The following is a 218,113-nucleotide window of genomic DNA, read 5'->3' on the forward strand; positions in this document are numbered from 1 at the left end:
TGAAACTCAAGGCGAAAACCAACACCACAAAAACCAAAACCAGAGTCACAGTCAAAGAGAGAGTCAGAGTGCTCTTGGCGGCCATAAACGGGCAAATTGTATGCAAATAAAACACAAGCGAATGCCGCAAGACAAACCGCCACTGGCCACGCCCACTGTTGCCCGCAACTATAGCTGTGGCAATAGAAATTGCTGACGCTGCAACATCAGCAAGCCCCTCCATAAAACGAGCACAAGAACAAGAGCAAGCACAACAATCCAAGTGGCGACAAGACAACTTTTTATTAACTCTTTGGCTCCCTGACCGCAGCTGTGGTAAGCTTCCCCTCCCTCCAACTCCCTGTTCGACCAGCTTTTAGAGCTGCCACAGCTGCTGTCAAGCAGCCGGCTCCAAGTTGCGCCCAGCTCAGTTCCTCAGTTCCTCAGTTCCTTTGTCTTAGTCGCCTGTCGAGCGGCTGGCTCAATTGCTAAAAAGAAGCAGAGTAGAAAAAAGTTCGAGACATTCAACTTGTTGTCGTCTCGTAAACTTTTGCTTGCTCGTTTCTCATTTCTCTTTCTGCATGCAAATCATCCACAGAGAGAGAGAGAGAGAGAAAGAGAAATAAGAGGGATTTCATCTTGTTTGTCATGTTTGTTTTTTTTTGCCATTTGCCAACTGCTTAAATGCCTGGACAATCGACCCAATTGCGGACTGCCTATTGATTCAGCTCAAGATTCATTTCTGCCATCTTCCTCGCTTCCTCGCTTCCTCGCTTCCTCGCTTCTTCGCTTTCCCCTCACCACATTCACCCCACGTCAGGAAGTCATATGTAACACATGCCGCAAGTTGAGCCTTGTGGCATCACATACCCAAACAACTCGGATCCTTATTGTTTGTTAGTTGACATGTTGGACCTTCTTCCCCCTCCTTCCTCTTTATGCTCAGTAATAGGCTTCGAATTTAATGTGCAATGTAATAGTGATGAGTCTGAGGGAAGAGAATTCGGAGGGGGGAGACTTGTCTGTCTGCGCAAATTTAATCGCATTTAGCTCATTTAGCGGCAAATTCAATTTGCCGCAGCACATCTGCACCCTTCGGGCCCCCTTGCCACGCCTCCTAGATAGACAGCCGCCTCTCGAAAATGAGAAATTCAATTAAAATCAAATTTTGACTGCGCTCCACAACACAGTGTACACACACATATTTTTTAAGGAGAGAGCGCTTTAAACAGATTTCCATCACAATGTTTATTGGGAGAGGACGACGCTTTAATTCCAATTCGACAAACAGACGAAAAACACAAATCAACAAAGGCCTCCCAGCCACGCCCCCCTGAAATCTGTGTCCCAAAAATAAATAAGCAAAAATAATTGAGCCACAGACACAGAAGAGACAGACAGATGGATGGATGGACAGACGTCAGTGGACTGGACAAACCCGAGTACATCCCTCGCTCATCCGCATCATTGACGCAACTTTTATCAAGGACATGAGATAATCCTGCTGGTAGTGGGGGAGAGCAGATATATGTACATAGAAAGAGAGATGGAGAGCGGCGACGTGCTTCAGTCCCAATAGAATCCAATCTAATAATCAGCATCAGGATTAACACTGGTCCATCATAGCCAGAGCTACTCGTCGACGGTAGTCGCCGAATAAACAGTTTCTCAAGCGATAATTAGGCATTTAGGAAAGTTGCAAGTTCTGCGCTTGCCGAAAAAGATGATTTATGATCCGAGTACTGCAAGAGTTCAGAGCCTCTCAATTTGTTATGGTTTGTTGTGGAAGCATACACAAAGCAGCTATAAGTCCAACTATGACTAATGCTTCTTTCGACTAGCTCTGGGCGAAGCCTTTAATTATCCCAACAACTCTAGTCCTTTTCGTCCCCTTCCCTCCCCGCCCTTTTCTGTTCCGTTCAGCTGCAATTGCTGTTCGAGTCTGTGCCGCAAAGTATGCAACACTTTTTGTGTGGCAGTTTCTTTATGTTAAATCACTCGAGCGCAAATCCCAAACCGCCCACACACACACATCGAAAGAGAGAGAAGCAACTGCACGCCATTTGAAGCAGCAGCTGCCAAAGCATCAGCAACAGCAACAGCATCAGTTGCAATGGCAGCACTAGCTTGCAACTTCCACTAAATTTGTGACAAACGGGCAGCTGTTGAGTTAAGTTGCAGTCTCAACTGGCTGCAACGAGATGAGACGCAGCGCGGTTGCACATCAAATGCACACAAGCAACCGCAGCCACATTCACATCCCCATCCCCAATCCACATCCACATTCAGTTTCAGATTCACACACAAAGTCTTTCCTCATCATCGTCGTCGCCAGAGCTGCTGCTGCTGCTGCCATTTGTGGCAAGAGCTATGACTGTGGCAGCTGGACTTGTGAAAGACCCCATAACCGAGTCGAGTCGAGTCGGGTCGAGTGGAGTAAAGGGGAGAAAGGCAGTCAAATGTTCAATTGATTTGCATGCGCAGCCAGCCAGCGCTGTTTAAGTTTGCTGCCTTCTTTTGCTGCGAATGCTGTGGACTATTAAGCCGGGTTGGCGAGACGACGAGAGCGGAGCGAGAAGGCGGCAACAGCTCGCCGGGGAACTGTAAATCACGTCGAGCGCAGAGCACAAATTGGTTAGTGAAACACACATAAAGCACATGTGCATGCTGCAACAACTACAACTTGTTTTGTGTGTATGTATGTCTCGCGCTTTACAAAAATGAAAGCTTCTGCTGTAAAAATACTAAAGCAGCCAAAGTAATCTCTTCAAAAGCGTTAGTAACTAACAGATAGAGGGAGAAAGGAAGTGGGGAACTTGTCAGAGAGTGCCGGCAAAATCATATTATACTCCCATATATATACTATATAGAGCATTCGAATTAGTTGGCCATCTGAAGCAGGAACGCTCGCTCAGCAGGATGCAGGAAACTTCGCTCCGAGTATCAGCGGCAAAAATTGGAAAATAAAAACGCACATATTTCACATGAAGCGGACTGCTGCCTCATAACCTTGCCTCGACTGACATCCAGGCAACAAGAACGACTCCAACAAGAGGAGAAGCAGGAGGAGCAGGAGTAGGCAATAACAACGTCTTGTGCTCTCGTAACTGACAAGTGAAATGCACCGCCACATGAAGCAGAAGAGGAAGAAGAAACCTGAAGTTGCAACACATCTTAGCCCCGCAAGCAACTAGATCGAATTTTTTAGAGAAAATAGAGAGGAAAAAAATGATGTAATAATCATAAATATTGCATGCTGCTCAAACTCGGTTTCATCTCGTTCGTTTTTCTCTCATTTTTTTGCAGTTTGCTGTGCCCATTATGCTGACGTGAAGTGCAGGCAGCTGCCGTTAAGTATACGCCATGTCGACTGACAAAAGCTAAGCCCTCCGAAAAAAGTGGCGCTCGATACAACGCCTCTGCATATTTGCCAAGCCCTCGTCGAGGCACCGGGACACATGGCAGAGTCTACGGCACACAAAATACACTTATTCAAAAAGCTTGGGGGAGGATTGTGCCATAAAAATGATTTCACGCCAACCAAATAAGGTTAAAAAGGTGTTACAAGCTAACGTTTAAAGCGCCTCAGGTTATTTCAACTTTCAACAGCAAAAGTTTTCGCACAGAATTTATCCTCGCCTCAGTTGCGAGTATAACAACTACTTAGGAAAGGGAGGGCGAAGACGACACCTTTTTCCCCTTTGCAAGACTGCGAAATTAAAAGTTAAATGCGCCAAGTCAATAAAAGCATGATACTAAAATAAAGCAGATAAAGATACCAGCTGAATAGCAATGCAAATGGAAAGCAAGCTGCACAACAGTTAGAGGTGTTGGGTGTTGGGGAGTTTTCAGTGTTCAGTGTTCAGTGTTGAGTGCTTGGCACATTTATGCCCGAAAAATCCTTTAATGCTCTCTCGAAGCATTTGCATGGCTGACAGCAGCATGGCAGAGCAGAGGAATTGCAACCAGTGTGAATGCCAGGACAATGGCGACACTTCATTTATGTCTTTGTGCGCCCATTGCGACGCCAACTGTTTGCCCAGAGATAAAAACAGCACCACGCCTCACTCTCTTTATAAATGGAGCTGCAGCTCGACCAGAACAGGTCTTGGGTAGATACATAAATGCATTCGCTGAACGCGCAAAATGGAATCGTTTGCGTTTTCTCTTTGCCAGCTGAATGGCTGCGTTTACTTTACTAATTGATGCACTACTTAGCACTTATGTACTCTCCGAATTATTATACATACCCTAGATCGAGAAATGCGCCTCAAAAGGGTCGCTTTAAGTGAAATAATTGAGCGTCGTATATGTATTCTAAGACGATCCGACACAAGTTTAAAAAGTTGCTTTCACTTACCTGTAAAAGAAAAGATAGAAATATATCAATGCGTAAATAATAAAGTATAATTTATGAATATAAAAATATAAATGACAAATTTATTTCTAGTTTTTTTCATAATAAAAAGTAAGCTGATCATCACACAGACTGATTTGGCTTGGAAAGTGCAATTTGCACACATTATAGCAATCACAATTATATCATCTGGTTTCTTATATATTTTTGAATGGGTAGCCAATAGTCGAGCACACTCTCGCTGAAAATATGTCAATAAATGAGAAGATGGTAACTAAGTGAAATGACAATCGTCAGCGCTCAGCACACAATGCTCTCAGGGCTCAGCTCAGGCGTCTTATCAATGCGCCTGCTAGGCTGATTAAAATGCCAATTGCGGCTTAACAAAAGCGCTGCGGAAATAATTGATGCAGCTACGTATACGTAATATTCTCATCCCACACATTGGTTGCCATAGCAAAGCGAAATGAAACCCAACCAAATATCAATAGAAAGCGCATTGTGTAGGGCCGAAAAATCAATGGGAAAATATGCAAACTGGTTTTAATTAAATTTTGAAGATCTCAAGCCCAAACAGAATGAGCCAGAACGAGCCCAGCACAGAGCACAGAGCAGAGCAGCTAAGCTGGGGCTAAAATTATTATGTGTTGAGCACAGCGCCAGAAGCGCATTGGAGCGTGGATTATGGCAGGCAAAATTATCAAAATGAAAAGGAAAACACATAAAAAAAAATACGCAAAAAGGAAATGCTGTGTAGTTTGGCATTTTAATTGCGATTGCGGCTCCCATTAAAGCGGTTGGAAATTAAATTTGTGCATGCATTTTGCTCGAAATTGATCGCTGTGAGTGAATGAATAAACAGCATTCAGACAGTTGAAGGGCAGCGCCCATTGGATTTGACAAATAAGGAAATTAGTTTGGTAAATCCTCGCACCGACAAATCTCTATATATGCATTCAGTTATTTCCGGTCTTCCACTTCCCTTCCCTTAGGACAAACATTGCAGCACTCGCTTTTAACACTAATTAGTCAATATAGTAAATGTGTGTGTAAATTTTGCTAATTTGTCGATATGCAATGCAAACCATTCATACATTCAGTTTGGCCAATATGCTGGCTGTGCTGGATAGAGTAATACAGTGCGTATGATTAATATTTAATTGCATTATGCTCTCGCATGTAGCAACTAAAGTGCAGTCTGATCTCTACTGCAATTTAAATGGCCAAACAAAATTAAATTAAAATTTATATATGTATTGTGTATCGCATTGAGAGCACACGAAGTGCATCCGGTCGAGCGCATCTCGAAACAATTTAGTGATTGGCCGCAGCCCAAGCTAACCGAGCAACGACGACCATCGACAGGAATCGACCAACTGGGAATTGTGGATGACACATTTTACAATAATATCGTGATTAAACTCCAAATTGCATTTGATGTCGGGGGGTTATTCTTGCCAATAATGACAATGACAACTCGTATCGTTGCAACTATTAAGCAATTAACTAAAGCTGAATATAATTCTCGCATTTGAGTGCATCCCTGAAGGCGCAATCTAGGCAACGCTCACATATGTGATTTAACATAAAGTCGCAATCACGTTACGTTGAATATAAGCATGCAATTACGTTTAGACGGGATGTCCACATCCTCTTCCTTCCCTCCTCTCCTTCTCCTTCTCGTTCACATCAAGCTAATCACAAATCCCCCATGTTCAGCATGTTCGTATTAATAAAAGTTATTTCTATGCAACTCAATCTCTGTTTCTCCCTCTTTCTTCTTCTCCCGCTCTGTCTCTGTAAAATGTGAATGCTGAACACATTTTCCGGTGGATTTCGAGCGATTGCGAGAAAGACACTTGCATAATGCACTCCTGCAGCTCGCTGTGGCAGCCCTCCCGCCACAGGGATGGCAACTGTACATAGTTGGGGAAGTGACAGGGAAAACGGAAATCGAAATGTAATTTGTTCGCTGCACAACGTGGCGATCAGACCCAGTTGACAGCCTGCGGCCATGGGAGAAGTGACAGTCGACAGTCGAGAAGACGAAGGCACGAGACACAAGGAGGCAGACAACGAATGTGTCACGTACAAAGGCGACAGCCTTGAAGATGAAGCCAGGCATAACCAAGAAGAGGCAACATAAATCCAAAAAGGGGAACTACTTTTAGGAGAGGGACCTACACACACAAGTGAGTGCTTCAGCTGACGCTTTAAGGTTGACTTTAAAATTGTGAACCATCTTCCGGACGACTTGACTGCAATTATGTCACACAAAATGTTTGTCCTGTACATCCTGCCATAAAAAACAAGCTAAACACTTTATTTATTTGGTGCTGTTCCGTCGTTAGTCTTGAAACTTTTCGCATTAAACTGGAGAGCAGCACAGTTTGCCAAACTATGTGCAATGAAAATAAGAGAGCAACTCAACGAAAATACATACAACACACGCACATACACATGTATATATAGAAAAGCAAAAGGCAACAAGAATAAGTTTAAACTCAGAAATAGTCAATGCATGACTGCGAGATGCCTTTCTCCAAAAAGTCCACATACACACCGAAAGGAAGCTTCGAAAAAGTATCCGCCAACTGCACAGTGAGAAATTCAAATTCAAAAAGAGAATTCACATTCGAATTTAAAATTAACAATTACATATAAAAAATATGAATAACGAAATAAAAAAAAATTAAAAATAGAGAAGGATAAAACATGATTCTTATTCTCATTTCAAACATCTAAAATGAAAATAAATACAATAAACTTTGTGTACGTATTGAGAAGAATCATGAATTTTCTTTTCAGTGTCAATTCGATTCAGTTACCAAAGTCTTGGATTTAGTTTTTCTGTCTGTGTGTACAAAAAGGATATAAAAAAAGATGAGAAACCTTTCTTTTCCGACTACTATTACTTCCTCTTGCACAACTCTTTCGATGCAGGGTATAACAAGAGCCGGAGGATTTGCCCGAACTTGCACTGAATGCAAGTTGGCAAAAGGAGAGTGGCAAAGAAGCCGGCAACAGTTGGCCAGGCAGACGCCCAAAAATGAAATGCCTCTTTTGAAGTGCTTGCTTGGATCAGGAAAGTCTATTTTAAACACATTTCAAATGTTGCTGATTCTGCACTGCGTATATATGTGTGAGTGTGTGTGCTGAGTGTGTCTGTGTGTAGATTGAGATTGTGCCATAAGCAGGCGAACACAAACTGAGCCATCTGCTGATGCTGCTTGACTCGACGACTCAGGGTTTAAAGCCACGAGTCAGTCGAGTGGCTCGTGTTGACTTTGCCCTTTAATTTCTCAGGCAGAAAATGGATCAAAAGTCAGGCGCAGTGACTCACAGTGGCAATGACACTCACAATGGCCGGCAATGGAAAAGCAGGCGGATCGGAGGCGCAACCAACCAACTATAGTATACACTGTATTCGTTGTGGCCGGGCCCGTCCAGTGGTGGCACATTTTTATTGGTCATTAGTGCGAGCCTCTATCGGCATTCGTAAGCATTTACACATCGTTAAACTTTCATTTCCGGCAAATTAAGCGCATTCTATGTACCTTCTGTCCCGTTGTCCTGTTGTCCTGTTGTCCTGTTGTCCTCGACCCGGCCCATTCTGTTGGAGGTGGCGCAATATTCACGCCGTTTCCTCTGCTGTCTGCGCCCCCCCGTCGAGTCACAGCGCCGGGCGGGCATCGCTTGGTCACCCGTTCGTATCTTGGTCAGCAAAACGTTGTCAATGTGTGCAAGTGTGGAGCGAGGGACGTCGTCAAATGACCACAACAAACCAAACCCCAGAACTCGACTGGGCATATTTAATGGACAGCAAGCAAAAGGAAGCGCCCGGAGGCGGACTCCGCACACTTTTGTTTGCTTTTCAATCAAAAGTCAATAGCAGAGAAAAGCGGCGTATAAAAGCCGTAAGGACACGCTGCTGCAGCTGGCACTGTTTATAGTCGTCCTGTTGTTCTTGGTGCCTCGTCATGTCGTTCTGGGCTGTAAGTCGTGGCCTGACGCCACAGGGCAAAGTGGCGCCCAAGCTGAATCCCAATCAGCGTCAATTCCTCGAAGATGAGTTGCGCTATCGCGAGAAACTTAAGATGCTGGCGGGTGGCAATGCCGTCGATGATATGTACGTTCGCAAGCCGGATACCGTAGATGATCCTCACGAGCTTGATAAGCACGATGCCTTCTACGACACCACCAAGAGTCTGCTGGTCCTGTTCCAGATCATGGGAGTGATGCCCATACACAGGAATCCCCCGATCAAGAATCTGCCGCGCACTGAGTACTCGTGGACGTCGAAGCAGGTGATGTGGGCCATATTCACTTACAGCTGCCAGACAACGATTGTGGTGCTGGTGCTGCGAGAGCGGGTGAAGAAGTTCATCACCAGTCCGGACAAGCGTTTCGACGAGGCCATCTACAATGTGATTTTTATCAGTCTGTTGTTCACCAACTTTTTGCTGCCCGTCGCCAGCTGGCGACATGGACCTCAGGTGGCCATCTTCAAGAATATGTGGACGAACTATCAATACAAGTTCTACAAGACCACGGGTTCTTCGATTGAGTTTCCTAATCTGTATGTGCTCACTTATTCGCTGTGCATCTTCTCCTGGCTGCTGAGCATAGCCATCAATCTCTCGCAGTACTTTCTACAACCCGACTTTCGCCTGTGGTACACCTTCGCTTACTATCCCATCATTGCCATGCTAAACTGCTTTTGCAGTTTGTGGTACATCAATTGCAACGCCTTTGGCACTGCCAGTCGAGCCTTGTCGGATGCCTTGCAGGCCACGATTCGGGATGGCAAGCCGGCCCAGAAGCTGACCGAATATCGCCATCTGTGGGTCGATCTCAGCCACATGATGCAGCAGCTGGGACGCGCCTACTCCAACATGTATGGCATGTACTGCTTGGTGATCTTCTTCACTAGCATCATTGCCACATATGGCAGCATTAGCGAGATTATTGATCATGGCGCCACGTACAAGGAGGTAGGACTCTTTGTCATCGTGTTCTACTGCATGTGCTTGCTCTACATCATTTGCAATGAGGCGCACTATGCATCACGCAAGGTGGGTCTTGATTTTCAGACCAAGCTGCTAAACATCAATTTGACAGCTGTCGACTCGGCAACCCAGAAGGAGGTGGATATGCTGCTGGTGGCCATCAACAAGAATCCGCCAATCATGAACCTCGATGGCTATGCGAACATCAATCGCGAACTCATCACCACAAACATCTCCTTCATGGCCACCTACTTGGTCGTGTTGCTGCAGTTCAAGATTACCGAACAGCGTCGCTCGCAGACTACTTAAGCTTAAGATAAAATTCCGAGTTTTGTTTAATTTGTTTCTATGTGCTTATTGCTTATCCAATTCTCAGTTTAGCTAGATTAAACGCTTTAGATACTTTGTGGTGTTCTTATCGAGCTGGTTTCTTGGAAACAGTTCAGAGAGAGGATTTCTTTCAGTATTGGTCTTTCTTTTGATATGTGTCTCCCTGAACCTTTCGCTAATGTGCAACTGTCCTGACAGAAAATACTTAAGTTGTTGGCGACTAATACATTTCTACCCAATGTCCCAGTCGATCATAGCAGTCTATTAGATTCAAAATTTCAAGTTTTTATCAGGGAAATGTGCCACAGGTTGTCAAAAGATTACAGCAAGAACAGCTACCTAGGTCTCTACATGGGCCTGGAGCGTCTTGAGGCGATCGTAATAAATTCGGACTTAGAAGTGACTTTTCGAGCTGTAGTACACTACGATGTGGATCTGCCAGAGTATCGCACGACAAATGGCATCTCTCAAGATGCAGCAACGAACGAGTTCATGGCCAACCCTGTGATGTATATCAAGGCATTGGATATACTCTTCAATTGTCTGGAATCCCAGGGCGCCAAACTGAATCGGGTAGCAGCCATTGGAGGAGCAGCTCACCATTATGGCGCCGTCTTCTGGACGGACTTAGGCTTTCGTCGCCTTTGTGGACTGAACCCCATGTTTCGCCTGCACGAGCAATTCACTGATGATACCTTTGAGATGGTCTCCAGCCCCAGTTGGGTGGACAGAGCTTCAATACCACAGTGCTATGACATGGAAGACGATGTTGGCGGCGTTGCGGCAATGGTCAGAATCACGGGTGCCAAATGCTTTGGCAGGTTGACTGGTCCATTAATTAGGAGAGTTTACGAAGAGTCGCCAGAGCAATATGAGCGCACAGTGCGCATTTCGTTGATGAGCAGCTTCCTGGCTTCGCTGCTGGTGGGCAACATTGGTTCTATTGAATTCTCCGATGGCTCTAGCATGAATCTGCTGGATCTCAATGAAAAAGCTTGGTCCGAAGAATGTTTAGAGGCATGTGCTCCAAATTTAAGGCAGCGTCTCATGCAACCAATTGCCTCGAATCGCCTGCAAGGACGTATCGCCGATTATTTTGTGAGTCGTTGGAACTTTCGACCCGACTGCATGATAGTTTCGACCACTGGAAGCAGTGCATCCATGGTTACTGGCCTGAACTTGGAGGAAAACGTGCTGGTTTTGTTTCTCTCACAGGCCGATAAAATGCTCATACACTGTAAGCAGCGTCCTCAACTGGAAGACGCCTCCATCATTTGTCATCCAGTCAATATCGATGAATACATCGGTTTAATTCTGATACGTAATGGATGCCTGGTACGTGAAGCCGTCTGCAGAGAGATTGCCAATGGCAAGTGGCGGCTCTTCAACGAAATGCTCGCCTCCACACCGAAAGGCAACGCTGGTAACATTGAGGTGCGTCTGGATAAAATGGAATGCACGCCCGAAGCTCGGGGCAGGTTGCGATGGAATAGTGAAATTAATGAAATGTCAGACCAGGCGTTAAGGGGGCTCGAAAACTTCGAGGACCTCAAATATAATGCTCGCGCTGTCATTGAGGGCCAGATAATGCATCGACGAGTCTTGGCTACTGATGCAGGCATTAAACTTGAGAGCATCACCAAAATAATTGCTCTAGGCAGATGTACGCGCAATCAACACGTACTGCAAATTGTCGCCGATGTTTTCAATACTCCAGTTTACATTCAAGAAGGACCTTCGCCCACTCTCCTAGGTGCCGCTTTTCGTGCCCGCTACGCTTTTTACGAATATCGCGAGGCGAATTGCAACTGCTCCCGCTGCAATGCCTGCTGGGGTAGCCAGCCCAAGCTTAGCTACGCCGAGTTCTTCAAGCATTTGCCCGAAAAGCTCAAACTCATAGCCGAACCTTCGCCTGACGTCGAAGCGATCTACGGTCCCTTAACGGATCGCATTAGAAGCATGCTTCGAATGCTAGCAGCCAGAACAAGCATCAACGAGAAACTCATTAAGTACAAATAAATGCAGCATTCGAGTGTTGTATCCCCTAGTTTAATGTAGTCTAATTACTGTCGAAACAACAAAGTACTCTAGTCTAAAAGTCTGCATCCCAGCCGGAAAGTTCGTCTGGCGGCTCGTTGAGATCGCAGGGAAACCGATCAAAGTATCGCACGTCTGTGGGATGCGCAATTGGACGTACGAAGGGCGGAATAAGCAGCTGACTGGCCAGACCATCCCAGTCGAAGCCCAGAAACCATCTATGTAAGCGTGGAGTAAGAGTGTGAATAATAGATCCATAAACCTTGCTCAGAAATCCACTACTTACTTGTGCTTCTTGATGTCCTGTATACCACCAGTTTGATATCCTAGTCGTTCGGAGGGAACATCGCGGCACAGACGCTTGATGAGCTGCACGGCCCAGCGGGATGTGTGCTTGGGAAAGCTAATCATGTCGATGCCTTTCAGAATGAGATTGTACGTCTGCATGGGATCCGGAGCATTGAAAGGTGGTCTGCATAAAGTTCCACAGAAATATCAGTTTATAGCCGAATAAGTGAGTGATTGATAGATAAGTTCATTCTTGAAGAACGATGGGAGTAAAAGTTGATGACAATAGAAAGAAGTGAAGATGTGATGGCCAAAAAAAAGAATTTAGGAACAAATGAAACGATCGCTGAATAAGTTGAGTATTATAGATAGTAGTGAGAAATCGATGCCCGAAGAAAAATATAACGAATAGATGAAACAGTCGATGACTTCTTGAAAAAGTTGATTTAGATTATGATTTATGATTGAATAATGAATCAAGGAATTGAAGAAATAAATTAATAGCCGCAGAAAAGATTGATGAATAGACCAAACAGTAGATGAAACCCTCGGTGAATCACTTACGCGCCATTGAGTAGCTCGTGAATGAGTATGCCAAGGGCCCAATAGTCCACGGCGCGATCGTGTCCCTTGTTGAGTATGATCTCTGGTGCCACATACTCAGGTGTGCCGCAAAACGTCCACGTCTTGGCACTATTTCCTATATACTTGGCGAATCCAAAGTCGACCAACTTAACGTAGCCACGCTCATCAAGCATTAGATTCTCCGGCTTCAAGTCGCGATAAATGATGCCGCGGGCATGCAAATACTCAAAGGCTTGCAGGACACAGCCAATGATAAACTGAGCAGCATTATCCTCGAAAGAGCCGCGATCTCGCAGCATTGTCCAGATCTCACCGCCCATGCACGCTTCGAGCAGCATATAGACATACTTCTCATCGCGAAAAGTGCGAAATAGGCGACAGATGAATGGCGAATTCGAGCTAAGCATAATGGTGCGTTCACTGTAGATGTGATCCTCCTGCTTGGTGTCTACAATGTGCCGCTTCTTCAAGCACTTTAAGGCGAAGGTATCCTCTCGGCCTTGGTGGTACGCCTTGACCAGCTCGACGCGCCCAAAGCCTCCAATGCCCAGAGTGCTGATCACTTCGAGATCTGTGAGCTTCAGATCGGGAAACTCTTGCTGTGCGTGTGCTCCAAAGGCTTCCTCGCACTGAGCCGCCTGCTTCATGGCCAGCATACGACTCTCATCTCCATAGTCCTTCTCCTTCAGCTCACACAGATCACCAATCAGTCGCTTGAACGAATCCCGATCCAAGCTCAAGCACTCCACACCCGGCGGCAATGCAATAATGTTAGCTGTCCGCTTGTCCTCATTGATTAGCGCCTGTTCCCCAAAGTAATCCCCGCGACTCAAGGTGCGCAATTCCGTCTCTTCGAGTGAGGCGGGCGTCAGTTTCTGGGTGACTCGCACATTGCCTTGTGATATCAAAAAGAAGCTATCGCCAGCCGTTCCCTGGCGTATAATATAAGTGCCAGCTGCATAGAACTCCAGCTCCAGCACGTCGGCAATCTTAGCCAGCAGCTCATCGCTGAGGTTACGCAGCAGCGGCACCGATCGCAGAAAGTTTACGCTGTTTTCAATGCGCTGCAAACCTGTGCGCATCATAATCTGCTGAAAAACGCGTCGATCGAGTACCCAAACCCTCGCCTCGCTCATCACCCTAATGGAAGCAGTGCGTGTGCAGTTGTAGAGTATTGCCAGCTCACCGAATGCCTTGCCCGGCCCCATCTTGTCCAGCACCTTGCCATTCTGCATCACTGCAAACTCCCCGGAAGCGGAGACGTAAAGATGGGCGCCCACTTCGCCCTCGCGTATCACAAATTCACCGGCTTCAATGCTCTTTGAATACATGGAGTCCACGAGCTCACGTACCTGCGAGGCATCAATGTTCTTCAGAAAATCATTGTCCATGATGGCATCCTTGATCTGTTGCTTTGCACTATGTGAAAAATTCGTTATTCCCTGCAAGATCCACACTCACTTCGCCAGCTCACCTGAAATCCTTGTCATATTTGGGTATTGGTGCCGTGTAGGATTGCTGCATGGACTGCACACAGCTCTCAGCGGACACACCTTGCTTTTTAACCGCCGCCGACATTGGCTTGGGCATCACCTCGACTGCCATTGGTGGCGTCGCAGCCGTTGTTTTTGTTGGTGTTGTTGCTGTTAATGTGGTTGGCCTCGTTTTGAGGACGGGCGAATCCAAGCAGAGCGCCTCTAGCATGTATTCTGGACTGCCGGGCATCACCATGCCACAGGAGCTGCAGAGATGCGAATTCCTTTCGCTGCTCGTCACCTCGCCGCTCTGCTCGGGCAGCGGGTAGAGCTTCGATTTGCCTGAGGACGATGGCATCTGCTGTTTGCTGGAGATGTTCAGTTGATTCGTTGTTTGCTGCAACACGCTCTGCATCGGGGGTAACGATTTCAATTGAAAGGCGTCGTTTAATTAATTCAGCGTCCAATTAAGCATTCAATCGTCCGCACATGATCGCATGGAACACACAATTGAAATGATCGCCCCCAGCCAATGAACCTCACGCGAGACTCGCTCACGTGCCTGACTCTTACTTGCGATGCACCACACAAAATAAGGGATATCTCTGAGGTTGTATACCCCAAAAGCAGAAACCTACCATTCTAGAAATGTTTCGACCTTCAGCGCTCACTAAGTGGGCCAAGAATAGTTGTGGGGTGTCATCTTATCACGCTAGGCCCGGCCCAGCCCGTCCGCAAATAGAATGCGAAAACTGACCCAAAAAGCACACACGAAAAGCGTAAAGATAAAATGCCGAAATCCACAAAAGAGGCGGCGTCGACTCATAGGGCAAATAAGATAAGCCCAATATCAGTGGCCAGGCAACAGGCCCCAGTTCTGATCCATCCCCCTTAGCTGCTCTTCTTGACTATGCGTATTTGTCTTTTAAATTATTTACACAGAAATTAGCAATTCAAAAATGGTCTGAACACTCTTTTCAGCTCGTATGCTCTGTGGCTGGAAATGTGGCTAAAAGAGCATGACCAATGTGGTCAATAGCTGACAAATGAAAATTAAATATTTTGCTACAAATTTGCAATTTTTGATGAAGAACTTTTAGTTAGAGAACAGATGTAGATTAAAAATTACAGGGTATTGCCTAGTCTATAACTACTGGAGTCGCATGTGAATTGTTCTCTTCTGGAACTCGTGTGCTGGTCAGACGGAATTACGGAATAGCATGTATTTATTTACATAAAGCAAACAACGACTCTCGACTGAGGAAACTGCTGCTGCTGTTGTTGTTGCTGCTGCTGTTGCTGCAGAGTCACAGTTTGGGGCTGATGCTGAAGGCAAAGCTGATCCGGCAATTAGCGCTGCAGAGCTGCGAACCCCAGTGTATCTGCTGTATCTACTTTGTATCTAGACTCGCTCTCTGCAAACATGTCTCGTAATCTGTGCTCTTTGGGCCATAAAACTGCGCGCGACAGCGCCACGAAAAATCTCGCCAAGAAGTGCTAATCGTTTGGCTCAATAAAAACGCTTTACAATTTAAATATACACACGCCGGAAAGCTGCTGATAGCTGCTCAGCTGCTCTAGGCTGCCTTAGGCTACTGGGCGCAACAATGCCAAATAATGTTCAAGTACAAACTTATTATAAGACATTCGGCTAGACAAACTGACGAACTATTTGAATGTCAGATAGAAAACCAAAATATATATATTGGAGGACATAAGAGCTTAGGGCAGTGACAGTAAAAGTAACAATAACAGAAGCAGGGCAATCTAATAGTATCTACAGTTGTCCGTTGTCTGCTGCCTATTATGCTCCGTCTGGTATCTGATATCTGGCTGAGCCGCGGCTGCTGCTTCTGTTGCTTTTGCTGCTGCCCCCTAGAGATAACGACGTGCGACGCAATTGATACGATTGTGTGTGCGCGCGCTTTACAGATACTTTTCGTTTTCTATCTGTATCTGTATCTGCACAAAAGCGAATACGAATTAGTCGAAAACTGTAGGGCAATTGTTGCCATTGTAGTTGTTGTTGGTGTTGTCGCTTATCTGTGGCGCGACAACAATAAACAAACAAAACAAACAAACGATGCATTAAACCGTGACACCAAACAGCTGTAACTGGCGCTTGTTCAACATATGCGGAATGTTCCTAGGCCAAAAGTTTCCTACAAAAACTTTTCCCTATCTTCCCTTCCTTCCCCAATGTTAACCTATCCCACAGTTTTTCCCAGCTGTCTGCCCTTCTCACCTTCAGCTTGTGTATTTCGCGATGTAATTTAACCAGCTCGCACTCGCGGCTCTCCACCATCTCTTTGAGTGCCAGCACATCGTTATGCAGCTCGTGGACGAGTGCATCTTGATCCCGTGGGTCGAATCCCCGTGCCATGTCAGCAACTCTGCTTCACCACAATGATATCCGCACACACGTAGATGATCGACAAGTAAATACTGAGAATGTCTTCCATTCAGACAATCAGCAAGCCTAATTAACGCAAATTATTTTCGATGGACTCGCGAGCTTCCCGCTATATTGTATTGCTTTCGCACGCGTTCCGACTACGACTGGCGGCTGTTTTTGACTGCCGTTTTGTAGCCAGGGGCCGATCGACGCGACGTATGTGTGATTTCTGATTTGCAAAGAGATACAAATAGTCTAAACCATAACAAAGAGAGTGAGAGTGTTGAAGAGAGACGCGGCAAGAGATCACAGAGATAGAGAAAGAGAGAGAGAGATAGAGCGTTTGCTATCAGTTAAGATAGTTAGCTGTGGAAGATAACCAAAGGGGTTGGCCAGCCAGAATTTAATTTGGCTACTGATATAAAAGCCAACAACAATAATAGAGCGCGTTAAACAACAATACACCAACAACAGCAACAGCTGCATAAGCAAAGCAAAGCAAAGAAGTATTGTAGAAAATAAACGCAAGGCAGTTGCCGCTTTTGTGCTTTACATTAAAGCGAAACTTCGAGACAAAAGCCCGGCGTAATTTGATGATGACAGCTTCGCTGGGTAATGGCAATGAAGAAGGGCAAGCGCAGAGTACAGCTGAGTAGAAAAGGGGATATGAGTGGCCCAGCAGCGAACGGAGACGGGCAGGGAACAAAGCGTAAAAATGCGAAATGAAAATGAAAATGGCAGCGCAGATGTGAAAATGAAAGCTAAACGAGGCGCGGGGGCCAACAAAACAGCCCGAAATAAAATTGCTTTACAGCCATAATAGAATTATAGTGCCCACTATGAAGCGGCCACGGAGACGGCGACGATGGCGACCGCAGCACGCTCCAGGATAGGGACGGGTTGAATGCTGAGGGGAGAGTGAGGGAGTGTTGCTAAAAGCGAGTGAAATAAAACGCCAACCAGCCAGCCAGCCAGCTAGTAGAGTAAAGCACGGCAAGGACACTGATTTGGCTGGCGGCAACCGGAGCGACGTTTCATCCGCTTCGCGGTGGCCCACATTTAATGTGGTTGTGTCTGCTGGTTGAATAAAGTAAGCGACTAGCAGAGGAGGAGGAGGAGGCTAAGAAGAGGAGCAGGGGGCTCACAGAAGCAGACAGTGATGTATGTGGCCGTGAGTGCGTGCTAGCAAGAAAAATGCCACTGCGATTTGTGGGACGTGACAACATCGAAAAATCTTTAGGCGCCAAGAGGCAGCAAAGGATTAGCCGCCGACAGTCGCCAAGCGACAACCAGCAAGCGGCAACCGGCAACGACGACAACCGACATACGCGGCGTATGCGTAATGATGCAGCAAATGATCTATTAGATACGATACTCTGATGGCAGAGCGAGAAGCGGGAGAGTAAGAGAGAGAGAGAGAGAAAACATTTCGTAATTTGCTGCAGAGCTGAGAGACTCAGTTCTCAGTTAGGCAACGAAAAACTTTCGACACTTGTGCGCCCAAAACTGTGATAATTATCTCGAAGCGCAAGTGTAACGAATGAGTCCCGCCCTCTTTATTGCCAAGACGATGGAGATGACGATGGCAATGAAGATGGCGATAGAGACAGAGGCAGAAACAAAGTATGAGGGACAAGAACTAATTGCCCCAAGGACACGTCGCATTACTTTAAACGTCAATCTGCAGAGCGACTAATTAATGGACGCTAATTTCAACTATGGCCACCAAAACAAGCACCGACGTGAGGTGAGTCTCGAGTCTGGAGTCTGTGCTATCATAAAAGTGTCTGTGGCGCATTAAGTGCACGATGCTGTAATGCAGGGATAAGCCGACTCTAGACTAGCCACAAAGAGGCAACCTCAATTACAAAGGCAAATGCGATAGCAATAGCTAAGGCTCAAGTCAAGGCGAACCAATCAGTCTAACAGGCAAACAGTCAAACAGTGTAACGGGATTTGTTGCCAATATTTACATAATAAATATTGCATATCTGTGACAGCCCGAGGAACAAGTTTCCCGGTCGAAGCAGACGACGACCGACGTCGCTCCCTCAACCCCAGGCCAATATCCATTTGTGCTTTGCATCTGCTTTGGCTGTGGCTGTTGCTGTTGCTGTTCCCGTTGCCGTTGCTATGGTTGTCGCTGTCACTGGCATATGCCAGAAATGTTAACCAGCTGCAAGACATACACAGAACGAGAGAGAGAGAAAGAGAGAGCGATGGCAGTTAAGTGTGATAAGTGTCATACACAAAAACACACACACAGAGCAACAGAGTGGAGAACAATATAGAATAGAGAAATGGGAAACGGGAAATGGGCAAGGAATGCGAATACGTGCATAAAAGGTGGCAAATCGAGTGACAATCTATGGTTATGAGCGTATAAGTAATGTTATCCCATCACAAAACCCCCACTCCCCTCACCGTGCTCCATCTCACATATCCTGCACATGCAAACTTGTATGTAAATGAGAGCTTAAGCAGGCTTTGACAAATTCCACACTCCAAACCCAAGTGTGACAGTCAACCCGGGTGCCACATTTAGTTTCCTATTCTCAACGTGGTTGTGAATGTGAATAGAATCAACACACACAAGATAATTTCACAAAAATATACCAAAATACTTATTTTATTTTTATACCTTCGCACGAGGAACACATCCAGGAAGAAGACAACAAGTATAGCAGGCGTATAGTGAGAGTACGAGTGCGAGGCAAACGACTAAACCAAAGGATTGCCATCGCCGACCCACAATCCACAAGAGTCTTTTAAGCAGGTGAGCAATAAGTTTCAAGTTTCACAGCTCCAACCAGATAAGAGAAGCAGGCCTCCTCTGGCTTTGTCCCCAACGAGGGACTGGACATGAACAAGAACCAGAGAACAGGACAAATCCGTCTTACCCACATGACATTCCTCGCAGTTATTCAATTAAATCTCTACGCACTCGCACACCCCACGCACCACCTTTTATCATTCCCCCTTCCCCAAATCTTGGCCATGCCACAAAGTCCGCCGCATTGTTCGCAGCGTGAAAGTAGCCCAGGGGGCGCAGGTGATGCTGCCAAAAAGTGCACGCTTGGGATTAATTCTAGCCATTCGGTCTGGCCGTTCATTTGTCTGTCCATCCTGTCCGTCGACCTGCTGCTGGCCTGCTGTCGTGCTCTGGTCCGATCCGGGCTTCAATCCCAGCATTTCCCAGCTACCGCCAATTTCACCTGCCGAGCCGACGGTGAACTCATTCATTTTCGGTCTTTTGTTGTTTTATGCTCGTGCTCTCGTATCTCTTTTATTGCCTCTGTCGCTGCCTTTGTCATACACTAACCTCCGGGCAGACAGCCTCTTAACTTTCACCTCTGATCCCCTCAGAAAGTTAAGCTAGACAAAGCTATGCTACTAATTTCACGACTTTCAATCAGCTGAGTACCGATTTGACATGCCATGTGTATGGAATCAAGGCATCGACTTCGAACAGCAAAACGGCCATTAGATAAATCTGCAAAAGCGTATACAGCTTTCGGTCTTGCCCCTTCTGCACTCGTTCCCTTGTTTTTTTCGGGCTGCTTGTTCGTTTGTCTGCTTTGTCCGTTGCAAGATAAATAGTAACATGTTTACTTTGGCCTCCACCCTCCACCCACCACCCGAAAATCCCCCGCAATCCTCATCTAACTCATGTTCATTTCGCATTTCGAGGGGCCACAAATACTGTTGCTATCGTGGCAGAGACGTGCATCAGTTGTGCTGGCCAGTTGAATTATTCAATGGCCATCACTTGAATTGTGCGGCTAATTTTTGTGTGATTTCAGCTGCAAGTCGTTGGCGAGCAATATTATGCGATATTCGGTTTAATTCTGGCTGCCCATTAGAAAGAGATAACCAGAGACGCACATTATCCATTCGTCAGACGACAGCCGACAAGAGTCTTTCAATTGCGTGTCATGGACATTAATCTAAGGTAAGTTGGCAACTTGTACACATCCTCATCTCCACATTCATGTCTAGATTCGTTTCTCTCTTTCGAGTGAAACTCGCTATACTAAATTTTTGTTGCAAATAAATTTAGATTTGTGCTTTCCTGACATTCCCATCGTGTCCGTGAACTGACTGTTGGTTGCTTTTTAGCCAACTGCTGAGTGTAGACTGCTTGCTGATGGCTGTGCGTGTTTCTGAAGTTTTGCAAATTGCCAGGGCACAAACACACACACAGTCAGTTCTATGGCCAGCGGACAATGATAGATTAGCTGTGTGAGTGTTTCCTCTTTTCCTCACACTCGTAATACCCTCTCATTCTCACTCTGATTAGCCCTTGGCATGCCCATCCTTCCCCTGTCCACCATGTGCACTCCACATTAGGAAACTTCAATTGGCAGTGCCAACATCTCTTGCAACAAAATTAAACTGTAATTGAAAAAGTCAATTAAAAAGTTTCGCATTTTGCGCCCAACTACCACACGAGACGCACTACTACTAATAGACAGAGAAAGAGCAACAGACAGCGTCTGCTGCTGCCCTTTGTCTTCGTTTTCTTTCTCCTTAAGTTTGGGGCAGCAATTTTTGAAGGCGAAACTTTCTTGGCTTTCACACTCTCGCAACAGCTCGAGAAAGCTCCATGCGAAAGCGAGCAAAGTGGTTAATTATCAATTAGACTACAAGTTTCCATGAATAGTAATGAGTGTTTTTCGGACCTCAATTGCATTTCACAATTTAAAGACTTTTCCCTCCAGCTTGGAACACTACGAGGAGTTTTACAAACTGGCTCTTGCCGCCCAAGAACAGGCGCATGTGGCTCCCAAATGCCTGAGGAGAGTGGAGGAGCTACAGCTCCGTTGCCGCATCTGTGGCTGCTTGGACGATGGCAGCTTCGTGGACTTGGATGCGGTACAAGACTTTGAATTCGAGCCCTCAATTTGCAGTTACCGCGAACTCTTTCAGCGCACCTCACTACAGTTTGTAAGTAGACAACTGTCCGCTCTTTCTATCTTCAAGTGTTCCCCCCTTTGCAGCAATTCCACACGATGCCTGATCTGCCGTCTCGCCTCTGCATCAGATGCGGCTACAAAGCAAAGATATTTTATCTCATGACCAGACAGTTTGTGTACGGCCAGAATGCGCTACGCTCAACAGTCACGGATTGGTATCACACAAAATACCAAGTAGAGCCTCCCGAGCAGATTGAAGATCGCAAGCGACTGATGAAGCAATTGGCTTTAACCGAAGCTGCTCAGATCGAGGCAAAGCGTAAGGAAATGCAGGCGACAAAGCCACTGACGCCAGTCAAGGATCTAATAAAAGGCTATGACATGCAAGGTTCATGCGACCTCAAACGATCGATTTCAGTTGACAATCGTTTGAATACAACAGGCATACCGAGTCAACTTAGTTCCGAATCACATGATCGAAAGATTATCAAAGAAGGTCAGCAAATGGTGCGCTCAACTATAAATCTCGGAGGTGCTTCAAAGATACGAAGTCCCACAGTCAAAGGTAATAACCAGAGTCAGCTCCCGCAGTCCCAGCAATCGCAGACAGCTCGCAATCAAGTGCATCGAGCGGAGACTCCAAAGACGCCTTTTCGAGAGAGGTTTGCTGGTCTTAAGTCAGATGAGAATCGCGAGTGCCAGGTGACTCCACGAGTCATGAGGAGCGAGGCGAGAGGAAGTGGAGGACGTGGAGATCGTGCCCTACTTAAAACTCAGTCGAATCGTAAAATTCTGGATACAACTTCAACGGCAGAAGGCAAGCTCCCGCAATCGCAAGAGTTTCCTCCCTCAAAGGCTCAACTGCTGCAAAAGCTTCAGGAGCGTAGAAGACAATGGCGATAATCCTAGTACAAAAAATAATGCAATAGTTGTCCTACATTATAATTAGTTATAGTTTGCCAATTTAATAGTGAAAACGGAAACAGTGAAAGCAACATTTCGAAATGAGCTACGTCTAAATTCTTAATGTATAAGTGTGATTCTCTCGTGCAAATCCGACTCACACTGTCATACATACAAATAAATACGAAATGTCGAGAAGTAATAAGGAGTAAATTTCAATTCAATTTGCGTTGCAGCATTATGAAATGTGCAGGAAATTAAAAGAATAAATCAAGAAAGACTTCATTTGCCAAAATGTATGTTGAATTTTCGAAGAGTAATCAAAGGTCTGAGACGGGATGAGATTGGAATCCTTTGAAGAGCTCAGAGTTGAGCTCAACTACGAGTAGTTGGGGCAGTAACAAACAAGCAGTTTTTCTTTGACAAGCGGAAGCAGAGCGATGAAGATGGATGCGTTGGCAGTTCGCTTGGTGTTTAGCTTAGTAGTTGGTTTTTGTAGCAAACTGCAACAAAAACAAGTTGTAGTAGTATTTAAAAATGCAACAAGCAACGCGATTCGATTCGTTTCGATTCAATTCGATGGAAGTGTGTGTGTGCGAGCTTTGAAAGCGGGTCATAAAATCGATAGAAAGAAACACACAAAAAGCAATCCGCATACTCTTAGTCCATACACACTCACACACACGTATACACACAGACCCACTTTGTAGGTCAGCGGGTGTGGCATTTGAGCAATGGTGGCGCAACAGCATGGGAGCTTAAGGGGCAGTTGCCACCAACTGTGGCGTTTGGGGGGCGTGGTATAAAGGCCAGCCAAAAATGCCAAACAAATTGATTGGAATCGAAAACGAAACGTAAACGAAAACGATTCATATGATTGACTGGCTGACTGACTGATGGACGACAGGCAATATGATGGCGAAGGGGACACGCTTGATGGAGCGGTGCGGGCATATTTCGTATGTGCCCCGGCAGTGTATGTCTGATGTTTGCCATTGATTACATGTTTTCACCCCCCAAACAAGCTACAAAAAAAGGCCAGCACCTGCCAACCTCGCAGGCCATGCAACCTGATTTGACCGTATGAAAGTCAAAAATTTTGCACTGCATTTAATTTGATTACATGGGAAAAGTTGAACAGAAATTAAAAAAGGGAAGAAAAGAGAAGAAAACCAAAACCAAAACCTGAACCAGAACCAGAATCAGAACCAGAAGCCGAGCACGAACATGAAATGGCATTCAGTTTGATGAATGCAATTACGCAACGAGCTGTGTGCCTTCAAATTGTTTGTTTTGTTGTTACAATCGTTGATGTTGTTGTCATAGTATACTAAAGTTGTTGTTGGTGTTGTTCTCAGTGGCATCGAAAATGCATTCCGCATTATTTGATGGTCATTGCCCGAAGCCCGAAGCTGAAAGCTGCAAGCAGCCCGCGGTGGATGAGTCGCATTCAAATCGAGTTCGATACCAACAGAATTGAATAGCATTCAAACTCTGACTCCTCTCATCCTTAAACACGGCAAACCGACAACGCGAACACACACACACACACACACCCACACACACTCGCACAAACACCCACATACACACACACTCGCACACAATAGCCAAGTCATGAGAGAGAATCGCGTTGAATCGACGTGTTTATTCACTGCATTTCCTGTTGATATTCAATAAATGCCAGCGCCACATTCACCAACTCCCGGCCAACTTAAATGCTTCCCCTTCGTGCCATCCTAACTGCATCCTCGTTGACGCTGTCTGTCGATGTTGCGCTTCGCAAAAGGAAACAGGAAGCGCATTTGCAGCAGCCGCCGGCATCAGCAGCATCAGCAGCAGCAGCGTCACAAGTTGCCCATTGATTTTTGTCACTTATTGTTTGCAATTTTCAATGTCCTCGTCGTTGTTGCCTCCAACAAAAACGAGGACATCAACAAGCACTGCATCCAAGCATCCACTCATTTGCCATGAATTCTAAACATTTAATGCTTTATCTATGGCTCTCCTCTCGAACTATTCAAACTATTCTGTTTTAATCGACCTCCCTCACTGCGGTCGCCCATAAAATCTAAAAAATGTTCCAACAAATTGCATTTGCTCCAATGACTTTGCTTTACCAACAAATAAAATAATTTATAATACGCTTTACTGACATTATTGACAAACGGATTAACAACGTTGGAGATGAATATGTTTTAAACCAAAAAAAAAGAGAAAAAGAGAAATACCTTTACTTGCCGAATCGATAAAGAGGTCAACATAAATCCGATTACTCGAGTACCTTCAACCTCGATTAAATGAAATTAAAGACAAAGCTAGCGATTTGGATTTTCAAAGGATGTAAAAAGCTGTATGTTGTAGGCTCTACAAATTTGATTCAATTCCAAACTGAATTCATTCAAAAAGTAAAACTCTTTAATATGAAGAGTATTTCAACGTCGGAACAGCATTATTAATTCTTGATAATACCATTTGGCTGCGATTTTCCCCCCTTTTATTATTTACGTTTTTCACGTTTCAATTTTAGCTGCCGTATTCAGCATTTAAGCTGCTGCAAAGGCACCTTGTGGCCAGTGCTTTGTTCACATGGCCACATGGCATGCAAACCGTCGCTTGGCATTGTTGCAGCTAAAGGACCGCCAGGCAGCCACGCCTACTGCGCAGCGAGTCCAACGAGTGCAGCGGGCAAAAAAAATATTGTGAAAAATACAGAAAAAAGAAAGAAAATATAAACTAAAAATGTTTTATGCATGAACAAACCACAACAAAGCGCGTAAATGTCATTTCCTTTTGACTAAAAGGATACTTTGAAATTGAAATTGTGGTATTTTTACTCACACACACAGTCTCAGAAACAGACACACTCACACACACATATATACGAATGGGGGCTTCAAGTGCAACGTATGCCACGAATCGCCTGCAGTGCCTTTGTTGCCATTTCCGCCTGCCTCCTTGTTGCACTCATTTCCACGCAAGTGAGAAGCTACTGTACTGAGAGAGAGAGAGAGAGAGAGAGAGAGAGAGAGGGGAAAAATAGAAACGACGCCCAGCAAAATGTCTCAATCAAGCCAATTGGCGCTGTCGATGGCGATGGCGATGCGATGCCTGGTTGCACAAATGCAACTCGCATAGTTTGCGGCTAATTACGCTCAACAAATAGCGAACAGACAGGCGAGAGCGGCAAGGAGAGGATGAAGTACTCTTTCACTCGCACTCAACTGAACATCATCGTTAGGGCAGCAGCACAATAAAAGTTTGTGCGACGCTCTCGATGCGTGCGCCTTGAAGTATGCAGCAGAAAAAGCGAAACAAGACATTGCAATGTCATCGAGTTGAATTGACATTGAACGTTGTGGACATTCGCCATTCACCACTCGCCATTTGCCATTGTATTGTGGCAAGCTGTGGCTGTCCTCTGTCCTCTGTCTGTACTGGCACACTCTGAAGTCGCATAAATTATTCAAAACTTTGTCCTTAACAGTTGCAGTCGGATTGGCATGCAGTCGACCATTTGCCTCCCCGGACTACTTACGATTCCTAAAATATTCATGCAAGGAGATGCGATGCAAGCAGACGGAGCTGCTCAATGCTGCAATGCTGGAGCAGGAGGCGACAATTATGCAAAAAAAATTGTGCAACAAGAATGCTAGAAATACAACAAAAGACGACGGCGGCGGCAAATTGAATCAAATGGAAGCAAATGTACGACGCCATCATTCAGCATTTGCATTTGCGAGTGAAGAATGACTGCTGTACGAATGAAAGAGCGCGGATTGGAAGCGTGGGGCAGAGGCAGAGGCAGACTGCAAATTGGCCTAACCACGATGTACACACACACAAATCAACAACAAAGCTGATGCCTACCCGGATCCCCTGTCGATGAATGCGGGGCCACCATTTGCCGCAGGCTGTGCGCCGAAAACTTTTCGATGCCGGGGCACTCAAATGAGCGCTCAAAGTTTGTTTTATGTGCCGTTGACGATGGCGATGGCGATGACGATGGCAACAGCAAAGTTCAATTACGGTCAGCAAATTGTTTCGCAATTTGAAAACACATTTTCATAGTTTTTACGCTGACAGCGCCTGCAAGTAAGGCAACAACAGCTTTCCTTAGTCACTTGTATTTATGAGGGCTGCCAAGAGATGTAGAAATTGTCAGAGAAGTGCTATAAATGCTACCGCCAAGCCGCAAAGTGAGCAATGCGAAAGCTGGCACGGATGGAACGCACAAGATTTTAATCACGATTTGCGCATATTGCGTAAAATTGAATTTCAAAGTAACCAAAAACTTTGCCCCAGCCCACAATGCTGCTAATTCCTTTGTGCCTCTTCTTCCTCTTTGTGTGTGTGTGTGTGTAACATTATAACGACAGTTGCAGTTCAGTCTGAGTGATGTGTTTACATGCTATTGTTGTGATCTAGCATTGCTTCAACTTAATTGAGGCACATCTTGCTAAAGACATGCAACCGTTGCAGAAGCAGCAACAGCAGCAGCCAACTGTGGAAGTGGCAGCAACCCTGGCTTACATCACTAAGTCCTGGCGTGCTCCACAATAATCTCTTTGCTGTCAGACACTCAGCAGCAGCAGCAGCAACATGCCAGAGTCTGCCTTAAGTAGTTGCAGTCACGAATGAAACATGACTGCTGCAGATTGTTGCTGTTGTTGTTGCTCAGCTTGCTCTTCTTCTCGTTATGCCTGAAAGAGGTTTTAATTTCATTTTAAATTCATGAGCTGCATTGCCAGCGCGAACGCCAACGCCAACGTCGATGCTTCTTCAAGTTCTGGCCAATCTGTAAATTGAATTCTTAGCGAGAACAGTCAACGGTCGCAACGAAACATTTAAGTAGGTTTATTTCGGTCTGACGCAAATTCAATTTAGCCTCGGGTCGCATTGTGGCACGTTTTTTAATAAGTCCCATCTTAGGCATTGTTCCGGCTTACTCCATTCACCGTAACTCCCTCTTTATCCTCATTCCGCTGCTCTCCAGTCGAAACAAAACAAATTTCAAACGCCTCTTTGAAGCCTGCACAATGCGGCGTATGCGTAATATTTGACTGAGAAAGCGGACTAAAACGCACTTTTAATTTAATATTCATAAGCAGCAGTTAATGAAAAACACTTGTAGTCATTATTAGCCCAGGGAGGGGATTCCCCGCCCGGCTCCTCTTACCTCTCCAGAGGCAGGTCGCAATATCCGCGCATAATATGCGAGGCTTTGGCTGCGGCTCAGTTTCAGTGTTCAGCGTTCAGGACTCAACGCAGTGCGTCGTGTGCCATAATAAAATGTCAAATATGTTTGGCGCAATTTAACCGCAACACAATCTCCTCCAACTCGGCTCCGGCATCAGCTTCTAACTCTGAAATGCCACTCGACGACGCTTAAGGACACTTAGGGACGCTATTCAATGCCGAGCATGCGGATGGCGAATGGCGGACGAGTGTAGGTAAAAGCATGAGAGGATGGCCCAATGTCGATGTGGATATGAATGTGAAGTGTGGAAGCAGGCAGCACGCGGCTTGTGGCATGTACCAGGTGGCAGTTGCCGGTTGCCAGTTGCCAGTCGACAGTCGACAGGTAAAATGGCAAACGGGCTTATGGCTCTACGGGATTCAGGGTTTAAGTTACACTTGCTGGTCGAACAGTGTGAGAGTGTGTATGTGTGTGTGTTTGTTTGTTTGTTATTACTGCTGCTGTTGTTATTAGCATAAAACGGCTACGTGTCTCAAGTTGTTGCAAGCTTAAAGAACAAGCTAAGCCAAGACTGCCTTTCACAATCTATCGATTTTATTCAACATTTCTCACCTACTGCCTTACAAATCGAAGGTCCAAGACAAAGACAAAGGGATAAAAAGCACACACAGCAAGCCAGCCAGCTACACTGCACGCCATTTTAGCGTTGTGTGTGAAATGCTAGCATATGTGCAGTTGTGTGTGGGTGCTGACATTGCATGCTACTTGAGAAGCCAAGGAATTCGCATGCCATCCAACGAAGCCAACCAAGCCAACCAAGCCAGGCAACCCTTAGCCAGGAAACAGTCAATAAAAGTCCACTTGAATTTCAGCTGACATCTCAATTATTTTTGCTCTTACACTGTGCCTTGCCTGTCTTCCACTTCCTATCACTCTTCTTCTCTGCTTTGATTATCCTAAGGTGGAGAATACACACGATGCTTGCGCCACCTGAAGCTGGATCAAGTCTCAAGGCCTCAGCGACATTTGCGTGTCAAAATAATTAAAATTTCATTACGCAATTCACATAAAGTATTAAATATTTAATTGCTTTGCGATGCAATCACAAATGCAGCTTAAAACGGGTTAAAAGGGGCAAAAGGAGCAACAGAATCAGCGTCGTTATGCTATTAGTTAATTATTAGCGACACCTTCACCGAGCAGAGACAGAGACAAATCCCAAGGGATGTGGTATTTTCATGGCTCACAAATCACAGCGAGATTATCGCACAATGCGAGAAACTCTCCCACCTTTATGCCCATCTACAGTGTTGCCTAACTTGACATTTAACTATTCTATGCCAGTCTTTAGAATTCATTTATTTATAAGTATTACTTTCAGGCATAACTAAAAGTTGCTTTACTATTTTGTATTCTCGGCTTTAGAATATGTCTCACAATTGATGGGGGCAACCCTGGTCACCAATTAACCCAGTGAAATTGAGGAAAACTGATGTAAGACTTGAGGCAAAGCATTTGGCGTTTTGGGGGAAAACATTCAAAACGAGCAAACTCATTTGACCAACTTAAGTTGATTACGCCCAAAACGAGACAGAGACAGTGAAGGAAACAGGAAGAAAGATGCGCCGCGGGGTAAGAGGGGAAAACGTGGGAAGAGGGTGCGACAGGAATCCTCTAACAGCAATAACAAACAATTCATTTTGTAAGTAGAGTTGTGCGCGCGGATTTCTTTCTGGGCTATGCCAAATCCGCCAAGTGACGACAAAGGCGTCGAGGGGCGTAGAGAGGGGTGCGTGCTTCAATGGGCGAGAGAAAAGGAAAGGAATTCTGTCAAGCTGGCATAATCTGCGCTCAGTGCCGTTTGCTTATTTGCATAAAATAATTGAAAGGCGAAATTTAAAAGAATCAACAAAGGCGGCTAAGCAAAAGGAACCAAACCAAACCAAACGAAACGAAACGAATTGAAACCAGAGCGAATCTAAAGCAAAGCAAAGGAAGGCAAGGCAAAGCGAACGAATGATGTTCCAAAGGAAAACACTTCAAATGCCAGTTGGACAAAGCATAAAGGAGACCAATCAAAAATGTGGAATAAGAACAACGGTCAAGTGAGAAGCGTAGAACGCCCTCAAAGTGCACTAATTACTTGTGCAGTGTCCCATTGCAGGAGCCTCAAGGATATGCGTTAGCTCCACGAACACAATGATGATCGCAATAATAATAATAATGGCCATAATGACGATGTTGGCTATCCTCGGGGGCGTCATTTGCCATTTTAATTGGTCACCCCGACGACGACGTTTACAGCTCTCGTTGATGTAATATAACTGTCTGCTGATTGACTAATTGGCCAGCCTACAACTGTATATGTGTGTGGGTATACATATGTGTGTGTGTGAATATGGCTTGCGAATGTTCCTTGTGGGGCGCACTGCAATCATTCGATTTGTGTGTTGCATCCTTCACATGGCAATTAATAAACGGCACAAATTCAATTAAATGGAATTAAATCTACCATACCTGAACGCCTCTTCTCCCCTCTCCACCCACATATAACGTGTCTACAAGCTGCCGTCCATCGAGCAACATCGTTGTGCGCTTCAATTAGCCAGCTTCTCTCAAACAGTCAACTCGTCCATGGTCTATGCTCAATGGTCACGATTCGCTGCTCGCCCGCCTGGTCAATTGAGTTACCTTTGTGTCTGTCTGCCTCCATCTGCTCTCCCCCCCTGCTGTCCATCTGCTGTGGTGGCACATTACAATCGCATCACGTCAACAAAAACCAACACTTATGCCAACAGTTAATTGAGACGACATACGTAGTACGAGCATTTTAATGGAAAATCGAAATCGAAATGGCAAATGGCAAATGGCGATGGCGAATGGCGAATGGCAGCCAACACAGACGTCTGCGATTGAGGAGAGCTCGGGGAATCAAATGTCAGTCAGGCTGCTGCCGGCCATAGAGATTGCTGGATAAATACGCGTCGAGATTTACACCTACAGACGTCTCCCCTGAAGTCCCTCTGCGACGCTTATCACTCGCCAATTGTCGTTTCATCAACTAAATTGAATTCAACTTCGAGTGGCGCAATGAAGCAGTGCGCTGAGCTCAAAGGCGGGGAGGGAGGGGCAACGACCACGTGTTGGGGCTTTAATGTTTACGCAGTCAACGCTGATGACGTCTTCGGATTTATGTAAAGCCTTCGCCCATCACAGACGCGCGACCCTGGAAAGCAAACACCTGAGCCGGAGACTGATCCAGTCCTTCTTCAGCTCTGCAAACCCTACGTGTGCTCTGTCCAAAATAAAGAGCAGGCACGTGACGGCAGGCAAACGCATAACGCATCAGGTTTTAATTATGCAAAGAGCTTGCTGAACGACGCTGATTGATTGCCGACAGTCAACGCCGTCGACATTGATGAGGAAGCTCAAACCGAAAATGAAACTGATGCTGACGCTGACGCTGAAGCAGAAACTGAAACTGAGCTGAAACAATTGAGAACCGTTCGTTGCCCGGGCAGCTGATACGCTCAAGTGTGAGGACGCATCGACCCGGGGCAAGGAGCAAGGGGCAAGAAGTTATGAATAATCCCATTATCTTCGGTCACCCTCCGCCTCCATCTCTGCAGCTTGTCACCAATTTAAGTGTGACAGCTGCAAGGGATTGCATCCTGCCGAGGCGCCTTGATGTCGCGGCTCTTTTCAGCAAAATGACAACAATGTCCATTAAACTTATTGAAGAACCTTCAACGTTGCAGTCCCGCAACCTTCCTCCCTCTGTCTACCAACTGGCACAAGAGTGCTGAGTGTTGTACTCTCGTTAATGGCTGTCTTTGTGAGTGCAATTGCAGTTTGGGGCAACAATTTGGTATAAAAATAAACTATTTTTCAAGTGGAACGTTTCATTAAACAAGCTCCTCCACTTTCGGCAAGCCTTATCGAGCTCAACATGTTCCATGATTGAACATCTCGAGTACCACGCACATATTGAGCATTTGGTCAGTCAGACATTTGAACATTTGGACATTTGGCAATTCGCAATTGCCAATTGGCATTAAAATGTGAATCAAAATTTTTGAGCAATAATCTTTTGAGTCGGCTTTGTGGCGAGAAACGTAAGAAGAAGAAGCTTGGCTCTAATCGAAAATGCATGCTATGAAATTGGATTTGCCGCAAGCACGCTTCTGCCACTGCGAAACAACTTCTAACAAGTTTCAAATTTCCTGCCACTGCGGCTCCGACTGCTTCACTCACTCACTCACTCACTCCTTATAAGACTGCCGACTCTCTTTCGTCTGCCTAGACGCGGGACGAGCCCTGACTTCCTAAGTCCGTACACATCGCTGCACATTTATTTCCGGCAAATTAGGCTCAGCCTGGGCCGAAGCGTCGGCGTTGGCGTTGGCCAAAGCAGTTTTCCTTCTTAGCAGCAGCTTTACGTTAACGTTGACATTGCTCATACGCCCCGACGGACAGTCGACAGAGGCGTCTGATAGTCAGTTGCCCAAACCGTCGTCAATACGAAAACATGAAAATGATAACAGACAATTTATTGAAGCGCAGCCCAATGCCCAGTTCACATCCCTTGCCCAGCCACATCCACAAGCCAAATGAGTGGACAGTTCTTGGCCCCAAAGTAGACAACACCAAGGATCATAACCCACGCACAGTGGGGCAAGCAAAGGAGTCTGAGATGTGATTAAAATTAAAATTGAATCGAAATTATTTGAAATTGAATAATCGATGCTAATGTATTGGCATCATTTGAGTCAGGCCATGTCACATTAGGCTTTTCATCATGGAGTTTTTCCCTTGACTCTTCCATTGTGAAAGCCGCAGACACATATTTCAGTTATGAGCAAAAAGAACCGCAATGTGGAGCTCGAGATTATTATGATTTGTCGATTCCTGGCGACTGCGTTTCGCATTTGTATCTGTATCTGTATATCTGTAAATGTATCTGCCTTTCTTCTACTAAATGTGCGTCTCTGTTGTCGCAGCCAAGTCGAATGGAGTCGAGTCGGAGGGTCGAGTCTATTTTGTGCGGATGTTTATTTATTGCTCGCAATTTTCTCGATTGTATTTTTCTTATGTTGTGTGTTTGTCTGCACAGAGTCGTCGTTCGAAATAAGCTTAAATTCATGCCGTGTATTTATTATCAGCAAAGCAAACTCATTCGCACACAACACAAAGCAGAGCAGAACAGAGCACAGCACTCATGAATCCACTCACAATACACTCGCTGACAAATATGCACGCCCCTTTTGAATTCAAAGCTATTTTGCATGTTTTTGATTTTTCGCTGACTTCTTTTGCCGCTGCCGCTGCCGCTGACACCGTTGTGGCAGGTGGCACCTGGGTGACCCATTTGCCAGTTCCCCCGCAAATTCCCACGGCTTTCCCTTCTCTAACGCAGCTTAGCAGCCCGTGTCAATGGCTGTGTGCGTGCAAATTTGTTGCTCGCCAAGCTTATGGCGCAGGCAAGGTGAAAGCCAAACGACAGACGGATTCACAGTTGGCAATAGAGATGGATATGGAGAAATGGAGAAAGAGGCTCAACCAGGGCAACATACATCACATGGTTTTCACCTGCAGCTGTGCCAAAAAGGGCGAGTGTTAAGCAGACATTTTTATTTACGTTGATGGCCATAAACATTTGAATTACAATATAATATTTAAGCGCAAAGCTCCAAGCTGCCTTCGCCTCTGTCTCTGTCTCTGAATCTGACTCAACATGAAGGATTTATGGCTGCCGCAAATCTACGCAAGCCACTTAATGCATTTTAATTTATTAAGCTGTCAATCCGTCAGGCAAAACACACACACACACACACACACGCACATTTAAAATGCGCTGTGTGAATGAATTTTATTCAGTTACCAAACAGTTGTGCAGTTCATTCAGCGACCACTTAAGTGTTGTTAATTAACAAACACAGCAATTTCCATGTTGAGGTCATGGCACTTATATGTATAAATGTCTTTCTCTCTCTCACTCTTTCGCTCTTGCTTTCTCTGTCTGTTGGTCAATTCCAACTTATTTGTGCGCTCTCAATTGATGGCTGACAGACGGTGATGGGGCGACCTTTGCCACCCCTTTAACTAGTTTTAGATACAATAATAGTCTGTTTAAATATGAGCAACAGATTAAAACTTAATTTAAAGTTGAACTGGTCGACGAGTTTGCAGTGTTGTTGTGTTTTGTTGCCACTTTAAGTTTAATTAATATGTTAAGCCTATAAAAGCCTCAACCGTAAACTAAACGTAAACGTAAAACTGAACCCGAGATGCCAACAATTCCCAGCTTTGTTTCCCTCTTTTTCCTGTTGCTTCTGTTGTTATCGTTATCCTGATTGTTGCTGCCGTTAGTTATACTTGTTGTTGTTGTTGTATTTAACCCTGTGTAAGCAGCTGGCTTTCGAGAGCACACACAAAACAGACCAAAGGGTCACGTAAAACAATGATGCAAAAGATTTATCCATTTTGTATGTGATTGAAAAGCTGTAAAGCTTTAAAATCACACACACACACATCGCTAAACTCTATTCAAATCGATCGGAGCATTCACAATTTACAATTATGGTCTGCCTATTGCATGTTTTAAAGCACCACACACACACTCAAACGCACACCCGAAATAGACACACACACAAAGCAAGTGAGAGATTGCCGAGTGTGTAATTTGACGTCGGCACTGAAAAGTATGCAGCAGAAATTTTAAATGCATTCCACGCACTGCGTTTGGCGTTGTTTAAGCGCCCCGCCACGCCCCGCCGCTTGGCCTAGCTGCGCCTCTTGTCACTCTGCTGCCACTTGCCTCGTTTGGTGTCTGTGAGTGTCGTCAAGTGATGTGACTGCGGCAGCCTCTGCTCCTATTGCTGCCTCTAGTGTTAGTCTGGGCGTGGCTCGGCTTAGCCTGACTGGGCACTAAATTTAGGAATTACGCACGCACTGCACTCTCCGCCCATGTTCTCTCCTCTGCAATGCATTGTTCATACACAGCACTCGAAAAAAATAACTTTAAAATGTCTGGTATTGAATAGAATTATAAAATCGAATTTCAATAGAGTCACGTACGAGCAGTATTAATCTATGTTAAATAGTAATAATCGAAAATAAATATTATATCTCATAATGATTTGCAAAATATACCTTTTGTATAATAAAATAATAGAGAAATGCGAAACAATAGTTCCTAGTATGCGAATTATTCTCAGTTAACCAAAAAAGTATTCAAATTTTCTCGCAGTGCACAGTGCTGCACACGACACATTTCAAAAATGTGCAGTTATGCAAATTTCAATTAAACAACAGTGCTGTCTCGACAAGCGTTTGCTCGTTGTTTAGCATTTTTATCAGCCGACTTTCACGCTTATCCTCGCAATGCAAATGTCCTTCCGTTTGCCACCGGTGAACGGTCAGAGCTGACAGCGAGGCGCATTACGCTCTCTCTTGTTTCGCCTCGCCTCGCCTCGCCTTGCCGTTGCTCTGCCTAACTCTGATTTATTCAATTGCTCTGTGTGTGAGTGTGTGTGTGTACACACACATATGTACGTCTGTGGTGTGTGGTAGCCGTGGCCACAGGCAATTTGGCAAATGCGGCGAATGTGTGATATTTAGAAGCTCATTTCCAGCAGCAACGCTGACAGAACAAATCCATTTTGTGTCAAAGGCAAACAAACTGAGGGGGCCTCGCGCCAACGTCGTCGATGTCGCGCTGTTTTCGGATCAACATAATCCGAACTTGTTGCACTAAGTGCTATTATTATTGCATTTGGTTTCGGTTTTGCTTTTGGGCCACAAGGCTTATTAAAAGGACATTAGCAAACTATGGCCAAACCCATTGGTAGTGCATGCAAAATTCCTTACGACAAGTTTCGCCCCAAAACACACAGGGGGCAGAACTTTCAACACTTTCATCATTGGAATTGCAAATTCGGTAAGCAACTCGAGCCAAGACACAAGTCAACAACAAACACTTGTCACACGCACACACACACACACACTCACTCACATGCTTACATATGTGCTGTGTGTGTAACTCGAGAGGCCAACATCAAAAAGGTAGAAAGGCGAGAGCCAAGCGCAGCTGGTATTTAACATATTTGAGCCCAAAAACTAAAAGAGCAGAATTAAAATTCAGCCCCACTTTGGATCTTCTTCTGCTTCTACTTCTTCCTTTTTTGCAAATGAAAAGCAAGCAAGCCGAATAAATTAAGTTGAAAATCGCTTTTATATTTTAAGGGGGAGCAACGACCCTCGTTCGCCTCATCGCATTTCCCATTCGACATCTCTTAACATAAGTATAGTGTGTATGTGTGCGGAAATGTCCCCAGGCTGAATTGTTGCTTTTATTGCACGTAAATAAAGTCATAAAGTCATCATTACACGCTCGCCAACAAGCAATGATACTGAACACGGCGGTTGTTGGGGAAAAGGGGAAGAGTTTTGGGGACCATCAGTCAAGCGCCATTGTTAAATTTAAAAAGACAAAGTTTTGTGGCCGCGATAAAAATTCGAAAATGTGCACAAATTACTTAAAACATATTAAAACTCAGTTTCCCCTCTTCGACAAGACAAATTAAAAATCTTTTTCTTCTTCATCCACGTGAATTCCTTTTGGGTAACTTCTGAACATTGCCTCCCCAATGGCAACCACAAAGTTTTATGCACTTTTATAGCTCGTTTCGTCACTGCAGTTTTCCCCCAGAATTTATAAAGTTTTAATATTTTTTTCTTAATATCATCGCTGCGGAGAGGTAAAAATGTCAAGTTATTGACAGGGCAACTTTACTAAATTCAACATTAAAAAATAAATATCAATTCGCCCTAAATCATTTCATACTTGTATTTCATTTTGTTGTTTTCGTTGCTATTAAGCGGTGTTTGCTTGCCATTCGTTCCGTTATGTTTTTCTCCTTTCCTTTTTCCACTGTTTGCCCAGTGCATTTTTCCTGTTTTCTTTTTCAGTAAGCACCGTTAACTGTAGCAAGCATTACATATGCACGTGTGTGTGTGAGCAGAGTCAAAATCAAAAACCAATATCAATTACATATTGATTGCATAATTATGCACATATTTGGCAAATACATTAATATGTACATATTAAACGGTAGTTAAAATATTAAACACGTTACGTATTCATAGTAAATATCTATCCTCTTTTTAAAGCATTTCATTTAATTACATTTCCATATGTAGCAGCTAAAATATTAAACACGCCATATGTACCCATCCTTTTCTATCATTTTAATTTCATTGCATTTGTAGCACATGCAAAATCTACTTTAGGTTTGAAAGTGAATGAATGAGACAAAACATTCTAAGCTTGACTCGACCTGTTAGACCACACTTACATATGTACATATATTCATGTTCCCATGTATTATGCATGAGAAAAAAATTAAAGGAGCATCCACTTACATTTCAACATGGCGACTGATCTTGCTGCAGGCTTCATTTGGACACGCAGAATTGTATAGCTGCGAACCAAATTTTTCATGCATTTCATCTTTCTCCGATATATGTATAAACAACACATTAAACACTTTAAACACATTTTAGCACACGCGATTAACTTTTCACAACGTAATTTATATTTTAAAATCACTCGCGCCGGGTTTTTACGAACTTTCTTCGTTAACGATATTGCTCAGGCTTCAGATTAACACGAAAAATTGTATGGCATGGGGCAAAATTTACATCTTGCTCCGTTATATAAGCAACACATTAAACACATTTTAGCACACGCGATTAACTTTTCACAACTTTATTTTTATTTTAAAATCACTCGCGCCGCGTTTTAGAAATCACGCCTCGCCGCGTCGAACTTTTTTCGATAACGATTGCATTTATGAATAACGGTTGATAGGTCAGCGAAGTGCGAAACCAAAAATACCAAACGAATATACCAGAGTAGGTGCTCTTTTGGTGTATTTTAAAATTCGCTTTGCGAATCAGCTGTTTTATAACCGGCGTGCAGCAGATAATAAATAAACTTTGCTGCCACAGAATGTTGCAACATTTTAAACGGCTGCTCGTCCGCCGACAATTTGCTAGTGGCGCAGCTCAAGTACAGACCAGTGAACCAAATAGGAGTAGTAAACCTCTAATCACCTGTCGCCGCACACAGTTCAATCTTCTCGAGCTCGAGAGATCGGATGTAAAGTTTGGTGCAGTGCCACTGTGCTCCAAAGGCTGGCTGCACAACAAGTCGAAGGGCGATCACTTTACGCTAAATGCTACCATCACAGGTGAGCAGCGCCAGGCGGCGATGCACAATCTGCAAACATTTTTAGCCGCTGGACAACTAGAGATGGAGCAGCAGCTGCTGAAGAATCTACAAACGGAACTGGGCATTAACCACCTCACGGACATCCAGGCACAAGCCATTCCCATTGTGGATGGCAGTTTCCACACACTCATTGCCGCCGAAACAGGTTGTGGCAAGACTTTGGCCTATTTGCTGCCTGTGATTAACAAAAGGTTGAAGTTCCTCCAAAGAGATGCAAGCGAGAGCCAATTGAATGCACCCACAGTGTTGATACTAACGCCTGGTCGTGAGTTGGCTACACAAATCGCACAGATTGCCAGCAAACTGTGTGAGGGCACAGACTTAAAAGTGAAGGCGTTGCTGGGCGGGAACACAAAGCAGCAAATGATGAACCCAGAGTTTGAAAAGATGGACATTTTGGTAGCCACACTAGGCGCGGTAAGCAAACTGGTTACCACGGGCATTTATCGCATGGAGCAGGTACGTCACGTGGTGCTGGACGAAGCGGACACACTGCTTGACGATTCATTCACCGACAAACTCACATATTTCCTGCGCAGATTCCCCGTAAGTAGCATGTGTAAGCAAAGCAGAGAATGACCAACTAATTCCTTGTCTAGTTCCACAGGAATCATGTGCAGGATGAGAGCATTGTGGGCACACAGCTGCTTTTGGCCTCAGCCACCATGCCCACGAATACGAGAGAGATACTGCAGAAGGTGATCGATGTTGAGACCATCAGGGATGTAGTAAGCCCTCATTTGCATTACCTGATGCCACACGTCACCCAGAAGTTTATGCGCATCAGCAAAGCGGATCGACCAGCAAATCTTCTGCTGCTGGCCAAGCAGGACAAAGCAAAGAAGCGACCGTTTATTGTGTTCAGCAACAAGTCGACCACGAGTGATTATGTGTCCATCTTTCTGAACAACAGCGGCATCAATTGCCTCAATCTAAACGGTGACATGCTAATGAAGATCCGCTTGGGACGCTTCGAGGAGTTTCAACGTGGAAACTGCGACGTCTTGTCCACCACAGATGTGGGGAGTCGTGGCTTAGACACGACGCGAGCTCGTCATGTGATTAACTTTGATTTCCCGCTGCATGTTTCTGATTACATTCATCGCTGCGGTCGCATTGGACGCGTAGGTAGCATGGACAAATCGCTGGTAACTAACTTTATATCATCGAGACGCGAAATCGATGTGGTACAACGCATCGAGCATGCGGCACGCACTGGCGGCTTGCTTCCCGATGTAAATGCGAATATTAAAAACATCATTAACAAGCGCATTATGGCTGAGATGAAGCAGGCGGGCATTGCAGTGCCTCAAGAGGAGGCATTCTAGTGTACAAATAGTTCATAAATAAAGTTTGTTGAAAGCATAGCTTTTATTTAAATTCTCGCTCTTTAGACTCTCATGTAGTGATAGCCACTGTTGGCCACCACACGCCTCACATTCGTCAACGGCTTGAAGAGTTTTCGCCGTGCAATTAAAATATCAGAGTGTACAATGTCGCTGCCTCCTCCGTTGGTAGAAGGCGAGTCCATGAACTGGGCAGCCGCCACGCCTTTGGGCTTGAGCAGCACCGGGCGACAGCCGGCGAACTTGAATCGTATGGTGCCGGCACAATTCAGTCGGAGATTCGGTTGCACCAGCTGCGGAAATGCCTCGGCCAGTGTTGGTTTCGGCTTGAGCGCCTTGCTGGGATCATCGCCATGGCACATTGCCGCCGCCAGCGTGCTCCACTCCAGGCGACGCACGCCAGGCTGTGCTTCAAGGCGATAGGCGGGTTGTCTGGCGTGCAGATAACGCTGCGAGACCATCTTTTCATAAGCAGCTGTAATGGAGTTTTTCAGTAATTTGTTTTAAATTAGTGCTAATTGACTTACAGGCAAAATGAACAAGGAAGGGCTGCAAGGCGCCTGCTCCACAGCCATACTCCAGCCACTCGTACAAGTGAATATCGTCGCGACCAGCTAGAAAGATGGCAGCTGGCGCTAAATCACGCCAAAGACTGTCAGGAATATCCTCAACGTTGAGCTTATAAATGTATGGAATGAACTCCCGAAAAGCGTATTCGCCCAGTGCAATCAGTCCTCTGACAGCACGACTGATGTACTTGTAATCTGAAAGAAGAGGCAATTAAAATAGCTGGCAGAACAACGATTACTTCTAAAGATTTACCACGATCGCTGCAGACTTCTCGACCCTCAAAAAACCGCGCCAAACGTCGCTTTATTAAGAACAGACACTCGGCATGCAGAAAACCACTTTGAGCTGCCATTTGGCCAATGGTCTCACACAGCTCGTCGACGCAGTTGTTGCCCACGGGGGTAGCAAAGTAGCTGGACAATTGCTGTGGTTGTTGCTGGGCATCAACATCGTTGCTGTTGTCGTCCAACTGCAGCTTGTAAATCGTCTGCTCCTGTGAGGCTTCGTTGGCAAAAGCCAAATCCGCAATAGGCTGTTCCTGCTGCTGTTGCGGCTGCTGCTCGAGATCAACGCTTGAGTACTGTGGCTCTTCGAGCTCCATTTTGACTTGCATATTTGGTGACTTGATCGTCTCAAAGGGCGCCATCAGTTGGCTGATTAAGACCTCGGCGAGATGAAAGTATTCCTGCCGACAGCTCAAATGGTTCGCCTGGAAATTGAAGTTGCAAGCACGCAGCAGACGCCAGCAACGTTGGCTCACTTGATCGTGCTGCCGAAAAGCGAGCAACTGCAGCATTTTGCTGACAATCACACGATAGCAAGAGCCCATCACTGGAGTTTGAAATGCCTGCGAAACGGCAACGTTGCGAGCACTGCTCTCGCCAAATATGGCAGCTGTTGAGAGAGGCAAGCTTAAGCAAATTATAAACTAATATTTGAGTAACTAACCCGTCACTAGACTTTGAACATATTGCTTTAGATGCTCTGTGTTCTTATCTTCTATGGGACAGAAGCAGCTAAAGTCCACATCAAGCGGCAACGAGAGCGAAATATCCTTCTGGAACTCGTCACGTAGCTCGAAAATCTTGTCGGAGTGATAGAAGTAACTGCCATCGTAGTCGATGCAATCCCAGTCGCTGTCCATTGCTCCCAGCATAGGCGGCACATCTGCATCCTTGAGCACTTCATTGACCAAGTCGTATGTGACGACACCACCTGAGTGCCGCGAATAGATCTTCACGTTGTTGATCAATTCCCAAACTTTGTAGGATGCATCTTCTGCCAGACGTGCACAAACATCCTGCGAGAGTTCGACGTCTGTTTGGTCATGCTGTTCCCAGAATATCTTGATGCTGCGCGGGTCGAAGCCAGCGTAGCTCTTTGTGTGGCCCTGTTTGATTAAAGAGTCCTTTTAATTGCTAATTGATAAATATACCAAATTACTCTTACTAATCTGTTGGAATTGTTGGCGGTCTCTGCACCGATTCCTTGTGCTGTCCCCGCCCCTGCAAAGGACGCATCGAAGAGATTATAGTTTCCCAAGCTCGTTGTTGGCGTTGTTGGTGTTGTTGCCATATTCACATGAGTGGGCGTGGCAGGTAAACTGCCCACTGGGACGCCGAGATTTGCCGCCACTGCATTTTTGTTAGCTGTCTCTAGTTTGGCATTCTTGGAACGCGATTTTGTGGACTTTTTGCTCACTTTGCCCAGTGTTGACTTGTTCGGCTCCTCCGATGAGCCACCGCCGCTTGTTTTCATGCTGCAAATTCTTAAAATTTAATTTTTTCGTGAATATACACAAATTTGCTGTTTTGTTTTGCAAGCGAAACATCAATATGTCAACAGCTGGTTTAAGCGGCTCATAAACCGTGGTGGCAAAACGATTAATAATCTCCATATGGCATCGAGGGCAGTATTTTTGTGGCGACATTGCCAACACAAGTGTGGTGTTTTTTTTATTAACCAAAAATTATTTATAATACTGTGTACAGGTGTTAAATTAAAAGCAAAGATAAAAAATCTGTTACTTTGTACAAAAATGTACTACAATATGATAGCAGACCATTTTAACGGTTGTGGTGGTGAACCGATAGCAACTTGATTCTGACGGCAGTATTTTTGTGGTCACACTGGTTGCTTGTCTGCACAACTGTTGCATTTTCAATTTGTTTATCTTTGATCTAATTTAATTAATAATCAATAGCACTGTGAAGTGGCTTTGCAACTATGGCGGAGGCGGCAAATGTACGCCAGAATCTACAAAATGTGCCCTCAATATTTGAAATATCCGCCGCCGAGACCCTGGACAACCTTATCTATCCAGCACTGAGCAAAGTTTTTGATTACTTCGGTCTACGTTTGGACTTTAAGCTCTGGGGCAACTTGAGGGTGCGTGAGGAGCTATCGCCGGTTGTGACCTGGATACTGCAGTATTTGTATCTACGCAAACGCGCATCCTCCTTCGGTGAGAGCTTCTATGGCCTACAACGCACAGCAACCGCAACTGGAGAACTTTTAACCCGCCAGCAGCAATTCACATCAGCAACGTTGCTAACGTTCCTTCCCTACCTGGAGCGCAGACTGCGGGCACGAAGTGCTCAACATGAGGACACCTATGCCTGGGAGCGGCATCTGATAAAGCTGTTCCATGTATACAACGCCTCCAAGGCAGTGCACACATTCCTCTACCTAATCAAATACGCAGCGAGTCATTCGCCACTATTTCGAGCACTTCACCTGACCTTACGCTATCCAAGTGTCCCACCCGAGGAGGATAAGTGGACGTACATCTTCCTTAAAATGCTAGAGGTCGTTGCCTTCTTTCTGCAATTCATACAATGGTGGTACTCGAATGATCAGCGTAGAAAAGTTGGAGGCACCCTACAAAATCCCGAAGCGTTGTGCACTGAAGAGAAACAAACGTTAAAGAGCGGCGAGTGTCCAGTGTGTCTGATGCAGCTGCAGACACCCACAGCTTGTGCTGTCTCTGGTTATGTCTACTGCTGGAAGTGCATTGTCAGTCATCTAAAGATAGAGCCAAGTTGTCCTGTGACCAAATATCCCATTAGCATCGATGATCTTGTGCGCATTTATGAGACGTAGTATTAAGTTTATTTGTAATAAAGGCAATATGTTCATGTAGAGATCAAAAAGAAGCCACGCTGCGCATTGCGACAGAGGTAAAACGGATAAAAGTCAATCGCCGAGGTCCAAAGATAGCCCATGAGCGACCAGCTAACGACGTATTCGGCCAAAGCAAATCCGGTGTAAGCTACAATTAGATATAGATTAGATAATAAAACGAATACAACGACAGCAACTCACCCAGAGGCAGGCAGAACTCTGTGTGCAGCGGATAGCAGCACCACATGGCCAAGGTGCCGCTATAATAAAAGATTACGCACTTCTTCTTAAGCAAGTAGGATAACTGTTGATGCGGCTCCACAGCAAAGCGATTGCAATGCCGTTTAAAGCACAGAAAGGATGCGCCAATGTATCCAAAGCTGGCCAACCAAATTGAGCAGACTACTATCATGTGAATACTCTCATCGCCAGAGATGTGTGTCCAGCGTGCCATGAACACAGTGCTGAGGCTTTCGTAGACAAACAAAAACAAGATAAGCCACTGCAGCTTGTAGGCACGTCTAAACACCTTGCGATAGTAGCGCCAATAGAGCACAATGATAAGCGCACGCAACGGCAGCAGCATCCAGGTGACAAGCTTCCAGCCAAGCTGTTGGGATCTGGATATGGCCGAGACGGATGGCAGTGCATTCAACACTCGGCAGTCAGTGTAGGTGGCGTGTTCGAAGTCGGTGATCATCACGTTGACAATCATATAAGCCAAGACGAAGGGCGGCACAGCGAAGCCAACGAGCAGCAATCGCGCGATGGAAATGCGTAGCACTGGCGCCTGCGAATGCAGATCCTTGGTGGAGCAGGGCAGCAACTTTACAGTGTCGGACATAATTAAATTATTGTGTAGAATGTTTGACAAGCTGACTTAAAAGTACAATTTAATGGCTGCTTAAAATAGAATTAAGTAAACTTTGAGCTTAAGCTAAGACCGCAATATATACAGAAGAAGAATACTAGAATTCGTTAAAGCTACAAATGCGTTAGATAGAATCCTTGGCGGGCATCGCAGACGACGCTTAAAGCGTAAAAGTCCCAGCACGATGTCATGTGGAATCCCATGTTAGTGAGCACTACGATATACTCGAAGAGCGCAAAGAATGTGTAGACTGTGGAGCAAGCAGAACAAGGATTAATGCCTGAAAAGATATGATATAAAGACAGGTGACTCACCTCCGCTTTCACAGCGCGCATTGTGCCGCATGAAGCAGTAACCGGCCAAGCCGAAAGCCACGACGTTGGTAAGGAAGAGATTGCGCTTGTACTTTAGCGACTTCTCCTCATGGGGCAGCATCGCCACCCTGCGCGCATTTCTGTTTAACAGGTAGGAAATGAGCATGTAGCACTCGCTGCAAGCTATAAATACCACAAAGGAGTTGCGATGGATCTCGTAGTTATCTGCTGAAGTCCACAACGATAACGAGAAGAGCGCCAAGTCCTCAATCACATTAAGAGTGCAGGCCAAGATGCCAAACATGCGCCGATTACGTCTGATGTGCTCTCTATAGTACTCCATATACATCTTGGCCACTGCCAGTCTAAATGGCATGTGGAGGATGATGGCCAGACGCCACACAGTCTTCTGCGGCTCATAATTACCAATTGCAGCGGAGACCGATGGCAAGTAGTTGGCCACGTCGCAATGCGTAAACGTAGAGCGCACAAAATCAAAGAGCAGCGACCACACCACACAGAAACAGAAGGCGCCTAGGGGAAGGCTAACGGCGATTACGGCCAACTTGGAGAAGGCGATGCGAAAAATCGGCTTCTTGGGGTCGTTGAGGCGCTCGTAGGTGGGCAACATGCTGGCTGCGTATTGGATAAACGGGAAACGTGTGCGGCGGGCGTTGGCTTCACATACTTTGTTGTTACTGTAATAACGTTATTAACCTTTTAACCGCACAACTCTCATATTGCAACTGCGGCATCGCGTAAACAAATGAAACGGGCAATGCGGCTGGTATGCTGTTTATACTCTTTAACCTCTGTTAACCAACATTTGCCTTATTAAATAAAAAAATGTTTGGGTCATTATATTTAAGCTGTTAACCACATATTTAATTCGAAAACAATTAAAATCTTGCGATAATTAATTAAAATGTGAGCTGCATACCCCTACATTCTTTTGCAGATGAATATCGATATCGATTAGGCAGTATTACCACCAATGTAATGGAACTGATGTTTTGAAAATAGTCGTTAAAATCTTTTAACAAGCACTATTACATATATATCACATTTTTATTTGGTAGTCATAAAGCCAGTAATTAACCATATTTTTATTATCCACATTTAGAATTATTACAATACTGCCAAAAGCTATTTTTTTTTTAATTTGCGAATATAGCTGCATACCCGGCATGGTCTCTTCTATTTCATCTATCGATGCCTTCGTCGATACCAAATGCAGTGACGACTAAAAGACCGGCAAATACACTTTCTGTATATTTTTAGCAACCCGTTCACGGTCACACTGTGTTGTGCCAAAATACAACGCGCTTTTTATTGTTGTTTATAAAAAAAAAGTAACACATCAACCACATCAATTTCAACGGTAACGACATGGATATCATATTGGCCAACGTCAGCACCCTGCAGTTCAAGGCAGAGCGCGACCTCATCGAACAGGTGGGCGCAATACCGCTTCCCTTCTATGGCATGGACAAATCCATCGCCGCTGTCTGCAATTTCATCACAAAGAATGGCCAGGAGTGCGACAAAGGCACTGCGTGCCCCTTCCGGCACATCCGCGGCGATCGCACCATCGTCTGCAAGCACTGGCTGCGCGGTCTTTGCAAGAAGGGCGATCAGTGCGAGTTCCTGCACGAATACGACATGACCAAAATGCCAGAGTGCTACTTCTACTCCCGTTTCAATGCCTGCCACAATAAGGAATGTCCCTTCCTGCACATCGATCCGCAGAGCAAGGTGAAAGACTGTCCTTGGTACAAGCGCGGCTTCTGTCGTCATGGACCGCACTGCCGGCATCAGCACTTGAGGCGTGTGCTCTGCATGAATTATCTGGCTGGCTTCTGTCCCGACGGTCCTAACTGCAAGCACATGCATCCGCGTTTCGAGCTGCCTCCACTTGCTGACCTAAGCAAAGATCAGCTGCATAAAAAACTGCCCACGTGCCACTATTGTGGAGAGCTCGGGCATAAGGCGAACTCATGCAAACAGTATGTCGGCAGCCTGGAGCACCGCAACAATAACATCAATGCAATGGATCATAGTGGAAGCAGTGACAACAATGATGAAGGTGGAGTACCGAATCATCCGCCACCACCGTTCCAGAAGACGCCTACGCCGCTGGAGGAGATCACCTGTTACAAGTGCGGTCACAAGGGACATTATGCCAACAAGTGCCCCAAGGGCCATCTGGCCTTCCTCTCAAATCAACATAGTCATAAGTAATGTTAAAGTTAAGAAGAGTCGTAAAGTAACAACAAACATCTTGTGTGTACATTTAAGAATTCAGTTATTTGCGCAAGAGGCGTCCGAACAACGATAACATTGTTGGAACGATGTTTTTCAAATTATTTTAAGTTTTACGAATGTCGATGTTTTCACGCCCAGATATTGCAATAATTATGAATAAATTTATTATTGAATAAATTCTACTTTTAGATAAATTCAAAACCTTGAAACTTGTGAAGTAGTGTAAAAATACTGTCATGCCAAAATAACTGTCATACTTTCAAATACTTAATTGAACTATCGATGCAATTTGCAGTTGGATAGTAAGTGAATCAGATTTCCGCGTAAATAGTACAAAACCTGTATTTAGTAATTTATTTCTCGCATTTGCTAAAAAAATTATAACCAACACTTACAAAAACATATCTTTATATTTGATACAGAACAATGGAAAATAATCATGCACTTGCATACAAGTAATTTAGATACTAGCAATACTTTTCGATACCGCGGAACAGTGGAAAAGTATCGTTCACCTGCTACGCAGTTTCGCTGCGCATACAAACTAAAAACAAATTGAAAAAAATAATTGAAGAGTAAACATCATAGGCGTCGACTTGTTAAAGTATTTGTTCTTTTTTCTCGATCAACTGTGCATAAGGTTATTTAACAAAATTTCAAGCAAAATTAGCGATTTTTTTTTAAACACGTACTGAAAGTGTACGAATTAGAAGAAAAAGCAAACAAGCAAAATGACGATTCTAGCGAAGTTAACAGGTGAAAAGAAGGATCTGGAGAAGGTGCCGTTGCCGCTGCATCTTAACGATGAAGCCATGATGCATCATGGGTCTCTCATCAGCGTAAGTTGAGCTCCAAAATTAAATAGATTTTTACGCAATCTTGGATTTGTCCTTGTGAGCTCCCCATGTCGCATGTCCTGTGTCCTTCGTAGCTCTACAAGTTTCGTTTTCATTCGTATTCGTGTATGTATACGTGTGTGTTTTGTTCTGTGTGTGTGTGTGTGTGTGTGTGGGCGGGCGCCCGTTACTGTGAGCTCATATGTATATATGTAAGTGTGCTTAGCAGCATGCATATCTATCGATTTTTCCAATTCCCAGTGTCCTTGCACTCTTTCTTTCGCCCCCATTTTGAGGCCGCTACAAAATGTTGTTGTTTTTGTTGTTTGCAGCCTGATTTCAATACTTCACTCAATGCCTTTTCCTTTGCAATTCGCATCAGATTTGCATTGTAAACATTCCAGAAAACGATTTGCATTTGTGCACACACATATGCATTCGTACATGTTAAAGCTTACATTTTTGTATGTGTGCATTACACTTACATATGTATGTGCGTTGTCTAATTTCATTTTCTGCCCTTTGTACAGTGGCGATAAGCCAAGTTAAACATACAAACAGCATGTAAATATGTAGTTATGTACATCTACAGCCCTTTGGAGAATTTACGTAGTTACATACATATTTACTTATACATATGTATAATATGTGCATTATATGAGTGCGAGTTCAAATTAACCCAACAACACTTTCGCTGAGAATAGCTTCAAAATAACCCAGTAGACCATTTCTTGCAGAGTGACAACAAAAGAAGAAGCAGAATTGCACTTGTATAAGATATTCGTCACCTTTGCGATAACGGTGACTTTTTACTTCTTTGTTTTTATACCCACACCCAAAGAGGGGTTGACGAGTGACTTTGCTTGTGTCAATACATCATTAATTCAATAACTTTGTTTTTGTCTGACTTCTAGTGATTAATGCGAACAGAAATTAGTTAAAACCAATTTCTTAAATTAGGGGGAATCTAATAGAGAGAAAAGTTTTGGTTATTTATTATTGTTATTGAAAAGTTGTATTGGCCATAAAGGCCATAAGCTTTAAAGTAATATAATATTGGGATGTTGCGAATGAATGTATAGTAATTTCAGAAGTATAAATATAAATAGTGCGAAAATATAAATATATTTTTGTGAGGGGTATCTTTTAGTCAATACCAGACCTACTTGTTTTGTTATCGTGAAATGGGAAAACAACACCAAGCGATAAAGGCGAATAATTTTTATTGTCGGTCGGAGAATATCAATGCAACAGTTTGTCGTTATGGAGCTTTTGTATACTTAGTAATAGCTGAATAGGGAGGAACAATGCAATAAAATTCCGTAAAATTATACGGGAATTAAATGCGATGTAAAAGGGTGTATTTAAGTTTTTTTTTCTTACTTTTTCCTCTTAATATTACATTTGCTTAAATTCATTACATTATGCCCAATTATATATAATATCTACGTCTTATTAAAAAAGTTTAGAATTGATAACAAAATAGACTGCTACATATTAATAACACATACAATTTGTACAGGCCAAGGGAGGAATCGCCTACAGCGATGCGGATACAGAGTCCATGGTGTTCAACCGACCGCAGCACACTTGCCTGAAGTCGGTCTTGCTGTTCCTGATAGCTGTGATCGTGATGTTGCTGGGCGTCCTCGGTGGCTGGACATTGTACAGGTTCTATGCGCCCAATCATGCGAACATGCGCTATCATGCCTTGTGCGATATTCCCTATGCCGAGGACTCCGCTGAGCTGCCTCGCTTCTATCCACGCAACGATGACGCTTTTGCCCTCAACTGGCGCTCTCTGTTGCCACTCTACGGTCCTAGCTCGAGCTCGAGCTCAAGTGACACCTTGATGAATACCTCCTTGGATGACATCAATGAGAACTTCTTCCGTGAGGAAATCGAGCTGGACAACAGCGATGATGATGGCTATGCGAAGATCGATGTGCCCGACTTTAAAGATGGTCGTCGTGGTCGCTTCATGCACGACTTCAGGGAGAATCAATCGGCCATTGTGGATACCACCACCAACAGATGCTTCATCATGCCGCTGGATCGCGAGACCACGCTGCCACCCAGCAGCTTTGTCGATCTCATGCAGAAGATGGGAACTGGCTATTACAACATTGACACGGAGCGAGTGCGCCGCAATATGCGCGTGATTACGCCACGGATCACTGATGTATCCAGCATCTCTGAGCGCATTGCCAATGAGTGCTACGACATGAAGATCTACATGCTAGAAAAGTTTGTCTCAGGCGGTAAGTTGAGCTAAGACTATCAATCTTTTCAGCTCATTTATGTCTTCTCTTTTGGTTTTGCAGTGGCCAAGCGTTCGGCTGATCCCCTGCCAGAGGCTGGCAAGTATGCCGAATTCATGGGCAAGGGTGTCATCGAGTATGATCTGTCCAACATTGCCGAGGTAGAGGCATACGAGGCGAACGAGGAGGCACAGCGCCAGGGTCGGGCTTGAGTGCATTCACAAAACATTTTAATATCTTAAACACACACAAACACCATAGAAAAAAGAAAACGAAAAAAAAAAACAATTGACGATTTGTGTGTAACATGTATTACGATGATCTGAAAGAGGCTTCCGGCCTCAATTTTTGTAGTCTGTAGTTTCGAGACGCATGCTTATAAATCAACTGGCATCAGCAGATGGGAGGAGGCTTCAAATTGTTGAGCTCCGAGAGAGAATAGTAAATTATAGACCTAGACCCTAAATGAGAAATGTACCTAGAAAGCAATCTAATGCGATTCGACGAAATTGTGACAAATACAAAGCGAGTGTAGTGCTTGGAGAGAGAGAGAGTGAAAGAAAGAAGTGGTCAGATGTTCAGGATAATGTTTAGAATTGGGGACTCACTCAAAACAACAAAAATATCTATTGTATATGGGAAAAAGGGAGACGCTAAGCCCAAAAAGACAAGCATCCCAAAACACACTTGATACATATAAATACACACTGCATTCAATTCCAAGTACATATTTTATATTATATATACTACGATTTAAAACTCTATATCTCTAAATACTAAAAACAAGTAAGCAAGCAAATTAATTAAACCAAAACATATTGTATAGAACGACGAATCGGTAAAGCTATTTACATCGCAAGAGAAACAACAACAACATCGGACAAACAAAACAAATTAATCTAAATGTTCTTTAATCGATTTAAATGTATTAAAACGCGAATTTGTGATCTTTAAACTGTTTTTTAACTTTATTGGTTTTTTTTTATATATGAGGTCGACATAGAGCTATCGTGTGATCTACGCCATAAGCTACCTTCGTCACCTTGCCATTGATGGCCGTCTTAAAGGGAAAGAACTGATCCTTCTTGTGGCCCAAACCCAGATGCCCAAATCGATTCTTGCCCCACATAAATAAGTCACCATCGGAGTTGACGGCGCCCATGTGAAACACGCCACAGCCAATCGACACAACTGTGGTTGCATTGCTGAAGTCATTGCGTCCGAAGAGCGGTGGTAGCAGATGCTGTGGCCTTGAAGTCTGTTCCACGAAGGGACCAAAGCCTAAGATGCCATAGCCCCAGGTGTAGACCAGACCCTGATCATTGAGTGCCATGCAAAAGGAACCCCCCCGCAGCCACATCTTTCACCTTGCCAATGCCTTTTGTCAGCTGCAGCGCCCGCGGAGAGTTGATTTGCATTTCCGCATCTGGCGAATCGTCCAGCTGACCGTACTCCGAGTTGCCCCAGCCAAAGACATCGCCATGTTCGTTCAGGGCCAACACACAGTCTGATGCGCAAGCAATGCGCACAATTCGCTCCTTCTCGATGTCGCCAGCGATGAGAGAGTGATGACTCCAGCGGAGTAATAATTGCCCTGTCCTGTCTGACCATCGGCACCCCAGCCACAAGTGTAAACCTTGCCCAGTTTGGTCAGGAACATGGTGTGATCCTGTCCACATTCGACGCTTACGATCTCATCCTGTTCGCCACAGATGTCCGCCTGTGGTATTCTGTGTATAACCGCACTGCGTGTGTAGCATTCATCTTCGATGATTGGTCGACCACATTGACCATAAGAATTGTTGCCCAGCGTGAACACAGCTCCATTCTGGGTGACCACAACGAGATGAGCTCGTCCAGCGGACATGCTGCGAACCTTCATCCCTTCATCCGTATCGCCTGCCTCACGTGGTAACTTTATGGCCGTGGGATAGATAATGACATCGAGATTGGCGGGTTCCTTGCTCTTGGGCTTAGGCTGCAAGCCCAGTTGGCAGTCTGTATTGAGGCCACTACCGAAGAGCGTTTCGCCGTCGGAGCGATTAACGGCATAAGCTGTAAAGCCGTAACCAGTAGTTACATCAGTTATATCATTGTTATTGGAGAATTGCAGGCGCGTTGGATGATGCACCATTTCTGTGTAACGTTCCTGAGCCTTTTTGATGTTCCTCTGCAGCCCGAGGGCGCCGGTTTCCTGGAAACCCCAAACATACACGCGATTCTCATGTGTCGCCGATATTTTGGGTTCGTAATCTAAAATTGAGTAACCGAAATTGAGTCAAGCAAACGTTAAATGAGACTGAGTGTTTTACTCTTAATCTTGGTGGTGTCTTGACCCAGGACAACGCGCTTTGACTTGGCTGTGTAGGAGCGGCTTAGCCGCGGAATCCACAGCTTTCCGCTCTTCAACATTTTAAAGTTTAACTTAACATTAAGAATTAAATTCTGCGTGTTTTGATCGCACTACCGAAGCATCGATTTATTGAACATATGTATGTATCTTGGTGTGACCGAAGGATTAATTTTTATAATACACTTTTGAAATCGAGGAGATATACCAAAAAACAACCAGCTAATAATTGTCGCCTGGTTACACTCTAAATTATATGTCGGTATATTTTTCCAATATAAAATGGTAATTAATTAAAACAAAATTAGATGTTTGATCACATATTGATTTTATTCAAATCTAACCAAAGTCAGTGGAACGTCTTATCTAAATACAGCTATCGATAATCGCGCAATGTATGATATCGATGCCACAGCTGTTTTGCAAATGTACTCGACGCAAGCAAATAATGTTATCGATGTGGGCGACATCAAAATACTATCGAAATTGTAGAGAGCGACGAAGAAGTGGCTCCGGTAAAACTGCTTAAAAAAATTTATAATTTAACGCGAAATCTTACTTAAAAAGTATTCAATTGCATTCACTAAATGCAATAAAGTGCGGTTGCGTTCTAATTCGATACGGAAAGTGTACAAATTCAAGAAAATCGTTAGTTTTGTGTAATTTTCATCTGGACAGCATACATAATATACATATACGTACAATACATACGTGCATACAACAGACAGACTCACACACGAACAGATGTACACACATAATGTACTTTTAAAGTGTATTATTATTATTGTGAACGTCGTGTAAAGAGTGCAATACACTTTTGCTAAAATTTTGAATATTGTTTGCTGCGTGTGAAGAAAGTGCATTTTTACATGAGTGCTTCTGCTGCTGCTGCTTCACAAAGGGCTGGGGCCGTTGGCTGCTGCTAGGAGTTGCCTTACGTCGCCGTCTCTGCGCTGTCGTCGTTGCCGTCGCCAAAACTTTCGTCTCCGGTAGGTACACACAAAATATACGGCTGCTCCTGTTTAGCTCCTGTTTTGTCTCTCTCTCGCTCGCTCTCATTCACTCTCTAACTCGTTAACGACACTCTCACATTTGTTATGTTTGCTTTGCGCTCTCTGCTCTCTCTCTCTCTGCCACACCACTCACACATAGCATTGCTAGCGGAGCGCAGTTTGCATAGCACGCTCTTCACCACCGGCCAACGGTACTTGCCAGGACATACATACATACGCGATATGCATATGCATGTGCATGTCTTTGCGTGTGCGGATGTGTGTGTGTGTAGGTGTTGTGAATTGCGCATCTGCTGTTCTCTTTGCACTGCTTTGGCCATCTTCATCTTTCACTTTCTCTCCCTCTCGCGATGGGTGTTGCGCATTGCAACCCCCAAAGCGCGCACTCTTTCGCTCTTGCTTGGTCCATGCTTGGGCTTTTGTAACTCTGATTTCGTTTTTTGGTAACTATGTCCGGAATACCGCCCGTGGCGATATGTGTCAGCAATCTGTTCGGCTCTCGCGCCCGCTTTCCGCCCCCTTCAACAAACAACCACCACCGCTAACGCGACTCTCGTTCCACAATCCACATAATTTAGAATCCACACGACACAGGTCGCTCTCTACTCGATACTCCGGAGACCAAAGAGTGAAGAGTGATAGATATGCTGATCCCATATTGACTTCGCTCCCAAGATTTATGTTTATATGTAGTTCTGCTTTGTGGCTGCCCTTATGCCTCGCCCCTTGTCAGCAGATAACGCAACGTCTGCTCTATTTTCAGTGATTTAAGAGCTTGTCCCCATTCCAATTTCCCCTCCCCGTTGCCTTGCCTCCCATTTCTCCTTCCCCCTCTGCTTTGTTAGTTTTCAATTTGTTTCAATAAGTTTGGGGCCAGTTTTGAGTGTTTCTTGATATGCTCGCTGCGTCTTCTCCGTCTTCGTCTTCGTCTCCGTGTTTGTTGATTGGAACGAACACACTTCCGCCTCCAGCCCCCGCTTTTCTAGCATCCCCTTGGTGGGGCAGGCAACAAACAACTTTCCGCCTCATAAACTCGACGACTCGAGCACGTGCAACTCTTTCAATTTCTCTTTGACGAACTGTCTCCAAAAGCGACTCCACGCTACCTTGGCCATGTCGCTTCCCCTCCTCTAATAACAACAAATAAGCAGTAAACACAGCGTGACAAGCTTTTCGTTGGACGCAGTAGCTCCGCACAACAGTTCAATGGCCATAAATAGAAACCATCCAAGCGCAGCCAAGTCTGCTAGCTCAGCCCCTGTCCAGCGGTGATGGCCTTGCCACAGTCTCAGTTTCAGTTTTTGGCCCTCTCAAAAGTCGATTTAGAGTTCGAGTTCTTTGCCTTGTCATTCAGTTATGCTCTCAGCTTTCTCTCGAGTGAAAACTAAGACTGAAGTTGATGCCAAGTTTGCGGAAGAACGAATCATAATTAGTTGTTTGTGTCAAAACAATCAAATAAAAACAAGTAAGAAAGCTGCAGTTGGGTCTACACGACTGCGAGATACCAGAAGCGAACTTTAGGGATCGTCCATCAATAGTGAAATTTATTTATAAAAAAAATAAATATTTAACAAATTTTTCAAAAAGAAATATGATAGTGAGGAGAAAAATATATATTATAAATTCCGCACATTAAAGCGATAGCATCAACTCAAGTTTTCTATATAAATTCTTTTATATATTTATTCCAAAAAAAAGCGATTATTTACTCACTGTTTCATTCATATAACATAGTACTGTATAATATTTAATAATTTAAACTTTAAATTGCATTTGATTCATGTTGTTTTTCTCTAGTTTACGACTCAAATTATAAACTAAAAATTTGTATGCATTTTTTAACGGTCACCAACACCTTTTTACCCTTTGGTTACCGGGTGTATAAATATGAAACTTTCGCCTTCACTCGCTCGACAAACAACACGATTCCCATGTCGCATTTTCCATTTGCGTTGTCAGAGGCAGAAAGAACGCTTATCGCTGATGACAACATTTCCATTTCATGGTAAAAACTCAAATGCCTTATGAGTAGGCAACTTGGCTGGCATATTGAGCTGAAAGCGACCTTCAACTCGAGACGAAACGAAAGGTTGACTTATTGATCTTTAATTATTGGCCATTTTGCGTGGTCTATTGACATTGACTTTGCTTGGCTTTTTGCCTCGCTGCCAACAACCTTTCGACACCTCCAGCTCTCTAAAGTCTCTCTCTCTCTTCCTCTCTTAATATCTTTTTATCTCTTTTACCTGCTGGGGCAATTACGTAAACAAATAGCTCATATTCTTGTGGTCTTTGCTAACACCACATTTTGGACAGACAAATGCAAAAGCCAAATTTTGTTGGTCTGTCTTTGTCAATAGTTTCGAGCAGTTCCAATTTCAATTCCTGTTTGTGACTCATCGACGCAGCCACAGCCCCAATCTTGAATCTCAGACAAGCTTTGAGCTGGTCTTTGACAGTGGACAATGCGATGTTGTGGTTGTGGAATCAAAGCTCAATGCAATCAATTAAGAACTCAACTGGCACTCGTCCTCGATTGGCTTTTGATACCCGTTACACAGATGCAAAATGTGTGTAATAGACAGAAGATGTCTGCAGAGACCGAAAAGAATGATTTCGATTCGATATAAAATGCACAATAAGTATTTTTTTTTTAATGAAGTATTCCATATATCATTGAAGATTCAGAAGATTATGTTTTAATTCATTTCCTTATAAAAATATTAATTACTAATTATAGTTTGTAGCTAGAAATAAAACTTGAAGTTAATCATTTTCATTATGGAAAACTTCAATCACTGACTCACCAATTTGTAATAATTGATATTGATATTATAAATAATATATAGAACACCTAGATATCAGCGATAATAAGAATTAAAAACTTGAAGAATAATGAAACGGGTATCTCACAGTGGATCAGTCTATGCTGTAGCTATTTTACTTGTTTGTTGAAGTCAATATGGAATTTGTTGGCCCCCTTTCGAAGCTCTATATCCAATTCCACCATTTACCATCATCATCATCCCGCACACTTTGAACTGCTCTCACATATGTTATATCCTTGCCCGATGGTCCGTTTTCTGTTTTCAATTATGCGAATTATTTATTGTATTTAAGTTAAAACATTAAAAGTATATAGTCAATTTAATACTACTTCTATTATTGCTACTAAGTTTGGCATTTGCACTTAGGTCTTGTAATAGCTTTAAATGCTTTTTTCACAGCTGCTTCTTTGAGTCACACACATACACACACACATTGCAACACCCACTCACACACACATACATACATTCTCACATCGCTTTGTTTTTATTATATTTATATTTGACTCGTTTTTACGTTTCTCTTTTTCACGTTTGTTTGTTTGCATTCTCGTCGCATTCGTAAACGTTTCATTTGCGTGCTCTGCTGCTCCCACAACACAACACGACACCAACAACAACTACAACAACACAATCACAACGACAACAACAACGACAACTGAAACAACAAATGCAGCCAAAGTATGCATTGGCAAGTGGAAGCAACATGCAACATGCAGCATCAAAAGCTACAAGACTAACACGAACAACATCAACAGCCACTCACCATAAACCACAAAAGTCACAGAAACCACAACAAACGCAAACACCATCATCATCATCACCATCATCTAGAAGAATAACATAATCATCGTAAACAGAATTAGAAGCAAGAACAATTTGTTGCTATTGCTGCTGCTCATGCTTTGCTATTGCTAATTGCTGTTGTTGTCATCCTTGTTGTTGTTGTTGCTGCCATTTGAAGTAGAAGAAACTATTGAATCACACGTAGCCGTGGCCTTAACTGGCCTCAACTCTCGATAGGAGCAGCAGCAACAGCAGCCGGGCCAACGAACGGCGAGGCCCACTGAGGAGGCCACAGTGGAATGTTGGAATATCCACAGCGATTTGCGCGCAACATCCCCAACTCCTCCGCGGACAACAGCAGCAGCAACAACACAGCTGGGCAGTATCCACCGCAGCTGCCACAGCATCAGAACTATCAGAGCACCTATCGCTCCCAAGGACCCGGCTCTTCGCCAGCGCATCATCAGCGTCAATCGTCAGCAGCGGCGCAGGCGCAGCATCATCGCACACTGTCGACGGCCTCCAGTTGCAGTGCCCAACACAAAAGTGTGACCTTCGGCCAGCCAGCGTCAACTGGCGACTACAGCAACGGCAGCAGCAGCGGTAACTCCAGTTGCAGTGCCGCTGGCAACGCTGGACCACAATCAATGGCGGGCAACATGAAGCACGGTGAGTAAAAACTCAAGAATACAATACGAATATCCAACATTAATTCGGCGAATTCTTTTGTGCACAGGAAAATCTCAAGAAGACGTCTGCTATGTGGTGGCCAAATACGACTATGCTGCCCAAGGCGCCCAGGAGCTGGATTTGCGCAAGAACGAGCGCTATCTCCTGCTCGACGATTCTAAGCACTGGTGGCGTGTCCAGAACAGTCGCAATCAGTCCGGCTATGTGCCCAGCAACTATGTGAAGAAGGAGAAGCCCTCGCTCTTCGACAGGTGCGTTTTTACACCCGAGCTGATAGTTGATAGTTGATGCACTTTACCTCTTGACCAACCGATTGAGTAAATCCAAAAAAGTGTCATCATCAACATCATCATCGTCATCATTATACTAGTTACGAATTCAAACTAAAAATTTAAGTATTCTTTTTATTCTGATTTCAGCAGAAATAAGACAACCCCAAAAAAAGAATAGAAAAAAAGAATCTGTCGAGTTTCCTACTTTTGCTTTTTGATTACAATTCACCTCTCACTTATTCTATTATCTCGTATCCATTACGTATTTAGTAATTTATATTGTAATTAATTTTGAAACGCTTTTGGCTTTTGTACTCTACAGTAAACAAATTCTATTTTCTGTTATACTTTCCAAGTAGAACTTCTTCCCAAGCACGATCCGCCCACACACACACACACCTACATATTGTATCTATCCACCCCAACAATCTATCAAGTGTTGAGCCCCAATCAAACCCTTTTATGACCCTCCCACTCTGTACTTTAGTCTACCACCAAGTGAACTCTAACTAATCCCAAATGTTGTACACACTCAATCTGTCTGTCTCTTGTAGCATCAAGAAGAAGGTGAAAAAGGGCTCCGGGTCCAAGACACTGCCCAATTGTTCGCCGTCGCGTCAAATCGAGAGTCCAACCATGTCGCGTCGCCTGCCCCCAGATCCATCGGAGGCAATTGGCAGCGCCATTGTGAAGTACAACTATCAGGCGCAGCAGCCGGATGAGCTATCGCTCACGAAAGGCACCCGCATCCTCATACTGGAGAAGTCCAATGATGGCTGGTGGCGTGGCCAGAGTGGCAACTCAGTGGGCTGGTTCCCCAGCAATTACACAACCGAAGATTGTGATAACGATGGCGAGATACACACCTATGCCATGGCGGAGAATGTGCTTGACATTGTGGTAAGTTTTTAAATTTAATTTAAGAAAAGAAAATAGTTAAAAACACTCTTCTGTTTTCAGGTTGCGCTCTACAGTTTCACGTCGAATAACGACCAAGAACTGTCGTTCGAGAAGGGCGATCGCCTTGAGATTGTCGACAGGCCCGCCTCCGATCCGGACTGGTATAAGGCACGCAACAACCAGGGCCAAGTCGGTTTAGTTCCACGCAATTATCTACAAGAGTTAAACGACTACTTGGCCACGCCATATCGCAACACCAGCGGCAATGCTGGCAATGGCAACCAGCAGGCTGCTAGCAACGGTGCCAACTCCAGTGGCAACGGAGGCGATTCCATGGAGCGTCGCAACGAGGGCAACAACAAATCCTCGCAACCATCACAGCCCATCGAGCGTCCCAATTTGGCAGGCAAGTCGTGGTACTATGGCGCCATCACGCGCAGCCAATGCGACACCGTGCTCAATGGACACGGCCACGACGGTGACTTCCTCATCAGAGACAGTGAGACTAATGTGAGTAATGGAATAATTTCACAATTGATGATGATACTCATTCGCAAAATGAATTCCTTTATTGTATAGATGGGCGATTACTCGGTTTCCCTCAAGGCGCCCGGACGCAACAAGCATTTCCGTGTGCACGTCGAGCAGAATATGTATTGCATTGGACAGCGCAAGTTCCATTCGCTGGACCAGCTCGTCGATCACTACCAAAGAGCACCCATCTACACAAACAAGCAGGGCGAAAAGCTATATTTGGTGCGCTCACTGCCAAAGGCCAATGGCACGTAAATTGTGAGCACAACACAACAGACGGCGGAAGCATCTCATGAGAATAGCGCATAGAATATTACTACTCGTAATCTATAAAATAATACTACAACATACAAAACAAAAAAAAAACAACTGGAAAAACAAAGGCAAACAGCAAACATGAAAAAGATACATACTTTAAACTACAAACACACATAATGCGGTGCAGCTTGATCGAAGATTGTAGTGTATTTGAGTTAGGCTTTTGGCAAATAGCGACTAAATGTCTGTATTGTATATATAAATCGGTTGGTTAAGTGCGATTGATTCGATCGATTTGATTAATTCGTTAATTCCTTGTGTCTCAAGCAACAACAGACTTTTTTGTACTTTTATAAAATTACATACGTATAAATATTAACGATTAATTAACGCTTCTATTGCCATTTGACATTGGCCAGCTTTCAAATGTCTTTTTTATGTGTATTCCGTTTGATTTTGAAAAAAGATTTAAAGTAAAGCACAAGAACGAAATTCTAGATGTGAACATGCATTACACAATTACGATACTCTTAAAATACGATATTCCAATAACGATGTTGTAGCAGGTCTGCTTTTAAATCCCCAACACTAAACACATTATGTACTTGATTTCTAATGTAGATCTATATAGATGAGATAGAAAGAGAGTGAAGTGAAGTGAGCAGCCAATTGTCTATTAACCGAGCGTATGTGTATTTTGCTAATGCTTTGTAAACCTATAAAATGCTCACCCTAGGGCTATATATAGATATATATATATATGATAATGCCGCATATACCAAAATCATACCGATACCTTTGAGTATGTAAATATATAAGCGGAGTTACCACACCCAAGAAACCTAAACCACCAGCAGCCGGACACTGTTTCAGAAAAAGAAGCAAACAAAGAAGATTGGTTTCTGGGCCACAGAGAAACAGAGAGAGAGAGAGAAAGAAAGCGATAAGGGGAGAAGACATCACTAACACTACCCAAACACAGTCATTCTTGTTATTACAAATTTAATTATCATCTAAACGATATAATCATAATGCAAAACAAAATACCAATAATATCTACAACAGCTGTTCTAGCCGCATAATTAGTATAAACATAATCATCGTATGAATCACAATGACATAAAGAGGAAACCTCAGCCCTCCCCGACCCGAGGCCACCACAACACTGAACCCCCAATCCCCCCAGCCCCCATAATATTTATAAATAATATACATATATACTACGCATATAAGCCATACTGTACAGTTGATGATGATGCAATGCAATGCTAACCTAAGCACACCTTCATATACTTGATGTATACACATTATTATTTATATTTATCCTTACTCTTAAACTTATACTTCGTATAAACTCGACTCTACTCTACTCTACTATAATTTACTTCTTATTTATTGATAAGTAGAAACACAGCGATTCCAGCTTTAATTTTGTTTAATTATTACACATTTTGTTTGCCGTTTTTTCTTTGATTTTTGATTAATATTATTATTGGTTTTGTTTTGATTTAGCTTAAGTAAAAAATAGAGCAAGAGGAGGAGGAGGACAGTGAAAGGATCACGATCATGATTGGGATCGAGATCGGGATCACTAATGGGCGGTTAGAGCTTGATGCTTTAGATGGGCGCTTGGAGATGGATTACATCCATCTCTATCGATGATGAAAATGGAGTTTAAATGACTTTCGACTTTATTTCATATGCGAATTTTTTAAATATATACATATACATATTAATATAAAGATTAAATAATTTATAGTAATTTAAACAATTGCTAAACCACAACTAGTACTAAAAAAAGAAGATGAGAACAAACTAGAAATTATACCGAAACGGAAATGAATAAAAATACATCAAATCTATGTTAAAATTATTTTATTTTATTCGGATTTTATAGGATAAAGGTTTGCCTGCAGAAAATATAAATTAACAGTCAATAAACAAAGGTTTGTATTCAGAAAACATTAATCAGAAGTCTGCAAATAAATAAAATGTAAGCTCAAGTGTGAAAGTTTTAATTCCAGTGAAAAAAATGTTCCCACGAACAAACACACTCACACATTGCACTGCAAGCTGACCACACACAACCAAACGCACATGACCTGCTCTCTTACTAGTGCGTGGTCTTCAAGTGACGTCACGCTCTTACAGTGCGCTCTCACTGAAGCTGTCTCAGCTGCAGCTCAAGTCAATTTAATATGGCGCGCTTTAAGTTCTGTTTCTTGCTGCTCACTTCTGTTCGCCTAGTACTTGGGCTGTTAATTTAGTCTATTTGGCCGTTCGCGGTGCTTCGATTTTCGAATGCGAGTGAGGATGTATGTGTGTATGCAATGTTGTATAAATGCAATGATGTATGAATGTAATGATGTAACTATGTAATAAGGCACGCTAATGAATCATCATTTCATACTTGCGACTCGATCGCAACAGCGCGAACCCCTAAAATTCAAGCCAATTTCCAGCGAAATACCAGGCCAACAGAAATGAGTAGCAGGATGCAAAACCGAATTTGAGTAAAATTTAATCAGGTTGAGTGCGTTGTGCGGGAGTGAGAGTGAGAGTAAGATGGCGTCGAGTGGCTGCTGAACCCAATTGAGTAACTTCATGAGCGTGCTTTTGAGTGATCGTTAAATTTGAATATTTGCACTCAAAGCAAAATTGGTCGTTAAATTTGAATCTTTGCTGCTGCCTATTAAATGATGATTTAATTCAATTGATTTGTTTTTTTTCGGACTTTCACAAATACAATTAAATACGCTTGATTGGTTTTCATTGTTTTTATTGAAATTTGTAATTTTAAATATTCTTTAAGGCTTCGATAATGTTTTACATGTTAAGGCTAAAAATGGAAAAATTCTTGCTTCTTATTGGACTTGGACTTGTGTAGGTCAGTAAATAATGAAATGAATGCATTACTTATTGTATGTACATACATGTATCCAGTAAGCCATATGAAATATACATATACATATATAGATATATTTTCTGCTGTATCGCAATTAACAAACTTTAACTTTGTGTTGTGTTGAGCAAACTCTAACTTTGTTCTAGGTGTGTGTGTGTGTGTGTGTGTATTATGGATCGATAACAAGAAGCATTTTAAATTTAGGTACAAAAGCATATGTGTATTACATATTATTATTATTATTCATAAGTTTATATGGTATATGCATGATATTATTTTCTGATTACAAGTTTAATAAACAGTTCCATAATCTTATTAAGGCCACACAATCAATAGCTGACGATAGCTTTTCTTAAAAACAAACAATCAGGAAAATGTTAAGAGAGCTAAAAGGATGCAACGAACTGAATGTTTTTTTTCCTCTTCTGATTTCTTTCGACTTGTAAAATGTACACAAAAATAAAACGTGTAACGAAACGAAACAGAACACAACAGAATTAACTCAATTCTGATAATATATCTGGATGATGCTAGTATTAGAACTTACAATTAATTGTATTAGTAGTTTCTCTTTAGTTATAAATATTATTTATATGTATATAGTTTAAGTTAAGCTAACACGACAACTGATGCTCACATGGAGAAGATAAATTGTGGTTTTACAATTAACTCTTTTTTCGATTTAGTTATAGTTTTCGTTTTCATTTTAGTTGTAGTTTAGTAAAAAGTCTATAGATGCTAAAGGCAACGTTAAATACAAATTTTTAGTTACTCGCAAATCGCCTATATGTATATATATATTTGGGAGGCGACACATTTGCTCCGCCGTATAAATATATGTATAGAGTTAGCTTGTAAAAGAATATATATATATAGATAGATATATATTGTACGATCTTCCCCCAGAGTTGGGGTCCTTCAGCATGTACATACGCATGTTCAGAGTGTGTATGTATAAACCTTGTTTTACTTTTAGATTACTAGATAGCTATTGTTCGTAAAATGGACTAATTTCGGTTCACTTTTCACTTTTCTTGTTGTTGTTGGTTTTGTTCAGCGGCTTTTCTCTGCTCTCCCTCCTCCTCTCAACGCCTCAGCCAAGTCGTGTGGTGCTCCTGCTCCCGCTGCTGCTGCTGATGATGATGATTCTGGTCCTTCGTCCCGCCAATCGAGTCTGAATCTCATAAGAATGGATTATTCGTGTTGATGGCGCCGCTAGCCTGTTGAGCCATAGCAAAATACAATGTTAGTTGAATGTGCTGTTAAAGCGTAAATTATAGCCATCAGCTTACCGCAAATGGGTTGTTAAAGGCGCCGTTGATGCCACCAGCCATCACAGGAGCCGGCTGCATGCTGCCAAAGCCACAGCCATTGGGCAGACCCTGGGCGACGGCAAAGCCGTTGTTGTTAAAGTTGAAGAAACTCGCGTGTGGCAGCTGTTGATGGTGGCCAACAGTCGTCGCGGAGTGCATTAGCTGGCCTCCAGCCTGAACTGGGCTGCTGCCGTAGCCATTTGGTATGAGCGTCAGCTGTCCATAGAGATTCTGCTGCTGTGGCTGTTGCTGCTGCTGATGATGTGCGCTGTTGTTGGCTTGGAATGGATTCACCAAGTGCCCATTGCCGTTGAGCAACTGCTGCTGCTGCTGCTGTTGCTGGCTCTTGAACGGATTGGCATTGGTGTTGCTGTTGTTATTGATGTTGTTGTTGTGGCTGGCAGCAGCTGCAAGACAGAGGATAATTAGTTTTTATTTCATCTCAAGCACTGTAATCCAAGTCAAAACACTCACCAACACTGCTGAAGGCGTCTGCCATGTGCATGTTGCCATTGGTTGGCGTCGGCGCCTCTGTGGCAACCGCTTCGCTGGCCTTCAACTCGCGTAGCTGCTCGTCGAGGTCCTTGAGTGCTGCATAGCGGTCCTCGCTGGGCGCACTGCTTCCCACTTGGGCTCCCTTGGGGCTGTTGTGCGACTGTTGGCCAAGCTGGCTGCTTTGTTGTTGTTGCTGTAGAGTGGCGCCTGCAAAGGGAATGCACACAAGAGTTTAGAGAATTGTGTCTTTTGACAATGTTTAAATGCAGCTGGGATTCAAGTCAAGTCAACTCAAGTCAAAACCAAACACAAAACTAGCAACAAAACGAATTAAACAAACGCAAAGTTTCGACAGTAAATAATAAATCAAAAGCCAAACACAACGCAGGGAACTCAAAAGGCCAGACAAAAGAAAAACTTACTCCACGTAAAGAAAGGATTGTAATAGGCATTTAAAATGTTCGAGCTGGAATTCGAATTCGAGTTGCTTTCTGCTGCAATTGGCGGCGGATCTTGTTCCTCATAGCTAAACAAGGAGCTGCGACGCGATGCGGGCGCTTCAGATGTGCTCGACGAGCTCTGCAGAATGTAGGGCAGAAAGGGATTCGTTGGCGTCAGCGTGCTGCTTAACGCCGCCAGCGAATCCTCGCCGGAATCATCACAACTTGAGGACCACACCGATCGAGAGGAAGTCAGCGATGTGAAAGAGCTCTTGTATGCGGCAGCTCGCTCGGGTGGTTTCTCTCTTTCTCTGGGCTTTGATAGATCTTGCCCGTGACTCGTTCGGGACTCACTGCTCCAGAGCGAGTAGGTGGGCAGCGATGGCTCCTGTGGTTGTTCAAATGGATCTGGGAAGAGACTTGGTGTGCTGCAATCGCTCCAATTGAAATAGCTGGTCGCTAAGGGGCAAAACAAGGACGATAATTGGCATTGAGAGAGAGAGAGAGATGGCGCAAATGAAAGCGCAGAAAAGTTGATTGGTTATCGGTTATCGTTTATCGACTATCAATTGATCTTGTTGTTTTTGCGTATGCGGGAATTTTGATAAGCGAAAGAGAGATTGAAGATCTACGCGAAATGCTCGATGATTGCCAAGCGTGCCAAGCGAATTTCGATTCTTGCAACATGTGGCTACACAGAGATCTGTTGTGTCTTGTGTTTGTGTCGTGTGTGGCATGAACTGAAGTGGACAAACGAAACGGGAAAAAAAAGCTGCAAAAGAATGACTCAACTTACCGGCGATGCCATTGTAAATGGGCGCGTGCTCAAAGTCAGCAAAGTTCTCTGTTCCATTGCCATTCACATTTCCGTTTCCATTGAGCAACTGTTGCTGCTGATGCAGATGTGCTGCTCTCAGGGGCTGCACCTTGGCATAGCCATTGCTGGAGCTGACCGAACTGGCCGAGGAGACAGCCGGCGAGCCCGTGGAACGCGCCGAACTCGTGGTTGCATCGAATATGTTGGCACTGCCAAAGTCGGCGACAAAATCGGATTCGCCAGCAAAGCCGTTGCTCGCACAGCTGCTCGTGTCCGAGAGCGCGCCTGTGGATGTGGAACCCGCACTATTCAGGCTGCTGATCAAGCCCAATCCTCCCGAGGACATGTTGAAAGCATCCTGCTGCTGCTGCTGTGGTTGCTGCTGATGATGATGATGCTGCGGCCGACTGATGGCTGACGATGTGGTTGTCGTGGATGGCGTCTTCGACGCCAAGCCATTGGCAGCTGTGCGTTGGGCGGCGGGCGGCGTCAGATGGATGCTGGCATAGCCGTTGCTCGAGATGTTCGAGATGCTCGAGGTATGGTAACCGTTGCTCGACTTCAGATTGACCGCATTGGCCAGCGACTTCAAAGGACTCGCCGGCTCCAAATAGTATCGCTTGCGCTCGTACTTGTCAATCATGAGCTCACGTTGATCCTGCTGCGGCGTGGCACGTTTCGGATCCCAGAGGCCCAGCCACGTTTTGGCGCACAGCTCGTTGCCGTGAGCCTTGAGAAAGTCGAGCTCCTCCTGTGTGAAAGTGGCCATCGAAATGGATTTAACACGATGTGGCGGCGTCAGTCCGCGACTGCAAAACAGAGAGAAAGAGGGAGATACGGTTAGTGAGGGAACAGAAAAGAAGAGAAGAGTTCAAGAGGTGGCTGCTTGTTAAACGGGTCACATTGACCCGCTAAATGGGCGTTCGATTTCAGATAATTGCCACAATTAATTGCTGGCCTTGTGCTTGTTGTTGTTGTTGTTGCTGTTGCCTAGAGAGCGAGTGCAATTAGAGCAACAAAGTGAAAAACGAAACCCATAAATGAAACTCTAAGCGAATTTGCCTCGTCGTCTCTAGAAGCTAATTTCTGTTTTTCACGAATTTCCCAAACGAAACGGGCACAACTCGCAACACAGCAACTCAGCAACATAGCAACAGATGTGGCATATGCATATACACACATATTCACACACTCAAACATAGATATATGCATGTATTATATTGAAGAAACTGGACGTTTCACATGAACGCTTCAGTGGCTCAGAGAGCCAATTCGTTATGGCAAACGAGACGCGACGAGCGAGGTGGAGATGGTGATGGAGGGGGGAGGGCGTGGAAAAGCGAGAGCTTTGAACAGCATTTTTGCATAGTTCTGATGACACGATAAAAATGCTGCTTTGCTGTGACGCACACTTTGCAGACTCTCAATTCAACAACAAAACATATTCTCACTTCTGTTCTGTTCTGGGGAGAAGTAGATTGACTCCACGCTTTAAATGAACTTGTCTCCTCTCCTTGCAAATGATGTTCTAGTGCCACTTGCAACTTGCCACATGCCACTCGCAGCTGCTGTCACTTTGGCTGGCCAAGGGCCATTGTTTGATGCAATTGCCAACGAAATTCAATTTCCATTTCAATTTATGCCCTTTGCCGGAGGGAGAAACGCGACATCCTCGCTATTCTCTCTCTCTCTCTCTCTGGACACAAGTGATTCAATTAATGAGTGCACTTTGTGCTGCAAAAACTCACAAAGTGTGCAACGTTGGCTCAATTAGCGTTCGCTTTAAGTGCTTTGGGAAATGCAGTCACGTTTCGATTTCCGCCAGCTGTCGATTGATTTTGTTTGAGAAAACCCGAGCGGAAATCGAGCAACAGCCAAGGAACAGCAAACAAAGTAGCATCAGTCGTGTCTTGTCCACTCAAGTGCCTCCTGTTGAGGTGGCAATGGTTGTTAGTTTGTTGCCATCATGCAGTGTTTGTTGCAAGCACGCACACGCACTTCGTTAGTTGCAAGTAGCCAAGCTGCTGCACATTGTGTAGCGTCGTTTCAGCTATTTTTGAAACCCGAGTGAAAAAAGTGAAAGTTGCCGCGCCGCACATTACAACTGACTGCATAGCAGAGCAGCGATTGCCACGCCCACCGTTTACGCCAAGCAATTGGGGGAGGCAAACAGTCAGTCAGTCAGTCTATTCGAGTGGGGGAACAACAATTGCGACTTTGACTGCTTTGTTAATGCGCTAATTGAAAGACAAGACACAAGAGATAGAGATAGAGAGTGGGAGAGAGAGATAGAGAGAGGCAGGCAGCTTGAGGTTGCGCTAATAGCAGCCAGTCACCCAGAGGTCTTCCACTTGTTACTCGCACTCGTCAAAGTCGCCAACGTACTGTTTGTACTCTGCACCTCGCTAATTGAGAGACAGCGACCGTTGAGCGTCGTTTAACTAGCACCAAAAGTGTGTCATCTGCCAGCAACAGCAACAACAACAGCGACAGCATCTCGAGTCACAGTTCTCCGGAGCAGACCAGTATTAGCATTAGTCCAGCCCCAGTTCAAGTGAATTGCAGTCAGCGATCCCCTTTCCCCTTCCCGCAACCGCTTCGCCTTTCCCATTCACGTCCACATCCACATCCGAGTCTTGGCTGCGGAAAAACCGCAGCGTTAAAAGCAAAGGCATCAAACAGCTGTCGGGGTTTCCAAATCAGCGCCACATCTTTCGTGCTAGGCACAAGTGGATACAAAATTAAAACAAACACAATGCCAACCGACACACACAAACACACAGAAGTACTCACACACACACACACACACACACTCTCACAGTTTAAGCTTAGTTTAGTTGTTGTCTTTGTTTTTTTTTTCGCAAAACTTGTTTTTTGCGCATTTTGCGCACTCAGCGTAAAAAAGGCACAAACAAAACAAAAGTCGTCGTTGGGTTGCGGCAAAATAGCAGCAACAACGACAACAACAATAACTCAAAGCGGCAGCAACAAATTTAGCGAAATATTATGCATAGCCAACAGATACAGATACAGATACAGATACATTTACACCACGAACGAGTGCAAAAACAAAAGAGAAGAGCGCGAGGGAACGACTAAGCGATACCCTGGACATCAAATTGCTGCTAGCAAATCAAAAGATACGCTGCGCATCAAATGGCTGCTAATACTTTCAGATACTTTTGTATCTCTTCGTTAAAACAGATATATTGACTGATCGATTTGGCATACCCTGCAATATTGGGCGACTAAGCGATACCCTGGACATCAAATTGCTGCTAGCAAACGCTACTTTCAGATACTTTTCTATCTTTGGGTTGAAAGATATACGATGTGTATCTTTCAGAGTTGCAACCTGATCGATTTGGCATACCCTGCAATAGCTCGCTGCTGTGCGCGGTATAAAAACAAAGGCACAGCAAACTCAGACCTACCACATGACGTTTAACGCTGACGCTGACTCTAACGAGCGAGTCAAGAAATTGTGCAAAGCAACAGCAACAACGTCAACGACAATAATGCGAGAACCAACACTTGGCATTAGCATTATCATAATAAAACAAAAAACAACCATTTGAAGAATACCTATGCGCAATTACGAGAAAGATAAAGAGGGAAGGCGCAATTGAACTTTTACTGCGACTTCGAGACTTCGACTTCGGCTTTAGCTTCGACTTGACTGAATGAGTAAACACAGCACAAAATATTTAAACATTTATGTTTATTCATTCACTCAGCGAAATAGCAGTGAGTCATTAAAAGAAGTAGAGAGAGAGAAGGGGAAACACAAACAACGCAAGGCGACGACCGACTGCTGCTGCTGCTGATAACAAGCCTAAGAAATGGCAATTAGTCAATTATGAACAACAAAAAATAAAAACGCCAAACAGTCTCCTCTCTCTGTCGCTGTCTCCCCTCCTCCTCACTTTGCCAACTGGCATTTTTGCGCAAATATTTCAATGTAACTTCTGGTTTTTCAGCCCAAACTGTTTTTTTTTCTTTTTCGCCAGAAATCCAATTAACCGAGCGAAACTTAAACGTCAAACGAGCAAACTGCATTTTCCACAACGTAAACGATGACGTTCAAGTTGCAAGAGTTTCTTTCTATTAACTGAGTGGGCGAATAACAGTTTCCTCTAAGGGAGAAAATCGGTTTCATGTTTTGTTGCAATCTTATCGCCAATTTGTTTGTACAATAGTTAATTCTGGATATCAAAACAAAACAAAACAAAAGAAAACACACTTCACTTCCACTTGCAAATATTGAGAGTTATTATTGGCTTTCGAGGTCGGGTCGATCTTTGAACACAATTGAAATGTGGCTTCTAGCTGTGGCTGTTAGCTTGGCTTGGAGCACTTTAAGCTTATTTGCCCATTGTGAGAGTTTCAAGGTTGGGCAAACACTTTAATTGTGCTGAGCTGGCTTCAAACTTACTGCTGACTTGGACTTCGAATTCGAACTGGAATTGGAATTGGAGCTCAGAGTTTGTGTTGACAACCAACGGAGACGGAGACGGGATGTCGCTGTTTGCTTTGCGCTGCTCTCGATTGATCACTGTGACGAACTGCGAGCTTGGACGTTAACTCGACACACAAAAGAGGCAAGCTGACGAAATGCGTTGCAGTAATTCATTTCGCATTGGCAAAGTATTTGCGCGCTTGCAATGGCGATGATAAGTGGATGTCAAGGGGCGTTCTCATGTTTGTTTGACGTTGTTTATGCCTTGCATTAATATTGATATTGATATTGATATTGTTATTGATACGTTCGTCGTGATTCGCGGAAATCAAGCTAGACCCCAGTGGACTTCTCCAGCGTGTGTCACGCCCTTTGCAAGCGGTCATTGCCAGACTCACGTGCAATTCAAGATACAAAGATACAAACTGCTGCAGATACTTTTAGCTTAATTGAGAGACAAAAGACATTGCGTCGCTTTTGTTTTCGTGAGCTTATCAAACAGAAGGCAACAAGACAACAAAGATGATCGATGCGATGCGATGCGGAAGAAACAGACTGAGACTGAGCAGCTGTGACCTCAAAAGTTGGAAGTTCAACAACATTCGTCTTGGCGCCACTTGGGGGAGAAAGGAACACAGGGAGAGAGAGAGCATTCGATTGGCCCAAGACTGCAAAGCAATACTCTTTTCAAAAATGTTATATATACACAACACATATGTAGTTATATACGCGTTAAGCGAGTTTCAGTTTCAACCGCAATCAAGTGACACACAAGGCGAATATGAAAGCGACGGAATTGAGCGATTCCAAGTGCGATATGTGTCATAAGAACGACTATGGAAATAAGTCTATATTCATATATATACATATACTCGTATTTGTAAGTACACTCAACACTCATCATTCCATATGTTTGTATCTGCAATCGCCTTGTAAATCAACTAAAATTGCGCCTAACTCGGAAACGCGGAGCGTCGCGGCGTCATTTTCGTTGCCTAGACCCTGTAAAATTTGTGGAGGCAAAGACGGCATTTGCATGCTCTCATTCTTAGAACAGTTGTCACAGGGTATCTCGCAGTCAGAGTGTTCTGCACTTGATTCCGTGTGCCAACCGAGTGTAAAGATCTTTGCCATCAGTTTGCTCCAGACACGTAACTGGCGGGCCATAAACAACGAAACATGGATGGAGATAATTGTGGGGCACGTACACAAGTACTCAAGAGTTGCAGGGTATTGACTCGTCCGCCACTTTAAACTGTGGCAGACCAGAGAGCAGCACTTTTCAAGGCTGCGCTGTGTGCGAGATAAACCAACGAAGCGATTGCTGGAATTACTTAAGCAAAAGCATCTGCAAGTGCACTTTCAAATATACACATTTATATCTTGGCCAATTCTAGGCAACTTTTTGCTGACCCAGTTGCAGCTTGAACACTAAAATATCAGCGCGTCATATTGCAGGCAATTCGATTTTTCACGTACGTTGCACAAATTTACAGACTCAACAGGGAGGAGAAGGAAGAGGAGTACAGGGTATCGGCAATTAGACTACGCTAAATGCCAGGAGAATATCCCACGCTGTTGTCAATATCAATGTCCGCCATCTGCGCTGCTGTCTGTCCGTCTGTCTGTCTGTCTGTCTGTCTGTCCGTTCGTTATGTGCGCTGTGTGGTGGCCACTTTTGGCGCAGAGGCATCGAGCTCCTCCTTAACGTTGTCGTCGTTGAAGGCCTTCTGTCAGTGTTTGTCGCACAATATAAATTCAACTTGGCACTGCCTGGAGGGTGACTACGAGGCTTGGGGCATGGGGCATGGGGCATGGGCCAGGCGACTCCTAGCAGTGCCTCGTTGCTCTCAATGAATATTTTAATAATGTGACGCCGCCTGCTGCTGCTGCTACTGCTGTTGAGACTGAGAATGGGGGAAGGGGGAAATGTGTTACTGCTGCTCGCTGCAGTTTGCTGGAAAAGCCTTGAGCTCTTTTGTTGCCCCCAAAGCTGAGCTGTCCGGCGCATGAGAAATGGCTGAGAGAGCAGTGCATGGTTGGCCATTCAGCCACTGCGTGGGCCAAAGGCGCCCTCTGACCCTTGCCAATGAATGAGCAAGTGACGTCGCCACATTGCGGCTCAACCCAGCAGCCAAGCAACCAACATCCATCTCTTTGGCCAACAAACAAACTGACATGGCAAATGATTTTTTGGCGTAATAAATCTCTTCTGCGTGGGCGCCCAGAGACCTACGCCTCTCCCTACGCCCCTCCCTACGCCCCTTTCTACGCTCTTTCACCATGGGGATTCAGATATTGCCTCCCACATCCAAACATTGCCCGTCGAGTCGAGTACTCCCTCTTAATTGGGCCTTACATTTGCATGAGTTGCCACAGCGAGGCAACAGCGCGGCATCAGCATCACATCACCTCCAGCTGCGCCCTGGCGCCTACCACCCACTATTTCTTCTCCCCCTTTCCTCTCTCATTGCATTGGGGCTTGCCCGCTCTCAGTTTCCTGGTGCCAGCTGGCAACTGGCGGCTGTTCGATGCCCAATCTGAATAATTCGCATTTGCTGAATGTTTTCGCACTCGAAATTGCATCAAGTCGTCGTCTGCCCATATTCCATTATTTATAGAATATAAATCTCGATTTCAAGGCGATGCCACCAGCAAAACAAAATACAACCAATTGAAAATTAGCAAGCGATAGTATTCGACTAGCAGATATCCTACACTAAACATAGTTCAACTAATTGACCTTGATCTGACGTCGACTTATCAGCACTTTTTAATTTCCTGAATATTTATAACCAAGCTAAAATGTTTGTAAGAGGAAACTAAGTGATACATTGGGATTACTCAACTAATTTTAGCATAGCAAATGCGCAGCTAAAAAAAATGCGCAGCTTCCAAGTTTATTGAAAATACTTCTCAAACTAAGACACATTACTTTACTGTCTATAGACCTCTTTGAGTTGCTGCCTAAATATAGGGTATTCAAAATAAAACGAAACAATAAAGCAAACGGCGATTACAACAACGACACCTTCTATGCATTCGCCTCAATACCAAAGTCTACAGTCGCCAACAAAACTGCGCAATAATTGCCAGAGCGAGTGGGACAGACAGATGGCAAAAGAGGGCAGGAGCAAGAGGGAAAGGCAAATCGTGAGCGAGACAGAGAGAGAGGGCGAGGTGGGGATATTGTCTGGATATTTACTAATGTTGAATTCTATTCGATATGCGATTCACATTTTCCTCATGTTAATAAATGAAGGCATTAAGTATGCAAGTCTGTGTGAGAGTGTGATCAGCTGAGTGAATTATCAGCTACACGGGGTTCTAACAACAACAATAACAGCATTAGACTTCTTCCTGACGAAACGAGGAAAAGCTCCAACAAAGAGTCATTTAAGTGTTTATGTGTGTGTGTAAAAATAGCTGAGAATTCTACACAGAATTGTACATAAATATATTTGTATATATATTTGTGCATATATATTTAAGTATAGATACATGGGGGTATATTTCTACCCAAGATTCATACAACACACACATACACACACCCATATAGATGACTATTTAATTGCCATTACGCGTCGCGTTTTCGTTGATTTTTTGTTGTTGATTTTTTCTTAGTTTCCTTTTGCTCGTGTGTCCGTTTGTTGTTTTGGTTTTGCTTTTTTGAATTGTGAGTTGTTTTCTTTTGCTGTGCTTTGCTTTGGTTTGCTTTGCTGTGCTCGGTGGCAAACGTAAACGTAAAACGTAAAAGGGCCCACACAGCTGACACCACTTGGTGAAAGTCTGCCCCCGTCTCCCTTCGTTCCCCTTTCGACCCATCCAACTGCCGCACTTAACCGCCATTCGTGTTGCGACGTGTTCATGTGGTTTCATAATCGAAAATTTACATATTCATTTGACCACAAGACGTGCAGCTGATTATCACACACACAATCACACACGCACACACACATGCGCATATACAGATGCACGAGTAGTTGTCGTGTACAAGCTGACAGTGATTTTTTTATCACCTACTTTTGGGTATTTGTCAGCTGGCTACAAACAGGAACACGACGACTCAACAGACTAACGAAGAGTGGGCAGCAAGAACAAGCCAGCCAGACGGAGAGACAGAGATAGCAAGAGTTGCAGTTACAGTTACTCTTAATCGCGTTTGCGTCTCTGCCTGTTTTTGGGCTGCGATGACGCACCTGAGAAAGTAGCGCAGCCACAGAGCAAGAGGAGGTCATAGCAGTCACTCAGTCCGTCATTCTGTCGCTATCTTTGTCTCTGTCTGTCGCAAGTCTTCCCTCTATGTGTGATGTGCATATGCTGCGGCTTTATCTAATCAACAAGTTTCTTGGCAGCACTTCCACCAGATGTTGCTGCTCGATTGAGATTGAGGTGCAACAATTTGTCTGCAATTGCCATTGCCACAACAACAGTCACAGCCACAGCCACAGCAAAAGCAACTGCAACTGGCCCAAAAATATGCGCAAAAGCCGTTTGACAGGTTCGCCTTCCCCTTTGCTTGTCCCCTTCCCATTGCCGGCCGGTCTTCATGCCCAAACCTTAGACCGTCGTGTCGTTGAATGGCAGTTCCTGCTCTCTTGTGGTTGTTGTTATGCCCACACAGTCAGACAGATAGAGATAAAGAGAGGGAGAGAGATAGAGAGAGCAAGGAGGAAGAGGCAGGAAACATTGTAGCATTGAACATGCACAACAATTTTGTCTTGGACTTTGAGTTTCGAGTTCGAGTTCCTTTTGTTTGCCTGCTGCTGTTGCTGCTGCTGCTGCAATGGAATGGCGAAGCATGAAGGCATGATAGCCTGTGGAGGGAGTGCTGTGCAATGCAACCAAGTGGAGTTGTAGTCGCAGTTGTGTCTGCTGTCTGTTCTCTGTTGTCAAGCCAAAAGACCCAGGCAGAGACGGAGCCAGAGGCAGCGACAACGACAGCGGCATTTATGCGGCTTTCCATTTACATAGTCGTAATACTTATTTATTTCTCCTGCTGTTTACTGTTGCAGCTTGACACAACTCACAGAGGGAGTCTCGACTGCAGTTGGCAGTTGTTGCCAAAGGAGCCACAGCCTGCTTCTGAGTCATCAAGTGTGTCCACGGCACGTAGAAGGGGCAACCTGGTGCTGTAGCAGCGATTTCGATAGACCGACAGATCAATAGGCAAACGAGTGACAATTGAGCCGATGACAGCGCCCGCATGTAGCCCAATTGAAGCACAGCGGTGTCACATCCAAATGCGAATACAAGTACCAAGTACTTGCCTCGTATTCTCGTGTGTAGTTACTGTGGAATCTGGGGCACAATCTGCGTGGAATGCAATATGTGAAAATGCACAGCTGGCCACAGCTCAGCTCCATCTCCCTCCTCTCTCGTTCGCTCACTGCGGAAGCATTCAGATTGAAAGCAATCATGTAATGAAGAAGTGAGCACCGAGAGATGGGCATGAAATTCGGCATGAGATCGGAATAGGAATTGGTATAGAAATTGCAATTGCGATTGGGAGTATGAGCTCAACTTACTCGGGCTGCGGAAGTGCGTAAATCAAGTGGAAGCAAGTGGGGAAAAAAATAAACTCCCAGGCCCTATTTACCATACATGTGCTGTGTTTACACTGCGACTAATGCGACTAGGAGATGACCTCAATTTGCATTTAATCGCATAAAGTGCCGAGTGCTGGGTGCATAGTTAACTTGTTTACCGCTCGACTGCCAACTGAGCGCATAAATCAAAGGCAATTTGGCGATTAGTTGGCGCTTAGCAAGCATGGCAAGGACAAAGAGCTACAACTCACAACTTAAGACTTGCACGCCACCCGAAATAGAAACGCCAAACGGCAACGACAATGCCAAAATAATTTCATTCGAATTTGGCCAAAAGTGGCTGCCATTTTACCGACAATTGAAAGTTTTTTCTGCGATTTGCATTTCCAAATTGGAAGCTCGACTGGCAACTAGAGAAATGAAATTACTTTCGCTTTCGCTGTCGTTGCCGTTGTCGTCGTTGGTTGTTGGGGTCGGTCATTGCATTGCGGTCAATCGAAATTATCGGGCACTCACACGATGCCCCCTCGATTGCATCTTATCGCTATCGATAGGTAATTTGCACATAGCACAAGAGAAATATAGATAGACAGAGAGCTGTTGTACTTACAGTACGCCAGAGCAGCGGGTGCATACGAAAGAGCCAATAGTCATGTTCACGTAGGTGGGCCCCTTCTGGTTGCAGTCGAAGCATTGACGATTACCTGCCCCGCTGTTTACCAACTCCCGCAGCGCTAGCAGGTATTTGTCGTCCTGTTTTTTGCGCACCGCCATGATGTTTGTATCGATATCGAAGATGTTGTTGTTGCTGCTGCTGTTGCTTCGGTTGTTATTGGTGTTTGCTTTGCTTCCTGCTTCCGTTGCTATTGCTGCTGGTGATGGTTGCCTGCTAGCGCTCTCAGTGCTGTCCTCCTCCAACCACTCGGTGTCTGAGTTCGCGTCACAGTCAATGCGGTGTGGATGACGCGGAGGATGGTAGATGTCCGCGGCGTGGGGAGCGCTGCTGTTATACACGTAAACGAACTGAATTTTGCCTGTTTTTGCACTCAACACGATCGATCCCAAATACGTGTAACAGTTTAGTGTGCGCGTATGTGTGTGTGTGCGAGTTTGCAACCTCTCTTTACGCAACGCCTGACCTTTCTTCAGCTGCTGTGGCCACACTTACACAATTACACATGAAACGAACACAACGACTGCTTCTTCTTCGAGCAAGCACAACAAACGCTGCCGCCGCCGCCGCTGCCGCGCACACTAACACATAAATATACCAAAAGTCTACGTTTGTGTAAGTGTGTGTTGTAATTTATCAGACAACAGGCAATTTTTCTCGATTATTATTATTGTTTACGTTTTCGTTAATTTCTACACTGCACTCTTTTCTCATAAAACCAACGGCGACCGACGGGCGTAAACACATAAACGAAACGACAACGGCGACTGGTTTTTCGTTTTCCTTTTTTATATTAATTGAATTTATTTACACACTTTTGCAGCGCAGTCTGCTGCTGCGCTCTTTTTTTGCCTACACTTCGAATGCTGAATCACACACACACTGCGCCCTCGTCTGCGTTGTTGTAGATTTTTATTTTTTTGTTGTTTGTTGTTATTAACAGAATTAAGCACAACAAAATTCTCTTTTAATAACAACAGAAAGAAAGAGACGCCCGTCCGACAACCCGACTCATCCAAACGTCGAGAACTTGAAAAATGAACTGACTGGCAGTGTGGCCGTACAATGGTAGCAAATAAATGCTTCGCGCGTTAGGGTGGCCATACGCTTTAAATATTAAACATAAAATTGGCAGCACCCAGCACCCAAAATAACAAAATTCACAATAGACTTGGCGGGATTTTGAAATGTTAATGCTTTTGTACTTAATCCTAAAACTAGTTTACATCTTATGCTAATCGTCTAAAGGTTTGCGTGTATTGCCTTTATTAGCAAATTTGCGCTTCTTAAAAGTGGACGATCCACTGGATGAGGAGGCTCCTGCATCCAATGTCGTTATCGTTTTCTCCTTAAAACGCTTTACAGGTGGCTCCGAGTCTGGCAGAGCAGAGACAACCGGCGCCGCATCATAATAATCGGTTTGGGGCAACTCCCAATCGATGGGCGCTGCTGCCGGCCTGCAAATAATTTTATAATTGTTTGAAGTGAACGGAATTCTTAATTAAATTAATGATGTTGCGACAAACTTACTTGGTTTCGACCACCTGCCACTGGCCAATCTCTTTGGTAGCCGCCTCCTCTTCCGTTTTAAACTCTAAACGCTTCTCTTCCTTTTGCTTCTTTTCCTTGGAACTCTCGGGCTTACGATATAACTGCGCATGGCGTTCTCGATTGAAGCGAGCGACTTCTTCATCGACATTGGCGCGAAACCGCAGTGATTCCTCAGCCTGTGTGATTTCCTGCTGATTGATGGCCAGCTGATTGATGCGCTCATACTCCTCGTAAGATAGAAAGCCCTCCTTGGGTGGCTCCCAGACGGATTCATTGGTCTTCACATTCCAATAATAAGTGTGCCCCTCATCGGACTTGCCTTCTACCCAGAGCGATGCATCTGGCACAGCCTCGGAGCCAACTTTATCCACATTCACACGCCTTGAATCCTCCTCCTCGTCCGAATCGCCTTCCAATCGCATTGGGTCCACTTGCCGCGGTTTACCGTAGCTTAATTTGCTGCTGCCACTCGATGATGCAGCTGCGTTGGCCCCGAGCACTGTGTGGATTGAACGCGCTGTCATATCGCCATGATGTCCGTGAATATCTTGTGCATAAGACTTCATGGCCGCCTCCTCCATTTTTCGTATCTCCATATTCATTTTTTGGTTTTCGCGCTCCGCCTTCTCGCTACTGCGACTGATGTCCGTGATTCGTTTCGCCACATTTAACTTATGTCGTTTACCACTCTCATGAAAGGCGATGCTCTAAAGCGGAAACAAAATTAATAATTTGCACTATCAAAAAACATGTACATATATTTTCCACTTACGGCTTTGTTGTCGCTTAGCCAGCACTTGCAGAAGTCACAATACTTGCGCTCATTTGATTTCCAGTACTCCGTCCTGTAAACAATTTTTTAACTATTTGCAAAAGCACGAAAACAATAGATTTACTTACATTTTGCTCAAAATTGATTTGTATATTGAGTTTATTGTTTCTACAGCAGCTGATTTGTTCGTCGGGGAGTGACCACACGCAATATCAATGGAAATAACATTTTCGCGCTAAAGACGTATACCAAAATTCAGGTAATTGCTAACTGGTCACACTTCGCTTAACATGAATTATTTTCAAATGCTTATGAAACACTGTAAATAGCTTTATATATCGCTGTTTAATTTCTAACATAAAGTCTCTTTCGCATTTTGTTATAACTTTATCGTGGACATTAATTTGGTAAGTACTACAGTTTTAAATGTTTTTATTTATTTTTGCGAGAGTTGGCATTGCAACTCTGCTTATTAACAGTGTCGCAAATATTGTTGACTGTTCGAACAGCTGTTAGTACTGCCCACTTCGACGAGTGGGCAATAAGCAGTTCTCTGGAATTTCTTGAAAGAGGAACGCGCGCTGTTTGCTCAGAAACGACAAAGCCATGGCACAGGCCCGAGTAGCAACGGCAGTATCTTTGGAAGACCTAATGACGGCCAAGACAACAAGTGAGTGTGAAGAGAGAATTGTTAATTGGCGACCTGTGGTCCAAAGTATATACGATGGCCAGACGATTTCACCAGTATGCAGCAAGATAACAGCTGTTTATTAGCAAAGTCTGAAACCTGTTTACACCATGTTGTTGTTGTTATTTATGTTGTTTGCTTTGGCTATTGTTAAAATGGTTATTGTCGTAGCTGAGACGCGTCGTTAACTCATCCCATACATACTTTCTTCTTTTTGCCATTTCAGATTGTGAACCTGCCCCTATGTTGGGAGAAAACAATTGGGATGAATTTTCCATAGAAGTTCCCTGGGGAACCGTGCAAGGTGAGGGTCGACTAATAATTGTTATTGCCGATGGTGTTGTGGCGGCTATGCTGAGTCATCCCGAGTCAGCTTATCTGCAGTTACGCTTGAATCACAGACGCACGTTTTCAATGGATGTGATTAGAATGGCATGCCGCCAACAATCGATCGGACAATCAAACAATATAGTATCATAATAATAGCTCATACGATTTGCAGGCAAATGGTGGGGCTGTCGCAACAAACAGCCGATACTGGCGCTACATGGCTGGCAGGATAACTGCGGCACCTTCGACAGGTTGTGTCCGCTGCTGCCCGCAGAGTACTCGGTGCTGGCTATCGATCTGCCGGGCCATGGCAATTCGTCTCACTATCCGCAGGGCATGCAGTACTTCATTTTCTGGGATGGCATTTGCCTCATTCGTCGCATTGTGCGCAAGTACAACTGGAAGAACGTCATTCTGCTGGGACATTCCCTGGGCGGCGCACTTACCTTTATGTACGCAGCCAGCTTCCCTAATGAGGTGTCTAAGCTGATCAACATTGACATTGCGGGACCAACAGTCCGAGGTGTACAACGTATGGCTGAAGGCACCGGCAAGGCGTTGGACAAGTTCTTGGACTATGAGACACTACCGGTAAGCAAACAGCCTTGCTATTCCTACGATGAGATGGTCAAGCTGGTGCTGGACGCCTATGACGGCTCGGTGGATGAGCAGTCAGTGAAGATTCTAATGAAGCGCGGCATGAAGCCCAACCACGAGGGATATTTGTTTGCTCGCGATCTGCGGCTAAAGGTGAGCCTCCTGGGACTCTTCACGTCTGAACAAACGCTCGCCTACGCGCGGCAGATACGCTGCAAGGTGCTCAATATCCGAGGAGTTCCGGGCATGAAGTTCGAGCAAGCTGACTTCTACGCTGAGGTCATCGATACACTCAAACAACATGCCCAATCTGTGGTATACGTGGAGGTGCCTGGAACACATCATCTTCATCTCGTCACCCCAGATCGAGTTGCTCCCCATATAAGTCAGTTTCTGTTGAATAAGTAAATAATTTCCATCGCAGTTAGCTAATTTAAATTTTTCAGATAATTATGACTTGTTGGCCGCAATTAAGTAGGAGGCTTATATATCATTATACTGTACATACGTATATATATGTATACATATTTAAATTAAATATTTAATATATTTTCGTGAATTTACAAGTATTACAAAACCCCACCGTTGCTTGGAATAATATTATTCAAAATATTTAGGGTAACACTGCCAACGCTACCGTTGCTTAGCAACATTTTGTTTTGGCGTCACTTGTAGTATTAATTTACTTTACTTGTGAGTGACGCACGTAAACAATGGATTTAATTAAGGAAATAAATGAAAAATACCAGGCACTAGAGGCGGAAATCGATAAGAAATTGGAAAAAGTGTAAGTGCAATGGTATTTCTGTTACTTGCATCTATGCAATTTGCAATTCGCTATTGCAGCGTGCAGTGTCTATAAAAATTCTGCATGTGTTCAATATAAAAAGTGTAACATACTTTGCGGCTGCTCTTAATATTATATGAACGACAATAGCAAGTCAACAGATGGCGACTGATTTGCTTTGTAACGGTAGAATTAAATTCAAAACTTATCTGCTTGCAGACATGCTGAAGAAGCAAAATTAGAACGTCAAAATGAGAGATTGGCAGAGAAATCGGCAATTGTACATTCGCCAAAGATTCTGTCATATGAGGAAGCACTTCAAAGAAATGCAAACACTTTAAAGGTAAGTGAAAAGTATCTTATCTTCTTTCTATATTAAGGAAATATTGTGTTCTCTTTGACAGTCTTTGGAAATAGCCAAAGCTCGTCTACGCTCACGTTCCACGTACTCGCCAGTAGAAAAACTGCTGGAGTGTGCCTTGGAGAACTACAAAAAGGAACTGGCTACTCTGATGGGGAAAAGCTCGCAGGCCAACTTGGATCAAGAGCAGCAGGACCATGAGGAGAACATTTACGAACTAGTCATACAAAATGTAATGGAGGCCAGCAGTGCACGCAAACACGGCGGGGAAAGTCAGCACAATTGACGGGGATCTATTTCGAGATCTATATCGTTTTTTTGTGTATGGAATTCTCCAGTATGTACTTTTGCTAGATACTCGTACCACATCAAGACGTGTCTCAGAGCCAAAGAAAAAAGTTCAATTTGCAAGCTGAATAAATAACAAGCGAATGTACACGACCAAACGAGAGTTGTATGCTTTTTCATTGTGTAAACAACAACCCAAAACGAATAAACACGAGCTCAGCTCAGCACCCAGCAACCTACTGGTTGATGGCTCCAATAACATTCATTCCACTTTTAAATTCATCTCTGCCAAAAAAAAATAAAATAAAAAATAAAAAAAATGTATTAATAAAACTACAATCGAATTGTACTCGACGATGAGATACCTGATACCTTTTATAGAAAATATAAAGATATGAAATACGGACAGTAGCAATTATAGTAATATAAAACTATTGGTTACTTGCTGATTTCTTTTTAATTTGAAGAGATCACTTTTAAACAAAAAAAAACATATAGTTTTTAATTATTCAAATAAAATGAATTTAAATATTTTCTGTTGGGTTTTACCCTATCAAATTATGTTGAGAAAAACTGCCAAGTTTTCTAGTTGAACTTAATTAATTTTTGAACAGACTTTATATGCATAGGATCGAAAATTGTCACTAAATTTGATACCCCAGAGTCTGGGGCCCAGACTACTCATTTTAAATATTAACTTCCTTTTTGATTTGCAAAAAAGTACAATAGTGGGTATACAAATGAAAAGGGTTGTCGATTCCTGTCTTTTGTCTCACCCACTATACAGTATGTATCCCAATCTTGCTAAGTGCTGACAACCGTGACCATGTTCGTCGGTATCTCAAAGCAAGGAGTCGGGCCACAGTAACAAGGGCAACCACTTGACAGAACGCAAACACATTTACCAAATTGTGCGCTTAATTAGTTGGCAATTAGTTGGAATCTTCAGCAAGCCAAGGCACCGCTCCCGATCTCTCGAGGATATCAAGATTGTTGGCCACTGACAGATAAATAGACAGACTGACGGACAGCTAAAGCAGTAGACAGACAACGTATGGCAATCGACTTTAGTAATAAATCAATTAATGACACCTCGGCTCATGCAAACATCAAAGAAAATTATGAGTTTTTCTCGACACACAATGGCAAGCAAGACATGACATGTTCGTTCCCGTTGATAAAGCGAAAGAACGTTGCAGGGTACAAGAAGACAAGGGAGGAGGGACGATGCCTTGCCGAGGGAGACCCGACTGTGGCAAAAGTAAACGCAAACGTGTCGCGAAGAGCATTTGTATACCTGTGTGTGAGTAAGTGTGTCGAGTAAATAGCAAACAACATTTCACTTGTAGTTGTTGTCATTTGTCTTATGGAGCACACACACACACACACTCACACAGACAGCGACTACCTGCTGATGTTGTTGCTGCTGCTGATAAGAAGAACGAACTCTGAATGCAACCGAAGCTCGAAATCTATTGAGATAAATTGTAACACACACTTGTCGTTTAACGACGTTTTCATTTCGTTTGCTTTGGAGTTTCAGTCGTCAATTGAATAACTTTTACAAAGGCACACACACACGCGCATGCACATACAGAGTGCCCGCACATGTGTGTGCGTGTGTTGTTATCTACAGTAATATTACCCACTTTTTCCCCACATTTCAAGCATTCAATATTTCATATTTATTTGTTTTCTGTTTTGGCCTCACGCACACTGATAGGTCTGCGTCCACCTGTGTGTGCGTATGTGTGTGTGTGTGTGCCTGGCTCTTGCAATTCATATCAGCGGACGGACGGACATAGGGAAGGGGTGGCAGAGAATTGGCTCGGATCGTTCGGCTCTTGCGATCGGTTGACGTTCGACGCTCGTCACCCGTCGCGCAGCGTTGGCGTTTTAAATTTCATCGATGAATTTAACGTTTCAGTTACGTTCCGATACGCGACAAGTGCATAGTGTCCCGCTCCGAGGAGCAATCGATATCATAGAGGATCGATCTTAGTTACAAGTCGCTACATATCCGTCGCGGACTTTCCATTGTTGTCGTGGCAAGCGGCAAAAGACCTCGTTTTAGTGCGGCAGCGAATTACTTGGGCCAAGGGAATGCAAACTGTGATCCCATTGCAAAGAGTTTGTTCGTTTGGCTTAAGTTATTTTCATGTCTAGCATAACGCCACGTGGTAAAGTCCGACCCAGTTCCCCCTGTGTGCCGAATTGCAACTCTGTGGCGTAACTAATACAATTATTAGTAAAAAGGCGCCAGGTCATTACAAATTTGGTCGTTGCGCTTTTGTCGACGTCACCTGAAATTAAAATTGAACCGAGGATCGCATCGCATTGGATCGAATCGCGGGCTGGTTAACCAGCCCTCAGTTTAGATAAGATTCGCCGTAATCAATCACATAAATTGCACAAACTTTGGTTCTTTCATTCAGGTAGCGCGCAAAGAAAATCGGGGATTGATAATGACACTGATACGCGATATGCCATATACCACACATCACACATGAAATGCAGGCTGGCTTCCTAATCTTGAGCAGTTAACCTGATTGCGTTCCGTAACCGAAACCGAAACCGAGACTGCTACCGAATAAATAAATATAACCACGAGTCGGAGCTGTGATAGAATGGGAATGTCGGTGTGATCATAAAGGGGCGATCGGATTGGATTGAATAGATCGACTTTTGGTTGAGGGGCAAATACGTTTATAAGGGAGCTACCGACTATCAAGAATGGGGCCATAAAGCTATTATCATTATTGCTTTGTACGATTTCACTCCCCGCCCCCAAACACTGTTTGCGAGACTGTAAAATGTGATTTTTGTAGACGTGTCGTAGCTTTCTATAAACTTATTCGATACGCTCAACACCCAGACCGAGAGACTGGAGAGAGGTTTTCCCTTATGAGGGGTAACTGGCGATATGATTTCGCGATAAGACTCAAGTCGTCTGTCAAGAGTCCAGGTGGGGTCCATATATCGTTGTTTGACCCAAAGGCGACGTGGCTCATTTATTTCCCACCCCCAATTGCTATTCGGTGATAAAGATTCACACGAGTATCGCGACGCAAGAGCCGCGACTTCGAGCTGTAACTGATAAGTGTGCAACGTATACAAACTTTGCTCGAGTTATCAGTGAGAGTGACAACCGGAAATTAAAGTTGAAATCAACACGATTACTTCATTAGCTCTGTTTACTTACACTATACCCTTGCTAGGTTATGGTTAGAGCTATGTTAAAGGCGAAAGTTCGACAAGGTCACAAATGTGAGGGTACAATAAACGAAAGGATTCTCCCCTTGTCAGTCTGATTTATGTAGTTGATTTCCTTATTAATAGATAAACACGGTCGTAATTAATCAATTAACTTTTGGGATTATTAGTAACAGGCTCAATTCGTTACTCCGAGGTATGAGGACCAAGAAGTTCTAAAGAGTAGTTGAAGAGTGTAAACGGACGGAAATTGTTGAAACGCAATTACAAGCTTGAGTCAAAATTGATCAGGTGCAAGCGACAGTCGAGGACGAGGAAAATAAGAAACGAGAAATGGGCAATGGGTTTTACCCCAGACCCAAATCCAGAGGCAAAGTGGATGTCACTGTAGTAGTGGGTGCAGGCAACTTTAGCGAACGTGCCAAAGAAACGTCAAAAGAAATGAATTCCCTGTCCAAAAGCCTAAGAAGGCCTCAACGGTATGATGACGAATGATGAGTGGCCCCGAGAGAGCTTAGGTTTTCTCTAGGCGCGGGTGGGCAATGGGGCAAATGCAAAAACTTTAGACAGGGAATCAATTGTTGCCTTGTTTTATTTCGCTCCTTCGTCGAAGACACGCAACAACAATAGGCAATGGCAATAGCCTGGTAACTAGCTACAAATGAGCAAGGTAGGTGTGGAAAGGGAGCACGGGGTTAGGTTGGTGGGAGTGGCAGGCCAACAACCGTGAAAAGAACTTCAGGATGACAGTTATGGGTTACAAAGGCAAGGATTGAATCAAATAAATAAAAGCGCAAGGTTCCACAGCACACAGTGCAACTCACTCAATAAGGGATGGAGGGTACTTACCTGGGTGTTTTGGGGTTGCCCGGGGTCCTTCGAAGCCGATAACCTTACCAGTGTGTCCATGTCAAGTTTGCATGCGGCTGCAGGTAATTCTTCATTTCATGCCGCCGCTTTACATAATCATCATAAATGTAGAAAGCAATGAATGGCAAATCTATTAACATAACATCGCATAAAACAAAAATGTCTGCGCCGTCGTCATCGTCATCGGCTGCGGCAGAGACATAGACAGAGACCGAGGCAACAATAGCATTTGGGGCACTTGGCTTGGTGCTGTGCCTGGTAGTCCGATTGAAATCAGTTGCATTGGAGCAGTCGAACAGTCGCAATGAACATCTGGAAAGCAAAAGTGCTCACCGAAGTGCCTTTCGGGCATGTGCTTATTGTCAGCGGCAAAGTCAAACCTCATCCCAATAAGTAGGCAACGAATTATGACGACTCTTGTGCATCTTCCAGAAAATCCGTTTCTTTCTTCTAGAATATCACTCGACCTGACAGACAATGTCAATGCGGAAAATGAAAGCGAAACGGTCTTCCTAAAAATTGAGGCGAACTTTCGCGAAGGTCAGATCATACGCAGCATGTTCCAGCCGGGCGAGGGCTGGAAACAGGAGGAGATCTCGAAGAACTGGAAGTGTGATGGTCCGAAGAATCCTCTGGTGCCCGGCCAGTGCTTCACCTTTCGCGTTGCTGTCCTGCAGCGCTGCTTTGAAATCTACGTAAATGACCAGCTCTATGGGTCGTTTGAGTTTGTCAAGTTCCCCAAGCAAATCAATTTCGTGCGCGCCTATGGAGACTTTGAGAAGATCACGCAATTCCATCATCGTATGCTCTTTCCCTTAGTGTTTCCACGCAGCCTTATGTGCGTGGATCGTGTCGCCTTTCAAAGCGATGTGCCACGACGTTATGAAACTGGCACCGTAGTGGCTATGGAGTGCATTGCCAAGGGGCCACCGACTACAGAGTTTTCCATCTGTTTTCAGTGCAACGATACCGGACGAATGATCCTCAAGTTCCATGTTAATTTTGACAAGACGACTGTGTCGCGAAGTTACCAACGCGAAGACAACAGGTGAGTTCGAAGGTCTCTGATACTTTCTATGTCATTCACTCTGCTCTCTTCAGTTTTGCCAGTGACGATGAGGAAACCGAGGGAGAATTCCCCTTTGTTCGCGGCAAATTATTCAAGATAGCCTTTGGCATGGGAGATCGTTCGTTCCTGATTGCCGTCAATGGGCAATACTTCACCTACTACAATTTCCCGGTGCGTCCGTTCTCCATCTCTACGCTCAAGTGCTTTACTAACGATGTAGGCGACTTTGCCGTGCGCAGTCTGGAGTATCATTCAGATTCGCCTTTGTTGTCACGGGTTGAGAAGCTTTCCATCATATAGAGGACAGCTTTAGCAATGTTACCGAATGTAGAACGTTGATCGTGCTAGTTGCAATCGTTGGAATTTTCTTGTTCACCTCTAATCCTATTCGTTGCTCCAATAAACATATTTAAACTTACTTGAGACATCTGTTGGGAATTTGGGGTTCCTTTAGTTATTGCAAGGACAAGGCTTTATTCAAACAATTAATTGCAGTTTTGCCGGCCGGGTCCACTCAACGAAATATAACTTATACGTTAGTCTTACGGTTAGTTTTGAGTTTCATATACAAATAGAAACAGTGATACGATGAATAGAAACATTTCGTCGCTCTCCAATCCTATCTCATAGGCATATTTAGGTATGCTTTCTCTAAGTCGTTGTCTTCGTTTGTCTCTCTAAAAGTAACGAAACTCGCCTTTCTTGCCCAAGTGCTTGCTGCGCATCATATCCGTGGCATCCGGAGAGCGTTGATCCATATTTGCGTTATCCTAAAATGTTATATTTTTAAACATCGTTAGTCGTTACCTTATTTATGTAGTTAGAAACACCATTGCTGGCATCTCTAGCTAAGCTTATTGTTTAATGTAACATTTTCCACTCACCATATTGCCGCCTGCAAGATGACGGGACTTGCCAGCTGCTCCCATCTGCTGCTGGCCATAGAACTGAGAGGCGTTGCCCTCGCCGTCGCCATAATTGAAGGGTGTGACAATTGTGTGGGGCACATGAGCCACCTGACCTCGCATGTTACGCGCCTTCCACCACTTGCGTGTGTCATCGAGAATCTATAAGTGTTAAAAATTTGTAAAGAGCAATTCTAGATAACATTTAATATTCAATATATACCTCCAAGTATTCGCCACGCATAACGCTCAACTCCTTGTCGTTGTTGGCGGTGCGCGGGTAGGTGACCAGCACAACTTTGGCACCCGCTGACTGCAGATCCTCAAGCCACGCCTCCAACAGCTGATCCTCGCTAGCATTGGGACTGCCGACGCCACGCGCTGTTGCCACTGATATCTCTGAGGCGCCACCAGCCACTGCTCCATAGTTACCTCCGCCACCGCCTCCTCCGCTCGCATTGCGCGAGTCTCGCGTATGCAGGTTTTGCAGTCCCGCTGTTATTGCGCTAAGGGTGGGACCCGCTCCTGGTCCATGTCCATGTCCATGGGTAGCCGCGCTAGACGAATTCACTCCAGCTCCGCTACCGCGTTCAATCGAATCGAAAGAGAGCTCGCTGCGAGCGTTAAAGTCCGAGGCGCTGATGGCCCCAGTTCGATCTCGTTCCCGATCGTTGCCATGATGAATAGTGTACTTTTCGCTGAGGGAGATGCCGATGCCATTAGTGTCATAATCATCGTATGCACTCGCAGCAGCGCCTCGCCCATTGAGGCCCAATCCGGATGATCCTCCGTGGCCAGGACCAGCTTGCACTTCAAGGCGTCGCTTGCTCACTTGAGTTGGAGATGGGGTTTCCAGTTCATCGATGACTAAGTAATCGGGTGACCAACCATCAAGAAAAACTGGATGATATGAGCCGACATCCTCTTTCCACTGATCCCTTGGAATTACCCAGGCATCGCCCAGCGATCGCCACAGTTCCGTCTCCTTGCTAGTCACGCAGTTGATGAGCAAATTGATGGCCTCCCGTGTCAGCAGCGGATTGATTACACGCGAAGGCAACTGTGACTCATAGTAGGTATCACTGGACGCCTCCACGATCAGAGCCAATGGAGTAAACAGAAAGTGCACCAGCTCCGGCGCATTCGGATCGTGGATGTGTGCCTTCAACTTGGCCAGCAAATTGAAAGATAACTTAAATTTGGCAAAGATGTCCACGAACTCCTTTTCATGAGGCGGGCGTGTCCTCAACGTAAGCAGACCCTCGCCAGGATCACGTTTCTTCGACTTGCGATTGCGACGACGTCGCTCCAATTCCCGTGATGCAGCAGCCGCATGTTGCAGGCGTGCGATAAACTTTTCAATGTCGTCAAAGCAATGGTTGAGGACCGCCACGTCACGCTCGTACTTCTCACTGCTTGTGGAGCTCGTTTCGTCGCGATCATTGCCGCCGCCATGCTCCGAATCCGTTTCGCCATTGTGACCTAAGTCGACCTCAGTTACGCCTCCACCTCGGGCATCGCCAGCACCGGATCCAGCTCGCATGCCATACTGATCAACGCTGCTCCGTTGGTGCATGTGATGTTGTTGGTGTTGATGTTGAAGGTCTCTCTCGCGATCCCTCTCACGTTCTCTTTCTCTTTCACGATCCCTGCCACGCTCTCGATCTCGCTGCTCGCGATGATGAAGCTCAGCACGACTGTGGGATGATGATGACGAAGTCTTGCTCATCATCATGGCCATACTAGAGCTGGAGGCGCCAGCATGTTGCGTGGGCGTGGCACCGCGCTGCTGTGTGATCATCTTGCCGCTACGCAGCTGCTTTAGATCCTCCACAAGGTGAACGGCAGACACGCTTTGTGACTGTTAAAAAGACAACTGGTCAGAACTCTATATACGCTTTCGTTTCAAATGTTTCAAATTCACCTGGAATATGTGCATTTCCGATCGGGAGCCACCGCCGCCCGAGACTATGAAGACCAGTATGTTGTTGTAGAGCTCCATGGCGTCGTTGGAGGTGAAAGCCGTCGGTTCCTGGACAAGTGACGCCGGAAAGCGCTCAATGATATTCTGTAGATGAGTATTGCACTAAATGAATGAAGAGTTCACTTTGATTGCATTGTCTATCAACTTACCCCCGTCTCATAGTCCATGATGAGCACCCACTGATAGTCCAAGCACAACTGCATCTTTTGTGACCAAATGCCTGTTGTCTTCTCCAGCTGCAGCAGCCGCCGCATTCCATCAGCTGGATACACAATGCCCGATTCCTTGTTCACTGTGAAAGTAGCCAGATGCTCTAGCAGGTATGTCGGCTTGTCATGTAGATCCATGCCATCCAGGCGCTCCCGCTCCTCGCCCCCACTGCGATCGTCGCCGGAATAGTCGCCTCCTCCTCCTCCGCCGTGGGCACCTCCGCTGCTATTTCCGGCGCTGCCGCCACCATTGGAGTGATGATTGACCATGTTGGCTTACTAATTGTGACTACTTCCTGGTCCTAGTCGAGGTTCTGCACCTAAAAGTGAAAAAACCCGCATATATTAGAAATACGTCTCAAAGCCAGCGCTTTATTATTGCGCAGTCTTATTGTGGCTCTGACTTAAGTCAAAGCCAAAACCAAAACCACATTCCAAACCAGCAACAAGCGACCGACCACAAGCGCAATTATTCTCAAACTTTAGCATTTTGTTCGCTACTCTCGCAACATTGGAATTCAAAAATCGCGCGCCAGTCTCCGCCCCCCGCTTCGACACTCCGCAGTCCCGATCAATAATAGTGTAGAATCTACCTGATTGTCTATGTGGCCTGTGGAGCCGCACACCTGCGTTGCCTTCTCTCTCTCTCTCTCTCTATCACAATCCACGAAACAGTTTGCAAATGAGCAAAGATTGAGAGAGGCAGAGTGTAAACACTCTCCCAAAACACAGACACACACTTATGTATGAATGTATGCACGTGTAAGTGAGAGCCAGCCGCTCCCTCGACTTAAGTGACAGAAACTACTTAGGCGTGTGCCAACGGCAACAGCGACTGCGCCATGCGACTATCGCGACTACACACACATATTTATATAAATGCTTTATGTGTGTATTCATATGTGAGATGCTAGTGCAAACTTCGCTGCCTGTTTGGCATGTTTAGTTTTCGCATGTCGAATTGCATCATCAGCGAAATATTTCAAAGATTTACAGCAGACAAAAACTTACAGCAACCGCAGGCAAAGATGATGACGAATCCAAGGCGATAAAAGTTATCACACGCAGCTGGCGAACAAAAGAAGCATGCAGAGCACGAACTGCCTTACCAAAACTATATTTAACTAGTTTGAGGTAGCAAGCGTCAGAGGCATAAAACTAAGGAAACAGTTACGGTCGACCGGCCGGCCGGTCAGCCTACTATTTATTTTAGTGAAGATAATTAATTAAGCCACGATAAGCAATACTTTGATAGTAAGCAACAGTCATTCGTCTTGGGAATTAAAATTTCAAAATGTTTATGTCCATATATACACACTTTCCTATCAGTGTACATTCCACTCATGCAAACACATGTATGTACATATCTTAAGCTGCACCCACAACACAAAAACAGTACAGCAAGTGAGCATGCGTACAAAAATTTAGATAAACACTTAGCTGCCTTTGCGACGTAGCTTTTCATTTAACTTTATTTGTTTATCTACATACATTCCTCAGCAGAGGCAAATGGCAAAACAACAAACGTTTCTATTATTTCTGTAGTTGTTGTTATTGCCCCTGTGAAAAACCAGCTTGCGAACAACACAAGTGAGACTTGCGGCTCAGTTACAAATGGGGAGACATCGACACCGACACCCCAAGCCATACACTACAGCCATCTCGTTCACACACATGCGCATGCGTAGCTCTGGCGAGCTGCCAGCAGGTAGACCCAGAGAGTTAGTCTCTCTTACCTACAGAGTTTGAATCTCTGTGTGTGTGCAAGTGTGCGCTTTTAAAAGGTAACTCGGATTTGTCCCCGCTGCGTCTACTGCAACTTTACGTTTTTGACGACCGCATTTTTTTGAAGCTTTCTTTTCCACCTGTTTTTCTCTTGCTCTGTTAATATTTTTATGATTTTTTCACAAACACTCGCACAGGCGGCTGCTCATTGCTAGGTACTCTGATGTACATACATATGAACATACATATATATGTACATATACGTCTACACATATTTATTTATATGCATGTGTGTACTAGTTTGCTTGTATTGTACATGACATAGACAATAATACCAAAGGTATGCAAGCATACACACACACATCGCACATACACAAACTGGGAGCGGCGTCAGGTTTCTCGTATTGATTTTCAATGCTTTTGTTCAATTCATTCACTAATTCATCGAGACCTGCGCTATCTGTTATTGTCTGTGTGTTGTACATACTATGCATATGTATGCATGAGCATGTGTGTGTATGTATTCTGATTGACCGCATTTTATTTTAAGAGACAGCAATCTACAGATATAATGTTTTCATTTATTTATTACGCAAATTCCATTGTTAATCACTCTTCTCTCTGTGCGTGTGTGTCTGTTTGTGTACATGAAGGTACAGGTATTTTATATATGTATGCATATGTATGTGACTCGTTAACAGATATCAGCACCACATCTTGCCGATCTCCTCACTCTCACGTTGCGCATTGTATTCTAATTAGCACAAATTCGAAATTTTGTTGTCACGTTCACTCGCTATTTATTCAACTATTTAACTGTTTTTCTCTGGCTTAATGCAACTTCTGCTGATATACTATATAAACAAAACACTTTGCAGACATTTACACCGCTATCGCAGCATTAAAATTAACCGTAATTTCTTTCTTTCACACTTGACATCTGTCTCCATCTCCCAGCTTCTTCTTTTCTTTTCTTTTGGTCTTTTTTTTACCTGTCGTTTGCTTGTTATGCTTTCGAATTCTTCTCGTTCACCTTCCTTCTTTTTAGGCTTCTACTTTTGTTCGGGCTTCTCAATTTTACAACAATTTTATTAATCAAAGTCCAACTGTCTAGAATGTAAGCACATATATGTACATACATACATACAATGTATGCATGTAATTTTTGGTTCCTTTAATTATATGTATGCACCTTTTGTTCTTGTTGCAAACAATATAAGAAAAATAAATAAATAAAAAACCGAAACGTAACGCCGTAATTGTTTTAAAGCAAACGCGAGCGAATGTTGTCCGCTGTGGCAACGTTTAATACGCCAGGCCAGACCAAAACCAAGATACTAACTTGGCTAACTCAACTCAACTTGACGCAGTTAGCCGCCAGAGCTAAGCCTCAAAGCGGCAGCCACAGTGTGAGAGCGAGTTGTGTCGTTACTGCGAGAGCGGGAGAGCTACCGCCAGCGTTGCCACTTACTTGAATGCTAGCGAGCTACTTATACCGAACAAGTGTTATACACGCATTCGTTGTATGAATGTAATATGTAGAAGTGTATACCATGTGAATTTGATTGAATATGCGTTTATAAGTTTTATTATTAGCAAAATTTTGACTTAAAAACTAACTTAATGCTACGTTTTCTGCTCAGCTTCGATTCTTCTTGTTAGCCTTTAGAAGTTTTGCCTTCAACGCATTCACATCTACTTTGTTGTCGTTGCTTTGACGTTTGCGATCCGCAGCAGTACTTGAACCATCTTCCTTGGGCGGCACAAAGTCCTTGTTGCGACGCTCATCCTGCTTTTTGGCGGCCTCGGCCTGCTTAGTACTACGCTCCTGCTGCTTCTTGGCCTGCTTCTGCTCCTGGTTGAGGAAGTATTCACCCGACGCGAGTTGCTTGTCAATTTTACTCTCAGGCTGCGCAGGAGGGAATGGCGTGTATTCCTTCTTAGTTTTCTTGACCTTTGGCTGCTTGCGTTTGCTGATGTTTTTGTTCTTGAATTTCGGCAAGAAACGCGACCAATCCTCGTTGGCTAGCTGGGGATCCTTCATCAGTTCGCGTTTAATCATCAGCGCCTTGATGTTGTAGATGGGATGTACATTGTTCATCGTTTCCAACACAATGTCGCGCACCTGTTGCAGACCTTTGTAGGGGCCCAGGGCTGCAACAGTGTTGCCCTGGACGAGAACGTAACAATCTGTCAGCAACTCGATAGACTTCAGAGTAGCACCATTGGGACCAATGAGACGCTGTCGCCGCTTGACAAACTTCTCCTTCTTGTGCACAAGGTTGCCAATTTTGATTATATCACATCCTACGTCATCTTGCAGCACTCGCTTCGCCTGCTCAAAGGGTACACTTCGAGCCATAAGTTTGATCATGTCACGTGACTTAAGGATGATGTATGGATCCCACGTTTTTCGGGTTGTCTTCACCACCATGCTGCCCTCAATCAAATCCAGCTCAGCCTTCAAATGGTGCTCAGCTACACATTGCTGAACCAAGGGCCACACTTCTCGCAGATATTTTTCACGATATTTTGGAAAAAGTGTGGCAAAGGAGCTCTCCTCGATGAGGCCGTGTGGATTGTCCTCTTCCTTAAATGCTGGAATTTTCAGAGACCAGGCATTGTCCACCGGCTCTGTGCTCAGTTTAGTTGGACCGTCTTCTTCATTGTCGCTCATATTTACATAAATTCTTTAATTCCTCGTTTCAAATAAACCAACTTAAATATCAGCGTGCACGTTTGTTTTGAACAGCTGCTAGTCAATGTGACCACATTTGAAAACCTCAAATTTATTTTCTGGTATATTACAAGTTTGACTAAATACAAATAATATTCTGAATTTGTCTATTTAAATATAATTAAAAAATGCAGAACAATTATACATTGTACTTACAGAATTTTAAACTCATTTAATTTATAAGAATATGGTAAGAGAACTAGAATAATCTGCAAAATGAAATACTAAAATTTTCAAGTTTGACCTGCGGTCACGCTAAATCGCGTGAAATTTCTCCACTCGTTTTTCATTCTATTGTTGTCGTTGGGTGAGTTTGGTTGATATTATTGTTGTTGAGGCTCGGACTTTCACTTTCGAAAATAAATTGAGACGCAATTAATTCTATAAATATATAAGCATCAAAAATAAATAAGTTAAACTAAAAAAAATTGATCAAAATGAATTTTAATGGTAGGCTTTATAAATATAACAAAAAAAAATTGCTGAAATATGTGTGTACGGACAAACACACACAAAGGCTGAAGTGAGAAAAAAAGCCAAGTCACTTTGGGGCGTGGGCGTGTCGGGCAGAACTAAATATATGGTAAAAAGGTGATTTATTTTGGTAGTTGTCATGTGGAAAATATTGGTATTGTATTTAAAAACTAAAATCCAACATTGTGAAATGAGTGAAAAACAATATGGCGTCGCCAGGGTGTCTACGTGGCATAGGTGGCCTTGCCAACTTTTTCTTAATTTAAAACAGTCGGAATTGTTTTTTTTAGTGTCGCTTTCAGTATAGGCGGAATAGTTCTAACGTGCGTCTCATAAAAACGTAAAAATAAATCAATATCGCTTAAAATAATTTTTGTAGTTTACAATATAGTTTTTTCTTGCAGGGGTGCATATTTACAATTATCGATTTCGATAAATCGAATAATCGCACTACAACATAGTTTGCCACTGTACGCGAAACACGTTTTTGATTTTGCAATTTTCTTCCTGAGAAATTTGTTTTAATAGAATTTAACCAAAAGCAGTCGGTATATTTGTTGGTGGACGTTTTGGAAAATGTTTTGACATTGCGGAAATAAGGATGTAAGACTATTTTGCAAATTTTTGTTAGGTTAACGAACTTTTTCGTATTGATTGCGTTGATAGCCATAAAACATAAATAGTTGAAGTTGGTTAGTACTTTGTGTATAATTACCAAGTGGTTTTCTTATAACGATTTTAGATTTTGAATTTATCAATTACAAATCGGATGGCCTAAATTGGTGTATTACGTAATCTTCGTGGTGTCTGTATTTTATTAAGTACTTTTGGACCCCTATACACAAGCGCCTACGTTAAAGCGAGACGGCAGTATTGCATTTACAATTGAACGGCGTTGCCGTACACTTTCAATAAACAAACAAACAATGGTGAGTTTGGTACTTTTGTGTTTTGTTATTTATTTATTTTATTTTATTTTGCAGCCACGTATAGTGCCATTACAGTTGTTAAGGTGCCTACGGGTGCTTTTAGATAATAATGGTGGAATACTTAGTACAGTGGAAGTGCGACGCATAGCGGGGTAAGTTGTAAACGTTGTGAATTTAAGAGCGCCACCTAGCGTTTAATTACGAATCATTTTTCATAATAGGCTGATGACTAAGTATTCAAAGAAGTTGGTTTCCAAATGCGTTTACGTTCAGATATTAAAATCTACTAAAACGGAACTGCTGGGCGACTTTATGTCCGTCGGAGGCTGGGGCTTAGTGTGTACCTGGCTTAGTGATGCCATTCGCACAATGAATTGGCCCCTTGTACAGGAGATTTTGGAACTTTTGCTTCTTTCTCCAGTTGATGTGAATAGGCTAAAAATTAACTCTGCTCCCATTCTGGTCAAAGGACTTTGTAAGGACGGTGGCAACGAAGGTAAGTTTGGTTCATAAGATTGTCATATAAATTCAATTGTTTATAATAATGGGATTGTTAACTAACTTGGTTTTTTCATATTTTGTTAACATTGTTGTTTTAATGCTCCTTTCAGGGGTACGAATTCTGGCAAAACGGCTGGTCGAACAATGGCTAAAGATCGTGACGGAGAATCCAAGTCTCCCTTCACCGAACATTTCGTCGGGGGGGTCTGCAGAGCCACCATCTGCTGGTGGTGCGCCAAGAGAACTTTCAGGACAGGGGACCATTGAGCCGGTATCGAATATGGAACACAGCTCGTCGGACAGCACGGACAGTGGCGGAGGAGGAGTTGTGACCCAAAACTACACAATTTCCTCGGCAGAGCGCAAACGCAATATAGTTATAACAATCAAATCAGTTGACAAATCGGCTTCTGTAGCAGCATCTGCAGCAGATAGTCTGTATAATCATGACGATAGTTCCTTACCACCATCTGAGTCTAGTGCTGAGACCAGAGGCGGTGTCGAGGATAATATCAGTATAGAGTGTTCTGAAAAATCCATTTTAGATGATAGTAGTACAACAATAACAGATTCAAAGTCTGGGGACGATGCTAACAAAAAACATAAAAGCACTCGTGACAAGAGTAAGCGATCTGATCGATCTGACAAGGATAGAAAATCATCCAGCAGTCACAGGTCGTCATCTAGCCATAAGTCTTCTTCGTCATCATCATCATCCTCGTCCAAGAGCTCGTCATCAAAGAGTTCATCATCGTCGTCGTCGCATCGTAGTTCGAGCGACAAGTATCGTGACAAAGACAAGGCACGTTCCTCAAGTTCCAGTTCAAGCAAAGATAAAGATCGAGGATCCTCATCCTCATCGACTAAGTACAAATCCTCCTCCTCAAAATCGTCGTCGTCATCCTCTTCGTCCACCCCTAGCTCGTCCAAAGATCGCAGTCGCGATAAGGACAAAGACAAGTCTTCGCCTTCGACTGGCCCCAAAAAAGAGAATGAAAAAGATAACAAGTTAATGCCCCCACCACCACCATCATCTTCAACTACATCAGCCCAATCTGAAAAGAAAAAAGAAGGCGAAGGCGAGGCGCAGAAGCCTAAATCAATACCCATACTATCTAGGAAGGCATCGATTTCAATCGAAATACGCCGTGACACTGAGAAGACAGCTACCGTTAAAACATATCAATCGAAGTTTCGCTCCCATGGTCTGACCGAAGAGGCGCCACCTCCGCCATCGCGAAAGGGCCTGAAGAAGCCTACAGCTTCAGCAGCAGCACCTCCAACAATTCCATCCGCTCCAACGCTAAAGCGCTCATCCCCGCCGCCTTCAAGAGGAGAGGGCAGTCCGGCCGAGAAAAAGGCGAAGATTGACATAAACAATGTGAGCGGTCATGTGGAGCGACCTGGAGCCGCCAAACTGATAGCACCCAAAAAGAGTAAGCAAACATTTTATGAACGTGTTACTAAAGGCTTTTCATATCTTTTCAGACGCGATGGGTTTAAGCTTTTGTCTGCAACATTTGGGAAAATTGTGTATTTTTTGAGCAAAACGATTTTAAAAATAATGTTCGATTGGGTGGGTGATTAATATTTAGCCTAATTAATTGATTTTGATTGATTCGTTGGTTGGGAATATTTCATTATGTGGCCGGGAAAAAGGGCCCTTTGTGTACATTCGTTTTCTAAGCGCCTATTAATGGTACTGAATTGAATGGTTTGGGTAATGGTCCATATAAGGATGATTTGTTAATAGTTAGAACTGTGATTTAGTTTTTTACGTTAATGCCAAGGAAGTGGAATGGATGGTATACGGCGCATCTTTAGTCCATTGAGCCAAGAATCAAGTGAACTGTTTTACGGCGCATGCGCTTCAGAGGAAAACGATGTCGATGACGAGTCTGTTTCGGTGTTAAGTATTCAATCTTAATCTCCATCTCAATATATAATGATTTTATTAGATTTTAAGGTATGTAGATTCAAGCTTACTAACAACTATCAAAACCTACATTTACTACACACAAATAAATACGACTTTCCTATAGAAAAATATAATTTTTTCTATTGAAATAAAAATATGCAATGAACGCAAAAAAGAAAAATGATCAACATCTTGTTGAGCTGGCGGTTCTTAAAGTTTGGTAGCATCATATGACACGGTTCAATCGCTAGCTTTGAACTGTATATATACATATTTTTTATTTGGCCAGATCACGCCCTAGTTAATGGGTGCTGCCAGTTGATAGTATATTATTACTGCAATGTGAGAAACGCTTATCAGTACATAATGCGTACCGTGCACGTTCGTGGAGCTACCAAGGTCTGAGAACAGAGGCCGCCTTTTAATTGAAGGCTATGTTAAGGCGCATGCCGTGTCCCACGATGATCACATAGGGTTATCGTAATCGGTTGAAGGAGTAGTGGGGTTACTCCTAAGTGAGTTGACGTTGGGTTTACGCATGTTGATTGCTTGAGGGGATTCCCGGGGATTCATTTTGTAGTTCAGTCGGCATTAGTTCGGTTTATTAATTTAAATATATACAGTTGTTACGACAAAAGCAAGAACCCATGGCGTAGTAAAAATGAGATTTGACAATTGTATTATACATTATTAATATTTACATTTTAAATAACTTATGTATTTACAGTACAAACTTTGGTAGAGACGAATCTGTTCTCTGATGCCCTGACGGCATCGATTGAACCCAAGAAAATGGTGAAGCGCAAGAAGCTCAACTCGGCAATGTCGCCAACTGAAAAAGATGCACCACTGGCACCTTTGAAGTTCTATCAGGACACTTTGGACGAATCGAAAGGCGAGGACAAGTCCGATGATAGCACAAAGGAGAACGATGAGAGTAGAGCGGGGTCTCCTGGTAAAGACACTGATGCCGATGATGATGACATTCCGCTGCGGAAGGTTAAAGAGGACATTGAGCAGAAGGTACAAAAGGAAAGGGCCCCCGGCGATGCCGCCGCTGATGAAGAGTCAAGTCATATGGATGACATTGACGACACACCTGAAGAGCCCAAAAAACCTGGACCTGGCTGTGGTCCTAACGGACCACCCGGCATACTAATGTTGCATCGACGCAAGGGACCCAAGAAGAAGCTCACATGGCAACCGGAGGAGAAGCTCACACAAGTGCGCTGCTTTGAGGTTGATCGTTCTGAGCGCGTAAACGTCACGAAACAGAGTTTCCTCGAAATGAAGAACATGGAACGCTACAGCGAACGCGATGCCTTGAACATTGCGCGAAGAGGCTTCGATGACATTATGGAGCCACAGATGGAATGGCGTCCCCTGATCGAGGTGGATAACGTGCCCGTTCATCCGAACGGCAATCTGTCTAAACAGCGCATCGTGCAAGCCGAGCGCGAGGCAACCACACTGCGTGCTCTGTATTTCTCGCCAGACATGATTCCAGACAGTGCTGCAGAGGCGGAGCTGGAGCCGCATTTCTCGCACGACATTCCCATCATACCAATTGATGATCTGACCGGCAACCCAGATGCCGTCAACGACTACAGCACTTCAGCCTGGCCAGAGCCGAAGGGTTATGGCGCAGCCCCTAACGTTGAAATGGGATTCAATGACAGCATGAACAACATGATGCCTGGACTAAATCCCAACCTGATGCCGGGTAATCCCTTCCAGCCTTTTGGCAACAACTTTATGCCCAACACTGGCAACATGCCGCCGAATCCCAATCAACAGATGCCTATGAATATGCAGCAACAGGGACCACCGCCCATCTGGCAGAACCAAATGACAGGAAGCCCCATGATGAACAATATGAATGGACCTGTCGGTGGAGGAGGACCAGGAATGGATATGAACATGCCACCCAATTTTATGGGCAATCAATTCGGCAGTCCTGTTGGACCATTTGGAGCGCCTCCGCAAGGATTTAATAACATGAATTTCCCACCCATGATGATGAATGGACCCGGTCCAGGTCATGGACCTGGCCCAATGTCCGGGCCCATGATGAACGGCCCAATGCCCAACGGCATGGGTGGTCCTGGTCCTATGCAGAACGGGGGCGGTCCGCGCAACAATAATCGCAAGGCCGGTAGTGGCGGCAACTGGCGTAGCGGTGGCAACAACTTCCAAGACAACTCCGGAGGCAATTGGCGTTCAGCGGGCTCTGGCTCCAATCGCGGCGGGGGTGTAGGTGGTGGCAACACTGGCATTTGCAAACAGTTCATGCGCGGCCACTGTCACATGGGCAAGGCCTGTAAGTACGTACATCCGCAGAAAAAGCGAATGTAGGACTCACCAGAATCTTCCCCGGAAGATTCGAATGGTTAGATCTGATCTCATAGCCTATATCACCCAGCCCCAGCGCAGCCCCGTCGCTCGTACGCGGTATGTACACAAATATTCAAATCTCTGCGATATAGAATGTGCCCCTATTAAGAGGGAGGACATATGCCAGTTGCCTCAGCCAATGCAGACTGCAGCCTGGATGCCACCCGGCGTCTTAGTTTAATTGTATGTATAAGTCTCCTTACATATATATGTAGTTATATATATAAATATTAATTTTTTTACGTCACGTGATGAATAATATAACGTATTATTTTGTTTTTAATTTTGCTAGAGATTTGATTTTGAAAAAGCAATTCAAATTACCCGCTTTGTACACATGTTTTGCAAATATACCACACGAAGTGTAACCTGTTGGCATCTTTCAGAGTTCTAATGTTTGGTATATTTTATCGTTAAATATGTTGGAAAATTGGTTTTTGGTCACACTCTACATGTGCGCATAGTTCAAATAATTAGGTGTGTGGAGTTTTTGTTTAGTTTATTCTTTTGGCATCTGCTTGTAGAAAATCAATCACAGGATCATAACCATCGTATCGCATATGCTGCTGCTACAAACAGACAGTAAATCAATTGATGAAGCTTACATTATCTATAACACCCACTTGCTTACTTAACGGTGTTAAATTGTTTTGATTATTGAATTTATTTATTTTATCATGGTAAAACGAACAGCAGTCAGTTTTTTTTGTGCCGTCCGCAATACTCTTGGAACAGCGGAAGATCGATTCGTTTAGTAGCAAAACACCAGGCGAACATAATCCTCAGAAAGCGCTGTTCTTAACTGCGCGTCATATTAAAATATCCACATTATGACATACACACACGTGTGTATGCATTCAAGATAAGAGGGAGAGCACAATGCATATATTTGCGAGTGTGAATGCAATGGGCTCACTGGCTGGCACAGTTATGATCCAAAACCATAATAAGCACATGTGTACATGTGTGTATACTCATAATTAAGTGTATGGTGTATTGCGGGGGCGGAGAGAACGGCACTGTTATTTGCTTTGTTTATTCTTTTTGCGTATGCCGTGCTCCCGCTCTGACACTTGCTGGTATGATCCAACAAGAATGACAGAGAGAGCAACGTCTTATGAAGTGTGCGTGCGGGTGCGAATGCAATGGGATCAATGTCTACAACAGTTATGATCCAAAAGCATATTAAGTACACGTATGTGTGTGCGTTCACTCACAATTAAGGTGTGAAGAGTATTGGCGAGTGGGGTGTGTACGAGCTACTGCTGTTCGCTTTGTTTATTCCTTATGCTTGTGCGGGCTATGCACCCCCGCTCGTTCAAAGGAATGTATCGGCAAATTGTCTTGCAGACACCACATTTAATTGTTAAATTTCGTTTATTTTTTTTTATTTTAGATTTTATTTATTTTATAAAGCTACTTTACAGAAAAACGAACTGCAGTTTTTTTGTGCCGTCCGCAATACTCTTGGAACAGCGAAATATCGATTCGTTTAGTAGCGAAACACCAGGTGAACATAATCCGCAGAAAGCGATATTCTCAAATGCGCATCATATTAAAATATCCACATTATGACATATGTACATATAAACACGATGGTATGCATTCGAGAAAAGAGGGAGAGCACAATGCATATGCTTGCGAGTGCGAATGCAATGGGCTCAATGGCTAGCACAGTTATGATCCAAAACCATAATAAGCACCTGTGTACATGTGTGTATACTCATAATTAAGTGTATGGTGTATTGGAGGGGGCGGAGAGCACGGCACTGTTATTTGCTTTGTTTATTCTTTTTGCGTATGCCGTGCTCCCGCTCTGACACTTGCTGGTATGATCCAACAAGAATGACAGAGAGAGCAACCTCTTATGAAGTGTGCGTGCGGGTGCGAATGCAATGGGATCAATGTCTACAACAGTTATGATCCAAAAGCATAATAAGCACATGTATGTATGTATGCGAGTTTGTTGACTTACAATTAAAGTGTGAAGAGTATTGACGAGTGGGGTGTGAACGAGCTACAGCTGTTCGCTTTGTTTATTCTTTGTGCTTGTGCGTGCTGTGCACTCCCGCTCTGCAACCTGCTGCTCGTTTTTGTTCGCCTGGTATTTCGTTGGCAAAAGTTTGAGAAACTTCAGCGTCCAGCCGAGTTCAAAAAAAGCAAAACGCATTTATGGCGCGAGCAGATGGATTTATTGTTATGGCGGGCATGTTAGAGTAAACATTTAATAAATGGTTCAACAATGTTGTAGCTTGTTTATTATGTGTGTAATTTGAATTATTGATTTTTTCCATTGATTTTTTCGACTAGAATTGAGTTCCCCATATTAACTGATTTACAAAATCCAATTTGAATACTCAGATTCGGTTGTATTTCAAAATTAAGAAAAGGTGTTTTGATTTGCCAAGAAATTTATCGCTTAAACAAAAATAGTCATTGCTAATCCTAATCCTTTAAATCGGGAGGCTCGCTGAGAATTTATAAGATATAATTTTTTTTATTTAAAATGTATGTATTTGTGAGTATTGGAGCTCAGGGTGCAATATAATTGCAACATTTAACAGAGAAAATCGATGACACATGTTTAAATAAGAAGTATATATTTGTATGTTTGTACATAGGTGGTTGTCTAGTTTGTTGCTCTTAACCTAAAATTTGTATGGCTTCCATTGGTTGTAGTCACTTGTTTGCAGGTTTTTTAATTCAGTTGGTCAGTGGTATTTCATCATACGCCGCGAGTTCCGTAAGAACAATGAAGTTTATTGGTCTTCTGTTGGTAGTGTCCACTCTTGTTGGAGTTGGAAATACTCTCAGCTTCACGGTGACATCCAGAATCTATATGGATGTTAAGCAAAACAAGCAGAAATTGGGTCGCATTACTTTCGGCTTGTTTGGGAAACTGGCCCCTAAGACTGTGGCCAACTTCCGACACATTTGCTTGCGAGGCATTAATGGGACGAGCTATGTTGGTGCAAGGTTTCATAGGATCGTAGATCGGTTTCTGGTGCAGGGCGGCGATATTATCAACGGAGATGGCACAGGTAGCATAAGCATCTATGGCGACTACTTCGAAGATGAGCAAAAAGCGATGAGTGTGGAGCATAATCGGCCTGGTTACCTAGGAATGGCAAATCGAGGACCAAATACAAATGGTTGCCAGTTTTATGTAACTACGGTGGGAGCTAAGTGGCTAGATGGCAAGCACACAGTGTTTGGCAAAGTGTTGGAGGGCATGGATACAGTGTACGCCATAGAAGATGTAAGTGCTGCAGTCGATGAATGTGTTTTGATGATTTGTGGTTAAATAGTCTGTCCGCTTGGTAAACAGGTGAAAACGGACACAGATGACTTCCCTATTGAGCCAGTGACGATATCAAATTGTGGCGAGCTTCCTACAGAGCCATTTGAGTTCTATCCCGATGACTTCAATATACTGGGCTGGGTGAGAGCAGCGGGTTTGCCTGTGACTAGTTCATTCCTCGTCCTGCTAATTTTTCACTACTTCTTTCGCCAGCTCAATATGTATTGCTGATGAAGCGTATTTTTGTTGTTTTATTTTAGCACATATAAATTTAACACATTAATAACTGCAGCACATCAGGTTCAATAAAAATCAATTGTTCACGCTGAGATCACGCCTCGCAGAAGAATGGGCAGCGTGGGTCCCATGTGTAGCTGGAATACGATATAAAATTGTATTAAACATGCAGTTGAAAATGTATACTGCGTTATCTTACATCAATGTAAATGTAGTCGACTATACGCTGATCGCGTTCGTAGTACTTTGACTCCGGCTTAAATAGTCCAACTAATTTAATTTCAACGCCAGAAAAATTTGAGTGATACGCGGTAAATACTTTTGCAAGTATGAAATGGTGCTTTTGGTCTGGATAAACCGAGGGATTCAAACTGTTGTAATACTCCTCGATCATGCGACGATCTCTGTCCGTCAAGACGCGCTGATGTCTCGTCAACTTATCAAAGTCGAAAGAGTGTGCGTGATTCAGTCTGGGACTCTTTGACGCGTCAAGAAGCCGTTCCCACATGTTTCGATAACCCTTGTCAAAGAATTCAGGCGCGTTGCACTTCTCCGCCCAGTAGGTGAACTGCTTGTCAGGTCTGAAAGAGCAACAGTCTAAAATCATAATGCTTAAAATAAATAATTGAAAGCTTACTGATTTTCCACATGGAAATCAACGTAGAGTCCAGGCACCTTGACAGCTGTGCGTGCAGATGCGATTAGTTTGCCTGGTCCAAAGAAATGCAGTCGCAATTCGAATCGCCTTAGCGTATTAAGAGTGAGGGGCCCCAGGTCCAGAACATAGGCAAGTTGTTCACATGGCAAAGGCTGCACGGTGAAATGCTTGACATTTGAAGCCTTGTAGGCTTGGGTTTTGTGCAGACTAATGTACTTATTATACACCTTTTGATGGATATCGTATAGCTCCGGATTGATTCGCAGTCGATGCAAGTAACGCTCCGTTACCAGCATCTGATTAAGTACAGTGGCATTCGGCAGTTCCTGATTGTTATTAACGAGCACATAGGTCTTTACCATCTGAAACAACCGATAATCGTGGTGACGTCTTTGTGCTGCTGACATATCCTCATCACTCTCCGATAGATGCGAGAAATCTATAGTGAAGGAGTCTTCCTGGTCGTCCTCTTCGCCCCGAAGACCCATAATATCTCCATCGACCTCTGTGATGCTCTTGAATGTTTCGTAGTTGTAAATTTTGCGCATAAAAGAGTATTCCTCCAGTATTTCAGAACTGCTTTGTTCCACCTTGGGAAGTACTGTCGTTATGTTCAAAATGGGCAGCACCCCTTGGCCACGCAGTCGGAAATAGCTGTTAGCACTGTTGTTGATCAGCACACCGAAGGAGCGCAGAAAGTTCTCGTTGAGTCCCAGTATGCCGTTAATTTTAATTTTATCAGCACCTAAAGGTTCGAGCTCTAGTTCTTCATCCTGCATAAGTTTCGCATATCCATCAGTAAGTATTTTCTCCTTGCTCTCCGGCAGCATTGGCATAACCAGCAATTGTAGAGGATATTTGGTCACATTCGATATACGTATGATGGAGCTGAAACTTTCGTACCAAGGCTGGAATGGGATACATTTATTATCATTTAAAATTAAATGTAAATAATTAATCTCACCTTGATATTTAAGTAGATATTGTCCTTGTGGAATTTAATTTTCTGCGCCAAATTAACCAGTGTCACTGAAAAGTATTGACTCCGACCACCAACAATGTCCAGTTGGAACAGCGATTTGACCTCGTGTCCCCGGCGAATGTGTGGTAAATGAAGCAGACATGATTGATGTTGCAGCTTAGGTACAAGACCACACTTCTCATAGAAGTAAATGAAGCGATCGGAGAAACAATATTCTGAGGATGCCAATGACAACTCCTGGCTGGACTCAATGTTTAGATGGTCAAGTATTTCGTCAATTGTCTGACGAACAAAACTCGAAGAACTGTAAATATCGCTGTTATCGAGCAAAGCATCTACCTCGTCCATGCGTACAATAAATCGCCGATTTGTTAGGTCGATTTCACTAATAATTTCGTCAATAATATCAAGTATAAGATGCCCAGTTTGTGTTTCCTTTTGAAGCTGACAGCGACATTGTTGGTAGCGTAATGTCATGTTCGACTCTTCCTCACAGGTAAAATTGTACTCGAGCGTAAGCAAAATCTGGGAGAGAACGTCGGCAACCAGATCGGCAGGATCGTCGTCGCCAACAAAGTTCTCGCTCACTTCGATGCGTTTCCATTTAAAGTTAGCTGAGGAGCAACCATGGTTTATGATCTCGACGCAATCATCGAATGGTTGTCCTCGATCAAAGAGTACCAATTCCGGTTGGAGTATGTTGACTTCGGGTACTTGCACTGAGAGACGTAGGAGCAGAGGTTTTTGCATTTTGTTGACGGCAAGCACATTAATGCGTCCTTCAATTTGCCTGCAGTATAATTGTTTCAAGGCCGCCTTATTTAGTATCACCAGTATTTCTTTACGTTCCAGACTATTCAACGAGACCTTGATCTGCTTTTCAAAATTGTGCTCAAACAACTCCTTGATACGAAAAGGACCTTGCGCCTCTAGCTCCACATTGTCTACAGCTAAATTAGTGTAGTTGATTAGATCGGCGGTTTCAATGTGGGAGCGTTCTTTCAAGGGCTGACTGGGTTTATAGTTGAATGCGAGCTGTTTGCGATCCCAACTAACATCACACTCCACAAAGGTTGCTTTGTATGTGTTCTTGATAACATTCTTACGCTGTGGATGTGTTACCTCTGTGATGTCCCACAGAAAATCACTGAAGAATTCTCCTTCCTCATAGCTGCTTATCAAAATCTCAATTTCCGCCTCCGAATTTGGTTGCATTTCCAAGAGTTTCGGAATAATTTCAAAGCGAGCGGTCAGCGGTTGATTGGTACAGGCAGACGACTTGACTTTGGGATTATAGGTTTTCAAACGGGATATCGCCGCACGATACGTGAGCAGTCCTCGATTAAATACTTTCAGTTTGAATTTGTACTTGTATTTATGTGCATAAAAGTCCTCCTTGAGGTCGGTAAAGAGCAGTCCGGCATCAAAGCCTTCTTCCATATTGCGATCAAAGTAAAAAGGGACTCCTTCCACTAGAAATGTGATGGGAACCTCCATAACATGATCGAACTGAAGATCAATGTAGAGTATATTGTGATACAGATCAGGATCAGTAAACATCGAGTCCATTGTTGTGTACATGCTCTGTCCAGTAGGCGCTAGCATTCCTCCTCGCACTGTCAGCGATTGAAACCGATCGTCTTTCTGTAAATAACAAATATTAATAGTCATAGAATAACTTGTTAAATTCTTGATTGTTTACTTACCAGCTTCATTGACAGCTTCGTGTTTGTCGGTGAGAAATTGTCAATGTAAAAGTGCACCTTATTTTTCTCGTAGACATGAACTCGCCGATGCACAAACATGGGCGTGATGCGCACTTCCGTTGGTAAAACGTTACCATACAAATGAAAGGGATAGGGATGTGGGTCGCCGACTATTTTTAATAAACCCGACAGTTTATTGTGGCCAACAATACGAAAGACGACAACACATTTGGCGATCACCTGCGACTTGGAGCCAATGTAAAACTTCCAAGTGCCATCACGAAAACTCATCTCATTTGGCTAGGAGAATGGATAGAATTGATGAGTTTCGAAAAGGCAAGACTGGCAGTAAATAAACGGTTACTTACAATGACATCAAAGTGCAAGAAGCCTCCTACTGACGATACGTTGGAAAATAGCATATTAAAATTGTATTCCTCTCCAGCATAGATAGTCAGTTCGGTCAGGTTAACAATGTTGTACCATTCAATCTCTGGTGTCGAGCAATTGTACTCGAACCATAGCTTAGAGCAAAGGTATTCCGATTTGATAAGAGTCTTCTGGTGATCCTCGCTTGACTCAGAGTCCCCAGGCGGCATCGTCGGGCAAATACGCACAGTAAGCGATCGATGGAAATATCCAACTCGATTGGGTATTATCAATATGGTTATGCTGCGTCCGGTGTTGGGACGCAGGTATATGATCTCATTGTCGCAGTACACTTCATTGGGATCGCTTGGTATGCCATTCCAGTCCATGAAGATAAAGTTGTTGTGTTTTTGGAAAATGCTAAAGTAGTTTGTCTCCAAGAGATTCTGTAGCGCCTCCTGAATAACGCGTTTGTCTGTTTCCGATTTGTCAAAGACTTTTTGCTTCTTGAGGTCCTTCAGCAGACGACTGGCCATGGCCGGGACAGGCTCTGATGTAGAGTTTAATAATTATATAGATTTTGATAATTATTAGAATATAAAATATGTTACCCATAACTTCCTCTTCAAATTCCGAGCTATATTCCGACTCATTGACGACGTAAGATTTTTCTGATAATAAATCATTTTCAATTGACGACAAGCGAGCATCAAGCGTCAAGTCAACATCCTCGAGGATGTCCTCATGAGCTCGCTGCAGTTCCTTGATGGGATCTCGCACAGTAATAGGCAGAATTTTGCTCGAGTCACGAATATTAAATATTAAGGGCTGCTCCTCGCCATCCTCAGTGGCATGAACTTGAAGGGTAATGGGAACAGCCAGCGGGTTCATGAGAAGCATAAAACGCTTCTGGGGCACTGCAAACGGTACAGTTCCAAACTCAACAAGTTGCGGAAAAGTGCGCAGCTGCACATTTTGTCCAGTGCCTCTGCGATGTTTGGCAGATGTTAGTCAGAATGGTGACAATTTACAAAAGTGTGGTTACTTGATCGACACATGGTAATACATGCCGTTCTCCACCTTGAAGCGCAGTGTAATGTTGAAACGGGCGGGCGCAATGACAAAAAGCGACAAATGGAACACGCCACGATTACAGGGCTCCAAAACGAATCCTTCAGCGGGCGTCATTCGCAATCCACAAAGCTCGGGCTCCAGACAATCCTTGTACTTAACTTTGGCATTCACGTCTGTAATATAAGTGAGACTTTAATTGTGAATCAATTATAATTTCACTTACAAACCATCTACGTTCAAGACTTTGATGTAGGCACAGTGCTCCTCTCCCAAGTAGATTTTGCGAAAATCAATTGTCTTCGGAAACATTTCGATTTCAATGCCGCTAATTTCGCCATCAGTTAGAACATAGTGTGTCTGCATGCAATCGTATGAATCAGTGAAGCAAAAGTTAATCCTGGTGCGCTGAAAGTACGGTGGATCCTGGTCATCTGGAAAAGGTTTTTCTTCATCGTAAAAAGGTCGAAATGTGAGCGCAATCTCGTGGGACGAAAAAGCTTCGATAACATCAGGCACTTCTAAATGAAAGTGTTTGGCAGCGTCGTCGTTATAAACAATCGTTTGGGCCTGATTCTCATCATCGAAGTCGTACATCAATATGCTGTGCATGCTAATAGCTTCCTCAAACATATTATTGGAGAATCTCGACATGGAGTTGGCTTCAGCCTGATCATCTAGCTCGACATGGAATTGATGTTTCATTTTGACTGCATGGGGACTCTCGTTGCAAACAATTATGGTGCGTGAAGATTCCTCATTGAATTTGGAGCGCCCAAAATGCACATAGCCTTTATTCATATATACACCCATTGACCTGGGAGTGTATTCGAATATCACAAGTCTGGGAGGAGCTGCAAAAAGGAATATTAACGATGAAGTCTTTGATGGAGATACTTTCATTATCTTACACATTCCGAACTTAATGTTAAAGAATCCTTTGTAATCCTGCAGTTTCTTCGGTTCAAATGTTATAAGCAATTTTACGTAATCCTCTGCCTGCACTGTGTAGTTATTTAAGTAGTTAAGCTTGAGTCCTTTATAGCTACTGCAAGTTGGAAATAAAAGTAATTTTTTATAAGTGCTTAAGTTGCAAATCAATTTTATCACTTACTTTCTGTACTTTATTGAGATTGGCTCTTTGGTAGGATTGTAGATGATAGTTTCATAATAGCTCTTATTCTTGGGCACAGTCGATGGAAGTACCATATGTTCGCAGATTGAGGCTTCTGTCAACACGCTTACCACTAATTAATAAAATAAGTAAATTGTAATAATGAAATATTTATATGTGAAAGAAGTTCTATTGCCAATTACCAATAATGGGCACTTCGAATATGATGTTTGGGTGAAAGCTGTGGATGAATATGTGACGACGGCGGTTGATATTTTTGGAGGATGTACACCGCAGGTTGATCCTTACATTAAGAACTTTGTCTGTCTGTACATAACGATTAAGTTCGTGTTGATCAATGGACACACATGTGTCTGTTGGACTGTCCGTGCTGAATTCTAGAAGTCGTGGGAACTGCACCACACTCGATGTTGAAATAACTTTAGTAATAAATCAAATGATAATTGTAAAAAACAACTTACCAGTGCATTATTGCGAATCGATAAGTTCAAGGTATAAGGTGTATTACTTCGGAATGCTCGCTTCAGTATAAACAATCGTGGTGCAATGTGCAGCGTGTCGATCATATTCGCATATTCGTTAAAGTCTGCAATCGAAAGATTAATTGGCTATGAATCGAAATGGATTTGGGATAATTGCTACTTACAATCTTTAAAAATGCAGCAACTACCCAGCTTGGAATGTGTGGCTGGATTCGATCCTGCTTTGGCATCGGATGGTGATGGTTGCAATGCCGAAGCGGACTCCACATGTGATAGGTCTTCCACTCCCCCCTGTTGAGGTGGGGGCGTATTCTCTTCATGTGCGCTGCAATTCTGGGATGTATGTGGTTCGTAGTGCCGACAATACGTAGACATTTTTATTTCATTTATGTTGAAAGTATAAACAAATACTTCAAAATTCGTTTTTTGTAGCAGTTGACGAGTTTAAATATATTACTTGTAAAGTTTGCTATTAACAATACATTTTTCTTTGGAATCCGCTTGCACACTGACAAAATAGACTGCCAAAATTCTACTGCGCAATGAGTTTTTGCATAGCGATTGCGTGGGAGAAAGAAAGAGACAGAGCTGACTGCATGGCGCTAGAGACGTATGAATTCATACAGGCATTACACTCACTCACACACTCATACTCACACTTCACAGAAAGACGCATGTTAAAAGAAACTAAATGAAACACATTGTATTTCTCAAGCGAAAACTGAACAAGTGTTTAGTTGTGATCTGTTTTATTCCGTTAAAATTTCTTAAACAGTTTGGTATGCGCTTGCCCACCGACATATGTATGTATGTATGTAACTCACTGCCAAAATTCGACTGCGCAATAAGTTAAGGAACTAAATAAAGAGATTTTGTTAAAGCAAAACAGCAAAAATGTTTAGTTGTGATCTGTTTTGTTATTACACTCTGTTAAAACGTCATTAACAGTTTCTGCAAGCTCTGTTAAAAAGAGACATTTGGTTCTGTTAGTTGCACTGTTCACAGATTTGGTACATCTGTGCAGGGACAAGCTTGTACCGAAAGTGTAGCGAAATTGCCACACTTATACCACAAATGGGACAATCAAAAGTTATTTTCATGTATTTTTATGTATGCATATAAATTATATCTATTGATTTTCATTTACATATTATTCGTAATAATAATATACTATTATGTATAGAATAAATCGAATTTAAATTAAAAAATAATAAACTTATTGAAGTTGGAAATGTTCTATTTTAATTTAATTGTCTACTGTTGGCCACAGGCCGAGAAGTTTCTTCGGGGAAAGAACTTATGTATGTACGTCATATAGTAGTATCAGGACACACATACTCAAGTTTTGGCAAGGAGCAGCCAGAGTCAGTGATACGCCCCGTTGTTGTTTGGCAAAACAATTTCAATTTGGCAGAAAAGCAGCGCTGCGTGTGACCGACAACATGTCGAACGTGTCGAACGTAAGCAGAAGACAACTGGCGACGGAGTTGGAGAGAGAGAGAGAGACAGAGACGGAGACAAATCTATCGTTGCTGGCCTCACAGAAGCCATATACAGTTCGTTTCAAACATTTAGAACAACTTGCAATTGCATGTCGTTTAATTTAGAAACATAAAAATGTCTTTAGATAAAATGTTATATTACCAGATAGTAGCTTCTGTAAATATATATTTAAATGTTCACTTAAAAATCTAAGTACAAATTGTCTTAAAGGTGTGAAACGCACTGTAGGGCAAGTGCAGTTGGCAGCGCGGAGGCAGAGACGGCAGCAAAGACAGACGCAGAGCTGCCAATGCACAACAAAGTCGTTTGGCAGCCTTATTTATTTGATCTGTTCGCTCTCTCTCTCTTCCTCTCTTTATCTCTGGCATTTGGCAAAAGGCAAAATGTCCTGCCTTTTGTGCAAAATTAATGATATGGCCAGGCTTAGAGTTGGGGGTCATCGACGTGCGGTTTGGTTTAGGTTGCCTCAACTCGTCTCGGTTCGGTTCGCTTCGCTTCGACTATTGCCCATTTTTATTGTCAACGGACACAAGTGCACAAAATCAAGTAAAAAACTGCCCCCAAAAAGATGTGCAGCCAGCAACCAGCAACCAGCAATCGACAAGCGGCCACTGGCAACGGGCAACGGGCAACCGGCAACCCGTAACCAACAACCGCAAAACGAACAAAGAAAATTGAAATGAAAAGAGGTAGTAAAAAGGGGAATGAAAGGATGTGCAGATGGCAAACTATTTTGCATGTGTTTCCCCCCATTTGTTCTTTCATTTGTTTGTGCGCCCCAAAAGTGGGTGAATCGCATTCTCATCTCCATTCTCATTCCCATTCTCATCCGCATTCTCATGTCCGTCGAAGGGCTTTGTGTGTTTATTATCGCTGGCAAAGCGCTTATAAATCACGCCACTTCACATGCACGAACAGCAACCGCCGCATCGAGGGGCACAGATAATGGAAGCCCACTGCCCACTGTCTATTGTCCACTGCCCACTGTTCACACATGTCAGACCCTCAAAATATTACGTATACGTTGTTCAATGGAGGCGAAAGAGACCCACGAAAAGCAAGACAGAAAACTGCTATGAAGCAATAGGAAATGGTGGAAATGAGGATTCGTCATCGCACAGTTTTATTAACAAATTAGCGAACAAGTTTTCAAGAGGAGTCAATTGTGTTTTATGTGATGTTGCAGCAGCACTGAATTGAGTGCTAAGAAGCCCAGCCATGAAGATGCTATCGACCCGCAAATGAACTAGTTGTTAGTAGTAGTAAGGTAAGTTAAAGCCGCACTTTCAATGCCAGAAGAAAGAAATAAAGAGCCAGGAGCCAGCAGAGCGGTTTTTATATGGCTCGGCTTATGTGGTCCTTACGACTGTAAAGTGGCAATTCTTTAACAATTTATGTTGCCAAACCAAAGTCGAAGCAAGTCGAGGCGAGTTGAGTCGAGTGTGTGGCACACTCTGCTCTGTGTCCTCTGTGGCTGCAACAGCTGACGCCAGCTGAGCTTTTCTTTTTGTGAGTGTGTATGTGTGTGTGTGGAGTGTGCACACGCATAGAGCGAGGTTGAAGGGTTCGCTTTTTATTTTGTTGGACCGTCGGCTGTGAAATTTTCGTGAATTTATGAGCACTTGAGAGCAGGCGCCATCGTCATAGCCAACGGCTGCGCAGCGATGTCCTCAACGACATCCCCATTGCCATTTTACCATTGCGACTTTGTTGGCCTAATATAAATTTCAACTTGAACAACAACAGCAGCTGAAGCAGCAGAAGCAGCAGAAGCAGAAGCAAGGGGTCGAGGTCGATGTTGGGCATCGCCCGGCAACATTTTAATGCGCGTCGCGGTAATTTTTTTCTCGTGCTTTTCATTTTTTTTGTTGCCTGTTCGCCATTCTAAGTGGCAGGCAGCGTGCGCAATAAAACGCTCTCCAAATGCCATGAAAGGATTGCGGCCAAGTGTGTGCGCTCGTAAATCGTAGACTGTGGACTCTAGACTAGAGACTGGAAACTGGAGACTAGAGAGAGACTCGAGACGCAGACCCTTTGCCGTCGCATAAAAATTAGTTTACGTGGCACATAATTTTACATTAATTTCATTTGAAATGACCCAGCAAAGCACACTGACTGAGGCTCGATGCCAACCAAGTTGAGGACACGGCCTAGAAGTGTCTCACTCGCTGCAGTTGCCACCCACTCGACCGCAGGGTGAAAGGAAGAGGAGGAGGAGGAGGAGGAGCACACGCTTTGCCAAAAACCACTTTGCCACATTTTAAAGTATCTGTCACATAAAATACACACAGACTGCTTTTGCCTGTGGCCACAATGCAAGAGGGGGAACAGAGAAGGGAAGGGGGTGACTGCAAGCTGAAAACAAAATGCAACAAAATATTTTGTTTTTCCTCAGCGCAGAAAAAAAAGAAGAAGCAAGGAAAGCGAAACAAAAACAAACACAAATGCTTATAAAATGATAAGTTGTGTGTTTCCAGCAAGACGTTGACGTTGACGTGGCAGTGAAGTCAAGTGAAATGTATGAGCAACTGAATAAGCCAGAGCGGCCAGAGCAAGAAGCAGCAGCAACCACTGGCAACAACCACAACAACTTACTATCAACAAGAAAAACAGATGCAGCAACATTATCGTTGTCAACGTCAGCGTCGATGTGCTGAGGAAATATTTTGTGTGAAATTATTGCAACAGCAGCATCAAGACAACGAGACCACAAAAGACAACAATGAAAAAAGTGTAGCATAAACATTAAAGTGCAAAGCACAAGGGTTGCGAAATACGGGGCGTATGCGCAACGTAATGAACTGGGAAGCTGCCAATGTGGCAGTTCAGCTAATTTGCGTGACAAATTGCTTAGACTGAACCGCATTGGCACTGGCAAATGGCCAGTTGATGTCAGTCAGCTAATATAAATGAAAACTCATTAAAAATTTACAACTGATTGACTGCACAATGTTGAAATGTTCAATGTGCAGTGTTGGGTGATATTTGGCCAACCATTTCTGACAGAGTTGCACGCAAAGGGACGTGCCCGTGTTGTCAAATGATCCATGCATCCATGCAGCAGCAGCGGTCATATGCTACACAAAACACAGGCGGCAACCAACTAACCCAACCCAACCCAACCCAATCCAACCTGCTGCCCATTGAATGCCCATTGCAATTTATGCTAATGCTCGTTAGTGAAATCAAACAGCAGCAGCAACAGCAGCAGTAGTGAAACAATTGTGCAAACAACAGGGCCGTAAAGCAAACTACGTGAACAATCGACAGACGGGGAGAGCGACGCGTTGGCCTGACAGACAGACGGACAGACAGACAGACGGACAGACGGACAGATGGACGGAAGCGTTGCAGCTGTCGGTTGCACAAAATATTGACGCATATATTGCCAGTGACAATTAATCTGCTAATTGCCAATTTAAGCACGTAAACCAAACACAGGCAACATCGCCAACAGAACGGAGCATCGACTGTAGCATCAGGGGTGTGGCACACACACATACACACACACATAGCACACACAGTTGGTCAGTTCCGAGTAACTCTCTGGCAGTTATGGGCTGCCCAACGATTTGAAAAGTATACGAGAATTGCGATTGCAACTGAAACTGCAACTGAAACTGCTTTTGATTTGTCGCTTGAGCAATGCGAATGACATTCGAGCACTTCTCTACCTAATTAGAGCTAATGAAAGTCAACAGAGACTCGTTGCGAGAGTGGCCCACAGTGCGTATGAATAATCAGGAAACAAACTCGTAAATACATAAATTAGTTTTGTTGTTGACACGCCGATTTGATTTACGGATCCGACGATGTCGTTCTCGTTGACGACGTGCCAGCATCATCTCTCTCCGGATGTGAAATTCAAACCCGTACCCCCTCCGTACCCACCCCCCACCTGCACCCGCATCCACATCCAAATTCAAGGGCTGAGCTGCTGAGCACAATGGAAGTCTAATGAACACCACTGATGATGCCTTGCCTCCTGTTTGCATTGAGCTGAGCTGAGCTGAGCTGAGAGTGTGCTCTGAATTTTCACTATATTTTTGCAATATTGTAAACTTTGAGGCGTCGCAAGAGGTGTGGCAAGGGGTGCGCTGGCTTCACAGCTAAATGCACATCATTGTTGCTGGCTTGAGGCGACTCGCATTTGCCTTGGTTATTTTTTCAATTTTGTTGGGTAAAAAGGGAAAATTGCCGCAGCTCATTAAATTTAAGCAATGGCCAACCAGAGTGAAAGAGATATCAAGAGAGGGAGAGCGAGAGCGAGAGAGAGAGAGAGGGGGGAGACAGCAAAAAGTAAAACCACAAAATCCTTTTGCGCTTGCCTTTTGGCAGCAATTGAAACACAAAGAGCGTCATTGTCATCTCCGTCGACGTCATTTACCACATTCAAAATGTCATTAAAAGCATACTAAAATTAATTTGTAGCAATTAGTTGCAAATTGCAAGAAAGCAAAAGAAACCCAGAACGAGAATGAGAACGAGAACGACAACGACAACGAAAACAAAGCAAGCCAGCGAAGAAGAAAAGAAAAGCACGAGCCAAAGGGCCAGAGTTTTCCGCTTCGGTTTCCCCGCTTTTCCCTGTGCGTCGTCCAGCTGGAAATTGCTCAACATTTTTATGTGTTTTTGTGCATTTAGAAAACTGTCTATAGAAACGCTGAGTAAAATCATAAAAACTCGCTGGCAATTGCGCTTTATGCGGCCTCAAGTGGAGAGGGGCGAGTGGGGAGTGGGAGTGGGGAAGCAAGTCTAGTTGAGCATAAATAAATGCTGTGTTATTTTTGGCAATTATTTTCACATTCGAGTGTCTGTCCCTCCGACAGAGCTCATTTGTAATTTGCAGCCGGGAAATGCTTGAATGGTGCTCAGCTGTTGCTGTTGTTGTTGTTGTTGTTGCTATTATTGTTGTTGTTATGCGACTGACGCCATTAATTAGCCAGCTATGTTGTCGGCCTCCGTCAGCAGCAGCAACGACAGCAAAAGCAGCGCCATGGAGCGATAGACATCTTGGTGCCAGCATTTGTCTTGACAAGCAGCGTTTTGGGGCAGCGCAAAAGAGGACTCTTTATATATATGGAATGGGTTCGCTATAGCAATATAGCTATAGCTATGACTATGGAATAATCGCCTCGAGAATTGGAGTTGGAGATGGAGTATGACACATGTTGTCAGCGTGCCCATCTTTCTGGCTCTGGCTCTGGTTCTGGTTCTACTATTTTCGCCGCTAATTGGAAAATGTCACAATTTATTTTATTTTTATGTTTAATTGGATTCTGCTTGGGCAAAGTTTTTGCCCCAGGCTACGCAATGGCAGGGAATAGGAGTGAGAGAGAGAGAAGACATGCTCGTCGCCAAGGTACAACGCATGATAATTTTCTTAATTTGCGCGCCTTGATGAGCAGCCAGATAGATGTGGGCGGAGTTTGAGAGGAGACGAAATGAGCAGGGAAGCGACAGAGCAATGTGTGAGAACCGAAACTTTTTCCATTTTCCTGATGGCATGTGTACGTGTAAAAGTTTTGCTCTACTACTATAGAGGAAGCAAGCTCACTAGCAAGGACGACAAGGACAACGACAACGATGACTCTTCAAAGGTGCAAATAAAGTAAATTATTAGTTTCTCTTTCTTTTTGCCACTCGCTGCTGCTGCTTCAGTTGCTTCAGTTGCTTTAGTTGCTGATGCTTCTCTACTTGTGGATTTCCGCTTCAATTACTTGCGCTGCTCGCATAAATTTCATTTGACAAACTTATTTGGTAGTTTTAGCAAGGTACACAGAGACACACACACACAAACACACACACGGATACACACATATGTTGTGCTCATGGACAAATTAAGAACTTTGGCAATTGCTTGCCTAAAAATGTCAATTTCAAGTTAGTTTCATTACTTTAACTTTTCTCTCTCATTACTTTAACAATCTTTGTGCTGCTTGGGCAGTGAAATGTTCCATTTCCATTTTGGGAATAATTGTATTAATAAAATTCTATATTTATGCTAAAGCATGAGAGCGTGTTCCATATGTGCTAAGCTAAAGCTTTGCTTTGAAATCAAGGCGTCTTTAAATATAATTTCTCAGGCATATAAATAAATCACGTTGTCTGCAGATAAAAAGCTTTATTGGCTTCATTTAGACAGAAAAGTGAGACCAGAAACGGGAGCTGAAGGAGCAACAGGAGGAACAGCAGCAGCAGCAGCCGCAGCAGCAGCGTTGGCTTAATGAGATATGCGTTACGTATACGCCACATAGGCAGCGACCAGAGTAGGCGCCCTGTGCTACAGTGCGCATAATAAATTTTCATTTTAATGACTTAACGCATAAAAACAAGAGCAGCAACAGCAACAAAAACAACAACAACACAAGCCACAGCAACAATGCACACAGGTTTACAGGTGTTGTTGTTTTTATTACCATTTTGAGTTCGTCCTTTGTTTTGCTAGATGTGTGTGTACGTGTGTGTGCGTGTGTGTGTTTGTTGTTTGCGTACATATTTCTTTACTTCATTTGTTACGCATTTTGCCTCCCTCTCTTTCCCCCTCAGGCGACCGTTGCTTCAGTTGCCCAAGAGGCTTCACGTAAATGTGTTGGCAAAACATTTTTATGATGACGTGCTAAAGGGATCTCTCAGTGCTCGTGGCTCTCCCACACTCTCCCCTCCACCTTTTTCCCCTTCTCCACCTCTCGTTCCGCTGCTGTCACGACTTTGGCGCTTTGCAGCAAAAAGTTAATTAGAAATTATGCTCGAGCTGCTATAATACAGCACACACGAGACAACAGTAACAACAGCAAAAGCAACAGCAACATGCACACAACACCTTTGGGTTATTAGACAGATATTCTTGAATACGCTCGCACTCACACTCACATTCGCATTCATATTCATACTCACTCAGGAACAGCAGGTTAGACACACGTTTGCTGCATTAAAGCTAAGGCTAATTAATGCCACTTTTGATGCGTGCTCAGGAGAAGCGTGTCACGCTTTAAAGTGTGAGCACGGACGGATGTGTCTTTAATTGTCCATTCCGGACTTGAGATTTGCTCGAGATTAGGACACATACTATATGGCACAGCATGCAATAAAATCTCAAGTCATATTAACATACACTGAAAGTAAATAAACATAAATTCATAAATAGTATATTCTCTTTTCAAATTATACATAATTAAATAACAAAATTATTTTGAATTCTACAAGAGTCTTAGCTGTGTTTCAAAATTTCAACATCAATTATATATTTTAAATAAAAATGTTGACGAATATGTCGCGGAATATGTAATGCTTAGGTCTAAGATTCTAGTTCTGGTAGAATACAATTGAAAATTGTGGCTTTGTGTGGCTTTTTTATGCGTTGCTAGGTCTGGTCACTCTTCTCTTCTGGGACGTGGCGTGAGGCAGACACGTGCAAGCGATCAACTAACAAAAAGGAATATGCAAAAAAAAACCGTTATGTAGTTTTGTTTCTGTCGCACTGCTATTTCAAACTTCAGAGTTGTATGTAGAATATATGTACATACATACATACATATGTACGTACATATATTACAAATTTAACAAATATGAGCAGAAATTATAACATATTCTTCAGCTATTTATCAATACATTGTAAATAGCTTTAATTCTCCAACATATGCATGTACATATATGTATATTTATGTATTTAGTTCAAGCTGCAGTCACGAGACTTTGCCGTCTCTAGTTGAACGCAACTAAACTGTACTGCACTGTTGTTGTGTATTGTTTTGGTTTTGCATTCTTTGACTGCGATTCGCCAGCGAGGCTATAACCACGGCCAGTGCTATTTCGCACTCACTGTGTCGCCGGCACAAAGCCAGGCATAAATCCTCGACATTGCCACGCCTTGAATGGCTCTGCTGCTGCTGTAGCTGCTGTCATTGTCACTTGGCCCGGCGAAAATACGACAAAACTTATACACACAAACAGCTTTAGACTTGGAGGAATCGCGGGGAAGGGGGCTTAAATCTAAATTAAAAATTTTGCACAACGCAAAAATCAGCGATAAAAGAAACATAATCACAAGACAGACAAAGAATGAAGCAGCGTAAAAGCAACAAAGAAAGCGAGCTCTGTGGGCGGACATTTCGCAAGGGAAATATAATATTCGCAGTCAATTTTCTTTTATGTGTAGCACACTCACACTCATGCACATATGTAAGTATACGCACACACATACACACTGTGACACGTGGACTGCTTTCATTTTTATAGCACTAAACATATTTTCTACTTGGCATATGTTTTTGCTATTTTTTCTACGCCATGTTTTGAATGTGCAATTATTATTCGCCAGAATTCGCGACAACAGCCAGAAAGAGAAAGAGGAAGAGAGAAAGAGAAAGAGGAAGCTAAACTTGCATAGTCAGGCCATTTCGCTAGCTTCATAGGTATGTATGTAAATATGCCTGTGTGTATTTTTAATACATTTACTTTATGCCAAAGTTGCACAACAAAAACAAAAGCAAAAACAAAAAACCAAAAAAGGAGGCAACACAAAAAATATAGCATTGTGGCCTTATCAGCAAACACATCAAGAGTGTTTTGCTCGATGGCACATTGGGGAGCAACTTCACGAGCATCAGATGAGCGAGGTGGAGTGTGTATGTGTGTGTTCCCTCTGTGAGTGTGTGTGTGTGCGACAGTGACTAATAAAAGCGCTCGAATGGCCATCGACCGCCCCCCTCAACTCCTTTCGCTCCGTCGCTGAAAAAGCAATATAATAGTCAAGCAGCGGCGCGCGTGTAATATGCATACAATATTTTCATTTTGCCGCTTTATTTTTTTCACAGTTTTCATTTGTTACTGCGGAAACAGACACACACACACAAAAGTACAAATGCAGTACGCAGAGATACCCTGTTTCTTACGATCAAATTATGATTCATATTGTAGCTTTCTACATATTGTATTGCTTAGCGATGATATCGAAATAAATTATAGAAAATTATTTAAGTGCGAAAAAGACATTGCTACAAGTTTAACTGCATTTGTGCAGAATGTAACATACATATGTATGTGAAAGTGTAAGGCTAGGAGGCGGACGCAGGTAATAGTGTAACGTGCCCAGTTTAGTGGGCGTGGTCAGACAGGTTAGCTTCGTAAAGATCAGTAGTGACTGAGTCACAGTCACAGCCTAAAGCTTCTTATAATGAGTTGTAAAAAAGTCAATGCCAAAAATTTGTATGTATGTGTGTCAAGTGTATGTGTGTGTGTTTGATTAGGCGGCGGACCAAGATATTAATGTGGGCGGACCTTCTAAAAGGGCGTGGTCAAGCACTAGAGCTTCACAAAGATTGCCTACCTTAAATGTGAATGTCGTCCTCAACAGTTGTATAACTTCTACTCAACAGTTGAGATTCTCATCAAGGCATTGCAGATGATCGTTACAAATGACTTGCCAAAAATGTAAGAAAAAGGCTGCCAAATGTATGCCAATATGTTTGACTAGGCGGCGGACCAAGATATTAGTGAGGGCGGACCTAATAAATGGGCGTGGTCGGACAGCACAGCTTCAGAAAGATTGTCCAGCAGATATAGATATGTGTGGGTGTGTTTGTGTGCGCTTCTAATAAACTGCTGTTTAATATACATGCAGAATGTCGACGAATTAACAGAGTAAACCGCTATTAATCAATTTATGCAAAAGGGCGAAAAAGTCGATGCCAAAAATTTAGCTAAATGCCTTTCAAATGTATGTCAAAGTGTTTGACTAGGCGGCGGACCGAGACATTAGAGTGGACGGACCTAATAAATGGGCGGGGTTGGACTGCAATGCTTCAGAAAGATTGCCCAGCAGATATGGGTATGTGTGGGTGTGTTTGTGTGCGCTTCTAAGCAACTGCTGTTAAGTAGATATGTAGAATAGCAGCAAATTAACAGAGTAAGCCGCTGTTAATCAATTTATGCAAAAGTGCGAAAAAGTCGATGCCAAAAATTTTGAAGAAAGCCTTTCAACCGCATGCCAAAGTGTTTGACTAGGCGGCGGACCGAGACATTGGAGTGGGCGGATCTTCTAAGTGGGCGTGGTCGGACGGCGAAGCTTCAGAAAGATTGCCCAGCTATGATGGATATGTGTGAGTGTGTCTGTGTGCGCTTCTAATCAACTGCTGTTAAGTAGATATGTAGAATAGCAGCAAATGAACAGAGTAAGCCGCTGTTAATCAATTTATGCAAAAGTGCGAAAAAGTCGATGCCAAAAATTTTGAAGAAAGCCTTCCAAATGCTTACCAATGTGTTTGATTAGACGGTGGACCTCGATATTAGTGTGGGCAGACTTAATAAGTGGGCATGGTTTGGAGGGCTTTACAAAGATTTTTTAACAGTTGTGCAGTTCTTACTCAAGAGTTGCGCTGAATTTCAATGCATAGCATGTTATCTATTGTATGAGAAAATCGCATGCCAGAAATTTAAATAAAACTCTTTGAAAAATATGTACATATACATATACATATATATACATATACATATGTATAAAAGAGTGGGGCTAGACGGCGGACCAACCAATTAGTATGGGCGTGGTCAAACGGCAGAGCTTCAGAAAGATTTCTCAGCTTAGGTGTGCTTGTGTATGTGTATGTGCGATTAAGCGTTGCTGCTAATGATAAGAAAGTTTTGATTTAATTTTATATGCGATCGGATTTTAAGCTCTTGCAAATGTTCGAACTTAATTAATTGGCAATAAGTTATTATAGAGGAAACTGAAATTACATAGATCTCTACAGATCTCTGCCATATTATACAACCCCTTGTAAGTTATTTTCAATGGGTATAAAATAACAACAAATGCCACTGCGCTGCTGTTATCTTATTTTCTCGACTCTCGCTCGTTTGTTCATACAATCATCCTATATGGCCCTTGGCAGGAATACACATACATATACAGAAGCACACTCACACGGTTACACACATCCATATACTGACGGCAAATAAACTGCTCATAAAGCACAAAAAATTGGTAAAAACAACAACAGCAAAGGCGTAAGAGACTAGTTGTGGTGATAGCAAGCGACTCGAGGGGGGCATAGAAGCAGAAAAAGAAACAGAGCTGCGGAGAGGAGTGTAAAAGGAAGAGAGAGACGGAGAGAGAGGGCATGCGACTTAATCTCCATCTAAACGCAATGGAGCCGTAATAACAACAGAAAACAAATAAAAATACAAACTCATATAGTCACACACACACACACACACACACACACATGTACACGAACATATTGCCGTAGTCGTAGTTTACGTTTTGCCACTTCATTTTATACGCTTTGCGTTCTTTTTTCAAGTTTACTTTTTGACTCATCTTTGTCGACTGCGTTGTTGTTGTTGTTACGCTTGTGGTGGCTGTTTTTAGTGTTGTTATTGTTGTTGCTGGTGTTGTTGAAACGGAATCGCTGGAAAAATTGTCATTTTGTGTGTGCTTTTTGTGCAGCCAGCAGCAGCAGCAGCAGAGGCAGAGGCAGCGACTGACTGTCTGACTGACTGACTGACGTAGTGACTACCCAACCGAATGACCGTCGGGTTTCTCTATGAGAATGACACTCCAGCGGGTCATACGTGTATACATATGTATGTGTGTGTGTTGTTGTTGTTCTGCTGATTAGCTCCCTTGGGGACTATTGCACTATGGGGTAAATATTCATTTGTTGCGAAACGTGTCATAATAGCAATTGATGGATATTAGCGAATTTTAAAATTTACATAGTGTGAAAGTATTCTTGAAAATGATTTGTTGGACTAAACTTTAATTTGTTTAAAGATTTCCTTTGTTCACTTTTGGAGCAAGTTTTCCATACGCTTCTTTTTAATACATTTTAAATGATATTTTCAAGCTAAAATATTTTGCAACATAATAATATGCTTTATAAGCATATATAACACAACATTAGTAATGCATGTTTAATAGAAAATTGGGCAGTATAAAACTTCATAGTTTGCGAAAAGTTCACATTTATTCCATAGTGCTTCATTTGCAGCTAGCCACAAGGCAACAAGGCCACGCGGCCATACGGCCATATGGTTATAGGGCCACAACTGTGTCCTCTGTCCTCTATGATTCTATTGCCAGGTTTACGATTAAATGTGTACACAGTATGCACACACACACACATGCAGTGTCTTGTCTATTTTTTTATTGCTTATTCTCCCTGTGACACCGCATGACCGCAAATATGAGCAGAGTATTGGGGACAACAAAGAAATAAATACTCTCATGTTTATGCTTAGCTCTCCACTGAAAAGAGAACACGATAAGAGCATTCGCAAGTTGGCTTAGCTCAAGCACTGCGACTTTGATAAGTCAAGCGACAGTTGGACTCACTTGATCACGGCCATTATCCGCCCCTCGGCAAAAGCAAAAGGGCAGTTGTCTTACAATTTTGTGACCAACTCTAATTTGGCCATTACCTACGTTGATTAGCTCGTAAAATGTGTTTGTTAGTCGAGTGTCAGCCAAGGAAAGGGACAAGACGCAGACACAGACACAGTTTTCAGGTCATTTAATTCAAAAGTCATATGCTGGGACGTAATTGAATCCCAAATCAGCAGCAGCAGAATTTGGGCGCAGCGAGAACGACAAGAAATAGAAGAAGTGGATGTGGTTGTGGCAACACTGGACGTTGGACGTTACTTGGACAACTTTGAGCCCATGAGCAGCTCTGCATAATTTAATTAAAATATGAGGCTGTCAGCCCAAGGAGAAATCAAGTTTCATTATGACCCACACAAATGTTTTAATGCTTTCCTGCGGTTGACCCGACAGCAGCTGCAAATATGTATAACAGTAAAACAGGTTGCGAGTGCTTACACTGGAGTAAATACCCTAAGCAAAGAGGAGTCTGGGGAATGGACGAAATGCTTGGACACTTTGTGACACTTAACGCGACCTTCTTCAAAGTATTTTTTGTTGAATTATATTATGAACTCTTTGATGACTTTTTATTAGCTTTCACTCGCCTTTTTCTTCAAGGACTTTCAAACATTTGAACAACACTTTAAGAGCTACCAATACAATAAAGTTTATTTCTTTTAAAGCGTATCTGTTAAACTGTGGAGAAATAGTTTGCCAGGCTTGCAGAAAAAATACTAGACAAATAATAGCCATAAAGTAGTTTGGTGTAAATTTACATTTTATATTAAAACTCCAGCCAAAAAGAGCAAATGCAGAAGGGATGAAGCACAGACGAGGTCACAGCTGTGTGGATGTCAGAGCTCTTCTCTGGCTAAATGAGATTTTAAGCACTCGCAGCAAGAACGCAACAACGCAACAACCATTCACACACTCGGGGCACCACAAAAATCAAGGCAAGAGGCAACATGTGGCTGCGGTTTTCCGCTTTCCACTTTCCGCTTTCCCAACCAACAACCAAAAACCAGGCACAGCTCGGATGTTGTGTCTTTCGCGAGTTGTCCATTCCGGCTTGGCGCATACTCTACTTTTTATCTTGGCACCTTTTGCTAATTAGTATAGTTGTGGTTTCATCTGGAGAAAAGGGGGAACGGGACGGGACTGGCTGTGTCATTGGTTTATTGCGGCCATTATGAATTGCCTGAATGCATGCAGCAGCAGCAGCAGCAGCAGGAACAGCGATAGTTTGTTGACATGTTGCCATCGTTTGTGCTGGTCGCTGTCATTGACACGGCCAAAAGCAACAAGGATAACAACAACAACAACAACAAGCCATTGACAATGTCTGCTGTTTGCCTTTTCATTTTTGCAGCCACGAAATGAATAAAGCACGAAAAAGTGGCATTCAAGCCAAGCGATGGCCGAACAAGCTGATAAAGTTAAGTGCAGCCATGTCACTCGCGTATGTGTGTGTGTGTGTGTTACATAGCGTATGTGTGTGTATGTGTGTGACGGGCACAAGCGACAAAGCACACGATTAAATTACAAAATGTCAATAACGATAACGAATGAAATTGATTGAAACGAGCAGCGACCACAATGGCCCTGCCTCTCACTCTCTGTCTCCCTCTTCCTCTCTCTCTCTCTCTCTCCTTCTTCCTCTTTCTATACCCTTTCCCTAGTGCTTCCCCTGTCATCGTTTCCCCTCCGCTCTGGCCATGTCTCCATTGACGGGCTTCGTGTGATAAATTATGTGTGTGGTTCTCTGCCATTGTGCGGTATTGCTGTGAGTGTGAGTGCAAATGCGAGTGTGTGTGTGTGTGTGTGTGTGTATGTGGGAGAGTGTGACACCTTACAGATAGATCGCCACACAATGGCATGTCAATTAAAATGCATGATGTTGAAATCATTCGCAATTAATTCATAATTAAAACGCGACACATTATCAAAAGTGTGCAATGGGCATTTACATAAATAGCGTATGAATATTCATGAGTGTAGAGTGAATGGCCCAAAAGGGAGGACAGCGAGACAGACGGAGACACCGAGAGAGCGAGAGACTGCGAACTGAGCTGGGGATCAAGTCGAGTCCTGGCAGGCAGACGTCGCTTTTAATTGATGCCGCTTAATCGCTGAATTTATCGGGCATCTCGCGGCATTACGCATACGCACAGTGTGCGCTCGTTTGTACATCGCGTTGCTGCTCATAACTTGCAACTGGCAACTTTCAACTTTCAACTCTGCCACACACACACAGACACACACCTCGAGCTGTCATTTGACATGCAAAGCTCGTTTGTTTCTCAGTTTCGTTGTTCCTCAGAGTTTGTTAGTTTGTTTGTCTTGCTCAACCGCACTTTTCCAAATGCCCTGCAGCCATATTTTCGGGCATGTTGCACAGCAGCCATCGCATCCCATTTTTTTGGGAAGGGGTCAACTTAAGACCACCCTCTCTCCACGCCATTCCCTGCCCTGACATCCTTGGCCACAGGGCTGGTAACAGGGAAATGCACTTAAAAGCATTTAGTTGTAGCGACAAAATTTGCAACATTGAAATGTGGTTGGTGGTTTGAGGCTTTGTTGGCCAACTGCCTCTTGCACTTGCTACCCGCTACCCTTCAGCCACCCCCTCCCCCGCTTCCACACTCTGCCACCATTTGGCCGCTGCAGCAGCCCTTTGAAATTAATGTGCGTGCATAAACAAGCAGCCTGAATGGGGGGGCAAAAGGTCTTAAGTTTTGCAACATTGCCCCGCTTCATAAACTAGGTCTCAGTCTCAGAAACAGTTTCAGTTTCCGCCTTCGTTGCCGTCTCCATCTCCGTCTCCGTCTCCTTCGGCTCTGTCATTGGCCTGTGCTTTGGTTATAGCCCTGGCTAGTGTCGTTTGCTGTTCTACCTAAATTAGCGTCATAAAGTATGCAACAAGCTTTTGCCAGCGCTTTTAATTTGTTTCCTCGCAGTGCCATCAAATATTCATTTGAGCTGCGCTCCCTGACTGAGGGCCTATCAGAGTTCAAGACGGCACACACACACACACCCAGCTTTCCCCTGCTTTTCCCAGCATCCGCTTTGCCAAGTGTCCGGCGGGCAAAAGTTTTATTCAGCTAATTTGCGTGCGGCAACTAAAACATTTTCCTTGTAGGCTGTGGCATGAGTGGGAGGTAAGGGAGAGAGGTTGCTCTTTGTTTAAAACTAAATTCCCATTCAACTGTCATTTGCGGCGCAATGGCGGTGACATTCATTAGAGCCCCAGATCGAGTGAGGCGCTTTTCAAATTACAGTGGCGGCATAAATTATGCGAATCCCTGGTACCCCAAAAACTTTGGCAGCGTTTTGAATGTTAATTCCTAGTGTTTGTTGTTCCTGTCGCTAAAGACTTCCTAGGCTGACTCTGACTGACTGACACGTAATTAAAAGTGCGATATGAAATCTGAAATCTGAAATGTGGAAAACCTTGTGCCACAAACTCGCAGCTGACAGTGTGTCAAAATGTTTACCGCTCTGCGTTGATGATGTTTTCTGAGTCGGACGGAAGCTGTTCGATGATCTTGATTGGCTAGAGAGGCTCGTAAAATTAAATAAACGGAAACCAAATTCACTATCAAATTCAATTTGACAATTTGTCTTTAGACTTTATCACTACCGCTTCCCTTTTTTCCCAATTTCCTCCGACCCCTCTTCAACATTTGTGTTTTGTTTCTTTTCAGTTCTTTTATTATGCAAAGGGAGCAGCAAACTGTTTATGTCGCTTGCCATCATAAAAAGCGGTCTTGGAACCTCTTTCAGGGAGCGTAGGAGGGAGATGGAAAAAGGAGCACTGAGGCTGAACTGGTGAAAATCACATTTTGTTTGTAAATCAGCAATTTACGCCGGCAAACCAAACGATGTCGCTTCATCCGACGACGACGACGATGAGTCGGCACACACTTTTAAACGCTCAATAAGATTGGAAAATTGATGGCGGTGAAGCTCATTGGTTGCCTGCTTGGTTGCCTTCTGGTAGGGTTCTGTTCTGTTCTGTTGTGTTCAGTTCGTGCTCCAGCTCCAGCTCAATCTCCTCTGCTCTACTTGGCGCGCATCGCATCGCAGCGTATCGGCCTCACTGGTAAGTAAATCCCTCATTTTCAGTGAAAATAAAAATTGCCCCAGCATAACGCAAAATAAACACATTTAAGTTGCAAATTGAATTTTGCATAATCCCGGAGCAGGAGCTGCTTTTGCTGGGCTGCCTCTTAGTACCTCTGACTCTCCCCCTCGTCTCTCTCCTGCATCCCTGCGACTGTCCGTCAGCTCATCTGTCCCCTCGACCCGCCGTCTGACGGCTTTCGAGTACTCGTTTTTTTTTGTGTGAGACGCGTCGCAGCGCGTCGTGGAAATGGTCGCGCATGAGACGGAATTTCTGATTAGTTGCCATGGATCCGAGAGCGCACCCGGACAGATCTCTCCATCCCCCTCACTCTACCCCGCTACCCCGCTTGCTTACTTCGCTTTGACTTTAGCGGAATTCTATTTATTTTCAAAATTTCTTTTGGGACAAATTTCGCACTCACACATGCACTCACGCCTACGCAGACCCCTTCCCACACACCCACATACACACACACACACTTGAGAGTATATGTAAATAACGACACACTCACACACACGCAGCGTGCGGCAGCCGTGTGATCCTGGGGATTTACAAAGTAGCTGCTGTTCGCCGCGTAATTGAATTTACTTTATACTTTGCTGATTAGAAAAAAAGAGAACGTTGATTGGATTTTGTCAGTTTGTTTTTCTTCTCATTTTGTTGCTACATATTTACATATGTCTAACTTAAGCAGACGTCTTCAACCGAGAGTCGAGTCTGTGTCTGCGTCTGCAATCATAGTTGCAGCTGAGATAACTTCATGCAGATAATGCAATTTAACGAGCTGCCAATGGATTCAAACTGAATAAACACTTTTGATACCGCGTGGAGAAGCGACAAGTTAATGGACTGACCTCAAATTTGAATTAAATGCAAAAGAGCGTTGACCAAAATGATTCGCGATTCACTATTCGCGATTACAAATGCAATATCAGAGATAGACATGTGTTCATTCATTTATGGTGGTCATCAAGCCACAGGCCACTCGAAGCCTAATTAAAAAATACAAATCAAATGCAAATGCAAATGCCAAATACCTGTGGCCGAATTGAACAAAAATTATGCTAGTTGACAGCGTTGTTTATGTTAGCCATGTTGCTGATGGTGTTTGCTGTGTTGTGTTTTTGTGGCTGAACGAATGTTTTTCAATTATTACGACAAACGCAGCGAAATATTGTGAATGATAACAAACCGCACACAGCTCGATGAGGCTTGACTTGATACTTGTCCCATCACCGAGTATGTGTGTGTGTGTGTATTTTGTGTGTGTAGTTGTGCGCATAATTAAACTAACAAACACTGCAATCATTGAATGATGATGGTCTGCTTTTGATGGGCACTTGCCTAACGATAATTAGTACCACATTCTATCTCCCTCTTTCTGTCTCTGCCTCTTTGTCTCTCTGTCTCTCTGTTTACGTTGGCGTTTTTGTGGCATTTTAATTAATAAATGCACTCACTCCATTCTGGGTGCATTGTGGCTCAAATTGCCAACCGAAACCTTTTTCGACATTAGCTGCAATTCAGGCTCTATCAATAGACTTCTAATTAACTCGGCTGTACACAGAGTTATCCATGCCCTTCTCTCATAACTTTTTACATATTTAATCAATTCAAGAGCTGCGAGTGTAGTTGCCTCTCTCTCTACTCGCAGTTTATTGGGGCGTCATGTGCTTGAGCTCAGCTTGTTTGGCGAATAGTTTTGCGAAACGCAACAGCTCTCAAAGCACTGCAAAATCAACTTTCTCTCGTAATTATTTCAGCATTAAGTCATGAGTGGCAGTTGCAATTGCAACAACAAAGTTTGTTATCATATTTTCGCCCCATTCTAGCATTCGCAACATTCTCAGTAAATGTTCCTTCTCGTCTTTAAGTGCTCTCGAGTCGACTTATTAAAACTGCGACTGCTCCTCATAAACAAAAGAAAAAGAAAATTCACTGCTGAGCGCTTTGTGTGCGGCTTTTCTTCGACTTTAGTGTATTCGTATTTTTTTGTGTGCGTTTTTAGAAATAAATAAGTACTGTGTATTTGTTGTGGGGAAAAGTGGCAAATTAAAAGCATTTTCGTGCTTAAACAAAAGGCCATTCAATGGCCATTCCCTTATTCGTCTGATTGCCCAAATGCGGCTTATGTTCGGCATGCTTTCAACTCATAATGTGCCATTCTCTCAACCCCCTTCCCCTCTTAGCCACCCACTCACTTAATGTTTTCAGCTACAGTTACTTAGTCCCAGCCTGACCGACTTAACAGCAGCTAAAGCCAGAGAAGAGAATAGAATGCAAGATACCCATCACTGCCGCATTATTTACATACTCATCGTAATATTTGCCCTCGAGTCTGCTTTTGTGGCCGCCGCCTTTTGTGCATTTCCTCAGCGTTCGGAGCGGGAGCGAAATACTAAACCTTTTATGGGCCCACACTCAACGACATTTGGCGGCGTTCAAACAAAGCGTTTAAAATATTCATAGAATTGCTTTAATAACGCCAAATGAGCAAGCTACTGACTCAGTCAGTCAGTCTATGCGAAAAATGCCATACAAGACAGGAAGACAGGACGATAGGACGACAGGACGAGGCCCAGGCCGACGGCAAGTCGTTCAGTCAGCTATCAAATTGACTCTATCCATTGATGGGCAACAAGAAGAGGAAGAAGGGGATGGTTTGGGGTTGGCGGCGCACAGGTTATGCGGCAAAAAGCAATTTTTATTTGCCTAGCTAGCGGGGGGAGCAGGGGAAGCATGGGAAGCAGAGAAGTGAAACAGGAGCATCAACTGGCTGAGCAATGGCCTCGTCCCGTTGACTGATTGGCGCAGACGGCGCAATGGAGAAGGACAAATACTGGCGACAACAGAAGAGAAGCGAGAAGCTGTGTGTGTGGGTGTGTGTGTGGCACTGTGTCCATCTCAAGATGCGGCGCCACCTCATGGTGGCCACCACAGTTGGCAAACTTGGTATGCAAATCAGTTCACAAGGGAGCGAAGGAGGGTGCGCCAAGGCAACGACATCAGCGCGATGTCGGAGGCGATGACGACAGTCAAGCAGGAAGTTGATTAAATGACAAAATAAATAGAAAGTGAAGGATAATGTCAACATTCTAAGTGGTTTTCTTTTAAAAAGCTTAACTGACAATGAACCGCAGGGCAGCCATCGACCAGCGAGCATACTGAGGAGCAACCGTCGACTGTCGACTGTCGACCGCCGACAGCGACCACGGTATCCAGTTGAATAAATTATTTTTGCGACTGCCGCCGGCCCGAAGACGAGACTCGATGAGTGTTTTCCCCCCTGCAGGCATTTGGCCTCTTTCCCTCCCGCCCACTCGATTGTCCGCCCACTCTCTTGGCTCTCATCTGCTTGGCAGGCTGACAGGAAATTGACTTTGATAGTGCATGAAATTTGATGATATCGCAGCGTGCAAAAATCATTTAACGTTCTTGATTTTAATTCACGTTCCGGCTGACCCTGAAAGCAGCAGCAGGAGAGGGAAGTGGAGTGGGAAGTGGTTGCTATAATAAGCGAAAATCTTTTGCGTTTTACCAAAAACTGAGAAGACTGTTGAAATACTGTCCAACGACAGGCCTGGCGTCATCGGGAGATGCATCATTAGGCAGCTGGCTTCTCGCCAGCTGATTCTCCCTACTTGACTGAGGTTACAGTCTGACCTGAGAATTATCAACCAATAGCTGATAACGAGCTTGTAGCTGAGCATCATTGTTGTTGACGCCGCCTCAGTCGCTTCTGAGTTCTTTACTCGATAGGAACGCGTCTGCTCGACAGTAAAATGAATTCATATTTGATCTTTGCGGTGTTGCTGATCTCAGTGAAAAGTGCAGTTCGTAAGTAGTTCGATTAAATAGAGTTTGCTTGTAGGTAACTAAACTTATTTTATATACCACCGTAGCTGCCTCAATCTCTACCACCAACGCACCTCCAGAGGAAACCAGCACTGGATTCAGTTCCCGCCTGTATGTGAAGCTAAAGAATGGAATCAGCGAAGGTGACGCGCCTACTAAACTGGCTCGGAAAATGCTTTTGGATATGCGAAAATTCAATCTGATTGGCGAAATAGTGCGGGCGAAATTCTCTAATTCTGGGCTACTTGTTGAAATGGGCTCGGCTTTACAGGCCAATGAAGTGGCCTCGTCTTCGGATCCCAGTTGTGAAACCTGTCCATACACGATCTCGGTGACTAAAGAGAACTTTTTCCCAGTCGATAACGGTGTGGAATTTGCGTACCGACAAGGCTGAAAACTAGTACATTCAGAGAGAGCTATAAATAATACTAGAAAGTTACTTTAAAGATTTTAAACTTGAATTGAAAACTGTAGAAAAATATATGTTTCAATTATTTACTTTCTCTTATCTCATTAAATTCTGTGCACATGATCATTGCCTCACTCTGTTCGAGTCGGTTTGGGATAGATAGGCGAGAGCGATAAGCGAGAGAGTACGTTGACAATCAAATCATTATCGGCTTCGGCTGATTACAATAGATAGTTGCTTGTAAAAGAGAATACATAAATATGTTCGAGAGATTCTAATGCATAATAGATAAGAATAAGTATCATATTCCATGAGACATTCTTGAGTTCATTTGGTTCCGCTATTCATATTCTAATCAGAAAAGATAAGCAACGACCGCTTCCTGACATTAAGAGATTAAAGTTAATACAAATGCCTAGTATGATAATCGGATTTTGAAGCAGATGTGCAGTATGTTGCGGGATGCAGACGCAGATTATTGTGCCCATTTTTATCTTACCTAAATGCGAGTGAAGCAAGGAAGGGAGAAGGGCGGAGGCATAAGGAAGGGGGAAGCCAGTTTGATGCTTGTCAAACAAATGATAAGCTCCTGTCGCGCTTGAAGCTTCAAGCCGCAAACTAAAGTGCCGCAACGAAAGCGGTTTATGTAACTGCTGCTGTTGTTGTTGTTGCTTCTGCTGATGTCGCTGCTAGTTTTGGTGGCGGTGGCGATGGCGGTGTTGATGGAGGTTGCAGTTAGTTGGCAAGTTGTTGGCCCTGTGGGCGGCTCTGGGGCTTAAGACTAATCCGCATATGGAAAATTATATAATATGAATGGAGAATGGAGGAGGAGAATGTGTGTCGTCAGGGTGCTCAGGGTGTGTATATGCTCTATGTGAGTGTGTCACTGTGTGAGGAGTGGATCGACTTTGGATGGCACTGAGCGAAGGCTGACAAAGCAATTTTCACAGTGACACATTTACCCATACTCAGGAGTGAGTGTACTCACTCTAACTAACCCACAAATGAACACATATGTACATACATCAAGCTAAGTACATTGACTGTGCACACTTGCATATATAAATATATATACGAACAAATATTAATGTGCGAGCGAATGTGCACCTTGCTTTTTCGAGTGCAATTTATTTGCAACATGCATACAAATATGAGTGAGAATGCGACTGCGAATTCGACTGTGAATACGAAAACGAATACGAATAAATATAAATATGAACATAAATAATAAAAGCTTATTAGTGTAGATTTTAATTCGTTTTTATTAAAATGCACACAGGTACCACGGAGTGACGACTCTCTGACTCTGACTCTGCGTTCCGGTTTGTTTTGGTTGAGATGGAATGTGTTTGGCTGGCCAAACAGGATGCGAGGCAGTGAAGTGCGGAAGACGTGCTTACATCACTGCACAATTTTTACATTAACGTAAAATGTAAAGTGCTTCATACGAGCGAAAGCACGCGCAGAGAGCAAAAAGAAGATAGAGCAAGGGAAAGGGAAGAATGCATTCCCCGCTTTTCATACGCCCCGTGTGCCGTCGTGGGAAATTAAAATAAAACGCAAACAGATGCACGCACACACACAAACACACACTGAGATTGTGGTAGTGATAACCACTATAACAACAACAACAACAACAATAAGAGAACTACATACATATCGCATATGGCGAAATGCAATTTTTGACTTTTTGCGGCATGTCCAAAATGGGCAATAAAAAAGGCGAAAGTTTGGCACTCGACTGGACTCGTCGAGTAAAACCAACTGAATTGCGGTCTGATGAATATTTTTTGTACTCCTGACATTACTTTATTTCATTTTATTTCATTTCCTTTTCCTTTTAACTGGCAACAACGTGTAAAGTGCCATTTGTGCATCGTTTTTTGTTGCCCGTTTAACGATTTATGTTTTTATTAAACACAGAAGCATATACGGTATGTATGTACATATATACATAATCGATCTTTTGTTTTTTGGCCCCAAATTACCAAAGAGAACAATCAGCTTTGCGAAGGAATGTGGAAATTTCTCGCTAAGTGTAGCATGAAATAAGTGCGCGATATATTCATAAATTATGCGCTTTTCATTGCCAATTAGAAAATCCTGATTGCCGCACACACACACACACAAACACATACAAGCGTTGCCCGCTTGCAGTCGTTGTCGACAAAAGGAAAACGTCGCACGGCAGCCACAAGGCAACCCCAAATGAAGCCAATTAGTTGACGTAATGCTAACGACGATGCTGAGGACGAGTGCCGTGAAATGAGATGAGAGCGGGGAAGAGAGAGAAAGAAAGAGAGAGAGAGAGGAGACGACAGTTTTTGAACTGTGCCTGCAAAATGAAACATTTGAAGCGGGGCAACTGGCAGCTAGAAGCTGGAAGCTACGTCATGGTGACGTCTACCTGGCAGCGTGAACGTCGAGCGTTGAATGGGCGGTGGCTTCGAGTGGCTAATTAATACGCCCCGTTGCACCAAAGAGTGACACAACTAGCCACCCAACTCACAGCTTCCAGCTCTCAGTCTGTAATGAGCGTTCAGAGTTAATTGGCGTGTAAGAAAGGTAAAAGGCGCTGGATGTCGCCGAGGCAAAGTCGGCTCTGACTGTGTGCCACATAGTCGAGGCCACGAAGCAGGGGCACAAATTTAACAAAATTTTATGCTTTTCAAAGGCATTAATTAGAAGTAATTGCCGCTACCTAATGAGCTAGCGTCGACTACTCGAACGTTGAACGTGCGAAATTTTGGGGAAAATATCAAAGAATAAAGAAAGCGAACCTTCATCATTTGGTATAGTTTATAACCCGTCAATGGTGCGAGACATCGATGTCTACTGTCAATTGACTGGGGGCTGTGGCAATCAACTCATATTTCATGGCATGCTCGACTGTCATTAGGGGCAGCGAGAAATTGAAACGCGAAAAACAATCAAAAGTTTTACGAAAATGAAGCCAATCGAAGGCAAATGGTGAAACGCAACTCGTAATATCGAACGGCGAAAAACTTGTGAATATATTTTTATGCCCAGCTCTCGAGGCACGCCTCGCAAACTCAACTTCTCCCCTTCCGCCTTCCGCCTTCCTCTTGCTCGTTCTCCTTCTCTTACAACTACAGACGACCCCAAACACGCTCAGCTCGAACGCTTCTAGCTGCCTTTGTTTTTATGCGATTTCAATCAATGGCCCAACAACAATGGCAACAACATTGCAACAATTTCAAGCGGCGCCGCCTCAAATGACGCGCGAAATGAAATGAAAATTTCTTACCCTTTTGCCCTCCCCCCCTCAGCTCCTTTCTCCCTTCTCGTAGCTCCTAAATTCGTTCTATAGATCGAGTAGAGTGTAACACTTGAATGTTGTTTGTGTTTGTGTTTCTGATTGTGTTTTGGTTGCTTTTGCCAGCTTTTGCCATATTGAACTCTGACACGCAACACGCAAAGAAGGATTTACTACGTGCATATCGATGTCGAATGAAATGAAATATGCCAACTTTGATGATGTGTCATAGCGCGCGATTGAAATGCTAGCCGATTACCGATAGCTTAGGGAAGGAACACCACATCAGCAAGAACTGCCATCGTTTGCCATTTGATTCATTAAAATGTTTCGACGACTCGACCTGAGACACATTATTATGTTGAGGAACTGCAACTGGAAATGGAACTGGGGCAATGCTGCTTTATATTTTTTCTCGTCTGAGCTGTGGAGGCAACAAAAGGTAAACTCGCATTGAGTTCCGTTTCCCCAGACAACAAATCGGTTTAAATGCCATATTAAATGGACCTTCATGTATGCGTAATGTGAAGGAAGAAGTTGCCCCTCTTTCTCTGCATATGGCAAACGTCAAAAGCTGCTTACGATATCATCAGCATCAGAATCAGCATCAACATCAACATCATCAGTATCTGCATCAGCACCGACATCAAGAGTATCGTTAGCAGCAAGTCGATTTCTTTCTTTCCACTAACGAGAACAAAAGTTGCGCTAACAAATTGGCCCCAAAGTCAACGAGCAACGATTGAAACAGCTTTGAAGTAACGGAAACAACAGCTCTCTCAACACAATGAGGAAGAAATTGGGTGGCAGGCAGGTGTGTTTTGCTGGGGTGCAAAGGATAATAATGCTGCTGGCTTTTCATTATGCAGAAATTAACATTTTATTGCTGTTTTCATGTCAACGAAGCGGCAACGTCCAAAATGGCCGCAATTTAATTTTCATTTTCAATGTTTTCGCGCGCCCATCAACCATCCCCCATCCCCCATCCCCCCTCCCCATTCACTTCCACAATGACCTTTAGGGGCAAGCGGCAGCTGGGAAGCGGAAAGTTGTTTTGGTCATTTATTTCAGGCCACAGCGGATTTGTTTAGCTGCCTTTGCGACTGCTTTTGACGTGGTCGTAATTACAAATTTCGTAACATTTTTGAGCTGGTCCTGTCAAGTTGACGTTAGTAGGACGTCGCCTGAGGCACAGCGACTCCTTAAAATGTGGGAATAAAAAAATAAGCGAAAATGTTTTGCATTTGATGTTTAGCTCCGGGCGGCAGCGAGGGCTTGAATGAGTGAGTATTCGTACTCATAGTTGTACTCTCTCATCATACACTCAAATAGAGACTGACTCACATAAATAGCGGTTATCGCGAATGGTCTAAGCCATAAGCCATAAGCCGTAACCCACTTCGCATCCAATCGAGTGGCTGGTTCCCACTGCTCTCCAGTCGTGCAGCACATACAAATGCGGCGCATTTATTTTAATCCTCCACCCAACCAGCCAGGCAGCTACAGCTACAGCTACAGTCGCATTCGCAGAGTCAGAATCAGAGCACGGGGCGTATTAGTAATCGGCATTGGCATTCGTATGAGCTACTCGCCAGAAGCGCTTCGAGAGTTGGGTTGGTAGGGGCCAACAAAGTTTCGGATTCATAACTCTTTCATTTGGCCATATCTGCACATTTTTTCTTCTTTTTTTGCCTCCTCATTCCCCCCTTTGTCGTTGTAGTCGTAAAAAGCGCGCTGAGATTGGCATTTGGCTGGCTTTCGTTGCCAATATTCTGGCTTTCATTTCGCCAGCCCCTGTGCACCTTGCTGGGATCCCTCTACTAGCTTCCAGCATCGAACTAGAGCCGTGGTCGGTCGTGCCTTGCCAAGGCATTCATCAAATTCAAGTCATGTTATCGTAGAAAATGAAACAAATTTTTGCAATTTGATTGCTTTTCGTGTTGATGCAGAGTCACAATCGGAGAGCACCAGCATCTGGAGCAGCGAGAGCAGGAGCAAGAGGTGTTCTCCCGATAACTTGCCAATGTACTCCGCCATGTGTGCATAATATGTGCGTCTAGCAGATGAAGTGGGCTTCCATGGCACGGACTCGGATTTTGTATTTAATATGCATGCCTATAGAAGAAGATGGAAGATGAGCATCCTTGTTCTCGCTTTGTCCTTCGCGATGCGATGCGATTCTGCCAGAGTTATGAACTTGTGTGTATGCGAAATTTTTCATATTTTTTACGTGCCTAAAAATCAAATGTGGCGCCGCATAAGGTGTGTGTGTGTTTGTGAGTGTGCAACAACAGTCACACCCACAACTCCTCCACTCGATGTGACTCGAGTTGTAAACACGTGTTCCTTCATTATTCTTCGGGATGGCTGGTTATCTGAGTCTGTGCAGCTCTCTTTGGCTTGATGCTTGCCATATTTTCAGTTGGCCTTTTTTTCACTTCATCTTTTTCCGCAACGTTGCCTGTTTTACATGCGAGTACAATTCGGAGAAGCGGAGCATGGAGGATGGAGGCTCAGCACCTATTATTGCCTCGAGACTGTTGCCCGCTCACATTTGCAGCTCAAGTTGCTTTTGTTGTTTATTTCAAAAGTTAATTTTGTACTTTATCATAACAACAACAACGACGAGAGGAGCAACCACGAGTGAAAACAAGAACAACAACAACAACAACAACAACAACAAGAGCGGGCTACCATCGTATGGGAAATGAAACTTTTCAGCGGAAACGGATGCTGTACACGTTGCGCCCAGCAGGCGGCAATCGTCAGGCAGAAGGCAGAAGGCGAACCAACTTTCACCGCGTCGTGTGGCGTGTGAATAAAGTGAAACAAATGGAAAAACCAGCCACGCCCACAGTGTCCAACACCCACAGACACATTCACACACACACACAGAGTTGAACATGCAACTCTGCCCCGCTTTGGTTCGTTGCCTCGTCTGGTTTTCTTTGGCAACAATTGCATTGCGGCAAACAATATTTTTGTTATCTTTTGCAATACACGCCTCGGGGGCGCAGTGATGTGGCATGGGATTGGCCGCAGTCGCAGTCGCAGTCGTAGTATAGTTTACAGTGGCGTTTCCGTGCCATTTTTATTGTTAGCGCAGCCAAGTGTTCAATGCACAACTTTTAGCGCTATTGTTAAAAGAATTAAAAGCATGAGACAACAGAAATGAAACAAAAGCCAGCAATGATAACAACAGCCAGCAGTTTGCAAGGCACCGCCTCTCTGCCTTCTTGCCTGCCTGCCTGCCTTTCCACCTCCTTTCCTTCCCATTGCCCATGTTGGACTCTTTGGGCTGCTGCAGCGCAGGAAACGGAAAAGCTGCCATGCACCGACTCTCTGGTTAGTCGACATGTGAGAGAAATGTGCCGTGACGTGGCAAATGTAATGGAAAATGCTCGCAGGAATCGCCGTCGTCGTCGCAATGTGCAAACGAAAGTCGTTCATCGGCCACCGTCCCTGCTCCTCTCTCCCTCCCTCCCTTTTGATGCCCCTCAACATTTGCCTCAATTGCAGGCTCTTATTTTTATGCAGCGTGTCAATGTGTGACGCCGTGTCGAAGCGCCAACAAAAACTGGCACAACGTATATACAGAGTTACATATACAATTGCTCTGCTCTATGTGTGTGTTACGTATACGCATAGTAGTCATTGTGCATTGTATGTTTATTCCCCATGACCACGACTATGATTTCTGACTCACAGAAACACAAACTGCGACTGTGGCAGTCAGTGCCAAGTGCGTAATTTCCGCAATGTTTTTTTTCTGCATACTCTACCACAAAAAGTTCGATTTTTTTCACTACAAAATATGTGTGTCAGTGGAATTTATAAAAACACTATCTTTATTAATAATGAAATTATTATGGGTAGTTCATAGGCGTATCATAAGTTTCGTAATGATGAATTATTCATTAATTATTCTGATTCACCATAATAAAAGAACAATTACTTCAAGGGGAAGAGTAAACAGACTTCGTATTGCAAAAATCTTGTTATTTTCTTTATTTTTTGTGCGCTAGTTGCCTGCTGGCTGCTGTTGCTATTCCTCGCACTACAACGAAATAGCCTCTACGCTAACAAGCAACGTTTATTGCCATAAAAGTTTACGACAAAAACTCATTTCCGTCACCAAGGCAATAAATGTACATTTGCAACACAACAAAAGCGAGATGGAAATGGAGACGGAGACGGAGATGGGGAGCAGAGTTCATCTATCTCTCTCCCGCTGCCTAGATCGATTTTACTATGGATCTGCTTTAGGCAGGGAATTCTTGGGCCCACTAAGACGACGACATGTCGCCACAACATTGGGGAAAAGTCACTTCCGCAACGGAAATCCAGCACTCAGCCAGAACGGAAGCAAGCATTTGTTGGATGCGTTAGCGATTTGCTATGCAAATTGCGGATCGGCGAAAGTGGGCACAAAAAATAATAATAATAATGATAATTTTGTTGACACCGAGCTCAAGTGCCAGAAAGCGCATATTGGGCTGAAGTGAAGTAAGAAAAAAAGTGGAAACAAGTGGGAAGCAATTTAATTATGTAGATGGTCTGGCCGACTATCACAGGAGGTCTTCTCATCGTGACTGGAATTACCTCTTCGGTGGAAGCAGGCAGAAGCAGCAGCCATTGCTCATTAGTGTCAATCTATTTAGCATAAATTTCAATTAAAGCAATATCCTGCAGCAGGCATGAGACAGCATAGCCAGCAAGGAAGCTGCGAGGCTGCTGCCAAACCGACTTAGCTCACTTTCTTAGAATAATAGAGCGGAAAAAGAAACAACGTCTGGCTGCAAAATTATGGGGCTCACTGTCGACACTGGCTCATATTTCAGGTCGTCGCTCGCGCTCGCTGAGCTAAACTCATTAAAATGCAAAATGAGAGGAAAATATATTGAAGAATGCCAAGAGCAAAGACGTTGCCCCAAGTTACCCACCTCCTAGCTACCTACCTTACTACGTTTTTCTAATAATATGGGAATATACTCTTAGTCACACTGGGCTACATTGAAAATGCCTCAAGCTAATGGCAAACGCTGTTCTGACCAATCTCTGGACAGAGAGCAGCTTACCCGAAAAAAATTCAGATTAATCCTGACAACCAAATGTACTCCTGGAAGACACAAGACAGCAGACAGCAGACAGAAGGCAGAAAGCAGGACTTGGACAGGAGCCTTGCTCCGCCATGTTTGGCAGCATGAAATAATAAAAATAAGCATAAGCTTTTCGACCGCTCCCCGTTATGAGGCAAGCTGCAATATTTCCGCACAGCTTATGTGCCACCACAAACACACGCACACACACAGTCACACATACGCAACTTGCCGCATAGCAAATCCCGGCAGCATCCAGCGTCGAGCAACTAGCAACTACAACTGGCAACTGGCAGCGCTTAGCAACTGACATTTTTGTAAATACGAATGTGTGTGCGTGTGTGTACATCCCAGATTCCAGTGTGTGTGTGTGTATGCCAGGGCTGAATGCGGAAGGAAACAGTTAATACTTCTGTCTGTTATGCGCTTACTTCCTGTCTCCATTAAAAGTCATTCTTTTGGATAATCCTTTTGGCAACATTATGGCAAGTATTAAAAAGGTTTTTGCACCAACTGGTAGAGCATCAGCATCAGCATTAGACTAGCCAGCCAAACTCTTTCCCTCTTTCCCTCTCTTCCTCTCTCCCTTCCCAAGCTCAGTCTGTGACCACCCTTTAGACCGCGCTCTTATTACCTAGGAAAACTTTTGCAGATTCTTTTGCTGTTGCGGGTTGGATTTGGAATTGTTGTTTGTGTGTTTGTTGGTATCTCTCGCTTTCCTGGGTTGTCTTTGTCTGCCCCCCCTCCCTGTTCGTGGCACTCTTTTTCATACATGGAACATGTTTGTTGCATGGGGGCTTTGCGTCTGCCTGATGATAACCATAAATATTTTGTGTGTAATAGAAAATGTTTTGCAAGTGCTTTGTTCTTCCATTTTTTGTTGTTGTTGTACACGTTTCTGGTTTGTGTTTTTCGCCACTTTGTTTAGTGGTTTACTTTTGGAAATCTTAAAGCGAATGCTGTCGTATCGTTCGGTATCGTTAACAGCATTTATCACAATCAACATTCGCTAGCCCACCTGCCACTTTCTGTTTATTTTTGGCCTATGGAAATGAATATAAACGGTCGTTTTGCTTTGCATGTCGTCTCCTGACTCGTCACTCTCTCTCTCTCTCTCTTCTTCTTGCCTCCATCAGCTACCTGTTGTTGGCGTCTGTCGACAAATTATTCAAATTTCGACTGCACTGCGCCCGAAAGGTTGACTTCAGCACAAAACGTGTTTGGCATCAATAAAATACTTTAGGCCAAAACCGACAACCAAAACAGGGCCAAAGGCTAAAATGACACCAGCGGCCATATTGTTATTGACGCGTGCGTGTGTGTGTGCTTCGGTGTGTGTGTGTGTGTCAGTCTACACACGCACACCATTAAAATATGTTAATATAAGGAAATATCTATGCGTGTGTTTTTTTGCCCTCAAGTGTGGGAGAGTGTTTTTAGTGAATGTGTTTTTTATGCAAATTGATATTGTTGGCAAACGCTTGTCGTGCTTCCCTTCCCCTTCCTCTTTCCCTTCTCCCACTCCTTCCCTTTGCCATCATCAAGAAGCTCTTATTGAGTTTTTCTATGAAAAATTGACACCTCATCAATTTTCAATAGAAATCAATGTCCCACAAGCGAAATTCTCACACGCACTCGACGAGCAAATAAATTCGCTTTACTGCCACAACTCTCATCCTGTTCCCGCTGTGTTCTCTGCGCTCCTTAAGGATAATAGTACTGCTATTGACATGTCCGACAGCAGCAGCAGCTAGCAAGCAGCACCCTGGGGAGCTAATCATTGTACATTTGATGGCTTTGATGTTCGCCATTGGCCAAAGGGTTCGCTGACAGTTCAATCCTTTATTAAACAGACCTAACAACACAACGACCGCAAAGCAATGTCAAAAGCTCCAATGATGATGATCATCAGCAAATCATTTGGCCGAAAAGCTTTTCCAAAATAAAACAGCTGGTCTGCTGTTCAAACATAGAAGAATTTTCCGAGACGATCAATGAATGGAAAGGGGGGACAAAAAAGCTTTTCAGTGCTCACTTCACTCTCGCCGAGTTCGCAACGTTATTCTAAAATATTTTTGCAGTAAAATTTACCAAATTGCTAGTTCATGTGTGTGCGCCATACTGTCAAAATTCCAGACAGCAAGAATGTGGCAGGGAATTGCTTTTATTTGGTGCGTTTGGAGTGCATTTCTAGTGCACAGCAGCCTGCAGCAACAAATCAACATTGGTGAGAAAAACGAGAATGAGAACATTTTCACATTCTTGAATTAAATGAAAATGTTGCCACCTGTTTTCACTTAGGTGCCTTTTTTTTACGACAATGAAATCGAGCTGGAGAAGGAGTTCACGGATGTCATAAACGCCATTAACGGGCCCGAGGCTGAGCAAACTTTCACATTGAATCCCTTAATAAAACGCCTCAGACCCGAAGACGGCAGCCTTATTCTAATGGGACACGGTGGGAATTTCTTTGAATTTTTTATTGGACAATTTTAACGGAGAAAAAATGCTCGTTGCTTTCAGCTTGCGATCTCATAGATAATGGTGTCGCAGCTATTTTTGGACCAAGTTCAAAGGCGGCAAGCGGTAAGTGGCAAGGGGCAACAACTGGGACAGACGCGCATAGCGAAAGCGTGGAGAACTTTGTGTAGAAAGCGTGCACAAAATAAAAATAAATAAAAGAGGCCAAAAAAGCTTGACGAATAGGGAGCAAAGCAAACTGTTGAATTAATTTGTTTGTAAACAGAGAGAAAGACAGAAGAGAGAGAGAGAGAGATAGAGATAGAGAGATATAGAGATAGAGAAAGAAAGAGAGAGAGAGAGATGAGTGATTTTATTTTCCTTATAGATATTGTTGCTCTCATCAGCAATAACACCGGCATACCACACATTGAGTTCGACGCAGCTGATGAAGAGCAGCTAGCCGAGAAGCCAAACCACCAGATGACCCTCAATCTTTATCCCTCCCAGCTGATATTATCCAAGGCCTATGCTGACATAGTGCAGAATCTTGGCTGGCGCAAGTTCACAGTTGTCTACGATGCCGAAGATCGTAAGCGTCCTCTGCCTTCTATTGCATACATATGTACATATTATTGACAGCATTCTTCTTTTAGCTAAAGCCTCAGCTCGCTTGCAGGATATTCTGCAGTTGCGTGAATTGCACAACGATGTGGTAAGAGTGCGCAAGTATACGAAGGACGAAGACTTTCGTGTGATGTGGAAGAGTATCTTGGGCGAGCGTCGCATTGTTCTCGACTGTTCGTCTGATTTGCTTGTGGACTTGCTGAATACCTCTTCAGAGTTTAACCTGACACAGCAGTACAATGTGGGTAACAGAAAGCAGTAAATATATTTCGATTTTATAACTTGACTGATTTCAGAACATCTTTCTCACCAACTTGGAGACATACAATGATAATCTTCAGGATTTGACAGCGGACAACGAGACATTTGCGGTGAATATAACCGCAACTCGGCTGCTGCTCAACCCTGACCCTCAAGCAGTAAGTCACACTAGTGGTTTTCTTAGTGATTTTGTTAATCGTTGTTGCACTTAGTATATGCAGCAGTATGGCTATGTGACCCAAGAAGACAACGTGGTTAGTGAGAGTACCGAAACGAGTCGCACTCTAATGCTGGACCTGCTCCACGACAGTCTCCATCTGTTTGTCCAGGCCTGGCGCAACGCAACCTATTTCTATCCGGATCGCATGTCTGTGCCGCGAATGAGTTGCGACTTTGGCCCCACAGGAGGGCGACCTTGGCTGATGGGACGCTATTTGGCGCGCTTAATGAAGGGTGTAAGTAAGGCAGACGTCAGTTGGCAGTTGGCAGATGCGGCTGCCTCTGTTCTGATGAGTTGTTCACTAATCGAACGTGCCGCCGTAGACTTCCGGCGTGAACAGCGCAAGCTTTCGCACCAGCAATTTGCAGTTTGACGAGGATGGACAGCGCATTAACTTCAATATTGAGATTTATGACCCCGTCGACAACATTGGCATTGCCATTTGGGACACCAGGGGCCAGATAACACAGCTGAATGTGAAGGACAAGGTGCAAAAGAAGATTGTCTATCGCGTCGCCACTCGTATCGGCCCACCCTATTTCAACCTCAACGACACTGCGGTGGCTCTCAATCTCACCGGCAATGCCATCTACCAGGGGCTACGCTGTCGACCTAATCAAAGCCATTTCCGAGGAGGTGGGATTCGAGTACGTTTTTGTTCCCGTCGCAGATCAGCAGTATGGCAAACAGGACAAGATAACCAAGCAGTGGAACGGCATCATTGGCGAGATTGTCAACAATGTGAGTAGTGTTGTATCATATATTATAAACAGACACTCATGAACTCTCTCTTAGGATGCACACATGGGAATTTGTGATTTGACCATTACCCAAGCTCGTCGCACGGCTGTCGACTTCACGGTGCCCTTTATGCAGTTGGGTGTTAGTATTTTAGCGTACAAGAGTCCGCCCAAGGAGAATGAGTGGCAGGCCTATCTGAAACCCTTCGGTGGGGAAGTGTGGATCTGGATTCTCATCTCCGTATTTGCCATGTCCTTTCTTAAAGTTATTATCGCTCGGTAAGTGAAGGAATATAATTGGTTTTTTGCCAAAATTATGAAAAACCCTCCAAATTCATGAAACTCCTATAAAGACCAAAATATAAGACGAAGATATTGCTCCACTTCCAATCTTCCAATAGGTTGATATACTTTTCATTTATTGTTTTCCAGCATTGCAAAGGCAGAGTGGGAGAACCCCCATCCGTGTAATCGCGATCCGGACGCACTGGAGAATCAGTGGCATCTGCACAACACTTTCTGGCTAACAGTGGCCTCTATCATGACAGCTGGTTGCGATATTCTGCCGCGGAGTCCGCAAGTCCGTCTCTCGGAGGCTACCTGGTGGATCTTTGCCATCATTATAGCCAACTCGTACACCGCCAACTTGGCTGCCTTTCTTACCAACTCCAAGATGGAGGGCAGCATCACAAGTCTCAAGGATCTAAGTGCTCAAACGAAAGTCAAGTTTGGCACAATCAACGGCGGCAGCACCTACAATCTGCTGGCCGAGTCCAATGAGACCGTCTATCGCCTGGCCTTCAATCTGATGAACAAGGCCGATCCCTCGCCCTACACCAAGGATAATCAGGAGGGCGTGGAACGCGTGAACTCCAGCTATGGGGACTATATGTTCCTCATGGAGACGACAACGCTGGAGTACCATCGCGAGAAGAGCTGCTTCCTGCGCTCAGTGGGCGAAAAGTTTGGAGAGAAGCATTATGCGATTGCCGTTCCCTTTGGCGCCGACTATCGCTCCAATCTGAGTGTTGCCATTCTCAAGCTGAGCGAGCGGGGAGAACTCTTCAAAATAAAGCAGAGATGGTGGAAGCAGAAAAACAACACCTGCGTCGTAGAGGCGGATCCAAATGCCACGCCCGACATGACCTTTTCGGAGCTACGCGGCATCTTCTACACTTTGTATATGGGCATTCTGATTGCCTTCATCATTGGCATTATTGAGTTTTTGGTCTACGTGCAGCAAGTGGCACTCGAGGAGCGTGTAAGTTGTGTCTGCACCAAAGCGACGATTGAATCTGTGACTCTTTCTTTTGCAGCTTGATTTCAAGCAGGCCTTCATCAAGGAAATTATATTTGTGCTACGCATTTGGAACAACAAGAAACCTAGCTCAGGATCTACAACCGCCTCCAGTCTGCGCAGCACTCCCCTTCGCTCCATCGGGAAGTCCATGGAGCGCACACCGAAGTCGGCGCGTCGCATTGTCCTCGGCCGTTCCTCGGAGGAGATGCGCGAGTTGCCGCTGCCGCCGGCGACGCGTCCCTCCCCTAGTTGCAGTGGCAGTGGAGAAAGGGGAAGCGAACGAGAAGGTGAAGAGGAAGAAGAAGCCCGTGTCTGATGTTGTTGTTAGCTGTTCTGTTACGAGCATTTCAGCTCTTCAGTTATTTGCAATAAAAACTACGCCCATCATTTGGCCCGTAATCAATTTTGAGCTTCTTTAAGCTTGAAATTACTTGGCAGTCGATGCCGCGGGCCAAGCAGGGAGCGAGCATTTCTTTCGATTGGTTGCGTCCGCGTGGCAAGAAGCGAAACACGAGCCACTCCATGTTGCATAGCTCTGCACAAACTTGCCACTCGCTTCACTGCCCAGCCAGCCAGCCAGCAACCCTCTCCTTTCTCTCCCGCTCACTGCACGTAATTTTCGTTTATTGCTGCCTTTTGCCGTTTGCCACAGCAAAGCTGCCTCAGCTTGTCAATTGCGTTATTGGAGCTTATTGACATTTTATATCCACCAGCAACTGACGAAGCTGCCCTCTCTTGTCTCCGGCTCTTGACTGTGGCGTGTCTCTTCGCCATCACGAAAATTATTAAAGCAGCTCCCGGCGAAGGACAAAATGAAGCTGCAACAGAAGCCAGAGAAAGGGGGCTGCAGATGTGTGTACGACGGCGGCTTGCGCCGTGTTGTGTCGCCTTTGGCCTTTGTTGGCTGCTGTAAAATGAACAGCTTTGCACGCCCGTCGCCAATGACAGCAACGACCTCGATATCGCATGGCATCGCATCGCAGTCGTCGTCGTCATCTCCACGGACAGCGCCATGGCCATCGAAGTTGACAGCGAAGCCAACTGCGTTTGGGGTTCACATTGCTTTCCGTGACGAGGACAAGTGTCCTTTGCATTGCTGGGGCTCCTGCTGATGTTTGTGTGTCGTATTTGTGTTGCAGTCTGTGTTCTTTTTAATTATTTTGTTGTGAAGTGACTTCACGCTACGTGTGTCATTTGAGTAGCTTCGCATGGAGTCCAGCGGACTGCAGTTTGAGTTTGAGGTTTGGCCATTGCTTCGCTGCTAAACCGAGCACAGCTCTGTTAAAAGTCTCCACATCTGCCTTCGCCTGAGTGTGGCAAACTCAACACACTTGTTGCCTGCCTCATCCATGCGCACAAGCCGCACAGGGGCAACAAGCGAATCCACCACCGATGGCCAATGGCTGAAGGCTCGGCGACAAAGCGACAACTTCCACACGTTCCACAATCGAACAATTGCAACCCCTAAACAGCTCAGATATAGGAAGCAGCCAAGGGTGCTCTTATACGCCGAGGCAAAGGGCAGCAATAGCAGAAGCAGAAGTATACTACCAGACTGGATGTCATTTGTTAATGCCACGCACGTAAGCAATTTCCGCACGAAAGCGCATTCTTTGAGCCTTTAATGTACTTTTTGATGTTAACAAATTTTTGAACATTTGTTGTTGCCTGTCACCACCGAGAGAGAGAGAAAGAGAGAGAGAGAGAAAAAGAGAGCAGGACTACAGCATGGTAGCTGGACGGAAGGACACATGAGCTGAATGCTAAGCGACATCGGTTTAGGTTCATCTGCGGCTTTTCTGATTTGCTGTCGACAGCAGCCAAAGGGGCAAGGGGTGAAGCGGAGGAGTAGCAATTGGGTGTGAGTGATTAGAGACGCATAAACAAATTAATAAGTGAGCTTTGAGCTCTGAGCTATGAGCAGAATCTCTCGCTTAACCCTCGAAGAGCGGCCACATCGATTAGGGGGAAAGAGCAATGGGGTTAACTTAAAACGTATAAGTTTCAAAGGCAATCAACACCTTGAAAAGTTATAAATTGAGCAATTTTCCACTTTGGGAAATTTATGAGCTGCAGTCGAGGTGCAAATTGTCTCAGTCTGCAGACTCTACACATGTGTGTGACCAAGTCCAGGACATTCAAGCACAGGTCGTAGTGCTGCATCAGAGGGATGAGACTATCGTTCGTTCTGTGGCCCTGACAAGCAATCACATGGCATACACTGAGAGACTCACACACACACAGGATACGGCTGCAGTGCACAGTTGAGTTGATGGGCCTCGCCTCATTCTTGGGAGCAACTTGTCTGGGCCTTTTGCAATTTATAGAACAAATTGCAATTGAAATTCACATTGGCAAGTCTTGAGCAGAAGAAGCAGCAGAAGAAGGCGGCATAAATATATACGGCTAAAATGGGCAAAGGAAATTACCGGCAACATTTTTAATTAACTGCAAGTGGAGCCAAGCAAAGTGATAATGTCCACATACATATATCGCAGTCCTTACAATTTATAGCACGTTCTTACAGCCTCGACTCAACTGGCAGCAAGTATACGACACGTGTGCAGCGAGTAGGTGAAAAAAGAGAATGGAAAGGTTTCTTGTGTATGCGTTTAGCCTTAGTTGTGTTATTAGCTGATTGCCCCAAGTGGATGTGAGCATGCTTTTTGACGTGCAGCTGCAGCTGGTTGACCCAATGAAACTCATATGACCACAAAAATCGATCGAAAAATATGCCACAAATTTGGACTAATTGTGCATGAAATTTAAGCCTAAAGCGAGTGTTGCTCGCTGCTCGACTTGTTCTCTTTGCTGGGCAGTTAACAAGTTTGTGTTAATTACTCGGCTGCCGCATAAAGCAGCAAATTTGAAAAACGAAGCTTTCATGCACACACACAAAAACAACAATTGTTAGCAGGCTGGCTGCCCATCAAGTTCATACTGAGCCTGTTGGCAGTTGGAAATTGCCTTGTCGCTGGCTTAGGCTGATTCGAGTTTGTTTTCTCTGATTGTTTGCTTGTTATTGTTATTGTTGGCTTGTTGCGCTGACACAATGAAGTTGCTGCTGTTGCTGTTGCTTTTGCAACTGCAGTTGCTAGATCTTTGCTTGCTTGTTTAGGCAATTGCTGGCAAATTGTTGAGGCTCTGCTCATAAATTCATACATTCGCTTACAGTTGTGTTGAGCATGGGCATTACTCAGGCCACTTCCTTTTGTCCCTTGGGTCCCAGTCGAGTATTATTTGAAGCTCAGCTCGTTGGCAAACAAATAGTGATGGCTATGCCGCATCCGCGTGTGCGATCGCTGCAAAGCACATTTTACATTTTGCAAAAAGAAAAACAATTGCAATTGCAAAAACCCATTGCAATTTTTCTTATGGCACGTTCAGTTGTGGGGCAGCTGCCAAGGGAGGCGATGCGCAGCTAAGACAATGGTTTGAGGGCAAAGAAAACACCCAACACCGAAAACAAATAAACGCAGATAAAGAGCTGCTAGCTGGCAGAGCTGTGAGCTGCTAGCTGTAAGCTGTGAACTGGCAACCAAAGCAAAGAGCAAACAACGTTGTTCCTTCTGCTCCTCGGTTCGGTCTCGCATCTACGAGCTGAGCTGACGCCGCCACAAGACGGAAACGGAAACGCGTCACACAATGTCGAAGCGAGCTTGAAACTTGGCCAAGGAGAAGGGGCTGCGAATGCTGATACGATGCGATGCTAGCTGGGATCTGCTCTGGCAGCGTGGAGCTATTAGATATTTATTTCTGCGGATGTTTGTCTGTGTCTCAGTCTCCTTCCCCATTCCCCATTCCCCATTCCCATTCCAGTCTTTGTCTCTATCTCCGCCTCTGTGCGAGTGTGTACATATTTGCACATGTTTCGCATTTGTATTCCATGCGTTATTGAGCTGAAAATTGATGCACATTACTTACTCTATTGAATTACACATTAGCTATTGCTCTGGCCCTTGCTGTGTGTTTCTGTGAGTGTGTGTGTGGCTTCCTCCTTCTCCTCCTGCTCTTGCCCCCGTCGTGACCAATAAATAATTTGAAAATAACAAAATAACAAAGTGAAACAAAGACAGGACATGCCATCAATGCGCTGCTGCTGCTGCTGCTCCAATGCCTCCCACTAGCTCTCACCCAACTGCAACTGCAACCATCGCCATTGCCCTGAATTATGCATGTGTATGTGTGAGTGTGAGTGTGTGTGTGCGCCCGCTGCTTCGATACTTCTAACGCTGCTGCCCTGCTGCCCCATAAATTGCCCAACTAAATACAATTTATTTCTCGTCGTCGCTGGTGACCCGTGTGTATTTTATATGTACGTTCTCAGCGTTCCATGCGCGCAGTGTCGTTATTTATGCGCTGCTTTTAGTATTTTTACCACCCCACTCCAACCCCCCACATTGCCCTCTGCCACTTAGAAGCCCTAGGAGGACGCACGAGTAGGAGCACAAGGACTTGCATCCATACTACATCTTCAATATAATATTTATGTTGTTTTAAATAGTTTGCAAAATGTCAGTGTGTGGCATGTGGTTGCAATTCACGTCTCTCTTCTGGCAGCTGTTAACTGCCAGCTGTTAAGCAACAAGCACTAACAGATGTTATTCCGAGCAACCCCTGTGAGAGAATGTTAACCGTTTCGTAAAGTTAACTGTGCTACAAAGCAACCCCTGCAGTTGAGAAGGGAATTAGCAGACTATGGTTATGTTAAGTTACTTGAATGTTGTACATAGCGGATATAAAGCAACCCCTACAGTTGAGAAGGAAGTTTACAGGTCTCTGTTATGTTAAGTTACTTTAATGTTATGCATAGCGGATACAAAGCAACCCCTACAGTTGAGAAGGGAATTAACAGACTACTGTTATATAAAATTAACAGAATGCTGTCAAGCGCGGATAATGTTTATAGTAGTTTTATGGCAAGCTATGCTCCTGCGAGTGAATAATGTTAACAGAGCAAAATACAAAAATATATAACAGAACAGAAACTGTATATCCCATGAATTAATCAAGAAAACTTTTCTATTCCACAGCAGTTAAATTAAATTGTAATAAATTTCCCACGTTATGTGTTTCCATTTCCCCATTCATGGCCAATATACTATATATTCCCAATTCATGTGGGCGACAACAGAATGTTGACTGTTCAAAACAAACAACAACTCAATCGGCATTTGGAGTCGCTGTCACGAAACGTATTTGAAATAGAAATGCAAGAAACTCACCATCATGACCTGAGCGCTGTTAACAGTCGTTCCAGATGGCTGTGAATCCGTCGATGGGTTCGAGTCCGAGCAAGAGGCCGCGAAGTGACGACGGCGCTCAGCGTATATAACAACGAGTGCGCCAACTGAGGGATTTCAGTCTTCGTTTTGCCTCTGAATCGTGCGGTCAGCAACTGAAACTTGGACTGCGAATCCACGCGCTGCGTCGGCCGCGCCGCGATTGGCTGAAATGAGCAAACAAAATTTAAATATTAAAAGGTTAGCCACAACGACGATAACAACTTGCAACTGCACTAATAATAACAACAACATCAAACGTGAGCTGCAAATATAATTTAAATGCAATAACACGAAATTAGCATTGAAATCGAAACCGACAAATTCCAACCGCGTGCCATAATTGTTTTTTGTTCCACCAAACAACAACCAAAAATAAAACACACGAATCGGAGCAAAAATCCGCGCGTCCTCGTCGGTTTAAAGCAGCAGCTTTTAAATCGACATCGCAAATTTTCGTGCGCTCGTTTTCGTTCTGTTTCAGTTCCTGTTCCCGCTGCCGCTCCCGCTCCCGCTCCCATTCCCCGTTTTCTCATTTATGTTGCTGCTTCAGTTAGTGTGGTGTGCGTGCGTGTATTGAAGCCGGAGTCGAAATCGGAGCTGGAGCTGTTGTCGGTGTTAAAGTTGTGCCGGAGTGTGCCTGGCTTTTGGCAGTGTGTACGCCGTATTGTCGTTGCTTTCGACCAAAAATCGGGATACATTTCCGCAGACGTTGTCGCTGCTGGCTAACGAAACGGAAAGGCAGCGCGCTAGCTCGAAGTTGCAGTGATATAATTGAAACAGAAACAGAAACTTCAACTGCATCTGCATCTGCAGGAACGAGCAACTGTAACTAAAAGTGACAGCAGGCAAGTACTGAGAGGCTTTAACAGGGCGCTTTAGCTGCTCGACTTTTCACGGCAATCAAGCGTACTTCACAATTGGGGGATGCAATTCTCTCCCTTTGCTTTGGCTTAAGCGCATTTTCTTAGCTCTATCTCTTTGAAATTCGTGCGAAACTTTGCAGCTAGCTCTCTACTGTAAAAACCTTTTGCAACAGCCTGGAAGTATGCAATACAAATTTTGAATCTGCTTCTAGGCCTCGGCAAGGCAACTTTTAACATGTGCGTGATTCCCAGTGTGTGTGAGTGTGTGTTGTGTGTGTGTGTGTGTGCGTGTGTGTGTGTCGCGAGATGTGTGCGAGAGCTTGTAAATCCGTGGCGCGTTTTCTTTTCATCCTGTGGCGTTTTTCCATGTATAAATTTGCCAGCACAAAATATTTGTATATCAAATATTTTTACAATGCGTATTTCATGTGCGAAACGCTGGAATTTGCTATGCAAATGAAGTACTAGACCAGGGACTAGGGCCAGAGAAAAATTGAAATTAAATTTGAAAGCCACTCAGCTGTGTGCCACTCTCTGACTCTGTGTTTCAGTGTCTCTGTCTGCTGTCGCTCTGTCTGGCGTATTTAATTCGGGTTAAGGCCTTTTGCGGCCAGCTTATGAAACAAAAACCGCGCATTGGGCTAACCCCAAAAGCCGCGCCTTGTGGCACATTTTGTTATTGTTATTGTTGTTAGCAATTGTGAGAGCGATCCCTGCAACCGACTCCTGACTTCTCCATCCCTCATCCCACATCCCGCTTCCACATCCCATATTCTATATCCCATAGCCAGCTTACTGTTCACTGTTCTCTGCTGTGTTTTGGCGCACACTTCCGTTGGCTGCTTATGCCTCCGATTGTCTGTCTGTCTCTCTGTCCGTCTCTGTTCGTCTGTCCTGACTACGCGTCGGCTGAGCTGTTTCGTCGCTGCCTGCCTGAATCGCTGCCATATGCGCCAGCCGCAAAACTTTTGAATTTTTAAGTGGCAATTCGTGTAGCCGCTTCCTTCTGCACACACAAACACACACATACACAACCTTGTGAGTGAAAAAATAAAATGAAACAACAGGCACTTGTCTGACTGGCATATAACTTTTTAAAGCCGCTTGCTAACGTTTGCCGCTTGCCGCTTGCCGTTTGCCCTCTCATCCAACGTCATTTTATTTAAATTTTAATTTGGCCAGCGCAGAGTGTACATTATATGAGTATCTTTTATTTGAATTTTATTCTCTGGCTTTGGCTTCGGCTTTAGCTTTGGCTGTTGCCATTTTGCTGCTAATGTTACCTCATGCGCTAATAATGAGATAAAATTGCGACGTGTGCCGCATGCTGCAAACTTGTTTGTGGTTAATTCTTACTTTTTGTTGGCCAGCCAAAAATATCTGTCCCACTTTTCCTCCCTATAATTTTGTATTGTTCGCGCTGCTTTTCATTTGCATTTGGCCAGCTTCAGATTAGGGAAGAGCCGTAAATTGTGTGCTACTTAAAAAGTTGTCAACTGCGCTTTCATTCATTCATTCCATTTCCATTCATTCACTGCGCTCACTCATTTAGTTATTTTTGTATAGGAGGATGTGTATGTGTGTGTATGTATGTGTGTTTGTGTGTGCGCCTAACTTTATGCAAATTAGTTTGTTTGTTTGCTTGTTGGTCGCGCGTTGCGTTTTTATGCGCCTAATGAATAAAGCATAGCAAAATTATTGTATGGAATTCAATTAGCATGTTTCTCTACAAAGCCGAAGCACAAAACTCCTCTTCGCCCATTTAATTCCTGGCTATTCCTAAGCCGTAAATGTATTTACATATCTATATATATACATATATATATGTATATGTTTGTTTGTGGTGAAGTGAAAAGTTTTTGTTTAGACGCGCACATAAATTAGAGTTCTTTTCAAAGCCTGTTGAAATCCACTAAATAAATTATGCGTGTAATTCGGCACGGCCAACCAAACAATTAGGCAAAAGTTTTTAAGTGTTTGCCAGAGCTGAAAATCGTAATTATGTATTACAAAAAAACGCATTTAAAATAAATCGCGACAGCGTACAAATCACTCAATTTAATATACAATGAGAGATTTATGTGTGGTAAATCTGGTTTAGAAGTCGTTCATCTGGTGATAACTACAAACTACTCGAAATGTTCATCGCAGTTTGCAATGTCAACGTTTTATCACAATTTCAATTTCAAGTCAGCTGCAAGCGTAAATCGAAATGAAATGTGAATCTCAATGTGAATGTGAATGTGAGTGCAGAATAAAGTGGAAACCAGCTGAAGGAAGTTCAATGCAACTTTCGATTTTGAACTAGTTTATGGCCCATGAGAGGCTGCAGCAAAGTCAGTTCATTCCTTTACCCCCATCTCTATCCCCATGCCATATTCCCAGTGATGTCGTTGCAGTTGCAACTGCAGTTTGTAGTCGGTCGATTGGTAGTAAAAGTGCAACTTTGTCTGTTTCATGTTGTTGTTTCAGCTTGCTTGGCAAACGGCTTCGCCAGCTGCTGTAAATTTGCAAACTGCTCTTTCCTTGCTTGTTCTCTCTCTCTCTCTCTCTCTCTCGCTCTCTATTGCTCTGTGCTCTCGCTTTAAATGCTAACCTTGGCTCTAGCTGACTATTTATGTCCCTGTGTGAGAGTGTGAGCATTACCACAGTGTGCAACCACAACTAGCACACACCCACACACCACCAGCATATGCACACTCACACACACACACACACACACATGGCTGCTTTGCTGTGATCTCAGTGCAGCCCTTTTGCCAGGCTGCCATTGTTTTTGGGGCCACGGCAGCTGTTGTAGGCGATGCCCATGTGCCATCTCCCATCTCCCAGTTTTCCCATCTGCCATCGCCCGGGTTTCATCTACAATCTTCTCTATTCACACTCACTGAGAGACTTTCAAGTGTGCAGCCGGCGCTGGACTCGGGCTCTTCTCGCGTTATGCAAAACTAACTTTTTCCATTATTTTCCTGCGTACCGCCGCAGTTGCTGCTGCCGCTGTGCTGCTGCTGCTGCTGCTTGTGGTTTTTATTTATGGTCTATTTTTGTTTTCATTTTTTAGTTAGTTACTCGACTGGCTGCTGCTTCTACTGCTCGCCCCCTGCTCTTGTCCCTTTTTTTAGTCTCTTTGCTGTGTAAACAAAAGCCAACTGCAAAGTTTTGACAACGCTTTTCGGTTATGCACAGCCGATGTACAGGCAGCCACGCCTCCATCGCAGTAGTCGCTGCGCTCTGCTCCGCCCGCCCCTTGGAAATTGGGTCGGCAAAAGCGAAATTTATGTCGCAGCCGCGTGCAAAGTGACAGCGAACAAATTGCCGCGACACAACAAGCCATGTAAAATGTAAAATGTAGAATGTAAAATGCAGCGGCAAAGTTTTTGGCTGGCGCTAATCAAGTGCCGGCAGCAGAGCGTCAGCATCCGCCGTCGAGCACTGCAACTAATTTGCTGTCCTATATATAGCAGCATCAAGTATATATATGTTTGTATTATATACTCGAGGTTGCATATCTGGCAACTGGGGAAATCTGTGTCTAAATGCAGCCGCAATGCTGGGCTGCTGAACAAGTTTTAATGTTTTTTAAAACCGAACTTGAATTATTGATAAAATACTTTGACAGCATGTGGGTGGCACATGATGGTAAACTGCTCTTACATCTTGCCCCTTGGGTGCCACTAAACACAGACTACAACTGCAACTAGAACTACAACTACAAAATCGTGTGCAAACAAATTTCCAACTCGCATGCTCCAACTTATTTGATGCACTTCAATTCACTGCGAGAACCCAAACGAAAACAGAGAATGTCTAAGTCTGAGCATCCCATAGAGTCTCTTGGTGTTGTTCCTTCCAACAACGACATTGATAAATGTTATTTTGGTAAACTTTTTTTTTTGCTTTACTTTGCTTTGCTTTGTGGAACAACAAATAAGCAAAATGGCCAGAAATACTGATAGTATTCTTCTATAGTCCTTTCGTCGTGTTCCATTTGCTGTTGAGCAAATGAAGATTGGGAATTGCCTGCCTGCCTGCCTGCCTGCCTGCCTGCCTGCCTGGCTGTAACTGCTTCTCTTTATTCTCTAATTAAATTCCCCGAAACTCTGAATTATTAAAGAATTAATTAAAAGCTCGCAATGGCAGCAGCAGTAGCAGCAGGAAAGTTCTGCGAGAAAGTGTTAAGCACAAGCGGTTACCAAAATTTGTTGTTTGCCCCAAAAAGTTTGGTTCGCGTCCTGCGACACAAGTCAGAAGTCGCCACAAAAAGTGAAGTTTTCCCTCACTTGCTTCATACCGAAACTTTACAACTTCTGCAGCAAAACGACCTCAGGCTGCTTCCAGTGTCAAGTAACGGCAGCTGTTGCACCATCCACTCTCTCCAGCTCTCAGTCTCTTCTTTTTTCTCTGCTCTGTCATTGAAGCGCATCTGACCAATGCTTTGTAATTTGCCAAGTGACTTTGTTCAAGTCCAGCTCACATTCTTTTCGTTGTCTGTCTGCTCGTTTAATCAATGAACAGTTGGCCAAATGCTAATGATATCGTTCAATGCTAAAAAGCAAGCCAGAGTCTCGCCCACGCTCAGCTCACATAGTTACGTTCGGAATTGTGCCGTGCAATGTGGCGTATGTGTGATATGTGTAATTTAGTGTTTGTCGGCGGAGCATGCGGAGCTAATTATAGCCAAAATGCGCTAATGATATTCAATTTCAACAAGCGAGTTCCCTATTCCGCATTTTGTCAAAATGTCAAGCACGCGGCCAACAAAGGGCTAACAACGAACAGCGAACAACCAAACAGAACAGAATAGGACAGAACAGGCAACAACAGACGTCAAACTGTCAAAACGCGCGTCAGCGAGACAAGAGACATTGCCACACACAGCAGGAGGGGCGGAGAACACTACGGCAATTGAGACTGGAGCGATGAAGGAATAGAAATATAAAGACTGTCACAGGACAGGCAAAGAGACTTTAACTTCAGTGAGTTGCATCATGTGAACAGCTGCAGCTGCGTCGTGAAATGTGAAAAATTATAAAAAAAAGAAGTATAATGGAAATCAAGGGCGGTGACGAGGGGGCGGGGCTTGGGTTTGTGACAACGGGCCGAGGAAATCACTCAATTGGAGGGCTAACTGACAGCTATACATTATCAAATATTTATGGACAGCCAGCGGTGCTAGTTGAAGGCAGTTGACCGCCGCAATGCGACCGCTAGACAGTCGAGGGTGGGCGTGGCTGGTTGGGGCTCATTGAAAACATTTGGCCCCGATGAGAGAAACATTGACACCAACGCCCCAAATGACATATGCAGCCAACAAATGGGAAAACTCCCGAAAAAAAATAAGAAAGCACAGAAAAAATGTTCATAACAAAACATCTGCTTGTAACGACACGAGAGTTTATAAATACCAGGAGTGGGAGGAAGAGAAAGAAGAAAAAGAGAGAGCGAGAGAGAGAAAGCACACACACATGACTAGCTATAAACAGGAGGCCAGGAGGCGCTGCTGCGTCACACACACACACACACACACACACACACACAGAAAGCGGAGGCTCATTTATAATTCAGCAAAGTAAAACATTGAAATAATGAAATTACACCTAAAGAATTTGACGGCAATGGCGTCGCCTGGAAATATGAGCGCCGAATAAATAAAAATTTAATGAAAACACGTATACGCAACATGGGTTGCCGTCATCGTTGTTGTTGTTGTTGTCGTTGCCATTGCTATCAGCACATCCCAAATCGCAATTGCCATCGGCGACGCTGTCGCCGTCGCCGTCGCCGCATCGTGCTTTGCATGCGTGAGGCATTTTGACAAAATTTTTGTTAGCCTCGCCATTGAAAACGCAAATAATTGAATTTCTGTCAGCAAAATTAAATTACGCGACGTTTTTCGCAACTGCACTGCACCCGCCTCTTTTATAACGCCCTCTGTCGGCGAGTAGCGGCCTTTGTTTGGACTCCAAGCGGACCCATAATGCATTTTAAATGTGCATAATTAAAATAAATGCAACAAATGATTTAAATTTATTAAAATGTTTGCAAAAAACCACACACACACACTCACACTCGGACACAGAGACAGAGAAAAACCAACAATGGCCAGTAAATAAGGAAGGGAGAGCGGACAGATAAATACAATAAAAGTTAATGACAATGCATAAAAGTTCATTACTCGCTGCAACATACGCGAATAGCCGAACAATCGGACAAAAGATGTGACAGCTGGGAATGCAGATGTCGTTCTCAATTGCAGAAGACAGCTCTTAGATAGCACGGAATATATATTGTATGGATTGAAAGAGTAAATTTGTATGTTATATAGAGTTGTGAATCATTTAAAAAGCGACGAAATGGCAGCAATCAAAGTCATATCGATGCGAGTTACATAAAAAGTGACCACTAATTAACCTAATTTCTAGACTGAATACAAAAAATAGGTTGACTCACTAATGCATCGATGTTAGTGCGTGCCACATTCACACAAACACACACACACACACGTAGTTAGATTGACACGCATGGGAAACCATGTGTGTGCAGATGGGACGATAAACCAGAGCAGGACATGCAGGATACCAAAGCGGGGGAGGCAATCAAACACTGAAAAAACACCCACAGCAAATGGGGAAAACCAATGAGACCATTTATTTTTATTATATCGCATTTTAGTGCGAGCGTTTTTGGGTAATTATTTATCGAATTATTTCAATATTAATTCAAACAAAAATTTCAATAATCCGTAATTATCGACGAATGTAGATCAAATAATCACATTTTAGCTGCAACAACAGCGAAACCAGCAACAACAATAGCAACAACAAAACAGCAAGAAAATTAATTATGAAAATACAAATAGAAATAATTTACCATGAAAATAACAAAATGATTTCCCCATTCTCTGTAGTTGATAGTGCGTGAGCGTATGTGATTGTTTCTATGTGTGTGTGTAGAGGGCGGTGTTAGTGTGCGTGTAATTGAGGTTAAATGGGCACGACATCATTTCCAGACATTTGTTTCGTGTGTAATTAGAAAATTCACTAATGGCGCTGAAAAATACACAACATAAAAAGCAACAACAACAACGTTGTCAGCTTCGAGCGAAAGTTGAAAAGTTGAGCAAAAACTTGAGGCCTAATTTGACATTGTTGTCTCTGTTCTTGTCTTCTTCTTACAGTTCTGCGTCTGTTCTGTTATGCAATCGGAAGCTGCCGAGCATCTGTGCGTGTGTTTTACTCCAACTACAACTACAACTACAACTGCAACTGCAACTGAAACTCGAACTGCAGTTGCAGCTGCATCTGAGGCAGGCCGCAGAGAATGCAAATAAATGCAACGAATACGAAACTCATATAAATTAGGAAAATCAACAATAACAACATTCATCTCACACACTCACATAAGTACACGTACACAAACACGCACACGCACACACACATATATGGCAGAGACCGAAATAAAATCACATAAAATGCAACGAATTCTGCTGCATGAATTAAACAAGAAGAGCAATAGCAACAACAATTGCCAGAAGAGATACATGAAATATTCAAACTAACTAAAAGCAAGGCAATTCATAAGAAAATTCTCCAAAATCCAAACACAACTCAAGTGTGCTCTTGGGCATGACGCTAATGGAGCATCGCTTGGCTTCAGGTTCACCATCAGCATCAGCTTCAGCTTCAGCTCCACTCTCTCCACTGGCTTCTTCTTTGGCTTCCTTGGCACACGGCAAAATGTTTGCCCGACTGTGGCCTTGGCTGAGGAATGAGGCGTGGTCGAGGCTGCATAAATCCAAGTAAGTTCCATTTCTTTCATTCTTACCGAAAAGAAAAATCTAATTAATTTTAATAAACATACACATGCACACAGACTCTTCTCTTGGTTTTTGTGTTTTGTGCTGCTTTCTAACTATGGAAAGTTTCTCGATAAATTCCCCACACAAATGCATTGTGGTCAAATGCAAAAGTTGAACAAATACTGAAAAGAGTTCATATTATAAAAAAGAAAAAGAAGTAAGAAAGCTACAGTCGAGTTTGATCGACTGTGAAATACCCGCTAGCATTGAGAATAAAAGCAAAACAGTGCGGTATTAATTGTAAATTACACCACATTAATAAAATATAATAGATTTTCTTAAATAACTTTTAAATAATCGCAATCAAATTTTCAAGAATCCTTTATAGCCTCCTTTTGCCTGTTACATACACTTCCTGCAGGCACAAAGTTATCATACCCTTCTATCCTATAGATAGCTGATATAATAATTTAAATGTCATCTGCTATTGCTATTTAAAATATATAAACCGTCTAGCTAACCCTTGAATGATTACTGGTCTGACTAACCGGATAACAGGGAAAGCCACTTGAAATTATATTCTGTAGTCATGTAGTCATATAAATAGATGGAAAAACTCGACTTGATTTGGGTTGATTTGGTTGACAAACTGATTGGTGCTTTGATTTGACCTTTCCCCCAAATGGTTAATGACATAAACTGATAATTTTGCTAGGCCAAAAATGTTCTAATTATGCGCACTTTTGTTGCATATGAGACCCATTTATTGGACCCAAGTAACTGTCAAAAGTGTCCTAAATGAAAAGCCATAAATGTGCGCACCCGAAAAATCAATGCCAGAGTCAGTCAGAGTCTGAGTAGAGTCTGAAGCAAAGTCACCAGCTGTGGCTGCAGCCCTGCCCCTTTTTTTTGGGCCCGTACATGACCAGCATCAATAAGTTTGAAGGCGTTCAAACTTTGGGACAAACAGCTGCTGCCGCTGTGAAAATGAGCAAGAAAATTTATTTACACACACACACGCGTATAGCAAGAGCCAACTGGCAACAGAGCTGCAAAGAGCATTTTAAGTTGGCGAGCGAAAGACAGAGAGAGAGAGAGAGAGAGAGAGAGAGAGACAAAGAGAGAGAAGGAAGCGAAGGTCGTCTGGACCAGTCGATAATCACTGCCAGGGAGAAAGATGCGATGCGAAATCGAAATGGACTCAACAGTGCAAATTTGAGGTTAATGCACAAATAAATCTGCCACAAATTGAAAGACATCAAAACTGGCTGGGCACGTACTTCGGGCAAACCACTTTGAGTCACCTTCAACGAGAGTTACGAGCACAACCACCAAAAAAATGAGTGGGGAAAAAGCAGCAACAACTGATAATTATTAACGCTCAACTGCGTCTCAATCAACAACATTTTATCTGGGCACACTCAGGCATCGCTTAAACTGAGAGACAGAGCGAGATAGAGAGAGAGAGAGAGAGAGTGGGTTCCACTCTCCGCTAAGTTGGCAGTTTGCTGTTGTCAGTTGGCAGTACGAGACAGGCGACAGAGAGAAAAAGAGACAGAGAGGAAACCGCTAGCTGATATCGTGTGCCTGCTAACTTCCGATTTCCGTTGCGCGCTGTGATTGAGCGCCGCTTTATTTCCTGTCAAAACGGCAACTCTAAGATAGGCGCCACCGAGGACTCTTCTTGCTTTCCGTTTGCTGGGCCATGATAAACTTATTATGTATAGTCTTCCACTTTTTACGCAACACGCAAGGGGCTGTCAATGTGGTGGCTTGTTAGCCAAAGCGTGACTGCCTATTTCTAGTCGACTCGATTCAAGTCGAGTCGAGTCGAGTCGGTTAAAGTTTTGGGTGTCACAGCCTTGAAAGGGAAAGGGAAGAACCAGAAAGGTAAAGGGAAAAGGCGACATTGCCTGGTAGCTGGTAGTCGATGCCTGTCGGCATCAATGTCAGTGATTTATCACAAGGCAAGGCACATAAATAAACACCGGCCTGACACTCGGAGGCGGCGGTCCTGGGACTTGGGAATTCGGGATTTGCTGTTACGTTTTTTGACAGTGCGTTGCTTCGATTTGCTTTACGCATCAATGGATTTAGCCCTGGCCATGCTCCAGCTTCAGATTCACTTCGAACACCCAAGCAGCGCTCCCTGCTTGCGTTTCCTTTTCATTTGACGCTTTGTGCACTTGACTTTGGCGTTGTTGCTTCGATTTGCTGCCTCTAACGACCCTCATTGTTTGACACTTGGCGTTGATTTTTGAAATAGCAGCCAGCACCAAGACGAGGACCGGCTTCAGCTCTTCTTATCTTATCGCAAGGATAATGGCAGACCCGCGTTGTTGTGACTGATGCTGGTTTTTGGCTTGCGACATTATTTTCACTTTATTGAAAACTTGTAGCCGAAATTGATTTTCTGCGTCTCCTGACGGGAGCATTCCAAGCACAGGGATTTGACATTTTCGCTGTTACCCGCTCTTGTTCTCGCCCCTTCCCTCTCGCTTACCTCCCTCCCTCATCATCTGTATTTCCCGCATCCCAAAATACCAGTCAGTCTCTCTCTGTATGTGTGTGTGTGTGTGTGTGGGTTTGTATGTCTGCGTGCTGCTCGCTTTTGCCTCCTTTTGCTCGTTTTGTTTTCTACCAAATTTATTTCGCATTTAGTTGAATACTTTTTGGCATTTGGCTTGAAAATTTCGCATACATTTATTTTAAAGACTGTAATTTCATTTTATTCTCATGCTAATGTCCTGGGTTGGGCTGGCTCTTTTGTTAGCACTCTCTCCCTCCCCTCCCCTGCACCTGCGGCACTTTCTCTCTATCTCTCTCAGACTCAGACTTTGAGACTCGGAGAGAGTTTTGCCGGGGGAGGCGTGAGAGTGACTTGCACTTGTCGAAACGGATTTTGGGGTCCTGACTTCATTCGTTGGTTGGTGTTATTAAGTATTCATTTGTGCACATTCCGCTCGTAATGTGTTTTCGAAATGAAGTGAAAATGCAATTTTTTACACAAATGCCCAACGAAATCAATTGAATCACTTAGTCGAGCAGCAACCAACGGCCGTTGTCATTCCCATTGTCACTGTCTTGCACAAAATTCAAGCATATACAATCACAATCCCACAAATTGTTGTCGACAATTGTCCGATTTCTACCCATTTACAATTTCCATTTTCATTTTCATTTGCAATTGAAACCCGATCGAAACATAAACAACACCATTTCGATTCCATTGCCAGGCATTGTGTACGAGGGAAAAAAAAAAAATACAATTTCGTGCAATTCAGAAGCTGAATATCAATAAATTAATACATGAATGTACTCATATATTCGCATATTCGCATATCTGAATATTCGCTGGCAACAAACTGAAAGAGATGTCGCAGGCTCCATGCTAGAGCTCCATGGCCTTTGTCGACTGTTATCTCTTTTAGAATATTTTATATAAATTGTGTTATTCGGTCGCCGTTGTCAGCTGGACCATGAGAAGAACAATGAAAGCAATCAGTGCTTAAAAATCAAATTCAATTTGCGCATATTCAGCATATTCCGGCATTCGTACTCGTAACTCAAATTCATGTTGTTGCTGTTACTGTTGCTGTTGCTGTTTTCGTTGACGCTCCTTCTTTTATTTTCATAAATTTTTTTCCAAAATTTATAACAAAAATTCTTCAAAAAATTCGAAATACTATGAATGTAACCAAGGACAGACAACAGGCGAGCGGTAGTAAGCGAGAAAGAAAGGTTAACGTGGTTGGGAGAGCGTACTGGCAAATCATAAATATTCCTGAATCAACAGAATATGATGAAAATCCATAAATCATTGTGTGGGCGGTGTTGGGTGTTGTTATGTTCGTGAGAAGCTTTTGCAAGGATTTCGAATGCAAATCAACTGTGCCAAAACTTTACTACTACCAAGTGCGCAGCAGCCGTCTCCGTCTCCGTCTCCGTCCCGTCTCCATCTCATTCCCCTTGTCCTTCCTCAATCGTCGCATCCTCCGCAGCTCCTTCAACAATTCCACCGCCATTGCCGTCACTCGGGCCGAGCAAACAAATAATGAAGACGAATGCAAACAGCAGACAGCAAAACACCAAGCAAATAGCAGTCGAGTTGCCGAAGTGAGCGCGCAATGAGGACGCGAGTAGATGGATGGATGGTAGATGGTAGAGTGAGCAAGTGGAGGAGTGGGTACAAAGTGTACAAATTTAAGTAAACAATGGACCGAAACCGAGCAGCGAGCTGAGCCGCCAAGAGCTGCAGAAGGACACTAAACTCCCAGGGAAAACAATGAATATTCACGAGAAGAAGAAAAAACCTTTTGTATTGTTTAATGCGATAATTTAATTCGCAAGCAATTCGGCTATTCTCATAACGCTTTTTGGCATTTCTTCCACATACTTCCATCTGCAATTACATCCCCATTTTAAATGCTTAACAGATTCTCTTCAGTCTGATGATTCAGTTTCTCTTTAACTCAAATGCGAGCCGAGCTGCTGGAGGGTTGAGAAGTTGAGAATCGCGAATGCTGCTGCAATGGAATTTAATTGTGTGCTACAATTGGGATTCGCATTCGAAATTGGAGTCGGATTCAGACTCTGGTAGTTGGCGTTGCTGGCAAGCTTATCAAGCGTAAAATTAAACGATTGCAGTCGACAGCTAATGTGAAAATGTAGTTGAAATCAGTGCCAAGTCAAGAGAGAGCCAGCGGAGAGCTGTTGGCAATGGGCAACGAAATGTGCTTTGAAGCCTCCCTCAATGCTGACCTTTTCTGTTGGTCAGGTTAACTAAATTTTTGGCCGTTGTTCTGCCATTTGTTGCGGCATTAACACGTGGCTTACACTCGACTGCAGCGCCGTCGGGAAGAATACTCACACACAGCATACAGCACACAGCACACAAATTTAAGATACATTAAAGCACGTCTGGCGGTGAATTGCATCAGGAATTGTGAGCACGTAGCGGAAAAGAAATAAAATAAAGCAAATTTACGCAGCTCCACACAGCTGTCGGCCACTCCGCAGACTGCGGCACGGTTCGGCGTTTGCCTCGATCTGGTGTGAACAGGCGCAATTGGCCACCCGGCACACAATTTAGAGGCAGAGCATGGACAGAGCCCGACAGAGCAGAGGAGAAGCTTTGCTTTGTGTTTTGTATGTGGTTGTAGCGCGAACTTGTCGCCATAAAACTTGAAATTGAAAAACTTTTACTTTAAATTCGAAATATGTACAGTATGTGTGTGTGTGTGTATGGGTGTGAGCCCTGCTCAATTGAGACAAAGGCAAACAAAAGAAGGAAGAAGCAAAAGCAAAAGCGACAGCAAAAGCAAAAGCAAACTCTACTGAATAGCCAAGGCCAAAGGGAAGTCGAAACACTTTCGCCTGATTACAAACGCGCAAATGATGCGTGCCTAATGCGAATCGGGGCCAATTCGAAGGGGAGTCGTCTCCCCCTCATTCCCTCTGTCGCTCTTTCGCATCGCACTAACCGCAGCCAAGGCAACCAAATTGACTTTGCACCAAGGCTTCAGCATGCTTCCATATGTTTGAGCCCGTCGCCTAAAAGTAGGCAACATGACAGCGCAATGACAGGCACAAGCTGCTCGCAGCAATTTTTTAATAAAAAAACACAAGTGGCGACTCACGACGTCAGCATCGACCTCTTCGACTGTCACATACCCTGTAAACAGCACATTCGAAGCAATTGCAAACTGCCAGAGAGAGAGAGAGAGAGAGAGAGAGAGTGTATTTCCCCAGGTCGGTTATGTTTCCCCATTTGTGTGAATGTTATATATGTGGCATGCATGGAAAAATATCAGGAAAATGTTGCGTCAGGCAAACGTTGAACATATGGCAGACAGACAGACTGAAACAGAATGACAGAAAGAATAAGAGATAGAGAGGAAGAGGAAGAGGGAGAGAGTACGACACTAAGACGCACACTAAGCCCTGGAGTGAGGCAGGATCTGAGAACGTCGACAGCCTCGGAGGATGTGGCATAGAGAAAGAGACAGAGCGAGAGCGAGAGAGTGGCGGGCATCATATTAAACGCGCCAGAGATAAACACAGACAGTACTAAATTAATTCTGCTCAATTTGCATTAAAATATATGTAAATGTGTGTGTGTGTGTGTGTGTGTGTGTGTGTGTGTGTGTGGCAGTTCACACACACAAACTACTCCGACTGTTTGTAGAGAAAAATGTATCTGTATCTGTGGCTGTGGCTGTTATATGTATTTCTGTGTGTGTGTGTTTTAGTTACATTTCCGTGGGTGTATTTTTTGCCTCTGCTCTCTTCAATTTATGTGTCTGCGTGCGTCTGTGTTAGTTTATTTAATTTAAAAGCCTTGGGCCCTAGCCCCAGCAAAAAGAGGGGACAAAACGACTAAATTGAGGTCCAAGATGAGCCCGTCCTCTCTCTCTTTATTTTCTGCCCTGGCCGGACCAGAGAACAGGTGTTGCAAAACTTGAGCACAGCTGCATAATAATATTACAATATCTGTGAATCTTTTGGTTTGGCTCTTGGCCTGAATATTCTGCGAGAAATATGGCATAAATGTTAAACGCAAACACATTTCTTCCTTGGCCAACAATATTAAAAGCCACACGCAAATGAAAACAAATACAAGAGAGAAGGTTATTCAAAAATTTGAGTACATAACATACATATAAGAATATGCGAGTATCTAATACAATGTACCACAAATATCAACAAATTTCGACACACTTTATGAAACGAGGGAGAGAGAGGGGAGGAGTGAGAGAGTCGGAAGCTGAATTTGTGGCCTCAGTGGATTTGCTTACTCGTTTTACACCATCCTCGCAGCCAAGACGTTATTGTCTTTTACATCATCGCTTTACTTAGCATAAGTACACGCAAAAACCAACAACGAGCAACAACAAATTGCCGCCATCGTCGTCATCTACGTCTTCCTTTCCCCTTCTCCCTCCCCTTCCTACAACGATGGCAAATGTTGTTTCGGGTATTTCATGCGCCGCATGAGTCTGACACCGCCGGCAGCTTCAGTTTTTGGGCATCGGCAACCAGCTGAACGCCTTTCGCCATTGTTAACATTTATTTTTATTTTATGCACTCACCGCCCACGCACCGCCTTCACCTCCAACTCCACCTCCATCCCCGACTCCATCTCCACTGGGCGCCTTGAGCTCCAAATAAGTATGCACAGCACGGGGCAGGGCCTTGGTCTCTTACAATATCTACTACCCACGGGCAAACGGGCCACGAGCCACGAACCACGACCCACAGATCCAGTGCAGAGAATCTTTGGCTGCTGGTTAATATTATTGACTGCTTTGTGCGCTTCTCTCCGCGGTGATTGGGGCTGTTGTGGTGTGCGTGCGCGTGCCAAAGCCAATATTTAGCTAATGGTCTTCATATTTTAAATATTGGCGCGCTGCGTGCCACAAAGAAAGAGAAGGAAAGAGAGTTGGGTGAGTGGTAGTGGATTTGCCTCATCACTTTTACGTGCGGAAACATCGAAGGGGGGAAAAACAGGGGGAGAAAGCAGACAGCGAGTTGAACGTGTGAATCGATGCGATGCGATGCGATGCTCTGTGCACAGTCAAAACAAATGTTTCATGCTTCGCATGTGACTGCGACTGCGACTATGATTGTGTTGGTGTGCGTGTGAAATATTTAAATTAAACTACACACAAACACACACATACTCGCACACTCAGTTGTAGTAAATGCAATTTCATTTGCGGCCATAAATTGAAAGAGCATATAAAAAGCACTGGCCCCGTTTCTTTTATTCCTGCCAAGGGTTATTGCTATTTATTTGCAAATGTCACGAGTCCAACCACAGCCACACACTACTCGAAAAGGATTCCGAATTGGAATTAGAGTTAGAGTGGGAGGAGTTCGAGGTGTGGCAGGCTGAGATAAAAGCGTATATTTGAACATTGGAGCGAAGTAGTTGCCACACTTAAGCCTCATCAATGATTAAATGCGGCAGACAGCGAACTTTGCTCGTAGTTTAATTGAAAAGCCAATGCAAGTTCGGCCCAGACTTAGTCAAGGATTACGACCTAAACTGAAATCAGCTGTCACCAAATGTGCAGCTGTGTGTGCGTGACAGAATCTTTGTAGAGCAAACATCAATAAAACGCAACGTAAATAAACCATAAACCATTTTAAAGCCGCAACTAAATAAACGTGACACACATAAACAACAGAGAGTGAGAGAGAGAGAGAGGGCTATAAACATATGCAACTAACTGAAACAACAACCACTGTCAATTTCAACAGTTTCAAAAGGCAAAACGCAACTCTGCATATTTGGACCAAGTGAATAGAGTTAAAATTGTACACACACACATGCTCGCACACTCACACACTCGTACACACACTCACTCGTACACACTCACGTGCGAAAACAAAGATGAAAAGTAGCAAGCGACGGACGAGTGAAGTTATATTGATGTCAAACATGCGCAAAAAATGGCAATGGCAAGTAAAAAACAAAAAGCAAAACAACGAAAAACCAAAACCAAAATAAAAGCAAAATAAACAAAAGCAGAACCAAGCGAGCGACGCTTTTGTTACCCAAGTGAACACAAAAGCCGCACACCAAATAACTGGAACACAGCAATAGCAACAGCAACTAGAAGGGGAAGAGGGAGCAGAGGAAGGGCATGTTGTAGATGGATGACTCTCCTGCTGCTGCTGCCAACCAAGCTCTGTGGCAAGCGAGGCCGAAGCAATGCAAACGATTTTCAAAGTGGGCGTATACGTAATCTGCCATGAACCAAATATGTGAAACGACGACACAATGGGTGGAGATGCCTTTTAGCCTCCTTTCTGCTTTTTTTTTATTTTGTATTTCGGGTAGAGTGCAAAATTGAGGACACATACGCGGCGAACAATTTGTGCTCACTTTCGACAAAAAAATATATGCAAAAAAAAGAACAACAAAAATGTTGCGGGCTAAATGATTTGCCCATAGCCGATAGATGGCGCTAAGTGTGCGCCTGCAGCTATGCAATGCTTTTTTACTCTTTTTTTTTTTTGTTGCTTTCGCTTAGCACGCTTAATTGCTTAGCCCGTCAAGTTACACACAGATACACACACACACACAAACATACGTGGTTGTGCATACATTTTAATTTGTTTACTTTTTGGCATTGTTGTGCCTGGCACCGGTTAGACGCCTACCAACTGAAGTCGAGCGTTGCCTAAAACTAAATACACTTTTACGTGACTTGGCGACATCAACATATGATTTGATGGCAGCCGCCGCCACGTGCTCATTAATGCCCCGCAGGGGAGCAGGCACATATGCACTGCCTACAGTTGTATGTGTGTGCGTGTGTGCGAGTTGTTCTTGGTCTGATTCTTGTTCTTATTGCAATTGAAGTCAAAACAGCTGCCATTATTTGTGTAAAATGTGTGCGCTGTTCCAGGAATTGTCAGCGTGCAAACTGAACTTGTCCCTGGGCTAATTTCCATGATACCGAGTCTATTAAACTTGGTCTGTGTGTGCTTGTGTATATGTGTGTATGGCACAAAGCATTGCAGAGACGAGGATGTGCCCGCTGAAAGCTGAAAGCAGTGAGCAAAACAAATTTCCTGCCTACATTGACACTGATTTCATTTCCATTTAATGCTAGGCAGAGGTAACTGAGGTGCCTGGCTGTCGTATTTCAATGGCAGAGCCGCTGTAGCCATAAAAGACACCAGCGAATGGCAACGGAATGGAACCGAACCGAAAGGAAAATGCAAGCAATGTGAGAGCGAATGCAAAACGCGGCATTTAACACTTTTGAAAGGAAGCGCACACAAAACCAACCCGCCCAGGTAGCCATCGCCCCCTCCCGAAGCCACCAGCTGCCTCCCCCTCCTCCTCCCCCTCCCGCTTTCTCTCTCACTTTCGTAGTAGAACGTCGACAGTCAAGCAGGCAACCATGCCACACTATGGCCCTATAAAATGCTTACAAAATGTTGTTTTATATGAGCCAAAGGCTTCGTGTGTGTGAGTGTGAGTGTGCGTGTGTATGCTGCGTGTGTGTGTGTGCGCTTACATGCTTGCATTTTACATGTGGCGCACGTGTGCAGCAAGCAGCAGTAACGCTTGGGGCCACAGAGGCAACGGGAAGCGGAGAAAAAAGCATAAATCGCTTCACATGCGCAAACAAACTGCCTGCCTCCTACCCCCTCTCCCACCACTGCAATCCCCACTGCCTGCTGTTCGCTTCCCTTTGTCTCTGTCTTTCACTTTTCTCTCTTTATGTGTGTGTGTGTGTGTCAGCACTCATTAGGATTAATTTTCCGGTTGCAGCATAAACTGAAGCTTACAGACAAGCGAGAGAGAGACATACACAGGGAATTGTGGACACGACAGCGGAGATGCCAAAGGGGCATCAGACAGAGGCAGAGGCAGAGACAGAGACAGAGACAGAGACAGAGACAGAGACAGAGACAGAGGCTGGCAGCCAGTCGACTGCGCTTAAGTGTTGAGCGCGCCCGTTTGTCCGTCCGTCTGTCTGTCCGTCCGTCCGTCCGTCGTCAGCCTTCAAACGTAATAAAAAGCTGGGTATGTGAATCCCCTCTGCTGCCTCTGGGAACAAAGCGAGAAAGCAGTAGGCAGAGGGAAAGAGGCAAAAAAGAAATAGTTAAACTGCATAAAATTTAATCAAGAGCGTTGAATGTCAGCTGCCCTGGCCCTGGCTGCGACTCCAACTGCAGACGAGGAAGCCAAGCCGAAGCAAGGGAAGCTGCACACACACACACAATATACACCCACACACACACACTGTGTGTGTGGAGTGGGAACAAACCAGCACGTAAACGAACAAAATGACATTTTATCATCAAAGGTGGAACAAGCGGCAGCAGCAGCAGCGGCACAAGCAATAAAATGAATGAGCAACCGAACGTACACACACACACACACACACTCGTACGGTTACGTGGAAGGAGAGCATTTTGTGTGCGCTGAAGGATAACCTACATTTTACTTTTCATTTTTAGTTTGCCTCTTTATGCACGTCTGCATTGCTCAGACTTTCAATGTGCTCCGCTCTCTCTGTCTCTCTCTCTCTCTCTCTTTCTGTCTGTACGTGTGTGCTGCATGTTTGTGTGTGTGTTACATTGCAATGACAAAGCAAAACTTTCCAATTAACTTTGATTAAAAAGTTTCCACTATCGCCATACAATGTAAACATGAGAAATTTGTTTGAATCCAACTCTCTCTCGGTCCGGTCAGGGCCAATCAGCCAATCCCGCCCAGCCCAGTCAGTGGGCGTGACGCTGCAACTGTAACTGTTGCCAACTCCATGTCCATGTTCGTGTCCGTGTCTGTTTCTGTGGTCTTGCCCAGGTGAGCTGCACATAAAATCAATTTGCAATAAAATCAGTAAGTTGTATTTGTTCAGCACAAACATTCAGACCGTGGCCAACAGCCCCTTCTCTCTCTCTCTCTCTCTCATGGAGTGTGGGAGGAACGGGCGTGGCTTTGTGGGGAATGTTAACTCGTCATTTACTCGACAGTTCAATCGAAGCCATCGACTAGATAACGATCGCACTCACTGCAGATAACTTTAGTTTTAGGCAGTCTCTCATCTCATCTCTCGTGTTGTTCGTTACGTCAATAAATCAACAAACAAATGAAATGAGTGCATAAATGCATTACAAATACACTCGCAGTAGCGACTGCAAGTGTTGCAACTGCCACACAATGGCCGCAGGCAACCGCAGACCAACGTGCAACAGCAGCCAGTGGCAACAAGAGCCACAATGCAACCAATTGGCAACTTCATGTATCGGTGTATCTGTATCTGTAGCCGAAAGAGTAGCTATATGTGCTTTACAATGAATAAATTTGCAATATTTGTTTTCATTTCATTCACTTAAAATGTTGTGTTACTTCCACAACGATGTGAGAGAAGGTTATAATCTGTGGGGCGGCATTTTATCCGCGATTGACTCAGCAGCAGCAACGAGAAAGTATTCAATCAATGAATGGACACAGGTTATCATATCTCTCCAATACCAATTCCAATCTCAATCCGAATCTGAATCCGAATTCGTATTCCTATTCCTTTTTCTATTGATATTCGTATTCGTTTTCCCTGCAGCTTTCAATATGCCACAAATGGCACATCCATTACAGCTGCAGCCACATTGCAATATACAAATTTGCAACAGCAATCCGCAATTTGCTTATAAGCAACGACAACAACAACAACAACATCTACCAGCATTTGTGCCCTGCCCCCTGCACACTTTGTAGCCGCCCCGTTTTCGGTGCACAAACAAATTGGGCAACTGTTTGTTTGTGTCCGTTTCGTCTGATTTAGCCCGCACATGACAAAAATTGCACAATAGCAAAAAATCTGTTAGTTGTCAATATGTGCACAGTTGGACAATTTTGCTACGTGCATCATTTGCAACGGGGATCGAAGGGGCAGGAGGAGGCGGAGTAGCAACTGTGGGCAAATGGAAACAACAGCTGGTGATGCCTGAAATAGGAATACCAACTGCACACAGATGCATTTCGATGTGTGTGTGAGTTGCCGCTGTAAGTGAGCGCTGTTCGTTTGCATTGCGAATCAATCGTTTTGAATGATTGATAGAAATGTTTGATATACATTTAGCAGCTGGCAGCTGGTGGCTGGTGGCTGTTGGCTAGAAATTGGCAACTGTGTCAGCTTCTTCCTTGCTCGTCGTGTCGCTTCCACAAAATCGATCGATCGCCACAGGCGAAATTGCAACACACAAAAATTCCACATACGCCCCGTGTTCGCAGCAGCAGCAGCGAGCGCGCGTGACAAATTTTAACGCTCTGGCGCGCCATTCGAATTTGATGCCGTCGGCGGCAACGAATATAAAGCAAGGCAACCTAATAATTTGCAGCATTAAAAAACCATAAAAGCCGCATACGTTGACGTTGACTCTCTGCGCCAAGTAATGTCGACTTCTTTGAGACAGCAGCTGCTGCCTCTGCTTCTGCTTCTGCTCCTGCATAACCGAAGGGTCTTAAAGCTGCTTAAAGCCAGAGAGCACATTAAAAGTTTAGGGATGGGCAAGGCAAGGCAAGGGGCAGGGCAAGGCAATGAGGCAAGCTAGAATGGGCAGTGGACCAATATGGCTTTGCTTTCTTGTGGTTTCCTCTGGCCAGAGTAAGAGTTCAAAATCTTTGCTCAACTCTCTTTAAATGAGAAGGACCTCGACGCACTTTTACTTTTACTTTTATTTATGTTCCGTTCTCATACTTATACAAGTATATACTCGTACTTTTTCTGCCCTTTTCGGGTCTTAATAAATAATTTGCCAAGCACAAATTTATGCTTCAATAAACCGGCCTGCCAAAGTCTGTTGTCGGTTTACTTTTCGGTAACCCAGCGAGAAAGAGAGAGAGACGACTGAAGAGGAATGCGGGGCGGGGCGGGGGAAGGTGGTGAGAAAAAGCACTTTGCGACCGCACACCACCAAACGGAAATAATCAAGTTTGCACACCGCTGAAAGCCACACGAAACTCCAATGTCCAAATGCTCTTCAAAAAGTATTTTGCAGTTCTTTTTCAACTCATATTTCCCTCCTCTCCCTATCCTATTTCTCTCTTCTCCCGAACTGTCTCTCACCCATCATTGCATGCTTAAAGTTGAACAAGAGTTAGTCATAACGAGTACTAACTGGATACTTTCAGTTGCTCCAGTCTCCTTTTTTTTTATTTTGTTTTCATTTTCTATTTCAATACTAATTTCTCAATAGAGATCCGTCGAAAATTTCAAATTAAATTTCCACAGAGATTGGCGTCGAGTGTGCCATATTTGTATATTCGACAACGAAATCGAGTAGTTCACGTGGTTCGTTGGCTGTGGCATTAAATACTTTTGCTGACCAAATTCACAGCGTAAAGTGCGCTTAGTTTCGTGCTTCATTTCGCATCTCCTGTTGCTACGCTCTCATACAATATTTTAAACCTTTTCTCGTTGGATTTTCTCCTCTCTATGCATAAATTGTGGTGTGAATGCAACAACCACTTCACTGCGAGCTGTGTGTACGTTAAAACAATAAACAACGTGACTTATCACATTGCGTAACTTGTGATTTAATTGGATTTATACTCACGTACGTGTAGTGGGCTGACAGCAAGCCAGCCAGCCAGCCAGCCAGCTAGTTGTTGCCACACAACTTGCAACCCTGCTGACGGCCCTGACTCTATGGAAGTATTTGCGCTCATTTTTATTGCAATTCGATGCCCCTGACCCGCACGCCCCAAAATGTTGTGTAACGCCCAGGAAGCTGCCATTTCGTAACGCATTCCAACACATAGCGATCGAATCGCATTCGCAATCGCAATCGCTGTTGGAGCCATCGATTGTGGTTGCACAAAGTTTTTAATTATGTTTGCGGTTAGCAATTGGATTTTCTTTACATGGACACGTGACATGCAGAAAAGTTATTCCCGCTTGATTATTTCATATTTATGAGTACACACAGAGACTCATCGCATACCCACGGATATTTGGATGTTTAAGTGTGGCTTTTGTTTTTTCCCAGGTCAATATTTTGCCACAGTTGCGCAGTGTTTTTGCAGCATTTTCTTTTGCCACAAATTGTTAAATATTGCATGGCAACTATTAAAAATCAACTTCACTCCCTCCTCTGCTGCTACATCCCAACGATAGAGTCAATCGTAAATATTTGCCATGTACATGTGTGTTAAAGATGCAAGCAAAAACAAAAAAAAAGAGGTGGTAAGGGAGAAAATAATGCTATAATGCTGCTCTGCTGCTGTGCGTAGGCGAATCAAATGTGCGCCAACATGGCGTATGCGTAATTATAATTATGTAATGCAAATAACACACACACACACACACTTAACTAAAGTCGCCGTCATAGACAGACAGACACACTGACACATGCATACCTTTTTAATTAGCATATAGAGCATCACGCATACGCCGTGTAGGCCGGACTCAATTTCAGGCACTTGGCATTTGGACATGCCAGTTATAATTGTTCAACAGGCTTAAACAGACAACGCACAAGTGGGAGCAAACAGAGAGAGTACGACAGAGAGAGAGAGAGAGAAAGCGGACTGGGTAATGATAAAGTGGGATGGCACGACAGTTGCGCATTCAATTAACGCAGACACACACACAGTCAGACACACATTCACTCAGAACTAGGCCAAACAGCTTCGTTGCGACCCGCTGCCTAATCCGCGGTCTGCCATGTGCACGATTATCGAGACGCTTCACTGCCTGCCTCTTCCCCCCGCCTTTCCACTCTTTGCCCTCTTCTCTTCGCGCTCTTGTGTAGTAGCTTCTCTTTTGGTATTCGTATTTTTCGGGCGCCAAAACATTTTGGCATAGCAAATCCGACTCGGATCTCCCCTCTCCTCATTCCTCCCCCTCCCCTCATTTCGTTGCTGTTGCCAGTGTCAGTGTCTGTGTGAATACATAATTAAACCGTTCACAGTTTCGAGCATTTAAATTAAATTATGGCGGCAAAGTGTTGAAGTTGCGCTGCGTTCGTTCAATTCGCGATTTGGGCTCTTGGATATATTTGTGTGTGTTCTCTCTCTGCATATGTGTGTGTGTGTGCCACTTAAAGGCATATCGAACTTTGTTAATTGACAGATGCTAATTATTACCTAATTATTATTTATGCGTGTCGCCATCTGTGGGCATTCATACATAACTTAAATACAAACATTTCTATGTAGTATTACAACATGAAAATGCAGTTTATGCTAAATATGTTGGAAACAGTTGAAGCGACTGTCTGAAAAGACCAAAGCGGAAGTTAACTTTTATAACTGACTGAAAGCCGTCAAAGGGGGGAAGGGAGCAAGCAATTGCACGAATAGTTGGGCAAATGTTGAACGAGTTGAGCGCAAAAGGCAACCGAAAATCGGCAAAATAAGTGAGCTGAATATCCCCACAAAACGAATGAACGAACGAACCAACGAAAAGTTCTGCATGGGCCAAAAATGAAAAGTTTACCTCGAGTGGTTCGAGTTGCCCCCACCTCATGCCCCATGCCTCATGCCTCATGTGTGTGGTGCAATGTGGGGGCGTTGCTGCCTTTTTGTGATTAGCATAAAACTGCCAAAGTCTGTGCAGAGGCCATAAACATTCGTACACACAAGACACACACACACATACACACACACGTGCATGGAGAGGGACGCTCTTTGGTTTTTAAATACCCGAAAATATTGTTACGAGTGCAGCAGCAGCAGCATCGACAGAGGCCACCAAAGCCAGACCTGAGCGTCACAGTCGAGGAGGACTCGCTTTGCCTCGTCTGAACTCGATTCCAGTTGAGTCCGGGCTTACAATGCGCCCAATGGGCCATTGGCCATTGTGGAGTCGTTGGCTCATGTTTGCATGTGTTGCACCCTTGCTAGCAGGCTTACCTTGCAACCAACTACATTCACACACAACTACACATGCAACTCCCACTCTCATGAACAGGCTGTGCACTTTTTTTGGGGCTCCGGGCTCGTCGTATTTGGCAAGCTAAACGAGTTTAGTTGGCCAAACATTATCATAACTTGGTCGTTTGCAAGCCGCAATGGTGTAATCGTTTCATTTTTAAAACGTTTTCGGCATTTTTACTGCACACACACACACATTCGCACACAAAATGACTGCCTTTCCGTTCATTATTTTGATGTCCGGTTCTCTTTTTGCCATTTTTCCATTTGGTTTGCTGGCTTTCAACCCACATGTACTCTCTGCACTTTTGGATTGTGTTTGGCGCATAATAATAAACTTTCGCTTTCGCTTTAGCTTTAGCTATAGCTTGCTGCATTTCCCCCAGCGAATTCATGTGTATTTGACTTTCTGCCTCAGCAATTTGACTAGCAAATGATTAGTTTGCGCTGTCAAATTAGTCCCATTGTCCATCCAGTGGAGCAGCTTTTCTACATAAGTAAAAACGTTATAGAGTGGTTATTTAACCCCTTCGCAACGTAAGTTTCGCTCCGTGCATATAATTAATGTTATGCATAATAAAGCAAAGTGAAATAAAAACGCCTATTAATTATAGTTTTGTCAGCATACACGTGGGCGTCCTCCCCGCCCTCCCCACCTTCCTCCTGTGCTGCCCAAATGACTTCATTCCCCTCATTCAAAGTCCGTGTGTGTGTATTGGACAATGAAATTAATTCAATGCGCTTAAATTTCACGTCTATTAGTCTCCCGAGTGCGACGCCAGTTTCTAATTTCCATACATTTTCTTTTTTGTTTTTCGCTGTTCATTTTGCCTTTTCCCCCCGTGTTTTCCTTCTCGTTGTATTTGGATCCCGCTGTCGCCATTCGCTGTTCGCTGTTCTGTGCACCGTCGAACGCGCCAGGCAATTAATTTTGAATTTTAATACCCAAAGTCACTGAGCGCGCACACAGACACACACGCACTTACTCACACACACACACACACACAATCACGTAAGCACACCTTATGGAAGGGGGAAATGCAGCCCCTTTACACGTTGGAGTAATAGGAGTGAGAGAAATGATGGTTTGTTGGCTGAGTGAAATACGAATCCAGTGCAAATTGAGACGATGACCTTCGGGCATAAGTTTGTGACATGAGTCACATTAAAAACAAAAATAACATGGACATGGGAGTGGACTGCGATTGCGACTGTGTCGGTGACGGTGACTGTGACTATGACTGGTGGACTGTTGTACACCTCGGCACCGGAAGCGGAAACATCGCAAAATGTCAAAGGCACAACAAACAGCGCACACAGAAAACCATTAGGCGACGACCACCAGCAACTGGGTCAGACGACGACAGTTGTGCAGGTGGCAGATGGCAGGTGGCAAGCGGCAAGTGGCAGGCTAGCAGGCTAGCAGGCCAATAAAAACAAGTGGCAAGTGGCAAGCTAGCAAGTGGCAACTGGAAAACTGGCAAGTGGCAAGTGGCAGCCATTAGATACGCCGAGTGGCAAATTGTGTCAACAGTTTAAAGTGTGACCCAATAAGAAACAGTGCGGCAATTTAATCAACAATAAACGTTAAAACAGTTAAATGCCAAACAAACAAACTTTCAAGTAACAACATTCAGTCCCAGTCAGTTTGCCCAAGCAGCAAATTGCGAGCCTAGACGTTGTTGTTGTTGATGTTGTTGTTGTGTGTCCTCGCTCAATGCTGAGACAATGAAAAGCCCGTAATTTATTGTGTGGCAGCGCTAATTGCAAAAATAAAACATGATTTATGGCCAGCACGATAAAATGCCCAACGGCTGACGCAGCCAGATGCCAAAGCCAGCTGGCAAGCTGAGGGCTCGATAGGCCCAGAAGTTGACCATGTGTGTGTATGTGTGTAATGGTGTGAGCCAAGAAAGTTAAGTTGTAACACATGATGTGCGGGAAAATCAAGGAAATGTATGACCATGGCCAGACAAACAATGAACGCGTGCCCGTCTTTCTTTCTCTCTCTCTCTTTCTGAATTGGTGAGGAAAAGTTCATTTTATGGGCAGACGCAGGCCAATTATTTGTAGATAATTGCTATGCGACCGGCTTTTAAATGAATTGACAGCGTAGCGGATGCTTTGCTGTTGCTGCTCTGCTAATGACAATGATCTCCACGGTAATAATGATGCTGATAGTGATGGTGATGAGTATGTTAAGCAGTCGCAGTCAATGGCTTGGAAGCGAATCAATCAGGCGCACACAAAGCCCATTGCAAACAAGTTGTTGTCCACTCACTTGGGACGCTTGGCAGCTTCTTCATTGTCAGCGAAAGAGCCAGAAGCCAGATGCCAGAGAAGGAGAAGCAGAAGGAGAGCAAAAGCAAAGCTCATCATTATGGCTCATTAGCAAAGCAATTTTTGTGTGTTATTCTCTTCATTTCTCTTTGCCTATGTCTCCTCTCTTCGGTCATCGAGCTTGGCTTGGCTTGCTGCGAGTGTTGGTTATATTGAATGCTGCTAATTTGCACATAAGCCGCTTGGGGGCCCTCGTGCATAATGCGAAATCTCTTACCAACAGAACTTTGCTGTTGGCCACTAACTAAGCTCCCATAAGCACCACGCATCAGGGGCACGAGGCAACCGAACAACCCGGCAACCGAGCCACAACAAGCACAGAAAACGAAAAGAGAGGAGTGGTGAAAGCAAGCTTCTAATCCAACTGCTTATTACATATCGTACATATTTGTGCGCCCAAAAGTATGCCACATAAATAGCAAATAGTTGGGCTCCGCTCGGCTCAACTGAACTAAACTCAACTCAACTGGACTCATCTCATCTCATTGATTTTTTATGTGCAGTCTACACTCTGGGAAAGGGTCGTGTTGTTGTTATTGGCCTGCGGGCTTGGACGGGACCAAAAATAATTAACCGCAAATGCAGAAACAAAAATCCTGCCAACATCAACACAAAAGCAAAGAGGGGAAGAGGAAGAGGACATGGCAGATAGACAGATATATATAGAGAGAGAGGGCGACAGATAGACCAACTGAAAGACAGACAGATAAACAGAGAGAACTTTGAGGCGACTTGCCATTCAACGGGGGAACGGCTTAATGTGCCGGTGAGCGCACATGAAGCGGCTTGTGTCCATTATTTGGTACATTAAGAGCTGGGGGCATGCCGGCGACATGTTCGTGCATGCACACACACATGCACAACGTTTGTTGATAGCCTTTATTGTCTGTTGTGTTGCAACTGTTGCGACTTTTAATGTCAACGAACGAACGTGGGAGTGGGAGCAAGAGAGGCTGCATGCCTAGTTGGCAGACTGGATGATGTTGACGTTGGCAACCGCAGCAACAAATGTGCATAGGAGTCAGCAACAGCAACGGCAACGGCAATGGCAACATCCTGTTGGCCCGGCTGCCGCTCATTATGTGTAATGGCAGTTGCAAGTTGCTGCTACTGCGTGCAACATCATCATGAACGGGGCCAACCAACTGCCATCTGCTGTGCCAAGAGGAAGTCATGAATGCAATCTACCTGCACATTTGCCCATAAAGGCAGAAAGGGAAGGGACACCGCCACAGCAAATGTTGCTGCTCTTGCTGTTGCTGTCGCTGTTTCTGTCTCTGCTGCAACAGAAGCCATTACAATTGACCGCAGGCAAAACAATAACAGCAAACATTAATGGCAAAAATAATTCCGCAAAAATCCAACAACTTAATGTGAGAAACGGAATAAATAATAATAAAGGGCTTTTAGTTATTAACACGAACATAAACACAACTCAAATCAATAATCTTAAATTAAGTTATTTGTCAAGTTTGCCAGGAGAGAGGGAGAGAGAAAGTATTAACTCTTTTATTTGTTTTACTTCTTATCTTACAGCATGGACTACACCTCCCTGCTCTGCTGTGGCATGGCTTTCGTTTTATATTTGAACACGCTTAATGCGGGCTTCGTCTACGACGACAGGTAAGCAAGCACCCAGCGAGAAGTTTTCGACAATGTTTAAGCTTTAAGGCATATTTATGTATTTAAACGCCGAGAGCAAACACACACACACGAACACTTTCTCACACTCATACACACACCCACTCTTGCCTGTGAGAGTCTTAACTGTCACAAAGAAAAAAGAAGTACGAAGCGTATATATAAAATATTTGGGATTGGGGGCGAGTTTGCTGGAGGTTTGCCTTTGGCATGCCTGCGATATTGCAATGGAATTTCCCCGGTACTTAAAATCGAATTTCAAGCCATTTCAAACAAGTAAGAAAGCTACAGTCGAGTGTGCTCGACTGTGATATACCCGCTACCCATGTTGAATAGAAGCAAAACTGCGCGGCATTATTCTTAAAATGTACCAAAAAATATACCACACAAATGCTAAAAATATATAGTACTACATTCAAAATATGCCATAGAGTGAGAAATATACCGGACCGTAGTCAAAGTTACTAACCTCTTTAGTAACTGGGCAAATTTTTCTGATACAAAAGTATTTCTTTTAGATCTCTATCTCTTATAGTTTCTGAAGTCTACGTGTTCACACAGACTGACGGATAAACGGACATGGCTCTATCGTCTCGGCTGTTGACGCTGATCAACAATTAATATACTTTATAGGGACGGATATGCCTCCTACTAACTATACATTTACTTCCGTCACAAAGTTATAATACCCTTCTACCGTTTTAGTAGAGGGTATAAAAAAGGGATTGCAAGGGAGGGCTGGCATATGGTTACACTGCAGACTGCGACTGACTGGCTGACATGGAGGTATTAGAGTGGCATTTGTTTATGTGAAACGCCAGAGCAACAACAACAGCAACAGCCAACGACAAGAGCAACATCAACTACAACGACAACGACAACGTCATCGGCTATGGCCGTGATGTGTGCGCGTACAAACTGAACTGGTTTCCGTTCCTGGTGCCTGGCGCCTGGTTCCTGTCACGAATACCTTACCAAAATCCTACAAAGCCCTCGTGGTGTGCGTGCAAAAGTGTCCACATGGACTCCCCTGGGCCTCGGCTCTGTTTGCCGTTGCCGTTGCTTCAGCTGCTCTAGTTGAAAGCATGATGCTGCCTCATCTGTAACATCATTCCTTTTAGCTTTGAGAACACAATTATTACGAGGCAGTTTCAACTTATTGACTGTAAAACAAGCATGAGAAAAGTACAGGCAAAGGAAACAATTTTCTATTTTTACGAAATCAGAAATCTTCAAGTGAACGACAAAATCAATTTGCATGCTAAATGATTTGGCTTCTAAACTAGATTTGATTGTGCAAATGCAATTTTCCCCTTTGCATTTTTGTCATTTTATTCTTGAGTGTGGTTTTCATATTTAATATGCTGAAATGTCAATAGATTCTCTTAATTGATTGCCACCCTTAATGAGTTCATTCAACAAGAGATACGCACAGCAGAAAATTCATATAACGCTTTTTGTCTCATTTCAGACGTGCTATTTTGGGCAATGCAGACGTGTCGGGGGCGGCGTCTTGGCAGAGAAGCTTCGCCAATGACTTTTGGGGCACGCCGCTGACGGACAGCGGCTCTCATGGCTCCTGGCGACCGCTGTGCGTGCTGAGCTTCAGGCTCAACTATCTACTGGCCGGCGGCTATGCGCCGTGGGGCTTCCATCTAGTCAACAATCTGCTGCACTGCATCGCCACGGCGCTGGTGGTGCGTGTGGCACGTACGCTGCTCGCCTCCTTCTGGGCGGTGCTTGCCGCTGGAGCTCTGTTTGCGGCACATCCCATTCACACGGAGGCTGTGGCCGGTGTGGTGGGGCGAGCGGATGTTGCCGCTTGTGTCTGCTATCTGCTCACGTACCTCAGCTATTTGCGTCACATGCGTTGGCGCGACTCTGGCGATCCTAGACAATGGCTCGCTCTGTTGGCGACGCTTCTCTTTTCTGTGGCTGCCTTGCTCTGCAAGGAGACTGCAATTACTGCTCTCCTGGTGTGTGCTGCCTTCGATGTAATGCGTGGTCTTGGTGGCCATGTGGATAAGGTAAGCTTCAGCCCAACGAAAGTCATTAAATTTAACTTATTTTGCTCAGTTCTGAAAGTTAATTAGGCATTTTCAACTCAAAATTGTTAAATAATAAATTTATTTTAATCAAAGTTGGAGCAGTCTGTCAATTCACTTTAATTTCGATTCACAATGCCCTCTTATAACATTCTCCCTCATATATGCCCTATCTCTACAGCAACGACTGCGCTCGCTCTGCATTGTGATGGGTGCTCTTTTCTTCAGCGTCTACTGGCGACTTGTGTCAATTCCCGGTCCCCAGACTGCATTCTCCAGCGCCGACAATCCCATAGCACGAACTGCATCCGCGTGGACGCGACTGCTTACATTTCTCCACTTGCCGGTGGTCAACTTTAAGCTGTTGCTGCAACCACAAGTGCTCAGCTTCGACTGGGGCATGGACGCCTTGCCACGCGTGACGACGCTTTGGGATCGTCGAAATGCTCAAACCATCTGCTTCTATTCTGTGCTGCTCGGCGTTGCCTGGCGCAGCTGTAAGCTTTTGCTTTACGGCAGCGAGCTCTTTGAGGGTGCAAACGGCGGTTATCCGCAGTATCACATACAGAAGGTTGGACGCAAGTCTCGCGCCAAGCGCAAGCGGGCTGCCAACAACAATAACAGCAACAACAACAGCAGCAGCAACAAGTACCAAGCCTATGAGGCATCTTTTCATCAGGAAGCGCTTCCATTTGCCAAGCAGCCGTGCAGTGACTGCAACAACAACAACAGCAATGGCGTCTACGTCTATGGAGAGGAAGCAGCTGGCAGCTCAGCTGTTCCCTCGGCTCCACAACCTCAGCATCACCTCGTGTCTTCCGCTGTCAGTTTGGCCTTGCACAAGGCGTTTCGAGGGTCGCGCAGCAGCAGCAGCTGCAGCAACAGCACAACGGCCAGCAACAAGAGCAGCGGCAGCAGCAGCAGCTCTAGCTCTAGCTCCAGCTCTAGCTCCACTTGTGACTCACTCGATGGACAAGCGAGGTGCTCGTCAGACTACATGCTGGGAGGGATGACAGGGTCCGCTCGCAATGCCTGCATTCTGCTCATGTCCTGCGCCTTTCTGACACTCCCCTTCCTGCCTGCCAGCAATCTCTTCTTCTACGTGGGCTTCGTGGTCGCCGAACGATTGCTGTATTTGCCCAGTGTTGGCTTTTGCTTGCTGGTCGGCTTTGGCGTCTCTAAACTGTTGGCCTGTACTCGTTCTCATGGCTCGGGGAGGAGGACACGTTGTGGCCTTCTGCTCTCGTTCAGCGTGTTGCTGGCAGCGATGAGTCTGCGAACCGTGCAACGCAACGCCGATTGGCGGGACGAGGAGAGCCTCTACCGCAGTGCCATTACTGTCAATCCGCCAAAAGGTGAGTCTTAGTGCCCTTGATCAGGTTTGCATTTCCCTTTCACTCAACCACTCAATTTTGCACCTTTTTTTTGCAGCGCTGGGCAATCTGGGCAGCGTGCTGAGCTCTCAGGCTCGCTACGAGGAGGCCAAGCTGGTGCTGCAGGAGGCCATCAGATACAGGCCCAACATGGCGGATGTGCACTTCAATTTGTAAGTATCGAGCATCGTAGCATCGAGCACCGAGCACCGACCACTTAGCGCCCATCAGACTATCAGCCATACACCATTTACCATTTAGCATTACCATTTACCACTTGCCATTTGCCAGCCAGTTTGAAAAGCAACCAATCTGAGTGCACCCTTCACTCACTCAGCTCCACGCTGGATGCTCCACGAAGAGAGAGAGTTGCAATAGAAGTAGTACTCGCATTAGATGAGCTGCTGTCCCACATGACAAGCTAACATGCGACATGTAGAACATGCAACACACATATAGTAGACACATCGCATTGCTTTCTCTCTCGCTTGCCACGCTTCAAGTGCTCAGATAAATGGCAGCGTTTTTCTCAGGCAGCCATTTTCATTATCTCTGTCTGTTTTTGCTGGAGCTTGGCTGCGCATTTAGTGCGACCATTTCATGCTCAAGGCTCCCGTCAAGCTGCACTGTTACGTTCCGTTATAATGCATCGCCCCAGCCTCCTGGCCAGGCCCAGAGCGAGAGAGAGAAGGAGAGAAAGACAGAGAGACAGCGAGTAATACAATGCCGAACAAGCTGTCAAATGAAGCCCATTCTGTTGTTTTCCACCAAGTAGAAGCAGAAGTGGCAGACGAGATGGAGATGGAGACAGCGACGAAGGCTACGCAGCATGGAAATTCTTTCTGCTGCTGCTGCTGTTGCTGCAGAACTATGCGCATTTCGTTGCTGCTTACTTTTTCATTGCATACTCGTAGTTTTTCAGCTTTCCCGGCTTTCGCTGCTCAACAAAAGTCCTTCGCGTTCACACTCCCAGAGCCCTGAGAGAAATGGAGTGAGAGAGTGGGAAAGATCTGTCCGCCTATCTTCCTGCTTGCCCGCTTCGTTCCGTTTCGTTCCGTTTGTCTGTCAACGTCTGACAAAGTCTGTAAACGTGCTGTTTTGTCTGTTGTCTGTTCGCATTGCATTTTTGCTCATTGCGCATATTTCCCAGAAACGCAACGCAACGCGACGCGACTCGAAGCGACGAGACAACATAACGGCAGAAAGAAAAAGCAGCAGACAACTGCAGCAACAACAACAATAATACCGTATTATGCCACACACAACAACAAGTGCCATAACTGCAACTGCGAGAGAGTAGTGGGGGAAAAAAAGTGAAAAACTATACGCGAAGTTTTCGCTTTGAATATTCAGTGCGTCATTTTTTGCATGACACTCGACTTTAGCTCTTTCCTTACTATCCCTTGCCGCACCCCCGTTGCATGCCAGATTATTGCATGCATTTTGGCTAAGCAACTCGCACCCCTCACAGCTCACAGCTGCTGGTTAATGTCAAAGTACTCAAAGTCAATGGTTCAGAATCAGGTCACATTGCTAAGGCTGCTGTCATATTCAACTCCTCCTGTTGAACAAAGAATGCGAGCATTAGCCGCAGGGTAAACACCGAAGACCCGAAACCCTTCAACGTGCAGAACCAAGAGACAGGACAGACGACAACAACAAGAAGAAGAACAACAACAACAGAGGAGCAACAACGATAAACAGGACGAAAGGACTGCTGCGTGACATGTTTGCCCCTGCGCTAATCGAAAATCAATGTTGTCAGGCCAACCGCAGCAGCAACAGCTCCTGCTTCTGCTCTTGACTAAAGTTGCTCAACATCCTTGTTCCCGACGGGACGATTCTATTTCCTGCTAGCGCTCAAAGGATAAACAGCTGTTTGCACATATATTATTTACTGCGATCAAGTCATCAATAGCAAATGCTGCCGGCATTCGGCATTCGTTCGCTCTTGTCGTTTGCTTGACTGATTACCACCCTCGGCAAGCGGAGCCAAGACCCAGCCAAAGGACACACCCATCCATCTACCCAGAGAGACAGAGACAGACGGATAGATGGATGCTACTGTAGTAGAAAAGAAAGTGAACGAGTTGTCGAAATTGTGTGTATTACCGGTGTTTGCCACTGCCACTAAGGACATGGGGAATTGCCACACACACACGCACGATACACACGCACACACCTTCAATCTGAGAGTAGACGATGACGATTCATGGCATCCTAAGAAAACGCTCCTCGCTACCAAATACCAAACACCGAAACCAGAAATCACTGAACTGTATAATTTGATTTTTTTTCTACCTTTGCTTTACGAGTCGTCAGTCTGTCAGTCTCTCGGTCGAGCTGTTGTTGTTCCTGACAGCTGGAACAGTCTGTGTATCCTTTGAATGTGCCGCATGTGCAGGCAACTAGTTGTGTGGCAGATTGAAGCTTTAATAAAGCCCAATAACTGCACTTACTGTGTTGGCCAAACTAATTACATAAATCCCAGCCAGTCTTTTCGCACTTCTTCACCTTCTACACAGGTTCGCAGCTTTCATTTTCAGTTGCATACTTGACAGTTTTCTAGGCGCCGACAAGTGGCCCGCCACCTTTCACCTTCCGCCTGTTATCTTCTGGGCGCTCTAATTAAATCCAAAGCAGACATTGAAGTGCGCGACAAGTTCAGCAGCAGTCTATTAATGCCAACACTTTCACTTTCTCTATTGCAGGGGCATTCTGCACCAGAATCAGCAGGACTACAAGGCAGCAGTCGAGTGCTTTCAGCGTGCCATCAAGTTTCGCCCTAGTCTAGCAGGTGAGTGAATCACACTACAGGCTCCACAATAGACAAAGAATAAACTTTTATTCTGTCCGCAAACAGTCGCCTATCTCAACCTCGGCATATCATTCATTGCGCTGGGCAGACGCCAGCAGGCCATCGAAATACTGCAGGTGGGCTCCACTTTGGACGGGGCAGCTGTGCGTGATCGTAGTGCTCATGATCAGGCGAGAAGCTCGGCCTATCTGCAGCTAGGCGCACTCTACGTGGAGCAGGGGAAGTTGCAACGGGCGCTGGCCGTGTATCGGGAGGCGTTGTCCGCGTTACCTGCACTGCTGCATCAACGGGAAGTGCTTTATCAGCGGATCGGGGATGTCTTCGGTCGTCTGCAGCAGTGGGACGAAGCGGAGCGACATCACCGAGCTGCCCTTGAGCTGCAGCCCAACCAGGTGGCGGCACATATCTCCTATGGCATCACGCTGGCCAGAAATGTAAGTAATCTATGCAGCAATCTAATAAATAGCGATGTCTCACAGTCCCTTAACCCTATTCCTATGCAGAGCAGTCGCGCTTCGGAGGCGGAAATGTGGTTCAAGCGTGCGTTGCAGCTGGCGCCGGATCAGGCCAGCGTCTATCACCATTATGGTGAGTCAATTGAATGCTTTCAAGTTTTCCTAGCTACAACATTTTGCTTTTACCTCAGCTGAATTCCTGACGCTGCAATCGCGCCATCACGAATCTGTTGTCTATCATCGGCGTGCGGCGGAATTGGCGCCCACGGACTATGCCTTGGTAGTAGCGGCGGCAACTTCACTGCGGCTGCTCGATCGCAAGGTTGAGGCGGAAATTTGGTACCGCAAGGTGAGCATAAAGCTTTAACAGTAAAACATCAGAACAAATTTAACTGACTGCTTCCTCTGTGCGTTTCTAGGCTGTCAATTTGCGACCCGATGACGCACATGCTCACACCAATCTGGGCGCCATTCTGCATCTTCTGGGACGCACCAGCCACGCGGCGGCTAGCTACAAGGCGGCACTCCAACTACAGCCGGGGGATTCCATCACGCTTGGCAATCTGGCCAAGTTGGGGGTCACGAATGTTTAGCTGCCACAATGTGGGAATCGTTAATTAGCCACAGAGCAAAGTTATTTTTATATACGGTGGCCGGATATGGACGGATGGCCCTTAGATAACTCTAAAGAATTTATACGAAGGACTTCGATACATATGTATATCATTTAGCAGGCATCAGCAGGAAGCGTGTAAATATCCAAGCAGCGACCAATGCAAGTCTATGTCAAAGGCAAAGAATTTATAAGCAAAAAAAAAGCGAAGCGAAGGTAAAGTGAGGAGAAGTGTGGAGACAGAGAGAACAATAATTAAACTACCTAAACGTTAAGTCAAAATGAATCCGAAATCAGAACAGATATCGGACAAAGCTGTACAGTGAATATATCCTTAGAGAATCGGAGAAATCGCAGGAAGGATGCAACCCTGGTATTGATAAAACTTATGTGCTTAATAATTATGTAAATTATTGTAAATACGAGAAAACCTATTAAGGAATATGACTATTGATTGACTATATATAGAGAAGATATATATATATGTATGTATGACTGTATATGGACTATGCCTATCAATGTGGTGTGGCTTCTGTCCGGGCCACGCGGCTCGAGATCGTTTTGCGTTGTGTGTACATTTTAGTTAAGCAAATACGAGAATCGAACAGAACAGAATATGATTGTAAAGATGAATAAATTATATGGGAAAAGAAGATACATATATAATTAAAGAGACAAAAACCTATTTGAAAATATAATCAACTGTCGCATTTTCATTACGCTCTTATTATTCCCCTTCATTTATTGTTCAATTGAGCTATGGTAAGCTCCTTAGTTAAACGAGAGAGCAAATGCTTCTTGGCTGGGCTTGATATGCTTTCTCCAAGTGGCTCATTGAACCCATAATTGTGACCACTTTGCCCGAGTCTGCCCAAAGCTCCACTTGCACTGGAAACTATACCCATGGCAGAGGAAATATTTTCAGTGCTTAACGGCTTAAAATCTCCCCTTTCCTTCTCCATCTCCCACAGAGTACAAACACAATCAGTGTCAAAATTTTCGACTGGGCGACCAAGTCGAAGATGAAGGCGAAAACGTAAACGACGACCAAAGTAAGGACGAAGATGTAGACGAAGGCGATGCTGCAGCTGCAGCTGGTGGAGCAGCTAGCGAAGGCGCCACTTAAGCCAAAGGCAAACCACAACAAGAAATAAAGCGTTGTGTCTTATGCCAACTAAATCGTAGGATTATGAATTACAATATACTTGACTGCCAGGACTACTGCTGGCAGGCCAAGATCCAGGCACTTGCTTCGGCTTCAGCTTCAGTTTTAGCTTTGTCTCCGTGTCTACGACTCCTTTTCTGGGGTCTGGCTGCAGTCATAATATTGCCACAGCTAATGCAACTGCTGGATGGCTGTGGATGGAAGGCTAAATGGCTGCTGGCTGGCCAAGAAATGGGCGATGCTGTAAAACGATAAAGGTGATGACTTTTGACATGCAAACTCCAACCTCTACTGTGGTATGCCCCTCGCTCTTACTCCCGTGCAGAGCCAATTTGGATTGGCAAGTCTAATGGCGGTATGTTTGTTGTTCTTGTTTCAGCAGTTGCTGCTTCAAGGCACTGAACGTGCACAAGAGCAATTCAGTGGCGTATATATGAATGCATCAGTCAACCAGTGAAACAAACACTCCGTCCGTCAGTCAGTCAGTCAATGAGTCAGCTCAAGAGCTAGTCATCTAGTCGATGTTTGCCGACTGCAACGGTGTCATGGTACTGCGCCTTCTCATCATCTCCTTTGACGGCGCCTCGCTGGAGCCACTTTGTTGCAGTGGCACCACCAGCAGCAACAGCAGCAGCAGGCCACTAAATGTGCCCGACCGAGTGCTGCTCACTAATTGCAGACGCCTGTCTGTCCCAGTCTGTGCCATTGCCGGGCTGTTGGCTTTCTTACAAGTGACTCGTTAGCTTTGTCAGGGGCCACGCAAGAGCGAGAGAGAGATAGAGAGAGAGAGAGAGGACTATTCTCTCGCTCTCTGAGTGAGCGCGCTAATTACTGACAGCCTCAGCAGCTAGCGCGCGGATTTATGACAAGGCAACGTCAACGTTCCACGTCCAACAGCCAACGTCAGAGTCAAGCTCTTCGCTTTTCAGGCACTCAGCTGCAATCGTAGATGGGGTTTGGTGGTTTCGTCTGAGTGCGCTCTGAGATAACTACTTGAAAATCTCTAGCTCACCAGACAATAACCGGGAATTGCTCTTGCAAATGCTCTTCGCCTGAGTGGCAGCTGAGAGCTGGACAAACCATAGCACACCCCCCTCTTCCCATAACCTACTGCCCCTAACTCAGAGCTGGACCCATCTGCCAAACGCAGGCTCAGATGCAACTAATTCGAGCTAATTATGACCCCCGGGCCTTTAACAGCAACTAAAGGTTGGTAAAAAATGTTTGATGTGTGTAGAGCATTCTCGTTGAACATGCAAAGGCTCATAGAGAATATAGAGAAATCTCTAGTAATACGCATTGCCCAAAGAGGAAAAAGGTTTCATGATTTAGTAACAATCGTAGTAGGTAGAGAATATCCAATTTAAATTGTAATACTATAGCTAAAAACAACCAATATTGAATTACACAATAACTATTATCAACTGTTGAAAGTAATATGTGTAATTGAATTGTCCCCAAAATATAAAGAGAGAGTAGTTCACAGTCGAGTACGCCCCGGAGTAGTTTCTTAGTTGTTTTATGTTTTAATTGTGGCTTACGTTTGATTTGGCCAAAGGGCATACAACATACAGCCATGACAGGCATAAAAACAAAGGCAAACATGCTGGTACATACCACACATAATTACACACAAGCACGCTCACACACACACACCCACACACACATACACACATTCGGACAGAGACTACTTTTATTTACAAGTGGGTGATGGCAAATCCAAAATCATTTGTTATTTGCACATTTGCCAAGAGGCAAGAGAAGGAAAAAACTTTTGCCGGACTCGTACTTAAATCGCTTTTGATGAGGGTCCCATCAAATGCTGCCGCTGCCTGACCGTAACAGGACCTGTGACTGTTTGTGTGCTCTCTACTTTTTGCCAACTCTCGCTGTACATATTTACTGATATAAATAAATATATATAAGAGAGTGGGAGAGAGCAACGACTTCAGCACATACAACATTTCAGTGGAGCAAAAAATGAGCCAATTAGTTGGTAGTAAAGCAGATTCTTGCCGCACTTGCAACACTTGTGCCAATGCCATTTTCGCTGTTCGCACTTGACAAGCTGGCAGCTCAAACGTGACAACGTCAACACTTTTGCATTCGCATAATAATCATATTGCGAATATAATGGCGTGAAACAGCAGCAACAACAACGTCAACAACGACAACAACAACAGCGATGACAACAAAAAACGCTTGACAGTTGACAGTTGAAGCTGCAGCAGAAGCTGGCGTTGTCACCGACGCTCGACGCTCTGCTTGCAACATGCTTTTCTTCTTTTATTTTTTGTCTTTTTTGCTTGCTGCATTCTTTCTGAGCTCATCCCATTCTGTAATTGCGCAAAAATAAACTGGCTGCTGCTCCTCCTCCTCCTCCTCATCGTGCACCAAATTTCAGAGAATCTGTTGCATAATTTTCGGGGCGCTTTTTGCCTTTCGACTGTCGCTGGCGCGTGTTCAAGTGTTGACATCGCCGAGCTTCGCAAAGTGCAGCGACAGAGCAGCGACAATTGCAATTGCAGCAGCAATTTATGGCGTAGAAGGACACAGGACACCAGGAGTAGGACAAAGCATGCTGCACACACACCACACATACAACATCAGACAGACGAAGACACGACTGTCACTTGATATATTTCTCTTGGCTCTTCGGGCTACTGACAGCAACAGAAGCAGCATCAACAGAAGTAACAGCAACAACAATCGAGCTTAATAATATGCAAATTTCATGTGTAGTTTTGTAATTTCGACAATTACAAATCGCCCAACTATTTGTCTGTCAGTCTGTCTGTCTGTCTGTCACTCTAGCCTATGCATGTTTATATCTGCCATTGCTGCGTGTCTTTACCGACTCTGCTGTCTGGCTGCCTGGTTTAATTAAAGGATGCAAGTTGTGGAAATTATTTTTCTATGCCAGCGGGTTGTGTGGCCGAACAATTAAAAATCAAAATGCCAAATTACACTTATACTACATGCTCCAAATTACACACAAAACACACACACACAAACACACAAGCATTCCCACACACACACACACACACTCATATACTCTGGCGAGGCAAAATATAGAGACATCAGTAAACTAAGCTGACAGTAAAAAGTCCGTCCAAGCGTGTAATTAGAAATTATATCCAATTGCCCTGCGGCCACTCGAGCAACGAGCAACGAGTGGCGGCGGCTGGCATCGACTACAGCCCGCCTTCGCCTCCCCCTTTTCCCTCCCCGCTTCTCGATGCTCTCGATTTTTGGTTTTTCGAGACAGCCACAATGCCTGTGGATTCAATGTGTGAATGCGAATGTGTGTTTTCAGTATGTGTGTGTGTGTGTGCGTACACTTGCCAGGCAGGACTCTGCCAACTGATGCTGCAAAATGTTTTAACTGCAGCGGCAGCAGTCTTTCCGGTTGCCGGTTTGCCGCCTATGCCGTCGCCCATTCTCCAATCTCATTCCGAATGCCACGTCCATGCTCGTTGCCCTTGCCTTTCGTAGTCGCAATCGCCACACACACACATTCACACACTCATACATACAGTCAACCCTTTGGCAGCTGCCAAATTGTCTCTTGTGGTTGTCACACACTGCGTATTAGTAATGCGCCATACGCAGCTTTGCCGGTTGCCTGTTGTCGGCTGCTGGTTGCCGCATAGCATGCTCACACTCCCCCTCCCGCCCACCTCTACTCATGCCACATGCCGCTGCTGGTTTGCTGGCTGTTTTGTGTCAAGTGTCAATGTCTGTGTTTTCAATTACAAGATGTCAGACAAGTTGAAAATTAAATTCACATAGCACTATCGATTTTAGTTCCCACCCACGGCGCCTTCTCGAGGGGCATTTATTAAAGTTTGCGCCTTGATAAGCTCACCTAAATGTGCCTCAATGAAGCGTGCCGACAAAAGCAGCCAGGTAACAGGAGCCAACCAGCGCGACGAGACCCATAACCCATGCATCTCCTGCCCCTTCCCCATCCTCTTCGTGTTCCACTCGCAGTTCACCCAAAAGTTGGAGACATTTTGGAAGCTTTTGTGTTTAGACTAAATGGCAAGCAGAGATTAAACTCACACATGCACAACGACAACGAAAACGTTTCGTCTGCAGTCAGTTTATAAGCCACTTTATAAACAAGCTGAAAATGTTTAAAGCACACTTTGCAAGCGCTTTTCCACTCGCAAAGCCACTTAATAGCCGAAGCCTTGAAATAGACACCCGGCAAAATACGAAGGCACGAAGCTGATCAATGAAATGCTCAGATCGGAGCAACCAAACCTCTTTGGGGAGATTCTCATGCCATGCCACTTGACCAGGCTTGCATGGGAATGGCGAATTATGAGAGCAAAAGCCGCTTAAAGCGTAGAATGTATCGTCTTCAAACTGGCTGCAGAGTGAACGCATTAGCAACAACAATGCGTGGAGAACAATCATTGCGGCACATGACAATGGCAGCGGCAGACGCGACAAGGTCTAAGTGCCGCTCCAGCTTCAGTTTCAGTTCCAACTCCGGCTCCGGTTTGGACAGGGGGCAGGACCAAACAAAGGCAACATCCTTCTGCTTGAGCTTCATCCAACATACAACAGACAGGAGACAGAAGACAGAAGACAGAAGACAGGCGGATGACAATGATCTGGGGGCTTGGAGTTACGGCATGTGTGAGGAGCTAGTGTGAGTTGAGTGTGGGGTGTGTTCAAAAATGTAAGCGACCAGGGCACAATTCTCTTTGTCTCAGTTCTTCCCCTTGCGGATGCTCCCAACAGTCGCACATTTTCAACTTTATGGCATTTTATTATTTTTTATGATTGTTTACAAGACAAGCGGCTTTTAGGCACGCTGCATTGCTGTCGCGACTTAACAGAAGAGTCACCCAGAGAGGGTGAGAGAGATGGGGAGACTGGGGAGGTCTCAGTGTCGGGCACATGTTAAAACAAAGTGCTTTTGTTTGGTGACATCAAGTTAAGTACCTGGCCCAGAACTCGAACCAAGTTGCATGAAAACAAACACTCAACATGGCTGCCCCCGTGGAATGGGCATAAGTATATGTGTGTGACGTATGTGTGTGTGTGTGTGTTTGTCAGGTTTCTAAGTGTGTGTGTGTGTGTGTGTGATTCTTGATGCTTGACGTGACTCGAGTTCGTTTTGCATTTGAAATTTGCATTTTTAATGAAAAACGGTTTTAATTGCATGAAATTGTTTGACTTTGTTAAACAGAGAACGAACCGTGGGTCGCGTGGTAAGGTGCGAGGGAGAAAGACCACGGAGAGAGAAAGGGGGAGTATGATGTGCCGCAAATAAATTGAAGTAGAAGCAGATTCTATTTACACGCCACTGACTATCAACAGGAAACGGATGCAACACTTGGCAGCGCTGCCAACCACACGCAGCAGACGTCGCTGTCGCCGTCGCTGTCGGCAGCAGCAGCAGCAGCAGCAACAACATCAGCAACTTCGGCAGCTGGAAATTATAGCAAGACACGACGTCGACGACGTGGCAGAAAAATTGCTGGGCGAAAAGTTGCCGAAAGTAGCAACAACAAACAAACACAGAGCAACAGACACTAAGAGGACAGAAAAAGACAGGCGGACAGACCGAGAGACAAACAAACAGGCGAGCCAGAACAGCAACTGGACGCCAACTGATAGCAAATATGTTCTCAAGTACTTTGGAGAAACGTTTTTAAGCTAGCGACCAAAACTTTTACCTCGCAAGCCAGCAGAGAAGTAACCGGAGCACGAGCTCAATGTGGATGTGGATGTGGATGTGGAGTAGGCGAGGACTGCTATCTGGCTGCCGCCAATGACTCGTCTTTGACTCGCTAAGCTGCTTAAATCTTTCATGTAAACTTTTACCATTCCCCTTTGCCCCCCGCTGCTGCTGCTGTGGCATCTTTCCCATCCTCTAGAGTCGATCTTTGGGCTGGTTACTGCGCAGTATTCTACAAGTCTGCTCCTCATCGTGTTCATCTTTAATGAAGTCGCTTCCGTTTTGTTCTTGCTCCCCTGACTTCCCCACCTTTCGTTTCCCCTTTCGCTACCCAACAGTTGACAGTTTTTACTTTTTTGCGGGTTTTTCTTGCTCATCTTTGCCTTGGCATTTCATTTTTCAAACCAACAAATATTTTTCAACAACTTTTCCAACTGTTGCACAACCAGCAGCATCGAGCAAAGGGGAAGAGAGTTGCCTCTTGCGTGATAAAAGCAAATTTCCACTGTTGGCTTTTGCTTTTGCGTTTGCTGCCAGAGAAGTCGATAAGATAAATGCATTCAACTGTTTAACTGACACACACGCAACGCAATTTGTTGCAAGCACAATTTGCAAATCGTCTACGGTGATGATGATGCATGGCATAGGTCAAAAATTTCCTTATATCATCAGCCATAGAAAGGGACTCTGGCTCTGTCTTAATGTCTTTTGTGTCTACAAAGCTGGGGGCAGCCTGCTTGATGTAGGTTCAACACGCCGCAAGCCACAGTGCGTCTTTATCACAGTGAGAAAAGGGTGAAATCAGACGCCGCCTTGAGCAAACGCGTTGCCTCGTAATTGAAATTACTTCATTAGGCTGCGTGGCATCTACTTTTTTGGAATGGCCCGCCGAGCGGAGAGAGGGAATTTAGTCCGGCGTGCAAATAGATGACACTTGTAATCAAATTGGACGTGCACCATTAAAAACGATAGCGCCACAGTCGTAAGGAACTCGTTCATTCGATGGCCTGGCTTGGTCTGGTCTGGCACGCTCTGTACCGGACCCGGAAGTTGCAGCTACGCTCGAGAGGAGCTTGGGACAGTTGGCGATGCTGCTGCATTTCTCTGGCAAGCGGCCAGCCAGAGAGTCAGCCAGCCAGCGAGCCAAGTCTTGAACTTTCCGACAATTCCTTCTGCTGATGCTCTCGACGCTGCTGTTGCTGCTGCTGTTGTTCCTGCTGGGCAATAAAACTAAAACGAATTGAAAATTAAATACAAAATTTATAGCATTCGCGCGGGCTCTTGTCACGCAGCAGCAGCAGCAGCAGCAACCAAAAAGAGAGCAGCATCAGCAGCGGGACAAACAACAAACTGCAAAGTACCAGGAAAAGAACAAGGACAAGGGCGGGGAGTGGGAGTGGGAACAATCTCTAGTCCAGACCCGCATTTGGACGTTGGATACGACTGGCAGCCACGACACATTCTTGTTGTTGCTGTTACTCGCAATAAGTGAAAATTTGTTGTACGTTGCACATAAATTTCAGACTGCAGCAGAGAGACGAATGAGAAGGGTGAAATGCATTGCATCTGCGATGTGGGCGTCCAACAGCAGCAACAGCAGCAGCAGCAGAGTCTGAGCCAAGTGGCAAGCAAAGGGCCAACGGAAAATTAATATTTATTTGCAAGGGCAACACAGGGAGGCAGACGACGACGACGGGTTGCTAATTACAAAAGTCGAATGCAGTCATTACACGAGCGATTAAGTTTTTGTCGTGTGTTTTTCAAATGGTTTTTTAGCGAAGAAGTTGTTGCTGGAATTCGACATGAAGTTTAATGGTGCACTAAAGTGAAAATATTTCAATTGGAAGCGGAAAATATAAAAGCGGAGCCAAAGACTAAGAGCGCATCCAACAAAGTGGTTTATGAGGCCTTTTCCCCACATTCGGTTCAGTAAATAAAATCGTGCAGGGAACGGACTTTCCTCTTGTTGCTGCTGCTGCGATTATAAAAACATTTGCCACAGCTGATATCCCTCGAATTGAATGAGCATCATGGAATGAGTATGAGAGAAGAGTGCCCCAAGTCAAGCCAAGTCCATTCTCTCGGCAGCAAAGCCGCCCAAATAACAAAGCAGCTCCTCCCACATATCCCAGAGTAACGCACTTACAGTTTATTGCATTTATAGAGCTCTTTCTCTGCTAGTGTGTGTGTTTGTGTGTGTAAGTAAATCGCACACACACACACACACACACACACAGTCGCAGACATTCCACGTATCACGTGTGCTGCTCGGCACCCAAAGGGACACCATTTGGTAATGAGATTTAGAAATAAAATCTACAAAGATGTTTGCACGAGCTGTTGACGTTGCCATTCCTGTCCTCTGTCCCTCCCCTCCCTTTGCCACACCCTTCGCCCACAGTCTGTATGTGAATCTGTGCGCTGTCCATTTGTTTTCTGCTACTATCCATTAGTAACAGATGCTACTGCCACTACCAGAGACAGCTGCGTCTCCATCTCTTGCTCTCTTAGTCTTAGAGCTCGAGCTGGATCCACATTCAAATGGCATCTATGCACGCTGCTGCCATTTATATGTACATACATATTTGCCACAATATATATGCATGGATATATAGAAAACAAAATACACTAAATGTGAACGCGTTGCCTAGTCGAAACATTCATGCTCTTTCCACCAACATAATGAGTATCTTAAGTTCTCTCCCCAATCAAAATTGAATACAACCTTGGCTTAAGGGTACACAAATTTGTGAATGGTGCATGGCATTTTGGCAATTTGGTCAGCATGTTAATACGCTTAGCCAGTGTGTGGAGAAAGAGGAGAGAGGGGGAGAAGGGGGACTTGTGTGCGGACACCATATTAAATAGTGCTCGACTGGCATTAAACCGTTGAGTACTTACTTCATGCATAGTTTTCTACTTTCAAAAGCAACTCAGCTCTTTATGTTGTTGCTCAGATTTCGGTCCCTTCATTTTGCTTTCCCCCTCTCTCAGAAGCTGTCTTTATAGCAGACAAATGATTTCAATTCGAGTGGAAAAAATCACTTTAAGAACACACAACATATAAAATGTCTTTCAAATTGTAATTGATTTAACTATGAAAATATATATAATTAAATAATTTGATTGGTGTAAAAAAATAATAATTTGTAGATTATGAAAAAATTAAACAAAACCAAAAGTAAATTTTATACATTATTGATTGATTAAATTGTTTTTTTTTTTCGCTGTGTATAAACGCTTTGAGGATACGCACTAAATCGGCTGTATACATCATAAACACGTTTGAATTATGGCCATGGCCACCGCACAAGTTGCTCTTTTTCACGTTGACTTTTGTTGCAGCAACAATAACTATAACAAGCAAGAAAGCTATAGTCGAGTGTGCTCGACTGTGAAATACCTGCTACCCATTTTGAATAAAAGCAAAACAGAGTGTCATTAGGCTTAAAATATACCAAAAAAATATACTCCAAAATACTAAAAAAATATACAAAATGTTATATTTGGAATATAGAAACAGTACTACACTCAAAATATACCATATAATGCAAAATATACCAGATTGTCGGACAAAGCATCTAAGATCCCCAATAAGAAAGCGATTTTGACGGTACAAAAGAATTTCTTTAATATCTTCGTACCGGCACAAAGTTATGATACCCTTCTACCCTATGGGTAGCGGGTATAAAAAGCGAGCGGCTTCCCGACTGTCCGACGCCATAACGAGATAAATCATTTTAGACAGCGTCATTAGTTGGCTGTAATCATTTTGTTGTTGCTGTTGTGTGGCTGTGTGTTGTGCCGTCGATGATGTTGCCGAAGCCAAAAACTGCTCACTGCCCCTCAACACGGCGCACACACGCGCCAAACTTTTGATACATTACGTATACGCCGCGTATATGCGGCAAGTATGCGGGCTGAGCTAAGCTGAGCTGCCTGCCAGCGTTTTTCCGTGCTGTCATTGCAAACAGCAAACGGCAGAGACGCTTTAATCCTCCCATCCCATCCCCGACCTTTTAGGGGCTGAGCTCAAGTCAAAATGGGTGTGGTTAATGGTAAATTTCTTTTTAATTTGAAGCATTCACTCAAAGTCATAGTCATGTTGGGGATATTAATGCCGCCGCCCCAGCGAGACCAAGGCTACTCTGTGGCTCTGTAGCACAGCCAGTGGACAGGAGAGGACGCTGGACACGTCCAGCCAATGACTTATAATTTATGGCGACGGCAGCCGTCGGTCGCATTTAATGGCGCTGCAAAATAAAAAGCAAATCTGACTTGAGCAACCCCCGAAAAGCATTTGCTCTCCTCGCTATCGTATTAGTCTCAAGGTTGGCTGGCCCTGTTGTCTATCTGTGCTAATGGCTTTTTAATTATATTAGCGCGGGGTCGAGTTCGATCCCAAGGATTCATTCGCTGCTGTCCTAATAATTGCATCATTTGATCTTGTTTGCCACTCAACAGACTGCACTGACAGCCGAGTGCATTTATGTGTTCTCCTTCCTGCAGCGCAGAAGCTGCTCCTACTCCAGTTTCTGTTCCTTCTCTTCTCTGGCGCTGTTTCCTTGCCATGTTGATGTTGCTGCTACGTCTGCGGCGGCACACTAACATATGCTAATAGCAATTTGTGGTAATGAAGTTGATTAACATTGCAGCAAGAGTGACAACAACACGAACATGACACTGACACTGAGACAGAGACAGAGAGAGAGAGAAAGAGAGGGAGAAGGAAGCGAAAGAGAGGAAGGCAGACAGCGTCTATCGTCGTTTGAGTTTGGTAATTAAATTCATGCCCCGTTGCTCCCATTGCCACCGTATGCCGCGTATTACGGAAATTGCATTCAAGTTTGCAGTTTGCAGGTTGCAGGTTGCAGGTTGCAGGTTGCAGTTTATGGCTTGCACCTGCCTCAACTATCTATCGAGTGCTTGGGACTGGTCCTTGGTCATGGGCTCTCATTTCCTTTGGAGCAGAGTTTGCAGCTCATATTGTGCTCAAATGAGTGCACAAGAGTATATAAATTGATGTACATGCCATTATGATGGCAAATAGTCCGCTCTATTGTTCCGCCACATTTCGAAAGCCAATTAATTTACCTGCAATGCATCAACATCAGCATCAACCTTTTGAATCATTTGGGGGCACATTGATGTGTCACTTCATATATATTTTGGTATATTGGTGGCATTCAAATTGCCTGATGAGCGTCGAACTAAATTGGTTTCTATTCGTTGTCCAATTACGAGTATGAATATATAGTAAATTCATGCAATTCACTTTTGCCTCTCTCTCTCTCTCTCTATCTATCTGGCAGGCTAAGCGCATTTTTAATGCAATTAAAAGCCGAAACAAAATTCGCAGCTCGACAGCAATCGCATTGCAAGCGAAACTTTAATTTAATAATCCAGCAAAAATGGCGCATAATTTAGTTGCAGCAGCTGTAGCTGTAGCTGTAGCTGGATGGCATGTCCTGCAGGACGTGCAGTTGATTAAATTCTATACCAAATGCATTAACACACCAACAACTGTATTTCAGTTACATTTTCAATGCGAACGCGAATGCGAATGTGTTTTATGCGATAATATATTGGGGCAACACAATGCGAATGCATATAAAATCTATATATAGAAAATAAATTACAAATAAAATTGGTGGCACGTGGCACGTAGTGTGTGGAGTTAATACGAGACGCCTTCACAATGGCGCACAATGGCAAAAGAGCGGAAACGGAAACGGCGCAATGACACAAAAGCAAAGCAGCGCGACAAATGAGAGGAGAGAGAGAGGATTGAAAGAGTTTTAAATATATTAATGCATATCAAAAACTGATTGCAACGTTCAGCCAGCGGGTGGTAATTCAATTTGAGGCTGTAAACGCAACGAAAGTCACGTAAAAAGGAGCCTTTGAATGCAAATCCTGACGCGTAATCGAATATGCAACTCTTGCCCCGTCCCGTTGCAGCATCTCCTCTCTCACTTTCTGTCTCTCTCTCTCTGCATTTGCTGGGGCAATCAACGACTTCATTTCATTCCACGTTCACGTTCGGCTTATTGCATGCAATTAAGTTCAATAAACTGATACAACAGCGTTGCAGCTGCAAGTTGCGTTTCATCTCTCATCTCTTAGCCCTCTCCTGTTGTTGTATTTATTGTTTTTGAGTAATTAACGAAAGTGTGTCTGCGGCCGAAAGGGTGCAACAGGACTCGGCATCGAGCCAGGATCAGATCCGGGCCAAGTGCATAATGAGCAGCATATGCTGAAGCGGTTTTCATTGCCAACACAAACACATACACACACACACATGGGCAGCAGAAAAAGGCACTCAAATGGCTGCCTAATTGCATTAAGGACTCGCCTCGGAGTCGCTTCGCCTTATCCTTCGTAGGGCCTAATTCGATTAACAATCATGAAAAGTGCGCAAATAACAAATAGAGGGGTGGCGGGAGGAGGAGGCAGGGAAGGGCGGGTTGCTGTGGCTGCTGAGCCTGCTGGCAACAGTTGACCTCAAGTAATGGCATAATTAAATTGGCAGGACATGCGACAACAGCTGACCGAAAGAAGAGAGATACATAAACTGGCAACAGTTTTTACTGAGCTGATGTGCAAGTGGGCGTGGTCGTAACAAGCCGCCCACTATATTGACAACAACTACAGCAACAAAGGCATATTGAACACATTACAAAAATTTGTTTGGCTGTTTGCGTGTAAAATTTTCATGTAAACAAGCAAATTTACAAGGACACCAACCAACAGAAACAACAACAACAACTACGAAGAGCAACAGGTGGCGCAGCAATCAGAATGCTAATTTTGAATTATTGCAAAACATTTGTTGCTCCGCTCTGCTCTGGCAATCAATAATGAGCAAGAGAGGCTACAAAACACATAATAAAAGCATCTAAAAGAATAAAAACTTATGCGACACTTTAACGAGTTCGTTGAACAAACTTTTCGACAAATGCATATTGCCAATAAATTGAGATTCTGACTTTTCACAAACAAAAACGAATTCAATTTCTATGTTTGTTGAAAGTCAATTAATTCTTCTCGTCCAGTTTGTTAAAGAAATTACTTAGTTTAGTTGAATAAATACTTGAAATTCGGTTAACTTATTCAAGTCCCTAAAATGCTTCAGTTTAGTTCAGTTTTGAATGCTTCAGCTCACAATGAGTTCGTTTTGTGGGTTTGCTAATTGGTGAACTCGGCTTATTATGCAATTCACTTAGCCCCAAATGCGAATGCGAATGCGAATGCGAACAGTCAGTCGTATAAGGCAAGTTATTCATCCATTGTGCTCGGGCAACCTGGACTTGGCATAATAATTTGGTTGCGCAGTCCGACTTGGGTTTCTCTGGGGATTTGATTTCAATGGGTGGCAGATAAGTATGTATAACGTTAATTGAGTATGGTAATTTACTCCAATGCAGTTAGGATTAGCGGCGAGAACTGGGGAAAACCCAACCGTGGTAGCAGAGCTTCATTTCGGGTCATTCAATGTTGCTGCATTTTCAGCAGCCGACTGTTTATCGCGAGTTTTTAATCTTAAATGATTTTGTTTTTGCGTGCAGAGGGCGGAGAAGGAGAGGGGAATGCTGGTTGCCACTTTTGTCCAGCGGGAAATCTGTGGAACAGATTCATCATGTTTGCCTACAACTGAGATGCAAGCGAGAGAGAGAGAGAGAGAGAGAGAGAGGCGACTTCAGCTTCAGTTTGCAAGGACAAGAACAAGTAAGAAAGATGGAGAGAGGGGACAGCAGCCAGCAGCAGGACATTTTTAATTAAATTGCATTTCCGCTTGGGAAATTTTTTATGAAGCTACAAAAAAGGCAGGAACAGAAAGAAGAGAGAGAAGCGCATTTTACTTTGCTGACTGTTCGTTGTTGCTTTTGTACTTATTTTTATGCCGCTGCTTTATCATATCCGCAGCCGGCCACGCCCACACGCCCCCTACACGCAATCAGAGTAGTTTTGCGCCTGCGGTAACTTGAGGGATCCTGACTGTCGACTGGGGACGAAACGGGATATGGAAGCTGGGCTGCCTGGCTTGCATGTAATTCAATTTTTTTCGCTGCCTCGGCTTCGGAGTCGCATCCTCGACCGCTGCACAATCCAACAAAGAAGCATTTATTTTGCGCTCGGCTTTGTATGCGCTTTTCTTTGTTGCGCACAAAACTCAATATCCCGACTTGATGTCCTTTGTAATGCATCCGCTTTTGGCTGTCTGACTGACTGACTGCATGACTGACTGACTGACGGCTGCCGGAAGAGAATGACTGTAAATCTGCCTAGGGCAGCGAAGCGATAGTTGACATGCCGAAATAGTAAGAAGCAAAGAAAAGTCGACGCTGGATTTCGCATCAAACTTAATGACTTTGGCCAAAAGCTAAATTGCGGCATTTGCTGCAATCAACGTGAAACAGCTTTTAAGACCATTAGCCCAACAGAGCAACACAAACACACCTGTAACTGTCTCTGTATGTGTAATTGTATATGTTTGACTGCGTGTATTTTTTTGTCTTTGTTTTTGGCATGCCCAAGTAACAATTTGGCCAACATTAAAATCCAATTACGAGCCCGAAATGTTGCTGGAATTTCAATTACAATAGTTGATTTGACCTCGCTTAAAACGGTAACGGTAAATTCGCACCACAAATTATTTGCAGGCCAACAAATAATCGACGATACGACGAGCGATTTTCCCCCAACAAATTTCCCACCTATGCCAAAGCGAATAAATAGCCCAAGGACTTAATTACAAATATTCCCATATAAATGTCCCCACACGCACGCACACAAGAATTTACATGCATACATATGTGTAAGTGTGACTTTTGCAACTTTGCTTGCTGATAAACTTTTTGCACGATTTGCCGTTTTCTCTCCACACCCCCACTCAAAACAGAACATGAAAACAGAAAACGTTTACATACCAGATGCGTGTTTAGTTTTGTGTCCCCGGCATTTCGTTGTCATTTTCGTTCCTCTGTTCGTTGCAGGCTTCTTTCGGCAATTTTCTCCTCTCCCATGTCATCAGATTTATATTAACATGCATACTTTTACTTATACACACACAGAGAAGAATTCCATATACATATGTATATGTATGCACCGCTTACACCTCTCTAGCCGCAAGCAAGCTCAAACTCGCTTAAATGACATTTGGGAGAGTGGGACAACACAAGAGACCGCGGTTCGCGTAAGCAAATTTCGCCACTCACTTAAAATCGACACATTCACTTACAAAAAAAAGCCAATATAATTGTGATGATTAATTGTATACACTTCACTTTATTTAAGCACACACTGATCTCTCTCGATCGAGTTATTATTATATCACCACAAATAAAAAAAATCAGAAACACACACCGGCATGTGCAAGCCGGCAAAAAAAAAAAATTATATGCCTTCTCTTTTTCGCACTCGCCAAAATGCAAAACGAAAGAGTGGCTGAGCGATATAGACATAAATGCCCGCGCAATTTTCGTGGCAGCCGCCGAATTTACAAATTTTCACAAACACATTTCACATAAAAAAAAGTTTTCACAGTTTTCGCACACGGCGAGAGCTATAATTGCCTTAAAGATAGCAACTCTTTGACATATCGATATTTCGCGAACTTAGCTCAAATTCAAAATTGAAAAGCCACAACTGCACAGTTTGAATTTGAGGCTCCGCAATTTGAGACCGCGACGGACATAAAAAAAAGCTTGCAACTCATGAGAACACTTTAATCAATTTCCACACTACAATATATTTACTTTATTTCACACGCGATTTCTCTACTCAAATTTAATTAATTACTTTAGTTTTTCAATTGCAATTATTATAATGTAATTGCCACAAAACTAAGTTACGCCGCGACCGTTTTTTTCACAACGCCAATGTGTCCACTTTTTTTCAGTTGCAAAAATTATCTAGGATGTTTTTTATGGCAATATACCAAAATATACCAAATGCACAGTTCGCAACTTTGACAATGTGTTCACAAATATTTTGCATATTGAAGATCCTTTCTATTGGCACTGCATATACTAAATATTAGACTGCATATGCAAAATCTTCGTCGGCCACACTGCATTGCACCGTTGAATATTTTTGTGTTAATTGAATATGCAGTGAATAATAGTAGTGGCAAAGTGTTAAATCGTTAGTGAATGTGAAAAGTGAATGATAATTGTGAATGTGCTGGCGCTGTGCGCCTAAAGTGTCTTAGGCGATCCTTCCAGTGCACTGCAGAGCAAATTTGCACTCCATTGAAAATGGAAGTTTGGAGTGCACGTCAGAAAGAGAAAGCGATACCTTGGATTATTTTTTACTATTTTTGGATTTATATTGGAAACACCTTTCGAGATTGTCTTATTGGAATACTTGCAAAACCAATTGCTTGCCGTTGGCGAGTTTGCTGAATGAGTTAATTTAGGTGAGTTTTATATTTTCGATTTACTAATATCTAGTGAGTTAGTTATCTTATATTTTATTGCAAGCTGAGCTATGTGCATGGGAAATTAATTTTCTTGCGCTGTGCGTGACTATTTTTTGCATTTGAGTGAATAAATGATAATGCACATTTGATGGTGGTTATTTATTAGCTCTAAATGTTCATTAAATTATGCCTGTGTGTTTGATACAATTACATTCTGGTGGCTTGCCAAACCAAGGCACAAGAATACGAGACAAGCAACTTAACAAAAGTCACATAAACGTAATGTTCCCTCTCTTTCTCACTCTCCATCTAACTCTGTGTATCTCGCTCTGACTGCAATGCGAGAACGTAATGAAAAACTCATAACCTGTGGCTTTTTGCCATGCGGTCACACGCACAGACTCGACAGACAGACAGACAGACAGACAAAAGGAGAGAGGTGGAGTCGGGCAAAGTCAACTCGACACGCAACCTCGGGTTGAGGCGTTGAAGATCTGCCAAAAACAAGAGACAAGTTTTCTGTTCCTTTTCTTTTTCGTTTGCTTTTGCTTTCGCTTCTGTTTCACATTTCACATTTCGAGGAGGGCCGCAAGTTCAGGCGAAATTGAAACCAAAGAACCCGCAAGACGCCACATTTCCTTTCCCTTTCTGTTACGCTTTCTCGACCCTTTCCCCTCTTCTTGGTTTTGTGGAATCCTCAGCTCGTGCCTTGGCATCACTTACAGTTTGACATATACTGAAAAAACTTCTGTGTCGCGCTGACAACTAAATTCGATATCGATTTGATTTAGTTAAACGCCCCAAATGATGCCCCCTTGATATGTCCTGAAATGTCGATGTCCTAGGGCTGTGTAATTTTGTCATGATTGTCGAAGTATGCTGTGAAAACAAACACAAAACTCAAACAAAAATAAAACAAACAAGCTGTAGTCGTAGATAAGCGAAGCCACAAAGAAAAGAAAAGAAAGGAAATGGAAAGTCCTTTTTTTGCTGTGACGACCAGGACTCAATAAACATGGCAAGACGCTAATCTTGAACTGGTCGCGAAAAAAGTCTGCGGCTTCCATATGTATTTCCTCCCACAAAACACTTTTCTTTTTGGCTTTCCATACGTATGCAAATTTCCATGAGCTCCTTTAGACACAAGGAGTTGGAATCGTGTTCTTGGACTAGCTTGCCGATCTCACTGCCAGCTGGATGTGGCCACAGGGCATTAGACGTTGCCTCAGCTCATGTGAATTACAAATGTCCAGCCTGTTTATATGCAACGTGAGGTGAGAGCGGGGAATGCATTGGAATGTGTGCTTGACCAAGCTGTCCAAGCTGTTGAGTTGTTATCTACACACATTTCTTTTATTCCACTCACTGCATCATAAACGAAGACAGTGCCAACAGTTGCTTAGTTGCAGCTTGGGGCCGACTTTGAAATACCTGTTAAATGTAATAATAATTGTTGATAATTGGGGTTATACATTACACATTATGGAAACGTTTCCGTGAAGGTGGAAGGCGTTAAGATAATATGTATATTTATGATTTACAACTAATGCAATTTTTTTATCTGATATTCTTAGAATGCTTCTTTTGAAATTTGTATTTATTCATTTATTTTTTTATAAGATTAGATTAGATTAGATTAGATTGATTAAGCTAGATGTGCATCAACAGCAGATTTAATTATACATACATATGAGCATTAACAGCAGAGATTGCTGGTAATGATCCCATTAGCGATCCATGCAAAACTGAAAAAAAGTCGATGCCAAAAATTTGGATAAAAGTTGATCAAATGTGTGTCAAAGTGTTCGACTAGGCGGCGGACCGAGACATTAGAGTGGGCGGACCTAATAAATGGGCGTGGTTGGACTGCAATGCTTCAGAAAGATTGCCCAACTAAGATGGATATGTGTGAGTGTGCCTGTGTGCGCTTCTAATCAACTGCTGTTAAATAGATATGTAGAATAGCAGGGCATTAACAGAGTTAGCCACTGTTAATCAACTTATGCAAAAGTGTGAAAAAGTCGATGCCAAAAATTTGGATGAAAGTCTTTCAAACGCATGCCAAAGTGTTCGACTAGGCGGCGGACCGAGACATTAGAGTGGGCGGACCTAATAAATGGGCGTGGTTGGACTGCAATGCTTCAGAAAGATTGCCCAGCAGATATGGGTATGTGTGGGTGTGTTTGTGTGCGCTTCTAATCAACTGCTGTTAAATAGATATGTAGAATAGCAGGGCATTAACAGAGTAAGCCACTGTTAATCAACTTATGCAAAAGTGTGAAAAAGTCGATGCCAAAAATTTGGATGAAAGTCTTTCAAACGCATGCCAAAGTGTTTGACTAGGCGGCGGACCGAGACATTGGAGTGGGCGGATCTTCAAAGTGGGCGTGGTCGGACGGCGAAGCTTGGTGTGAGTGTGTCTGTGTGCACTTCTAATCAACTGCTGTTAAATAGATATGTAGAATAGCAGCGAATTAACTGAGTAAGCGAAATTTAGCTAAATGTCTTTCAAAAATATGCCAAGGTAGTCGACTAGGCGGCGGTCTGAGATAAGAGGGCGTGGTATGGCTTTACATAGAATTTTTAGTTTGTCTGTGCAACAGTTGTATAGCTCTTACTCAACAGTTGCGCTTAGCATTGCAGGTAGTCTATTGAGTGCTAAAATCGCTTGCCAAAAATTGTAAAGTGTTTGACTAGGCGGCGGACCTAGATTTCAAGGTGGGCGGATCTTCTTAGTGGGCGTGGTCACGCCTTAGAGCTTCATAAAGATTTCGCAGCTTGTATGTGTGTGCGTGTGTGTATGTGTGATTAAATACTGCCTTAAACTAGTTTTATGATTGGCACAAAGTTATAATACCCTTCTAACTTTTGGGTAGAAGTAACGAGCAACATGCAGCAAGTGGCAAGTTGCAACAGCAGAGAACTCAAGAGAAGAGCGAGTGAGGGGAGAAGTAGAGGTAGAGAGCGGGGAGGAAAACACGAAACATGAGCACAACCAAAAATTAACATAGACTAAAGACTGTGTGCGGCACGCCTACGAGTTTGCAACACGGCACACTCCATGCCACATGCCACATATATACGGCTCACACACACATATGCATATGTAGATGTGTGTTGCCCCAAAGGACGAGGCAGCTGGGCAGCATTTGTTGTTGTTGCTGTGCGGCCGCAAACGTTTTGGCATAGTTATATGTAGTCAGAGACTAGCCAAGGGAGCCAAAGGAGAACGGTGATGGGTGAAGAGAGGGAAGGGGAAGAGGGAGGGGAGTGGATAGCTGCAGCTGGAAGCCAACAGACGCCATCAAGCGAATTAAAACCAAATCACTTACAAGCGGCCAAAAGTGTTAACGTGTAAATTTCCATTTACCAAGATCGAAGCGCTCTGATAGCAGCAGCAGACACTATAAACAGAGTGTAGATGGATGGGCAAGGGGTTTGGGAGGGGTGACGACGGGTGGGAACAGCGTTTGTAGCCCTGGCTTGGCCATGAGTTAAATACGAGTTAAAAATAAAACTGCTGCAAATGCCGTGAGTCGGAGCCAAAGAATATTTAGAACGTGTTGTGTAGCTGAGTGTACGAGTGTGTGTGTGTGTGTTGGGGAGAGATGTGAACATTTACATGCATAAATAAGTGGATGAGAAGTGGGCAAAGAGAGAAGGAAGAAGAAGAAGCACACAACTTGGCTGCGAACTTCTTGACTCAATGAAATCTCCAGCAATTTCGTAAATTAACACTTCGACTTTCGACGCAGCGAGAGAGAGAGAGAGGGAGAGAGAGAGATAGAGATAGAGAAAGAGAGAGAGATAGAAAGACTTTGCAGCTGTGAGAGGGCGAATGAAAAAGAGACAGAGAGAAAGCTGCAGTGAGAGTGAGTAAAAGTAGGACTAGTGGGAGCAGCAAAAGCGTACAAGTTCTCGCACTTACTTCCGAGTCATTGCTCTCTGTATCTGTGTGTGTGTGTGTGTGTGTGTGTTCTTGCCTGCCAAAAGTCTACAGCTGCGGAAACAATCTGCTAGCTGCGCGTCGAGGCGGCAGCCATAAACAGTTTCCCATCCGCAACAGTAACAGCTCCGCAATCCCCTAGACTAGCCTCCCCCTCCACCTCCCCATCCACCTCTCCCACATGCCATTCTCATTTTCATGGCATCGCAGCACACAGTTCTTTCAATTTTGAATTTGCATTTTCACTGAAATTGATATTTATACCCGCTACCCAAAAAGCTTGCAGAGTATTGTAAAAGTGTAGCAGAGTTTAAAAAACAGCAGCAGCTTTTAATGTTTATATAAGAATTAAAAGATTGTTGTAGAATATTTATATAAAATATAGGTTAGTTTGTATTACTTCAAGTTACAATAGGTTAGATTGTTTATATTACTTTGGTTTGTTTATTATGGTCTAATTCGTTATTGAAATGTACTCAGCAGTTAATTTAATAATTTGAGTGGTAAGTGGAAAATGCTTTAAGAAATTGGCTTTGTTTTCAAGAGAGGAACTAACATAAATAATACTTGATTACATTATTGATCAGCAATTTTTATATCAGGAAGTTATTTGATAACCATTTTAGTCGTTTCTTTAATCTTAAAATAAGAAATGGGTATATGACAGTCGTACATACTTGCTTCTACTTTGTTTAGTTGCTTACATGTGTGTGTGTGTGTGTGTGTGTGTGTGTGTGTGTGTGTGTGTGTGTGTGTGTGTGTGTGTGTGTGTGTGTGTGTGTGTGTGTGTTAGCAATGGCAAAATTTAAAAAGCGAGTAAATTATGGGTGAATAGATTTCCAGCGAGAATCACAACCGCAATCAACCCACTCTCCATTTCTATATCACATCACACCCACACACATACTCTCACACACACCAACACACATTCAAAAGACACCATAGCATTGGCACTTCATTTCAAGCGCCTCGCTTCGCATCGCATCGCATCGAATCGCATTGAATCGATGTCGTCCTTTTGCTGTCTGTCGCTGCTGATACCGAAATCTGTTTTATCGGCGCATCTCGTTGTCGCCATTGTTGTTCTTGTTGTTGCACACACACATACACACATTCACACACGCACGCACACTCGCTTACATAAATTTATATGCGATTTTGTAATTCCCTTTTTGGTTATAAATTTCGCTACTGTTTCGGCGTCGCTCGAATGCTGCGCCTTCCCGTCCCCCTCCCCATCCCCTTCTCCTTTTATCAGTTTATTTGTGTCATGCAAGTTTGCTGGTCCGGAAGGGGAACTCACTGTTCTCTCTCTGTGAGTGTGTGTGTGTGAGTGTGTGAGTGTTAATATTGGTTGTGCGTTTATTTGCTGTATGCAAATTGTTGGCAACACGTCGTTTTCCTGTTCACCTAGAAGAGCTGCTCCTTATGTTGAGAGAAAAACTCAGTCCATTGACAAAATCTATGTTCTTGACGATAAAAAAATACGTATTTCTTTTCTATTTCTCTATTATTTATTTTATTCTCTATTTAGTTATACACTCGAATATCAAATTTATAAATTCAATTTTATTTTTGATTTCGAGTGGAATTTGTCCTCAGTGTTTTAATAGACTTATGAAGCGATTAGACTAAATTATCCGCAGTTCATTTGAGTAAGCTGAAAAATGGCCAACTAATGCGCTAAACAATGCAATTTAAGCCGATTTTAGTTGGCTAAACAAAAAAATTGTGACGGCTTTTATAAATGGCCTCGAGGGCAATTTGCGGCGACAATTTATTAAAAATTAACAGCGCAAGCTTAAGCACAGAATCAACCGCATGTCGCACACACACACCCATCTCTCTCCCCTCTCTTCACACACACTCTACACACTCTCTCAAGATGTTGTGTTAATTTGCCACAGTCATGGCTCGAGTAGCCTCGGGGCAAGGCGTTGGGGCACTTGAAGCGCGTTGCCGCGAAGTATGCAACAAATTTGTTGCTGTTTTAATTTTTTTTTCGCCAGCTGCACTCGAGCACCTGCCTCAGCACCTGCCACATGCCACCGGCCACCTGCCACTTGCCACCCTCTTGCTGAGAACTTTGCATGCAACATGCGAGACCTTCTAATTGTTTGCCGTTGTCGTTGCTGCCCCACTCACTTGCCGCACTCGAGTGGCAGCCACTGTTAAGCATAACAAGTCCAGCGTCAGTGCATAAATTAGAAATAGGCACACGAGTCCTTCGTCCTGCGACTTTTGTTGTGCACACCCTTTCAGCGCGGCTTTAGAAGTTGAGGTATTTTAGTTCTCACTTATTGGCTAGGCTATTTACAGGGTATTCTTAGTGTGATACGTGACACGTTTGCTCCACTTGTCGCATTGCATTTCGTCTTCCATTGCGTTTAGCCACTCGACGGGTTCTGTGTACACACAACTTACAGCGAACACACACACATGTGTGTGTGTTTTGAGGTCGCCTTGTCTTGCATGTGGGAAAAGGTTAACCAGAGAGCAAGCAAGCAAGCAAGCATTGTTAACAACATGGCCCGAGTCTTAATTGGCCATCCCTTTGGCTTTGCTCAATTCGTGTTTCGCCTGATTTAATAATTTTGTTTAATAAATAAACACATTTTGATTAGCGTGTCGTCACAATGCCCCCCCTCCCTCCTTCTGCTGGCCCACCCCCCTCTTCGCTGTCGAACTTAACCTCATCTAACCTAAACTGACTTACTAACCCCGTTTTCTCCTTCAGTTCGCTGTGGCCTTGCCATTCCTTCATTTCTTTGCCAATCGCTTGCTCCGTTTTGTTTAACATCACCATTAGTCTTCTTCCGTCCGTCCTCACTCTCTCCCTCTCCCCTCCCTCTCCCTCTATCAACCTCTCGCTTGCTCCGGGTTTCTTGCTCTGGGTTCATATAAAAATCACCATTATTTGTTTTGCTGTCAGATTAGTTTTACTTGTTGACGCTTTGGCTGCTCTTCATGTCTGTAGGTGTTGATTTTCTTGTTGCTGTTGTTGTTGCTGTTGTTGTTGTTGCTCGCTTGTGGCTGCCACAGTAGATCTGAGGTTATGCTCTTGGCTTATTAATCGATCTTTATTGACTGAAATATTGCCACATTTTGTTGTACAACTTTAACTCGACGGGGGACGAAAGGGGCGAAAGGTTCGCTAAGATAGCGTTTAAAATTTAAGAGCTTTATTTCATTGTGCCATCTATGGAAATCGAGTGAGCGGCTTGCGGCCGTGTTGCATGCATCATCCGGCATTTTTAGGGGGCAGCCAGTGCCAGCAATTGTCTAACGTTTTTGGGCTCTCTCGCACAACTCATTTTCCATGCTGTGTTGCCTTTCGTATGCGCAATTAAAAGCGTTGCCGGATTTGCCGTTAATGGTTGCACAGCCATGATTTTTTGGCCCTTGGCGATTATTCGCGTTGTTTGTCCATTGTTCCATGTTGTTGCTGTTGCTATTGCTGTTGCAGTTGCAGTTGTGTGCTGCGTTGTTGTTGCCGTTACGGGCCCTAGACAAAAACGCCGATAAATGCAGCGTACACGCCACGATTTCAGCCGATTCCAGCGATTTCGTTGATTACATTGCGGCCTCCACAGAAGCAACAGCGGCTCATGCAGGATGGAGCGAACATTTGGGGCAGGCTCGTCGAACAATCGAAGCCTCTCCAGAGTGTGTGTGTGTGTGTGTTTGTGTGTGTGTGTGCGTGCCTAATGAACAAAATCGGCGGTGTTGCAGCGGCTGCCATGTGCATGACCAGAAAATTGAACTCAGGCCAAAAACTGAGGCACGACAAATGACCAACGGGAGACATGGCACATGGACAATGGGCCTCTGCTGTCCATGACTTGTCCATGGCCGAGCAGCAAGAGGAGGAGGACCCAGGGGGAGGGGCTTTGCGGCTCTGTCACTTCTAATGATCAAAAATGGCAATGGCCTATGCCCAGCAACAGCAACAGCAATAGCAACAGCGACAGCAACGACAGCAACAGGAACAAAGCATCGTTAATTTTGTTTATTTTTGCTTCGCTTTTTGTGCGCTATGCAATTTGAATATTTGGTTCGTGAACTGCTGGCAATTTATCAGAGCCTTTTGCTAATTTTGAGCAGACTGCTTTAAATGGCACTTTAAAGAGGCAGCCTCTCTCTCCCTCTCTCTCCCACTCTCTAGCTTGTTTTTCTCTGCGGTGCATAAATAAAATGCAATTGATCGCAGACAAGCCTTGCAGGCCACTTAAGTCGATTGCAGGCGGCAAGATTGCGATTGCTGAGGCACAATTGGAGCAGGTGCCATGAGGAGCGAGGCAAATAGCAAATAGCAAACGGCAATTCATTTTTTATATAATTCAAATGCAAATGCTCTCGGTTTGCCAACTGCTTGCTCGTTGACTGCTTCCTCCTTCACTCAGTTCCGTTTTATGGAGTTCCGGGCAGTTGTTATCGATGCATTGCCCGTTTCCTGCCCCTGCCCCTGCCCCTGCCCCTGCCCCTGGCAATGAGTGTGGATGTCTGAGTTGGCATATTTGGATAAATTGTAAGCATCTTGTAAGTGCATCGTTTTGGATAAATAATGATGGCATCCCAGCTTCTGCTCTCTCTCTCTCTCTCTCTCTGTCTCTTTCGCTCACTTTTTGGGCTGCAGCATGAGGTGTTGCAGGTCTTGTAGTTGTGATTTAATAGCGACTTTTGCTTAAATGTTTAACTGCATATCGCAATGTGGCTGTAATTTCTTTGTCGACTTTCTTTGGCGAGTTGCGAGTCGTCTGGATGTGGCGCAAAGTCTCTGGTGCATTGCAGGCAGCCAACCAACTCGACGAAATCAGAGCCGTGGCACGAAAAGTTTGCTTCAAGCTGCCGCAAGGCTGCGGCCGTCGAACAATTACAGCAGCGAATGCCGCTGCGTCATTGTGTCCACGATGACCAACATCGGTGTGTGGCAACAGCAGTTGCCACGGAACGAAGAACAACTTGCAACAATTTTGCAACAAGCTGCATGAGCAATGGGGACACCAAGGCTGCAGAGGATACAGAGTGAAGAGTGAAGAGCGACGAGTGAATAGTGAAGGGCGAAGGATGCGATGGTAAAAGCGCCACGTAAAACACAGCAACGACAACTGCAACTACACAACGAAGGCGAAACTTGAGCCAGCGCAAACATGTGAATTAGAATCGCAATGCGGCTTCGGATTGAGCAGCATCCAGGTGCAACGAAGCTGAGACAATGCAACGGCAACTGCAACTGCGGCTTAGCCTGTCCAAACTACAATGTGAACGGGATAGGGATAGGGATAGGGATATTTCAGGGGATTCTCCGGTGTGTGCGAGAAGCGACAACTGCGTAAACCTCATTAAGTGAAGTTAACACGCCGTCAGTTTGCGCGTTTGCCTTGCTTGTTGTTTTAATGCAACACTACACAGCATTATGCAACTGCTTCCTAAAGCTGCACGTCAACTGTAAGTCGCACAGATTTTTCAGCGTTGAATAAGTTCGTTTTTCACACAACATCTTAACTCGATTACTGTTTAGATTCTTAACAGAACTTTTCTGGCATTACTTGAATGGATTTCATTCGGAGTTAGCACAAGTCATTAAATATTTTGATATTTAATTTCTTGATTTGTAACTTTGCGAATACAATTAGAATTTATTTCAAATTTCTTATTCTTATATGGTATATTTGTAGTAGTTTTTAAGTATATAGTTTTGGTATATTTTAAAATGAATAATACCGCATTGTTTTGCTCTTATTCAATTCGAGTTCTTCCATCTCGCATAGATGATCTCTGCATATTATTTTATAAAAACAACTCTTAGCGTTTGAATTGAATAGCTTTCATTCTGAGTTAACAGAAAATGTTAATTCCGTGAAGATATTTATTAAGTTTTTTGATTAGTATTACATTTCAGTTATTTGTAGATTAACTTATTGTTTTTGAATTTTGACTTGAATTAAAATTGTCTTTCATTTATTCCTTAAATTTTAGACTGAATTTGATTCATGTTCGATGTCGATTCTTCTAATCTGCCTTCACTTACTCTTCGGGCTGCCCTCGTTAGGTGTTAGGGTACTTGTGAAGTTGTGCAACTGTTTTGAGGGTTTCTTTCCGTTCCGTTGCTGTTGTTTTTTGGTGTGAGCCAGAAATCGCATGTAAAACATTCGGGCAAGTGATACGCACCATAAATTCCGGAATTTATAGCGGAAGTGCAAAATACGAAAATAGTTGTGCACTTCCATTGCACTCGGCAAAAACTTGAGAAAACAGTTGGCGAGGGCGCTGGGTAGGGGCGTGGGGGCGTGACCCCTGGAAGGCATAAGGAGGTCGCTGCTAGTTGGTAGCTTGCAACTTTTTCTTCATGTTGCACGATTGCAATTTGATAAATGCGGTTAATTTCGCCAGGTTGGTGGCAATTATGCAAATGACATGCGATGGCCTGCAACATGAGTTGATTGAGGGTGGAATCCGTGGAATTTCTGCAAACCAAACCAAACCAAACTAAACGAAACTAAATGAGAAAACGCGTAATGTAAAACCAATTTAATGCGTGACGAATATTGGTAAACAAACTAAATCATGGCGATTTAAATGCACTCCATAAAAAGCGTTATAAAAACATTATATGTTAAGCTATCGATTGATTTGTTCGCATGCCCTACAATGCCATAAATGGAGGCCATATGTTGACGCAAAAATGTTATTGAATTTGACAATAACATTCAATAACATTAGCAATTAGCTCATTTCATTACCATGATTCCCTAAATGACTGTGTTTGCAAACCCCTTTTGATCTCGCAATTATATCGATTTATTCAACTGATTTGCAGCGCATTCAACTTTTATGGTAACCTCAGTTTTTACCATTTACCATTTGCCATTTGCCGACTAAACATCCATTGATTGGTAATTGCATTTGCATTTAAAAAACAACACAAGGCCCAAGCTTCTTGTTGTCCTCTTTTGTCCTCTTTTGTAGTATTATTATTTTCGTTGTTGTTGTTGTTGGCGCTCGCTGGATTTTGTGTACATATTTACTCGATTTATTTATTGCAGCATTTTTATAATAAATATTTAATTTATTTAAATATGATTAAAACGCATAGTCGTCGTGTAAATCAAAACGTTTTTGCACATTTATTATGTTATATTGCGCAAATGGTGCAAAAGCTCAGCTCAGCCCTCCGCGCTGTGTTTACTCACTGCTTTACTTTCTGAGGGAACGGAGGAAGCAGAGGGACTGAGTATAAAGTATTATGTGCGAATATGTATAGGAAACTGGTTGGGAAATTTATGTGCGGTCAGATTACCGCACTCGAATCGTTGTAATTCATGGATACGCGGCTGATTTCAGTATTCTGTACTTCGTACTCTATATTTAGCACTCGCTGTTGGTTATTTCCATCTTTGGCGCATCGCAATTGATGCTTGGCCCTTCACAAATGCACTCGAGAGAGCTCAGACTCCAGTTCGAGCTCATCGCACGCATATCGAGCAAAGAACTACACGATTCCTTTGCTTGCCAGCTTGCCAGCCAGCGGCACTCCAAAAAGTATGCAACAGAAATGCGCAATGACAGCCAGCAGGTGTATGGGAGAGAGGGGAAGGGGAGGATTAAAGGGAAGCAACAGCAGCAGCATCAACAGCAATGGCAGCCGCAGCATCAGCAGCGCTGCGGTTTGCTGCATGTCGTTGTGGTTGAGTGCATCAAACATCAATCAATTCAATGGTACTAGAAACCAACACAGTCACACGCACACACACACACACACACACACACACACACACACACACACACACACACACACACATACATAGATAGCGTCAGAGAGACTCGAAGGCAAAGCCAAAGCCATTGAAATTTGGAAAATGAACATTGAAGCACGTAATGAAAAGTAGAAAAACACATGCAAGCCACAATATTTAGTGCATGACTTAAGTATACGCAATAAAGGATACAACACACATTCATCTGCGTGCCTGTGTGTGTGTGTGTGTGTGTGTGTGTGTGTGTTTGTGTGTGTGTTGATTGACTGGCGAAGCGGCATCAACAGCTCTTGTGGACCATTCGATCATCAGCAAATCTATAATGACAGACTCGATAGCTTTATCATATGTACGTTGAGGTAAAACAAAAGCAAGCGAGAACATTTTCTGACCAAGAGTTGTGGCTGCTGCACATCACAAAACTGTAACAGACAAACGCAGAAAAAGCAGCAGCAGATGAAGGGGAAGGGGGAATGGGGAAGGGGGGATGCTGACCTGAGTTCTGGTCTGGTCAAGTCATGTCAAGTTCGAGACTTGACTGACCGACCGTCTCTACAGCTTAACATTCGTCTGCTGTTGCTCTGGCTGATAAATGTTGAGAGAGTGGAAAATGGAAAATGTGGAAAATATGCAAGTGGGTTTATGGCAGCTTCCCCTCCCTCACTTTCCTCACTTCGCACACTCCTTTACTCGTTTGGCCAACACATATTTTATAATAAAACGTTTCATGATTGCGGTCTTTTTGTTGTTGGCTTTTCAACTTCAGCTTCGATGACTGCAAATTTGATAAACAACCTGGCCAAGCTGCATGTGGCGAACTGTGTCCTGCTGCTGTGTCCTGCAATGTCCTGGTATTCTGTTCTGTTCTGTTCTGCACTGCGGTTAAGTGTGCTTCTTGCTAAATTGTATTTGATGAGCTGCTAACGGAGCTTGCATTAACTTTCGCCACTTTCGGCCAGCCAAGATTCACTATAGTATGTGTGTGTGTGTGTGTGTGTGTGTGTTGAAAGACAGACTGAGAGACGGACTTTGGTCTGGTGCTAATCAAGGAGGCGTCTTTCGCTAGGCCTCTTTCCGGGCCACGCCCAGCTACAAGTGCCAGGCTGGGGCCACTTGTGGTTGTTATTCTTGTTGTTATGGCTACAGCGAGCGGCGCGTCAATAAATTGCCACAACTTCGGCCACTCCAGCTACTCGAGCTCGACTGTGCGTGCAACACAATAAATTTGCGCCTTTGTCTCACATAAACATAAACCGAAATGCCGCAAATCTCAGTCGCCGGTCGCCGGTCGCTGGCCGCAAGGCGCAACTTTTGGCGTTTTGGCAACAATTTGTAAATAAAATTGTGGCGCAAATTAAGCGTATAAATAAG

The 218,113-nt window shown here is 44.0% G+C and overlaps 26 protein-coding genes across 42 annotated transcripts; 16 read left to right on the plus strand and 10 right to left on the minus strand.

The window, feature by feature from the left end:
• Positions 1 to 8,305: 8,305 nt before the first annotated feature.
• On the plus strand, positions 8,306 to 9,657 carry LOC133837327 (gustatory and odorant receptor 21a). The gene has a single exon (XM_062268046.1). It carries the CDS (start codon positions 8,317 to 8,319, stop codon positions 9,652 to 9,654), a length of 1,338 nt encoding a protein of 445 aa, XP_062124030.1. The 5' UTR covers positions 8,306 to 8,316; the 3' UTR covers positions 9,655 to 9,657.
• A 315-nt stretch (positions 9,658 to 9,972) lies between these two features.
• LOC133848386 (xylulose kinase) lies at positions 9,973 to 11,694 on the plus strand. The gene has a single exon (XM_062283934.1). The coding sequence runs from the start codon at positions 9,973 to 9,975 to the stop codon at positions 11,692 to 11,694; it is 1,722 nt and encodes a 573-aa protein (XP_062139918.1).
• Positions 11,695 to 11,767: 73 nt separating this feature from the next.
• Positions 11,768 to 16,627, minus strand: LOC133837318 (cGMP-dependent protein kinase, isozyme 1). The gene is made up of 5 exons (XM_062268035.1): positions 16,306 to 16,627; positions 14,060 to 14,469; positions 12,565 to 14,004; positions 11,999 to 12,184; positions 11,768 to 11,930 (listed from the first exon to the last, which is right to left on the minus strand). Exons 1-5 carry the CDS (start codon positions 16,441 to 16,443, stop codon positions 11,768 to 11,770), a joined length of 2,337 nt encoding a protein of 778 aa, XP_062124019.1. The 5' UTR covers positions 16,444 to 16,627.
• A 2,362-nt stretch (positions 16,628 to 18,989) lies between these two features.
• On the plus strand, positions 18,990 to 22,479 carry LOC133837336 (uncharacterized). 3 transcript variants are annotated; one of them, XM_062268075.1, is made up of 4 exons: positions 18,990 to 19,231; positions 20,259 to 20,407; positions 21,177 to 21,398; positions 21,456 to 21,598. In XM_062268075.1, exons 2-4 carry the CDS (start codon positions 20,391 to 20,393, stop codon positions 21,532 to 21,534), a joined length of 318 nt encoding a protein of 105 aa, XP_062124059.1. In that variant the 5' UTR covers positions 18,990 to 19,231; positions 20,259 to 20,390; the 3' UTR covers positions 21,535 to 21,598. The 3 variants fall into 3 exon arrangements, with proteins under 3 accessions (XP_062124059.1, XP_062124042.1, XP_062124050.1); XM_062268058.1 differs by having other exon boundaries at positions 18,991 to 19,231; positions 21,177 to 21,402; positions 21,456 to 22,479; XM_062268066.1 differs by lacking the exons at positions 18,990 to 19,231; positions 20,259 to 20,407 and having other exon boundaries at positions 21,256 to 21,398; positions 21,456 to 22,479.
• A 14,933-nt stretch (positions 22,480 to 37,412) lies between these two features.
• LOC133850847 (probable ATP-dependent RNA helicase DDX28) lies at positions 37,413 to 39,148 on the plus strand. The gene is made up of 2 exons (XM_062287088.1): positions 37,413 to 38,311; positions 38,365 to 39,148. Exons 1-2 carry the CDS (start codon positions 37,484 to 37,486, stop codon positions 39,091 to 39,093), a joined length of 1,557 nt encoding a protein of 518 aa, XP_062143072.1. The 5' UTR covers positions 37,413 to 37,483; the 3' UTR covers positions 39,094 to 39,148.
• Positions 39,102 to 41,565, minus strand: LOC133850845 (uncharacterized). The gene is made up of 5 exons (XM_062287084.1): positions 41,131 to 41,565; positions 40,630 to 41,071; positions 39,934 to 40,575; positions 39,639 to 39,875; positions 39,102 to 39,586 (listed from the first exon to the last, which is right to left on the minus strand). The coding sequence occupies exons 1-5, from the start codon at positions 41,437 to 41,439 to the stop codon at positions 39,156 to 39,158; spliced, it is 2,061 nt and encodes a 686-aa protein (XP_062143068.1). The 5' UTR covers positions 41,440 to 41,565; the 3' UTR covers positions 39,102 to 39,155.
• A 226-nt stretch (positions 41,566 to 41,791) lies between these two features.
• Positions 41,792 to 42,836, plus strand: LOC133850855 (peroxisome assembly protein 12). The gene has a single exon (XM_062287098.1). It carries the CDS (start codon positions 41,908 to 41,910, stop codon positions 42,781 to 42,783), a length of 876 nt encoding a protein of 291 aa, XP_062143082.1. The 5' UTR covers positions 41,792 to 41,907; the 3' UTR covers positions 42,784 to 42,836.
• Positions 42,816 to 43,648, minus strand: LOC133850858 (post-GPI attachment to proteins factor 2). Its single transcript, XM_062287101.1, has 2 exons — positions 43,006 to 43,648; positions 42,816 to 42,952 (listed from the first exon to the last, which is right to left on the minus strand). The coding sequence occupies exons 1-2, from the start codon at positions 43,646 to 43,648 to the stop codon at positions 42,816 to 42,818; spliced, it is 780 nt and encodes a 259-aa protein (XP_062143085.1).
• A 22-nt stretch (positions 43,649 to 43,670) lies between these two features.
• Positions 43,671 to 44,894, minus strand: LOC133850859 (post-GPI attachment to proteins factor 2). Its single transcript, XM_062287102.1, has 2 exons — positions 43,990 to 44,894; positions 43,671 to 43,925 (listed from the first exon to the last, which is right to left on the minus strand). The coding sequence occupies exons 1-2, from the start codon at positions 44,618 to 44,620 to the stop codon at positions 43,789 to 43,791; spliced, it is 768 nt and encodes a 255-aa protein (XP_062143086.1). The 5' UTR covers positions 44,621 to 44,894; the 3' UTR covers positions 43,671 to 43,788.
• Positions 44,895 to 45,254: 360 nt separating this feature from the next.
• LOC133850856 (cleavage and polyadenylation specificity factor subunit 4) lies at positions 45,255 to 46,455 on the plus strand. The gene has a single exon (XM_062287099.1). The coding sequence runs from the start codon at positions 45,379 to 45,381 to the stop codon at positions 46,228 to 46,230; it is 852 nt and encodes a 283-aa protein (XP_062143083.1). The 5' UTR covers positions 45,255 to 45,378; the 3' UTR covers positions 46,231 to 46,455.
• Positions 46,456 to 46,812: 357 nt separating this feature from the next.
• On the plus strand, positions 46,813 to 49,657 carry LOC133850852 (integral membrane protein 2B). Its single transcript, XM_062287092.1, has 3 exons — positions 46,813 to 47,093; positions 48,613 to 49,351; positions 49,415 to 49,657. Exons 1-3 carry the CDS (start codon positions 46,986 to 46,988, stop codon positions 49,561 to 49,563), a joined length of 996 nt encoding a protein of 331 aa, XP_062143076.1. The 5' UTR covers positions 46,813 to 46,985; the 3' UTR covers positions 49,564 to 49,657.
• Positions 49,658 to 49,817: 160 nt separating this feature from the next.
• LOC133850848 (RCC1-like G exchanging factor-like protein) lies at positions 49,818 to 51,980 on the minus strand. The gene is given in 4 exon segments (XM_062287089.1): positions 49,818 to 50,699; positions 50,701 to 50,913; positions 50,916 to 51,604; positions 51,664 to 51,980. Coding segments are annotated over 4 exon segments (1,368 nt in total). The 5' UTR covers positions 51,764 to 51,980; the 3' UTR covers positions 49,818 to 50,333.
• A 187-nt stretch (positions 51,981 to 52,167) lies between these two features.
• Positions 52,168 to 59,090, plus strand: LOC133850846 (cytoplasmic protein NCK1). Of its 3 annotated transcripts, none has more exons than XM_062287086.1 (6): positions 52,168 to 52,690; positions 56,563 to 56,994; positions 57,062 to 57,266; positions 57,842 to 58,187; positions 58,248 to 58,697; positions 58,767 to 59,090. In XM_062287086.1, exons 2-6 carry the CDS (start codon positions 56,625 to 56,627, stop codon positions 58,974 to 58,976), a joined length of 1,581 nt encoding a protein of 526 aa, XP_062143070.1. In that variant the 5' UTR covers positions 52,168 to 52,690; positions 56,563 to 56,624; the 3' UTR covers positions 58,977 to 59,090. The 3 variants fall into 3 exon arrangements, with proteins under 3 accessions (XP_062143070.1, XP_062143069.1, XP_062143071.1); XM_062287085.1 differs by having other exon boundaries at positions 52,169 to 52,690; positions 56,216 to 56,994; XM_062287087.1 differs by lacking the exons at positions 56,563 to 56,994; positions 57,062 to 57,266 and having other exon boundaries at positions 52,169 to 52,690.
• A 2,651-nt stretch (positions 59,091 to 61,741) lies between these two features.
• LOC133850844 (arf-GAP domain and FG repeat-containing protein 1) lies at positions 61,742 to 76,648 on the minus strand. 3 transcript variants are annotated; one of them, XM_062287080.1, is made up of 6 exons: positions 75,568 to 76,648; positions 64,929 to 65,758; positions 64,115 to 64,591; positions 63,672 to 63,899; positions 63,177 to 63,604; positions 61,742 to 63,104 (listed from the first exon to the last, which is right to left on the minus strand). In XM_062287080.1, exons 1-6 carry the CDS (start codon positions 75,729 to 75,731, stop codon positions 63,066 to 63,068), a joined length of 2,166 nt encoding a protein of 721 aa, XP_062143064.1. In that variant the 5' UTR covers positions 75,732 to 76,648; the 3' UTR covers positions 61,742 to 63,065. The 3 variants fall into 3 exon arrangements, with proteins under 3 accessions (XP_062143064.1, XP_062143065.1, XP_062143067.1); XM_062287081.1 differs by lacking the exon at positions 75,568 to 76,648 and adding an exon at positions 69,385 to 69,535; XM_062287083.1 differs by lacking the exon at positions 64,115 to 64,591 and having other exon boundaries at positions 75,568 to 76,639.
• LOC133850851 (WW domain-binding protein 4) lies at positions 76,540 to 78,307 on the minus strand. Its single transcript, XM_062287091.1, has 4 exons — positions 78,082 to 78,307; positions 77,954 to 78,026; positions 77,161 to 77,888; positions 76,540 to 77,087 (listed from the first exon to the last, which is right to left on the minus strand). Coding segments are annotated over exons 1-4 (1,026 nt in total). The 5' UTR covers positions 78,084 to 78,307; the 3' UTR covers positions 76,540 to 76,864.
• Positions 78,308 to 78,339: 32 nt separating this feature from the next.
• LOC133850853 (probable serine hydrolase) lies at positions 78,340 to 80,145 on the plus strand. 2 transcript variants are annotated; one of them, XM_062287095.1, is made up of 3 exons: positions 78,340 to 78,360; positions 78,868 to 78,945; positions 79,144 to 80,145. In XM_062287095.1, the coding sequence occupies exons 2-3, from the start codon at positions 78,885 to 78,887 to the stop codon at positions 79,974 to 79,976; spliced, it is 894 nt and encodes a 297-aa protein (XP_062143079.1). In that variant the 5' UTR covers positions 78,340 to 78,360; positions 78,868 to 78,884; the 3' UTR covers positions 79,977 to 80,145. The 2 variants fall into 2 exon arrangements, with proteins under 2 accessions (XP_062143079.1, XP_062143077.1); XM_062287093.1 differs by lacking the exon at positions 78,340 to 78,360 and adding an exon at positions 78,416 to 78,623.
• A 68-nt stretch (positions 80,146 to 80,213) lies between these two features.
• Positions 80,214 to 81,381, plus strand: LOC133850861 (uncharacterized). The gene is made up of 3 exons (XM_062287103.1): positions 80,214 to 80,355; positions 80,575 to 80,698; positions 80,760 to 81,381. Exons 1-3 carry the CDS (start codon positions 80,282 to 80,284, stop codon positions 81,000 to 81,002), a joined length of 441 nt encoding a protein of 146 aa, XP_062143087.1. The 5' UTR covers positions 80,214 to 80,281; the 3' UTR covers positions 81,003 to 81,381.
• A 1,547-nt stretch (positions 81,382 to 82,928) lies between these two features.
• Positions 82,929 to 86,582, plus strand: LOC133850854 (uncharacterized). Of its 2 annotated transcripts, XM_062287097.1 has the most exons (3): positions 82,929 to 85,480; positions 85,542 to 86,135; positions 86,189 to 86,581. In XM_062287097.1, the coding sequence occupies exons 1-3, from the start codon at positions 85,392 to 85,394 to the stop codon at positions 86,454 to 86,456; spliced, it is 951 nt and encodes a 316-aa protein (XP_062143081.1). In that variant the 5' UTR covers positions 82,929 to 85,391; the 3' UTR covers positions 86,457 to 86,581. The 2 variants fall into 2 exon arrangements, with proteins under 2 accessions (XP_062143081.1, XP_062143080.1); XM_062287096.1 differs by having other exon boundaries at positions 85,382 to 86,135; positions 86,189 to 86,582.
• A 12-nt stretch (positions 86,583 to 86,594) lies between these two features.
• Positions 86,595 to 92,305, minus strand: LOC133850843 (epidermal growth factor receptor kinase substrate 8-like protein 1). 2 transcript variants are annotated; one of them, XM_062287079.1, is made up of 6 exons: positions 92,172 to 92,305; positions 89,195 to 89,574; positions 88,986 to 89,129; positions 87,285 to 88,922; positions 87,041 to 87,223; positions 86,595 to 86,926 (listed from the first exon to the last, which is right to left on the minus strand). In XM_062287079.1, the coding sequence occupies exons 2-6, from the start codon at positions 89,522 to 89,524 to the stop codon at positions 86,834 to 86,836; spliced, it is 2,388 nt and encodes a 795-aa protein (XP_062143063.1). In that variant the 5' UTR covers positions 89,525 to 89,574; positions 92,172 to 92,305; the 3' UTR covers positions 86,595 to 86,833. The 2 variants fall into 2 exon arrangements, with proteins under 2 accessions (XP_062143063.1, XP_062143062.1); XM_062287078.1 differs by having other exon boundaries at positions 91,972 to 92,303.
• Positions 92,306 to 92,511: 206 nt separating this feature from the next.
• LOC133850849 (KRR1 small subunit processome component homolog) lies at positions 92,512 to 93,753 on the minus strand. The gene has a single exon (XM_062287090.1). The coding sequence runs from the start codon at positions 93,654 to 93,656 to the stop codon at positions 92,619 to 92,621; it is 1,038 nt and encodes a 345-aa protein (XP_062143074.1). The 5' UTR covers positions 93,657 to 93,753; the 3' UTR covers positions 92,512 to 92,618.
• A 673-nt stretch (positions 93,754 to 94,426) lies between these two features.
• Positions 94,427 to 100,215, plus strand: LOC133850840 (serine/threonine-protein phosphatase 1 regulatory subunit 10). Of its 3 annotated transcripts, XM_062287073.1 has the most exons (8): positions 94,427 to 94,530; positions 94,595 to 94,793; positions 94,933 to 95,119; positions 95,174 to 95,271; positions 95,341 to 95,615; positions 95,731 to 97,056; positions 98,266 to 99,858; positions 99,961 to 100,215. In XM_062287073.1, the coding sequence occupies exons 3-8, from the start codon at positions 95,117 to 95,119 to the stop codon at positions 100,038 to 100,040; spliced, it is 3,375 nt and encodes a 1,124-aa protein (XP_062143057.1). In that variant the 5' UTR covers positions 94,427 to 94,530; positions 94,595 to 94,793; positions 94,933 to 95,116; the 3' UTR covers positions 100,041 to 100,215. The 3 variants fall into 3 exon arrangements, with proteins under 3 accessions (XP_062143057.1, XP_062143059.1, XP_062143058.1); XM_062287075.1 differs by having other exon boundaries at positions 94,528 to 94,793; positions 94,933 to 95,123; XM_062287074.1 differs by lacking the exon at positions 94,427 to 94,530 and having other exon boundaries at positions 94,532 to 94,793; positions 98,266 to 100,215.
• Positions 100,216 to 102,602: 2,387 nt separating this feature from the next.
• LOC133850857 (peptidyl-prolyl cis-trans isomerase, rhodopsin-specific isozyme) lies at positions 102,603 to 103,650 on the plus strand. The gene is made up of 2 exons (XM_062287100.1): positions 102,603 to 103,191; positions 103,261 to 103,650. Exons 1-2 carry the CDS (start codon positions 102,685 to 102,687, stop codon positions 103,462 to 103,464), a joined length of 711 nt encoding a protein of 236 aa, XP_062143084.1. The 5' UTR covers positions 102,603 to 102,684; the 3' UTR covers positions 103,465 to 103,650.
• LOC133850839 (uncharacterized) lies at positions 103,460 to 151,360 on the minus strand. 5 transcript variants are annotated; one of them, XM_062287069.1, is made up of 15 exons: positions 151,340 to 151,360; positions 110,038 to 110,206; positions 109,853 to 109,977; positions 109,574 to 109,784; positions 109,371 to 109,503; positions 109,168 to 109,304; positions 108,487 to 109,110; positions 108,231 to 108,432; positions 107,797 to 108,173; positions 107,185 to 107,735; positions 106,817 to 107,116; positions 105,093 to 106,754; positions 104,108 to 105,036; positions 103,670 to 104,051; positions 103,460 to 103,607 (listed from the first exon to the last, which is right to left on the minus strand). In XM_062287069.1, exons 1-15 carry the CDS (start codon positions 151,343 to 151,345, stop codon positions 103,554 to 103,556), a joined length of 5,862 nt encoding a protein of 1,953 aa, XP_062143053.1. In that variant the 5' UTR covers positions 151,346 to 151,360; the 3' UTR covers positions 103,460 to 103,553. The 5 variants fall into 5 exon arrangements, with proteins under 5 accessions (XP_062143053.1, XP_062143055.1, XP_062143054.1 ...); XM_062287071.1 differs by lacking the exon at positions 151,340 to 151,360 and adding an exon at positions 110,531 to 110,675; XM_062287070.1 differs by lacking the exon at positions 151,340 to 151,360 and adding an exon at positions 110,331 to 110,665.
• Positions 131,592 to 132,269, plus strand: LOC133843118 (uncharacterized). Its single transcript, XM_062276533.1, has 2 exons — positions 131,592 to 131,703; positions 131,769 to 132,269. Exons 1-2 carry the CDS (start codon positions 131,649 to 131,651, stop codon positions 132,113 to 132,115), a joined length of 402 nt encoding a protein of 133 aa, XP_062132517.1. The 5' UTR covers positions 131,592 to 131,648; the 3' UTR covers positions 132,116 to 132,269.
• LOC133850148 (glutamate receptor ionotropic, kainate 2) lies at positions 142,547 to 146,528 on the plus strand. Its single transcript, XM_062286143.1, is given in 12 exon segments — positions 142,547 to 142,736; positions 142,812 to 142,964; positions 143,030 to 143,092; positions 143,355 to 143,558; positions 143,623 to 143,834; positions 143,890 to 144,012; positions 144,067 to 144,309; positions 144,398 to 144,670; positions 144,672 to 144,815; positions 144,870 to 145,093; positions 145,247 to 146,075; positions 146,131 to 146,528. Coding segments are annotated over 12 exon segments (2,853 nt in total). The 5' UTR covers positions 142,547 to 142,651; the 3' UTR covers positions 146,431 to 146,528.
• Positions 151,361 to 159,439: 8,079 nt separating the features above from the next.
• On the plus strand, positions 159,440 to 188,195 carry LOC133850841 (protein O-mannosyl-transferase TMTC2). 2 transcript variants are annotated; one of them, XM_062287076.1, is made up of 10 exons: positions 159,440 to 160,060; positions 180,345 to 180,431; positions 181,921 to 182,476; positions 182,676 to 183,849; positions 183,926 to 184,040; positions 186,579 to 186,664; positions 186,731 to 187,119; positions 187,189 to 187,273; positions 187,332 to 187,489; positions 187,560 to 188,195. In XM_062287076.1, the coding sequence occupies exons 1-10, from the start codon at positions 159,888 to 159,890 to the stop codon at positions 187,731 to 187,733; spliced, it is 2,997 nt and encodes a 998-aa protein (XP_062143060.1). In that variant the 5' UTR covers positions 159,440 to 159,887; the 3' UTR covers positions 187,734 to 188,195. The 2 variants fall into 2 exon arrangements, with proteins under 2 accessions (XP_062143060.1, XP_062143061.1); XM_062287077.1 differs by lacking the exon at positions 187,560 to 188,195 and having other exon boundaries at positions 187,194 to 187,273; positions 187,332 to 187,473.
• Positions 188,196 to 218,113: the final 29,918 nt, after the last annotated feature.

This window comes from Drosophila sulfurigaster, chromosome 2L (assembly GCF_023558435.1).
Source record: "Drosophila sulfurigaster albostrigata strain 15112-1811.04 chromosome 2L, ASM2355843v2, whole genome shotgun sequence".
Taxonomy (NCBI): domain Eukaryota; kingdom Metazoa; phylum Arthropoda; class Insecta; order Diptera; family Drosophilidae; genus Drosophila; species Drosophila sulfurigaster.

Excerpts from the sequence above, each read along its gene's own strand:
- LOC133850861 (XM_062287103.1), top strand. The coding sequence starts at position 80,282 with ATGGATTTAATTAAGGAAATAAATGAAAAATACCAGGCACTAGAGGCG. Across the intron at positions 80,356-80,574 it reads GATAAGAAATTGGAAAAAGT|ACATGCTGAAGAAGCAAAAT; the intron begins GTAAGTGCAATG and ends ATCTGCTTGCAG. Across the intron at positions 80,699-80,759 it reads GAAATGCAAACACTTTAAAG|TCTTTGGAAATAGCCAAAGC; the intron begins GTAAGTGAAAAG and ends TCTCTTTGACAG.
- LOC133850854 (XM_062287096.1), top strand. The coding sequence starts at position 85,438 with ATGTGCTTATTGTCAGCGGCAAAGTCAAACCTCATCCCAATAAGTAGG. Across the intron at positions 86,136-86,188 it reads TACCAACGCGAAGACAACAG|TTTTGCCAGTGACGATGAGG; the intron begins GTGAGTTCGAAG and ends TGCTCTCTTCAG.
- LOC133850852 (XM_062287092.1), top strand. The coding sequence starts at position 46,986 with ATGACGATTCTAGCGAAGTTAACAGGTGAAAAGAAGGATCTGGAGAAG. Across the intron at positions 47,094-48,612 it reads ATCATGGGTCTCTCATCAGC|GCCAAGGGAGGAATCGCCTA; the intron begins GTAAGTTGAGCT and ends CAATTTGTACAG. Across the intron at positions 49,352-49,414 it reads AGAAAAGTTTGTCTCAGGCG|TGGCCAAGCGTTCGGCTGAT; the intron begins GTAAGTTGAGCT and ends TTGGTTTTGCAG.
- LOC133837336 (XM_062268058.1), top strand. Across the intron at positions 21,403-21,455 it reads AGCGCACCTCACTACAGTTT|CAATTCCACACGATGCCTGA; the intron begins GTAAGTAGACAA and ends CCCCCTTTGCAG.
- LOC133850855 (XM_062287098.1), top strand. The coding sequence starts at position 41,908 with ATGGCGGAGGCGGCAAATGTACGCCAGAATCTACAAAATGTGCCCTCA.
- LOC133850840 (XM_062287073.1), top strand. Across the intron at positions 95,616-95,730 it reads TAAGGACGGTGGCAACGAAG|GGGTACGAATTCTGGCAAAA; the intron begins GTAAGTTTGGTT and ends TGCTCCTTTCAG. Across the intron at positions 97,057-98,265 it reads ACTGATAGCACCCAAAAAGA|TACAAACTTTGGTAGAGACG; the intron begins GTAAGCAAACAT and ends ATGTATTTACAG.
- LOC133850845 (XM_062287084.1), bottom strand. The coding sequence starts at position 41,439 with ATGAAAACAAGCGGCGGTGGCTCATCGGAGGAGCCGAACAAGTCAACA. Across the intron at positions 39,876-39,933 it reads AGAAGTCTGCAGCGATCGTG|ATTACAAGTACATCAGTCGT; the intron begins GTAAATCTTTAG and ends CTCTTCTTTCAG. Across the intron at positions 39,587-39,638 it reads CTTCCTTGTTCATTTTGCCT|CTGCTTATGAAAAGATGGTC; the intron begins GTAAGTCAATTA and ends ACTCCATTACAG.
- LOC133850851 (XM_062287091.1), bottom strand. Across the intron at positions 77,889-77,953 it reads GGCTAAGCGACAACAAAGCC|AGCATCGCCTTTCATGAGAG; the intron begins GTAAGTGGAAAA and ends TTTCCGCTTTAG. Across the intron at positions 77,088-77,160 it reads TGGCAGGTGGTCGAAACCAA|GCCGGCAGCAGCGCCCATCG; the intron begins GTAAGTTTGTCG and ends AATTATTTGCAG.
- LOC133850849 (XM_062287090.1), bottom strand. The coding sequence starts at position 93,656 with ATGAGCGACAATGAAGAAGACGGTCCAACTAAACTGAGCACAGAGCCG.
- LOC133850857 (XM_062287100.1), top strand. The coding sequence starts at position 102,685 with ATGAAGTTTATTGGTCTTCTGTTGGTAGTGTCCACTCTTGTTGGAGTT. Across the intron at positions 103,192-103,260 it reads CAGTGTACGCCATAGAAGAT|GTGAAAACGGACACAGATGA; the intron begins GTAAGTGCTGCA and ends CTTGGTAAACAG.
- LOC133850843 (XM_062287079.1), bottom strand. The coding sequence starts at position 89,524 with ATGGTCAATCATCACTCCAATGGTGGCGGCAGCGCCGGAAATAGCAGC. Across the intron at positions 88,923-88,985 it reads CGGAAATGCACATATTCCAG|TCACAAAGCGTGTCTGCCGT; the intron begins GTGAATTTGAAA and ends TCTTTTTAACAG. Across the intron at positions 87,224-87,284 it reads TGCGTGGCGAATACTTGGAG|ATTCTCGATGACACACGCAA; the intron begins GTATATATTGAA and ends TAACACTTATAG.
- LOC133837318 (XM_062268035.1), bottom strand. The coding sequence starts at position 16,443 with ATGGCACGGGGATTCGACCCACGGGATCAAGATGCACTCGTCCACGAG. Across the intron at positions 14,005-14,059 it reads AAATATGACAAGGATTTCAG|TGCAAAGCAACAGATCAAGG; the intron begins GTGAGCTGGCGA and ends TTTTTCACATAG. Across the intron at positions 11,931-11,998 it reads CAGGACATCAAGAAGCACAA|ATGGTTTCTGGGCTTCGACT; the intron begins GTAAGTAGTGGA and ends ACGCTTACATAG.
- LOC133850844 (XM_062287080.1), bottom strand. The coding sequence starts at position 75,731 with ATGGCGGTGCGCAAAAAACAGGACGACAAATACCTGCTAGCGCTGCGG. Across the intron at positions 63,900-64,114 it reads CAATCCTTTCTTTACGTGGA|GCGCCACTCTACAGCAACAA; the intron begins GTAAGTTTTTCT and ends TTCCCTTTGCAG. Across the intron at positions 63,105-63,176 it reads CCTTTAACAACCCATTTGCG|GCTAGCGGCGCCATCAACAC; the intron begins GTAAGCTGATGG and ends ATGGCTCAACAG.
- LOC133850847 (XM_062287088.1), top strand. The coding sequence starts at position 37,484 with ATGTTGCAACATTTTAAACGGCTGCTCGTCCGCCGACAATTTGCTAGT. Across the intron at positions 38,312-38,364 it reads ATTTCCTGCGCAGATTCCCC|TTCCACAGGAATCATGTGCA; the intron begins GTAAGTAGCATG and ends TTCCTTGTCTAG.
- LOC133850858 (XM_062287101.1), bottom strand. The coding sequence starts at position 43,648 with ATGTCCGACACTGTAAAGTTGCTGCCCTGCTCCACCAAGGATCTGCAT. Across the intron at positions 42,953-43,005 it reads AGAGTTCTGCCTGCCTCTGG|CTTACACCGGATTTGCTTTG; the intron begins GTGAGTTGCTGT and ends ATCTAATTGTAG.
- LOC133850841 (XM_062287076.1), top strand. The coding sequence starts at position 159,888 with ATGACGCTAATGGAGCATCGCTTGGCTTCAGGTTCACCATCAGCATCA. Across the intron at positions 182,477-182,675 it reads TTGGTGGCCATGTGGATAAG|CAACGACTGCGCTCGCTCTG; the intron begins GTAAGCTTCAGC and ends CTATCTCTACAG. Across the intron at positions 186,665-186,730 it reads GTTTCGCCCTAGTCTAGCAG|TCGCCTATCTCAACCTCGGC; the intron begins GTGAGTGAATCA and ends GTCCGCAAACAG.
- LOC133850856 (XM_062287099.1), top strand. The coding sequence starts at position 45,379 with ATGGATATCATATTGGCCAACGTCAGCACCCTGCAGTTCAAGGCAGAG.
- LOC133850846 (XM_062287086.1), top strand. The coding sequence starts at position 56,625 with ATGTTGGAATATCCACAGCGATTTGCGCGCAACATCCCCAACTCCTCC. Across the intron at positions 56,995-57,061 it reads GGCGGGCAACATGAAGCACG|GAAAATCTCAAGAAGACGTC; the intron begins GTGAGTAAAAAC and ends TTTTGTGCACAG. Across the intron at positions 58,698-58,766 it reads TCAGAGACAGTGAGACTAAT|ATGGGCGATTACTCGGTTTC; the intron begins GTGAGTAATGGA and ends TTTATTGTATAG.
- LOC133848386 (XM_062283934.1), top strand. The coding sequence starts at position 9,973 with ATGTGCCACAGGTTGTCAAAAGATTACAGCAAGAACAGCTACCTAGGT.
- LOC133850839 (XM_062287067.1), bottom strand. The coding sequence starts at position 110,248 with ATGTCTACGTATTGTCGGCACTACGAACCACATACATCCCAGAATTGC. Across the intron at positions 108,433-108,486 it reads CAAAGTCTTGAACGTAGATG|ACGTGAATGCCAAAGTTAAG; the intron begins GTTTGTAAGTGA and ends CTTATATTACAG. Across the intron at positions 108,174-108,230 it reads TATTACCATGTGTCGATCAA|AGGCACTGGACAAAATGTGC; the intron begins GTAACCACACTT and ends CAAACATCGCAG.
- LOC133843118 (XM_062276533.1), top strand. The coding sequence starts at position 131,649 with ATGAATTCATATTTGATCTTTGCGGTGTTGCTGATCTCAGTGAAAAGT. Across the intron at positions 131,704-131,768 it reads CTCAGTGAAAAGTGCAGTTC|CTGCCTCAATCTCTACCACC; the intron begins GTAAGTAGTTCG and ends ATACCACCGTAG.
- LOC133850859 (XM_062287102.1), bottom strand. The coding sequence starts at position 44,620 with ATGTTGCCCACCTACGAGCGCCTCAACGACCCCAAGAAGCCGATTTTT. Across the intron at positions 43,926-43,989 it reads TGCGCGCTGTGAAAGCGGAG|TCTACACATTCTTTGCGCTC; the intron begins GTGAGTCACCTG and ends CTTGCTCCACAG.
- LOC133850853 (XM_062287093.1), top strand. The coding sequence starts at position 78,560 with ATGGCACAGGCCCGAGTAGCAACGGCAGTATCTTTGGAAGACCTAATG. Across the intron at positions 78,624-78,867 it reads AATGACGGCCAAGACAACAA|ATTGTGAACCTGCCCCTATG; the intron begins GTGAGTGTGAAG and ends TTGCCATTTCAG. Across the intron at positions 78,946-79,143 it reads TCCCTGGGGAACCGTGCAAG|GCAAATGGTGGGGCTGTCGC; the intron begins GTGAGGGTCGAC and ends TACGATTTGCAG.
- LOC133837327 (XM_062268046.1), top strand. The coding sequence starts at position 8,317 with ATGTCGTTCTGGGCTGTAAGTCGTGGCCTGACGCCACAGGGCAAAGTG.